The sequence below is a fragment of the Sturnira hondurensis genome, unplaced genomic scaffold, assembly GCF_014824575.4.
Source record: "Sturnira hondurensis isolate 20B ecotype Veracruz unplaced genomic scaffold, ASM1482457v3 Scaffold0007036, whole genome shotgun sequence".
NCBI lineage: Eukaryota > Metazoa > Chordata > Mammalia > Chiroptera > Phyllostomidae > Sturnira > Sturnira hondurensis.
In genome coordinates, this window is record NW_028079667.1 from 1,612,425 (window position 1) to 1,900,782 (window position 288,358).

A 288,358-nucleotide genomic window follows, 5' to 3' on the forward strand; every position below is an offset into this window, starting at 1 on the left:
GTGCCCTGGGGCTGCTATGGTGCATTGTCGCACCCTGGGTGGCTTTAGATAACAGAAATTTATTCTCTCACCATTCTGGAGGCTAGACATTGGAAATCAAGGTGTTGCCTTGATTGCTATAACTCAGATAAAGAGCTCTGGGTGGTTGCCTCTTGCACACTCCCTGACCAGGTCATGTGACCTGCCTGGGAATCGAACTGGTGACCTTTCCCTTTGCTGGACAATGCCCAACCGAGCTAGACTGGTTAGGGCTCCATTCTTTTTTAAAATTACATAGTTTTACCATGTTCATGATTAGCAGTACCTTTAGAATTACTTGTTTTCCCTAATAATTTCTATTTATGTTTGTGTTTACAATGTACATTAGTATAGTGGCACGTGCAAATAATTTTAAATAAACAAATGCCCTGGGCTGCTTGTCACTCCCTAAGCCTGTTCTACTTTTTTCTACAGTGTTGTGCTTTTGTTAGTCATTTTCTGAGCCTGCTTTCTCCTTTCTCTGTTTGGCAGAATCCTAGTGATTGTTCAAGCCTTACCCAACATCCAGAGGTACAAATCATCACTGTCTCTTCCTTTAGGATAACCTCGTCATAGTGCATCTCACCTTGGGTCCCACTTGTCTCTGTAGCATCTCCCCTGAGGGACTGACTGAGATTCCAGAGGGTAAGGATCCCTCTTAGTCACCATTCTGTCCCTGATGGCGTGCAGTTGCAAGTAGTGGGTCCTGCAAGTGTTGAATGAATTTAATCATCTCACCGCATCCACTGTTCTAAATTTCGAACCAATATGAGACATATGAAACAATATGAGATATAAAGGAACAAGAGACGGGGCTATGGATTTAAAGCACGAGGCTTAATTTCACATGCAGCATCTTCTAAGATATGGTATGGCCTGTAGCTCCTCCTGTATTTAACCAACACACATCTTCCTTCATTGTATGTGAAGGCTATATAATTCCACAAATTTTCATTTTTGCATGCAGCTAAGGACATGTAGTAATTTCCTAAATGCATTGTTAAGATTTAACATTTATAAGCTGCAACTGGTGCACATCTGATGAGTGCTAAGGGTTTTGACTCAGCACGCTGCTAAAAAGTCTGGCAGACACAAAAACGCTCTGCGTGTGCAGATGATTGGGTTTCTCCCACGTTTCGAGAGGCCAGTTTCTTATCATGCATCATCACTATTATAATGAGGTACAGGGGTTCTGATTACTATTCTTTTTACTTATTAATCATGTCTTAGTTTCTATCATTATCAGTTTGTTCTGGGTTCATTAATTTGTTGGTGTCTTAGCAGGAATGTTTCAGATGTGGGCTCTGGAGACCCAGCGCCTTCCGTGTTAAGTCGGTATGAACTTGAGTCGGTATTTAATTATTCTGAGCCTCAGTTTTTCCATCTCAAAATGGGAGTGGGTGGTAGAGGTGCTTCCCTCATTTGGGTTGATGTGGGCAACCATTGAGTTAATGCATGCTGAGTGTTTTCATAGATGGTACTTAGACAAGGTGCTGGCATATAGGACAAGGTTAGATGAGGATTTGGTTCAGCTAAGCATGACAGAAAACCAAAATAGCAGTCTTATTAAGATAGAAATTTATTTCTTCCCACAAACCCATGGGCAGCCCATGGGTGACAGTCTACACCCATCACACTGGTATGCAGTCTGCATCCATCACATTCCTGCAATCCCATCGTTTGATGCTTTCTCAGAGTGGGACCGCCGTTGATGGGCTGAAGGGCCGTCAACGCCTGCCCCCCAGCTAGCAGGAAGGAAGAGCGGCAAAGAGAGGGGCACACGCCCTCTCCAAGGACTCTCCTCGGAAGAATATATGACACGTCTGCTTGCAGGCCTTTGACCAGAACTGGATCACTCCGCCACATCTAGCTGTAAGGACAGGCTGGGTATAAAACCTTTACTTTGAATGACTGCAACTAAAAAAAGGGGACGTTCATTATTACAGAACTGGACTAATCAGCTGGAACAGTATTGGCCTTCAGGGCAGGACAAATCTTTACTGGATGAGGCTGCCTGCATGTTTCAGGACACTTACACCTCCAGGCCCCAGATACTCCCTAAATGCCAGGAGGACCCGATTGTATCAACCCAATGCTCCCACACATTTACAGCTACACTTAGGAGGTAGCATGTCCTCAAAGCTGAGGTTGCTGTGGAAGGCATCTTCTCCGCGCAGTGCAGCAGCACATGCCCTTCCAGGGAAGTCCTGCTTCCCACAGCCAGAGTTTAGATGGCCATCTGCTCATGAGGAGACGGGCCAGCCTCTGACTCAGGCCAGGTCACGTAAACTCTTTTCCCGGGCTTTAAACAATTGGAACTAGGGGGGAATTTTTAATTTCCTCGTGGGAGAGACATAAGATTTACTGCTGTTCCTCTGCTATTGATGAGAATGCAAATGCTGCTGCTGCTTTGAAAAACAGTCTGGCAACTCTGCAAAAGGCTAAATATAGAGATACCATATGGCAAAGCAACTCCGCTCCTACTCATATACATCCAGGAGAAATTTTAAAAAATGTTCACATAAGAAGTTGTCCATGAATACTTATAGCAGCATTATTCGTAACAGCCAAAGAGTGGAAACAGTCCAAGTGCCCACCAACTGATAAATAGATGACCACAATGTGCTATATCCCTAACAGAATATTATTTGGCAATAAACAGGAACAGAGTACAGGTAAACACTACAACATAGATGAACCTTGAAAATACTGTGCTAGGTGAAAGAAGCAAGTCTCGAATGGTCCTATATTACATGATTCCATTTATCAATATATGGAATGCGCAGAATAGGCAAATCCATAGAGACAGGAATTAGATTACTCTTGCCTAGGGAGAGAGGCGAATAGGGAGAGAATGCTAATGGTATGGGAAGACTGAGTTCAATTACATGGCCAATGGTATAATCAATCATACCTCTGTAATAAAACCTTGATTAAAACTCCATAAGGAGGCTCAGAGAGCATCCTGGTTGGTGAACACATCGGTGTGCTGAAAGGGTGGTACATGCTCCCAGGCGTTCTGCATTCCAGGCCTTGCCTTCTGTGTCTCCCCCATTTGGCTGTTCCTGACTTGTTCCCTTTATAATAAAATAGGAATTAAAAATACAGTGTTGTCTGAGTTCTGTGAGTCACCTATTTGGTCTTGGAGAATTGTTTGAGTGCCCTGGGGAAGGTAGCACTGGCTAAGTGGGCCATTATCTAAAAAGTTTGAGAACACTGCTGTGCAGGAAAGTACTTAGGACAAAAGTATCCAATCCTGAATACAGATAGAAGGTAGCAAGCAACAGTGCTACTTTGAAACACTTCTTAAAGTGAGAGATAAAGTATTGACATTTTTAGAGTTGAATTGTACTTTATAATATGAATGTTTACTAAGTGCACTTTTCAAAAGATACTTTCTCTTGACCTTTTCAAAGATAATGAGGCTCTTTAACCCAAAATTACTCTGGGGTAGGTCTGCCTGTTGATGAAAGGATGACGTGGAAGGCTCTCTTTCAGCCATATAATTATGTAAGTTTCTGTTAGAAGAATATCTCCCTGGATTTTGAAACGAAACAGCTGCTGCTATCCAAATATGTATAAATGGCGGTATAAATGTAACACATTATATTTCTTTCAACATATATTTTTATTACATTGATTCTTTGGGAAAAGTCGATTGTTTCCATACTTGCTCTGCACCCTCCTCTCTTCTTTGGTCTCTTCCTTTTGTACCTTCTGCTCATGGGGAGGAAGAATGACCTTTTTGGAAATGTGTGTATACAAGGGTAGAAATACTCCAGACTCTAAAGGGACAAGGAACAGTCCATTAGAAGAAAAATTGCATCACTCCAAGAAGATGGGAATAAAGGTCGTTACATTATGATCTGTATGGCAGTGAATAGGAAAAGAAGGACCAGACTTTCAGACTCAGACCAGGACAAAGCTTCAGAGCAATTCATGGGGCAGAATGTAAAATGCGTATTTGTAAAATGAACACAAATAATGAGAGCATTTTTAAGGAACTGCAGAAATAATAAAGAAAATAACTGGTCAATATGTGTGGATATAGAATCTTCTTTATGAAGAATCATATCATACGTGTGACTGCTCTAATCATTAAATCAGAATCTCCACATATAGCACAAATTCATAAGTTAAAATTTTATGTATTTATTTTTTTATTATTGTTCAAGTATATTTGTCTCCATTTTCACCCCAGCACAGCCCCCTGCCTCACCCATTCCCACCTTCCACCCTTAAACCCACCCCCTTTGTCTTTGTCCATGTGTCCTTCATACAAGTTCCTTGATGCCCCATCTCCATTATCCCCTATTATCCCTCTCCCTCCTCCTCTCTGGTTACTGTCAGACTGTTCTTTATTTCAATGTCTCTGGTTGTATTTTGCTTGCTTGTTTTGTTTTGTTGATTGGGTTCCAGTTAAAGGTGAGATCATATGGTATTTGTCTTTCATCACCTGGCTTATTTCACTTAGCATAATGCTCTCCAGTTCTATCCATGCTGTTGTGAAGGGTAGGAGCTCCTTCTTTCCTCCTACTATGTAGAATAAATTTTAAAGAAAAGGTTTGTTTCTCCCACTAAACTCAAGCAATGGTTTTACTGTTATTTAAAATGAGAATATTTCATTAAATTAGTTCATCAAATCATGCCAAAAGCTGGTGTCATGACTTTTTTCTCATTTTAAAAGACTGCAGTTACAGTATTATGATGGGTCTATATGGACTGTCTTTTGCGCTGGAAAAAAATGCCTTACATTAGATTCCTAATATTTTAAAACTATAGGAGTCTCTGTTAGAAGTACCTTGAAAAAATGGTGAACATGAATAAAATTATGCAGACAATTTTTAGTTTGCTAATTGAATAACACTTTAGTTCATCCAAAGTGGTTCCTAGAGACTATAACAAGTAGTTCATTTATTTTTAATTGCTAATCTAATTTCAGCTGTAACACTTTTATTTAGGAAATGGTTTCACAGAAGAAAGCATTAGGCAGCAAGACAAGAAATAATCAAATACGTAATAATCCTTAAGATTCCATCAGGCACAGGGCTCATGATACTATTTAGAAGAAATGAGGCCATTCCATAATTTTAACTTTCAAATCTAATATATACTATATTTGTAATAAAAATAAATATGCATGTTTTTACTTTAAAAAAAATAAGTTAAATGTATTTACTGAAAAGGCCGTGCATAGCTGTGGGGGATGCACTGTGCGCCGGGGCCTGTGGTGTTGTTTCTGGGTGGAGCCGTCCTGCACTGTAATCTCAGACTTAGAAGTCATCGTAACATTCCTTAGTCCAGGGAACAGACTTAAGGATCTCAGGTGCACTTCCTAGCTCCACATTTCTGTGATTAATTCCATAATCTTCAGGGTATGCCTACAACAATACCACGTTTCAGGAGCAGTAATGAGCATAGGATTGCAGTCACACCAAATGGATCCGCAATCTGCCACTTACTTGCATTGTTACCCTAGGCAGGTAACCTTTCTGAATTCCAGTTCATTCAACTTTCAACCAGGGTTAGTAGCACTGCAGCAGACTGTGTTGGTGGCCTGACCCGTAGCCCCTCTGACAACTGCCACTGCAGGGGACAGCTCCTGTACCATGCAGCTGCCTACCTCTGTGCCCACCTTTGTCTCTCTCACTGCCCTGGGCTGCTTCTGATTCACAGGGACTGTAGAGCCAGAAATACCAGGGATTAACGTCCCCTAGTGCGACCCTAACCCACCTCAGTGAGACAATTTGGATGGACATTAACACAGCTCCTCAGAGACCCTCCCAGCTGGGTTGAGCGCCCCCCCCCCCCTTGTTACCCAGAGTAGTAACCTGCTCTTTAATGAACCCTGTACTGGCTTTTCTCACCTGCCTGTCTCCCTTTGCCCACTACCTCATGACTGCGTCCTGTAATCACCTTCCAAATAATCAACTTGCACACAACGTCCTGTCTTGGGTGTTGCTTTGTAAACCCCATTTCACATTGTTGTGAGGATTGAGAATGGTGTAAAGCACCTACTAGAGCCTATAGTAAGACCCCAACAAGTAGTAACTATTATATCTGACCATTGAAACAGGATGGCATGGTTCTAGGCAATGTTTAGATTTTGTTTCTCCAGTTAAGTGATGTTCACATCCTGCTAAAGCATATTTACATAATTTTATGAGGCATCTAAAACACATGGAAAATGCTGTAAGTGGGGGAAATAAACAAAATAGAAAGAGACTCAGAGATACAGAGAATATACTGATGTTTTCCAGAGGAAGGGGGTTAGGGGATTGAGTGCAGGGATTAAGGTGAAAAAGGGGATTGAGTGCAGGGAAAAAGGTGCAGGGATTAAGAAGTACAACTTGGTAGTCACAGAATAGTCACAGGGATGTACAGTGCATCGTAAGGAACATAGTCAGAAATATTGTAATGACTCTGCATTGTGCCAGGTGGTACCAGAAATATCAGGGGAGCAGTTTGTAGACTATATATGATTGTCTAACCACTACACTGTACACCTGAAACTAATACAATATTAAATGTAAACTGTAATTGAAAAATAAAATTTTAATTAAAAAGTACTAGGCAGCACTATAAAAGAATGCGGACGATAACTATGCACTGATATAAAAGGATGTATAAGTACATTGTCAAAGCCAGGTGTAGAATGATAGACACAGGTATGTTTTTCTTTTTCGTAAACTATGGGGTAAGGCAGGAAATAAATGTATCTGCTCAAAGTTGCTTAAGAAAATTCTGGATATACAAGACACTAATCTCTTGAGGAGGTGGATGGGACCTATACAGACGGTGAATGGGGTGGGAGACTATATTATTTTATATTATTTTATTTTTTAACCACGTAACTATATTACTTCTGAGACTATCGATTTCCCACCAGTATCCATTTTTATTTATTCCTTACACATATAGACTCCACCCCCCACGTTTTTAGGGGGCATTTTAGTGCCATGTAGGAGATTACATATTCTAGCCTCCTGTGCAGCTAAGTTTGTTCATGTGACTGAGTTTTTGCAATGGATTGTGAGCAGGGGTACAGGTGCTATGCCTGTGTCACACCCTTAAAAGGAAATTGGTCTTCTACTTTGTCTTCTTTGCCCTTCCCATGGGCAAGAGGACTGGGGGTGCTCAACCTTTTGGTGTCTCTGAGCCACACTGGAAGAAGAAGAGTTGTCTTGGGCCACACAGTAAATACACAAACACTAACTAAAACTGATGAGCAAAAAAAGGTGTTTAAGTAAATTCAAGATTTTGTGTTGGGCTGCATTCATAGCCATCCTGGGCCATATGCGACCCACAGGCTGGGGATTGGACACCCCTGGGCAGTGTTGGTGAGCCAGCTCTGATCGCAGCAGGTGGAGTAACAAGCAGAAATTGATGGAGCAACGAGATAGCAATGAGGAATGTAGATTCCTGGATAACCACAAGAAGTTTAGCAGCCAGCCCTCTCTGGACTGCTCACCACCTCCTGCGCTATTTCATGAGAGAGAAATAAACATCTATCTTATTTTGGCCATTGAGTTTTGGGTTATCTCTATTCCAGCAATGTAGCCCATATCCAAATACAGGGCCAGCACAAGTAATTCCTGCTTCAGTGTGGTTGGTAGGGTAATAATATGGGTGTAATAATTTATAGTTTTAATTTGAACATTTCACCTAAAATGGCATATGGTGTGCTTGAGTGTGATACTGTTGTGTTACAGAATTACATGTTTATGACTTGGTGATAAAAGATTTGGTATAGATTGCCAGCTCATAGAAAAGGGGTGTTATTTGTGCCGGACCCTGTACCTCAAGGTTAAAAACTGCAGAACGTGTGACATTGGCAGTGCAGGGAAGCGCACCCAACTGTTCTGACTTCCAGCCCAGGTTTTTCACTGTAAACGATTAAGGAGGAAGCCTTACGATGACCAGTTCTGCTCTCTTCCAAAATCTATCATACCAACCCACCAATGTCCACTTCCGTTGACCCAGGTGGAATCAAATTAAAGAAAACAAACTGGAGATATAGTCACTTTTGAAATCTTAGGCTGGGAAAGGAGGATTAATGGCAAAGCAATTGAACTTGGAAAAATTAACAAAAGGAGATGAATGCAATTCAATAGCTATTAGTAGATAAGATAGAAAGGAACCTATGACTGAAATAAATAAAGGATGTTTTACCTCATTCAAATGGAAGAAGTCTTCAAGAAAGAAGATGAGGTGTAGAGTAACTCCATAAAGGTATTCAGTTGGTGGAAACTGATGATGGTAGAATGGGGGGTAGTGAATGGGTTGAGACAAAAGATGAGTATATACAACTCATATTGCTGTCAGGATATACAGGTATGGATGTACCATTCCCTTCTCTGTCAGTGGCAATATCTAGGGGGATTTCAGCCACATAAATTTCTGTGCTTACAAAAAGGAATAGAACTGACACCACAATGACTGGCCACAGGGAAAAATGAATCATCTGAGAATTACAGATGCCAGAATTAGGGGTCTGACCCAGCTCCAGGGCTGGCTGCCAAGGAGAGTGACCAGCAGGCCAAGTCATCATACTCCAGGGAGCATGTCATTTCACAGGATGCTAGTTAATGAGATTAGATTGTAAAAGAGCGTGTATTAAAGAGTAGCGAAAACCTACAAGGACTGATACTTACTTCTAGGCTTAGATAATTCTTGCTTTGAAAAAGAATACTCAGAAATTTTCAAAATTTGGTTTTTGTTTTTCAAATAATACTTGCCACAAGAGGTTGAAAAAAAAGGATGAAACCCACTGCTTGGTACTGATATCATGTTATAAAATAAGAGAGAGAGAGAGAGAGGGAGGGAGGAGAGAAAACTCAACTTTTATTTTGTCTCCTCTCTGAAAGAGAATGATTTTTAATGAAAAAATATAGAATAAACATGGCTAAAAGAAGTAATAGAAGTAATTATTTACATATAAACTACATTTAAAAATATGTACAACAAAAAAGGCCACTGAAATCCATTGTAGTAAATGAGCAACCAATTTTTTCAATTTTCTTTTAGAGAGAGGGTAAGGGAGGGAGAGAAACATTGATGTGAGAGAAAACATTGATGGCTGACTTCCTCCGTAGGCTTTCCAAACCCTGACCAGGGATGGAACCGGCAACCCGTGAACGTTCTCTGACCAGGAATCCCACCACCAACCTTTCACTTTGCTGGACGATGTCCAACCAACTGAAGCCAATTGCTTTAAGTCAGTTAAACTTACCAGGCCTAAATGAAAGTTTTTGCATAAGTGATTGTAGAATCAGTATTAGTTGATTTTGGAAAGCCAGAGAAAAATAACGCCCCTTCCCCCAAATTGAAGAGGGGCAAATATTGTCCTGATTTACAAAGAGAATAAAAAGTGGTGGAAACAGGGGAGCTAGAGAATTATTGGTAAATTTAACAATTTCTAGAATAAATTTTTAAATGTTTTAAGAGATTAAGCTCACATGATGACAATTTTGATTAATTTGTTGGTTTTCATGGATATCTACCCAGGTCTCAGAGGACGAGAACATTTACTGCACATGTTCAGGTGGAGAAACTTAAGTAAAAGGGGTACATCAGAGCTGGAAACCCTCGCTCATCTAGTGTGATCCCCAGACCAGCAGTATCAGTACCACCTGGGAGTCTGACGGAAGTGGATCCTCTCAGGCCCAAGACCTACTGATTTACAATCTGCATTTTAGCAGGATTCCCAGGTGAGTCACAGGTACTCAAACTTGAGAAGCACTGGAGCAGGCAAAGTGAGAAGAACATAGGAGACGGCAAGGCACCCAAGGACTAACGACATTAAGGGGTCACTCCCAGTCCTAGGGTTGTGGGAGCAAAGGGAGGGAATTATGAGACTGGAACCACTGGATCTATTAAAACTCATTGACTTGCATACTTTAAGTGGGTGAATTATATGGTATATTATATTACACCATGTAATTATATCTCAATAAAACTATGAGGAAAGAAGAAAAACACACACAAAATGCATGCAAAATCTGTATGCTGAAATCTCCAAAGTATTAAAGAAAGAAAGCAATGGAGAGAAATGGAGTAATATACCATGTTCATGGATTGCATTCAGAGATGTTAAGATGTTAATTCTCCCCAGTGATTCTGTAGGTTTAATGCAATCCCAATTAAATTCCACCATTTTTGGTAGACTTTTGCAACTTATAAAATGTACATGAAAGGCAAAGAAACTAGATTGGCCATAATAATTTTTAAAAGATTTTATTTATTTATTTATTTATTCATTCATTTTTAGGCAGAGGGTAAGGGAAGGAGATAGAGAGGGAGAGAAACATGAATGTGTAGTTGCCTCTTGCGCACCCCCTACCAGGAACCTGGCCTGCAACCCAGACATGTGCTGACTTGGAATGGAACGAGAGATCCTTTGGTTCACAGGCCAACGCTCAATCCACTGAGCCAGACCAGCCAGAGCATTAGCCACAATAATTTTGAAAGAGAGCAGAGTAGGAGAATTGAGTTCCTCTTATTTGAAGACTCGTTATAAAGCTACCGGAAGCAAGGCTGTGTGGTATTGTCAAAAGAATAGACACATTAGTCAGTAATTAAACAAAAGAAAGAATTCAGAAAATGGCAAGCACATATAGTTCAATTGACTTTTGACAAAGGTACAAAGGCAAATCAGTGGAGAAAGTTTAGTCTTTTCAACATGTGATGCTGGAAAAATTGTATATGTGAGAAATCTTTATCTCAGACCACATACAAAGTTAACTCAAAATAGACTGTACACCTAAGTGTAAAAACTAAAACTATGAAAACTTCCAAAAGAAAAACAAAAATTTGGCAGAAATTTTAAAAAATAGACACCAAAAGCACAATCCATAAAACAATCAATAAATTATACTCCATCAAATTTAAATTTCTACTCTTTTAAAAGATTTTATTAAGGAAATAAAATGGCAAGCCTTAGAGAGGAAATGTTTTTAATGTATCTGATAAATTACTATATCCAGCACCTACACATATAAGTAGTAAGAAAACAACCCAATAAAAAACAGGCAAAAGACACATAATCAAAGAAGGTATATGGTGGGCAGAAGGCAAATGAAAGATGCTCAACATCATTAGTTACTGGAGGAAGAAAGTTAAACTCACCCTGAGGTACTACTGCACAACTGTGAGAAGGACTAAAAATGTGAAAACCAAGTATGTCTACTTCCGGTGGAGAGCAGAGCAACTGGCCCCCTGTATATCGCAATATATTTTAGAACATTTTTGTCATCTGAACAATAAATCCTATACTCCCTAGCTGTCATCCCCCTGAGTACTGAGCAACTGCCAATGCAGTTCCTGTCTCTATAGATTTGCTTATTTTAGACATGTAAATGAAATGATGTAAGTGGTCTTTTTGTAATCAGCTTCTTTCACATAGCATAATGTTTATAATGTTTAAATAATGTATCTATGTTGAACCATTAGTCAGTACTTAACTACTCTTTATGATCAAATAATACTCTATTAAGTGGATATCCCATATTTTGTTTATCTATCAGTTGATGGACATTTGGATTGTTTTCACCTTTTGGCTACTGCGAATAATGAATATTCCTGTATAAGTGTTTGTATGGACATATGTTTTCATTTCCCTTGGGTATATAGGCAGAAGTAGTGACTTGTAGATTCACATGGTAACTCTACGTTTAACCTTTTGAGGAGCTGCCAAACTATGTTCCAGATTGGCCGTACTGTTTGACACTCACCAAGAGTATATGAGGGGTCTAATTTCTCCACATTATCAGTGACACTTTTTATCCTGTATTTTTTATGACAGCCATCTGAGTGGGTATAAAGGGGTATCTCCTAATGATGCCAGGAATCTTTTCATAGGCTTATTGTGATTGTATATCTTCTTTGGAGAAATGTATCTTCAAATTTTTTGATCATTTAAAAATTGGTGTGTCTTGTACTATGAGTTGTACAAGTTCTTTACAAATTCTAGATACAAGTTCTTTATCAGATTCTTATCAGTTCTTATCAGATTCTTTATATAGAATTTGCAAATATTTCCTACTGTATAGGTTGCCATTTCACTTTATTAACAGTGTTCTTTGAAGCATATGAGTTTTTAATTTTGATGAAGTCTAATTTATCTATTTTTTCTTTTGTTACTTGTACTTTTGGTGTCACATCTAAGAATTAATTGCCAAATCCAAGGTCAGAAATATTAATCTGTATTTTTTTCTATGAGTTTTATAGTTTTAGCCAATACATTTAGGTCTTTGATACATTTTAAAATAATTTTTGTACATGGTGTAAGGGTCTGGATTTGTTCTAGTGTGTCTGTCTGTACAGTTGCCCCAGCTCACCTGTTGAAAAGATTATTATTTCTCCATAATGGCCTTGTCAAAGTGAGTTGACCACAGAAAACCAATGGGTTTATTTCTGGTCTGCACGTTCTATTCCATTGATCCTTATGTCTATCCTTATGTGTTGATTACTGTTGCTTTGTAATAAACTTTAAAATCTGGATATGAGAATCCTTCAAATGTTAGCTATTCTGGGTCCCCAAATTTCCATATGAATTTTAGAGTAGAATTGTCAATTTTTACAAATAAGCCAGCTAAGATTCTAATAAGGATTGTAATGAATCTTTAAATAAATTTGAGGAGTATTGCCATCTTAACAATATTAAATTTTCTAATTTATGAACACAAGAAGTTTTTCCATTTACATAGACTTTTAAACATGTCTTTCAATATTTTGAGTGTAAGTTTCATGCTCATTACATTTATTCCTTAGAATTTTATTCTTTTTGATGCTATTGTAAATAAAGTTGTTTTCTTAATTTCATTTTGGACTGTTCATTGCGATTGTGTAGAAATACAACTGATTTTTGTATATTAATATTAGATTGATACTGCCTTGTTGAGCGCCTTTATTAGTGCTAATGATTCTTTCATGGATTTTGGGGGGATTTTCTAGGTACACATTCATGTCATCTGTGAACTGAGTTTTAGAATATGTGAATTTTAGAATCAAATTAGAATGAATGAATCTCCATCCTCTTTTAAAAATGGACTTTCCCCTGTCCACTTAGATGTTTTAAAACGTTGGAATCCTTTTACATGCGCAGTGTTGCTGGAGGGGTTCAGGATTTCCTGTTTCTTATGTTGTCTCAAACAAAGGTGGCAACAGCTTGTAATTTACTCCTTGTCTCTGAAAGTGTTCCTCTCCATTCATCATTTTTACAGGCATCAGGTGATCTTGTGTTAGATTTAGTTCCGTGCAAGCCACAGAAAGAAACCCTAGACAATTTAAGCTAAAAAATATACATTACAGAATGCATGAACTCCAACTATTTGTACTAGTTTCCTATCACTTAAGGTTCAAACTTAACAGTGTCTGATTGGGCAAGCTTAGATCACATGCTCTCTTGGATGTATTTTGGTGGCAAAACGATGGATCTGGTGAAAAGCAACTTTAGGAACTTCTTTTGTAGAGGCATTTACTTTCCTCCAAGGTGGACACATTCATTGGGGAATTTCCCCAAATAAATTGAGGTTTCATTTAAAAGGGAATAGATACTGTGTTACTAAAAATGCCAAATATTCACTAGAGATCTTTTCCAAAATGCAAACATGTCACTTCTTTGACTCTTCATTTCCCACGGATTAAAGTTATAAACTCTTGGCATGACAATAAAGGTTTTTCTAGCCTAGTCTCTAGCCTCATTTCTATTCCAATGCAGCTCAACATTCATTGAGTATATCAGACTTCGTGCTGTAAGCTGAAACACACAGGAACACTCTTGCCTTGAGATACTCAAAGCCTTGTAAAGGGTGTATATTAGTATGATCACCTGTCAATCACCTAACTTGTAATAATAGCTATGGTGACCATAGGTCCTCGTTTTTGCCTATTGTCTTAGTATGCCAGCCCTCTTTTTTCAATCTCAAAAGTCTTTAAATTTAGGCAGCAATAGCATACCTATGACTTTTCAATTAACTTTGAGCAAAACAATTCTGTGAAGGACTGAGTCTGTTAAGATCCTAGCAGGAATGAGATGGTAATTTCCCAATGGATAATTTGAGTAGAGTTTAATAAAAGGACTATTTGCAAGGGTGTGGGATAAATGTAGAGAGACCACAGGGAGTTTACCCTGGGTTGTCCTAAAGCAGAACTTCGACCTTTGGCTGAGGAATGCGGCCAGCCTGCAGTGTGCCACAGCAAGGGAGCCTGGGGGCATAAACACCAGCATGCCTTTCTTTGTTGCGCTGCGGTTGCTCACTGTTGCCTGCACTCACATGGAAGCTGAGGGAGAGGGACTAAGATGAAGAGTAGATTTGACAAACATGTCCTCCACCAGGACTCACTGTTACTACCCTATTTTACGATAAGAAAAGATGAGATGAAGAAAGGCTCATTTGCTCTAAGTCACATCGGTAGTAAGTAAGGATCTGGAGCTGAAGTGCCCTGCTCTCCCCATTCCACCAAGCTCCCTCCAAGGCTCCCACTCCAGCGATGCCAGAACACCTCTTCTTCCGACAGCATCACTGCCCTTGAAACCGCTGAATCTTCTTCGTTCATCCTACATTCCTGGTTCAGAATGTCCTCTTTGCTCTCTTCCCTGTCCCACCTCCCCGGTGAAGCATTGCCTGTTCTGACCAGAAAAGTGAATAGCTCTTTTGTATTGTGCTCCAAAGTCCCTTAATTCATGCATTTCGTCCAAGATTTGGATTATTTCTCAACATTGTTTAAAGATCTGTCTCTCGGCAGACTGTGCACTGATTAAGAGTTGAAGAAGCATCCTCCTTTAAAAATGTTCAGATCCTAGCACAGTGCTGGGCAGAATTAAAAAGGTAATCTAATCCCTTAGCAACTATTATTAAACCAACTTTAAAGATGAAAACTTGAAGCATTGAAAGGTTAAGTAATTTACCCAAGGCCACATAGCTGTGAAGTGGTTGGTAAAGCTGGCTGCAGAATGATAGTTAAATAACTTCAGAATGAAGCTGACCTTCTGATATTTCAGAAGGCCCTTTCTTGGCCCATAGTAATTAAATGGTAGTTTTATTAAATATGTTTATGCCTACCCTTACAAAAATGTCAGGGAGGTGGGAATTTAAGGCATTGCTCCTAGTCAGTGAAAATTTCAGGCAGAGCTGGGTAAACTGTAATGATTTTGTCTTAAGAGTTTCTTCAAACAGTTGAGATCTTGGAATAAGTGACATTAAGCTTTTGTGATGACAATAAACTAACCTACCCACAAAGGTAGGGAATTCATACTCTTAGAATCTAATCAGCTCCTTTTGGCATAAGCATTTACAAAGTAAATTGAAATAAAAGTTAATTGATTGCTCTGACTGGTGTGGCTCAGTGGATTTCATGCTGGCCTGCCAATGGTTGCTGGCCTGCCAAAGATTGCTGGTTCGATTCCGGGTCGGAGCACATGCCTGGGCTGCCCGACAGGTCCCAGTTTAGGGGTATGCCAGCGGCAACTGATTGATGTTTCTCTTCCTCCCTTTCCTTCTCTCTACAAATATTTAAATACATAAAATCTTTAAAGAAAAAGAACATGGGCTCTGGGGGTCAGACCAACATGTGCCAACCACATTATTAGCTGGGTGACCTTGAGCAAGTTGTTTTTTCAAAAAATTGATTAAATCCTGCCATCTGGCCTGGTCAACATAATAGAACAGAGAGTTGGTGTGCAACTGTCCTTCCATCCGGTTAGCAGCCCGTGGAGCTGTCTTTCCACAGGGTTTACCAGAGACCCCTCCCTACGGGAGAAGGAACAACGGAAAGCAGCAGATGAAAGTGTTTCTGATCCTCGGCCTTTTGCATGGCACCATCAACGTGGTAACCTTAATTCAACACTTAACTGACCCCTTACTGTATGCCTGACATAAAATGGTAAGCCACGTCTTCAAAAGATTTTAAGTCGAGGGGGCAAAAATTGGACAAAACGGAAAAGGGTACTTAAGTGTCTATAAGTCTGGGCCCACCCACAAACTGAAACGGTCCCTATTCAGAGCCTCTCATCTTTCTTTCGCTGAAAGTACTTTCATCATACTCCCATCCCCGAGGGTTTCACCGGCATCCTGCCGGTGGAATTCAGCCTGGGTAGCCTGGATGGAGCCCTTGGACCCCTCTGGGGCAATCCGGCATCTGCCTCACAAGCAGCTGGACCCCCGCCCGGAGACCACTCACCCCAACGTAGGGCAGCACTTTCGAACGGGGCTCCCCACCCCTCGACCGCCCTCCCTTCCCGGCCAAAGATGGCAGGAAGGGCACCCGCAAGGCTCCAGAGAAACCAGGTAGCTGGAAGTCTCAGATCAGACTCGGACGCGCCCCGGTCTAAAGAGGCATTTGTCTTTGACCTAATTCAATAGGTCCTGGTTTTCCCTCAGGGTGCAATCCCGTGGGCCGGTCACAGCCCTCCACCGCCTCCTCTTACCCCTGCCCTTCCATCACACAACTAGGTTTTCTTCGCGGACCGGACGCTGTCCTCAACCACCTGGTGGCGGCCGGGCCCCTCCCCGGCCCTGCGGGGAGCTGCGGGAATCCACAGCACCTCCTCGCTGTCAGGCCTTCGCCTAAGCGCCGCACCGCCCGCGCGCAACAGGACTCTGCCATTGCGTCCCGCACACGGTCACGAAGTACCACCCCGGGGGCTGTGGGAAAAATCCTTCCCTCCCGCGGAGGAGCTGCCAAGTCCCACAGTCGCCCGCCCGGCGCCGCCGCCGCCGCCGCCGTGGAGCCCCCTAAGCGCTACTCCCGCGCGCGCCTCCGGGTCGCTGGGTCCGTCTCCAGCGACAAAATAAAGTCGTCTGACCGGCGGGCTCTTGCTACACCCGGGGAGGCCTCGGCTCCTACGCTCTAGGCCAGTCCACAGCTGCGCTCGTTCTCCCGCGGGGAAATCCTCTTGTTCCGCTCAAGCCGGCGGAGGTTGGTCGTCCACATCAGCATCTGCTGCGTCCCCACTGTGGTCCCCTACCCGGCCGAACGCTTCAGTGACAGCTTCCAGCTGCCTCTTTTTAAGTATCTCCTTTACGAATAGACTTCTGAAAGAGCAACTCTTCCTTTGCGGGGTTCTGCCCAGCCCCACCGCGGTCCCCCACAGATCTCCCTGGTGGCCCACACACCCGTTCCAGACCGTTCCTCCGCATGGGGCGTGCCTGCCCGGGGCTAACTCTCCGCGAGACGCTACCTCCACGGACCTGCTTTGCCCAGCACCCCTCGCCCCTCTCCGCAGCGGCTCCAGCTGCCCGCTCCGCGTAGCGCGCGGCCGAGCCGGGGTCTGGGACCTCGGCGCCCCAGCTTTTACTAGGGCTCCGGCACGTGGTGGAGCAGGGGGTGGCGGCTGGCGCACCGGCTGGAGGCCTTTCGGTGTCACCGGAGAGGGTCGTTTCCGGGCCCACGATTACGTTCTGGGAGAGCAAACCTTGCTGTCTGCGCCTGCTGACCCAGGCTAGAGGCCCGCCCACCATCCTCCCTCCAACCGCCTCGGCCTCGGCGCGCAGGCTTACACCCCTTTCTGGGGAAGCAAATGGTCCCTTCCAGGCGGGTGGCCATGTTGCTCTAATAAAGCAGGAGGGGCGGTGGCGCGGGGGGAGCAGATGCCGCCGGCTGCGCGCGGGATCCGGGCGCCAGCAGAGCGCAGCCGCGAAGGAGGCGCGGGGGAGGCGAGCGGGAGCCGGAGCAGCAGTCGGTGTTGGCGGAGAGCACCCGGGCGCAGTCGGAGCCAGAGAAGCAGCTGCGATGGCCGTGGCCGTGGGGAGACCGTCTGTAAGTGCCCGGGCCTCCGTGCCCGAGCCAGCTGCTCCTCCGGCGCTGGGTGGTCCCCGCTTCGGGGAGGGTGCCGGCGGGAATACCGGGAGCCCGGGCGGGGTTCTGGACGGCGAAGGAGGTGGCTGTGGGTGTGTGCATGAATTTGGGCGCGCGTCTGGGGCTGAGAGGAGGGCGAGGAGCCCCAAGGCTCGGCTGCTGCGTGATGCAACAGTGCATCGCCTCGTGCGCCCCGATTCCCGGGATGTGGGAGAAAAAGGATCTCTTTCCTATTTTCCATTTAAAAAGATTCTTTTAGCCAAGGTGTTTCTCGGCTGCTTCACTCTCTGCGCGCACACCTTTTTCCTCGTGACAGTAGAGAAAGGCGCCGGGTGACGGGGTTTCCTCCCCGCTCCCCGGCGCGGAGGGGCGACCCGGCATGGGAATTGTTAGCCGAAGCGTGTCATTCGGTTGTAGAAGCGGGTCAAAAATAAAGGGGTGGGATTTCCGTGGTGTTTTCCCCAGTGCATTGTGAAGCCTGGACACCCCTAGGCGTCTACCCGGGTGACCCAGCCCTGCCCAGGATGTGGACAAAAGCCCTGCACACACACACACACAAAGTTTTCAAAAGGCTCCCTTGTCGGGGTGGGTGGAGGTATTAAAATACTGTGCGGAATAGAAGGATGGGGGCGGCGGGCGGAGGAGGCGGGGACGCTAGGAAGAGGAAGGGAGGGTGCCTGGAGAATGCGCTGCCCCTCGGCCTGGAGCGTGGGAGGAAGGGGATGGGATGCTCCAAGCCCCGCGTTTGCGGGCGGGGCACCGGCAGCGATTCCTGGGGTGCGCGACTCGGGCCCGGCGGGTCTCGGAGGGTGTGGTTTCAGTGGGCGCTCCGCATCCCAGGTTGAAAGGCAAAGGGAAGGGGCCTCGGCGGCCTTTCCTTTTTAGTGAAGGGAGTAGGACCGGGTGGGAAAGGCGGAGCCCTCTTTCTTTCTTTTTCCCCATTTCTTTGTCGATGTTCAAATTCTACTTTCGCCCCACCGGCTTTGGGGGCGCTTCGCTTGAGGATTTTCCTGCTCTACCCCCTCCCTTTCCGTTGCCTTTTCTTCTCCTGCCCCTAACTGTTTAGCCTCAGGTGGTGGCTTCAGAGATTTTGTAGATATAGACAGAAGTCCTTCGGAGATACAGGAAGCTCTGAGCCCCTAGAAATGCAAGCTTTGCGCTCAGACTCCGGGCGCGTCCTCCTAAATCCCGTGCAGACACACACGCTCCCCCGCCTCCACCCGCCGTCCTCCGGCTCTGGGAAGTTCGCGGGATTCCTCTGCGTGTTCTAACTCAGTCTGGTGATTCTTCTGCCAGGGTGTTTTCAAAGACGTCCTCCGTGGTCAGAAAATGTTCACCGGTGGTATTGAAGTGTAACTGTGGATCGGTCGTTCAGGCATTTTAAATTCTAATAGTTAATGACATGCTCTTAAGAATTCAGATCTCCTCTTGCACACAAACTGTGCTTCTGATAATTGGTGGTCAGAGATTGCTGTTATTAAGGGAATCGGTAGTGTCTGGGCTCATCTTTTTCTGTGTGTGTGAGAGAGAAAATCGAGGTCCAGAGAGGTTAAGTTTGTCTGGTTAAATTACTCCCTCCCCCACTATACTTACTCCCAAGGCACAGATTCAGATAACTAACACAACATCTAGTTCAGATGACTGGGGAGCATCTGGGAATGCAAATGTCATGTGGTGGGGTGGGGGTGTCCTTTTCAGTGATACCTATTGCTGGCGCATTCTTGAGGCGCGGGGAAGTGGAAGAAATAATTTGCTGCACATTTTCTCTAAATTAGTTGGTTCATATCTGTCAGTTAAATAGGAACAGTATGTGGATTTAAGATTTAGTTGTGTGGCCATAATCATATCCAACACCAGGTCTGCCAACCAGATGTGAGCTTAATCCCGCAGAATTCTTGTGGACGACCTCGCTCATTCAAATAATAGAGATATTTAGAAGTCTGTGCACAGAGGAGGTCACTGCTTTCTCTGCACATTCCCTGCTGTCACTGGAATTAAGATTAAATTACTTACGGTTTAGAAACAGAAGTCTTCTTTCTTTGAGTTGTGGTATGGGTGATCAGGAGTTAGCTACAAAGCTGAAGCCTTTTTGTACGTTTCCAAGGAATTGTCAAGCTGTTTAACTTTGGAGTTCCCTCCGTAAATGCCTCGGGTCCAGTGTCTGCCCTTTGTCTTCAAAACAAGCCCAGTATGTGCAGGTTTTCCAAACACAGCTCCAATGGGTCCACACTGCACCCTTCTGGTTGGAATTCTCTGCCCCTTCTGTGCCCTGGTCTATTCTGTGATTAAAGCAGAAGAGTGTGGGGAGAAAAGAACCACTCATGAAGTTGATCTATGTGTGAGAGTTTCTCTTGTTACATCTTTAGAATTACGTTTTTTACAGAAAGTTGTTTAAGAAAAAATGAGCATATCTCCTGGCCCTACAAAGTTCCTCCCCCATACAGATTGAAGAAAAAATCGATCAGAATAATTTGCCCATAGTTTTAGACATTCTGTTTTTTTAAAAAAATTAGGTATTGATTTTAGAGAAAGAGAGGAGGAGAGAGACAGAAAAGCATCGAGTTGTTGTTCCACCCGTTTATGCATTCCTTGGTTGCTTTTTGTATGATCCCTGACCGGGGTCACGCCACAACCTTAGGGAGCGGGGAGGATGCTCTCACCAACTGAGATACTTGGCTGTGGCTAATTTTAGACATTCTTGAATTTGAACATTTCAGTGTGATATCCCAGGTAAATATGACTTTTTACTAGGCAAACAATTCTTATATAATAAATGCAATAATTTCTATCTTATGACGTGGCTAGAGTAGTCTTCTCTTATCCACAGTTTTGGTTTCCGAGGTTTCAGTTACCCATGGTCCTCCTTGGTCCAGAAATATTAAGTGGAAAATTCCAGAAATAAGCAATTCCTAGGTTTCAAATTGCCCGCCATTCTGAACAGCATAATGATGAGCTGCTTGCTCAGTCCAGCCCAGGGATGTGAGTCATTGCTCTGCCCCACTTTGTCCAGCTTATCCTGGCTGTGTGTGCTGCTTCCCCTTAGTCACTTCGTAGCAATTTGGATTGTCAGGCTGACGGGCCACAGTGCTTGTGTTCAAGTCACCCTTATTTCACTTAATAGTGGCCCCAAGGCACAAGAGCAGTGATGCTAGCAACTCAGATACTCCAGAGAGAAGTGGTAAGGTGCTTCCGTTCAGGGAAAGGGTAGAAGTTTTTCATAGGAAAAAGGAAAAATTTCTTATGCTGACATTGCTAAGATCTACCGTAAGAACGAATCTTCTACTCATGAAATTGTGAAGATGGAAAAAGAAATCCATGCTGAGTGATTGCATTTATGTAACTTTTACTACAGTATATTGTTATAATTATTCTGTGTTATTATTCATTATTGTTGTCAATCTCTTACTGTGCCTAATTTGCAAATTTACCTTTATTGCAAGTGTGAATGTACTGGTTGCAGTTTCAGGCAGTCAATGGGGATCTTGGAGCACAACCCCCCAGATAAGGGGGGGGTGACTATGTATTCAGTTATAACCATTTAAACCTCAATGCTAAATTCAGATGTTTCTTAAGTGGATTGTTCTTCACTAGAATACAAAAAGTCCAGTTTTTAGTGCGATGCTGTTTATTTCTGTTTTAATCTTATCCCCTGGCTTCTCCACTTTCCCATGGACAGTTTTGGAGCTTGGCTCTGAGGGGACCCGGATGCACATCTGTGGTTTCTACTTTACAACTGAGGATTAGCAAGAGCGCTTCTCCCCAGGGGATATGTCCATGTTTGGGATGAGTTAGTATTTTTGCATCCAAGTCCCAGGACAGCTATTGTTTTTATTTTAAACAGAGCACAGTAATTTACTCTACCTGAGAATCAGGCTTTTTGTGGCTGATCTGCTCCCTGATTGGCTGGCTCTTACACTGTGGTGTTCATCCAGTTGTAGAGTCCAGGAGTTGATAATCTAGAGGTCCTTTGGTTCAGCCTCCTCCCTCGTGCAGAAATGTTTATCCCTGGCATCAGGTGTGTGTTTAAATGTTTCTACTGGTGGACATTCCCTATGATACCCTTCAAGAAACATGTCGAATTGTTTTTCTATCTGTTGAGCAAAAAGAAATGGAAAACTGTGTTCATTCATTTGCTCACTTAACACTATTTATTGAGCACCTCCCATGTGCTGGGTGCTGAGGACACAGCAGTGGAAGAGAGAGAAATTCCCTTCTTACCTGAGCTGTCATCTTCTGTGATACTTAGTGTCTGTGTGTGTTAGTGACAAACTTCAGTGGAGGAGGTAAGTCATGTGGGGAGAAGGACGCCTCGTGCCGGTTGCTGAGTCAGCAGTGGTGACGCAGACAAAGGGGCCTGTCTGTCTGAGCGTCCTCACCTACAGTCGGTCTGTCTCAGCAGGAGGAGGGCAGGGACTGCCAATGAAATGTTATTTTCTCATGTTGTAAAAGTGTCATTTCAAGACTTAAGGATGTAGCCCCACATGGAGGGCTGTGGCTGTTGTAACTGGGGAGAGATTAATGGAACTGAAAAAAGTCCAGGGAATGGCCATCCAATTATAAGGGGGCTATCACCCAGGGGGAGGTTTTAAAAAATTAAACCTCTTTAATCCGTGATGTAAATTATACACATTAAGGCTCTATAAGCAGTTATTAAGGGATCCAAGAAGTGTTTGAGGTGCAGTAATCCCTCCTTTTTAAATCTTTTGAAAGCTGTAGATTTTTTTTATCTTTTAAAATATGTTCTTTAAAAATGATGTGTCTATATCACAATGAAAAAATAGACTTTAGAGAACGGCACTACACATATTGCACCAGCTCTTAGATCGTTAGTGTATTCTAATTAACTTTCTGAGGTTTGCAGCAGCAAGCATAACCCATCCCAAATAAACTGCTACTTAGAAACCTACCTCTGTGCACCCTGTCTTGACTGTTTGGACACTCATGAAGGAAACGGATACTTAGTGCTTTCGAAGAGGCCACCCCTTGTCTGTGTGCAGACAAAGGGATGAATGCTTTGGATGGCCTACTTTGATCAGATGCCCAGTGTTTCTACCTGCTGGTGATGCCGCGGCCGATAATGACCTTAGGGTTTAGACTCCCCGTGGAGCAGGCTGCACCCAGAGCTTTCTGTGCCTGTGCTTCTCCCTTAAACCTGGTTGGGACTGGGGCAGGGGTAGGGGCTGCTCTTGGATTTTTATCATTTATTGAGAACTGTTTCTGGCAGCCTTAGCTAAACTGTCAGTTGGGGTAAGCGAAGCTGAACCTTTATTTAAACAAAGACCCAGCAGATCTACAGCTTTTATCCTTTTTCCCAAGGAGACCTACTTTACAATGTAATTAATACCCCACTCCCCCTTTTAAAATTCACATTGACAGAAATCTCCCTTCCAGCTAAACAATACCTCTCCCGACCCACTCAGGCCTTCTGGCAGTCCGTCAGTGCGGCCGCTGTTGCGCAGGAAAACAATACTTGGGCTGAGGTGGTACAGACGGACTTCTTCAAAGAATTTGCTGGGTGGTCTAAAGTCACATTTGCATAATCTCAGACTTCGCCTGTGGTGGAAATTAGGAGTTTTTCTTTGGTATGGCCAGAGCCAAGGCGCCTTTGAACCACCTTTTTTTTTGAGGATATGTGCCAATGAACATGAGTGCCTTGCTCAAGTCAAAGGATGCAGGAAGTAGGACTGTGTGGATGAATTCTGTCCACCTACTGAACTCTGAGCCATGGGGCAGAGTGTGATGTGTTGATGGAGGGGCAGGGGCAGGCTGAGGTGGAGAGATAGGAAAGGCTTGTGCTCCAAAAAGAACATCTTTGGTACCTATGTAACAAAGTGGGAGCTTTCTTCTTGCTGGTTTTGCATTTTAAAAACTGGTAAAGATATATGTAACATAAAATGTATCTGCTTGTTTTTGATTAAGTAACATTCCTTAGGGAAGAATTCATGATTTTCTTATTCTTTTCTTGTAGAAGTATAATCACAATAATATGGGTGGGTTAGAAATTGCAGAACAAAACAGCACATCAATTATCATTCTTGGCTTCCTAATCCATTTGCTTTATCAGGTATTTTTTTTGTGCGCTTTCCCTGCTCAGGTGCTGAGGTTATGATGTTGAGCACTTGAGATGCTCTCCTTGAATATCTCTGAAGGGTGAGTAAGCAATAGAACTTAGCAAGGAAAGCAGGGTGGAAAAGTGTTGCGGGCCAAGGGAACAGCATGTGCGCAGCTCTGGAAGTGAGGCGGAGCCTCTTAAGGAGATTCTCTGTGACTGTGACATCAGTGTTCAGGGTGGGCAGGAGTGAGGCTGGGCTGTGGGGAGAAGTCAGATCAAGACATACGCATATTTACTACATATCTCTTTAAATATTTATATTCTGTCCATGCCTGTCTTTCCATGTAGTGTGTCTCAGATTCTAGGAACTGGTTGATGGAAGACACTGAAAATCTGCAGCGTACTAATTCTCCGAGATTCAGTACAGTAGAGGGGGGACAACAAGGGATCGGGGGAGTCGAAGCCTTTTGTGGTTAAATGGAACCCTGAACAGTAAGGGAATTGGAGACTGAGGGACTGCACAAAGAGATGGAGGAGGGGACCAGTGACAACATCCCCGCCTAGGTCTTCCTCTGCTAGCCTTCTGCACTGAGCCCTTCCTCAAGATGTAGAACTAAAAACTCTCATTTTCTTAGACACCAAAGCAACCGAGTCCTGAGTGGTGGGGGTAGAGGGAGAATGGTAGGATTCCTTCCACGTTGGATTGCAAGTATCGATCAGTGTTGTCCACAAAGAAAATTAAAATCCATTGCATTCTGTAAAAGTGAGGAAAAGTCTCTTATAAGCCAGGGTTCTCTTAAGATTTAACACCTTCTCCATTTATCTCATCACTCTCCATACTGTTTTCAGGCCTGTATGAATGTTGTCGGTCTCGTTAGGTGCCCATTAAATTTAATCAGACCTGTTGAAAAGAAACACCTTGAGAGAAGCCTCTGTGCACAGGAAGCCTGCTCAGCATCTTGATTTTTAATTTTTTTCTATTTAAGTTACTATCAAGACAATTATCTCAGTGTATCCTCACAAAATTCCAGAGAATTAAGTAATATAGACAAGGACACTGAGGCACAAAGAAGTTATTACTCTGATAACAGCCAGTTAGCCAGAGAGGAAGGCTTGAGAAACTATGACTGTTGGACCCAAGTGCATGCAGATCTACCACCTGTGTGGGCCAGTTAGGTTCAATTATGCTCAGGTAGCACACTGGCCACAAGCTTTGTGGTTTCCACGGTGAACACTTCTCTCTCAGAGTCCTTGCCTGGTCCATTCTCTGGGACGGCTCCATGCTGTGTGGTCCCTGGGACCCAGGCTGAGGGAGTGTGCTCTCCTGGGACATGGCCAGACTGGTGGCAGAAAAAAGGAATGCTGAAACCTGAGCTGACTTTCCCAGCTCTTAGCTGGGTCTCTGCTGCACAAACGTTACTGGCTGAAATAAATGGACAATCCTAAATGTAACAGGATGGGGACAGATACCCTTCTGCAGAGAGTGACTTTGTCAGCCACTTGGCCAAGCTTGAGGGCTGTGGGACTAGGAACTAAGTCCTCCCCTTGGGAGGGGCAGGGACCGTGTTGAGCAGTAGCATTTGCCAAACCTTAGGAGTCAGGGAATTGACTACAGAGCCAAGGGTCTTTATTATTTTCTAAAAATTGTTTCTCTGTCTGTAATGAGTTTTCTTACTCTTTTTGCCTTACTCTGATTCCAACTGGACATGTGAGAATGATGAGGGGAGAGAAAGTGTGTGTGTGAAGGAGCCTGAATGAACTGGAGGCAGAGAGTATGATTACTCCTATTGTTCAACCACAATGAGCTTCCAGTAGCATCGTCACCATGTAAGTGACGGGTGGTGACCTTCAGAAAGACTCTCTGTGCTGCTTCTGGTGGCCCCAGCTCTGGGACTGTACCCTCTGGAAATGGTTTTGAGGCCATTAGGACATCCAGCTGCCTGGCAGAATTATTTCCCTTGGGATGCTTCCAAATCAGTCCTTTCTTAGCCTGTTTGTTCCTAAATGCAGGCGCGTCAGATGGTGCCCTTCTTTTCTTGCTTTGTTTTCTCTCTGCTGAACCGCTGCAGTGTATCTAGCGTTTTGGTGAGAGCATGGGCTCCGGAGCCATACTGCTGGGGTTCTAGGGACTCAGTGCTGCCACTGAACCACCTCTGGGACCTCAGACAAATGACTCACTTGTGTGCCTCACATTCCCCATCTGTAAAATAATAACAGTACCTTCCTCAAAGGTCCACCAGATTCAGTGAGTTAGTGTACAAAGTGCTCGCAATGATGCAAGAAATATTCATTGTCAATGGAAGGGAAACAAATACTGAATAAGGGCTTTTAACCAGAGACTGGGCTTATGTTTCCACTGGGTACAATGTTTCCACTGGGTACAGTGGAATTGCCCCTCCACTGTACCCAGTAGGAAGTGAGCATTTGCCCCTTCTCCTGTCCTGCATCACCCAGGTGATATTCTGGAGCTCCCTCCACTTTCTTTCAGTTACTTTTTTTTTAAGTTAAAAAAAAAAGGAATGATCAAATATTGTTGTGAATGTTAAAAAGAAGTCTCATTACCATAAGCAATATGTCCTGCTAACCTTGAGCACACTCATGTGTCCTTAGCCTCTGTTGCCAGATTAAGGATTGAAGAGGACTTAAGGGCAGGGACTGTGTTGCACCCCCCACCCCGGCCACTAGTTGACATTTGACTGGGTGGGTGAAAAGTGATCCTTTGGATCGATTGGATGAGACTCGGGCCAGCTCACATCCTCTCAGTCTCCTTTTTCGTTCCAGTTGTTGCTGTGTGGATTTCAGGCAGGTATCTATGTAGCAACAGCCTTGTGCCCCAGGCTTCTCTGCTGTAACCACTTGGATCTTGCTCAGCTCTTCTGACCTATGTACATATCTGGATGTCCAAGACAGTTACCATCCCATGGGCCAGCTGTAGATTGATGGGGATGGAAGCTGGCGGTTCATGTTTCTCTCTTTTGTCACTAAGCTGGATAATTCTGAGGCACAGTCTGAAGGTCCCACCTGGGCCCCAGTCCAGGGATGGTTAGCTCCATGTGTGTGTTATAACCCTAGGATGGCTGTCTGTCCCTCCCTGTGTCACTGTTCCCAGTCCCCACTCCCGTTTCTCTGGATCACTTTCCAAAATAGCTACATGCACATATGTTCTTGTCTCACGCCCCTGCATTTGGGGGAAACCTAGGTGAAAACACCTTGTTTCCTGGTTTGGGGCTCTTCTTTAACCTTATGCAAATGAGGGAACATGAATGTTACTTTTGTAACATATTACGTTACTCTGGACAGTTAAAAAATACGCTCAGAACAAACTGATTTTTTATCAGCTTTTTACTGATTATTCGAGAGGAGACTTCAAACTGTTGTAAAAACTAGACTGAAAAAAGGAAACATCACCTGAATTTTTGTATACTTTTCATTGCTAATGCCTTGGAGTGGAATTCTCACGTTCTTCTCAGGATGAAAGTGCTTGTTTTTGAGTGCCTAGTGCCTGGTTTGTTCTGTAACTTACTGACCTTACCTATTTGAAATCAATGACATAGTATATATTTTAGAAATTAGATACAGAGTATAGAGAGAAAATATGTTTCTGATATATGAGCTATGAAGTCATGCCAAAGCTTAAAACTGTTTTGAAAAAAATCAGAGAAAGTCTGGGATTATACCATCTGCATAGATTAGAAAAAATGAGGTCATGATTCTTGAAACAACATTAATTAAATACTATTGAACAACTTTTAAAGAGATTTTTAAAATTTATTTTTAGAGAGAGGGGAAGGGATGGAGAAAGAGGGAAAGAAACAGTGATCTGCTGCCTCTCATACGCTCCCCCACCAGGGACCGAACCTGCCACCCAGGCATGTGCCCTGACAACACCCAACCCACTGAGCCAGATCAGTATATATTTTAGAAATTATATCAGTCAGGGCACACTGAGCAGTTTTAAGGGCCCAGATTAATTCAAGTAACTGCCTGAGAGTTCTTGGAAAATCGTTCAAGTCATCCCTGTACTTTGTATGGTCCGAGTCCAGATGAGGTTTCTAATGGCAATTTAGAAAGTGTATGAACCAAACTGACTTATTCTTCAGTTCTTTCCAGATTTGCTCTATTCTTTGAGACTTGATTTGCTTGTGTGTGTGTGTGTGTGTGTGTGTGTGTGTGTGTGTAATCTGAGACTGTACCTGTACCTGATGGAATGATTTAATTGTGTATCTGTTACATATCTCTTTGTTCTCAAAGGCGTTTCAATCTTAGTCAACCTGTTAATCGCATCTTCCCTGGGAAGGTTGTTGGAAGGTCCACAGTTGAACAATTTTATCTCTGAACCCTCTAAATAATTCTTTTACTTGTTGGTAATCAGATTTGCCCCATTCAGAAACCAGAATTCCAAGGTAATTTATGATCTCAAAGCTGAAATGGAATTAAGATAAGGTTTCAGCCATTGAAATGACTAATTTGAAATAATTAAATTGCTGCCTCTAGCTGCTATTCCAAGGCTGGCTTTTAGCTGAGTGGAAGAAAATCCAAATCTGAATTTGATTTCATAACCCAGTCAGTTTGAGGTGATGAAGACTCTCAGGGACTTTATGTAATAGACATTCAGATAGCCACATTGTGGAGTTTGGGATACTGCCTAATATTACTAAATACTCTTTCTTGAAGAGCTTCTATTTTTATGCCTCAGTGGGTTTTCCTATTTCCCACTCACTAAGTCGGCCAACATTGAGCCCCAGCCAGCACCACGCATGAGTGAAGATGTCTAAAGAATATTCTTCTCATTCTCCCACCAAAATGAGAACCAACATCTTTTTGGGTATATGGATCTCTCTGTCTCTCTCTCACTAAGGTTCAGAATCTTGGAATAAGTCTTGACTCAGGAGTGAGTTACCTACTCGTGTTTTTAGCATTCCCACCTGGGAGGAGTTAGCAGCCTGGTTCATGATGGTGTATCATCAGCCAATTGGATCTTTTAGAACTTCCAATGTCTCTAGTGGGGTGCACCGTGTTGTTGGAAATACATAAGAATGAGACCTAGATTGTGCTGCCAAGAACCCTACAATTTAGTTGACTGGAAAAGCGGGAGACTAAGCGAATGCTCAACTTCCACGAATGGGAGGGTCTTGTCAGGCCCTTCTCACCACCATCCAGCCCTCCCCTGTCTCTTAGGATTGTGAACATGAGGAGTTTGGTTCCGAATTCATAAGTAGGGCCCGTTTTGTTCTCCTCCTCTTCCTTGTTTAGAATGTAACTTGAACAGTGCTGTAAAGGTAACACCAACTTTCTTTCTTCCGAGGCTACCACTAAAAATATATTTGTTCGGTTTAGGGCAGGGATAAAAAGGGCACACCAAAGGACATTGAAAAATTGTATCAGAATTGGGAGGGAATGTTTTCAAAATCTCTGCTAGATTCTTACGTACACTCCATTCCTCTTCAGAGCATCCCATCTCCCACAGCATTCCAGGGGCCTTGGACGGGCGCGCCGTTGTTTTAGTTTAGGGCACACTGCGTTTCTGTTCCCCATGCTAAGGGGAGCAGGAAGCAGGTACCCCTACTACTGGGTCAGCTGTTTGTTTGCAGACTTTCGTGTGCCAGTTGCAGTAATCAGCGTAATGGCAGAACTGAATAATCTATGAAATGTTAGTGCAAAAATGAAGTTGCTTCTAAGTTAGATGCTTTAAAAATACTCACTAAAGGTGAGAATTCTGCTACATAAAACTGCTCTGAATGTAATATGGTCAAAATAATTGTACAAAGTTGGAACATAAGGATTGAAAGAGTTTGCATTTAGTTTGCCTTAAGATGCTTTTAAACTCTGTGTTTACTTGAAAGAGACAAACTGGGAATCATGGGTGATGCCTATGAGTTTGTGCTAGAAAGACACCTCTAGTTGGAATTCCTCTAATTCATTATGAGGACAATAACCTTGGCCTTTGTCAAAAAGTTGGTGAATGAATGTATGCTTATATGTTTTAAGGTGAAATAAAATGTTTAGAATATAAGTATTGTTTTAAAAATCCCAGTCTTTAAATGTCTTTTTATTTTTTTTAAGATTTTATGTATTTATCTTTAGAGGGGAAGGGAAGGAGAGAGGGAGAGAAATACCAATGTATGGTTGCCTCTCAATGTGTCCCCTGCTGGGAACTGGCCTGCAACCCAGGCATGGGCCCTGACTGGGAATCGAACCGCCATCGTCTGGTTCGCAGGCTCACGTTCAATCCACTGAGCTACACCAGCCAGGGCTTTAAATACCTTTTTAGATAGAAAAATTGTTTAACTCCCCTGCTCCTAATAGCTTGGTTAGAGGGACCCGCAGATAACAGCAACTCCTCCTGTGGCTCGCCCATCCCTGTGTTCTAACACACCGGCCTCTGGTTGAGAAGCATGGTGTGTGCCTGTCCCTGCATGCGTAGGTGGGGGGAAGAAGTTGAGGGTCACTGGTTTATCCCGAATTGAGATACAGATATCTTTGGGCAAGTTAACTCACCTGACATACTTAACTTCTTTTATACTTAATGTAAATGGTTATTAGGATTATTTCCCCTGATTTTACAGAGATGAAAGGACACTAAAAACATTGCCTGTGTCATCAGTTTTCTTAGTCCAGAATATGATTTTAGACAGCAAAATAATCTAATTTTGAGAAGTCAAGGTTATTCTGATACACGTGACGACACATACAGACGTAAGATACAGATTACTCAAAGATGAACTCAGTTTCCCCGGGAAACAGATGAAAGCTCGGACCAATCTTCACAGTCAGCCTTCCTGGACTTTGGTGTTTATGGGCCTTGACTTTTTGGCCCAAATGGTTCATTCCAGCTATCCTTGGGTAATCCTCCAACAGCACTTTGGTTTAATTTTTTAATGTCAACCATGAGAAAATTAAGTGTTAAAAAACCAAGTAGATGTTTGCTTTTCTATTCCAAAACTTAAAAAAAAGTAGGAGAAGAAAATTTAACAAACTGGAAGCTGAAATGTGTGACTTCTCTATTTCTGAAACTAAAACTGGAAGCATTTTTCAGGTGGGGTTTTTCTTTTTTGGTCTTTAAATATACATTTGGGATATTGCTGCTAATTGGTTTTGCCACTAAATTCATTGCAAACGTGGCAGTAATGTCCTGATTGAGGTTGTGCAATTTCACACCTTTTTTCTGTGACTGGATTTCATTGGGTAAAAGTTTGTCTTCACAATAACCCTGAGGTAGTTTCATTAAATTCTTGACCCCACCCCTGCAGCGCCTATTTGATGAATCTGGATTCAAACTCACCCAGGATGGTGGTCTTGAGGGCAAGTCTTCTGACTCTGGGTTATATCCTCTGCTTGCCAGATGGAGACGCCGCCCCACCTGCAGAGCAGCCCTGTCAGAGAGAACTCTGTGGACATGGAAATGTTTTACTATTGCGCTGTCCAGTGTGGTAGCCACTAGCCATATGTGGCTATTGGATGCTTGCAATGTGGCTGATGCAATCATAGAATTAATTTCTTATCTTGTTTAATTTAAACTAATTTGCATTTAAATTTAAATAACCACATGTGGCTAATGGTTGCCATTATGGATACAGAAGCTTGAGGAGTATAGTCTTGAGAATCTGATGTTCATCTCTTTCTTTTCTCTTTTATTTTTTTCGAAAAAGTTTTTTTATTAAGGGAAATTTCAAACATACATGAGTAGAGAGAGTTATAATGAAGCCTTCTATCATATCATCTAGCCCAATATTTTTAATAAAAAAATTAATTTTTCAATTACCATTGACATATTACATTAGTTTCAGGTAATTGTAGTGTGGTTAGACATTTTCTCTTTTTAACAATTTTATTTATTTATTTTGGGGGGAGGGAAGTGAAGGTGAACGAAAGGGAGAGAAACATCGATGTGGAGACAAACATTGATCTCCAAAGACGTCCCACCTGGGGACTGGGCCTGCAACCCAGGCATGTGCCCTGACCAGGAATCAAACTGGTGATCTTTCGCTTTATGGAACAATGCCCAACCAACTGAGCCACACCGGTCAGGACATGATTAGACATTTGTATACCTTGCAAAGTGATTACTCCAATAAATCTAGTACCCATCTAATACCACAGAGTTATTACAATATTATTGACTATATTCCCTACACCAAATCCAGTGTTATGTCATCTATTTCCTTTTCTCTCTAACCTCCTGCTCCTCCCCACCTCTGTCCCCCAAAACTGGTGAGCTGGGGGAAGGAGGGGAATAGCACCAGGGAGAAGTCCTCCAGGGTCTTCACATGTATTTGTCATTAAAAAAAAGCCTTGAGTGCGGGCCTGCGAACCAGAGGATCGCAGTTCGATTCCCAGTCAGGGCACATGCCTGGGTTGCAGGCCAGTTCCTGGCAGGGGACACACGATACATTGTGTGTCCCTGGCAGAGGCAACCATACACTGATATTTCTCTCCCTCTCCTCTTCCCCTCTAAAAATAAATAAATAAAATTTAAAAAAATAAAAATAAAAAAAAGACTTGAGGTACAGTAGTACATGGACAGTACAAGCTATGGTTTCACAATAGATGGTGAGTATAGGGATGAGTGATAGTCTCTGGGCTTGATGGATCACTGCCATCATCCTCATGATAAAAAGCCAAGCTTCGGCCCAGAGGTGGAGCAGTCCCTGTACCAGGCCTTGCTCTCCTGTGCTTAGATTGGACTTTGGGTTCACAGATAATTTCAACATTTAAACACTACCCATGTGCAGTATTTATCATGGAGCTTTACTGAATGCCAGTGGTACTGTCGAGTCACAGGAATTGTAGACGGTGGAAGGAGGTCGAGGATTCGTTTTAGCCCAGTCTCTCTGGAACACTTACTTCCAGCGAGTATAGCTGATCTGAGCACACATCGCGTGGCCCAGGGCCGTCTATCACAGCATACACTTGCCTGATTGACTAACTGGCTGAGCTAAAACTTGCAGCACTAAGTCACTCCTACCTAGGTTTTAGCACGGCATATCCTTCTGGCCACTTTAAGAGGAGAGATGTTATTTCTAAGTCTACTTGAGGTATTATAGATTATTTGTGTTGGAGAGAACCATTTGGTAATTAACTGGTATGAATTTAGTCATTTTGTAAATGACTAAACAGTCATTTATGAAATGATATCTTTTGGGCTGAGAATTTATGCATAATACTGGTGGAGATTATTATAAAAATGCACATTTATTTTCTGTATTTCTGTTTATAAAAGAAACTCTTGTAGCAAGCACATTTTGGTCATGTGGATACATTGAAGGAAAGGATGCTTGCATCAGTGATGTTTAAAAGTGTATTTTTCCTTCACAACATGAAGTAAAATTGCTGCTGTGCTTTTGTATTTGAATTTAAGAGCTAATAATGATTTTCTTCTTTATGTTAGAGTGCAGAATATGTATATTCTAAATATGGAACACTATACTTAGAATCTCAGGTATTAAGGAGAATGAATTTGTGATGGTCAAACGATCTTGTATCATCAGAAATGCTCCCAGACCTTGGCTCAGCTGTCCTGTTGATGGAAAAGATAATACGCCTTAGAAGAAGAGCTATTAAAAATTTCAGCAACATTCTGAACAATGGCAGGCCTACAGTTGCAACAGGATGTTGTTTCTTTCCCATTGTCAAGTCTCCTAGTGTCTGCCCTTTGTGTTTCCTCTGCCTTATGTTAACCATGATCTTGGGAAAGAGGAAAGAGCTATGTCTCATTGGCCCATCTCATTGCAGCTTACTTCTGTTTGCTTTGATTCCATGGTTCATGGAGATAGTGAATAGTTGGTTAACACCCTACGTATTAATGTCACCACAACTCAAGATTTGTGCCATTTTTGCTAATAATAGAGATATTTGAATAGAGATATTCAAATAGAGATATTTGAAAACATGGTAGGGCCAAGAGTAAGATTTAGGAAGATGTTTTGTTAAATCAGTTGCTCTGTCCCTTTCATGCAAGGTAGAGACAAGAAACTATTAAGGCTTTTGAAATGACTATGACCTGATTAGGAAAATACAGCAACTATTTTCAGCAAAGAGGGCACAAGATTAGTATGAGTAGCGGTGGTTTTTAACTGTATTATGCATAGACTTTGAAAAGGTTTTATAATAGATCAAATTTAAATCTAGTAATACCACATCTTGGAAAAGAAAATAAAATTTTTATATCATCTAGACTTCAATTAATGCTTACTTTGTTACGATTAGAAAAATGTTTAACTTGATATAGCCATAACATTAATAAAAAATATAAGTTTATCTTATGTAGTTCATGATCATGCCCTGGCTGGTGTGGCTCAGTGGATTGAGTGCCAGCCTGTGAACCCAAAGGTCATCAGTTGGATTCCCAGTCAAGGCACATGCCTGGATAGTGAGCCAGGTCCCCAGTTGGGGGCATGTGAGAGGCAACCACACATCGATGTTTCTCTCCCTCTCATTCTCTCTCTCTTCCCCTCTAGAAATAAATAAATAAAATCTGAATAGAAAAAAGTTCATGATTAATGGTTTATCACACAGCTTTGGAAGGCCTCAATTTGGTTCTGGATTGAATTATTCATGGAATGGTAAGATAGTAAGGGAGAGAAATACAGAAACCATCTGTGACCAGGGTGAGCATCATCTGACTTGTCCATTTGAGGGAGAAAAGTACTGAAACAGGCGATGCTCAGATCTTCAAACCACTGTGAGTAGGCAAGCCCAGGCCCACTTGGCTCTGGCTGCTGAACTGAGGACCTTAGTGGTGCCATGGTTTTCCATTTTTCAAGAGAAGATGGACATTTAGAGTTCAAAGTGATACTTTCCCATCTGAAAATGTTGGCAACTAGATCAAATATTTTTAAAATACTGTGTGGGCCACATAAACATGTTTGTGGGCTGAGACTGCCAATTTGCAATCTGATTTCCACTGGAAATAATTCATCTATTTTTCTTGTATTTGAATAAAGAAACCATTAAAGGTTTTTTGGTGTTGGTGTTTTTTTTTGGTTTTTTTTGGTATGCCTTTTAGAATGTTTTAACATTTGAACATGTAAAGCACCTCTTATGGAGAATGTGCTGGTTTTTAAAACAAGCGAAGCAGTTGCATGAACTCTGAGAGGAGAATATATATCTTGTTTGAGGGTATCATCAAAACTATTTAATTGTTTCCTTAACAGGATATCTCCAAACAGGTTTGACCTGTAGGAGATCAGACTGGGAGAAGAACCAAAGTTGAGGGTTATCCAATTACGTAGGACCCAAAGCAGAGAGAGTGGAGGGATTCCTGAGAATGTGCTAGCCCACGCCAATGCCCCCTCTGCAAAAACATGTGCTATATATAGTGAAGGGGGTTGGGTTTTTTCTTTTTGGTTGAGGTCCAGTGACAGTTAATGGCTGTTCCTTACTGGCTGTGAAATTATTTATGAGCTGGCAGGAGAATGATGTAAAAATGCAAGTGGATATAGGTAGAATATGGTCTGTTACCCAAATTCCAATAAATTGTTAGTGCTAGAGCCGGGAGGGACTTTTTAGAGGTCATATGATCCAGGGCCTTTCTTTGAAATGAGGAAATTGAGGCCTGGGGAGTTCGGCTGAGGCTTGAATTTCTCATTAACCTCTCCCTGTCCAGCAGGGACCCAGCACCTCTCTTTGTCCCCCTCTCTTCATGCCAGTGGAAAAATGTATTTTCCAGGAAAAATTTTGGGACAATCAAAAAGTCTTTGAAAAACAAAAGAGCAGATATATAGTAAACAAAATATTTAGAAATACCTTCTTAGGAGGTGGATTTAGCTTTGTTCTAATTGTTAGAACACTTTTACTGAAAAAGCTTGTTTTTATATGAATTTTGATACCTAACTTCCAAAAGCCTACTCTTTTAAAAAATTATTGTTTTTTATTGAATTTAGTGGGGTGGCATTGATTCAAAAGCCTAATATTCATGATGTTTTTAAGAAGCAAGTAATCCAGTTAGAGCATCAGAAAAAAATGTGGTGAAATTACCTTTAATTCTTCAGTGTTTCCTGCCAGTAGGTTGACCCGCATAAAGTAGTTGACCATAGTTGTTTCTGAACTACAAAGATGGTAGTTTCGTATGATTCAAGATAGTAGCTCGAGCAAATGTGTAATGGGGAGCATTGGGGGATCGTTCTATTCTTTTAGAGCCATGCTTGGCATTTTGCACAGCCATTGGTCGTTCAGCCCTTCTCAGTTTCTCCTGCGCAAACACTTGTATATTGGAGCGTTTTTACTGAGAAATGTGGAGTCGAAAGCTCCATGTGTACACGTGGAACAATCCTCCTTCCACATGTTCTGTTTGGCTCGAAACGCCTCCCTTGCCTTGAAGAAAACACTACCCGGCTAGAGTCACACGCTGGATTTGTTTCTGACTTTTCAGGCCAACAGAAGCAAGTTCAAATGGAAGTCTCGGTCAGTGCGCAATACTTTAATATGCAGTTATATTAGTGTTACACCTCTTATTGAGCATCTGAGACTCATAAAAACATTGCCCTGTTATTGTAATTGAATCCTAACTCCAAGTTGGCAGTGGTGACCGTGGGGAGGGAGCAGGGAGTTGCGGGTGGACCCACAGAGAGCAGTGTTGCAAACTTTAGACCTCTTCTTCTGCTGACTTCCCAAATTGAATCCACTGAATATTGGCTTTGTCAAACTGGCTTCTGAAGATGTGCCATTTTCATATTTTGGGGATTAAAATATAAGTTTAAAATAAAAGATGTTTGAGCTTAATTCTGATAGGGAAAATTTATTTGAGAATTGTATGACTTCTGAATCATATTTCAGACCCTTAACCAAATAAAATAAATCTTTCTATTTTAAGCATCAAGGGAACTCATAATAAAAGTATGCATGCTCATTTTTCTTAAGAAATTAGAAAAAAATCCACCCAAAATCCAATCATAGGAGAAAGCCAGACTCTGCCAACTACAGGGTTCATAAAGACCAGAGTGCACCACAGCTGAACAAATACAACTAAAGAACCACCACAAACAGCACCTTGGCAATGAGATTATTCTGTGCTACTTGGAACCAGAAGGTTAGTTAGGAATTCTGACATTTCAGACCCCTTTTGACTATTAGTTTAAAATTGGAGTGCTTGCTCTAGTTCTTAATAACCACTTCATATTCGTTTACAACCTGTACAACTCAAGGGCCCTGTTATTAGGATAGAAGATTTTCTAGAGGAAAAGGGTATTGGAGAGGCTGAATGTGTTTCCCGCTTAATTTATTTCTACAAAAGGCCCTTCATACCTGGTTCTCTTAAGGATAAAAGCTCACCTCCCCCAGATGATGCCCTTCCGGGACTTGTCACCTTTCTTTTTTTGCTGCCCTAGGCTGTGTGCATATGTCCTTCTTCCTCACTCCTGCCTTTGCATCACGTAGATGCTTTTCTCCTGGCCTCTTCTCACTGCACCTGCTTACTCATCCCTCAAGACCCTCCAGGCCTCTAGCTTTCCCCTCCCCAAGGCAGTGAGGAGGACTAATTTTCTGAATTCCCATTTATCTTAGTCTCCTGTAATAAGCAGGTATCTTGTGCCCATGATAGTTTTCATGCCTTATTCATTTTTGTATCTTAACTTCAGCAAAGAATAGTTCCTGGCCCAAAGGAGCTCCTCCATAAATGCTTCAAAAACAGAAGTAACAGGCCCAGGTTTCTGCCTATGTAGAAAGACTTAACCAGTAAAAATTATGGTGGTGTAACATCCTTGAAGGAATTCTGTTATTATTATTTAACGGTGGAACACACAACAGAAGGAACTCTGGAGGGCTGAAAAGTGACCACAAATACGATGGGCTGAAGAGTTTAATTTTGTTTCTAAATTATTTTATTGATTTTAGAGAAAGTGAAGGAAGGAAGAGAGAGAGGGTGGGGAGGGAGAGGGAAAAACGCATCGATTTGTTGTTCTACTTCTTTTTGCATTCATTGCTCGATTCTTGCAATGAATCTGACTGGGGGTGGTCAAACCCACAACCTTCTTGCGTATTGAGGCGATGCTCTAACCAGCTGAGCTCCCCAGCCCGGACCTGAGGGCTTTCATTTTAATTTCGCCTGTTTCTCGTATCAGACCATACCCATTGGAGTTGACAGCGTATAATATAACTTACTCCCGTCTGTCAGAAATACTGCGGAGTGACTGGGGAAAGCAGCCTCAGTAAATGTTACAGCAAGGTGCTCTTTTTGATGTGGTATTCAGGACCTTACCCTTGCTTATTCTTCCTACTTATTGCAATTATGTGTTTAGCAATGACTCTTGAAACTATTCTGTGTGAAAATTAATGAGCTGCTTTCAGTATTATCGTGTTCATTACTTACTACTTACTTTCCAGAGAGCTGCCAACATGTTTGCTGAAAGTTCTAGAAATGGTAGTGTGCAAAGTGGTATTCAAAGATGTCGGCATTTTGTGGAAGGGAAGATCTAAGATTCAGGGGAAGATGAAGTATTGACATTTTAGAAGTTTATATATGATTTCCATATGTATATCTTACATGAATGTACTTAAATGACTAGCAGAACGACATGAAACTGATAAGAGAAAAACATTTTAAATATTATCTATTATGAATTCCTTAATGTTGGCACGACTGCACCAGGTGCTTTCTATGATCCGAGTTGCACTGTAACAAACCTATGATAATAGATGTTATCCTCACTTTACAGTAAAAAATAAGTAGACTGGGAAGAAACCTGCCCCAGAGTCATTCAGCTCAAAAGTGGCAGAGTTGAAAGTGTGACTCCTGACTGACCTGTAGTCAGTGCTTATAATACAATTCACGCTGCTTTATATTTTGTATTAATTACAGAGAGATTTTTTTCAAGCCTATCACTTAAAATATTGGTATTTAAATATGAATTTAAAAATGGAACTCTAGGTTTCACGAGGACCTGTCTGAAATGTATGTTGGTGAAAGACCAGCATGCTAATTATTATTAAAATTTATTTTTTAAACTAAAACTTATATTAAAACTAAACTTATATTAATAGATTTTAATATTAAAATCTATTAAACTTATATTAAGTTATTTTTAAACTAATTATTTTTAAAATTTAAATCATTGTACTCATTGTTGTGGAACTATGTTATAGTGGGTGTTGTAGCTAAACACTTCGTAATTCTGATCATCGAATCTTGTCTGGGTGCAGCACAACACTTACCAATATGCCAAGGCTTTTGTGAGCTCCTTAGAAGGGCAGTGTTTGCTTAGGAAATTGGGGGAAGGAAAACTACCTTACAATGGACACAGCGTGGGGGCTCTTCAGTGGTATGCTGGGCACCTTTTTTTAAATCCAAAATGTGTTTATTGGGGTGGGTCCCGCTCCTTTTGATTCGGGGGTTCTTGGTGCTGCTCCTTCTGCAGGGACGTCCCCTGGGAGCCTTGCCGCTCCTCCCGTGAGCTGACGAGACGGGACGCCTGTCTGCGTCCAGATGCTGGTGATCCTCTAGCATCCTGGGCATTTCCCGTCCATGAAGTGCGATCTGGGGCTCTGCCCTCTTCTGAAGAGGGATGGAGGAGGTCCTTGGCAAGAGGCGTGTTGTCATGGGGTCATCATAGATCAGAATGAGCCCGTGAGGGTCTGGGTATAAAATGTCGAGTGGTTGTCACAGTGAGTTTTTTTTTGTCCCTAGCTGGTGTGGCTCAGTAGGTTGAACACCAGCCTGTGAACCCAAGGGTGGCTGGTTGGATTCCCAGTCAGGGCACATGCCTGGGTTGCAGGCCAAGTGCCTGGTTGGGAGCGTGCGAGATATACGATCTCTCACACACTGATGTTTCTCTGCCTGTCTTTCTCTCTCTCTTCCCCACTCTCTAAAAGTAAATAAATAAAATCTTTTTTAGAAATAGGCCCTTTAAAATGTAGGAAGGAAAATTACTTTTCAAAGTAATTCTGATGTAAAAGTGACTCCCCAAGATTCAGCAACCTATATGTGGTTAAGCTATCCAAGTTACTATGATTATAATGAGATTGGACATCTTTTCATATGGTTATTGGCCATTTGTATTTATTTCTCTGTGAACAACCTATTCACATCCCCGCTTTCTCTCCCCCTACCCCCAGGGGGACTGTGTCTACCTTGCATGCAAATCATTTTCGCCCATTCTGCCATGTAGCTTTACTTTTGTTTTTGGTATCTCCTTACGAAGAAGTTTTAAATGTGCCATCTTCTTTTTGGTTTGTGTTTTGGTGCCTTTTTTTAAAACCAGTTCACTCGCCACTGAAGGTCACTGAGTCGTGGTCACTGAGTCGTTTTACAAGTGTTTCTGTGTTTTGCTCAGTGATTTAGTGGAAACAAGAATGTAGCAACTGTTAAGGAACAGAGTCCCTTTTTCCTGTAGGAGGAGGTGTCCTGGCTGATAAATTTTGAAACAACTCAAAGTGGAGACAGAAAGAGAAGAGCTTGGAATCAGGGTGTGAAAAGGAACAGAGCTCAAAAACCCAGTCCTTTAGGGAGGCACAGGCGTTTCATGCTTTGTGATCTGAAGAAACGTTTATGAGATAATTGACACCTAACTTGTAATTAGCATTAGAGTACACGCTGTGCTAGATGGGAGTTAAACAAGGGAGCCCTTGAATTAGCAATAGGGTCTTTGACAGAGTCAGAAGTTTATTGTTTTGGGTGAGAGATCCCATTTTACCTCATTTCAGTGGGGTTATCTCCAGGCTCATAGATCAAAGTAATGTTCTCTTATTGATAATAATAAGTAATATTGAACGCTCCACAGCAGGTACTGTGCCTAAGTGCTTTGTAGGCATTATTTCGTCAATAAATGTATGAGTCGGTGCTTATTATGCCGTTTTATGGATAAGAAAGCAGGCCCAAGGAGGTTAAATTACTTGCCCCAAGTCCCTGAGCTGGCAAGTAAATGGTGCCAGGGTTGGAATTCAGTTCTTTCTGAATATGATGGTTCCACATTTTGAAAATAAAACATATTCAGGGCATGTGATGATAGTGGGTGATGATGAGTCCTTGAACTTGACGTTGGTGATCTGCCTGTTAGGCTTTAAACCTGGCCCTGCAAAGCCTCTGCTCCTCATGGACCCGAGAAATTTTTACGAGAGTTTATATTTGAAACCCTTAAAAAAATCACACCCCTCCCCTCCTGGGGTCCTGGCTTTCCCACTTCGGCTCTGCTTCCTTCTCCGCCAGGGTGAAGGGTGGGTCATCCTGTCCTTCTGAGCTCTGGCTTTTCTGTGTGCACAGGAGACACGTGTGCGAGGCGGCCCCGCAGCACAGACACGAACAGAGTGGCCATCTCTCTAGGGCTTCTTCATCAGTAGTGCCCTCCCCAGCTCCGCAGTCATTTATCAGGGTGTCCCAACGCAACCTTCCGCTTTAGTGAACACATGGCATGTACCAGGCCCACACGACCGAAACTAAAGTTTGTTTACATGGGAGAGATGCTGAGGTGGATCACTGATGCGATTTCAGTGTTATAGTGGGTTTAAAAACCCAGGTTTTGTTACTTGTTGGTTCTGAGACCTTGGGCAAGTTTATATCTCTGTGACTTAATTTCCACATTTGTAAAATGAGGATAATAATAACTATCTTCCCGGGTTGTGAGGATGTAAACTTTAATGTATGTAAAACACTTAAAATAGTACCTGGCACATAAGAAGAACCTTATCAGTGTTAGCTAGTTTTATAGATTTAAAGCAATAAGCAGCTATTTGCAAACTGGTGGCCCTGGCACTCTTTCAGGGTACTTCCTGGACATCTTTATGTTCTTGTCCCTGACAGTTTGGGGGAGTTGATGTCACTGTACCTGCCCCTGTAAATAAAGGTACTTCCGTGGTCTGCAGAGAAGTGGGGTTTCTTTGAGCCCCAGGAGTGCTGCTTCTGGCCGTCAGTCTGTCCTTTTCCACCATGGCCGCCTTCTTCTGATCATTCAGGTATAGTTCCCTCCTTTAGATCTCAAGAATTGGGTTCTTGCTCTTTTAGTGTTGGTGGTGTTCCTACGTTCTGCTTGTAGGGTTTGAAATCTGGACGGAAACATCCTGGGTGTCATGTGCTGCCTCTTTCTACTTCTTCTGCCTGCTGCCCTCTTCCTCTTTCCAGTGACCCTCAGCTACTTGTTGACTGTTTACAGCTCCGTAACCCATGGGAACCCTTCTTATTCTCTGTACTAGATGCTGTGGAGGGAAGTAAACGCCACTTGAGGTTTCTGTTGCTTGGGGCTTTCGTAGATTGTCTAGAAGGACTTTGAAAGCGATCATCTCATCCAGCTTTTTCATTTTTCAGGGAAGGAAGCTGAGACCCGGGAGAGTAAGTGACCTGCTTACGTCCCCCAGACTCAGAACAGGAGGCAAATCCCCTGACTTTTTTATTTTTTAGATTTCATTTGTTTATCTTTAGAGAGAGGGAAAGGGAGGGAGAAAGAGAAGGAGAGAAAAGTCAATCTGCTATCTTTCACATGTGCCCCTACCTGGACCAAACCCACAACTGGGGCATGTGCCCTGACCAGGAATCAAACCAGCAACCTTTCACTTTGTGGGATGATGCCCAACCAACTGAGCCACACTGGTCAGGGCTCCCCTCACTTTTGCTGATACTACAAAACCCAAGGACAGTACAATGGAGGCGTTCCGGGTAGGCGGTTTGAAAACCCGAACTCCCCATCTCTGATCTCATGTGTTAGGACCGTGGTCACTGACTACCCGGTGGTGGTGAAAATCCTAACAGTTTTGGAGCTGGGCTGTCGATGGAGTGAATCAAAATTAACTTGGGTCCTCAGTGCAATTGGATCTTTATGGTGAGGCACCTTTTGTAAACAAGGTGAGCCCTTGTGAAGCCCACAGAATGCAGCACAGGTTGCTTGTGTGTGCACCTCCAGCCCGTAGACTAGAGAGTGACCAACACCCTGCAGACAGCACAGCCCCAGCACCACTGGGGCTCCCCTCTGCCTGGTGCTTCCCGAGACAGGGCCGTTTGGGGACGTTTTTAGTTAGTTAGGTATACTTTACACCCGAAGTACTTAGCTATTCTTGTGGGTTCTGTTGTCATTTCAGCCCGCTTTCATCCTCCTCCTCCTCCTCATCATTATCATTATTATTATTATTATTATTTTAACTTAAAAAATGTTTACCATTAATTCCTTAGAATAATCTCATTGCATGTTAGCATAAATAAGTTTATGAAATATAAAAAATAATGTTTTAAAGCAAAACAGCGAGATACGCATTATTTTACAGTTTTGCAAATCTTTCTCACGTCTGACTCAGTAGGAGAGAGCCGGGTCTTCGGACCCGCCTCTCACCCTCTCTGCTGCGGTGTGTGGTTTTGGAGGCAGTCTGCGGAACAGGTCCAGCCTCACAGGTATGCTGTTGGAGGAGCTTCCAGGGGAGGCCCAGGGAACCCCCGAGCACACTTCAACTACTCCCTTCAAGTAGCTCTCCTGCCCTCTGTGTCCTCATTTATTTCCCGCTAGAGAGTAGCATTGGGTTTCCAGAGAGACGGTGTGGAGAAGAAAGTGGGCACTTCTATTCTTGTGGGGTCAGGACTGTGTGTGCTGAAGGTGGTATATAGGTAACTAATGATTTAACGAGAATTCAGGATGGTCTTTGCTCTGGTGGTGGGCGTGAGGGAAAGGGATGCCACCAGGTAGAGTACTTAGGGGCCTCAGAGCTTTTGATAGAGTTCTGATTATTGGGCTGGGTATTGGGTATGTGGGTGTTTGTGTGTGTTTGTTAGTTTATTTTTCTAACAGAGTAAGGACGTGTTGTAGACACCGTTAGTTAAAGAGCTCTGGTTTCTTATACTGGGAGAAACAGTGAATCTGCTTCTTTCCCCCTCTCCCATCCAATCTTTTGTGCTTTTTTAATTTGGAGCTCTTGAATCTTTCTAGGTCTAAAAAATACCTGTTTAGACACATAAGTTTTGACCAAATCTATTACAGTCATTTTTCACTTCCTGTACTTGCATTAACATAGAAGCTAAGGCTTGTGATTCTCTCGTTGTAATAATGAACAAAATTGGAGACCCTCAAGTTCAAATGTGGGGCTAGAATCATGCGATCTCTTGGTGGGGGCATGGTCTGGTGACAGTGACCTCCCACCACTCTCAGCCTTCTGTGTCACAGTGATCCAGGCCCAGAGGGGCAGCTTGGCTGTTTTGCTTTCTGCTAGATAATAGGCTGGTTTCGTGGTCATAGGACTGTCCTAAGTGGTGCTTCTCAGACAGAGTAACCGTTATTTGACTTGCATTTGGATCCACTCCCCCGTTTTGTCTTCTCGTTTGGCTTGAGTATTTTATGCTTCTGTTTCCATGACTGAGTACTTCTGGTAAGGTTTCATTTGAAGCTCGACAGCCACCCTAATGTAGGCTCTGGCGCCTTTTCTGCTCTTACCCCGTTGTGAGGAATAGAATCCCATAATTTAAGAACAAGGGGTTGTTCAGTACCCTTTCTCCACAAGCCCTTTCCCCTCATCTGTGTGACTCATGAGAAAACGGAAGCCTAGGGAAATGGTAATGACTGTCATTGAAAGCAGAAACAGGGTTGGAAGCCCTGCAGGATTTTTAGCTGTGGACTGTAATGGCTGAAGGAGCCTGGTGTACGTGTGTGTGTGCTTATTTGCTTGAAGGTGGATTAGTCCAGCTACACAGTAAATATGGAATGGAGAGAAGAGCGCAGTATCTAAAAAAGAAAAACATTTAGTGGGAGAGAAATCTAGACCATAAGAAAAAGCTCAAGAGAAAGCAAGGACCAATTTTTATCATAGGGGGAGAAAGTGGCATTAAATAATATGTTACTTTAAATTTATGAAAGGTTTTAGAATGTCTTGCCATTTGTGCACTTACAGAAATATTATTGCTTAAAGAGGTGACAGCCAGGTATGTTGTCCACCTGGCTGAGGAAACTATTCATAATTTACTCATGGGTTGTTAGGAAACAAGGAAAAATGTGAACAGCAATAAAAAAAAAATAAGGAAAATCGGTATTTTGCGTTGGTGCCGCCATGGCTGATTGTTTGAACACTGGCCCCACATTTTAAGCTGTGGAGAAGTGCATGTAAAGGGATGTGAGTGCAGTGAAAATGCCTCTGGGGATGGGAGTCTCAGTAACTGTTACACTGAGTGAGACTGCCAGCGAACGCCCTGCTCGGGGGAGGCTTGAGCACCGTAAATGTTAGTTTCCCCGAGGATGGAAATATTACTAGCTTTAAAAGGTTTGTTTTTCCAATATCTGCTCAGAAAAAGATAGTAGCGTTCTACCAGCAAATCAACAGATACTTACTTTTTCTTTAGTCTGAACTTAAATGTCTGGGTGATAAACCTCTTTGGCCTTCTCCTCTAAATAAGATGAGGGAAGGACTCTGGAAATGTTCTCTCATCCCAGAAGACTTTTTAGAGGAATTAAGTTGGTCACAATGGCTTGCTAGTCCTTTGCACATAGTAGTAGGTAGGGGCACAGAAAATATTTCTTCTTCTCTAGCCCTTACTGTCAAGTTTTGGGGTTTGTTTGGGGGGAGAGGGCACAGCCGAGTGTGTGTCTGCTGCTCAGTGGTCTGTGAGGGGCAGGGGGGCAGCAACAGGAACTTCTGATGTGGTAGTCGTGTGGTTTTTAAGCAGTCAGGACTACTAGCTGCAGCCTGTCTTTGTCTCTGATGCCTTTTCTTTGCATCCTCTGTGTGACCTCTGGTTGATTTTTCTCTGCAACTGGTTTTTATAGCTTTGCCAGAGCAAATAAGAAAGGAGGCTTGCTAATCTTTGCTTTTGGCATGAATGAGAATGAGGGACTGCTGTAGGCTACTCAACTTTAATCTGTAGTCTTTAGGTTAGTCTTGTTCCTTCTGTGTGGGAAATACAAGAGAGCCACTGTCGCAGCCAGTGGTGGAAATGCATCGCTTCTCAGATTCTTCTTCCTCTGGCTCTGCACTCTCCACACCCCTTAGCGTCCTCTTTCCTTTCCTTGTGGTCCTGCATGGTGGCTGGGACCTGCGTGCATGGCAGAACTGCCTCTCCAGCTAAGTCTGACCTTGGGAGATGGTGACCCATGCGGTGAAATGCACTCGCCTGGTGACTAACAGACACGTATCATTCTGTGTTTCATAAAAGGTTGACTAGAAGTAGCTTTTCCAGGCTCTCAGGCCATACTGATATAGTGGCAAGTGCTTTGAAGGCACCTGCCTGGCTTTGAACCACCGCTTTCTTGCTGTATGACCTTCAGCAGCTCCATTTCTGAGCTTCAGGTGCCTTGAACTGTAAAATGGGGATAATAATAGCGCCTACCTCAGAGGTGATGGTGAGAGATAAGCAAGTTCAATGTAAATACCCAGGATGGTGCCTGGAATGAATCAGCGCAGGCACACAGTCATGTACAGCCTAATGACAGGTGTGTTCTGAGAAATGCATTGCTAGGGGGTTTTGTCGTTGTGTGAACATCATAGGGTTCGTTTACACAAATCTGGATGGTATAGCCTACTGCATGCCTAGACTATACGGTATAGCCTAGTGCTCCATAGGGGACAATAAATAATTTTCCCTCTATCCTTCTGGGTTCTTGTTGAGATATCCCTGTAATAAAAGATCAACAGGAGAGAAACAAAAGTTTAATAGCATGCACGCAGGGGACAGACCCAGGAGAACCGAGGAGTTCTTTAAAGTGGCTTAAGGCATCACCTTAAGTATCATCTTCAGCCGATGACAAAAGGTGGGGGAAGACTTCAGTCTGAGGACCGAGTTTCTGTATTCACGCACCCTAACGTGCAGCAGTGGCTACATGTTGCGTGGATGCATGTCCAACCTCCAGATAATCCTGGTTACCTCCGGAAGGACTCGCGTGCTCAGTTAGGATGATGGAGCAAGGACTCCCGGCTCCATCATCCTAACTGCCTGAGTTCTGGCTGATAACCATCCCGGACCAGCCCTAGGGCTTAGAATGCAGGACTGATTATTCTCAAGAATGAAATTTTTACTATAAGAACTCTCAACTTTTCTTCTTTCTTCAGAACACTCCTGGGCTTTTCCTTAGTTGTGTTCCCCATATGCAAACCCTAAGACCTTTGAATAAATCTGTGTCAATTATTTCTAGCCAAAGCCTCCAGACTCTTTTTGAGTTCATTGGATAGTTTCCTGTCCTCGGGAAATTTACATTCTTCTGGGGACCTAAGTTACAAGTAGCCTAAATACAGGGAACATTTGTAAAATACAGAGCAATGGTGTTTAATTGTAAGAAACAGGGAAGACTTAATGCAGAAGATGGCGTTTTGCCGGGAATTTTTAGAATGAGTAGGAGTTGACAGGTGAAGTGGAAGATGGAGGCGTTCTGTACAGAGGTGAGTGTGCCCTGAGGAGAATCGGTTTTCCAGGCGAGGGTGGTAATGGACTGGGAATCTGGCCGGACGGGTTTAAATGCTGACTCTGCTGTTTCCTTAAGCTCTAGTTTCTTCATCTGTAAAATGGAGCCAATAATGTCTGCCTCACAGGGTTGTGAGGATTCAATGGTAGGACTTCTCTAACGGTGCAGGTGTGGTGCTTGGCACAGAGGTGCCCAGTAAACTACTGTTTCTGTGATGGTTGTAGTGGAAGGAGGCAAGTACTGGAACATTTGAAGGGCAGACCAAGCATGGCGGGTCTTGAGGTATCCTGTTCATTTCTGCTAAACTGCATTTAGCATTGTGGTTTTGGTGTGAATGTTCAATGGTTGCTTTTTGGTTGATTGATCATGGTAAATGTTTGACCCCTCTTTTTTTACCTCTCTGACTAAAGAAGTGGTAGAGCCTGTTCCTTCTTTTTCTTGCTCTGAATATTTTAACCTTCATCGTTCAGGTACCCCAGGCACCTTTGAATTGACACTTCTAAAAGACACCACTTCACTGTGCACTGTGACCCCAGAATATGAGGTAGAATATGAGGGCCATGTTAGTGTTCTGCTGTCCATGCAGTGTGAAGCTTCGTGGCATAATGACTTCTGATTTATTAATGTCTGGGCCAAAGTGTGTGTAGGAGGTCAGACCCAGCAGGAATCCCAAGGGCTAGCTGCCAAGCCTCATTTCTTTACATTGGTGGTTGCAGTTGCCACATTGTACAAAACCCACTCCTGGTAATAACCAACCTAAGTATGTGCAGTTGGTGCAGTTGTGGCCAGAGGGGTTTGACTCTGTGTAGCCACGATTACAGTAAGATACACAGCCTGGCCCTCTCTGTATGGCAGGGATTTGAGGCTTGGGTTTTTCTCAAATCCCAATGGCCAGAGTTGCTCTTCTTGTTTTTGCCATTACAGTTGTCATTTATATCCTCCCGCCTGCCTTTCATTTTCACTCTGTGAATAATAATTATTCTAATGAACCGTTGGGCTTTGGAAGGGTTTAATGGCAGCTACTTGGATCAGTGCCTAAGACATTTGCTAATTCTGTTCTTTCATTCACCCTGGGTCTCATTTAGCTTTCTCAGTTTCTCCTCCCTACAGAATGCATGAATTACAGCAAGGTTCTCTTGCCAAGCTGTAATCTCTCAGGTTTTGATATCAGTTTACTGCTTTTCTGTAATCCTGCTAACAAAGACTGTCAGAAACATATTCCCATTCTCATATCCCATAACTCTTAATCTGTTAATCCAGGAGCATTGAGGGGGAATGGGACCCCATCTCAGTGAGAAGTCTGTGTTTTGTGGGGACAGCATGCTTGAAAATGTAACCTCTGCTGCTTGTTGCAAATGGTTCATCGTCTATTTTTGAGAGATGCTGGGATTTTGTAACAGAGTGTTGTATCTAGTGGGGCTCTTCTTGGGCTCTATCCTACTTGGGCCCCACTCGATGATTCAGAAATACCACGATGGTAATGATAATGAAACGCCTCTTTAAGGGACAGTGGAGGGAACTGTGGGAACATTCTTTTGGGGACAGCATGTGAAAAGAAGGTTTGTATTGCATTAGCTGATCTAAACAAGAAAACTAGCATCTAAAATCATCCATCCATGGGAAACATTTGAGGATAGAGGAAAATTGTAATATAGTCTCTTGGGTCTGCTTTCCTAAGCACAATGATATTTGTGAGAAAACCCTTGTCTTACAGCTAGATAGATGCTTCTGTGAGGTGCAGCTAATCTCCTGTAAGGCAGCAAGCCGTCTGTTCTGTTAATGGGAACATTTGTTTTCTTAGAGGCTAATTGGTTCTACTTTTTGAGAAGAATAAAGTAAGGAAGAAAGAAGAAAGCTTTAGCTTGATTAGAATGGCAGAAATTGTAGCCATAACTAATAGAGTCAGTCTATTCGGTTCTTTGCAAGATATGCATTTTGGTTTTTTGTATGCTGTGAAGGAAGTTTGTGTCAAATAACGTACCATTTGGATCCTTGCCTAGGCTGGTAATCTGGGTTAAAGCCTTGGCTGAAAGGTAATTCTATGTTCAAGATCCTCTGGGCTGCTGCTCCACTGGGGAGAAATGTCCATAAGTGCCCTGGGTGGTAGGAAACAGAAAACCCTTTTGTGGAGTGTCCGCTCAGTGACTGCTCCTAGCTCCCTTCCTTCACCCAGCCTGGGACACCCAGGACAGACCCAGGGCACACTGATGTTTGGTCAGGCATTGCTTATGGGTGCCACCATCCTGCTTCACCTTAAGGGATATTTCCAGTAAACTGAAATGTGAACCAGTTTTAAAGCCCTATGTCCTCTCGTTTTAATTGCTCTTCGGTTTTTCCAGTTCACCAATGTCCGTGCCGTTTACAGGTCTGAAGTTCAGACGGACCTTTTTCTGTTCTGTCGCCGCCCCTGACAGACTCCCCTCCTTGCTGTCCCCTCGGTCTCCATTCCTCCTCTGCAACTGCCCAAATCTCCTTTCACCTTAGCATGACCTGGGCTGGACCTGACTCCCTCCAAGGGAGCCTTCGTTTTTTTGCTCTGGCCCCTGTAGCTCTCCATTGTCTCTTCCCGATAACCTTTGTACTACATTTCGTCATCAAACACCGTGCATTTGTCTTCTGTTTTATCTCGGTGACATTTCCCCCTAAGAAGGCTTACGTTCCTTAAGAAGCTTTGCATTTCCTAGAATTCTTGTTCCACAGGATCCACCTAAATATTTGCGGTTGGCTTTCCTGGTTGGAAGATATGCTCCAGAGGCGGAGTGACTCTCTTAGCTGCCATTAACAAATTTGGTGTAGAACAGTGTGGAGGTGCCTTGGTAACTTGAGAGATCTCAGTTACTATGCCTTTACTAATGTCAGTCCTTTTTTTTCTACCTGGAGTCTTAGTTGTGCCTTGTTTTTAGTTAGGGGTATGCTAATTAACACTCGTTGTTGTATTCTATCCTTAAGCTACACAGGAGAATGTAGGAATATTATAGTGGAAACTGCGGTAGGCAGAACCCTAAGATGGCTCAAGATCCCAGCCACCGGGTGTACACACCCCATATAACTCCCAGAATTTTGAATATGAGGGGACAGTCCATCCTTGTTTGGGCTTTGTTCTGGCAGAGTTGACTTTGAGATGTGATTATCTTGGCTGGATCCAACCTAATCAGCCCCTCAAAGGGAATTAAGGCTTTTCCTGAAGAAGGAGATCTGACATGTGAGAGGGACACGAGGGATCCTCCATTGCTGCCATTGAAGACGGGGTGGCCAGGTGGCCTGTACTGGGGGTGACATTTGGAGCTGAGCGCAGCCTCTGGCTGACAGCCAGCACGGAGAGACAGACCTCAGTACTACAGCTGCAAGGAATTGAATTTAGCCAGTAACCTGACTGAGCTTGGAAGTGGAATTCTCCCCCAAGCTCTCAGGGAAGAACTCAGCCTGGCCAGCACCTTGCTTTCAGCCTTGGGCTTTCCTGAGCAGAGAGTCCCGACTTCCAGCCTGTGGAAGCAGGAGCTAATGAACAGGTGTTGTTCCAGCCACCGAATGGGTGGTAATTTGGTACATGGCAGTAGGAAACTAGGGCATGCTCCAGATTTACGTAGACAACCTCTATCCCATCCCAACAGTGTTTCGTCCAGGGCTGGGATCAGGATGCCGTGCAATTCTCATCTTAGCAAGGCTTGAGTATTTTTACCACAACTGTTCAGTAATATTTGCTAAAGGGTATCAAATGTTAATTTGTGTGTTTCTTCCCTAAGAACGACTTTCCCGTGGCTCTGGTCACTTTTGGTGTAGTCCCTCAATTTTCAGGTGCTAGAAGTGTGCTCCTGAGCTCAGAGGCGGTCTAGGTGGGCTGGCTGAGGAGCCGAGGAGGCCTTGGGAGGAGGCTGAGAGCAACGTCCCCGGCGTGTTTGTTTATGGCTGCCTGACAGCTGCTTTAGCTTTTTTCTTCTCTTTTCTCAGAGATGATCGTTACAAAGTCATTGCAGTAACTAAAATCCCTTCGATTTTCAGAAAGGGACAGAAAGAAACAATACCTTTGAAAAAGGAAGTGACCAATTTGTGTCTGTTGATTGCAATGGTGGCATAAGGAAGGAAACGTCCCATCTACATTTCATTCTTTGATGAATAATGCATTGGGCGCATAGAAATATATGAACTGAACCACAGTATTTCTCAGATGGGAAGCACTGAGGAATTGATGTGTGAATATGAGGAGTCAAACTGTACATAAAAAAGTTGAGAACAAAACGTCCCAGTGATGTAGGCCCCTTAATTATCTTTGACCTCCTATTCATCACTGTTTGAAAAGCCTGTCTGAAAGATACATTGCGAAGGCAAGGCAGGCGGGACAACAATGACTCCAATGAGCAACTGTGAGGATCTGGATGGTTTTCTCCTCTGTACGGTAGGTGATGTGTTTGAAATGGATTTGGGTTGTTTGGGATCCCACTGGGAAGCCAGGGGGGTTTGAACTGATTCGTGATGCTCCTCCGTGGCTCTCCCATAGAAGGCTCCTCCCCGCCTCCGTGGTGCAGAGGTGTGAGACGGGCAGCTGTGGCTTTCGTCTGATCGGGCCTTTCTAAATACTTCTTGCCGATCTGTCCCATTGCTTCCCTCCCACCCATCTCCTGAGCGCTGCAAAACTGAGTCCCTGGAATGCACATGTGGGCCTCGTCATTCCCAAACGTGAGACTTTCTGCTGGTCAGCACTTTGTAACCTGAGGCTGTTACAGGCATCAGTCACTTGGACTCAAACGGAAAGCCTGGTCTTTGGAAACATAAGAACGTGTCTTTTGTGTTGGTTGTTCTTTCTCAGCATCTGGTTAGATTTAACCTCTCAGTGTTTACGCTGACTCTTAGAAAAACATTGTGTCTGTAAGAAAAAAGGGCTCCCACTTTTTACAATTTTGAGGTTGTCCTTCTTGGTGCGGCTACTTACTACTGCAAGGCTATTTCACTACCAACCCCAGTCTCCCCTCCTTCCCCCGCTCCCCAGGGTGCAGAGCTGGAGCTGCTCTGGTCACTTCAGGTACCCATTTCTGAGTACTCATTTTAAACAGTATTTGCCAAACTGTTATGTGAGGAATCTGGTATCTGATGGGACAAAGGCAAATGCCAATCAGAGACAAATCTGCAAGTTTTTGGAAGGAGCGTCGACAGTTGGGGTTTGTGTGAAGGTGAGATATGGAGGAGACAGAAAAAAGACAGAAATGGAGGCAGGGGTGGAAGAAGAATGAGAAGTGAAGCAACACTATATTTTCAGGCCTTTGGCATCAGGCTTCCCTACACAGCCAATACGAATTCTTGTCTTTGAAGGCGGCCCAGGAGTAGTGGAGAGAAGGGTGGACCAGGCGCCAGGGCGCTGGCTGTTGGCCCTGGTTCTCTCTCCACCTGGCCCTGTGCAGAGGGAAGACCAAGCAGTCCCTTTGCCTGCCTCCTTATCTGAGAATGAGGAGGTTGGAAAATGGGATTTCTGGGAAACATCACAGTGGATACAAGTTTGGATGAAGTCTAATTGGGGGTAGTGCTAGAAAATGAGGAAGAGCCAAGTTATGGGGTTTCGGGCTCAGAAATAGAAATCAGTGGGTAGACAGGATGCACTTAGGTCACTTAAGAGGGTTGGGTGGGAAAGGTCAGTGAAAAAAAAGGTGTGATGGGCGGTTTTTACATCCGGGCGCAGAGGAGAAAAGCTGTTCTGGGACAGATGTCAAGAAGTCTTCACTGTCCAATTCAGAGCGTAGTGGAGGGCGTGAGGTGATGAATTAAATGGTGGACTTTTTCCCTCTGCAAGAGCGTAGCGGCCGGTAAATTTATTCAGGTTTTTAGCAGTATGCATACCAGCTGATATTATTCTGGGCCTCTCTAACTTGTTGAAGTAGATATTGCCCTTTGAGCAGAGAAAATGGGAGGGAGGACAGATGTGAATTGAGGATGGGGGATAGAATGAGTCCCATTAGGAGGTGCTGGCAGAGGTGCCTGGGCCTTGGATACACAGGAGGGAGGAGGGCTCAGGACTCGGGGCTTGTTAGCCGGCGCTTGGTCACTAAAGTCACACCCAAGGATGAGGTCATCTAAGAAAAGTGTGTCAAAGGAGGACAGAGATTTGTGTCCATTCTTGCAACAGCCCTGTGAGGTAGTTAATGTTAAAGCTGACAAAACTGAGTCCGAGAAGTTCAGTGACTTGCCCTAGGGGTCACACTGCTGAGCAGTGACAGAGTTGCCCTGAGTGCTGGGCTTCATGTGTCAAACACTCCCACTGTACTGCCCTGCTTCTCTGCTCAGGGTGATCACTTTCAATGTGGCTTGGTTCTGTTATTAGAAAAATTCGTATTTTTGCTCACAAATTTTATACCCACCTATTAGCTGCAATAAAAATTGCAGGCTTACCTCTTTTAAGAAGACTTTTTTACTATTTATTTATTGGTGTGGCTGTTATCATTACCTGATCTTTAAATTCTTATTTGCTACCAAGAAAAAGTTTGAAGTGTTTTTTGGGGGGGAAGAGAGGTAATAATTCAAATATTTCAAAAACATTACAATTTAGAAAGTAAAATTTTTCTATAATCTCACCAGCCTCAAAGAAAGTCGCAACAGTAGATAGTTTTTGCAAGGCTCTGGAAAAACAAACTGGTTTTCCTCCATTGTAAGTCTTTTGGAGGGCGTTACTTGGAGAGGGCATTTGAAATTGGGCAGCTACTCAACATTTATCAGGATCTTTTCTGGTTATTTGGTGGTGCTTTCCAGGGCACTCTCTCCATCTGGCAGGCAGAGCTGATGTCCCTGGCTTTGTGGCTTGGGGGCTGGCCCCCGGATTCCCCTTCTCCCCAGTCCTGGCTTCCAGCTGGGCTGCACTCAAGTTCTTCCCTCGTATGGTTTTCCTCCTCGCTGTTCCCCTCTTCTTCCTGGCTCTCTAGTCTGCTGCTTGTGTGAGACAATATCCTTGGGGGTTTTCTTGGCTTCAGCCTTGGGATTTCTTGGTCTAGAAGGCAAGCAAAGTAGCAAATGTTGTCCAAGTCATCCTTAAAGAACATGGTTCTCATTGGTAATGAGATGCTTCAGACATTTGTGTTATGACAGTTACCCCAGCAATGCCTAGCCTTGAAAACATCCTGATGCAGGCTTCATAGTTGTGGTTTGGGTCGATACCTTGCATTCCAGTGGGGTTTTTTCCCCCCTTTTGCATGGGAAGACGTTTCCCATCTTCCCACCAACTTTCCCTTCTTTGAAAGAGACTATGAAACTAGTTCAATACTTGCTAAGATATAGTTATATAAGAGTATGTATTTACGAAAATGGTTAGCCAGGCACTTGGGTTCAGCTTCCTTGCTGGAGAGTTCGTGAAGCTAGACTTTCTCCGAATACTGCCAAGTACCAGTCGAGGGTGCCATGGGAGAGGCAGCATCTTCTCTTTGCCTCTCTTCAGCATCTGCAAGTAGCAGAAACGGGACCTCAGAAAAAGACACAACCTAAGATCCAGGGGTATGTGCCTCTCCTTTTCTCCAAGTGAGTGTCTCCTTCAGGGAGAAAAGACCGAGGGTAAAGGAGGGTGCCCCGTGCTTCCAGCTCAGCTCCAGATCCAGCATTCATTTTCCGAAGACTTGGGTTTTAATCATTTCTGCTTCCTCCCGTCAGGCACTGCTGGTCAGAAGGACTCTGTATTTTGGTCTCTGTATATAAAATCTGCATAAACCTAGGAACTGTCTACTGAGTTAAAAATATTTAACAATGCAGACTAAAAGATGTTTTTACGTACTATATAGACTGCTGGAGTCACTGGAAGAGTGATCAGTTAATCACATAAGTTCTGAAGTTGCACCCTATACTTTGGGGGGCTTATGGTTGTATATTTGTGACCATTCAGTTAACGTCTGTGTGTCCCACTAGACTGTGAGCTCTGTGAATCGGGAACGCTCTGTGTTCTCACCATCAGCTCCTTAGCATTTAGCATGGTTATCCAGCACATGTTTGTACTCAATAAATATTTGTCAAATGAATGAGAAGCATGAGTAACAATTTACTTTTCTTCTTGAAGACAGATGATTAACATACACAGAAGAGTTATTTCCTGTTTTGTTTTGAAACTGAAGTCCACATTTCAAATATCTCATGGATGGCTACCGACATAGCTGAGTGTTTTAAGCAGGGCAGTTACAGAGGGTGGGTTTATAACTTCCTAAAGCAGTCAGTTACTGTATTTAAACAAGCAACAATGAAAGGGTCAGGTGGAAAACACAGAGGCATGCACACAGATTTATATTAGGTTCGGAGTTTCCCGGGCTAACCGACAGAAACTCCCTTTCTAGAGTCTTTGAAAAATTGAGCCGTCCCAATCTGGCAAGGGAAAATACACTACCAGGAGTTTTTCACCCCGTGTTGGCTTTCCTCAAGCAAAACAACAGACTTAGATGTGTGCCTCTCTCACTTCCAGGTTTAAGAAACCTTAGAATCAGCATTAGAACCAAAGAATTTGCTTACAGGGCATTTGGTTAAGTCTCCTCATTTAAAAGGTGAGAAAACATAAAAAAATATGGACTAAGGGACTTGGATCAGTATAATTATGATAAACAAGATGTTGAGAAAAGTGGAACCGGCACCTCTTGTTAAAAGAAAACCTCCAGCTCTCTAAATGAGTGCACAAAAAAGTTATCTCCTAAATTAGAAAATAATTTAAATTTTAAGGGGACAAAGATCTTTCTAAATTGTAATATGTATCTTTGAAGGTAAAAACTAAGTTTGTTGTTTTCAGCATACGTTAAAACATACATCCCCTTGGTAACAAGCTCTGGCTTCCGCTGGCTGATAAGGATCAGCTGCTGTAGATGACCAAGCCACACCTTGGTCACACCGAGACCTTCGTTGTTTTGTTTTGTTTTTTAATGTTTTACTTATTTTTAGAGAGAAGGGAAGGGAAGGAGAAAGAGGGAGAGAAACATCAATGTGTGGTTGCCTCTCATATGGTCCCCATTGGGGACCTGGCCCACAACCCAGGCATGTGCCCTGACTGGAATTCGAACCAGCGACCCTTTGGTTCACAGCCCACACTCAATCCACTAAGCTACACCAGCCAAGGCTGGCCTTCAGTTTTAACAGCAAAGGGAAAGGAGGCACTTCACTTTTGAGCATAATGAATAAAACCCATCTGGGCACATGTAGTGGGTTCATTTCAAGAGGCTCGGGGCTGACTTTAAATAGAAGCAAAAGGGAAGGTGGGGATCAAAGCTGGGGGTCCAGAGGGCTCGCTGCCATGAAGGGGGTTGCCACCTGCCAACGGGAATGGGTTCTACGACAGCTTCACCCCACCTTGGTACATGACTTTCCTGGGTGGGGTGGGTTTTCTTCCTGCTGCAGTCCTCATTCTCGCTTCCATTTCCTCTTTGTCCGCCCTTGTTTCCTTTGCGGTTTTTCTCTCTGGGTAAGTCTGAGGGCGGTGCTGATCCGCGGCTTCTCCTGGCATGCCCAGCAGCCATAGGGGAGCTCCTGCTTCGGTTCAGACTTTACAGTTACACTCATCTCTCCCTCCCACCTACCTTAGGGACAGACAGGAAGCCCAGGTTTCCTGAGGATCTTTGAAAGGCTAGACACTCTCATAGATGCCATTTCCTTGTCTCCTCCCAGCCACCCTGCCGAGTGCTCCATTTTTACTGGGGAAACAGGGACTAAAGTACATAGGAAGCAAAGCTAGGACTCACACCCATGACTGTCTAAGTCCAAGCCTTTTGCCATCCTGCTTCTGGTGAAGCTAGACTTGGAACTGTGGAACATTTTAAAGCAGCACTGAGAATGTAAGTGTGGGCAGACGTTCTTATATAATTTGTTTTATAATTAATTCAATAGTGAAGTCAACTTGGCATCATCTGAAGTATGTGTCAATTATAAATTTCAGAGTATACATTCATGATAAAGGGTGATAATATGAACCTTTGGGCACAGGTAGCATTTATCTGCCAACTGGACTTTGGTTAGCCTGGTAGGTATGGGGAGCTCTGGCCTTCCTAAATGCCTTCTGACTTTCCCCAGCCAAAAGCTGGCTCCTGCCAATATGATCCCCAGTTGTCATGTGGTTTGTCACTTTTATCCTTAGTAGCATGACATTTACTTAGGTCTTGTCTCCGTTGCTACACTGTACCCCTCTTACTGCGGGGAAGAGTGTTTATCAGTGAATAACAACAGTAACATATTTTCCTCCCTTAGTACTTTGAGCGGTGAGTATTTTTGAATCAATAAATAACTGTATCCATGTGGAGATGTTCTGAAGAGAGAAAAATGAGATTGCCAAGTTAAAGACTGGTTATTTTATTATTTTTTAAAGATTTTATTTATTTATTTTTGGAGAGGGGAAGGGAGAGAGAAAGAGAAACATCAATGTGTGGTTGCCTCTTGTGTGGCCCCCACTGGGGACCTGGCCTGCAACCCAGGCATGTGCCCTGACTGGGAATCGAACCTGGTTATTTTATTTTATACCGCAGAATTTAGTCATAGCCCATTTCAAGGTAGCATGGGCATACAAATTATCCAAATACAAACCTAGATAGATTAGCAAGTGGAGGACTAAATCAATTAAGGTCTTCTTACTTAGTGGCTTCATGTTGGTCAAAACTAAGCCTTATATTATTGGCTTCATGTGTCATAGTTTGCAAAAATCAACATCTAGTTCAGCCTTGCCAGGACCAGTGAAAAAATACTTGGAGCTTCTTGCCAATACTAATTCTTGACTTCCACCTCTTATGGTTGCCAAAGAATTGCAATTTTAAAGGAATTTTTCCCTTTCTATTTTAACATATTGGATTTTTTATAACACTAAAATTATTGTATTGTTTGGAGCTACTGGGAACTTAGATCAGCGATTTTCAACCAGTGTGCCCTCAAGAATTCTAAAACCATACAATATTCGACTGTGTAGTCAGAGGCACTGACTTCTTGTCCCTTAGATTGTCAAATTTAAAAAATATGACAACAGCCCTGGCTGGTGTAGCTCAGTGGATTGAGCGTGGGCCTGTGAAGCGGAGGGTCACTGGTTTGGTTCCCAGTCAGGGCACATGCCTGGGTTGCAGGCTAGGTCCCCACTGGGGGACACATGAGAGGCGGCCACACACTGATGTTTCTCTCCTACTCTTTCTCCTTCCCTTCCCCTCTCTCTAAAAGATAAATAAATAAAAAAAAATATGACAACAACCAACACAACAATAACCATCTGGTGTGAATGAGTCAAAATTATACCTATTTCTTTTTGTTAGATCTGTGAAAAGTATATTTTCGGTGAGCCACAGAGTTTTGGTAATTGGTTTATGTGTGCCATGGGATGAAAAATTTGAGTCGCTGCCTTAGATCATCACGAGACAACAATGACTAATGCCTTGTTTCCGCCTCAGCTTACTAACTGTATGCCCTCAGGCAAGGTACTGAACTTCTGTGCTCTCTTTTCTCATCTGTGAGTTGAGATTGGCTAATAATAGTAACTACCTCATAGAATGTTTAAGCTAAATTAACTAGTTTGTTCACGGGCAGGGCTTTTCTGGAGCATCGCAAATGGTCAATAGATGTTAGCTATGCTGATGGTGATCCTGGAACTTTGAGCTACCTTTATCCAGTCATTATGTTTCTTTAGTTGTCAACGGGTATATGTTCACTGAAATGTCACAGTAAAAACAAGGATGGAAGTACAAGTTCAGTGGGATCTAGAAGGTTTGGCTGTGTAAACACTGGCCCTTCCAGACAGAGGAAATGGTCTGAGTAACTCTTACGGGCCGGCGGGGCGGGCAGGTGGAGGGGGGGGGAACTGGGCTTGTTCCAGCGAAGGTGCTCACTTCAGTTGAACAGCCTTGTAAGGGGCACCATGGGGAGAAGTGGGAGATCCAGAGGAACAGGGGTTTGGGGTCAGCCCATGGAGGTCTTGAGATAGCAGGCGAGGGGGCTTGGACCTTTGAGTACGGGTGATCTGTTTGGCAGCAAGGTCCAGAGAGGATTAGAGGAAACAGGCTCTGGGTGAGGGGACCAGTCAGAAGGCTGTTGAATTGGTAGGAGTGGAGGAGAGGATGTGGCATTGATAGCACTTCGGAATCCACGCAGGGGCAGTTGGGTCTCTAGCACAGATAAGTGCCACCAGCACAGATAGGAAGCTCTGGAGGAGGGGTGGGCTTAGAACAGAGGAAAATGATTTCAGGTGGAGGAACAGATAGGACAACCTGAGACAACCCTTTGATAGAAGATCAGAATGGAAATGCAGGCAGGGAGATTGGTTTCAGAGATGAAGTTCCAGAGTCAGTTCTGAGAGTGGTAAAGACAGAATCTGTGAGATTCCCAGAGACCACGCCTCTGGACTCAGAAGAGACCCCATGTTCTTTGGATAGAAACAGCTGGGGCATGGCACAATACACACGGTACCATAAAAGGCTGGAGAGCAGGAATTTGATTCAGCTGCTCTCATGAGTTAGAGCGTCTCCTCACATTTCCTACCTGCCCTCCGGGGTGTCAGCCAGCTTCTGGGCCAGAGGAAGAACTCCTCCTTCCCTTTTCCCCGTCATGTACTGATGGATAAGCACTCCCAGGATTCCTTTAATACTGGGCAGAGAAGTGGGCTCAGGTTATGGAATTTTAAAACGACATTATAAAATTTCCATCTTTTATATTATAAAGTTAGAAGACAGAGACGCTGAAGCTATAACTTCAAATTAAAAAAAAAATTCAAGACCAAACTGTTTTATAACCCTTCATTTTGTGTGTGGTTTTTCGGTGGGTTTAAAAATACTCAGTGGATGTGTGGGTGGTTTCTCGTGTTTTGGAAATGGTGAGAATGGGAGATGCTGAGCACTGGGTTTGGGATGAGAGCTATAATTACCAACTCTGGGTTCTTTACCAGGATTGGCTCCCGGTGGGTATCCGACTCTAAAAACCCAACACTCCAAAGCCCAGACCAGTAAACCGCTCCCCTCTCCCGCTCCCTGGAAATTGAAAGAATTGCTACAGCAGAGAGGAGAGAGAGTGTTGGATGGGTCCCCCTAGCCCTGTCTCCTTTTGTGCCGTTTGCGACTGTTCGAGTCTGTGGTGTGACTGAGATGCAGGCCCGTGTGGCCTCTGCTGGCTTGATGCACAACAGCCACCGCGCAGCTGTGCTGGAAAGATTTCTAAATATAACCCAGAATCCTTTCAAACCTACCTCCCCCAAGTCTTGGCGGATGTGGTAAACGCCCCAGAACAACCCTGCTGTCTGAACCTCTGAGGTATCGGAAGAGGAAGGGCCAGGTAACATGGGAGCAGGAGGGCCGCGTGGAGTGCGGGAGGCCTGGCCAGCTACCAGGACTGCTGCCCGCGGGCGCCTGCTCCGGAAGCTGCTTGGTGAGCTGTCCACCGTGCCATCCTGTTCCAGGATAAGTGCCTCCTCTTGAGGCTCATATTCACTGTTGGCAGGTTTCAAGGAAACTATTCATAGACTGAGCATCTGTTCTCTGTCCCATTGACCTCAAACCTGCAGCTGCCACCACGGTATTCAGGCGGTGTGATGGTTTTTAGTGTTTTTTCACAGAATCAGAATTTTAGAGCTGGCAAGGACCTTACACATTGAATTGTTCACAGAACTTTTGCTTAAACTCACTACATTCAGGAAGTCATATATTTCTTTCTATATAGGGATCATAGCAATTTGGAAATGGAGTCTCAGTCCTTTATTATTAAAATAAATCACTTTCATCTTTATCTAACACAAATAACCATAATGAAAACCAGTATTTTATTTTTTAAAAAATACTAAGTACCCTGGGCAGAGCTTTTTCTTTTTTTATTAAAATATGTCTATCTGAGGCTACCCAGACTTCAGTCTTTTAAATATAAAGTTCATTGGCAACATAGCCAGATAACCAGGAGTCTTGTTTTCAAGAAGGCTTTCAGGATCTCGTTTCTTGAGTCCCAAACCGTAGCCGTGGTGGTGTCATTGGAGGCCCGGGGCTGACCTCTGCCTTCCTGAGGGGAGAGGATTCACAGATTAGCTGCAGTACCCACAGGGCGCGTCAGAGCCCTGAAGGCAGCCGCGCCCTTTTACAAAGCAGCATAAATCGCCCAACTTTTAAAAAAGTTACACTTTATTGATTATGCTATTACAGTTGTCCTGATTTTCCCCCCTTTGCTCCCTCCACTCAGCACCCCCCCTCCCTCAGGCAGTTCCCCCACCATTGTTCATGTCCACGGGTCATGCGTATAAATTCTTTGGTTACTCCGTGTCCTATACTGTACTTCACGGCCCCACGGCTGTTCTGTAACCACCTATTTGTACTTCTTAATCTCCTCACCTCTTTACCCACCCTCCCCCCGTCTCCCATCTGGCAACCATCTGGTAACTAACTTGTTTTCTCTTGCTGTTTTTAAGAGTCCCTCTTTATCTTCAGCCTTTGGCCGTGATGTGTCTTGCAGTGATGTGTCTTTGGCCGTGATGTGTCTCGCCCAACTTCTGTCCTCACCCGAGGACATTTTGTTTTTCATTGCTTTTTGAGGGAAAGGGAGGGAGAGAAAGAAACATCAATGTGAGAGAGAAACATCAAGTGGATGCCTCTCATTTGCTCCCAGACCAGGGATGGGACCACAACTTTTCGGTTACCGGTGGTGCTCCGGGCACCCAAGCCACAGTGGCCAGGGCTAAATCACCCAACTTTTAAAATGTGTAACTACCCAACCCAGTGTCCCTCAGTAAACTCCAAGAAGGCTGGGTGAAGACAGCCTGTGCTAGGAGCTGTGTAGTGGAGAACAAAACCGCCCCCAGAAGCCTGTGCTGCTAGTGGAGGAGATGGGACCAGTTCGTGTCCTGAGCATTTTTTAAATATGTTGCATTATGGTGGTTACAGAGTTTTCATACTGGACCAAGTTAGGTCTCCTCCACTGTGAGCTTCTCAAAGCTCCTTCAACGTATCTGGAAGAGTTATTTTTTACTCTGGGTTGAGAATAATTCAAAAGTTCTTCTCGAGTATTCAAAGCTATCAAAATGGCTGGAGTTTTTTATGTCTCTTAATACATATCTGAGATAGTCACCTCTAGAAGCTCAATATTCCCTGGACCAATATACGTGTAACAGAGCATGAGGCACCTTGGGAATCAGACGGTCTGTTTTGTGGAAAGACTATAGCTCTGGAGTTATTCGTACCTTCCTTCCATTGTGTTGAAGCCAAGGAGGGTGTGGGGAGAGAGGGAAGCTCTTTCCCATGTGCGTCATGAAGAAAGGAAGGGAGAGGGTGGTGTCCATAATGGGTGGTACCCAGGTGACAAAGTTCATGGATTCTCACACATGTCCCCTCTGAAATTCCAGAATGAAGAGCTGCGAAACTTGTCCCTTTCTGGCCATGTTGGGTTTGACAGTCTTCCCGACCAGCTGGTCAACAAGTCTACTTCTCAAGGGTTCTGTTTCAACATCCTGTGTGTCGGTAAGTGACTGATTGCATGCTGCCGAGCACGGAGTCTGACCTTTGGCTGGCAGGTGACTGTCAGAGGGACCCATTTCAGGCAAATAAGTGGAATGATATTTTCACTCTGTTTTCTCATCTGGAAAGCTGGGCAGTAATACCCACTCTACGTATGTCACTCAGTTGCAGAGACTGAAACTTGTATTTGGGTAAATGCTTTGTTAAGTTTTGTGGTGTTGCGCAACTTATTTTTATTTCTGCCACACAGTCAAGTCAGTGGTCAGTTTAATGTTGTTATTAAATCATTTTATTTTTGACGGGGGAAGGGACTTAGACCCTAACTAGACACTAGAAGTTAAAAGAAGGAACTAAGACGAACATGCGTAGTAAGGCTACTTGAGCCTTGTAGGGGTTTGTTTCCAGCGTCTCTAACTACAGTGCAGTGGTACCCTCCATCGAAGGCTTTTAGAAGATACCCTACCTACAGTGAGTAACATCTGAAACCATTCTAATTACTTCAGTCAAATTAACAATGTTCAAAATGTTTGCTTTTTGAGCAAAAGACAATTTAAAATTGAATAGAAAATTTAAAATTTCAGTTTAAAATAGAAATAAAAACCTCCTGTTAGTTTGAAGAAAAAATGTCCCCAGAGCAAATAATGGCCTTTTCTTCAACTTCCCTGTCGCTCCTGAGGAGTGACCAGCCTGGACCGCAGAGAAGTGGTTTGGGCTACATTGTTTGGTTGCCATCGTCCTCTGGGCATGTACTCCAGAGACATAACTCTAAGGGAGGCCAGAAGGAGTTCTGTGTTTCTGTATGTAGCCAAGTGGACCATGCTTCACCCAGGCTTGGCAGAAGGCAACAGACTTACTTCTCTTGTCCAAGTAAAATGAAGAAGCACCGTTTTTAATAAGTATTTATTGGGGGTGGGAGGAGCAGGTGCTTTCCTGTTTGAAAGTATTTGAACTTATTGAATGTAGCTGCTGTACTAGACATTCATTACTAAAAAGCCACAGCTGATTTGCGCACACACACCAGCTCGCTCTCTGGCCTTATGTCTTCAGTGCTGTATCAGAGAAGGACTGGAGAAAAACATGACCAGGGCAGCCGACTCTCCTGCTTTCCCCCTTTCCCTACGTGAAGCCCTCCAAAATTCAGCAGGGGACCTCCTGAATGCAGCTAGCACTACAGAGGAGCATAAATGAATTGCCTTTTCTCTTGCGATAAATGCTCATTTCAGAGCCTGCAATTCTTCATTAGCATAGCAATTTGTTGGCAATTTGTTGATTTTCTATTGAAAAGGGGGCTAAATTGTAGGCCAATTGCTATTCTGGCTTCTCTCTCCTGCTTCCCTCAGCCTTTCCCTTCAAAATCAGCTTCACAAATACATGTGAGAGTTATGTCTCAGCCCCTGCAAGTAGGGGAAAACCTTCCAGGGGTCAGGGCTTGCTGGATGGACCTGGTTTAACCGGGTGTGTGGTGTGAAGTGGGTGTGTTAGCTCATTGGCTGACCCCTTGTGTGACACAGCACATTTAAAGTGCTGGTTGGAATTCTTCACAAGTCACATCCATGCTGCCCGTTAGATTTGTGAAGCAGTTGCTGTTTTGACTTGCCTGGGTGGGTGATAATACCTATGATTCTTAGATCTTAATTCTGGTTCCATTCTTAGACATGTTTAAAATTAGTTTTTAAAACTAACAAAAATGATGCATATTTTTTGTTTAAAAAATTATAACCCTCCCTTTTCTTCTTCATCCTCATTTCCGTTCCACAGAAATGACACTATGATATTCTTCTAGAAACTTTCCCCATCTTTCTGTACTTGGAAATTATTTTTGGAGGCTTAAAACAACACCAATTTGGGGTTTTTTGTTTGTTTGTTTTAAAGATTTTATTTATTTATTTTTAGACAGGGGGAAGAGAGGGAGAAAGAGAGAAACATCAATGTGTGGTTGCTTCTTGTGCGCCCCCTAGTGGGGACCTGGCCCACAACCCAGGCATGTGCCCTGACTGGGAATCGAATTGGCAGGCAATCCTTTGGTTTATAGGTCAGCACTCAATCAACTGAACTGTACCAGCCATGGTGAAACAACACCAGTTTTAATAGTTAGGATTATTATCATTTTGCAGTTTTCTAGAAGTCCAACATATGTCTTACTGGGCTAGATTCAAGGCATCTGCAGGGCCATGGTCCTTTCCAGAACTTCTAGGGGAGGATATGTGTCCTTGCCTTTTCTGGTTTCAAGAGGTTACCTGCATTCTTTGGCTCCTGGACCCTCCATCTTCACAGCCACCGACATTGCATGTCTCTCTTACTGTTCTTGCATTAGGAAATTTTCCACAGAGAATTATTAAAATCCCATTTAAACTCCCAAACACTGAAAAGGTAATACATATACTGAATGGTATAATTAGGAACAGTTGTCTTTAAGGACTCATACAGTGTCTTCAAGGCTGTGTCTCTGGTTCTTGATACTGCTTGCTTCTGTTTTTAAAGATTTTATTTATTTATTTTTAGAGAGGGGAAGGGAGGGAAAAAGAGAGGGAGAAAAACATCAATGAGTGGTTGCCTCTTAAGCACCCCTAATTAGGGACCTGGCCTGAAACCCAGGCATGCTCCCCAGCCTGGAAATTGAACTGGTGACCCTTTGGTTTGCAGGCCAGTGCTCAATCCACTGAGCCACACCAGCCAGGACCCTGCTTGCTTCTGTTTGGCTTCATGTTCAGAGTTTTTCTTCATAGAGGTAATGGCCTATAACAGGGTTGCCAGCTTGGCACCCTGACAAGTCTCACTGAGTAGTCACAGGATGTCTCTGATGGACCCGGTCCAAGGCATGTGTCCACTCAGGGTGAGAGATGGGGTGAGTCCAGCCCCCAAACACAGGAGGTCCTCTATAGGAAAGAAGACTTGATTGGAAAGGAGATGGGCGTGGGAGAGGCACACACTGGACAGATGTGTTGCGGTGGCCAAAAAGTTTGTTTGTTTTTTCCCCGTAAGATGGGTCTAGCAGTGCTATGTCTTTAACTTCATTCAAAACAGTTTTGTTAGACTGTGTTGTGACAGCTGTCATATCAGTTTGCACTTTAACAAATCTTACCAAAATTGGTGAATTTTTGTGCAGCCATTTTAATATTAGAGGTGGAAGAAAATGTGCATTTTTGGCATGTTATGCTTTATTGTCTCAAGAAGGTAAAAATGCAACTGAAACACATACACAAAAATATTTGTGCAGAGTATGGAGAAGGAGCTGTGACTGATCAAACATGTCAAAAGTGGTTTGTGGAGTTTCTTGGTACTGTTGACATTTTGGCTAAAGAATTCTTTGCTGTGAGTCTGTCTCACGCATTGAAAGATGTTTAACAGCACCCCTGGCCTCTACCCACTAGAAGCCAATAGTAGGAGACAGCCAACCTACTCAAAACATCCAAATCAATAAAATTATTGATGAAAATGAAAAATGTGTATTTTATTTTACAAAAGAAAAATGAAACAGACTTTTTGCCCAACCCAGTAATAGCTCTCTCACAATTATATAAGCTCATTTTTAGTTAGGTTTCAGAGATCATGCTGCTCATTCTTCTGTGGTTTCTTTTTTTCACCCCACAGTAAGTCCTGGCTGTCCTTCCATGCCAGTGTATCAAGCTAACAGGTTCTTTTCCGTAACTCTTTGGAGCCCTGTGGGTGGAGCCAGCACTAGCTGTTTGGGACCAGGGGGTGTCAGCATTAATATTAAGCATACTTTTCCTCAGAGAGTGGAACACATCAAATCTTTTTACCATAAATATTTTATAGCAAAGTATCTGTATAAGAAAACAATTCTCACTGTCAATTAACGGTCCATCTGTTTTTAAAAATAAATGTGTATGAAAAAGCATTCTAGTTGATCAAAACACTTTGCCAGCCACTTAGAGGAATAGGTGTCATATTCAGCTGAAGAGTATTCATGGTATTTTCTTTTCTCCTTGTCATCCTACTATCCATTTGTAATTTTTTACCTAGTCCGTGCATATATGGTATTTACAACATCATTAAATTATTTTCTTTCTTTTTAAAAAAGATTTTATTTCTTTATTCTTAGAGAGGAAGGGAGAGAGAAAGAGAGGGAAACATCAATGTGTGGTTGCCTCTCGTGCGCCCCCTACTGGAGACCAGGCCCGCAACCCAGGCATGTGCCCTGACTAGGAATTGAACCAGCGTCCCTTTGGTTCACAGGCCAGCTTTCAGTCATCTGAGCCACACCAGCCAGGGCTCATTAAGTTATTTTCATGTGATAAATATGGAAGGGAATTAAGGATTTTTTAGGGGTTATGAGCCTAGTAAGGACATGTTTATCAAAAAGATCTTAGAATTGTAATTTTATTTTGTGGTAAGACTTTTGTTTGTTGCAAACAGGAAACAAACCGGAGCAGAAACTAGTGCTGGCATGAGTTTAGTCTAGTTTTAGGGGCACTGAATGGAATGTCTGTTGTTAGCGCCCGTCTCTGTGGAGGCCTGGAAAGAGCTGTCGTGTGGAGTGGGAGGGAGGTGCTCACCGAGCAGAGAAGAGCCGAGCTGGGCACCAGGCCCCCGGACCCCACAGTTCCTTCCCTCCCCGCCCACTGCCAGCCATGCGCTGAGTCACCCCAGAGCCGCACTTTGGTGTAAACAGAGCCTTTTCTATGTGACCCATGCTGTACGCCTCCAGAGCATCCACATTCGTACTCAGCCTTTCTTCACAATTTGAAACTTAAATGCCTTTCTCATTCATTTTCCAAAGTGACACCGGCTCTGTGAGAAGCTCCAGCACTGGTCCAGCTGTATGCTGGCTCTCTGCGCCCATCCAAAGATGGCTGAGATGCTGTCGCATCCCTGCTGCTGAGGGGGACCAGTTTGATAGCAGAGTCAAAGAAGTGAACAATGCAATTTTGAAAACAGAAAATTTTAAAATAACTTAACTCTAATTGTTTCGGGGAAATGACAGAAGAGGGAAAAAACAGACTAGTTTAATATTCTTTTAGACAAGGGTGTAGTGTCAACATAAACTGTGGGGTTTTACAATCAAATCATGAACTCTTTGATCCCATCTTGCTTTGCAGGAAACTATATAAAGTCGTTTACAGGATGAAATGAATAAGTAAATGAATTAAGGTACAATTAACCACCAAAAATAAACTGAAGTCAGGAATCAAGTCAGAGCTCAAAGCCCTCAGGTCTGCCTGTAGCAATTGAGGGTGTCAGGAATGTGCCAGTGGTCAGAACATAGAGGAAATCCATTGAGCAGATACTTATTGAACATATACTGTGTGCCAAATATCTGTTAAAAGTTTAACGATGACCCATTTATAGTGTCTCTACAGTTAAAACAAAGTAGTTGCTCGAGATGGAATACTGCTTCGCCAGGGAAAATTTCTCCCGTGGATTTTCAGAAAAGAGTTATGGTAAATGTCCCCACATACATGTAGGTCTCGGTTCCTGCGTGTCCCCAAGTCAGCGTGGTCGATCCATGCAAAGCCAAGTGTCTCATGCTGTTGTTTCAAGTTCCCCATGCAGGTTGCCAAAGCGTGTTTCATCAAAGGCGATTCTGTGAGGAGATAAAAGAACACAGCTTAGGGGCGCAGCTTTCTCATTATCTGGCTCAACCCAGAGTAACATTGAGAATATTCAGAGCAGGCAGGCAAGCCCGCCTGCACAGGGGCTTGGATGAGTCATTCAAGTAGCCAACGTTGGCAGTCAGTAAAAGATGCTGCATCGTAGTCAACTGTTTGATCAAGCTACACTTACCTTGTAATTAATAATACACTTTCTGGGTTTTTTTTAAATGTTCAGCTTAGAGGTTGTAGATTAAGTAAGCCTGAGAATGGATGGAAGTGGTGGGGCCGCTTTCCACCGTGATTGGGTGTCACATTCACCAGCGTTGGCAGGAGTGGGAAAAACAAGCGCAGATAACGCTTCGAGAGAAAATCCCTAATTGTTCTAACAAGTAAGCATTTTAGGCAGCTGCATTCACAACAGAAAAAAAGCAAACTCTGAAAAATCTGTCGGAGTAGCAAATTTCAGTATAAGTGTTCATCAGGATCATTTTTCTTTTCAATTAACTTTTCATAAATGCCTACTTTGTGCTGAGCACTCTGTTAGGGAGGTTGGAAAGGCTTCAAAGTTGGTGTTAGTCATTATTTTTTTTCAAAATATTGCTATAGTTGTTTAGCTTGAATTGGAACCTATGCCTAGGTTGATATGCCTAATCCAATTGATTACTCATTTAAAAAAACAAAAAAGTATTGCATATGTCCTTTCCGAGGCTAGAGAGTGGACTCAAAAAGTGATACATTGAAAAACTCTCCTCATTCTATGATTACTTTTATTCCAAAAAGCTCTCGTTTATTACTGAACTGCTTTGGTAAATCACCCTAGTGCTAGAGTAGCTATGTCTAATCACAGCTCTTACAAGCACAGAGCCTGGAAATGGAAAGGAAAGCACTCCAAAATTTAGGGGAATGGTGGTTTTTCCAACCCACTGATTAACCCTGGGCTGTAAGTAGGGCCTGGAATGCTAATTGTTCATAATTTCCACCCTAATGTGAATAATTAAAATTACCTTGCCTTAAAAAAAAAGGCATGGCATTCCTGATTGACATGTGCTTAACTAATTCTCACCCTAGTGAAATGAAATGTTAATTTCAGTTCTGTTGAGGTAACCTAGAATCCTCACCATGGAAATTGAAGGCTTTATTGCTGTCCTCAGGGAGAGAGAGGAAAGTTGAATGGGTCAGTTTCTAAGGACAGAATCTTTACTTTACACAGAGGCCTTTGTAATAGGTAGTTCTGCTCTGGTCCCTTTGTCCGTGGTCTGCAAGCAGGTAAATCATGAAAAGAAGTTTGCTGCCCTTGAGAAAGTTACACATGTAACCGATACATAAAAGACTAGAGTACCCACAGTATTGAATTGCCTACCAGATTCTAAGTATCTTAAGAGTGAAGACCCTGCTTTGTTTCTGTATCCATTACATAGTAAGTAACCTTGTTTTGCTCAGAGTTATTGTGTTAAGCCAATCGTGGATATGAGCTTGTTGAGCTCTATCATGTTAGGGAGCACAGACGAGGTTAGATCACTCTTATGGATGAGCCTTTTTGGTAAGAATGTTCGGGAAGGTAAGGAAGACAGGAGGGAGCAGCCTTAACTTCGGCACAGCCAGACTTCATGGAGATCTGGAACGACATTCAGGATATTGCAGAAGTTCAAGCACCGGCTGGCATCATCTGTTTTTATTCACTGTTTTATCCCAGCACCTTTGTCACATATAAATACTCCAGTACAATTAATGAATGAATTTCAGATGCTAAGCGCCACTGTATCTGCCCGCCATCTTTTCCCTGTTTTCCCAGCTACTGGTCTGTCAACATGTCTTTGGTTTACCTTAAACCTTTGCTGCCTCGTGGCTTCTGCTTACTTGCTTCTCTCTGTATATCTTCCCCTTTTTATGCCATTTCCATGTGTGCAGATTGTGTGTCTTTCATTCAAACTGCCGAAGAGATTGTGGGATGGGGGGAGGTAGGGGACTGAGCAGAAAACTAAAAAAAGAAAAAACTCATGGACAAGGACAACAGTGTGGTGATTGCTGGGGAGGGGAGGGGGAGGGATTAAAGGGGACACTTGGTGATGGACAGAGACTTGACTTGGGCGATGAACACACAATACAGAAAAAAATAACTAAGGGTGGGGGATGGAAAGGGGAGGGAGGCGGGGAGCATGGGGTGGGGGGCGGGCAGGGTTGGGAATATAAGACAGAAACCTGTACTTGAACAAGAATTAAATAAAAATTATATTTAAAAAAAAAAGAAAGAAAAAATACCTAATCTACGGACCTATTCAACTTCCTCAGTGTTCTCAGTATTACCTTTTTTTCTGGCCCAGGATTTAATGTCCCATTAAATTGTCATGCCCGCTGAATTTTCTTTCATCTGAGACAATTTCTCAGTCTTTCTCCGTCATTCATAATCTTGATAGCTTTGAACTTTTATAGAGTCTCCCTCACTCTGGCGTGGTCTGATGTTTCCTCTGGATTGAGCTCGGGCTGTGCGTGTGGGCAAGTATACGACCACTATGTGCTGTGCCCTGTCCACGTGTCATAGCAGGAGGCACACATGTCACTGTGCTTATTAATGGTCATGTTCACTTTGATCACTTAGTTAAGATAGTGTCTTTGTATTTTTTCACTGTGAAGTTAATTTTTCTTTGTCATTGAGAAATATCTTTGGGGAGAGATGTTGAGGCTATGTAAGTGTTCTGTTAAGATACAGCTTAATAAATATACAGCAACCTGCCAGAGAGGAAGGTTCTGATTGGACGGACAGGTCATGCCCAGTAGGGAGCACTGTCTCAGACCATAATGATGAGGCTTCCGAGGGGGCCTTTGTTCAGGGGGCCGGCCCTGGCCCGTTCCTTTCAGTCACTGGGTATAAAGAGTCATTTTACTTGTAAGAGGAGTGGGGTTATGGCAGACACTTAGAATGTTATTCCAATATAATAAATTAAGAGTCTAATTGGTATCCAGGTTGGACTCTAAGGTATGGAGAATACTATGGCAGGCCAGTTCATTGTCATCTTCCCAGAATTTTGCACAGAGCTTGGTGGTACACAGTAGGCAGGGAAAAAATACTGGCGGAATGAAGGCTGAGAGAAGAGGAAATACTTTATCTTACATGCATCTGGGGCCCAATGGGAAAGGCTAGGAAAAGTAAGGCAGACGCACTTGAACAACTCATCCTGTTGGTGAATCCTTGCAGTCGGTGGCAAACCGCGTGAGGCTGCTCATTCGAGAAGGCTGGAATCCAGCAGGACTCCTTCCTACCGCACTTTTGCATCCCGTTGGAAAGCAGCGAGTCACGTGGAACTTGTTTGATGAGCGGATTTTGCCGTTACAGGGGGAGACTTGCCCCAGGCTACAAATACCAGGGTCCTTTTTTCCCTGTGGAATTGTCACCACCCTAAAAGGCGTCATAGAAGTCCTTTAGAAGAGGAGCTGTTCCAGGGATTTGCGTGTTGACATCGAGCCGGAAGCCTAATTAGGAGGCTTTCCAGATGATTAACAACAACAAAAAAGCTTTTCTATAGATAATATTCTTTGATGTCTACTTTCCTTTTCCATCATCACATGTTCAATCACTAACACTGCCACTCATAACAAGGGTGGAGTGGGTTCTTTCTCATTGCCAACTATTTTTAAAATTTATTTTATTGTTGTTCAGTGATGATTGTCTGCATTTATACCCCACCACTCCCCCTGCCCGACCCCATATTGCCAACTATTTTTAAGTCATAAGAATTACAATCAAGGAGAATCATACTTGGTTTTATTACGAAGGGTCGGGCTAAAGTTCTTTGTGGCCCTACATTCAGATCTCACCATCTGATCAGTGTGGTGGTACCAGGCACCTGCCACTCTGCATTGCATGGGTTAGGGTCTCAATAAACACTTACTGACTTGAATTATCCATGTGAATTAATAAGGCCAGTGTTGTAGGTTATTTAACATGATTCCGTTTCATTGTCAGAGACATCACCCTGAAACTGGGAAGACTGTCTCGTTTCTCCCCTTGCCTCCCACTGAGTAGGAGGGAAATGGGGGTAATTTAGAGGACTCCCACAAATTCACAGCTATCACTGGGAAATATCAGGCAGTCGGTGTTTTCCGTAATAGTAAAGTCAGGACGCCTGGTTGGTTCAGGGTAGGTGTTAGAGTCACGCAGACTCGGGTTAGTGCCCTGGCTCTGCCACTTCACGAGGTGACTTTAGGCGCATTACCTAAACCTCCTCCAAGCCTTAGGCGCCTCATCTGTAAAATGGAAGACGCGGAGCACCTGCTTGTTTCGCGGAGGGTTGTAATAAGGTCTGCAGCAGTACCTCGGATACCTGTCATTAATTTGTTCCGGGACTTGGGACCAGTGCTAAAGCTGACAAGTAGTGAACAATGAAGCATTTTCTCTTGGGGGGTGGCATTGTGACTCATGCAAGTTTTAGCAAGTATGACCGTCCCGAGCAAGTGCCGAGTGCTAAAAGGCATCTTTCTTGTCAGAAGGCGATGAGTCCAGTTCTGAAGCTGATGAGTGCGGAGGTATGGTTGTAACTGAGGTCACGTGCTCGAAGCTTCCCCGCAGGGCCGGGCACACAGGGAGCATGGGGGGACGTCGGCTGGGGTTGTTGTCACTGCTCTTACTGTCAGGAGTGTCGTTTCGAAAAATGTAATTCTTTTTGACAGCATCATATGGTATCAGATAATTCAACACAAATGGAATAAGTCTTTATGTTCTAGTAATAGAAACTCAGCAATATACTTTTCTTAAGTAAACAGTTTTGCACACCACCAATTAGGAGAGAAAGAGACACGCATTATGTCTCTGTGATGTACACGCTGACCACAGGCAAGCTCACAGCTTCTGTTCCTCTACCTAGAGCCGGTGAAGTGTGTCTTGATCTGTAAGTGCAAGATCTTTTTCAGCTAAATATTTTCTAGAATGTATCGAGACATTTCTGGGAAGTTATTTGATACATCCCACGTAGAAAGAACTCACTATCTTCTTCATGAGGGATTTCTGGGGATGATGACTGTTTTAGAAGTTTCTCACACATGGTTATGAAAACTCCCGGTGAAGTGGACTGGTGTCAGAGGGGCCCTGACACATTCTCTGGTTCCTCTCCTGTAGGTGAGACAGGCATCGGCAAATCCACATTAATGGACACTTTATTCAACACCAAGTTTGAAAGTGACCCAGCCACTCACAATGAACCAGGAGTCCGGTTAAAAGCCAGAAGTTACGAGCTTCAGGAAAGCAATGTCCGGCTGAAATTAACCATCGTGGACACTGTGGGATTTGGAGACCAAATAAATAAAGATGACAGGTATGTGTTGGGATTTTGTGGGGATGTGAATGGATGAAGCAATAACAAAACCTTCCCTGGTAAAATCAAAGGCTAAATGTTCAGGGATTATGGGGGTTGGTCCAGCTCTATCGCCTAAAAGATGAGGCATGTGTGTCCTCTGAGAATCTTCTTAGAATGAGATTTCCTTGGGGTCAGAATCAGCTAGTGAAGCTGATTTCAGCTAGTGCGGGCAGCAGAGGGATTTGACAGAAGGAATAGGCTAACTTGGGACATTTTTCCAGGAGGGCCGTAATCAGGTTTGGGGTTTGCCCGTCAGGAAAATCAACCTAGAGACACAGAAACACACGACCACCCCACAGGACAGTCAGCGGACACCCCTGCCACCAACCACCTTGGGACCCTGGGGCCGGGTATCCAGAGCGTCCACCGGATCAGCCCACAGAGCGCAGCGCCTCTCCCGTGTCTTGCACGAAGAACCCTGTCCCCATGCGGCTGCTGCCTCGGGTTGCTCCTAAAACCCAAAGGGAAGAAACCATTTTTATGCAACATGTGTTGGGAAGATCTTAGTTTCTGGCTATTTTAAATATTACACTTTATCTCAAAAAATTTTTTTTGAGGAAGTTAAAATAAAACTGGCCGGATGATGCCAGAGGGGGCTTCCAGAGACATTTTTGAGCAGTGACAGCATTATGAGAATAAAGCACCAAGTCAGTGAATTATCATGTTTGCTTAGGGCTCAGAAACTGCATTCGTACCAGGGTTTTCTCTGTGTACGTGTTTTTTCCATTTTTGTTAAAAGGGTGTCTATTATACACATGTGTTTTGTTAAGAGGAACTTGAACTATTTTTATCTAGATAGGTGTATTGCCTAGATATACAGGGTGGGTGAAAGTAGGTTTACAGTTGTTCATACAGAAAAATAATACAATAATTAGTAAATAATATTAGTACAAGAGTAAACTGTTGGGCATCCCCACAACTAGAAACCGACTTTTGCCCTGCCCCATATTTTAACTGTCCCTGATATATATGAGCACCATGGTAGTGATGGAGAAACACTTAATTCATTATGTAGCTGAGCACTGAGCTCTATTTTATCTATAGAGCAATTTAAATGCTCTTTCAGAAACATTGTCCTGTAATAACAGGCGAAATTGTTAGATATAGTGAGAGAGATTTGAGTCTGCATCTGGTCAAAATAGGCTGTCTGTACATTGTGTGGGGTGGGACACAGCCGAGCTCAGGCCAGCAGCTGCACACGTGCTCGCTCGTAATTTATCACCTCAGTGTCACCAGTGATGGAGCGGGTACTGCCTGAAGGCTGTCTGCAGTGTCAAGGGGAATGCAGGAAGGGAAACCCCTGGGGCCAAGAAAAAGAGCACAGTCCATTCTGGGAGCCCGGGAGAGAGCTGGGGGCTCCTGGTCGTTGTGCAACCGCAGTGCGCACTCAGAGCGAGGCGGATCTGCCTCTTGGACCGGGTTAGAGAACATCGCATGTGTGCACTCCGTTCCGAAGGCAGCCCATGGACTTTTTCAGGATGCCTTTCCGTGGGAATGAGAACCCTCATCCAGCATCTTGCTGCCACGGTCCCACATGCTGTTCCAGCTCAGAGTCATCGCCTCCATGTTGCCACGAGATGTTTGCCTCTCCCCTAAACGGGGGCTTTCCACTAGGCTGGGGGGTGGGGGAGGTTGCACACTCAATCGGCACTGAGCAGCAAGTGGCTAGTGTAATACCCATCCTTCATAATTGCAGCTGGAGGCTTCTTTAAGAAATTATCTGACTCATTTGGGTCAAATAATAGTTTCCAAGGAGATTTAGAAGAGAGGAAGTGTGATATTAACTTAACCTAGTTACCAGGTACTTTTTTTCCTTCTGAAATTTCTTGACAGCTGTTGCATAACCTCTTTTTAAGTGGCATTTAGAACTCTCTGCCCCAGAAGGAGGGCACTGTTGACACTGTTGACTATAAACTGACATGACTGTTGTTTAAAATAGTTGTGCGGAGAGACCCTGCATCCGTCAAGAAATTGGAAGTGGGATATGCATTTTTGCAGTGATATGTAACCATATGGTGTAGGATGTGCTGTTTCTCTAAACCCCTGATTATTTTACTACTTGGGGGATTAGGCAAGCTTTTCTGCCATTGATGCAAGACTCCAAGAATGTCCCAGTTTGTTTGTGTAGGCTTCGGACGTGTCGGCATTCCTGCAGCATTATCTGCCTGGGACCAGGCTAGCTAGAAGGAGGCAGGAAGAGAGATCTGGTAAGGTTTCCTGTTATGTTTAAGAGTGTGATTAACTCTTGGTGGTTTAAGGGCTTCCTTGTTTTGCCGTCTGTACTCTTCAGTGAAGAAGGAACGAGGTCTGGAGAAGGAGGGAAAGCAAGTTTTGCTATAGGACTGGAATTTAAATAGTTAGCCCTGCACTGGGGAGAGGGAGGTGGACTCTCAGTGGCGTATCATGAACTCCAATGATAACCAGTCCATGGATGATTGAAATTCACGTAGTGAGAACCCTCAGACTCACTGAACTTTCATCAGAGTTATAAACATGGAATGGAAGTAGACTGGTTTTTGAACTCTAAGTTGTTGGTTTTTCCCCATACATTTTGGTGGAGGTAGTTGGGGGGTAAGGAATGTTGGCCTGGGCTGTGTGACGAGGCAGAGACAAACCCATGGGAGGCGTCTGGTCGCACATGAAATGGACAGTCAGCCCCTGGATGACGGACGGCATGGGCTGTTTTGCAAGAATGATCAGCATGTGGATCGGGTGGATAGAAAACATTGTATAAATATTGTTTCCGGTCAGTTTCAGCATCAGACCTGTCTCATCTTGCTGTGTTTTTAATGCTTGAAGGTGTATGAAAAAATGAGTGGCGGGTAGAAGGGAACATCTCCGTGCCATAAAAGGAAATTATGTGAAAACGTAAGGGCCAGATGAGACCCTCCCCCCATTTCCTCTGATTTATGCGGCTGCAATCCAGAGAAGTTTGAATTGGCCAAAAGGAATATAAATAGTTGTCCTTCGTATAAGAATGGAAACTAGCAAAAGGCAAAATCGGGATTTAGTGTCCTTATCTTTATGACTGTGTGCTGATAACAAGAAGTGGGGAGGCGTAGGAGAGAGGGCAGAGGATTTGCTTTCGGGATTGTGGAAGGGAGTATAGGCTGCTTTACTGGCTTGTTATGCATCAGAAGGAAACTATTTCATCAGCACAATTAAATCTTTGACAAGGAAAATGTGATTTTGGTAAAGAGTTCTCCTGGAATACATTTTTATTAGTGTCTAATAATACACAGTGGGTGGGATTTCATGTGCGGGAGCTGGGCGGGGGCATCTCTGGGTCGAATCCCAGGCGGCACGGATGGAGGTGCCATTCGCTGTGCTGAGGACAGTTTTGGGGTTGGCAACAAGGTGGGGTTTGATTTCGGACTCATTTAGTTAGAAGAGCAAATGGAAATATCTGGTAAACGGATGAGTCTGAAGCTCGAGTCTGAAGCTCGGGTGAAGGCTGTGGGCTGGGAGGGGCTATTTGTGAGTCACCCGCGTCTCCCTGACGAGAGGGGAGTGCGAGGGGAGCACGTAGAGGGGGCAGGAGACGGGCAGATTGGTCAGGACCCTGTCACAGGAGACCGGAGATGGAAGGGGACAGTTGGATGCAGGGCAGAAAGCATCCCTCGCTTGAAAAGAAAAGATGACCTGCCTTCCATAATCTTGGAGGATCAGAACCAAACCAGAGGCGAAGAGGGGAATAAATGGAAAGCCGAACGTACTTGTGCAGCTGCTGGGGAGGGGGTGCTGAGAGGCAAATCGGGAACTGGGGAGACTGGAGGATCGATGCTGTGAGCTGCTGTTCCTCTCCTTGGGGCCAAACCGGTGTCAGGGGAGCTCCCCGTCCCCGCACAACCGCCTCTGTGTCCCGAGGCTGAGGCCTGGGCTGTGGGGCCGTGCACGTCCCCACCTGCCTGAGCTCAGCAATAGAGCAGTTGCCCTGGAACCAGATGGGGGCAGAGTTCTCCTTTTTTTCTCCATTTTTAAAAAAAGTCAGGCTTGCTTTTCTTGTATTTGTTGTTTATTATATTACTGTGAAATAGTTATATCTTACTTTTATGTGCTATTTCTTGGCATATATTAGCTCACTCACTGTCACAATAGCTCTCTGGTGCAGATTTTACTCTTGTCATTGGTTTACCTGGGAGGAAACTGAGGCACAGAGAGGTTCAGTAACGAGCCCAAAGTCACCCAGCGAGCAAGTCATAGAGCTGGATTTTCCTCCTGGGTGCGCTGGCCTGAACCTCTGCTCCTCTCCTCCATCCTGTACAGCTACCCTAGGACGACAGTGATGGTTATTATTGTGTAACACCTGCCTCTGTTTTAAAATCAGAGAACATAGAAGACTCATCATTTGCTCATTCTTTTCATTGGCATTTTGCTTTTCACGATTTAGAACTTTTTACTACTATTGCTGAGGCATATTCTACTCCCTTGTTAAGCCTCTGGAGATGTTGTCTGCCTAAAGTAAAGTAACGGTCTGTGGTAAGTTACCAAGGGAAAATGTCATCAAAAGCTTTTGTCTGATAGCGTTGGTTTGAGTCATAAATTTGTTTGACTTAGTTTGGTTTTGGTTTTGATTTTTAGTTTGTTATTTCTCTTAAGGTGTCTGCTGTCACCTCATAATAAAAGATTGGTAGTTCCCCTTCAAGGGTTTCAGTTAATTCATAGCCCAGGGATGCAGTGTTGAAAGGATTCTATATTTCTTAAAGCTTACATGGTTCCTCAGCGGTGTGGGAAGTTTGAGGAGAATTAACCTGTTGTATTCCTAGTAGACCGACCTCATTGCTGCTGACTCTGACTTCCCTTGGAGACCTGAGAGAGTTCAGGGCTTATGCAGCGACCTAATGTACCACTTAATCTCCAGAGAACATGTGGCTTATTGAATAAGTATTCTCCATGTGCTATTAATGGTTGCATTTATGGTCAGTTAATAGCATCATACATAATAATCCAAAAAAGATTTGAATTATGATTTGGAGAGAAGAGAAGGTTATAAAATGTATCTTTAAATCATAAAATTTTAAATCCTAAAATTATCTTTAAATCATAAATTTAGAATGTTGAAGACCACAGTGGTCCAGGCAGTTCCGTGTATGGCTGAACTCGTGGAATGTGCACAGGGCTTTCCAGGAGAGCACGGAGAGCCCTGCACCTCCGCAGGCACGGGGCAGAGGGCCAGGGAAGAGCTCCCAGCAGGAGGCGGTGCATATCCTGAAGGCACAAGCCAGTTTGTTTCATGCACCGATGTCAGTCAGTTGGCACAGGCTGTCACAACCACTGTGTTGGGACAGATGTGGAGGTTCAGTTTTGCCCCAGGAGGAAAGACTGCCACTATCCCTTAGCACTATGTTCCTGGGCTCCCCAAGGAAAATGACAACATGCCCCATGTGTTTATAATAATCTCTGTGTTAAAGGGTGCATGATAGCCAGGAAAATAACAGGAAGAAGTCTGTTGCAGCAGGTACAGGGGCTAGGTGAGCGGGGCTTGGAGGCAGAGCTTGTGGTGCTTGGCTGGGACAGAAATGGTGAGCCCGGGGGAGTGGGAAAAGGGCGCCTGGAGAGGTGTAGCTGGGCCAGAGGACAGAGGGCCTGGGATGCCAAGGAACTGGGGCTTTGGCTCTCAGGGAAGAGGGAACATTGAAGTCTTCCCTGGGGCCCTGTGCCACGTGGAACTGCACAAGAGGTTTGTGAGTAGAAACATGCTGACCTGAAAATGTGTTTTAGAAAACGTCCTTCTGCTTTCCAGCTATAAGCCGATAGTGGAATACATTGATGCCCAGTTTGAGGCCTACTTGCAAGAAGAACTGAAGATCAAACGTTCCCTGTTCAACTACCACGACACCAGGATCCATGCTTGCCTCTACTTCATTGCCCCTACTGGACATTCACTGAAGTCCCTGGACCTGGTCACCATGAAGAAGCTGGACAGTAAGGTACTCACTGCCATTCCGGCTCCTTCCGCCATACTGGTAGATCACCTTTATTTGAAGACCCCAATTTATTCTCTCCTCTTACTGTAATTTGTCTTTATTTTTTAAAGGCAATTTTTTTTAAGAATAGATCTAGGTTCACGGCAAAAATTAAGAGGGGGAGGTACAGAGGTTTCCCATATACCCCTTGCCCCGGGGGCATGCGCAGCCTCCCCCATTACCAGTAGCCTCCACCAGGGTGGCCCCCTGATGAACAGTATCGATATATCATAACCCCCCAAAGTCTGCAGTTTACATTAAGGTTTACTCTTGGTGTATATTCTATGAGTTTGAACAAGTGTGTAACAACTTGTATCCATCATTATAGGATCATACACGGTAGTTTCTCTGCCCTAAAAGTCCTCTCTGCTCGTCCATTCATCCTTTTACCCCTCCCCTCCAATCCATAATTTGTGTTTTCTGGTTCATAGAACCATAGGTCTGAGCAATGTGAGAAAAATGCTTCAAAATCTCTCTGGATGTTAGGAGAAAATAAAACAAATGAAACAAACAAACAAAGCCATGTAGCTCTGCTACAAAGTATTTTTAGTTCTTATATTAGCATTAGTGTGGGCTCTGGCGAAGGCTAGGGAACTACCTCGTGGAGGCAGGAAAGGGTCAGAGGAGGGGTTAAATTTAGGGAGGTTAGAAAATAAACTTACAATTTGTTTATTTCCCCAAAAACCTTTGCTAAGTTTCTTAAAAGGGTTAGATTTAATTAGAAGTTTAGGATGAAAAAAAATAAGTTAAATTTTTAAACTATGAGACGACAGTCCACCTTCTTAGATTTTAAAACCGAGCCACACCTGTGCGTTGGAAAGAAGTCTGAGCTTTAGTTGGGGCCCTGAGCTGTCTACATTGATAACCTCTCTCTTTCACAGCATTTGAAGGAAGGGACTGATAAGTTTGATAACATTTGTTGATACATTTTTTGGTTAATTTAATTTTTCATTGTGACATAAACAGAACATAAATACATTCTGAAATAAATCAGCAGCAAATGAAAACAGCCACAAGATGAAGCCTGGGCCTGCAGCAGCTTGAAGCAGGGCCAGGCTCTTTGGCTTCCCTCGCTGGTTCACAGAATACTCTCTCGGCCTGAAAGGATTATTGCAGCTAGCAATACTGTTGGGAGGATAAACAGAAACCCTCTTCATCCCACTGGGTTCAGCCGCAGTAAGCCATCAATGGGGGGAGCACATTGGGCACTGGGGCCCGTCCCTGTGCTGCCCTGTCCCCGAGAGGCGGTGGGGAAGGGCGGAGAGACAGGTGTCTTCCTCATCGAGGCCGAGTGCATAGGCCACGCGAGGCTAATATCCAACAGAGGACTGTTTGGTAGAGCTGATTTAAAAAGGAAAAGAAAATAAGGCAAAAGAGTAGCTTAAAAAGTAGCTTAAAAAAGAAAAAGTCACCACAAGGCAAGTTAAACTGCGTTCAAACAACCGATATCATCGAGTTAGTGCTAGGGAGCACCCGAGAACGGTATCGTCAAAGGTGTGTTTATACAAGTAAAGTGAAGAGTTAAGGCAGATATATGACCATTTCAGGAAAGATTTGCAAGTACGCCTCCCTGAGGAAAGAGACCTTAAATCTAAATTGCCTGCTGTGTCTATCTACTCTGATCAAATTGCCAGAAAACAGTGACCCACTACCCTTTTGTCTGTGCGGATATCAACTGAGTATTCAACGTGAACAAAAGATAGCCCATATGAACAACTGGGACATTGTCGTTCCTCCGGTCCTGACCCAAATGTGCTCCCCACCGTCACGGGTGCGTTTGTAGTCTGCTGAGGACAGGAGGAAGCCCAGGTGGGACGAGATCGGGAGTTGATTGAGTAATGGGTTTTTCTATCAGCGTGTCATCTCATTCTGGTTTACCAGGGATTTTTGCTTAGGCTCTTGGGATAAAAAGAGAAGCAAAGGAATGCAGACATGACCTGGGAAAGCTCTTCAAGACTCTCTTCCCTGGCCAGGACTGCTTTCTCTCGGAGCAGGTCCCTTTTTGCCTGAGCCAGGGCAGGACGGGGCTGGGAACATGGGCCCAGCTCTTGGGTGACAGCAGCATCCTATCGAAACCTCTGTGCCTACCAGGGAGGGGAAGAAAGTTAACTTTAAAAACATATCCTGTGCACAGTGCTGGCAGAAGCTGGGAGAATATCCCACCTTGGGGTCTGGGGCTCCCCCTGCAGGACACCCTCGGCTCTGGTTGCATCCAGTGCTCCTGACCTCTGTGACCGATGCTCTGAAAGCAAGCCCAGCCTTTGGCACTGGGTCTCATTCTGGCATGAAGGACTTATGTGAGCTGACTTTCAAAGGAATTAGTTGGTGTGATGTTGAAAGTTTCTGAAGTAGGTAAAACCATTTTCGTTTTGGTTGATACCTAGGTGCTCTACTCCTAGTAGTTTCCAGGTTATCAGAAGAAAGAAAAGATGTTATCCTGTGTGGAGCTGAATAGTTCACTGATCTAACTAGTGAACACTTTATTATTAGACTGTGAAGAGCATGCCAAAATCAAGTTCCTAAAGGAGCTGGGAGGGTTCTCAAAGGAGTGGTTGCTTATTCAAAGAATAGCTTCTTTGTCATCGCTATTTGTCATGGAGTAGCACTTCCTTTTACTCTGTAAAGAATGAGGTAGCCCAAGAGAGGAAATTACAAGTGTGCTTTCGGTGCAGATGGGAGGAAGTAAAAGTGTTCGCAGATGAAACTAAAAGATTAGCCCATGTCTTCATAATTTTGCGTCTAAGTCAAAAGTCCCATTTTAAATATCTTTTTAAGTGTAATTTTATCATTTTTATTTATGTTTGCTATGTTTTATTCATTTGTCTAATTATTTTTCTCACATTGGAATTATGTAAAAATGGAAGTGTTTGTTTTATAGGTGAACATCATTCCGATCATTGCAAAAGCTGACACCATCGCCAAGAACGAATTGCACAAATTCAAGAGTAAGATCATGAGCGAGCTGGTCAGCAATGGAGTCCAGATATATCAGTTCCCCACGGACGAAGAAACCGTGGCTGAGATTAATGCAACCATGAGTGTAAGTCCTCGAGTAAGAAAGGGCCAACCTGTGATTTTCCCGAAGGCTGGTCTCGGTGTCCGCCTTGCAGAGCGGCCGGGACGCTGGCAGGGAACCTGATGCCTTCGGGGAAGTTTCAAGTGGTGAGACCACCCTTCAGCTCCTGTTCCCACCCATCAAATAAATGGGAGAGTTAAAACGAGATGGTCTCCAATCTCCTTCTCACTCTAACAATTACGATTTCCATAGCAAATCTGTGGAAAGGGAATGCCTGCCCATTTCCCTTTCACATAAAGCAACTTAAAGGAAATAGGTCTCCGCTTGCTTGTGCCAGGGTTGGCAGGAGCATGTCCGCCTGCCTCACTTTTGCTTCTGGGATTGGTTCCCACCTTTTGTCTTCTCCCCACCCTTTCCTGAAGTATTCGGTAAACCGGCAGCTGAGGGTACACTTCCCACATCACAGGGAGGAACGGGTCAGGAGATTGATGACTACACTTCAGTAGACGAAGTGTGATCTGCTGTGATGTGATGTCTCCTGGTGAGCCCCCCTGCCCGCCTCGCCAGCTGATAGCTGCACCCTCCCACTCACTGCTCTGTGCATCTCAGCCTGGGGAATCCACGCGTCTTTTTTCATTTGGGAGTGCACAACTTCTGTAAAAGCAGCATTCTTTGCAAGATATCGATGTCTAGTAATTCTTTGGAATCCTTACAATTGTAGGTTACCTTCAGTGAAAGGTAATTAGAAGCCACCAAATTATTTGACCTTAACTACATACATGCTAAAAACTGATTCAGATGTGTACTACTGGCAGCAGAATTCAGTCTGAAGTTTAAAATTTGTGGAACGTTGAGGTATACTCTGCTGTTGTTAAGAGATCTGAACATGAAAAATTGTGTCTAATCATGCCATTGCTTTAAATGACACTTAAAAAAATTAATAGCCTTATTGAGATATAATTGATATACTGTACAATTCAGTGGTTTCTAGTGTATTCACAGACTTGTACAACCAGTGCCACAAACAATTTTAGGACATTGAAGAAACCATGTACCTTTTAGCTGTTAATTCTCTAACCATCTCAATCATAGGCAATCACTAATCTATTTTCTCTTCTCTACATTTGCCAATTCTGGACGTTTTATATAAGGGGGTCACACTGAAGTTCATCTAGAGAATTAGATGACTTGATCAAGGTCATCTAGTTACCAGCAGCTTTGAGATTTCAGCCCAGCCCTCCTGGCCCCCGGTCCTGTGCATGGCCTGATGTTCGCCACCGTAACTTAGAAGATCAGAGTTACTCACAAAACTGCCTCTCGTTTCCGCAGTTTGCCTGTGCACTTTCCTACAGAGGGCCGTTTTCATACAGGGAGGATTTCCTCCTTAAATTAATCCCAATAGGGCTAGGACTGCAGGAGCAAATGTAACTTTCTTCCTCTCTGGGGCCGTTATTATATGAATTTAAAATGTAGGGATCTCACTTATGCAGAGGTGGTCCGGCTCCACTCTGCCCTATTCTGGTCACACTCTGAATTGTGTGACCCGCTCTGGCTGTTGTCCTCCTTCTATGGCTGGGGTAGTAAAGGCTCTGGAAGGAACTGGAGAGCTGAGTCCTTCTGGGAAATAGGCATGAAGGGGTGTGAAAGGCAGGTTGCCCTAAGGGAGAATGACTGGACTTCTTCTAAATACAGAACCAAAACAAATGGGCAAGAGAGCAGGGAGGGGTTTTGGCCCGCCCGCAGGAAGTCTGGCTGTGGGCACCACCGCAGTACAATAAGCACCCACAGAAGTAGCGAGTCCCATCACAAGTGGAAGGTAAACAACGAATGGTTTCAGCTCACTCGGGAGAGAACTTGGAGGGGACTCCTGTACTGGGTCAAAGTGATACATACGGTCTCTTCTGCCTCTAAAATTCTTTGGATCTGGGTGTTTAGAGCTCTGTGATTGATAATAGTAGCACCTGACATTTTTGGCATTTATGGAGCCTTTACTATGTACCAGGTACTGTTTGAGGCTTTACACTTTTTAAAATGATTTTACTCATTTGTTTATTTTTTAGAGAGGGGAAGGGAGGAAGAGAGAGAGGGAGAGAAACATCAATGTGTGAGGGATACATCACTCGCCCACAGCTGAGGACCTGGCTCACAACCCAGGCATATGCCCTTGACTGGGAATTGGACTGGTGACCTTTTGGTTTGCAGGCCAGCATGCAGTCTACTGAGCTACACCAGCCAGGGTTCAAGGTTTTACACTTCATCTTTGCAGTAATCCCTTGAGGAGGCACTATTACTATTTCTATCTGACATAAGGGAAACGGCAGCCAATCACCTAAGACTGCACAGATGTTGGTAGCGGAGGTAGGATTTGAACCCAGGCAGCTTTGCTTTAGAGCTTACACTCTCGCCCTTTATGCTGACTGCCACCGAGCCAAGCAGCTGTGCCTGTTTGTACCATTGTCCAAGACTTGGGCTCAGATGCCCCTTGTTTATTCCACCATAGAACTGCAATTTGGGTACCAATGTGGGGTTCAGGAGGGGACATGAATGAATCTCATGCAGCGTTCTCTTTGTATCTCCCCCTATTCTTTTAAATTATTTTAATATTATTTGAAATGAAATTAAATTGTGTTAACTTCTTGAAAAGAAAATACCCGTGAACCTTTGGCTTTCTTGCTCTCTTTATCAGATTGATAGAATTGAAGATCTTTGACATTCCCAAATGAATCTGAATCTTACTGAGAAATTTTCTTTAGGTCTTCATTGCAAACAACTTCAGGTGATGAAATCCACATGAAGCGTGGAGACGCCGTCTCTGGCAGCTGCTTGTCACTCACTTTGGGTGGAGGTGGCACTCTCCTTCCTTGTTACACCAAAGTGTTGGCCCAAAGCGTCCTGTGCTGTTACTCCTCAGCTTTGGGGACCACATTTCGGCTCCCAACGTGGAGTTTGAAAAAAGGGTGTGCTTTCTCTCCTTCCCATGGAGCGGGAGGTGAACTTGACAATATCAGCGTCTTGAGCAGCAGAAAAACAGGTGCCACTCAGGCAGCCTGGGCCAAGGATTATGCCAAGCTGTCTGTGGGAGAAGACTTTGCTTTCAAGCATTCTTGCCTTTCTCAGCTTCCCTGTAGTGAAAGACAACTGGACTGGGGAATCATTTCAGGTGTTCTTGTTCTTATATGCTAATAGAAAAAACAGTTGCTGTTTTCTCCCCAGAAAGTAGCCATAGCTCCTGGATAAGCCAGTGTGGAATGCTCAGCTGTCTCGAACATCATCACTGCTTGAGCTGAGCCTGGGTGCAAGGCTTGGGCCGACAGTGGGGGCTGTGGGCGTTTCTGACTTGAACTTTGTGTGAGAGTCAGCTCCCTGAAGCAGTGCTGTTGAACAGAAATATTGCACGAACCACACAAGTAATGTAAAATTTTCTAGTAGCCACATTTTGAAAAAGTGAAAAGAAACATGAAATTAATTTTAGGAACTTATTTAGCCCAATATAGCTAACACGTTAATCATAACATATAATAAATATAAACATTATTGATGAGGTGTTTTCGTAGTAAGTCTTTGAAATCCAGCCCATACTGTACAGTTACAGCGCATCCCCACTTGAATGCACACCCAGTTACTCCTAACATACTTAAACACTTTTAAATATAAAATAGGTTCCAAAAAGATAACTTTCCTTTAATCTTTGCATCTACATTGACAAAACTGGTTCTTTGCTTTTGACAAGATCTGAGTTTGAAGCAAAGTGAAATCCAGTTTCTTGATCCTACCAGCCCCATTTCGTGTTAGTGACATATTAGTGGCCACTAAAAGTGGCCATTAGTATTGCACAGCTTGTGTCTAAAGCTCCGTGTAGAGTTGCAAAGGCCTACACAGTCTCCCTTTGGGTATAGCTCTTATCAAATATCCGTTATTTGGGGGTGGGAGGGGCGGCTGCAGCGTCTCCTCCCTCTTTTACCCTTCCCGGGTTCTCTTGCCACCGAGCAGAGGTGACAGAAGCAGGGACAGTATAGAGGCAGGTGGAAAACCAGTCTGCCGGAGCTGGGAAAGGGGACGACAGCAGGCCCTTGAGTTATGTCATTTTGTTCAATGTCATTGCATTCGGACTTGGATGAGTGAACAGAGAATGGATTTCTGGCCAGGGCCACGGTCTGCGTGGCATTGTTGTGTTCTCTCTATGTTGGTGTGGGTTTTCTCCAAGGACTCGGGTTTCCCTCCCACATCCCAAATATGTGCACATTAGGTGAACCCACGTGTGTCTAAATTGTCCCAGTCAATTTGTCCACAGTGAAGTGTGGGTGTGAGTGTGTCCAGTGATGGATGGCTGGGTGTCCTGTCCAGAGGGGTGTCCCTCCTGGTGTTCAGAGCTGCCAGGAGAGGTTCTGGTCATTCTTGATCATGAACTAGAATCAGTGAGTTGGAATCTAATGATCTTACTTGTTTTTATTAACCTTTCTTAACTCTGTGTGTAGCTCACATGTATTTCCTTATTCAGAAGTATTTTGGGTCTTTAGAAGTTTAATGATGTCTCTGTGACCAGAAATATGCCATATGAACTTAACTCTTGTTGATATCAATGAGACAATAGTAAAATGATTTTGTTTTCTGGTCGTTTTGCTTCAAGTTGCCGTTTCTAAGAACCCACTGATGGTGTTAAGCGAGGACTCACTGTCTCTCTGTCCTTGTGTTGCTTGGCAGGTGCACCTGCCATTCGCAGTGGTCGGCAGCACTGAAGAGGTCAAGATCGGCAACAAGATGGCCAAGGCCCGGCAGTACCCGTGGGGTGTGGTGCAGGGTACGTGTGTGACACCGGCAAGGGATCCTCTGTACTTAACCCTGTGCCCACCCCTCACCTTCCTCCTTCCCCACTGTGCCTGGGGGAGTCCTTAATCCTGGGCAGGGGGAAGGGTGCAGCAGGGGTGTACACCTGGCAGTCATTGGGTGTGAAAGATGCAGTGACTGGGTAGGACAACGGTGACAATGGAAAGGAGTGGCTGCCAAACCCTAGTGCCAGTGAGGCGGCCCCTGGAGGAGGATGGGTTGCATGGGAAGTTCACTAGAAATCCTGACAGAAAGGAGTCCCTCCCTAGGAGTGTGAACCAGTTTCATCAGTAAGGTATAAGGCAGCTGCAAAGAGTTTCTTGCCAACCAGAGAATGGTTGTTTCTCCATGCTTGTTTCTCTCTGGAGATATTGTCCCCCAGGTGAGTGTTGCCGCAGTAAACGTCAGGGAATCAGGAGAACAGCGGACCTGTGTCTAGCACTGAGAGACAGGACCCCAGTCTCTGACCTGCAGGAGTTTCCCAGGTGCCACTGTGACGGGCAAGGTCTCTAAACCCGTTGTGTGTCCTGCAGCAGGATGTGCAAGGCTGTAGCTTAAGGATGGTCCCGGAAGGCTCCTTCATTGGTTTGAGATGTGTGGGTCCTGTGTTCCTCTGTTCTGAATAAGGGCCATGAGTCTGTGAGGAAAAGAAATGATACCTTGGAGATCCTAGGAAAATTACAATTTTTATAAATGTTACCAATTTCTCTACAAGAAAATACTCTTCATAGAATTGATCAAATTAAAGGAGGTGGTATGTGAAAAAAAAGAAGCCTGCCCAGCTCCAGACAGCATGGATTGGTAGAAACAGGCCTGTCTTTGCAGCCAGACGTCACCGTGGTTGAATACAGACTCTGCTGCCTCTAACTGAGCAGAACCGTGCCTCTGAATCTGCAATGCAAGAGTCACAGTGCCTAGTTGGTAGAATTATTGTGAAGATATACATAGATAGCTTCATAGGTAGACATTATTTATACATCTCTTCCCACAGTGCCCTGCGCTGAGCAGGCACTGGGCAGTCACTCCTGTCCTCAATATTACCATCCATGTCAGAAATTCTGCCTTCAGTGGGGGGTAAGGTCAATCTAGTAAGGGATCTTAAGGTGGCTTTGAGTCCTCAGATATTTCAGGAGCACTGGTAACAATATCTTGGAAACATCGCTTCAGATTTCAGTGACATTATTGCTGATATCAGCCTCACCCCCCATCTTCCCCTCCCCCATCTCTTGCAGTTGAGAATGAAAACCATTGTGATTTTGTGAAACTTCGGGAGATGCTGATCCGAGTGAACATGGAAGATTTGCGGGAACAGACCCACACTCGCCACTATGAGTTGTATCGGCGCTGTAAGCTCGAGGAGATGGGGTTCAAGGACACTGACCCTGACAGCAAGCCCTTCAGGTAGGAGGCCACGTGGCAATCGGGTGTTTCCAAGACAGTGGCAAAGGCGGTGTGTTGGTGCCTCACAGAAATGCTTGTTGGATTGAAATACCTGGAGGAAAGCACCTGCTGGGGGCAGATTAAACTCATATATTGCCGGGCATTGTGATAACAACTTTATTTTTCATTCTTTTATTGTATTTTTCTCATTACCATTTAGTCCCCTTATATCCGCCTCCCCTCCGCAGTCACCACACTGTTGGTCGTGTTCGTGAGTCCTTTTTCCTTTTTGCTCAGTGCCTCCACCCAGTAACCTCTCCCCACCCCCACCAGAGTTGTCCTCCTGCTCTCCCCACTCTCCTTGTTCAGTTTGCTCATTAGATTCCACGTATGAGCAAAATCATACGGTATTTGTCTTCCTGGACTGGCTTATTTCATGTAGCATAGTGTTCTCCAGGTCCCTCTAATAACCACTTTATTTGCATTATCTCAGCCATCAATGCAGTTGATGTCATTCTCGTCCTCGGTGTACAGATGAGGAAACTAAGGAACTGAATGTGTGAGCAACCTGCCTTCCTATGAGTAGGAAGTGGGTGGGGGGTGAGTTTTGAACTAGTGTCTTCGTCAGAGAGGCCGAGAGCCTGGCCCAGGCATCTACAAAGGCGTGGCCGCTCCCTACAGTTTGCCTCATTCATTTTTGCCAAAGAGGTTTGACTTCCCCAGACTCACTCTTTTGGAAGTGTTCTACTAGCTTTGAGTGGCTCAATACAATTCTAATAACAAATGACTAGGAAAGGGGGTAACTTAGAGAAAATTTCTTATGGACTTACCCACCTCACTGATGGTTGGCTATGAAGAGGCAAATTGTGAAGGGGGAAACTATTGAAATCACTGTAAAATTAGAGGCTTAGCAGAGGCCCAGGCCCTGTCAGAGCCCAGTGAGGGGCTGGAGGTCTGCCAGGGCAGGTACCTGGCTTGGTGAAACATCAGTGGAAGGTGGGTAGTCAGACCAGGCTCGCAGGAGGGCATTGCTTCGTTCACACCGAGCCTTTGCAGTTTTTCAGTATAGATGTGAGGTGCATGTGGGCTCTGAGTCTCCACCGACAGGGGCCACAGGTTCTGTCTTCCTCCTCCTTTGCGTCTAGCCCTATAACTCACACTCCGATACCTAGGGGCTGGCTGGCCCAGTGCCAGAGGCAGCCTGCCAGTGGTGTGGCAGACTCTACCCCCAGGATCTGAGCCACCCTAGGGGTGGTAGGGGGTCTATTTTCTTGCACAAACGTTGGCGGGAACAGATGGAGACCCTAGCAGAAAATGACCTCTGGCCCGATTTGCATCCTTCAATCCCACCCTGGGGGCTTGTAAAACTGGCATTCTTCAACCACCTGAAAGGTGACTTTCTGAGTCAAGGTAGAAAATGCCTTTTTATGCCAGCAAGTTTAGCTAACTGAACCTTGAAATGCATCAACCAAAAAAGATTCCCTATAAAATCAGGCCTTCTCTGTGGTTTCTGAACATGATGAAAAATGGATTTTGTGTGGGAGAGGCTGTCTTTATTTTTTCATGTAGGTTTTTCCCTCCCCATGCATAGAGACGGAACAAAAAACTGTGATGAAATCGAACTCATTTGGCCCTCTCCTTCATCTGGATCCAGGCACGCAGGCACGGCAGAAGAGCTTGGGCAGTCAGAAGTCTGGGTCACGTCTCGACCCTTACTGTACTCAGCTCCTCAATCTGTCTGGGCCTCAGGGTCCTCATCTGTAAATCAAGGAGTGGGCAGATCAGGGCACAGTCAGTTCTAGTAAACGGACTTGCTGTATGATGGGCCAAGTAGCAACCCAAGCAGAGCTCCCTGCCAGCCCCCGACCCACGGCCCCGCTGCCCCTTTCTGGNATGGCAGAAGAGCTTGGGCAAAGTCAGAAGTCTGGGTCACGTCTCGACCCTTACTGTACTCAGCTCCTCAATCTGTCTGGGCCTCAGGGTCCTCATCTGTAAATCAAGGAGTGGGCAGATCAGGGCACAGTCAGTTCTAGTAAACGGACTTGCTGTATGATGGGCCAAGTAGCAACCCAAGCAGAGCTCCCTGCCAGCCCCCGACCCACGGCCCCGCTGCCCCTTTCTGGCTGGTGTTGGGAGTAGAGGGAAGGGATATAGCACATGAGTGGGGACCGGTCTTGTCCCTGCTTTTCTCCTGCAATGCCACTGCCCTTTGCCCAGCAGTCCCTGTCTGCACCACTCCTTCCTCATCTCAGAATACCCCCTTCTCCTCGACTCCGCCTGTCGGGTTGCAGAAAGTGTGCAGTGACTGCCCTTCTCTCCAGAGATCACAAAGTTTTCAGGCCCTGAGACACGTTTGTTGTTGCTGTTGTTGTTGTTAAGAGTGTGCAGGCCTCCGGTTGGCGGCCGAGCAGTGCAGTGCAGTGGGCAGAGCTGCCCCCTGGGCCAGGTGGTGTGGGTGCAGCTCCCCACTCTGCCACCTCCTCGTTGTGTGCACTGAATAGGTTGCTGAACACTCCGTGTCCAGATCTCTCCATCTCTCACGTGGAAGGTGATAATCCTGAGCTCACTGGTCGGTTGTGAGGATTTGTGAATTCCCACGTGTAAATAGCTGCATAAACAAAGGTGACTGTGTCACACCCTGGCATGCCCCCCACTAGGGGGGTTCCAGGAGATTACGACATATTCAGAGAGGGAATTATGCTGTGTAAATTGTTAGAATGAAGGATGAATTGAAGTGTCTGTATTCATGCTCCCTTCCCTTGACTTCCATGAACAAAACCTGCCTCAATCAAGGGTTACTAGGAGAAAAACAAGAAGGAAAAATCCTAGTTTCAAACCAGCCTAACCCTTATGAAAAATTGTGCATTTCTCACTTAGAAAGAGTGTTTATAACTGCAATTAAAAATTAAGTTGGAAGAGCTAAAAATTGCACAGGATACCATTGCTGTAGGTATCTGTGCATGGATAGTGTAGAACCAGCCCCTTCTGGACGGCATTTCACTGACTGGAAGCATCGGGAGGGATTCTGCCGCCTCTTATGCATTTCAACTGGCAGAGGATCCTGGGGAATATTTGTTCTGGGCATGCTGTGGTTGTTCTGAGTCATTTCTAAATCACTTACTGTAGTTGTGACTCCTTGGAATGAGGTTTTATGATTTCTGTCTTATATGTTGCTGGTCGTTTCCAATGTCAGACTTCTTAGGATACAGCGATCTAATAGTCCCGTTAACTGAGCCCATTTTCCTGTTCCAGCCCAGGTTGTCAAACCACTACCGGACTCTTGACTGACACCACCTGGCCAGCAGCAGCATTGCAACTCCTTAGTCTTTCTCTAGGGCTTTTCAGTTTAAGGCTGCACCCTCTGCTATAAAGCCTGTTCTTTTTTAAAAAATATTTTATTTATTTATCTTTAGAGGGGGAGGGAAGGAGTGAAGTATCTATGTATGGTTGCCGCTCATGTGTCCCCTGCTGGGAACTTGGCCCACAACCCAGGCATGTGCCCTGACTGGGAATCGAACCGCGATCGTGTTGTTCGCAGGCCCGCGCTCAATCCACTGAGCTACACCAGCCAGGGCAAGCCTGTTCTGTATTAGGATCCAAGTTACACATTTCATGAAGGAATACTTGCTCTTATTGTTTGTACTGTACTCTGGTATTTTCTGTGCTATTCTCTCAAACGTTTTCCTTTTAACATATTGGTTAAGACTCTTGATTGGGTCATGACCCATTGTGTGAAAATGCATCTCTAGAAGCTGGAGCACAAGGTGGGTTGTGGCTGGGACTGGGTGAGGCAGAGTCTTCTGGAGCGTTCTCAGTATTCTGGCTAGCAGTGTCCAAAGCACATTTATCAGTATCCCAAAGCACATTCTCTCTGTGGGTTATCTGAGGGTATGTTTACTGATTTTAGGGAGAGGGGAAGAGAGAGAAAGAGTTGCCTCCCACATACACCCTGGCCAGAGATCAGACCCACAGCCCAGGTGTGTGTCCTGACAGGAATCAAACCCACAACTGTTCAGCGTACGGGCCGACACTGTGGCCAGCTGAGCCACCCAGCCAGGGCACCGTGGATTACTTTTTTAAAATTTCTCTGATGAAACATCTCTGTGGAGTTCTAAGTCAATCAACTTAAATAGGTTCTTTACTGAAAGACTTTTCGGAGCATTTGAAATAAGGGGTGGATGGCAAACCGGTTACATCAGGTTACTTGGGGAGCATTAGAAAATAACAGGTTAGTTTGCCTTCACCTGACATCCTGAGTCAGCATCTCTAGGAGTGGAGTGAAGAACTGTGTTCGGCAGCCCAGTAAAACACGCCCAGGCGGCCCTGGTGTGCTGAGGCTTTGGGAGCCCTGCACACCGTCCGTCCTGAAGGGAGATTGCACATAGCATCTCCCTTAATTCTTTTCACAGGCAAACCCCTCTGTTTAAGATCTCTTGAACTAGTGCTCTCTGAAACACATTTGGGGTGGTATTTCTTGGTAGCATTTCTATAAATGGTGTCCCACTGCTTATGAGAAAGCACATAAGATGTATTTATTATCCTAAAATCATCAAAAAACAAGTTTCCCCCCCCAAATTCCACAGCAGGGAAATACCATTTTTTACCTTTGGCAATTCTGACTCAAAATAATGGTGATCAAGGGTTTATTGGAAGCTAATAAAATCAAATTAACGAATTACGTTCTTCTATCATTGATACATTCCTATATTTTTGTGGCTATAGATCTCAAATTTTCAAGTTCAAATATCGCTATTAATATTAACCAACATTAATGTTGGCTAAACTTGTTTCAGCCTCATAAAATAACACCAAAGCTAAATAAATATACCTCTGGAAACTCAAAACACAGGATTCCTCATTAACTGATAGTATTGATGCTCTTGAGAGCAGGAGAAGTTACTTTTAATTAGCCAATAAAAGCATTGATTATAGAAGTAAAAATAATCTTAATTAAGATGTTTTCTAATTGTTCTTTATTTTTTAAGATTTCATCTATTCGTTTTCAGAGAGAAGGGAAGGGAGGAAGAAAGAGGGAGAGAAACATCAATACGTGGTTGCCTCTTGTTCACCACCCCCCACTGGGGACCTGGCCCGCAACCCAGGCCTGTGCCCTGACTGGGAATCAATCCAGCGACCCTTTGCTTCGCAGGCTGGCACTTATTTCACTGAGCCACACCAGCCAGAGCTAATTGTTTAGGTCTTTGTGTACATGCACAAGCACTCCCACCGCCTGAATGTCCATTTTCTTTTTCTAAAGGACACCTGTGAATGCTGGGGGTGGCTCTCCATGGCGCCCGGGGTCATCCAGAGGTGCTGTCCAGTGTGGGGTCAGCACTTGGGATGAATTTGGTCCACGGGTGAAGGTGGATAATTCAGCAGGCTCCTGTTACTGTGACAACTCTTGTTTTAGGGGCCTGCAAGGGAGTGATAGCAGTCGCACCTTATAAAAATGTCACCACATGTTTCTGTTTCTATGGGGGTGGGAGTGTGTTGTCTTAAGTTGTGTTACCAAAGGCGATATTTCTGTAAACATGTTCGTTCTGACTTAGAGATAAAGCTGATTCATGGCATTTGATTTAAAATATTGGGCTCCAAATTCTGTAGACAGTCAGGAGGAGGATGGGGTTTAAAATAAAAATAAAACTCCTCCCTGCTCTATTTACACATGGTAATACAATGTTGAAAGCAGCAATGCCCTGGCTGGTGTGGGTCAGTGGATTGAGCCCAGACCTGCGAACCAGAAGATTGTGGTTTGATTCCCAGTCGGGGCACATGCCTGGGTTGCAGGCCAGTTCCCAGCAGGCGATGCACGAGAAGCAACCATACACTGATGTTTCTCTCACTCTCTCCTTCCCTTCCCCTCTAAAGATAAATAAATTTAAAAAAAAAAAGAAAGCAGCGACTTTGTGGATCATCTTCAGATCTTCTGTTGTCTCTTTAGATAGTATTGAGTCCATTTTCTAAACTGGAGACTGGAGGCAGATGAGTGGGGAGAGGGTCACACTTGTTAAGCACTGAATGCTTTAGTCACGGTGCTCCATTGAATTCCCATGGTCAGATCCCTGGAAGGTAAGTGCTGTTGTCTCTACGTCTTACACAGGGAGCATTGAGGCTCAGGCTGTGCCCTTGCCCAGCTCAGTCAGTAAGTCGCTGTGGCCAGAATCCAAAACTTGATCTGTCCGGCTCTAGTATCTCTACATTTTTCTACCTATGTGACACCACCTCCACCTTCTAAAATTCTTTATCATGTCTTTGGTGTCTACCTGGTGTGCTGATCCAGAAAATATCAGCCAGCCCAGCCCACCTTTCCCTGTATGAATAGGTGTAGAATAAAACGTGGCCAGTAGGCACGGCCTGTTAGCGCTGCACTGTGCTTGTTGGTTCAGCTCTGGTTCTTGGTGCACTTTCTTTCTGACCCCCACACAACTGAAAGGAAGATGGTGCTGCTTTATGTGCCTTTAGATGGTGCATGGCAGCCCTGTCTACTTTTTGAAAGAGAGTGGGTAGAAAGTCTATGAACTGAAATTTCGTATACAATTTCAATGACACTGTCTTTGTGACTTTTGAATAGCCTTCAGGAGACATACGAAGCAAAAAGGAATGAATTTCTGGGAGAACTTCAGAAGAAAGAAGAAGAAATGAGACAAATGTTTGTTATGAGAGTGAAGGAAAAAGAAGCTGAACTTAAAGAGGCAGAGAAAGAGGTAAGGCATCTGTTTGTCCTTTATCAAGGGAGAGAAATCAGCAAGGTGTTTTATCCATACTTCACCTTTTATGAGACTTTATGCTGTTCCAAGTACCTTCAGCATACATTTGACCACACACATGGCATGCTAACTAGCAAGAAAAGTAGATCAGATATTCTTCTCCCCATTTTACAGATGATAAGACTGAGAGTCACAAAGGTTAAGCAATTCATGCAGTCATATTTCTAGTTAGCACAGCTGAAACTTAAACAAGATCTTAGGTCTCCGGACCTGGCCCTACTTTCTTTGTACCTCTCTGTGTCCTCAGTACACAAGTTTGAAATGGGAGATTTGAGATCCTGGGACTATGATTATTGTCTTAGTCTGTCAGCCAAGTAACTCGGTGAGCTAAACAGCGGTGGCCCATCGGCACTGACAGGGGATGGTCTCTGTACGCTGCACCTGTGCTCACGTCCCCTTTGTGGGCCTGCACTCTCTACTCCAGCTTCCCCTTGACTCCATCTCATTCCTGATGCCCAGGCCCAACTAACGGCTCCCTGGAAGTTCGCATGGATTTCTGCTGTAACACTCATCCCGTAGAGAGAGACTGTGTGTAACAGGCTTGCCCTGATGATAACGAGTATTTCGAGTGCTTGACCTATAGCTCAGTACATTTACAAATGAAATGGTCTAATTTTCTCACCATCCCTTTTTAATTTATCTTCATAAAGATGACTGAAACTTAGAGATTATTTAAATAGAAAGCAATCGACACAGTTTTGCTGCAGAGAAAGGAAAATTGAGGCTTATTTGCAGTTGGCTTTAAGTACCACGTGGATGCTGGGTAAAAGTCTAGAATTACCCAGTAAGAGTATTTTTCTTTCTCCCTTCCAGTCTTTGTTTCTGCATTGTGGTAATTTTCGAAATTCAATTTGTCAGGGGCCAGAAATTTCTCAACATACTCATCTGTAGTCACTGTGTATGTCTCTAAGTGAATGCATATTATACATTATATAAAGAACAACTCTTATCACATGGATGAATGTGTCACGAGCATGGATAATTTTTACATTCTTTTTTATGCTTTTTACAATGAAATGTATTTTATTATCCGAAAAGGTGTGTAGGGATTCCCTGTAGCTCCACAGGATCCAGGTGTCCAAAGAGAGTACAGCTCTAAGGGATGCCTTTCCCGTCCCAGCTTGGCTCTCCCCGAGCACCAGACGCCGCCCGCCCCTGCAGTTAAAGCACGTGCAGCCCCGTGATGCAGTCCCGTGATGCAGCTTGTGATTTGAACAGACCCAGATAACCTTCTACTGATACACTTCTCATTCCCTTCAGCATGCTTGTCCTCTCCTTTTTCTCCCCAGCTCCACGAGAAGTTTGACCTCCTAAAGCGGACACACCAAGAAGAGAAGAAGAAAGTGGAAGACAAGAAGAAGGAGCTGGAGGAGGAGGTGAACAATTTCCAGAAGAAGAAAGCAGCAGCTCAGTTGTTACAGACCCAGGCCCAGCAGTCTGGGGCCCAGCAAACCAAGAAAGACAAGGATAAGAAAAAGTAAGCAGGTGTCACCCCAAGTACTGGGGTCTCTAACAATTTATTCCTCTTGCATGTCTCCACTTCTCCCATTTGCAGACTGGAAACCGGTCTATTAACCAGAAAGATAAAAGCAAGTATTTTCTCTACAGCGCAGGGAAGACGATAAAGGTTTTTAAAGTATTTCTAAAGGGTACACAAACATTAACTTATAAAACTTGACCACATGGTCAGACAGTCAGGACTGGAGGGACCTTTCATCCCCAGTAGCGTCTTCTGCACCAACACGAGGACTTTTGAAAAGATGGGTTATTTCTCTGCACTGCTCTGTGGAGGCAGTCCTCATGACTCCTGGTAAAGAGCATTCTTAAATTATGGTTGTGAACATTATTTTTCTATTCTGTATTGTAAGTCTCGACAAATCAGTCGTTGTTCCCCAGAGGAAAGATTTGGAAGACCTGCTAGTGGCCCCCAGTTTTCCTCTAAATTCAGCAAGATGGTGAGCTATTTTATTGTGAAAATGGGCTCACAGTCCCATCCAGTTAGGAACCACCCCCACAGCCCTCAAGACACGCCCATACCCACACACGCAAAACACTTTTAAATATGGTTTTGACGTAAAGTGCCAAAGGGTCAGATTCTGCTCTCATGGGGGCCACTTCCTATGATACTCCAGCGAAGGCTGCCTGAACCCAGTGGGAGATTCGGGCCTTCCTTGACATTCTCTGGTGATTTGAAGCTGTCTGTCAAATCACCTTAAAGACCAGAGGGTGCAGTTTTGTGACATTTGCTATCAGTGTGACAGGAAGCACAGTGGTCAGGACAATGCCTTGAGGGAAGCTGTGTGTGGTCAGGATGGCGAGCCCAAGGGCGCTGTCCTCCGTGGCCTGGGTGTGCTCCGAGGGCGGTGCACGCAGCCCAGACCGTGCTCAGGATCTTTCTCGTCGTCCTGAGGTGCTAGCATTTGGGGGGAAGCTGACAAAAGTAAACAATAGGAACGTTGGTACTCGAGCAGGCAAAGGCACGCGTGCAAACATAGGAAGAGCAGACAGGGCTGGGTCTGCACGGTCACCACGACCTGCCACTGGGATCGTTCACTCGGGCTTGGTGAGCCGGCAGGCTCACCCCAGAGGAGTCCGGTTATGTTGCCCGTGGTAGAGATCAAGACACACTGCTACAGTGGCACACGGAGAGTGTTAAATCACACTTCACAAACTCCACGAGCTCCGAGACAGCAGAAAATACGTCAAGAGAGCCGAGGAGCAGGCACATTTTCTAAGCAATAGAAAGCAGTTGGTGTAGGTGAGGTGTCGTTTTAATGGGGTTGGTACCGACCCAAGTGCTGAAAGGACCCCCAGGGCCAAGCATTTAGCCATGCTAGATGGGGTTCTGAGAGCAGCAGGTGCTTAGCCCGCAGTCCGGTTCGAGGGAGCATTCTCCGCAGCTGCACGCCACGGCGGAGCCGGTCACCCCTGCTGACACTCCCCGTGCAGAGACTCGGAGGGACAGAGCCTCTTGCCGCGAAGACAAACTTAAAGCCATTTGGCATCATACCCTTGTTGATCCAAACTAACCCAAGATAAAAATAGGTATAGGTGTGTGTGTGTGTGTGTGTGTGTGTGTGTGTGTGTGTACATCTGCGGCATGAATGAAACAGAAAAAGCTGCTGACTCATACTTAGGAAACCCAAAGTAAGTTTTTCTCATCCTGAAGCACTAACATACATAAAGGTGTATTTTAGAACCAAAAATGTTTATAAAAGACCAGCAATGTCCTAAGATATTTCGTGTAAACTGGATGTGCCTTTAAGCAATAAAGACGCCAAGAGCTGATCAGTATTGTGCCTCCATTTAAAAAATGTGTCCAGTACCAGACTTGCCAGTGTAGTAGGGAGGTGTTGCCTTGCCCTGTGGAATATTTTAGGTGATTTTTCTTCCCACCCTTGGACCTTAGCAATGTGTAATGCTTCTCAAGTTATGTGAAGAATGTGTGAGTTCTATTTTAGCCTTATTTATAGGTTCTCATTTATTATTAATGGAATGAGACTTCATTTGGGGCACAATAGTCACCAGGCTTTGTGCCTGACAATGGCACGTATTTTTTGGTAACTGCTGCGTTCCTACCATTTTCTACGTGGTACCATTTGAACAGTGAAATCACCTAACTGCCAGTTGGAGTCCTGAAGTGTAAAAGTAAAAAACCAAACAAACGGAAAAAAGCACCGCGCCCCTTCTTGCCAGTGGAGAGTTTCGGTGAGAGAGGACCATGGGAAGACAGTAACCAGGGTAACCAGAGCCACGCTTTGAAAATAAACAGGAGACCCTCTCCTCCTCAGGCGGCCGGAGTCGATGCTGGAGTTGCCATACTTGCCACTTAGGAGCTGGCTTTGTCCGAGGGAGAGAACATGAAAAGAGATGCTTGTTTATCCACGGGCTGTGTGTCCACCTCAGAGCCTAACTTAGCTTTTCTAATAGTTGTAAATTCTGTGTTTTCTGTTTTAATAACATGCTCCCTTTTTAACATAGGTAAGGTTTTATACTGCTCCTTGACCTGTAGTGGCATGAGATCATATAACATTTCCTAAGATTACAGACAAACTAGCACTAACCGTGGCACTGCCATTAGCGGGACCCCACCTCCTGCCTTCTCTGGCCGGTACTTCCCTTGTTTGCAGCTGCACCACAGTGGGGGGACTGCCCGTGGGTAAGTCGTTCAGTGGACAGCGTTCCTCTTCTCTGAAAGCTTTGCACCATTGCCAGCAGGCATTTGCTGGTTAAGAGACATCCATCCCAAAAGAAAGTTTTAAAATGCATCCTGTTAAAATTGTACCAGGCATCTGATACCTAGAGTTTACACAAATCATCCATTCATCTTTTGTTGTTGTTGTTGTTAATTGATTCTCGCTAAGGAGCGAAGTTGCATGTTTTGGACTTGCCTAGTTAGACATGCGGACCTGGGATTGGGTGGCACTTTGAACCTACAAGAGGGGGTGGCTCCTGGCGTGGCTGTAGCTGTACCCACATAATGATTGTTCCTTTTTCCCCTTCCCAAGTAGATTAATAGCATGTCCTCCATCCACCATATTCCAAGCTCCAAGTTAATTGTTCAAAGTCATTATAACACGTTTATTCTCTTACTCCAGCTCAGAAATGGAAGATGCAACTCCTATTCAGTGCAGATGTGATGCCCAAATCAGACCTAATAGATAATGGTTTGGTGTTATTGGAGAAAATGAAAAAACAATAAATCTCCACTAGAACACGTAGCGGTTTCGAGAAGTCACTTGTGAATTCGAAATTACGTGCAAATGGAAACTAACCACATGGTCTTTAATTCGACATTAAAATGTTGCTTTTGCTTGTCAAGTAGAATAGCTTACTCAGATTTTTGGTTTTGATTTCTGTCAATTCCATAATCATTGCATGAGCATTCATCACTGAATGCTGGTGCTGGCGCTCCTAATTTTCCTTTCTTTTTATTTATTATTATTTCTAACTTTTTTGTTTTGTTTTTAACTTGCAGTGCAAGCTTCACATAAAGCCTGGCAAGCCAAGGACGGTCCCGCATTCACCTGCTTTTGCAGTAATATTGTAACTCTGCCATCTGTGTCTTTTTTTTTTTTTTTTTTTACCTTTCCCCAGACACCAATAACAAGGGAATAACAGCAAAAGCTCTATGCAGCTGAACTTTGTTTCTGGGAAGTAAATGATTTGCCTTTCATGCCTGTTCTGAGTGGCAGCAGGAAGCATGCCTGTTACTTGTATGTTGCTTTGGACTGAGGGGAGGAGGGTAAATGGCTACATGTATGTCTAGGAAAACTCACCACCTCAGCAGCTGAACTATAAACCTGAGTAGCCATGACAGCTTACTTTTCTTAATCATTCATCTCCATGGTGGCCAAAGTCCTGAACTCACTCTGTTTCTTCTCCTCACCCACCCCAAACCCAAGATAGCTTTGCACCTAGGCAGACACGTGGGTAAGCTTCATATGACTTTGAAACTTGCATGGATTGCTCATTATTATAACATTATTTGGTCTGGGTTGTGAGTCTGTTCAGTTTGTCTGTTTATGGCTTTACAAATGCGCCTGAACCTCTATCTCTCAAATTCTGGCCAAGTCAAGCTGTAATAAAACTATAGTATCTGAGAGAGGATCCAGGTTACCCCAAAAAAAGTGAACACAGTCATAGTTTCATAATCAGCCGTCTCAAAAGCTGGGTGACACAGCATTGCTCAGCAGAGGAGTCTGCGAGGGATGCTGGGCTCTGCACAGACTCCTTACTACTTACAGTTAGCACTTTCCCAAACACACCAGAACTTGCTGTCAGTGGGTGGAGAGGGAGGACCTAATGAACAATGCCAGGATGTCGGGACTTCCAATAACATTTTTCAGTAATCATGAGAATAAAATTTTCAGAGATCCTTCAAAAAATGTGTCGTAAATTGTGTCATCTGCATTGCAGATTTGAGGGGACCTTGTCAATTTCAGGCAGAAATGGGAAGGAGCATGACACAAACCTAAGTCGCAGAAAGGAGGAATTCAGCCTCACATCCAGCCTCCTTGCATGGTGTCCTTTCGGTATATGGCAAGAAAGGGAAGGGAAAAGTAGAACAGCTGGTCTTTCAAGTCCAGTTGTCGTGAAGGAACTTCCTCACCTTTCTCCTCACGGCCAGCTCACTCCCCTCCTCTTTACGTCCATAGCCCATCACCCCAAATCTGTATGAAAAAGGGTGTGTGTAATCTCTTTTCTGTACTGTTCCTTTATAAAGCATATTCTTTCATCTTGTTGAATTTTTTCCCCTCTAATAACAAGATCCTCCTAGCTGTCCCTGTACCTGTACCGTCTCCTGTTTCTTACTTGAAAGAATAACATTTTTTATGAACCGGATACTTTATTTACTAGTGCCGTTTCCTTCTGGACTCATTATTCATGTATAAAGTAAATAGGATACAATCCCCTTTACCTCCCTTGACACACAGACACACTTTTTAAAAAAAGTTAGTAAGTCTTTAGTTGATTCCCATAAAAATTATCTTTTCCTTCTCTTGGTCCTCAACCATATTCTTAGGGCAAAGAAGGAATGGTCTCCCATGAACTGACTGAGGCTTAAGTAGGTAAAGTAAGGAATCAGTTTCATTGAAGCCCAGACTAAGCTGGGTCAGAAACTGAACACTAGGAGCAGCAATAGTGGTACAGAGACAGGTTTGAGAGGAACCAGGCCAGAGTTTTTATTTTTGCTTTTGTGTTTTTAACGATTCTAGTGTGATGCCAGCTGTGGGGCAGCCAGATAATGGATGGCATGCTGAGTCTAACCATGGGCTGAGTTTGCTCGTACGCTCGCACCAGACAAAACTGAATGCTTTCGTTGTATGCTGTTTCCACCGCTGCTTGTGCGACCATTTTTGTGCTTGGTAAATTCTAAAAATGCATCACTTAAAATCATTTTAAATGTATCACTAAAACCTCTTTAAAGTGAGCCCAGCTGCGAAAGGCGTCCAGCTGACTTTGATTCCAAGATTATGGATTCATTTTTTCCCATGACATTTTTCACAGTAAAATAAATCATATGGAGAGTCAGGGAATAAAAAGTCAAAAGAAAGATCTAGACTAGAGAGAGCTTTTTATTTTAATGCGTTGCTTCTGAACTTTTTTCTCCCCCTGCTCCTGGCCCCCTTAGTTTGTTATTGCTGTCCTTCTTTCCTTTCTGTATCTGTGCCTTTTTTCACAGTAGTCCTTGGCTCTGCACGGAATAAATGATACCCTCAAATCTAATTGGATGTGCTTTCGCCTTTGCATGTAAGTACAGTAGTAAGAAACCTTTGAGAGTTTTCTGACTTTAAAATAAGGGAAACATATGGGCTAGAAAATTTTTTTCTTTTTTTGGAATGGGGTAGAAAGGTAATGGTTTGAGTAGCTTTGGCTTAAAAAGAAAAGCTAAATCTATTTAAAGTGGCCACGTTTATACATTTATATCCTTTTCACAAGAAACACATAAATTCAGCATTTCATTGATATCAGTGTGGGAGTCAGGAATCACTGGTCCCAATCTGTGCTATACACAGTGTCATGGTGTCACTGGGTCCTACAGAGGGCCTTTGGTTCTGACTGTGTGAGTGGAGCCGGAATGAGGAGTGGAGAAAATCCAGAAGAAGAGATGTGTATGTGAGGCTGCCGTTGCGACCACTTCATCTTTGAGATCTTGCTTTAGCGGCCTTGCCCTGTGCTAACTGCCAGCAGTACTGCCTCTTCTTTTAAAGCCAGGCAGCTCTAAAAATCTCTTATTCAACTCTAGCAGCCAACTTTTTGCTTCTCCTGGATTTAAAATACGTGTAATAGTTGTACGTGCAGAAGGGTATGATGGAGAAACGTTTATGAGAATTTATTGGAAGTTCATTATGAGAATTTATTGGAAGTTAACATTTTCCAGCTTGGGCTCTTTATTCATGAGTCCCGATTTTGTCCAGAAAGAGCATCTTAGCCAGGGGAACATTTAACATAAAGCTGGGCACAGGTTACTCATCTTCCTTCTCTGCTTTGTAATCTCACCAGCAATAAAAATAACTTACTCTTCCTATCTTGTGCACCTCCAACAAATCAACTTGGTTTCCTCACTTGTGACACGTCTGCAAGTGTTTCATGTACCGACCGTTGAATCAGGTTTCCAGCTGTCACCAACCGTGTCATTCTGTCTCTGTGTGGTCCTGCCAAAACTGTCCATTCAGACCCCTTCACTTTTCCATTCACAAGTGTTTGAAATTGTCAAGTCTTGGTTCCATTGACAGAATATGTGTGTGATGACTCATTAGTGGAAATGACCTACAAAGTCTAGATTGTATGTAGGTATGAAGGGAATTTTTTTAATAAACTGAAAATTAAGCTGTGAACAGCATTAGAACTTTGTCTATTTCTTAATTTTAAAGTAAGCTGATATGCCTTAAACTGTAGTTGTAGACCACTGTCATTTTGCTGTTTGAAAATAACCAATGTGTTTCTAAAACTGTTGTGTAATCTACTTTGTGTTAATGGGAAATTGTCATATATGTAAGCTGCATGTTAGACTTGTCTTTTCTTAAAAAAACTAAAATAATTGTACAATTGTGAAGCATATCATTTTTTTCAAGTATGAAAGTATCACTCAGCAAACATGCTCAGTAATTTGGCATCTGTTAAGGTAGGAGAGTGGTGGACAGGTAATCTATGCATAATTCACTAGTGCCAAGACATAAGTGGGGGGAAATATATTTTTTACCCAAACATTGTGTGCCCTTTTGTGAGTTCTTTTAGTCACTGTTTGATACGCATATGTGCCCATGCTAATTACACTGGATAAAAGAAATAGGGAAGAGGCTCGTGCTTTCCTGCCTTGGCCGGTGGACTTCCCATGCTACATCTGGGCCGCACCAGTTCTCCCAGATAACACGTGGTGTCCTGTGCTTCACATGCCCTCTCTGCCACCTTGCTCCCCCGTCCCCATACCCCCCCCCCCCCCGTCCCGCGTAGTGTCCCTGGAGCCCCACTGCCCCTAGACCCCAGGGAAGCATCCTCTTCTTCTTCCCTTGCCTTTGCTGCCTTTGCTGCCAACGCTGCTGCTGCTGCTGCTCAAACCCGCGCTCAGAAGTCATTCCTCTAACTGACACCCCGCTGTTCTTTCACAGTTCATTAGAGAGGAACTCTTTATTTTAAGCTGAAGGGTTAAATTTGAATCTGAACCTTTCTTTTTTCTCTTCTGTAGCTTCTTCTTTATGTAACCATCCTGTTGACAAGCCCCACTCTCTCCTAATGGACATAGAGCATTAGAAGAGCAGGAGCTGTCTGTTCACACGTGTTGGGGAAGAGTTACCTCATTTCCACCATCGCCTCCTTTTCTTTTAAAGTCTGGCTCAAATATTTCACTGCTGTTTGTATTTGTCACTGTCTGTTTACAAACCGCTGCCCATAGTGGTTCCTCAAGTGACTTGTCACTACCAAAAACAGTTCTAAAAAAGAAACTGAGTAAAAGAACTGGGGCCAAGACCCAAGGTAGCCATGTGTTGGGATCCTCTTGCTTAGCTGTCATGTTCTTGAAGCTGCTGTCCAAGAGCTCAGGGGCCGAAGACAGCGTGTGCCCTAATCCGAGGTGGCCCTCACCTTCAGGGTTCACAAACTTGATCTCACGGTAACTCCAGACCTCTCTGCCCCATGAATGACATTCTGAACAACCCCATCAGGACCCGCAACCATCAATCAGGTCATAAAACCTGGGCAACATTTTCCTTCCTTTTGTTAGTTTTATGGGTTGTTTTGGAGTTTGGGGTTTTTGTCTTAAACATTTGGTATTGCATGAACAGAGATGGCTGCATCTTTTTTGTTTTTTGGTGTGTTCTATTGATACAATGTTTTTATTTTTCAGCTGACCATCTGCCTCTTGAGAGAGAGAAATGGGCATCCTTCCTTAAATTCAGGAACCACTGTTGCTTTATTTGACTCCTTTTCTGTTACCTGCATCCCTCATATGTTGTTTTGACTTGGGGTTCTGCTTTTGGGGGGACATCTTCCAGTTAGCCAATTCTGTTTTATGTATTGGTTACTCAAACTTAAGTTTTGGAATCAAAATTAAGCCAGTTTTAAGCTCAAGGCGAAATTTGAGTGAACTCACAGAATTCTGTTTAAAATGTTTTCCTCATCTCAGACACATCAACAACAGCAAAAAAACCCTTTACTGTCACTGAGGTTTTGACTTACAAATCTTAATCATGTTTAAAATGTGCCAGTATGGGGTAGATGACTTTTCTGCCTCTGGGACTCCATTTTTATTTAAAGGTACCTTGAAATAACTTTCTGGTCCATCTTGCCTTTTTATTTATTGTGAAGCTCTGCTTTACCTTGTGTCCAGAGGTGTGTTTTGGACCATGGGAAATGAACCCTGAACAAGTACATAGCCTGTCCCAGACAACAGCGTCGTTAGCAGCAGATCAGAATCCTGTCTTCTCAGAATTACCCAGGTGGGTTTCTATGTCTGAAAAAGAAAAATCCGCAGGGACTTATACCCATATACAAACACACACAGCTCTGCCAGTTGAGTCTGTAATTTCTAATCCCCCTGGTGACAGGCTGGATTACTTTATTAGCAGTCACTTCTTAGGGGCAGTTTTTATAGTCAAGGGACAGTTTTCAAATTTATTTCTGTTTTGGAGCATCACTATACATTTGAAGTTATTTACCTTTTAATCTTATTACTTGGCTACAGTCTACTTATTTCCATCATTTTTTCAGACCCGTATTAGGTAGATCACAAAACACCACTGGCGGCATCAGCTGTGTGTGATGCAGCTCCTTTGGAGTGTCCCCTCTAATTCAGGATGGTAACGTAGGCTTCTGTTGAAAGGTGAAACAAAGGAACAGTCCCTGCCTCTTGGATCATCCGATCCTTGGAGAGAAGTTAGGGCAATTGGATGAGCATGCTGGCAAAGTCTGTCTTTGCTTAGATTAAGTGGTGGAATTATGAGTAGCATCGCCCCTCCAGGATAATCTGTAAGGAGAGAAATTGCTAGTGCCCAGTAGTTGGAGGGGTGGATGGGTGAGTGCCCACTCCCTAGCTGACACCAGAACATGACAAATTAACATACCAATTATATATTAAACATTGTGTTGTGAAGCCACTGCAGTCACTAAGTACAAAGGTTACTCCTTATTTTAAATATTTAATATCTTGACCCAAGAACTCATTTTAAAAACAAATTCTGCATTGGGTTGTAGACATTTTTTGAACAATATTTAAAAATCAAATTAGGCAAGATTATTTAACATAGAGAAAGGTGTAGTCTGTTGTTCCTATTCCTTTTTCTCCTCTTTAGTCCCCAGGTTAAAGGAAGTATAATGGTAATAATTTTAATGGGAGGGGGAGCAAGCTCTTAGAAGTAGGCTGGCCTCCGCTCAGTCACCTGGGGAAGCTGCTCACGAACACATACCACTGGTCAAGTGCATTGCCATCTCTTGATCTGGCATTTTACTTCAACAGGTTCCTTTTCCCAAGTGCCAATAACACTCATAGGTTTTCAAGGTCTGGCTGCACCTGAAACCACCCAGGGCTAACCATCTTCAATAATAAAACGTCACATATCCCACTGTAGACTGGAAAAGCAAGAACTGAGCCATCTGAACCCATTTCCACTGATATCAGGCAATAAGCTTTTTATTTTCCATTCAATCTCTTGAAGAACATTACTTGATTTGAGATACAGACTCTGCCGTATTGTTACACATGTAGTCTAGATAGTCCGCTTGAGATGGCCACAGTACTCGTATGAGAGAGGTCTGATTTTCTGGATCAGTATTTGCTGAGTGAGGTGGGCAGGTAAAATTAGCTAATCTTCCTAATAAGTTTGGCCAAAGCTTCCCATCAACTATACCTATCAAATGAACTTCCTTAGTTTATTTTTGGTTCCCCACCCCCACTTTTGGCCCAACTTATGGGTAAACAGTTCCAGTATCTGGAAAACTAACAGTGTTCCTGCACAAAACTTTTCAGTTTTGTAGAAGACTTGTCATCTCTCCACCTGGAGACTACAGGGTATGGCTCACTTTGAATATCCTTGTATTTGAATCCTTAAGATCACAGCATACAGTCCTTGTGATTGATGCCATCTGACTTTGAGAACAATCTAGCAGGCACTGGCACCTCCACTGCTGGTGAAGGGATTCTGTTAATTTGAAGGTTATGAGTCTAGGTGTCCACTCACCTCCCATTCCAACGAGTAGCTTTCTATAAATAAGTTTTAGTTGTCAGCGGAATACCCAGGTGCAGCACAAACGATTTCACATCTGACTCAAAAGCAGTTACATACTCACAGTGCTATAAGTTCAATACCATTTCAGTCCACTGTGAAAACTTCCCCTTTAAAATTATGGTACGTTGATAGATCAGAGGCTATTATATAAGAAGGTTGGTGCCTGCCCCACAAAATAAGTGTGTATGGGGGAAGGATGCAGAATAACATTCTATAAAGAGCTTGGCTCAACCACACCCTCTGCACGATGCTTTTAGACCTCAGGAGCTGTGGTTCTAACTCCTTGCCCTTTATTCACACCCTCCCTCTTACCAAACACTTTATATTCTACATACTGCACCAGGCCTATGTTGCTGAAGATATAGTCAGAAACTGAGTGGCACTTCTATTCTGTAAGCAAACCTCTAGACCACAAAGGTAAGCCCTTTCTATGCTGAACTGCAGGAGAGATTGTAGTCTGGAGCAAAAGTACCCCTCCCCTCATTGCTTTTCAGTGTTTGTCTGAGATCGCCCCTTCATTCTGCATTGTCCTCTTGCCCAATAAACTAAACTGTTTCTGATCAGGGAAACCAGTTCACTAGGCCTATGCTCTTATACTCCCCCATTGTGTAACACAACGTCAACAACCCTAGCATTTTGTCTGCTCTGTTATACTTGACAAGTCAAGAGAAAGAGAGTGGTTCTCATTTCCTCAACTCAGAAGTTCCTGGGAACTAAAAAACTAGAGTTGTGAGCTCTCCTCAAATTTCTCTATCTGGTAGTCATTCTTGGTTACCTCTTACCCCACCTTTTCAATAGATGTTAAAAGGAACAGTATGTTGCTGTCCTACACCTGGGTCTTACTAGTACACCATAAAAACTACCCTCAATATAGTGAGGGGAAGCTTTTGTTTCAGTTCCTTGATGTAAGCTGGGCTACAAAACCCTGCACTTCATCTTTTTTGATCTTATGATTGGTCAAATCCAACTCAAACTGAAAGCATCAAGGTTTAATTTGTATCCTTTTTTTCTTTTGGTATGAGACGTATCCAGACACCATCTACTCCATACCATAGCAGATCTTGCTCATTTTCCCTCATTACCACATGTATAGGCCTCCTGTGCCTCAAGTGACATAAACTTGTAACTGCAGATAATGTAGAGCATTGCCTCGCAACAAGAGTCTACTCGTTCCCAAACAGTAAGCCCAAACAACTGTTTATCCCAGTTTCTGGATTTCTCCCCCAAACTTAAGATGTTTCATTTTCCTAGAAGCACTATCTAGTGGCCAAAGCTCAAAATAGTAACAGGTATAGGAGACATTCTATTAACACAGTTTAAAGGCTAATTTCAAGATTTTTGAAAGCTTTAGAAGTAATTACATGTTAAAGAAAACTTCGTATCAAATGTGAAGGCTAAAGATTTGGGAAGAGTCAGACTTTGAACCTCGTTGGGAAGTCTTAGCTATATGGCATTGGTCAACTCTCTAACCCTCCAATTGTTAATGTACACCAGGTATGCTGTATCCAAGGACAGTTGTGAGGCTGGTATTCAATCTACTGAGCCACACCAGCAGGGCACTTAGTCACATTTTAAGTGAAAGACCACTGTGCTGCTCTGGGTAGTAATGCTCAAGCACAACTGTGTCAAATTCATAGTAAGTAGACAGCTTGAAAATAGAGGTATGAAGAGTGTACAGAACACACATACATGTTGGTTCTAATAACAAAGTATCTTTGGGTGTGGGGGCAGATAACAATGTCTTAATTCCTTCAAAAGTGGGAATGGAGGCTCAGATTCTCACATCAGCTTGGCTGGGTGAAGAGCTACAGTCTAGCTTCCTTCAGAGCCAAAGGCATAGTTTCAGGAACATTTCTGGTAAATCAATTATATTGGACATTTGGGGACACTTCCCCTTCTCCTCCACACTAAGTGACAACACCACCTGTAGAGTTCTCCACAGAACACCAACCTCATTCCATTCTTGCCAAAAGAGTGAAGTATACACTTAGCCTCTCCTAGTCTGATCTTCAAGAGATAGAGCACGCACATCCACTTTTTCTGCCAAACCGAGGATGAGAGAATAATTTACACCCATCAAGTCTATTCTGCTGCCTGTGTGCAGACTTCACGAAATGTTGGGTTTTCTAACCACCAGGAGGCACCAGACAATCATGATCCATAAAGGTCAAGTTTCCAAATCTTGGAAGAAAACAACTTATGATGTGATGCCCAGATTTAAGTCAAGTAACTTGGGATTGGCTAATGAGACTAATTCTGGGTAAAACAGGATCCAATTTAAAAGCAGGAATGTTCTTGGATGAAAATTCCACTTTTCAAGAATATTGTGCTTTTTGTCTCAATCCATTAATTCAGACCCCTCAGCCAAAATTCTCCAAGAGCCCAGGTTAATGGGACAGTACTCAGGAGGCTCTGGTCTCCAAAGTACTCATTTAACTGGTTAAATTAGCTTTGAGGCTTAACAGCTAACAGCCCAACTGTCCCACTTCAGTTACCCATGAATACAATACTATGTTCCAAACTGATTTACTAGCAATTTTTATAAGATTAGGAAACCTCAAGATCAAGTAATTAAATTCTTCCTGTCACTATAATTTCTGTTCAATGTAGCTACTGAACTACAAATGAAATATTCTGAATCTAGACTCAATTTTATCACCATCTTTTTACATAACAAAAATGTTACTCATCTGTTAAGTGGAGGTGTGGGAAATTTAAGTGCCATTTACTTTACAGAAAAGGTTAATGTATACTTGTAAATTTCTCAAAGCTCCCACAAGGAGAATTAAGAAAGAGAACCAGAGGAAAAGTAGGAAAAGTGGGGTATTTTGATGTATACCTGCAAAGCTGTTCTCTTGCTCTTCACCCATCTTCCCTCCTCACTTCAGATGCATGTAAGTACAAGTATTCCCTTTGATTGGATTGTAAAGTCTGAAGTAGGTAGGTAGTAACCCTACCACAAAAATTTCACAAAAGTCAGATATTAACCTGAGAGTACTCTTCCACTGCTAAACTGGAACAAAATTAATAAAGTGCCATGTGTCTACATGTGCATCTGTGCCTGCCCTCACAAAGAATTCCATTAAGATAAGAATTTACTGCTTGGAAGGTCCACGGTCCACCAGTGAGAAAATAACATAAAGGAAAAATTCTTTGTCAAAAACTCACATCCTTCATATTTAAATCCCATTTCCTTCATGTTTTATTTTCTGTAAAGCATATTCTTCGTATTTTAATTATTTTTCCAGTTGAGATAATAATGCCTAAGCAATCAGGAACTTGCATCTATTCATAAGCAGAAAAAAGAGATACAACAGGGTTAAGGACAACGTTTATTGCTACCAGAGGCTTTTATCATCAGTACATGGTTGGTTCTGACTGCAATACCTTCTTCAGACTGCACAGGGAGCTCAGACTCCAGAAGTCATTAAAAGAAACATAGGTGTGCTTGGGAGACAAGAGAATAACTTTTATCAAGAAAATACTAATAGCTTAACAACATAAAGCTAGGGTACTGAACTTAGTTATTACATGTTACAGACTCAAATCATAGAGCTGCCCCAACATCTAAATGGTCTCTCCTACTGATTATAAAGTGAAAAAAAGTTGATCAGTTACCAAAAAACCAAAAAAAATATATAAATTTTAGTTACTACATTTTTCTTTGGTGAGCACCTGGACATACTTATCACAAATTTCTTATGCAAATACCAAAAACGCTTTCAACAAATCTAACAGTGTCTTAATTACATGCCACCTTTAAGCTTCATTTTAAGATAATAAAAAAATTTTGTTTCCAGATCCTAGAAATAGAAATGAGACAAACACAAACATCAACATGGTAATTTGAGTCTTTTTTCTATTACCACTTCTGATTTACATGGGGCAATTCTGAAGTAAATTTGGATTTGAATCATGGATTAAACATGACTGTCAAGCTGAAATAATTTGTTCGCTAACTTGCTAAAAAATAATTTTGAGGATTTCCTACTCAGTGGAAGTCAGGCTACGGATCAACATGCATAAAATTCATTAAGTATCAACAAAAAAGCAAGCAAAAGCAAGGGGAAAATTAAGTCCTGACACTGGGGAATAGGGCTTGCTAGCTATGAATTTTGCAACTTTGAAATGAAAACACTGAATGTAAATTTTTGACATGGGGGCAACCTACATTACATTTAAGGAGAATAAGGGGTGAAACTGACACATACTATAAAGACTTTTTTTTACTTAAAATTGTTGGATCTTTTCAATTTTATACTTTTTTGGTCTTTAAGTGCTTAAATAACGTTGAATTTTAATTAACCACAATAAATTTTTTTTCTTCCTGGCTCGCTTCAAATCAGCCTGATTAGGTATACACCTTCATATATAGCCTGCCCTGGTTTTCCACGTTCCTGTTCCCAGAGTAGTATACCTCAGTTTGCACTTAAAGGTAACACCTGAAACTACATGACAGACACAGGCTGCAAAGGTGGACAAGGGGAAACATGTCCCTCTTGCCTTGACAAATCTGTGCCACACACAGAACCCACACTTTCTGAAGCATTATCTTCATTGTAGAGCCGTTTGATTCCATCATAGAAGTCATCCACTTCCATTTCCTCTACTTTGCGTTTAGCAGAGGCATGCTTGCACCCGCTGGCAGCTGGGAGATGATGATAGAAGGCTGCTGGACCTCTGACTGGCACTTCTGGTTTGCTGTTGTCCTTGGAGAAATCTGGGCCTGGGACAGAGGAGGAATGTAATCCGAACACTCCTTTGTCACAGGGCACCAGGGTGTGCTTGAGGGGACGGTAGACATAAACGGAGTTTAGAGGCAGGGAAGACTGCAGAGTAGAAAGGTGATGTGCCACAAGCTCCCGACAGTGGATCAACTGGGAGCTATCCATCTGGGACAAGCATTAAAAAAAAAAAAAAAGAAAAAAAGTTGGTCATTGAATTACTGTAGGCTGCTCTATCATCTTTGCTGGCTATTTTTCCATCCTGTGCTCACTGTACCCCCAGATTCCTTTCCTTGCCCCCATATCTTCTAAACTCAAACTCATCTATTTCTCCAGCCTATCCATCATCTTAGGAATTAGATACAAATCTGTATTTCTAATATAAATCTCTTTGGAATTTAAATTCTGCATTTGCTGAACATTTGCATGCTGGACAGCTTCATGAAAGCAGAAACACTTCTCTTTTGTTCAGTGTTATATACCCAACATTTGTTTTGTTCAGTCTATTCCCCAGTAGAAGGACCTTCACCCTGTCCTCTGTCTCTTCCAGTCTCTTCAGTGGAGACCAACATACACACAAAATTCATTAACAATTGAAGGAATTGTTAATGAATTAACAAGAAAAAATTTAAGAGGCAAGAAAAAATTTAAATTTTTTTCTAAAGGCTTTCTGGCCTTTAGAATAATTTAAATATTTTGTTTTGTTACACAGTGTGAACTTTTGACAAGTCATATTTTTGTAGAAAACAGCTTGACAATACTAGGAAGAAATGTTTTTAACTTCAGAGATTCACTAATTCTTTCTATCCTTTAGGACAATTCAAGTATCAGTATTTTCTCTCTCCAGCGTCCTCCTACACACCCAAATTCTAGAACCATTTGTTTCTGTAGCAACCTGTCATCAAACTTTACCACATGCTGTGTTAGCATAATCTATTTAAACATTCAGGCTTTTCATTATAGAGTACAAGATCCCAACAGGTAGGCACTATATATCATATTCATTTTTATTCCTTAAGTTTCTAGCATGGAAGGCCCTCAAAATCTTATCTTTCCTAAAGAGTCTAATAAGTTTCTTGGCCCTCCCTTCTTTGTAGTTATAGCTATAGTGAAAAGTCTTCCTCTGGCAACATATATTTCTCCCCTATTCAGATTTCTTTAGTGGCACCCCAATACCCACAAACAGCAAATTAATCTCTTTAGCTTGGTATTAGTAAAGCTCTCCACAATCTAACCCCAAACTTCTTTTCCAGCCTTATTTCCTAGAATATCCCAATTTGTGCTCTATACTCCTTCCAAATGGGCCTGCTCTCTCTATTCTAAACAAATCTTGCCCTTTTTTACTTTACCCTTGCTTACCCTGTTTCTAGTTGTTGAAATTATGTTACCTAACCTATTACCTTCCCCGACTGGCTAATTTACCACCACCTTCCTGGAAGCCTAACTTGATCATTTTCCAGCCTTGTGTATATCACAAGCATTTTTGGACATTTCTTAACCAAGTCTTACTCCTACCTACAACAACCTGCAGCACATAAGCACAACTGTTTGTAATTCCACAGGAAACAGTAAAGGAAAACAGCATACTGTGCAAGAACACAATTTTGTCAAAAATTGTATTTATCTCTAAATATAGGGTCCTGCACAAATAATGCCCCCCTTTTTTATTACAAAATCTTTTATTACAAAATCATAAGCATGCAATTCTGTAACATAACCATCACACTCAAGTACAACATATGACATTTTAGGTGAAATGTTTCAATTAAAATTATTACACCCATAGTATTACCCTACCAACCACTCAAGCAGGCCTCCTTCTGCCGGGGCCTACATATTCATTACTTGTTATCCAAAAAAACAGTGGAGCAAAAGCACACAGAACAGAGATGAGATTTCAAATTTTCTAAGACGATTGATACTCTTAGCCAGTACTTCAAGAAGCCTTCAAAAGAGAGGTAACAGAAATGAAAGAAATTGGGAAGTGAATAAAGGCTATAGTGTAAAAACTATTTCTAAAAAGTTAAGTACCTAGTTTAATAAACCGTGCTTTAGCTAATAAATGATTCCTAGTGGCCTACAAAGTAAAAGTACCAATATTCTACTGCCTTGGTCATTAGGCATACATCACAGCAGAATTCTGAAAGAAGGTGAATTTCAAGTAAAAGACAGTTTATGTCACTATAATCTTTCTCTGTGAAAAAAAAATAAGGTTAAGTTACATTTTTAGAGGTAAGGACTACTAAAAAATGGTAGTGCTAGAAAGACATTAGAGTAAATGGTGAAAAGTTTACAGGGCAGACATCCAAATAGGTTACTGCTAGAAAGAGGGGCAAAAATAGCAAGACCTAAGTGATAGGTTCAGACAGCCCCAGGTTCACTGGACAGCACGAAGCACTAAAAATACTACTGCAATTGGTCTGACCGTAGGCACCTTCAGGAAGACCTGGAAGACTGGTAAGAAAGGGTCTACTTCTTTAACGCACTACTCTAATTTTAAACTACACCACAGTAGGGAACCTCTACCTTGACTACTGTCTGGCTAGTGACAAGGAAGCCACCACAGTATTCTGGGTAGAGTTTAACTTCCTAAGATTATCAAGGAGGAGGGGCACATCAGTCAGAAAAAGGAGGACCTGAGTACAGCCCCAGAATTAGAGCAGGATCAGATAGGTTTAGCCATCCCCAAATGGTGGCCAACAGGTAGCATTAGAGCCAAAAGGGGTGGGGGAACTAGTAGGTACAAGAGGAAGCTCACCTTTCAAATGAAGGAACACTCACTGCATTTTGAAGTCCAGGGAAAACAGAGACGAACTAGAGAGAGTGGTCTCCACACAGCATAAGATGTCTGACACCACTGGCAGTCCCCCCAAACCAGAACAATGGGAAACATGCCAGAAGCAATTCTGGCATGGTCTCATCAATCTGATGCAAGAATTTCCCATATTAGAATCAGAAATCCAGGAGGAATACTTGATACACTATGGCCTTGTCACAGGTCTAATCAGATGTCACAGACCTAATGTTCCTACCTAAAAAGGAGTGAACTTAGCAAAAACAGAACTGAGTCTGGAAGAACCAGAAACCGCCAGGCTTGGGACACAAGGGTTGAACAAAATGATTTCTAAGACAGTTCCTTCAATTCCAAGTTTATAATGCTTTCCCCCCAGTAAAGGGGGAAACAAGTTCCCTTAAACACTTTCTTCTAGAACCAGAAGACTTAGGAAAGAGGATTAAGCAGATTCTCCAGTGTTCTTCAGTAGAGAACAAGCCCACAAAACTACAGAATACACATGCTCCCATTTTCCCCTCTTATTATTTATGCTTCAAAGTCTGCTCTTCCTCTGTGACAGTAACACTTCAAATAGCAAATTTTCTGTGTACTAGCGTGGGACTAGGGACAGAGACCAAGTCAGGTGGCATTTAGAGCTATGCCATTTGTTCCAATGAAAAAAATACATACATACATAACATATATAAAAAATACATGAGGTTATCTATTAATAGTCCCATTTCCTGTCTAACATAATGTAATGACTAATACTCAACTACATTTTCCCAACATTCTAAATAGGCAAAATAAACTTTATTTTTTTTTAAATTTTTATTTATCTTTAGAGGGGAAGGGAAGGAGAGAGGGAGAGAAATATCAATGTATGGTTGCCCTTCGTGCGTCCCCTGCTGGGAACTGGCCTGCAACCCAGGCATGTGCCCTGACTGGGAATTGAACCTCGATCCTTTGGTTCGCAGGCCCGTGCTCAATCCACTGAGCTACACCAGCCAGGGCTGGCAAAATAAATTTTCTGTGCCTATCATGTATATAGTGGTTTATGACAGTTTCTTAAAATTCCCATGAAATAGCACCTATCTCTTAGGATTTACTTCAATGGAAATACTTCTCAATTATTTCCATCTAACGTGTGGTTACACTAACTTCTCATGTCCCAGGAATGTAGAACAAAGTGAGACATGCTAATAACAGTGGAAAAAAAACACATAAAAGAGGGATGGTACTCCAGTTAATATGTTGCTCTGATTATTATCCTTTTTATAAAAAGATTCTTAGCCTTTCTCTGCTCACACATTAGGTCCTAGAGCCTAAAATTCTCAAAGCTAAGAGGTAACACTAAGGTACTAACTTTTATAGTTCACATCTGTAAGACGACCAGTTATAACCATCTTACACAGAACACCAAATTAAAGCATTATTTTCTTGTTTTTATTTTGTAGTATTCTTGTATAAATTTTATGAATTCAATAACAGCAGCTCTATTAAAAGTAGTTCTTTTTATATTAAAAAATCTTTCAAGTTCAAAATTTAAGCCTTTTCTCTAAATAAAATCTAATAAAACAAATCAGACTAACTACCGCCAAATGAGAATAGGGACAAATAAGGGGAAAGCAAGTTCGTAAGTCTTTTATGGATTCGGCTGGCAGAGAGTAAGGTTTGCAGACCTAAACTTGTAAATTCTATTTGGTGACATGAATAGAATGAATAGAAATTCTCTCAAAGTACTTGCTAACACCCAGCACTATTACTATCTTTCCACTGGAATGAGAATTTTCTCCACTAAACCCTTACATTTTATATAAACAGTTGATAAGTTATGGACTAATCTCAGGCAGTAACAGGAACTATCAGGACAAAACCCCTTTCAGAAAGCCAGCTTTCTACTTGCCAAACTCTGATACAAATACTTCACTTTCTAGCCAACACTAAATCATGTGCTTGTCTAAAAAGCAACTTGTTACGATTTATGTTTTTGACATAAAATCAGTGAAGTACTACAGAAGTACTATAATGAAAGGTACAAATGCAGCTGGGAAGATTCTTCATATAAAACTAAAGGAGAATATATTATTGAAAATCGTATTAAATCTTTCAAGATTCTTAATGATTTTAAGTAATCCAGAAGGGTTAAAAGGAATCAAGAAAATAGTATATAAACTTTACAGGAGAAAAAAGAAGACAACCTTTAAATTTAAAGTGTAAATTACTTCACCCTTGTCTACTCCTAAAAATGGTTTGCCATTACAAGATTAGAAATGTCTCTTACTTTTATAACCATTTGGCAGCCCTATTATCAGAGTAAGAAATAAACATAAAATGAACACTACTTAATTAGACTGATACCTACCTGTGCTTTCTGAAGCAGTTCAATTGTAAGGGGAAGCCAATCAGGAATGAGTTTCTCCATTTCCAAACTAACCATGGCCAGAGCAAGCATGGATCCTTTGAATTGCAGAAACTGGTTGCAGGCCATACAGTGAAGTAGCTGCTTGGTTAGGATTGCCAAATGTTGGGATGGGCTCAGTTTGTGCCAACTGAAAAGTAACTGAGGCCTAGTTGACACGGCAATGGCATGGAACTAGAAAACAAAATCACAAGATAATTCTAGTTTTACTTAAGTGTCTATGTAAATTATGTACAGAAATTGATGAAACCTCGAGTATTACCCAATGTTTAATTTTTTTAAGTTTGAAATTTTAACTTCAGTGATTTGACATGTGCCCTAATTTCCAATTTTTCCTTAGCTAATTGCAGTAAGTTCCCTTTTCACAGAAATCATAAAACAAATGAGCAGGGAATCTACTTTTCTTATTGAAATAGGACTACATGTTCAAATAAAAAACTAAGACTTCAGATATATTTACAATGTGAAGAAAATCCAATGGTGTGGCTGTGTGAAGGTCCCAATTCAACTTATCCAGAATAATTCTCTCCATCCTCAGAATTTCAGATGAAGAACATCCACAGAAACTGTCTCTTGCCAACACCTTCAGTACTGGAATTCTCTATCCAAAGCAAAGGGAACAATAGGACAGGGAGAAGAGGATAGAAAAAAATTCATTTCAATTTTTGTTTTGGTAAACAAAGAGCAAGTGAATAAATGAAGAGAAATATTTTAAAAAGAGACATAACTAATTTTTAAAGAAAAATATTTACCTCGTCTTCCTCAACAGTCTTGGCGGCTAGGAAAAAACAGCTGATTGCAATACAACTCAAGTATTTTGGATGGGCCTAAAATTTTGAAGAGGGAAAAAGTAACTTCAGTGATTCCTCAGAAGTTATTAGTTTATTTTTAAAAACTAGATATGCACATGAGACAAGTATGCATACTTTTGATGGAATGCAATTAATGATTCCTACCCATTGCTTTCTCAAATCAGAGTTAGCTTTTAATTTTAACTCCCCCACTCATGCGATATTCTATAGAAATACTAGAATCATTTCCATGGCTGGAAGTTCAACCAATGCTAGCCAAAGTTCATTTCTATCCAGCACAAAAGAGTTTTAATTTAGAAGACAATTTTTAATTTAATAAATAAAATTCTCCAAATTAAAAGTATGTATTTTTATTTTTATTTTTGAATATATTTATTATGCTATTACAGTTGTCCCATTTTCCCCCTTCATTCCCTTCTACCCTGCACACCCACTTTCACATTCCCTCCTTTAGTTCACATCCATATGTCCTAAGTTCTTTAGCTTCTATATTTCCCATACTATTCTTGCCTTCCCCCTATTTTCTACCTACCATCTATGCTACTTGTTCTCTGTACCTTTTCTCCCTCTTTCCTCTTCCCACTCCCCTGTTATGTGTGTATATTTTTAAGCTAGTTTTAGGTTCTTTACTTGTATCAATAAAATCAATGTTTTGAGTGTTAGGGGAATTAAGTAGGAGATAGCATCAAAATTAATATAGTTCAAATGTTTAAAATTACTGGACAGCAGAGGAGTAGAAATTTTCTAATTATTAATGTCTACACACATACAAAATTATATATTCAAGTTCCATGGTAAGAATGAAAGGCTCCCAAGTATATACAGAATTAATTAGTGGGTTAAATAAAAAGTTCTTGGGTTTGACACCCATAGTAGGGCTCGAACTTGCCTGTTTTTATTATAATAAAGTTGGTCCACTTTCTATCTTACTGGTAGAATAAGGGTTTGCCAATCCAATCAGAATCTAGTTTTAAATAACCAAAACAATTTAGTCCAACTATACTGAATGACACAGAGGTGTCATTCATTATCACTGTGAATGACACAGTGATATAACACAAAGAAAACTTGCATCAACATGTACTTTATACTTAAATATTACAGTCACTCCTGTGCGACTGGGGAAGCCTTCTGATGACCAGAATACAGCCCTGATTAATTATTTAATAAACATGCCAATGATCATTGCCTCAGTACAAGCGGCATACTAAGAATCTTAGAATCCTCTGCCTATATGACATAATAAAAGCTGGTTCAATACTATCGATATTTTAAAATAATCATTAACACTAATCAATTAATATGATTCAAAATACTTCCATAAATTACATCTATTATGTCCTCTTTCTACAGATGAGAAAACAATCTCACAGGTTATGGGACACCACACAAGTGATCTAGAAAGTGACTCAGACCTTACTGATAAGGTAGTTTTCCAGGCTCCCTTATTCCCCCATGTATACAACATATCAATCAAACCCACATCCCTGAGTTAATCGGAGTTCATTACAAAGAATAGAGTCCAACAGTTAACTCTGGATAGGCAATGCAACCCCTGAATCAAGGGCACCAATAATAAATTTAGTAATAAAAAGAATCCCAGCAGCAAATGTGATTTTATTTTTAAATAAACAGTAGTTCTCAGACCTGGCTATACATCAGGATGTATTCTTTAAATATAAACAAACTATTAGAGATTCAGAATCAGTAAGTCTGGGAGAGGGGTCAGGATCCAGGTCCATACTTTTAAAGAGCTTCACAGCACTTTACACAGCTAGGATTAAGGCTCCTCATTATTATAGCCTTTTACTTAAAGGTACTTTAAGAGCCTTTATTTAAACTATGAATACATTTTACATTTTTTCAATATAGATTGACCATCTCTAAACAATAGTATCTGATGCTATTAACATGACAGGACCCATTAAATAAGAAATATGAAAAAATGAGATTATCCTTGGCAAATTCTCTAATTGTTTTAGCAGCTTGCCCAAGTCTGTTTAAAATTGCACTTGATCTTAGGCAAAAGGCCAAGAAGCAATGTTTAAAATGTTTAGTAAGGTCACAATCTTTTCTATAACAGAAGCTACAGTAAGTTAACTAATAATTTTTGAAGAATATACAACCCAAGAAAGGACAGTAACCTTAAGCACCTCTTTGTCTGTGAAAGGGAGGTTAGCTGTTGTAGGAGGTTGGGTGGAGGGGTAGGAGACTTGATACTGAGATAGAAGTAGTTATTTCAGATAACCTCGACTTCAGGCAATTGGTATCAATATCATTTTTTAAGCTTTTGGGTTTTTCTTAAGTCTCTTAAGAGTAGTTTAAAACATAAAAAGGGCCCTGGCTGGCATAGCTCAGTGGATTGAGCGCAGGCCTGCGAACCAGACGATCGCGGTTCGATTCCCAGTCAGGGCACATGCCTGGGTTGCAAACCGGTTCCTTGCAGGCTAACTACCAGCAGGGGAAGCACAAAAGGCAACCATACATTGATGTTTCTCTCCCTCTCTCCTTCCCCTCTAAGAATAAATAAATAAATAAAAAATAAAAAATAAAAAAAAAAAAACATAAAAAGGTAACTGAACAGCCATCCAAATTCTATGGCTTCTATTTTTTAATATCTAATAAGAAAGTACCCTCTCTACTGAATTCATAATTCCCCCAGGTTACATATTCTTAGGCATATAAATAGCAACAACTGAAGTGCTTTTTTACTTTTTCATGCCTTGCCATTAAATAAATACTAACTTTCTGCTTTAAATCTGTTGAGGGCCCACTATGACTGATTTTGCATACACAGTATAACCAAAGATATACCAACAGAGACAATGTAAAACTTACATACACATTTTTTAATCCTCACACAAGAACGTTTATTGATTTTAGAAAGAGAACAGGGGGAGACAGAAATAAACATTGATTGGTTACGTCCTATATGTGCCCCATCCAGGGATCCAACCCATAACCCTAGTATTTACAATGACTGAGATTGAATTTGTAGTGTTTTGATGTACAGGATGACACTCCAACTGAGGCACCCAGCTAGGGCTCACTCATACATTTTGTTGAATGCTGTCATTCGATAAAAATACACCAAGTTATTTTACAACAGTTTGGTTCATCTTGTTGTGCTCCAAATGTATACCTCTAGAAAGCATATATTGTTCAGAAAAACAAATATTTGATAAACAAAAAATGGAGAAAAATTTGCAATAGGCACATTAGTACACCAATGTGTTAAATAAAAGATGACTAAACATTCTGTCAATGCCATATAATATTAAAAGCAGACCAAAAATTTGATAGGTTAAATATGTTAGAAAAACTTGTAGCAAAAAAAATTACAGAATATATATCCTGACTGATGTGGTTCGGTTGGCTGGGTTGTCATTGGTCGGTTCAATTCCCAGTCAGGACACATGTCTGGGTTCTGGGTTCAGTGTCTAGTTGGGGTAAGTACGAGAAGCAATGGGTCAAGGTTTCTCTCGTACATTGATGTCTGTCTCCCTCTCTTCCCTTTTTTAATAAATGAAATCTCTTTTAATAAATAAAATCTTTAAATATATATATATATAAGAATTTTATTTATTTTTAGAGCGAGGGGAAAGGAGGAACAGAGAGAGGGAGGGAAACTTCAATGTGCAAGAGAAACATCGATTGACTGCCTCTTGCATGCTCCCACCTGGGGACCTGGCCTGCAACCCAGGCATGTGCCCTCACTGGGAGTCAAACCAACAACTTTTCATGTGGGGGAACAATTTCCAACCCACTGAACTATACCAATCAGAGCTAGAAATAAATAAAATCTTTTAAATAGAATTTACAGAATACAAGTAGAAACATTTATGAAAATTTAAAGCCATAGAAAACATCACGTCTTCTTACAGGTACACAAATCATGTCCATGAAGGTTTTCCCATTCTTTTCCAGCTTATAGAATGTTTACTAATATCCCTCGTTTAGCATATAAACCTTCAAACAACAGTCTGGGTTTAAGTGTATCTAAAGCAATTAATTACCTTTACAGTGGCTAAAAACCTGTCCAAAAGGCTGCTGGCCAGAGCAAATGTTTCTGGGTAAAGGTTGAATTGGTACTTGAGTTTGGCCAGCCACTGAATCACTTCATCTCTCTGGGATGCAGAAACATTCTGTAAGGGAAAAATTAAAAGATAAAAATTAAAATAAAAGAAAACAAGTTTCAAGCTATCATCAAGAATATGTTTAGAATACTCTTTTAAAAGGTTAGCAAATGCTATGGAATAGTGTTTATGTTAAAAAATGCTATTTTTTAATGTTTTTGAGTTTATTTAAAATCTAGCAAATGACATAAAAGAAAATAAAATTTAGGAAAAGGCTTTAATAGCGTCTAGCCAAGATGGAGACATAGGTAAATGCCTTCTCGCACAAACATAAGGAGGATCACAACTAACCTCAAAATAAAAAATCAGAACTGCCAGAAAATCAAACTAATAAAGTCCAACAAACAAAGAGTTAAAGAAGAAATATTCATCCAGATGGGTACGAGGGACAGAGAGGACACGACACATGGCAGCAGTGAAGTGTGGCAGCTAAAAACCTAGAAGCCAGGAGGGATGTCTGGGGAGCCAGCGTTCTTAGTCCCAGGCCAGATCATGAAGACCTGGGTTCCACTGTAGGGAAAATAAAGCCTCATAATTTCTGGCTGTAAAAACCAGTGGGGATGAGGGTGGCAGAAGAAACTGCCAGTCTCTCAGGAGACTCAGTATAAAGGACCTGCATGATCCTAGAACACACACAAGCCTACCCACTCCTTTGGCATCAGGGCAGCCCTAGAAGGGTGTCAATCGCTTATGGGAAGTGGGGGAAATGACTGAAAACAGTCAACAGCTGAGCAAGCAGCGAGCAAGCAGCATTGTTCCCTCTCCAACCCCTCCCCCATATACAGCACCACAAAGCAACAAAGCAGTTTTCCCTGTCCAGGTGAATACCTAAGGCTCCGCCCCTTACAAAAAAAAAAGTAGCTCTACCTAAGACACAGAAACATACACAGGGAGGCTGCCAAATTGAGGAGAAAATGAAATATGGCCCAAATGAAAGAAGAGATTAAAACTCTGGAAAAAGAATGAGGCAAAACAGAGATAGCCAAACTATCAGTTCAGAGTTCAAAACACTAGTGACACAGACACTCAGAGAACTCACTGAGTACAACACACTAAAGGGAAGGAGTGAGCACTTCACTAAGTAAAATAAAGAAAAACCCATAGGGAACCAACAGTGAAGGAAAGGAAGCTGGGGTTCAAATCAACAACTTTGAACATAAGGAGGAAATAAACACTCAACAAGTACAGAATGAAGAAACAAGAATTCAGAAAAATGAGAAGAGAGTAAGATGACTCTGGACATTTCCAAAAGAGCCAATGTCCACATCACAGGGATTCCAGAAGGAAAAAAGGAAGAGCAAGAAACTGAAAACTTATTTGAAACAATGAAAGAAAACTTCCCTCATTTGGCAAAGTAAATAGATACACAAGTCCAGGAAGCACACATAGTCCCAAACAAGTTGGACCCAAAGGCACATGCCAAGGCACATCATAATGAAAATGCCAAAGGTTAAAGATAAACAGAGTCTTAAAGTCTAAAAGCAACAAGAGAGGAGACAGTTAGGTACCTAATAAAAGAGTTCCCAGAAGGCTATCAGCTGATTTCTCAGAAGAAACTTTGCAGGCAAGAAGGGACTGGCAAGAAGTATCCAAAGTGATGAAAAGCAAGGACCTACAACCAAGATTACTCTATCCATCAAAGCCATCCTTTAAAATGGAAGGGCACATAAAGGCTTCCCAGACCAGGTAAAGCTGCAAGAGTTCACCATCATTAAGCCCTTATTATATGACTTATTTAAGAAAATGAAGATTAAAACTATGAACAGTAAAATGACAACTCACAACTATCAACAACTGAATCTAAAAACAAAACAAACTAAGCAAACAACTAGAACATGAGAATCATAGAAATGGACATCACATGGAGGGTTATCAGCGGGTTGGGGGAGGCGGGAGAATGGGGGACTAGGTACAGGGGTTAAGGAGCCTCTCAGAGGAGAGTAGACAAAAGGACATAGTAACTACAACAGGACACAGTAACTACAAAAGGACACAGAGGGGCTTCTGAGCTGCTGGTAATGTAAAATTTTAGTTGTACACTTATGATCTGCATATGTTCCAATTTATTAGACATCAAAAAACTGTTTAAGGAAAACAAAAAAGACCATCAAGCCAGGGAGTAAACAGAGGTACCATATATTTCAGACTATAAGATGCACACCCCAAATTTGGGAGGAAATGGGGGTGCAACATATAGTCCAAATGTAGCTTACTTGGGTCGAGGGGGCGGGGGGGGCAAACACGTGCTTGCAGAGTGGCAGTGGAGCAGGGTAACAGGTTATTAAACATTTTACCACATTTTTTTTGCTTCAAAATTTTTTTCTATTTTCCTTCTCTAAAACCTAGGTGCATTTTATGATCCAGTACATCTTATAGTCCTAAAAATATGGTATTTATTTACCAAATCCACAGATAGTACAAAAATGAAACTCAATACATTAGATAACAATATTAATTTTAAAGCCGGAAAAATAAACCAGAATACACAATTTTATTTTTAAAAATATTTATTTTTAAAAAGAGGAGAAGGGAAGGAGAAAGAATGGGAAAGAAACATCAAAGTGTGGTTGCCTCTCATGTGTCCCCCGCCAGGGACCCGGCCTGCAACCAAGGCATGTGCCATGACTGGAAATCGAACTGGCGCCCAATCCACTGAGCTACACCAGCCAGGGCAGAATAAACAATTTTAAATTTAATAAGAATAAATAAGAAATGCTGCACCTAAGTTAAGAACTAAAAAAGTACATCTGGTGTAAAGGAATCTTTGCTTAGAAGTTGAGACAGAAACAATAAGGTTTTAAAAAACAAGTTTAATATAGGCCAACAATCATGACATTGCTGCCAAAAAAAAATTCGGTTTAGATTAATGAAACAATCAATCCTAGATTAAGATGAGGTAATAGTTTCACTTTATTGCTCATTAACGACAACAACTGAAATGTCTCAATTTAAGAAACACACTAAAACGAATGTATCTAGAAAATGAAAACATGGGAATAAACAAAAATCTCAAACAAAAAATGGTTAGAGATGACTTCATGGGTTTAACACCTGTCTTTAACTAACGGGCTATTGTTTAAAATAAGAAACAGCTCTATTCTGCATTGCTCCTGTAGCCAGAACTAGAACCCACCCAAGCGTCCTCTAGAAAAAAAAGAAATGTTAAGATTCAGTTTAAGAAAAACTTTCCAATAATTCATACATTTTTTCCACTAGAATGAGCAAGTACCCAAAGCAGAAGATCTCATCAGAGATATTAGTTCTTTCTTTTTTTTACTGTTGTTCAAGTAAAATAAAAAACAACCCACCACTGTCCCCCGCCCCACCAACCCCCTTAAATTTTCAAATTTTGTAGTTAGATTGAACCAGTGTTTCCCAAAGTAAACATATACTAATAAAATCATGAAGCTTTTAAAAATACAAATGTCCACAGTTGCCACAAGAGCTCAGTGGGCATGGATGACCCCTAGAAGCTCTGAAAATCCTCCTAAAGGGTGCCAGAAGAATAAGAGGAAGAGGAACAAGTGGAAAACGTATTTGAACAAATAATAAAGGAGAACTTCCCCAGTCTGGCAAAGGAAACAGACTACCAGAAAGTCCAGGAAGCTCAGAGAGTCCCAAAGAAGTTGGACCCGAGAAGGAACATACCAAGACACGTCATAATTACATTACCCAAAATGGAATACAAAGAGAGAATCTTAAAAGCAGCAAGGGAAAAGGCGACAATTACCTAAAAGGAGTTCCCAGAAGATTGTCAGCTGATTTCTCAAAAGAGACCTTACAGGCAAGAAGGGGCTGGAAAGAAGTATTCCAAGTCATGAAAGGCAAGGACCTACATCCAAGATTGCTTTATCCAGCAAAGCTATCATTTAGAATGGAAGGGCAGATAAAATGCTTCCCAGATAAGGTCAAGTTAAAGGAGTTCATCATCACCAAGCCCTTATTACATGAAATGTTAAAGAGATTTATCTAAGAAAAAGAAGATTAAAAAGGTGAACAGCAAAATGACAGCAAACTCACAGTTATTAACAACCACACCTAAGACAAAAACGAAAGCAAACTAAGCAAACAACTAAAAGAGAAATGGAAATCACATGGAGGGTTATCAACAGGGGAGTGGGAATGGGGAGAGAGGGGGGAAAGGTACAGGGAATAAGTAGTACAAATGGTGGGTAGAAAATAGACAGGGGGAGGTTAAGAGTATAGGAAATGTAGAAGCCAAAGAACTTATATGTATGACCCGTGGACATGAACTAAAGCAGGGGAATGTGGGTGGGAAGGGGTATGTAGGGTGCAGGAGAATAAAGCAGGGAGGAATGGGACAACAATAATAGCATAATCAATGAAATATATTTAAAAATAAAATAAATAAAAATCCTACTAAAGATTCTGATTTGTCTAGTGGCCCAGGGGCTTGAGATCCTATATTTGAAAAAAACACATAATTAGGTGGCTTTTAAGATTTTTTAGTTTCAAAATTCTAATAAAACTACCTTTATATAAACAGAGCTGTTTTATCTTTGTATATAAAAAGCACTTTTGAATAAATAAAAAATATCAAAAATGTCACTTTGAGAGCTTACAGCCAAGATGGAGGCATAGACAGATACGTTTCACTTCCTCACACAACCAAAAAAAAAATAACAACCAATTTAAAAACAAAAAATAACTAGAACTGTCAGAAAAAAGACAGTTGGACTCCTATGGAAGTTCAACTTCCATAAGAATTAAAGAAACATTCATCTCCAGACTGATAGGAAGAACAGAAATGGGAAGCTGGGGTGCAAGGATGTGATCACAGGACAAGGAGGTGGCTGGTGGACCAGGGTGGGTGAGGCAGCAGGTAGCGGAGGCGGATATCCCACCTTCACATGAGCACAAGCCAGGAGGAACACTGGGGAGCAAGACAGACTGCACAACCCAGGGCTGTTCCAGCCTGGGAAACTGAAGCCTCAAAACCTATGGCTATAAAAACCTGTGAGGAATGCAGCAGTGGGAGAAACTCCCAGCCTCGTAAGAAAGTCCACAGCAGAGAGGTACTGGGTCCTACCATGTGCCCAAGCCCACCCACCCACAAATCTGCATCAGTACGGCCCAATTTGTTTCTGGGTGGGTAATGGGAGAAGTGACTGAAAGCAGGGCAAGAGCTGAGCAAGCTGCATTGTTCCCTCTCTGATCCCTTCCTCCACATACAGCACTACAATGCAATAATGTGGGTTGCCCAGCCCTGGCAAATACCAGGGCTCCCCCCCTTACAACATAACAGGGGCACTGAGACAAAGAAATATGGACCAAATGAAAGAACAGATCAAAACTCCAGAAAAGGAACTAAGTAACAAGCAGAGTTCAAAACACTGGCAACCAGGTGTGCACAGAAATGACTGAGTATGGTCACAAAACAGAGGAAGAAGTGAAGGCTACTCAAAGTGAAATAAAGAAAAATATACAGGGAACCAACAGTGAAGGGAAGGAAACTGGGACTCAAATCAAAGGTTTGGACCAGAAGGAAGAAATAAACATTCAACCAGAACAAAATGAAGAAAACAAGAAATCAAAAAAAAGAGGAGAGGCTTAGGAACCTCTGGGACAACTTTAAACATTCCAACATCCAAATCATAGGGGTGCCAGAAGGAGAAGAGGAAGAGCAAGAAATTGAAAACCTATTTAAAAAATAATGAAGGAGAACTTCCCCAATCTGGCAAAGGAACTAGAACTTCCAGGAAGTCCAGGAAGCTCAGAGAGACCCAAAGAAATTGGATCCAGGGAGGAAGACACATCATAGTTACATTACCCAAGATTAAAGATAAGGAAAGAATCTTAAGAGCAGCAAGAGAAAAGGAGGCAGTTACCTACCTAAAGGAGTTCCCATTAGACTGTCAGCTGATTTCTCAAAAGAAACCTTATAGGCAAGAAAAGGCTGGAAAGAAGTATTCAACCAAGTCATGAAAATCAAGAACCTGCAACCTAGATTACTCTATCCAGCAAAACTATCATGTAGAATGGACGGGCAGATAAAGTGCTTCCCAGACAAGGTCAAGTGAAAGGAATTTCACCAAGCCCTTATTATATGAAATGTTAAAGGGACTTATCTAATCAAAACTACGAACAGTAAAATGACAACAAACTTCAACTATTAATAACTGAACCTAAAAATAAAAATAAACAAAGCAAACAACTAGAATAGGAACAAAGTCGCAGAAACAGAGATCACATGGAGGGTTGTCAGTGGAGTGGGGGTGGTAAGAATGGGGCAAAAATGTATAAGGAATAAGAAGCACAATTGGTAAGCACAAAATAGATAATGGGAGGTTAATAATAGTATAGGAAGTGGAGAAGCCAAAGAACTTGTATGTATGACCCATGACATAAACTAAGGGCAGTGGGGGGTGGGGTGCTGGAGGAAGGGGGTGCAGGGTAGAGGGGGATAAAGGGGGAAAAATGAACCAAAACCAACACAGAAGGAACTCAGATATTTGCTATTCATTAATGTACACATATCAAAATATTCTTGGCCATTATTCTTTATCCCAAGCACAATACTAATTACTAGAGGTAAAATGATGTATAAGACATCTTATACAGTAAGCTTTTCGAGTGAATAAACTTCATAGATGTTTGTAGAAAAAAAAATTGCTAATGTAATTACATGATGGAATTACAGAATTTTTTAAAAGGGCACAAAACAAACAGTAATTTAGAGGTCAGCTGCTCTCCCTAGAAGCTTCCAATATTACCTTAGTAGTTTACTTGAATTCCTCATAATATTCAAGAAATACAGAGCAATTTTTTGTTACCTAAAGACAATGATATATGCTCAGCTTCCATGGCTAACTATAATCTAGAAATAATGGCAGCTTACTACTATTAGTATGACTATGAGGAAAGAAAACACACATATCTATCTTCCTAAAGCTATAACTCAGATAAAAACAAAACAAGCAAGCAAACAAAAACAGTTCATTCTTATTTTGTTTCACAATAAAATAAGATGTTTCTCAAATAAAAAACAGAGCATGCCCCTCACTGGTACATATTTCTCCAATTCATGTCAAGATACTAATATAGGGCAATAGTAGACTTATTTCTAATAAAAGTCATCTATCTATATTGAGGAGAAAAATCATTACCTGGTTTGTAGGCATTTTCAGCACATTTACTTTCCACATCTGGGCTTCTCTAGAGATTGCCTTTTCCAAAAGGAAAGACAATCTCTGGTTTTCCAAAGGCCCTGGAAACTTCATGATATCCTTTGGATCTGCCTGCCTCCCAGCTTGATGTAGCTACCTATAAAATCAAATATAAAACAAGGCTGTTTATGTAATTACAGAATAAGTACAGCAATGTATAAGTATGTTGGCTCTTATTAAGCAATTCATATAACAAAATAAGATTGTTATGAGGCAGTATAAGCTTTTATAGCTTTTGAAAATATCATATATTAAAATGTTACCCTGGCTGGCATGGCTCAGCGGATTAAGCATGGGCCTGCAAACCAAAGGATCACCAGTTCAATTCTCAGCTAGAGCAAATGCCTTGCAACCAGGTCCCCAGTCTGGGGCGTGCAACAGGTAACCAATCTATGTTTCTCTCACATGGATGTTTCTCTCACTCTCTCTCCCTCTTCCTTCCCCTCTAAAAATAAATAAATGAATAAAAACAACCTTTAAAATATTACAGTGATAGTTATCAAACACATTCTCACTTTAAATTGGAAATGCAGTTATAAAGAGAATAAAAACATGGTCTTATAACTGACAAAAACCACTGGACCTTAATCAAAATATATTATAACTGTCAAACTATGTCAAACGATTTAAAGTTATGAGCTTTTTATACTAGGAATTCTTAGTAGATGTCCCAAATAGTCATCTTAAAAATCTAATCAGGTAAGGGTTGCTAAGCTTTTTCATTAAAAAAGTCACAACAATTACGTTAAATCCCATCATTTCCACTAAATCAGCATGAAACCATCACTTTAAATATGAAACTTTTTTCATTTTAAAACAATTAGTTTTGACTTTTTTCATGGTTCAAAAATACGTACATATGGTATAAAAAGGCAGTATGAAACCATATTGCATTGAGCTTCCAATACAGTGTCTACTAACCTCACACGGGGATATTTAAATTAGATGTAACTCCTCAGTCTAGCCCCATTTCAAGTGCTCAATAACTGCAAGTGACTAACAAATACTGCATTGGATAATACAGAAAGGGAACATGTCTATCAATGCAGCAAATTCTACTGGACAGCGTTGATTAGAAAACTCAACAGTAAAGTGACTGGCAGTCCAAATGATCAGCAAGTTTGAAGAGCCACACTCTAGATCAGTGCAGGGCAAATCAAAGTCCAAGAGAGATGCCTAAAAAAAAGTTTTAAAAAAGGGAAACTATAGATTTGAGAAATGAGTAGGTGTAAAAAACGTAATCGAGAATATCTGAAGCCCTGGTTGGTATGGCTCCATGGATTGAGTGCCAGTCTGTAAACCGAAAGACCACCGGTTTGATTCCCCATTGAGATACATGCCTGCGTTGTCAGGCCAGGTCCTGGGATTGGGGCATACCAAGGGCAGTGCAAGAAACAACTGGCTGATGTATTATCTCTTGCACATTGATGTTTCTTTCTCTCCCTCTTTCTCCCTCTCTAAAAATAAATAAAATCCTAAAAAAGGAGAAAGATTGTTGGAGAAATGTGAAAAAATATCATGAAAGCTAAGCAACTGAGAAAGTAAACCAGAAAAGGTTATGCAAGAAACGCAAATATAATAGAATACCACAGTACTTACATAGCAATAAGATCAGGTTCAAGATTTCTGTTTTCCAATTACCTACAATTAGGTCCTCAGTAACACTTTCAAATATTTAGATGCTTTTAACAACTTTTTAAATAGAAATCACAAGTAAAATTTAAAAATACGTTTAGATGAATGAAAAAGACTACCTAACATAACAAAACATGGGATGCAATGAACGTGGTGCTTAAAGACAAATTAATTCTTGTAAATGCTATATTTAAAAAAATCTCAAATCAATACCATAACCTTCCACCCTAAGGCACTGGAAAAAGTTTGGTAAACTATAACTAAAGAAAGCCAGAAGGAAAGAATGTTAGAGTGGAAATGAAAAAGTACAGAATGAAAAAATAAAATAGAATCAATGAAAGCAAAAGGTAGTTCTTTGAAAAGATCATTAAAATTAGCAAACCTTTAGCTACACTGACCAAAAAAAAACAAAGGATAAAGCACTAAAAGCAGAAATAAAGAACATTACTACCTACGTTATAGAATTTTTTAAAAAATAAAAAAATTATAAACTGTATACCAATTAAGTGAACAATTTGGATGAAACAAATACCTAGAACCACAAACTATCAAAAATAGCTTAAGAAGAAACAGAAAGACTGACTAGCTATATAACAAGAAACAAAATGAATAAACAAATAAACTACTGCTAAGGAAAAGCCTATGCCAAAATGGCTTCACTGGTCAATTCTACGAAACGTTTACAGAAAAATTAATACAAATTATTTATCTACTCTTGCAAAAAGTAGAGTACTTTTCAACTCATTTTATGAGGCCAGTTATTACCCTACTACCAAAACCAAAAATAACATATAGCACTAAAAAACTATAGATCAGTATCTTTCCTAAATACATACAGAACTCCTCAACAATATACATGCAAACTGAATCTCCCACTGTAAAAAAAAGATTATACACCATTACCAAATATGACTTAGCCCAGGAATGCAAAGTTGGTTTAATATTCAGAAACAATTAACATAATATACCACATCAGGAGAAGAAAAATAAATCATTCTTTGCTCACACTAGGATGTCAACAAAGGAAAAGGAAAAAGTTCAAATTTCTTAAACTTAAAAAAAAAAAAAACCCTGGCTGGTGTAGCTCAGTGGATTGAGTGCAAACCTGGAACCGAAAGATCACAGTTCAATTCCCAGTCAGGGCACATTCCTGGGTTGCAGGCCAGTCTCCAGCAGGGGACTTATGCCTCCCCACGAGAGGCAACCATACACTGATATTTCTCTCCTTCTCTTCCCCTCTAAAGACAAATAAATATATTTTTTAAAAAGATATAAATATGCAAGTTAAAGAATGGAGGACACCTGTGGGGATGGTTCCTGATTAAATGAGTCTTTAGAAAAATCAGATTGCAGTATCTGACTGTAGAATGGATCTTGTACTGGAAGAGAGATAAATGCTAACAATGTCATTATTGGATCAACTGACATAATGGGAACAAGGGCAGTAGATTAAAGTAAATGTTACGATGTTAAATGTATTAAAGTTTATAACTTTACTGTGATTCTCTAAGAGAATATCCTTAGCCTTAGGAAATGCACACTACAAAATTTAGGAGTAAAGGGCCATCATGCAATTTATACATACATATGGTGGGGGTCAAGGATGACAAATGATAAACCAAATAAGGTAAAATGTTAATAGGTGAATCCTGCTGAAGGGTTTCATTTTTATGAAAAACAGCCCTGGCTGACATAGCTCAGTGGATTGAGCGAGGGCCTGTGAACCAGAGGATCGTGGTTCGATTCCCAGTCAGGGTACATGCCTGGGTTGCGGGCCAGTTCCCAGCAGGGGACTCGTGAGAGGCAACCACACATTGATGTTTCTCTCCCACTCTTTCCCCTTCCCTTCCCCTCTAAAGATAAATAAAATCTTTAAAAAAAATGTAAAAAACAAAAAAAAGGCAATTTATGGAAGTACTTACATTATCAGGCTATTACTTACATTCCATTTTTAAATCTCTAGTAAGACATAATATGACACATTAGAAAAAGCATTGGCTTTAGTTTTTCTTCTTTTACTGGCAGAATACAACCTATTTTCTTTTCTTAATTTTATTTATTTATTTTTAGAGGAAGGGGGAGGGAGAGAGGGAGGGAAACATCAATGTGTGAGAGAAACATTCATTGGCTGCCTTTCCCATAGGCCTGGGCTGCAACCCAGGGATGTGCCCTGACCAGTGATGCTCCCATGCGAACAGTTACCAAAGCAGGGACCCTTCACTTTGCAGGATAATGCTCAACAAACCAAGTCAATCAGCACCTAATTTTGTAAAACAGAGTATTTGAATCAGATTAATAATGAATCCTGCTAAGAAATATAAACACTTAAAATATAATTTTACTATTTTAAATAATAAAACATTATAGTTGTATCTTATTTTATGCCCACTTTTGGATACAGCCACAATTTTGAATGCTCAGGTAGAAAAGTCTCTAGGAACTGAAAAACAAAAAGACCATATTTTGGTTGGTGTATTCCACACCCTTCTAACTGTACGAATACCTTCTTTCACATTTCTCCTCCCTTTCTTTAAATCTCTACTTCTGCTTCTTCCAGGTTTGTCAAATAGCTTAATGTCAGCTTTTATAAAGCTTAACTTTATAAAATCCTTATTATACAGCATAAGCTATATTACCAATCTATATAAAGGGCCTCCCTCTCATCTAAGGGAAACTACCGCATGGTGATGGCTAAACAAAACTTCATTAATATGGAATTATTATACTTACTATTATAATAAGACCAACCCTACTAATAACTCTGTACTGGTGCTGGTTTCTGGATCTTATGTTCCTCTTCTAAATATGATGAATTTACTAATACGAGAACCTCATGTTCTAATATTACTTCCTTAGCTTTATGCCCCTAACTTAATGAACTATATGTAATATTTGTAATTCTAAAAGAGGATGCTCTTCCCCAATCTCCATGTCTTTCCATACTCTCTTCTTTTAACTTGAAATGTCCTTCTGTAGCTCACACTCCCCCCTTCCTACTGAGTTTACACTTGCATCAATCTGTGCCTGGAACACTGCCTTCCTATATCTCTACTTGGACAAATTCTACTTTGCATTTAATTGCTCTGTGATAATTATTTGCAGACTTGTCTCTCCTACTAACTGTAAGTTCCATAATAGCATTCAGAGTTGAGCACTAAACCTAATAAACAATAATAGCTTACACTTGCTAAATGATTAACAGGTAAAAGCAGTGAGTGCTACCTGGTCAGGTATTCTTCTAAGTATTATGCCATATTAACTGATTTAATCCTAACACAACCTTATGAAGTAGGTATTAAGCCCACTTTAAAGAAACATGCAAAGATCGAATACTTTTCATCTTTAAAGTATTACACAATCAGAATAAAACCTGTATACACACTCTCAGGTTCCAAAGTGACCAAAAAACATTTGAGAGTTCCATTCTAACCTACTAGGATGCCACTCTACTATACCTCCCAACACATGTTAATTCTACTGGTCTGCTCTTCACCAATATTAAGATTTTCCTGGTCCAGAAACTCATTATCTCTCATCCTGCTGGTCCCAGATTAGTGGATCTAGATCTTGTCCATTCTCTCTTAACTTACTGATATTTACCCATTCCTTTCTCCTGCGTCTACCACAAATGACCTGGAAAACTAGAAGCAGATAACATTACTGTTAACCTTTTCAACAGAGAGACTATTCAAGGTATTCACAGGGTGCTCGGGTTTGAACTCTGGCCACCGGGTTCTAGCTGTGCCATTTAAGGAGAAAATTACTTCATTTCGTCGAGCCCCAGTTTTCCTCATCTGTGAAATGACATCCCTCAATGAAACCTGCCTCAATAATTACTTAAGAATTCAGTAAGTTACAAACCACTTAGAATAACTGTCTCATAATATGCCTCAACAAGTGTTATTATTAACATCCTGAAGTCACACACTGCTGCTCAAATGTTGAGTGACTCCCCAATAACAGAAGAAAGGCTAAATAAGTACTTCAGCTTAGCGTTCAGTGTCAGTCTGATTCCATCCTGCCTCCGGAGGGATACCTTCCACTATTTTGCTACCCAATTCTCAAGCCCTGCCAATATGATCTGCAATGGAACCTTGAGCTCAGCAGAGGCCCTTCTTTACTTTTTTCAAAACTTCGCTGTTTTCATCCGCTCTTCAGGGTGCAACTCAAATCTCACCTCCTCTTCAATCTCCCCCACCCACACCCTGGGTGACGTTCCCCTTCACCGAGTTCCCGCAGCATCGGCGGTCCGCCCCATTCATTTGGCATTCACATCGCTTTGCAATGTAAATCATCTTTCTTTGGCTCCCACTGGAGTGCTGAAGTCTCACGGTGGGAGTGTGTCCCCTTCTTTGTGTATTACAGGCTCGTGGAGCCTAGAAAATGCACTACAGAGTAGGCAATCTGCAATTCCTATAAAAAAGTTACTCGGCGACAGGCAAAAATGGCCCGAAAGGGAACAGAGAAGAGCTGTTAGCAAACTGGGCAGGTGCCGAGCTGTTCTCGCGCGGAGGTCCGGAGCGAGGGAACGTCCGGAGGGCCCCGGTGGAAGCGGAGGCGAAGGGGGGCGGACTGGGGCCGGGGGGTGGGGGGATGTAGTAGGGGTGGGGGGATGTGGCTGGGGGAGGACTGGCCCAGGCCGGCTGTTGGAGNCGTGGAAGCGGAGGCGAAGGGGGGCGGCCTGGGGCCGGGGGGTGGGGGGATGTAGTAGGGGTGGGTGGATGTGGCTGGGGGAGGACTGGCCCAGGCCGGCTGTTGGAGGCGCGGGGAGGTGCCCTGGGCGGGGGTGGCGCCCGGGAGCGCGCGGCTCCGGGGGCTTCCCTGTGGGCTGCGCGCGCCAGCGCGGGTCGCGGAGACTCGTCGAGCCCCCGGCCCCGCCCGCTCACCTTCTCCTCCTCTTCCTCCTCCCTGGCAGAGCTGTAGGCCTCACGGTGGTGACGCGCGGTCATCCGGGGGCCCGCTACCACCTCATTTTCCTCAGCGCGCGGCGACGGGGCGCGCGGGACGAGGACCGGGCCGACTGAGGAGGGAGAAGAGGGGGAACCGTGCCGGGGGGCGCGGGCACGGGCACTGGAGCAGGACACACGGCTGCGGCCGTGGGTCGGTCAGCGAATTAGTTCCATGAGGATCCTGGACCTGAGGCCGCCACCGCCGGTCTGGCTTCTCCAACGGCCGCCGCTTGTGCCCAGGTGGGGAGGGGGCTCCCTCTCTCCATAGGGCGGCGGGGGCCGGGGAGAGGCGGGGAGTGAGACCGGCTCTGCCCCTGCCCGGGGGAAGCGCCTCCAAGGGGAAATGGTGAAAGGGAGGAAGGGGGAAAAAGAAAAAGAAAAAAAAAAGAAGGGGAAGGGGGAAAAATAAGAAAAGGCGAGACAGAAGCGCTGCCGCGTCCGCTCGCGGGGAAGGCAAGGGAGGGAGGGGGTGGAAAGAGGTGCCGGCTTCCTCGGCTCCGCCCTCGCGGACCGATTCCTAGTGTACCTCAGCCCTTGTAAACAACGATGAAATAGTCTCACGTTAACCCCCCCTTTTTCTCCCCGCGGATTCTGCGGCCCCACAAACACACGGAGAGAAATCCAAGAGGAAACTGTACCGTTGGAAAGGCACTGGGATTAAATAGAAAGGAGTTTTTTTTTTTTTTGTGGGCTAAGAAAAACGAAGTTGCGCGGACTCGTTTCCCCTAGAAGAGCGGAAGGGTCCCTAAACCACCGCACGGTGACGTCAGCGCCCCCTTTCAGCTCGCCTAGACCTGGTGAGCAGTGTTCGGAGAGTGCGTTGCGCATGCGTCTCGCGTAAGAAAGAAGCGGCAGATGCTCTGCTTGGGGATGGGGTTCTGTTTGGGCTCCTCTCTGAACCAAGCTGGAGCTCCCTTGATTTATCTAAGCTAGCTTGTTTCTGGGACTAGTAGAATGTGTATTGGGGAGGGGCTAGTGATGTGTTGTGGAAAAGTATTGTATTCTTTGTTGACCTTGCAAAAAATTGTGTTCCTTTATCATTGACGTGTAGATGGAATTGCAGTGTTTTCACTGCCACATCCTGGGTGGGGGGACATTCTAAAGCGCTTTAGAAATCAGGAAATTTGAGGGCTTCTGTCCTTAAGCACCTTTTTGCTTGAGGCCAATTTAAAACGGTGAATTATACTGCTGAAGGCCGAGAATCTGTTTGGTAAAGCGCCAAGGAAATTCTATTCACTTAACCAACACATCTGAGTATTTCAGACTAGATTTTATTCCCAGGTGTTTAACGAGTGTGGTGACATATAAATGTGTTTTATTTGGGGGTTCTTTTACTTACCTAGAGTAATTTTTGCTCATCTTTTAATTGTTTTGATGATAAAAATATGTAGAATTACAGAAAGATTTGAAACAGAAAAGGGAAAAAATTCAGAAAGTCAATTATTTGCAGAAGTAGTCTCCTTGTGTTTTTCACATCTTTTATATGTCAATTTTAAGTCATGGGAAAAAATGTGTTTTACTTAATCAGCCGGCCAGGCTCAGTGCTAAGCTCTACCAAACTGGAAGTAACGGAGACAGATACAGCTCCTGCCTTCATGGTGTTTACAATCCAGAGGATAAACACTGAGCTAATTATCATTATCTAAAATTCCCCGGAATATTGATTTGTGTACATTGTATTCCCTCTGTAGAATGTAAGATCTTGGATGGTCAGGATCCTCCATGTTTTTGTTTTACTCTGTATCTTTGCATGTAAAAGGCTCGCAGTATTTGATTACTGACTGGATAAACGATTGCAAGTATCGAAAGTATTAATATGGAAAATTGCAAGCTGCTGTGGAAATACATAACCCTAGCCTATTTAGGGATATCAGAGAAGGTTTCTTTGAGGAAGTGACATTTAAGATAAGACGTGAAACCACTGGGCAAAGAAGTGGCAACAGAGTGATAGAGGAAACATGCAAAGGCTCAGAAGCTGAGACAGCCTAAAAGTCTCTGAAAGGTGGTGTATAACTGGCCCTCAGAGAATTGAGGGGGAGAGAGGTGAGGTGCATAGGGCCATAGGACACAGCAGGGAATGGGAAACCCAGGAAGGATTTTAAGTGGGTCGTGTCCTGCTTTTTTTACTTTGTGTAGCCCTTTTCCTATCAGTGTGGGTTTCCTTCTTCAGAGCCAAGCTTTTTCTGCATAATTTTCTTGAAAATGTAGCATTTATGCATAATACCTCTGAGTGTAACATAATTACATTGTTCGACCATGATTTTAACTGTGATAAGAATAGTGTAAATTACACTCCTAGATATGTAGCCAAGAGAAATGAAAATATGTCCACATAAAAACTTGAACATAAATGTTCATAACAGCATTATTCATAATAGTAAAAAGGTGAAACAACACAAATGTCAGCCAGCTGGTGACTGTATAAGTTAAATATAGTATATGTATATACAATGGAATATTACTTGACCATAAAAAGGAGGTACTTACACATGATGTAATATGGATGACCCTTGAAAACATATAATATGCATTCTTTTGTGACTGGCTTCTTTTACTTAGCATAATGATTCCATTTCTATGAAATGTTCAGAATAGGCAAATCTGTAGTGACAGAAAGTAGGTAAGTACTTAGGACTGAGGACGGAAATGGGATGGGGGATAATAGCTAAAGGGTGATACATTTCTTTTTGAAGAAAATGGCCTTTGATCAATTGTGGTGATGGTTGCATGATTCTGAATGTATTATACCATTGAGTTGTACACTTTAAATGGGTGAATTATATGAGATGTCAATTATATATCAATAATGATTTTACCCCCCAAAATGAAGGGAAAAAATAAAAGGAATACAATTTACATCTTCACATAAAACCTTTTTGGATTATTCCTGGGCCCAGTGGTATTTACAGTTTTAAGGTTTTTTTTTTCTTTTGGAGACCAGGTATTTGCATTTAATTTTTAAGTATATTTTGTTGATTATGCTATTGCAGTTGTCCCATTGTTTTTCTCCCCTTTATCCCCCTCCACCCTTCACCCCCCTCCTTCTAGCATCCCCCAGCTAAAGTTCATGTCCATGGGAACTCCTTTAACTTGACCTTATCTGGGAATCACTTTATCTGCCCTTCCATTCTACATGATAGCTTTGCTGGATAGAGTAATCTAGGTTGCAGGTTCTTGATTTTCATGACTTGGTTGAATACTTCTTTCCAGCCTCTTCTTGCCTATAAGGTTTCTTTTGAGAAATCAGCTGACAGACTAATGGGAACTCCTTTAGGTAGGTAACTGCCTCCTTTTCTCTTGCTGCTCTTAAGATTCTTTCCTTATCTTTAATCTTGGGTAATGTAACTATGATGTGTCTTGGTGTGTTCCTCCTTGGATCCAATTTCTTTGGGACTCTCTGAGCTTTCTGGACTTCCTAGAAGTTCTAGTTCCTTTGCCAGACTGGGGAAGTTCTCCTTCATTATTTTTTCAAATAAGTTTTCAATTTCTTGCTCTTCCTCTTCTCCTTCTGGCACCCCTATGATTTGGATGTTGGAATGTTTAAAGTTGTCCCAGAGGTTCCTAAGCCTCTCCTCATTTTTTTGAATTCTTGTTTCTTCATTCTGCTCTGGTTAAATGTTTATTTCTTTCTTTTGTTCCAAATCTTTTATCTGAGTCCTAGTTTCCTTCCCATCACTGTTGGTTCCCTGTATATTTTTCTTTATTTCACTTTGAGTAGCCTTCACTTCTTCCTCTGTTTTGTGACCATACTCAATCATTTCTATGAGCAACCTGATTGCCAATGTTTTGAACTCTGCATCAGATGGGTTAGCCATCTACTTGTCGCTTAGTTCCTTTTCTGGAGTTTTGATCTGTTCTTTCATTTGGTCCATATTTCTTTGTCTCAGTGCCCCTGTTATGTTGTAAGGGGGGGAGCCCTGGTATTTGCCAGGGTTGGGCAACCCACATTATTGCATTGTAGTGCTGTGTGTGGAGGAAGGGGTCAGAGAGGGAACAATGCAGCTTGCTGGGCTCTTGTCCTGCTGTGAGTCACTTCCCTCTCTACTCACAAGCTAATTGGGCCTTTCTGGTGCTAATTCCTAGGTGGGTGGGTTTTTATATATTCTAGGAATTCATGGGTCTCTCCAAAAAACTCTCCCATGAGGCTGGGAGTTTCTCCTGCTGCTGCAACCCTCACAGGTTTTTACACCAGAGGCTTTGAAGTTTTATTGCCCCAAGCTGGAACCCTGGGTTGTACAGTATGTCTTGCTCCCCAGTTGCTCCTCTTGGTTTATCCACATGCAAATGTGGGACTGCCTGGTCTGCCAGCCACCACCTTGCCAAGCATCCTTTCCACCCTGGCTGCCAGTTTCCACCCTTCATATCAGTCTGGATTAATGTTTCTTCTTTAACTCCTTGGTTGTTGGACTTCCATACAATTCAATTTTCTGGCAGTTCTGGTTGTTTTTTAAAATATTTTGTTGGGGTTTTTTTGGTTCAAGGAAGCAAAGTGTATCTATCTACCTATGCCTCCATCTTGGCCAGGAGTCCAATTTTAAGGCTTTTGATGACTACCAATTTGCCAAATTGCTTAGCAGAGGGATTAAACCAATTACAATGTATCCAGGAACATTTAAGGACTCCCACTTCATTATATGCCTATCCTTTATTGAAATTTAGGTTTATTGAAACTGTCTTACTGTCTGTAAGATTACCAGTCACTATATAATCTTTAATACTGTAAGTATAATTATAAGTCATTAATAGGTGGTAAGGAACAAGTTCCTATTGTTGTCCTAACAAAAAATATGGACATTCTCCTAACCACAGCAATCATACAAGAAGAGGAAATAAAATGCATCCAAATTGGAAAGGAAGAAACAAAAGTGTCATTGTTTGCCGATGACATGATAGTGTACATAGAAAATCCTATAGACTCCTCCAAAAAACTGCTCGACCTAATAAATGAATTTGGCAAAACAGCGGAATACAAAGTCAATATCCAGAAATCAAAGGCGTTTTTGTATACCAACAATGAAACAGCAGAAGCAGAAATTTTAAAAAAAATCCCATTTGATATAGCAAAAAGAAAAATAAAATACCTAAGGAATACCTAGGAATAAACCTGACCAAAGAGGTAAGAGACCTATATGCAGAAAACTACACAACACTGAAAAAAGAAATCAAGGAAGACACAAAAAAATGGAAACATATACCATGTTCATGGATCAGAAGAAATAACATCATCAAAATGTCCTTACTACCCAAAGCAATTTACAAATTCAATGCAATCAATACCTATTAAAGTACCAATGGCATATTTCACAGACATAGAAGACACTTAAAAAATTTGTATGGAACCATAAACAATCCCAAATAGCTGCTGCAATTTTGAGAAAGAACAAAGGAGGGATCACAATACCTGATACCAAACTGTATTACAAGGCCACTGTAATCAAAACAGCCTGGTACTGGCATAAAAACAGGCACATAGACCAATGGAACAGAACAGAGAGCCCAGAAATAAACCCAAATTTCTATAGTGAATTAATATTTGACAAAGGGGGCAGTAACATAAAATGGAGTAAAGATAGCCTCTTCAATAAATGGTTGGAAAAACTTCGTTGGAAAAATGGTTAAAATGGTTGGGAGAACTGGACAGCCACGTGCAGAAAAATGAAATGAGCATCAACTTACACCATACACCAAAATATGTCCAAGGTGGATAAAAGATTTAAATATAAGTCGTGACACTATTAAAGTCCTAGAGGAGAACATAGGCAGGAAAATCTCAGATATTTCATGCAGCAACATTATTACTGATATGTCCCCTAGAGCAAGGGACATAAAGGAAAGAATAAATAAATGGGATCTCATCAAAATAAAAAGCTTCTGCACAGCTAAAGAAAACAGTATTAAAAATAAAAAGAGAACTGACCATATGGAAAAACGTATTTGCCAATGATACCTCAGATAAGGGTTTAATCTCAAACATATATAGGGAATTTACACAACTCCACTCTAAGAAGACAAGCGACCCAATTAAAAAATGGGCAAAGGACTTGAACAAACACTTTTCCAAGGAGGACATACAGAGGATCCAGAGACACATGAAAAGATGCTCAATATCGCTAGCTATCTGAGAGATGCAAATTAAAACCACAATGAGATACCACTTCACACGGGTCAGAATGGCCATCATAAACAAAGCAACAAACAATAAGTGTTGGAGAGGTTGTGGAGAAAAGAAAACCCTAGTGCACTGTTGGTGGGATTGCAGGCTTGTACAATGACTGTGGAAAACAGTACAGAATTTTCTCAGAAAACTAAAAATGGAACTGCCTTTTGACCCAGCAATTCCACTGCTAGGATTATACCCTAAGAACCCTGAAACACCAATCCAAAAGAACCTATGCAGCCCAATATTCAGAGCAGTACCATTTACAATAGTCAAGTGCTGGAAGCAACCTGAGTGCCCATCAGTAAATGAATGAATCAAAAACTATGGTACATTTACACAATGAAATTCTATGCAGCAGAAAGAAAGAAGGAGCTCCTGCCCTTTGCGACAGCATGTATGGAACTGGAAAGCATTATGCTAAGTAAAATAAACGAGGTGGTGATAGACAAATACCACATGATCTCACCTTTAACAGGAACCTAAACAATAAAACAAACAAGCAAGCAAAATATGACCAGACACTGAAATACAGAACAGGCTGACAGGGACCAGAGGGGAGAGAGGAGGGAATTTCAGGGGGAAAGGGGAAGGGTTTACAGGAACAATTATAAAAGACACATGAGCAAAAATTGGGGGGGTGGAAATGGGAGGGAGGTGGGGAGGACTGGGTGTGTGGGCTGGAATGGGAGTAAAAGACAGAAAACTGTACTTGAACAATTTAAATAAAAATAAAAAATAAATATGGGCATTCTCTTCATTATTTTAAATTTTAATCAACATCTTTTTTAATAGCAGTAATATTGTTTTTATAATGAATTTTAGTTGTAAAAAAAATTGAAATTCCCCAAGAAAGTAAATGAGGTCTATAAAGAAAATGTTAATATCCTATATTGGTAAGGAATTCATATTTTTCACTTAAAAATATTTTAGGAATGTTTCCCTTATGGCCTACATAGTAAAAATAAACTATATTTTTACATGGTATTTGAGAATAATAATAACTAAAATATACTGATAACTCCTTGTGTACCAGGCATCGCACTATGCACTTTTATTTCATTCTCTCATTTGTATCCCCACAGCATTCCTCTAGAGGAGGCATTTTTGTTGTCCCCACTTTACAGGAGATAAAGATGTCAAATAAATCTCCAGGATTGGTCTCACAGCTTCGAGAAGCACAGCCAGGATTCAAATCCAGCTTGTCTGACTTCAGAGCCTAGTGTGCTTTCATTTACTACCCTGTACTGCCTCACACTGTGGGTATTTCTGGCTTGCATTTAATCTTTGAACAGGCCCTAGCTGCTGTGGCTCAGTGGATTGAATGCTGGCCTGCAAATTGAAAGGTTGCCAGTTTGATTCCCAGTTAGGATCGATGCATGGTATGCAGGCCATGCCCCTGGTTGGGAGTTTGCAAGGGGCAATAAATTGATGTATCTCTGGCACCTCAACATTTCTCTCCCTCCCTCCCTCCCTTCTCCTCTCTCTAAAAAATAAATAAAATCTTTTTTTAAAACTTTTGATCAAAATACTCACCCTATGGTTATTTCATCTTAGAACAAATATTCCAAAGGAACACACAATTTTTTATCAAGCAGTTTATATTTGTGTTGCTAGAGAGTTGACTTTTGCTTGAACAGGAGTTACTAAAATTTTCTTAGATATGTTTTATTTCATGACTGAAATATTGGATCTTGAAGCATAAGCAGGCCTTGCTTCAGCTGCAGAGTAGTAGAGTAAGGAAGCGCCGGAGAAACAGTGTGCTGTCACAGTAAAGGCTCTGTCCTGAAATGCAGAACAGTGGAAAGTGACACCCCTTCAGAAGTCTAGGACAATATCAGGAAATCAAGTTGTCAAACTTGATTGTCAGAGCACAAACTTTGTGTCAGAACACAAAGTGTTTTGCTAGCCTTAATCTTTCAAGAAAAATTATTAGTAGTGCACTGCTTACATTTTTGTGAGTATAGAAGATCAGGCTATTTAATCTTTAATAACAGAAATTTTTAGTCTCATTGTTCCTAAATGAAATTTTTAGGGTAATGTTTCTAGCAGACAATTTATGAAGGCACTATCTTGTAGGAGAAATAATAAGGCCTACAGGAACAACAGAAGGGATTTATTGTCTTTATAATCACTTATCTTTAGCATCTGCCAACACTTAACAATCCTTCTTACAGCTTTCAAAATATTTGTTTTCATTAATCTCTACAGAGACAGAATGTAAGAGGAATAAATCTCACAAATAGATATCAAGAGAAAAGGAGTCCCCATCCACCAAATGATATAAAGACCTCCTACTTACTATTAAGTGGGGAGGAAGTTGTCAGAGAAAACAAGTCAAATATTATGAAATAGGAAGTCTCAAACTGCTTCCCAGACTCTGGCCAACTCTGACTATAATCTGGCTTTAGGCTTCTCATATTCAGGTGCTTGTTTAGAAAGACCTCAGCAGGAGGGACCGTGGGCCACGAGTTTAGTAAGGGGAGGCCTGAAGTCAAACAGCCGCCGCCTATTTGAACTTTGTAAATCTAAAGGCTCCAGTGTAAATCTAAAGGCTCCAGTAGAAATGTTTCTTTTTTGGCATTGTTGAAAGAAAAGTACACCATTAAAAGGAACACCATTCACTCTTTTATAAACTGTTTTACATCTTGAACCACCACATTTAGTTAAATTCAGAACAAAAAATCTTCTTTTATACATCTCATGTAATCAAACTACCAACACTTGTGAAGCATTTATAGAGAAGGTGTGGGGAGAAATGTAAACATCTTCCAAAGTGTATTTTTAGTCTCTTCACAACATATGTTTACTATTACCTTTTTTGGGGTAGTAGAGGAAAAGAATTATGTTTTGGGAATCAATTTAAATGACCTACAATCAAGGTTTCCAAGACTTCTTTCTCACATAACTGAGCTGTTTTTATCAGTTATTCAATGCATACTAAGGCCTGATTGCATACCGGGCTAGGCAGAGTAAGAGATTCTAAGGTGAGTCGTGTATGGTCCTGTTTATAGGAAACATTCTTTTATTCTTTAATTCAGCAACATTTACTAGTTGTGAGACCATCATCCAATTAAAGAGCTTCTCTATAACTTGACCTCAGTTTAATGATCTGTAAAATGGTAATAATATATCTGCTAGCTTTTCATGAGGATTAAATAGGATATTTACCAAAAAAGCTTAGGATAACATATAACACATAGGAAACACTAATTGTTACTTGAACTATTGTAAAAGTTCTTTATGTGCCAGGCTTGAGGTTTGGGGGGGGGGTTTGTTTGTTTTTGCGTTTTCACTTAATACAGAATGATGAGCCACCTTCAAGCAACTCGCAGCCTTGCAAGGAAGACAAGCACATTATAAAAACATCGTTAATGTAGCGTGAAAAGTTTCATCATAGTTATATGCAGAATGCTATGGGGAAGCCAAGAAAGGAGACATTCTGTGTATTGGTCAGGGAAGTGTTTTATAGCCTTGAAATAAATGTGGCACCAATTCTTTGCTGTGCAACAGACTGCCTCAAAACTTAAGCTGTGAAAGAGAACAAATATTTAGTATTTCACAATTTGTGAGGCTCAGGAACTGTACCTCAGCTGCATTGTTCTTGTTCAGCTCTCTCATGAGGTCACAGTGAAGTTGTTGGCTGGAACTGGAGTCATGAAGATTGAAGAATCTGCTTCCAGGTTCAGTCATGTGGCTGCAGGCAGGAGGCTTCAATTCCTTGCTGCTGGGACTCTCCATGGAGCTGCTTGTGACCAGGCAGCTGGCTTCCTCATAACAAGTGATGAAAGAGAGAGAGAATGAGAGATGATGTACTCTCACATTTGCCATATTCTATTCATTACAAGCAATCCACTAAGTCTAGCCTATATTGAAGGGAGGGCAATTTGACTTGAAAGGGTGACTATTAACAAAATCGGGAACATATTTTTAAAACCACCACAGGTCTGAAAGGAAAAGCAAAGTTTAGGTAGAAAGGAACAAATTTATGACCAGTAAGGAAATAACAGGAACAAAGAAACAGAAATACTAGATTAGATGGTATGCAGTCTGGCATGGCTGGAGAATTGTTATAGCCCTTTTAAACATAAGGAATCCAAGGTTTAGAGAAAGTAACTTTTCCAACATACACAGTAAAGGGTAGATCCACATCCTGAGCCCAGATTGCTGATTATAGAACCTATGGCATTATCCCTACCTGTATTAGGCAGGACTCTCTAGAGAAATACAACTAACAGGATGCCTCTGTATCATCCATACCTACATCTACGTGGAGAGCAGACGTTTACTAGGAGGAATTGGCTCACATGATTATGGAGGCTTGGTAAATCCCAAATCCTCAGAGCAGGATGACAGGCTGGAGGACAAAGGGAAGAGTGGGAATTCCAGTGCAGATGCAGTGTGCGGACGGAATTCTTTCCTGCTCAGAGGATGTCAGTCTTTGTTGTATTAAGGTAGTCACCTGACTGGATGAGGCCCACCCTCATTATTAAGTATAATGGACTTTACTAAACAACCACCAATTTAAATGTTAAATCTCACTAAAAAAAAGCCTTCACAGAAATTTCCAAAGTAATTATTGACCAAATATCTGAGCACCATGGCCTAGCCAAGATAACACATAAAATCAACCATCATACTACCTTATACAATAGTGACAATCTGAGGGTCAGGTTGCAAAGGCCCTGAATACCATACTAAGCAATTTCTTGGACTTATGAAAATTAACCAGTGGTTCTTAGACACATGACCTTGAATATCTGATATTGGTGGGGTTGTCTCCATAGAATATTTTAATTCCCTTACAGAAAGTATCTTGGAATAGATCAAGCGTCTATTATGCTTGATTTTCAATCCTGTTTTGACAAATGACAAATCTGGTTTTTATTAACATTATATTTTCTACTTTCAGTATTTTCTTTTTAAGTCCACACATTTTTAGTAAATATCCTTTGACATGTTTCAAATTGAGGAGTTTCAATTAAAAATGTTTTTCTCTATTATGATCCTCATATTTGGACCTTTTCACTCTTTTTCTCACTTTGATGTCTTATTTCAAGGTGTCTTTTTAAATTTTTTTTATTTATTTATTTTTAGAGAGAGGAGAATGAAGGGAGAAAGAGAGGGAGGAAACATCAATGTGTGAGAGATAATCAATCAGTTGCCTCTGATAATCAATCAGAGATAATCAATCAGTTGCCTCTTGCATGTTTCCTACTTGGGGACCTGGCTGGCACCCTAGGTATGTGCCCTGACTAGGATTCAAACTGGCAATCTTTTGGTTCGCAGGCTGGCACTCAATCCACTGAATCACACCGTGGCTCAAGGCTTCTTTTTAGCCATGCCTCCTACCAGAGTGAAATGTGAAATTAGGAAGACAAAAATTTAGATGCGAAAAAGAACCCAGCTGGTAGGCCAGCTGGACTTGGTGATTTCAAAGGTAGAAATACTGTGTAAGCACCATTTCTTTGTAGACAGTACATAAAAGAAAAGCTGTTTCAACCTAGCTGGTGGAAATATTTCTCTTTGTAGCTAACATAAAGCAGGAAATCCTTAACACTTTTCTTGGACCCCCAAAATTTAAAGTCACAATGGTTCCAGCCTCTTCTTTTGGCGCTCTCTTGTCTAGTTCCCTATGAAAGACAAGACACAGATTAGGGGTAGGCTGGAGTGTGTTGTGAGACCCTCAAAACTGATCTGGATAGTAAGTCTATGGATATACCCTACTATGGGAAAACAGGAAACAAAACTTAGAAAACCATGAGAGCAAAAGGTGCAACAAGCTGGAAAGGAAAGGAGACCTGGACTTGCAGCAAAAAAAAAAAAAAAAGAAAACAAAAATGGCTAAGAACTGCTGGTAAATCATAAAACAAAGTAAGAGTTGGGGAGCTAGTTCGATGGCTGTAGTTCATCTTCAGCTTTCCCTCTTAAGATATAATTTGTGAGTTTCAAAGCACCTATGCAGTATATAATACCACTAGGTGGTTTGGTGAGTTCTGTTAGATGAGCAGATTTTGTGGGTGAGCAAAGAAGACACCCAACACCATTCAAAGGAAATGCACTTTTTAAAAAAAGGAGCATTTAATGTATCAGTGCTGCTATGTGCTACTTTCTCCCTCTATTCCCCTTCCTTCATCACTGTACTGATCATCCTGGGAACACAATTATGTGTGTTTTTCATCTTCAGTGCCATAAAGGGCCCCATTAATAACATAAAGGCATAAATAAAGGTTTTGCCAAAATTAGTTTCTTTTAAAATAATTTTTAAAATATTTTATTTTTTTACCTTAGAGAGAGGGAAATGGAGGGAGAAGGAGAGGAAGAGAGACATCAATAGAGGAGAAATACATCTATGGAGTGCCTCTCACATGCCCTCTACTGGAGACCTGGCCCTCAACCCAGGCATGTGCCCTGATTGGGAATCAAACTGGCAACCTTTCCGTTCACAGGCCCGCACTCAATTCATTGAGTCATACCAGCCAGGGCAGTTTCTTTTATTTTCTAACAACAGATATATTATGTCAATGATAAAGAGGATATTTTGATAGTTTATCTTTGTCTTTAATAAAATTAAATCTAAACCATCTTAGAGAAGTAGCTTTCCTAATTTACCATGAAAGATTGTCAGTGGGGGTATTCTTAGAAATTCTCTATGTAATCCATTCCAAAGGTATTGTGTTTCTTTGCATATTTCAGGAAGCTATTCTTAATATGTTACTCATTTGAACTGTATGATAGCAGAAACTAAGACCCAAAGATCTAACCATAAAAAAATACTCTGGATCAATTTGTGTAGAAAATAGTCAGCTAATTTTGACTTAAGTCTTATTTTGTCTTTAAATTTTGTTTATTAATTTTGGAAAGAATACAAGGGAGACAGAAAGAAACATCAATTTGTTGTTACACTTATTTATGCATTCACTGGTTGATTTTTGTATGTGCCCTGACTGGGGATTGAACCCGCAACTGTGGCATAGTGAGACAATGCTCTAACCAAGTGAGCTTCCTGGCCAGAGCCTAATCACTTGCATTTTAAAGGAAAAAAAAACCTTGAAATCCACAATTCTAAAGTATTATGGATTTCATATACGACTTTCCTTTGTGACTTAAATCTCCTTTATTCTAAGATCCTAAAGTTAATTTCTAAAGTATAAGATAATTTCCATTCCTGAATCCACAATGTCTTACGAATGCTTTGAGGATAAGGTTGGAGAAAGAAGAAAAATAATGCTGGAGAAATATGGTGAAAGGAATCAACCTTTATGCTAAAGAAACTAGTTTTTATGGAACCTTTCCTTCCTCCCACAATATCCAACATCCTCTATTATGCCTCTCAGAGAGGGTCGCTGATCAATTTTTATAGGTCCCCTGAACCTTGCCCTCCTGGCCACTATCAGAAACCTACAATATATATGTAAATAGGTAACAAGTATTAAAAGACTGATTTGACCACCAAATCAGTTATTTTCAATTGTTAAATAGAACAGACTTCCTTTGACAGCAATTCCCAAATATATTATAATATACAGGGTGGGTCAAAAGTAGGTTTACAGTTGTGAGTACGTGAAAGAGTTTATTCTTGTATTATTATTTATTATAATTACTGTGTTATTTTTTATATGAACAACTTCTTCTGCCCCACTCTCTATGGACCATATTCTTTACTGTAGTGGGTTACTATTAAGGTCATAGACACTGTATCTTATCCATATGAAAAAAACAAGGCTGTCTGTGTTACTAATAATATTACCTTATATTTATACACAATATCTTGCTATTTACCTTTGCCTGTAAAATATATATCATAGCTTTAGTTTCTAAAACCATTTAAAAGCTAAGTAGTTCACTAAGTTCTTGTTTGTCACTGAATTCAAATTGAATTTATAAAAATGATGATATCAAGTAGTATATATTGACTTTTATAAATTTGATATACATTAAACAGAGCCAAGACAAAGTGTAGGTTTTATGTGACCAAAGTCAGGGTTTTTTATCATAATACTAAAGTTATTCCTAATGTTAGGAGTTAAATTAGAATAAAAGCCAATATTAGGAGTTTTTTAAAAGAATTTTTTGTGTAGAGGACCTTCTTTGTATTCAGCCAACCATTTTGCATTGAAAAATTTAGTAAGTTTGCTTTACTGCATATGGTCCCTTTCTATAGCAGCTTGGATGGGGGCAGGGGTGCAAGCCACATTTGCTAGTAAAAGCTGGAGTTATGTGAGATTCTTTCTGACTCAGTAAATATCCAAATATTTATTGAGCATCAACCGTGTACAAGGTCTTGGGCTGAATTAAAATATCAAGCTGATAACAAAACCATGAAATAATATTACAAAGACAAATATGTCTATTGGGAAATATGCAGTGATCATAATTTTAAGAAAAATTTGGAATAACTATACAACTATTTTACGTAACAAAATTAGAAATTTCTGTATACACCTGGGATAAAATTACTCATGAAGTCATAGAGCTCTTAATTCAGAGGATATTTTTTTAAATCTATTACAATGTTGGATTGGGTTTGTGCTTAGAATTCTCCAGGATTAGACTAAACCAAATGGAAAGGAAGCAAATGCCCCAAAATTCATAGGCTAGTCTACCATTTTCCAGTGGTCCGATATGAAATTTTTCTGACATAAGTAGAACAAATGCTTCCTACTGCTTTTTTTAATAACTAGGATCTTGGCCTTTAGGCTTAACTAGGGTTTACATTTTTGGAGAGCCACCCCCCACCCCTCAGACTACTTCTTCCCCAAGGGAAAAAACAAAATGCCATCATCATTGGAAAACTGTCTCTTGTCATCTATTTTGTGCTTTTATTCTTCTTATTTCCCCCAACATTGAACTTAAAATTATACCTCTTTTCACACTTTCCTAGGTATTCTATGGAGTATTTGGAGTTCCTGCTTTCCTATGCACACTTAAATGCTCTCCTGTATGCAAAGATCCTATTAAGATCTTAGTGGACCTAGCTCACCTCGCAGACCTGTTTATTGCCCCCGGTGTAGGTTTGTTGTGCAGAGGCATACTTTTCATCTCTCCAAACATGTTGCGTGCTCTCCTCCTAAATTTGTATCGGGTTTCAATATTTGTGGAGAGAATTATCAGGACAGTCTGCTTAATTATGGTCTTATTTAGGGTATTGGCCAGGTTATTGAAACAACAGACAAAAATACAGAGATATCAAAGCGATGGCTCTGTAGAGACCCCGCTCCTCTGTCTTGCTTTCCCTTCCTTAGGGAGTCGGCTTCATTTTTTGTGCCTGAAAATGGCTCATATCCTGATTCCAGCCCACTTAAATGGGAAAGAGTGAAGGAAGCACCTGACCCATAAGTTGCATACATCACTTTGGCTTACATTCCACTTGCTATGCTAAATTTGGATCCAGCTTACACTGTTGTTAGTACAGAAGATAAAGGTTATTGAGAGGACAGTCAGCACACTCTGCCATGCACTAATATGGTCTAGACCTCTTTTACACTGATAAGAACAGATACTACACTTGATCTTAGCCAAAAGGCCAAGAAGGGATAGACCTCTTTTAAAAATGTTTTTAAAAACAACAACTAGTAGTTGGTGCTTCGGCGGATGTATTACTGCCATCCTAGGTCTCTTAGTTCTTACTAATATTTGGAGCAATAGGTAGAAAAACCGAAAGAAAAGCTTTTAGATCTGATCTCAGGCCAATGTATGGTCGTATACGTGTACTGATTGTCATAGCAAAAAGCGCAAGCTCTGCACAGAGTCTCACAAAGAGCCAGGTGATTACTCTTTCACCATTATACCTTGAATATACATGACCATATAACATGTTAAAGATACAACTTACACAAGTAGGACTGTGAGGCTGTATGTACTCCTTTCCTATGTGACTGAAATCACATTCATTTGAATGTCCTTCACTTTATACTTTGTAGGTGAGGAATCTTCTTGTTTGGGGTCCTCATCACCCTAGCTTCATGCCCTGCTGACCCTCAACCTCCTGCTCCTTTGATGCCCACCAGGCTGAGCTTCAACACAGGAAGCCCTGTAGTCTTCAGAACATTCCACAGGATGTACTTCCTTCCTTAACTATTCTCAACACCGTGGCTAATAAGTACGCTATTGTCTTGATTAGGGTCCCTGCTGATGGAGACAGGAACTGCCCTAACTCAGCTCTAGGGGTGTAGGTGGAAGGGTTTTTATTAAAGGGATTCCAGGGATACCAGAGAATCTAATTTCAGGATAGAGCCCTGTTGCATTGGAAATGGAAAGTCATTCGACAGCTACTTTTTCTGGGGTCAATCAGATAATCTCTCATCTGTTTCTCTGGTGTGTCCATTTGTTTCTTCTCTAGACCATCCATTTCTGATCTTTCCATGGCTTTTGAGGTTCGCTCAGCTCTCACCTTCATTTGCCATTGTGTCATGTTGCCTTAATGCTCCCGTAGCCAAGAGCTCCTCTGCATGATATGAACAGCCTCAGTCTCTGTATTTGTTTCATCTTCTGAAACAAAAGCATCGAAGTGGCTCAGCCTGAATTAGGTGTCTACCCCTGGTTCAACCAATTGTAGCCAGGAAAGTGGAGTCACCTGAGGTACATATAACCAAAGGGTAGAAGGCAGATTGTCTTAGAATGGGTTTCAAGTTGTGTTGGGAAAACTGGATTTCATATGCACAAAAATAAAATTAGATCCCTGTCTTACACCGGACAGAAAAATCAACTCAAAATGGATTTAAAAAACAAAGAAACAAACTTGAACTTAAGACCTGAAACCCTAAAGCTCCAAATGTATAGTAAACTTAGTTGGCATAGCAGAGGAGCAGGAGCCCCTGTCCTCAGAATAAAAACTTAGTCATACTAGCCTATGGCATACTTCTCCTTGGAAAATGGGGCTCCCTTTTGTTGACCACCAGCCAGGACAATTCCAACTGGTTTGAAAGAGAGAGAATGCCTTTGCTTAAATCAACACTTGGAACATTAAGTGTACCTGGGTTACTGTACGTACATCTCATCCTTATCTTTTTGTAGCTGTCCCTGGTATACCTCAACTTATGTATAATGAGACTTCTACTGTTTACACTTTTACTATACTGGGGGTACACTTTTACCCCCAGTACTATATATACCAGTTGCTTAACCCATGTGAATGTCACTAGATTAAATCTTACCACCATATTTGTCATTCACTGACAGGCTAAGGCCAGGTTCCTGTTAACATTACTATGGAATGGGCCAATCTGGGAGGATAAAGTGCTCTCAATAAGGCCTTTTCCCATGTCAGGGACTGTTGGTTTATAGTCATGCTTATTGCCTGCATTGTTTCTGCTATTGTAGTAGTTGGAGCTGCGACAACTGCAGCTGTAGCCCTTACTGAATCCATTCAAACGGCTCATGCAGTAGATATACTTCTTACCAATGCTATTCAATAAATCATACAACAAACCCAAATTGATCAAGAAATTCTCACCCACTTTTCTGCTATAGAATCTGCTGTTGTCTGGCTCAGAGAGCGACAAGATTCTCTTGCCTTAACGCAACAACTTACCTGTGATCCTTGTTTCTCTAAACTCTGTGTTACACCATTAAGGTGAAATTCCAGTCAGCATTCCTGGGCAGATATTCACCATTGCCTATAGGGTGCGTTTTCTGCCAGTCTGAGAGGACAGATTGATCAGCTCCAGCTTGAGCTCCACCAGCAGCTCAATGAGATCAAATGCCTTACTGAACAGAAGGTATTCCAGATCTTCCACGATAATCTATAATGGCTGAACCCTGAGAACTGGTTTGATGGACTGAATTTATGGGTTTGGGTCATGGGAACCTTTGAGTGCCTCCTTGTCTTTCTCCTAATTTGTGTTTTACGCTGTATATGGAGGTCGTTTTCTCGAGACCGTGTTTGGGAACAGCAAATAGTAGGTTTCACAGGCTTAACAACTACAATTGCATTCATAAACAATAAAGGGGGAGATGTTGGGAACCACCCTGCCTGGTTTCAGAAGCTGTAACTCCCCATGACTAAGGCTGAGTAAAAAGACCTTGGGACCATAAGCCACTAAGACAAAGCTTATCCTCCAAGCAGGGGTGCAGCCTCTGCCCCTTTTACTTCACCCTGCTTGGTCCTGGAAGATGGCTGGGTAGTCAATGATGGGTAAGATTCCTCAAGGGAGGGACCACCTAAGACAGGCACATCTCAAATGGGCCATCAGGGAAAGACTTATGGAATTTTAGAGGAGGGACAAAAGATCCTCACCCCTTGGCTTTGTCATAACCTGAGTCCTCATTCTATTTGTAAAAAGTCTCCTAATCTCTTGGCTGCCTGAATCCCTGCCCCAATTCATGCCTGAAACAATGCCAAAGGGGGTTGCAACCCTGTGCTGGAACAGGCAGTTCCTGGCAGAGGTGGGGGAGCCGGGTGGGCAGTGCTATCAGGTCTAAGACAGAATGCATAAAATCCTGTGAAACCTGCTTTGCTAAGAATGCCCTCATTTTAAATGTTAAGGGTCCAAGCATAAAATGAGTTTGTTTCCCAAAGTTTTATGGCCCTTTGGTGTCACTCTATCTATCTGACCCTGACGCAGAATAAGCCCTTATAGTTCTTTGAATGTTATCTATGCCTTGATCATTACTGCCTGACAATGATTGTTGAGCTTTATGCATACACCCTGTATTCCTGTGCAAATGAAATTCAATAAAAGCCCATTGAGAAAGAGGCACAAGGCCTTTCTCCTCTGAGAGACTAGTCAGCCCTTTCTCCCCAAGCAGGTCATGTCTTGGTAAACTTATTCTCATCCATGGCAGCTGAGACAGCTTTGTTGGATGAAGCTCCCCCACAATGGCTGAACCATTATGCTAAGTGAAATAACCAGACAGAGAAAGACAAATATAGCCTGGTATCAATTATATGTGCAAGCTAAAAGAAAAAAAGCCAAATTCATAGAAACAGAATAAAATGGTAGTTGACAGGGGCTGAGGAGTGGGGGAAGTGGAGAGAGGTATAAAAGAGTATAAACTTTCAATTATAAGATGATTAAGGTCTGAGAATATAGTGCATCATATAGGCACTGTGGTTAATAATACAGTTTTGTGTAATTGAAATTTGATGAGAGAATAAAACTTTTCTCACCAAAAAATAAAAAGGTAGATATCTGAAGTGAAGGATGTGTTAATTAACTCATGCATGTGTAATTATATCAAATTACATTATACACTTTATTTTTTTTATTTTTCATTTTTTGGCATTTTTTCTTTGTTTGTTTTTAATTTTATTTATTTATATTTAGAGGGGAAGGGAAAGAGAGAAGGAGAGAAACATCAATGTATGGTTGCCTCTCATGAGTCCCCTGCTGGGAACTGGCCTGCAACCCAGGCATGTGCCTTGACTGGGAATCGAACCGCAATCAGGTGGTTCACAGGCCCATGCTCAATCCACTAAACTATACCAGCCAGGGCTATACACTTTAAATATATTATATTTTTACTTGTCAATTGTACCTCAGTAAAGCTGGGAAAAAATACATGTAAAAAAATGTTTGTAAGAGTTTTGCTTACTTGTTACATTAAAAAACAAAAAGCAAAACATTCCTGGGTCCACTCCCGGCCTACTCAATCACAGTACCTTAGGAGAGGTCCTGAATCTGCATTTTAGAACCTGCATCCTTAGATAGTCGGAAGACCACAGTTTGGGATAAACTAAGTGACCATTGTAGTGGATTGATAAGATTTTAATAATACATTCTTTGTAAATTTACCAAGAATTCCAGTTATCACTGTGTGGAAGAAAGAATATAAATTTGGTATATAATCTTTAAAGGGAATTTATCATCCACTTATATTTTTAATATATTTTATTGATTATGGTATTATAGTTGTCCCATTTTTTCACCCCTTTATTCCCCCCTATCCTGCAGCCCCTCTTCCCTCCAGCAATCCCCCTCCCTATTCATGTCCATGGGTTGTGCATATAGGTTCTTTGGATTCTCTATTTTCTGTACTATTCTTCACCACCCCCTGTCTATTTTGTACCTACTATTTATGCTTTTTTATTTTTATTTTTAAAATTTATTTAATTGTTGTTCAAGTACAGTTTTCTGTCTTTTACTCCCATCCCAGCCCACCCCCCCATTTATGCTTCTTATTCCCTGTACCTTTTCCTCCCTCCCTCTCCCCACTGATAACCCTCCTTGTGATCTCCATTTCTATGATTCTGCTCCTGCTCCAGTTGTTTGCTTAGTTTGTTTTTGTTTTAGGTTCAGTCATTGATATTTGTGAGTTTGTTGTCATTTTACTGCTCATAGTTTTTTATCTTCTTCTTTTTCTAAGTCCCATTAACATTTCATGTAATAAGGGCTTGATGATGATGCATTTATCTTCCCTCCTATTCTAAATGATAGCTTTGATGGATAGAGTAATCTTGGATGTAGGTCCTTGCCTTTCATAACTTCGAATACTTCTTGCCAGCCCCTTCTTGCCTGCAAGGTTTCTTTTGAGAAATCAGCTGGTAGTCTAATGGGAGCTCCTTTGTAGGTGACTGTCTCCTTTTCTCTTGCTGCTTTTAAGATTTTCTCCTTATCTTTAATCTTGGGTAATGTAATTATGATGTGCCTTGGTGTGTGCTTCCTTGGGATCAACTTTTTGGGGACTCTCTGAGCTTCCTGGACTTCCTGGAAGTCTATTTCCTTTGCCAGATTAGGAAAGTTCTCCTTCATTATTTTTTCAAATAAGTTTTCAATTCCTGGCTCTTCCTCTTCTTCTTCTGGGACTCCTCTGATTTGGATGTTGGAATGTTTAAAGTTGTCCCAGAGGTTCCTAAGCCTCTCTTCATTTTTTTGAATTCTTGTTTCTTCATTCTGTTCTGGTTGGATGTTTATTTCTGCCTTCTGGTCCAAACTATTGATTTGAGTCCCAATTTCCTTCCCATCACTGTTGGTTCCCTGTATAAAGAAATGGTTGAGTACAGACACAGAATAGAGGAAGAAGTGAAGGCTATGCAAAGTAAAATAAAGGATATTTTATTTTGCATAGCCTTCACTTCTTCCTCTATTCTGTGTCTGTACTCAACCATTTCTTTGAGCATCCTGATTATCAGTGTTTTGAACTCTTCATCTGATAGGTTGGCTATGTCTTCATTGCTTAATTCTATTTTTGAAGCTATGATCTGTTCTTTCATTTGGGCCATTTTTTTTTTTTTGGTCTGGCTCACCTGTTACATGGTAAGGGATGGAGCCTTAGGTATTCACCAGGGCAGGGCAACCCAGGTTGCTTCATTGTGGTGCTGCCTGTGGGGGAAGGGTCCAACAGGGAACAATGCCACTTGCTCAGCTCTCTACTGGACTTTATTCACTTCCCCCAACACCCACAAGCAAATTGAGCCCTTTGGTGCTGATTCCCAGGTGGGTGATTTTGTGTAAGTTCTAGGACTCTGTGGGTTTCTCCAATGAACTCTCCTATGAGGCTGGGAGTATCTCTCGCCACTGCAACCCTCACGGGTTTTTTTAGTCAGAGATTTTGAGGCTTTATTTCCCTGGGGCTGGTCCACTAGCCACTGCCTCCCCCACTCAGGTCCTCCAGCCACTGCCTTGCTGCCCCAGCTGCCATCTCTGCTCCTCCTACCAGTCTGGATGAACGTTTCTTTTTTAACTCCTTTGTTGTCAGGCTTCCATACAGTTTTATTTTCTGGTTTTCTGGTTATTTTTTGTTTTCAAATTTGTTTTTGTCTTTTTTTTTTGGTTGTGCAAAGAGGTAAAGTATATCTATCTATGCCTCCATCTTGGCCAGAAGTCATCAACTTATATTTTTATTTAGCTGTTTTATGACCAGAAATAATAAGCTAATGAAGAGTAGAAAAATCAGAAGCTTTAGAAGATAATGATGAATATCATAATATTTCACAGGATAGTTATCTTATTTGGGGGAGAAAATGCACCATGGATATCATTTTCCATACCATAAAATAAGAAATAAGTACATGAATACTAAATGTCATGTTTTAAAAAATATTTGTTTTTAAAAATTACTCCAAATACTACAATGATCATATTTTATAATGTATTTCATACTAGTTTCATCAAATATGCTTATGGTACATATATAATGGATTTACACAGAGATTTTTTTAAATTCTTTTTTTCTTTTAGATTTTATTTATTTATCCTCAGAGGGGAAAAGAAGGAGAGAAGGAGAGAAATATCAATGTATGGTTGCCTCTGGTGAGTCCCCTGCTGGGAACTGGCCTGCAACCCAGACATGTGCCCTGACTGGGAATCGAACAGTGATCGTGTGGTTCGCAGGCCTGCGCTCAATCCACTGAGCTACACCAGCCAGGGCCAGAGATTTAATAATAGTGTAAATAAACTCTGGTCAATCTTTTGACTTAAGAATATTTTTTGAGTGAAATAATGGTCACATTGATTTATTGCTAATATGCCTAAAGTTGAAAACATACATATCTGAAGAGATTACCTACATATTTATCTGACAGGAAAAAAAATCAGTTAATGGAGTTTACTGAATTAAATTACAAAACTAATCTGACGGCCTAAATTGTAGTACTCAAGCAAAAACTTTGTGGAGTTCATATTTACAATCAAAGCATTCCTGAGTTAAGAAAAAAATAGCCTGACTCTATAGCTTTAGGGAAATACTGTTAAGGAATTTTAGGGGACTTCCAGCAGTAACAAAATGAGGTGGGGGAAAACCATAGAATAACCACACTTTTCTGATAACTGGAGCTCAAACTCTTGGGCTATAGGCACATCATAGACTGGTTCCTCCAGACAGACCAGGTCATCCTGGACCTTAGAAATAAAGGGCAAACGTATCACCTCAGAACTGGGAATCAGCAATCAGATTCCAAAGGGGATGGGAGGTGTTAAGTCAGCCAAGGATACAGAGTTCTCTAGAATGAAGCTTTCTTGGAACATGAATCATGTTTATTTCAGACACAAAACTTTCTAGCCCCAAATGGAAAGAAAAAAAGTTGTTCTTACTTTATTAAAAAAAAACATCTCTGCCAGAATGTTAGGAAACAACTGCGTTGACTTTTAGGTTCAGTGACTCACTTGCAAAGTTCCCCTGCTTCATCTGCTATCAGTGCCTCCCTGGCCCTGGGCCAGGCCAGTTCTCAGTTCTACCTTTGTGCTAAGGACGAAAGTACTTCTGGAGTGTAGGCTGCATTCTCCAGTGAGTTTGATTACCTTCTCCAGATAAGTTAGTATGTCCCAAGAGAATCTTGGTACACAGAAAGCATACTGTGCTCAACAAATGCGGCCTTGTTGTAGGCCTGCTTTAGAACCTGGCATTAAAGCCCTGGCTGGTATGGCTCACTGGGTTGAGCGCCCACCTGCAAACCAAAAGGTCACCACTTTGGTTCACAATAGAGGCACATATCTGGGCTGCAGGACAGGTCCCCAGGTGGGGGTGTGCGAGAGGCAACAGAACCTGTCATTAGTACCATAACTTTCTGCTTCCTGAAAGGTTCCTGCATGAGTGTTAAAGCTACAACATGATTTACAACCTTATTAATTTTAGTGGCAAACTAGAGTACCTACAGAATACTCTATTGAAATCATTGATAAACCTATGTATGCTCACTGAATGGGGTTGCTGTCATTTGTGCAGTTGAACTTTTCCCTAGTGATAAAGTGAAATTCTATGCCCTCAAGTTTCTGCTTCAGGTGCCTCTTTTCCAGTGTGGTGCCTATTTCTGTGGGGCTTCTTATACACAGTACCCATATATTTTCCGCTACCATTTTTAGGTTTCCAGCTTTGAAACTCTGAATCTACAGTAATCTGACTTATCTTCTAAACATAGAAACACATGGTAGCCTTCATGTAGAACAAGGTTTCTCAACTTAGGACTGAGTAATTCTTTGTTGAAATAGTTATCTTGTGTATTGAAAGGTGTTTAGCAGCATCTCCGATTTACTCTAGGCCTAAAGCTGCCTAAGTGCTGTCGTCCAGACAGGCAGTCAACAACAGTTTTGTTTTATATCATCTCTCAAGCAATAAGAGCTGGCCTCTGGCCCTCTCCCTTAAATGGAATGCTTTGAGCCCATTTTCCCTCTAGGAGCTCTGATCTAATCATTGGCAACTTCTGAATCTGAGCTCTTAAGCAGGCCAGGAACTTCAACTCATTCCTTTACATTTCTGCCTTTTATTCTGTTTTGTGAGCTATCCCATAATTTTCTTTCTTTTTTTTTTTAAAGATTTTATTTTTAGACAGAAGGAAGGGAGGAAGAAGGGGAGGGAATCATCAATATGTGGTTGCCTCTTACACACCCCGCACTGGGGACCTGGCCCAGCACCCAGGCATGTGCCCTGACTGGGAACTGAACCAGTGACCCCTGGTTCACAGGCCAGTGCTCAATCCACTGAGCCACACCAGCCAGGGCCCATAGTCTTCTAATGAATTCATTTTACACTATTAATTTCCCCTCAGTTCAGTAAGTAGCAACTCAATTCTAACAGTTGCTTAGAATAGAAACTTTGGAGTCATCTTTGATTCCTCGTTTTTTTCACACAGTGTGTCACTTAGGGTATTGTCAGGATACAGAGAGCACACCGAAAGGGTATCTGAGGGAAATTCAATGTATTATCTACAAAAGTGTAGTCAGATTCAGGGAAACTAATAAGGAACAGTGAAGCATCCAAGAGAGGTAGTCTCAGTGGGAAGCCATACTACTTGCAAGATGGAAGGAGGAAGAGTGGGGAGGGTTTACCAGAACCAGCAAGAGCTGTAGCTATAGAAGAAAAGGGCAGTCATTTCCAATGCTAGCCTGGCAGAGAAGGAGCCAGGGGAATATGTATGCCAGTCTTATTCTCCCCCCCTTACCCTTTACTCTCCTGCTAGTTTATTTCATTGTCTGAACCCAACCAGAGGGCAGGTGAATCCAGATATGTGGTCTGTGGCGGTCAGACTTCCAGCCATGGGAAGAAGTAGGAGTGGCTATGATGGGGAAATTAGAGAATCCCTGTGCACCTCCATCTGCAAATCTCAGCTCGGCCTTGATATTTATCCAGAGCTCAACTCTTACTCACTACTTCCCTCATTACCTTGCTAGTCTAAGCCACGATTTTTCACCTGCACAATTGCATTAGCCTCCCATCTCTACCCCTTTACCCAGCTTCATTATTTATAGCACTTACAATCTTCTAAAATGCTATATGATTTATGCATTTGCTTATTGTCTGTTTCTTCACTGGAATGTAAATTTCATAAAATCAGAAAGTGTTTTCTTAATGCTATAAAATTCCTTATACATTGTAGGCAGGTAATAAATATTGAATTACTTAATTAAGATTTAAGTCAGTCTGATTCAGGTGTCTTCTAGAGAAGCTCAGCAATTCTTTTTCATCTCTTGGCTCCCCATCTATGGCATTGCTGAACCTTTTCCACTCTCCTTAAGCACTTGTGCTGAATCCATTCCCCACCTTCTCTATCCTGCTCTGTGCCCTAGGCCGCTGATCATGAGATTGCAACAGCCTGTCTCCCTTCCCCTCAGGCTTTCAGTTGGGTTCAGCTAATGGCTTTTGATGAGAGTGAGGTCAGACTACTTATTCTCCTAGCTCCCTCCTTACCACTTCCCTTCAGGTTGGCTATGTCCCTTTACCTAAAGGCCACAGTTCCTGCCCGTTGGTCCTCTCCAAACAGCTTTCTGTGAGTCCCAGAAAGTGCTCCTTCTTGCTTTTTCAAGGGATAGTAATAGTCCTCCTTGTTACCAGCCCTGGGGGAATGTACTATCTCTTGTTCTTCCTAATCCTTGCTTACAACTCTGTAAACTCTCTCAGATTGTCCCAATTTAAGTGTCCCATATCTTTTCTCCCAAGGTCCCAACTAAGTATTCAACCCCATCCTCTTCCATCCACTAACACTGTGCTTAGTTGTCATGGCTCTTTAGTCTCCTTCAATTTGGAAGAGTTTCTCATCCTTCCCTTGACTTTCATTTCTCTTATCCGTTTGAAGATTACAAATTAGTTATTCTGTAAAATGTCCCACGCTGTAGGTTTGTTGGCTGTTTCCTCATGATTGGATTCAAGTCATGCATCTTTGGTCGGTGTATTACAGAAGCAATGCTATGTTCTTTTCATTGTGTCTTATCGGGTGATGCATGATTTCATTTTGTCCCATCACTGATGTTAACTTTGATCACTTTTTTAAAGTGGTGTCTGCCAGGCTTTTCCACTGTACAGTTACTCTTTTCCCCCTTATAATTAATAAATATTTTGTGGGGAGATAGTTCGGGACTATGTAAATATTTGTTGCTTTTCAAATGGTCAGTTAATCCATTTGTTTATATCATGTGGGTGAGTGCAGGCTAATGTTAGTCTATCTTATAGTCCTTTTGAGATGCTCCCATTGGTTTCCGAACCATCCTTATCTCTTTCTTTTTTCCCCCAAACCATTTTTACTTCTGACACAAGATGCTCCAGCCTCGTTGTGCATTCCCAGCCCCAGCACTGGAATTAGCTCTTTCTCTGAAGATCCCTGTTTCTTTTAATGGGGAAGAATGTTTAGAAGCCAACATCTGGACACTAGCGGCTCATTGCTACTGGGGTGACACTGCTCCCAGGCCCTCAGAATGGACAGATATTTGTAAACACACATGCATTTATATCTGTGCTTATTTTTGTTTTCTTTATCTGTTTCTTTGTACTGAAAGCCACAAGTTCACACCCGTATCCCAAATTCTAAGGCAACACCTCCTTCTTATTTTCTCCCATTCTATAGTGGCAACTTGTTTCTTCGGCAGTAAGAAACCTGGCCCCCTTATCTTCAATATACTGTATTTACTTACTTGATCAGTCCCCTGTGTGTCACCAGTTCTAACTGCCACCACGCTCTCACCCCTGCAGATGCCCTCCTCACCCTGATTGGGCTATGACACTCTGCCCTGGCCTGCCCTGATCCCCTCCCACAGAGGCTCTGCTCTCACCGCTGGTGCTCCTGCATCCTGAGCTGAGTCATCCCCTGGCCCTCCCTGCCCTGAAGAGATGCCTTCCTAGTCCAGCGGTTCCCTGCCATCCCCGTGGGCTGCCGTGGCTCTTCCCTGGCTCACCCACGGGGACACCTATTGTGCTGAGCCCCAACCTACTTGCTCAGGAAGTAAACAATTGAACGGAAGGGAACAAGAGAAGGCAACGGGAGAGGAAGGAGAATAAGATCATTTGTAATTTTTGAAAAAGATATATTATCAGTAATATTCCCTTTTTGTACTTGAATATTTATTATTAATTCAGGTTATTTTCAAGGATAGATTTCCAGAAATGGGATTGCTTGATCAAATGTTGTAATCCAGCTAATATGTCTGAAATTTTTACTCTCACCAGTAGTACATGGCAATGTCTATTTTACCCTAGACAGCTTTCGATATATTTATTTATTTAGCTAAATTTTATTTTTATTCCCTCCACAGAAAACACTAGAGAAACTTCAAGTGAAAAATACATGCTGAATTTCTACACAGAATGTAAAGGTTTTTAAAAAAATTATGTGTGTGTAACATAGGCACCATTATTTAAAGTTAATAACTTTTTATTTAAGGATAAATGTTCTACTTCCCTCCGTTGCCTTATTTCCTCCTGAGTGTGAGTCTTAACCCCTTTTTCGCTCAATCCAGTTGTCAGTCCGTCCACAATTCATTTAGTTGAGCCTCTTTGATCTCCACTTAACCATGCACATACTTCAAAACTTCCCCACTTGTAACTGTTGGGACCCAACTTCTTCCAGCAGTTTACTTTAGAACCACAGTCAGGTTAGATTTAATAGAGTTATCTAATTTTATCAGGTGTTTTCACTTTACATAATTTGAGGCTATGGTAGTAATGATGTATTACTAGTGAAGTGAACATTTCATCATGCATCTCTTTTATCTTTAATACTGTTTTTTAATCTTAAGGTCTACCTTAGTATAGTGATATCAGTTTGGAGGGGTAGTATTTACGTGGTGTAACATTTCCAACCTTTTGTTTTTAGCATTTCAGAATTCCTGTATTTTAGGTGTGTCTCCTGTTGTGAGTCAGGATCCTGGCAGGAAATGAACAGGCAGTGCCCTCAAAATGCTAACAGAAGAAATTCTTCAGAGAGGTATGGACAGCATTAAAGGAACCAATAAAAGAGATGAAGTAGTCAAGTACTAGAAATAGGAAAAAGCACCTATACTTTAGCCCAGAAGGGTCAAAAAAGGAAGTGGTGTTGTTGGAACCCTGTATAAGCTGTTGCTGGGAAAGGGGGCACCTGCAAGACCTGTGGTCCTCAGTAAGGATAACACAAACAGTGAAAAAGCCCATATGCCACATGAAAAGGCCATATGATGGTATTTCGCCAAGAGCCTTAGCTGAAATCCAAGCCAACAGCCTGCATGAACCACCAGACTTGTGGGTAAGCTATTTTGCCAGTCATTTCTGCTTCTAGCCTCAGAGTTGCCTCCTAGTCTTTAAATTTTCTCAGGTGAGCACTAGACACCATACAGCACCAGACAAGTTCTCCTTGTAGTTCTTTTCTAACTTCTTGACCCACACAATCCATGAATATAATATATTCTTGTTTTATAATCCTGAATTTGGAGGAGCACGGGTTCTTATTCAGCAATTAATAACCAGAATACCTCTTCCAGATACCTAGGGACAAGACCAACCTAAGACTATTGAAATCACATTCAGGCTTTAGGGTCTTTTGGGCCACAAAAGTAGCATAGATTTAGGCTACAAACCTACTTGAGTCTGGTTTGCAGCTATGAATTATTAGAAGTCCTAGGATTTTCCCCCCTCTACCCAATGCCAAGGTTCACGAGCCACACTGCTCCTGGTGGTCCCATGGTTTTCGGATATGAGCAGGGGATAGATTTATTTTGAGCTCACGCTTATACTGAGTGTTTATCCCTTTGGCTTGTGGATGCTTTTTTAGATTCCTCACTTTGGGTGGGTCTGGGGTTTCATCTCCTGTTCTCTGCTCCCTGTAAATTAAAAACAAAAACCAAAAAACTAATGCTTTAGTGCCTCAGGTTTTGAAAGTGCCCTCAAAGTGAAACTAGTTTCACTGCTCCCTTTATTTACCTAAAATCTCACTTTAATTTATTTTTTGGCCTGTGTGTATATCTTTCTTGTTTATCCCTCTCCACTCTTTGATGCATTTTCAAAGATGCTTTACATGTTATAAATGAAATTTTGGTCATTTTCAGCAGGTGGCTTGGGCAGGACTCTGTTATGTGCTGAATGGTGTTCCCCCTAAAGTTTACGTGTTGAAGTTCCAGCTCAATACCTCGAAATGTGACTGTATTTGAAGATTAGATCTTTAAATATTTGATTAAGTTAAAGGAGTCATTAGCATGGGCTCTAATCCAATATGACTAGTGTTTTTTTAAGAAGAATAAATTAGGGTGCAGACATGTTCAGAGGGAAGATGATGTGAAGACACAGAGCAAAGACAGCTACCTACAAGACAAGCAGAGAGCCCTCAGGAGAAACCAACCCTACCAACTCCTTGATTTTAAACTTCCAGCCTCCAGAACTGTGAGAAAATAAATTTTTGTTGTTTAAGCCACCCAGTCTATGGTACTTTGTTATGACAGCCTTAGCAAATCAGTACAGGAATTTTCTCCCCAGTCATTTGGTTAATCAATAGTTGAGAGCACCATTCATACCAATTTATTAAGGGAGTGGCTATTCAATTTGTATTTTTTGCAAGTTCTTTGTTTCTCTTGACCTCTCTTGCTCTCTCCCTTTTGACCATTTCATCATATTTCAGTACTCACAAACAACATGAAGAAGGAAAATAGAGGCCAAAAAAAAAGTCTTTTGTTATACCTCCTAGTTAACACTTCAGGTTATTAAGGTGATGTTAAAGGAAAGAAAACTTTAGGCTGAGTCAAATTTTTGCGTAACTCCATGTATCATTCCATGTGACTCTAAACATTCTAACAATGTAGCATCTTGTTGTGTTGACTGTAAATAATACTACACAAATGAATGTATAATCTGTGTTAAAAAAACATTTGACTGGGTACATTTTAAAGATCGTGTTGGCTTTATTTAATAATTCATGAATCAGGCAGCATCCAATCTAGCAGAAAGAAAGGAGCTCTGAGGAGCTGTCCAAAATGAAAGAATTTATAGACAGAAGGGAGGGAAACAGAAAGTTATACTAGACCAAAAAGTGCATCGGTTATGTCAAAGCCACTGTTCTTTAGGGGATGGCAGGAGGCTATCAGGAAAGTTACCTAACTAGTGCTGACTGCGCAATTCCTGGTTGACTGGTGTAAGATTCTGTTGCTGGGGGAACTGAAACTATAATTAAAGCTTGGTCTGGTGACTTGGAGCTTAGCATAAGTGACTCCATTTTGAGCCTGTTGTCTTGTTTTAACATCTACAATATATTGCATGTTGCCCAAGATTCATGAAGGTTTGAAGCTTCTCAAATAACTTAAAGTCACAACAGGGAAACCATCAGGGTGGTTATATTCAGTAGTTATATACTAAGATATCTAAAATGAAAAGACCCCTGTTTATCTAATTTTTAGAATTTTAGTTCCAACGATAAATACTTAGAAAACTTGAAAGAATCATCTGTTGCTCAAATTAGTTCAAAAATTTTTTTTAAGATTTTTATTTATTTATCTTTAGAGGGGAAGGGAAGGAGAGAGGGATAGAAACATCAATGTATGGTTGCCTCTCGTGAGTCCCCTGCTGGGAACTGGCCTGCAACCCAGGCATGTGCCCTGACTGGGAATCGAACCATGATCATGTGGTTCGCAGGCCCGCGCTCAACCACTGAGCTACACCAGCCAGGGCTTCAAAATTTATAACATAGACAATGAAATTACTTTCCTCAATGGAAATCTTATGAAGGATTTTCTAATTATTTTGAATTATTTTTGGAGATAATTAAGATGTACTACAGGAACAGATGGAGGATCAAAAACAAATACTCATTTTACCAAAGTAAGCTGGAATTGAGCTAAGTCACAGTTTCTGTACTTTTAGACAAATTTAACTTCATTTGTAATTGCTCAGGCTGAATAAAGAAGTCCTCACAATATGTGTGTGACATTGTGATTTATAAGAAATGTACATTTGGTCATTCAGATGACCAAAATGTGTTCCTCACATGTATTTGGTCTTCACCCACAGTTGCAGGCTAACGGCTCCCCAAATTCTTGGAATTTTGTGTGTGGAGGGTGACAAAGGTATCTTTTGTTACGTTAATGAGGTAACTCTGGAAAGCTAAGAATGGGTGCTGGTTGACACTGGAGTCAATCTTGTGATTCGAGGGTTGGGGATTTCAGTTGTCTCCCTACTCCCACTTTGGGTGGGGAGAAGGGCAGGCCTTTGAGCCCATCACCAATGGCCAATGTTTTAATCGAGCCCATGTAAATGAAGCCTCCACAAGAACCCAAAGTGGTGGGATTTAGGTTGCTTCTGGGGTGGTGAACACATGGAGACTTGGGGAGAGTGGGGCACTCAGTACAAGAGTAGATGAAAGCTCCACCCCCTTTCTCCACACTTTGCCCTATGTATCACTTCCATTTGGCTATTTCTGAATTATGTCCTCTTATTATAAACCAGTGTTCCAGTAAGTAAAATGTTTTTCTGGGTCTATGAACTACTCTAGCAAATTAACTGAACCCTCTCTAGGACAGATTAGAGACTAGGAAAGGAGAGGGTTTGACTAGTGAGTGAGATATGTGGAAAGGAACTAAATCTCTCAAGTGGTAAGATTCCCATGCTTGAGAAGGGACAAACCAGCAGAAACCAACTTTCCTCTCTCCAGCCTTACCATGGTGTGATAAATGGTGTAGAATTCTCCATCTGGCTCTGTCACTGAATAATGATAGGGGCTGTGTCATTTTCTCCCATGAACATCAATTTCTAGAGAGGAGAATCTGAGTTCCATCTAGTTCTTGAGAGAATAGGCAACAGTGTTGGAAAATTTTTTGAAATACTTAAGATTTATCATTAGAAATCTATGAACTTTGTTTCCTTGTTTCCAAAATAGCCTATGCCTTTTCCTCCTGTCCCCTAAGCCAGCTTTCCCTTCCACTTTGCACATTAGGTCCCCACACTCTCAGTGAAAACATGCACATGTGCAGAGTCAGCTTTGGAAACTCCTTCCCTACAACAGTTTCCAGAGCCCTTCTTTTCTTTCTTCGAGTCCAACCTTCCTCAGTTCCGGGGGAGCCAGATGATTATTCATGAGGTAAATACTTGGTATAATTTGTGGTTATAAAAAGCCTTTATTAATACATAAGTTAATTTAGATATAGTTTATGAGCAAACATTTTAATAGGCTATTAATGTCATTAGAGTGTTTGGGTTTATATATTCTTCACAATAAGATCTTTGTGCTTTCTTCATTAGTCCTTATTTCATCGTTTTATATGATTTAATGCCTTGACTTACATAGTTTCAATACTAGACATTTTGGGCAATTTACATCTATCCTTTCAAAAACTTAAGGCTTTCTTGGACATGATACACTCTGTGGGCACGCATTGTTAGATGACTGTAGACAGGAATAAAGGTCAGATGAAACCTAAAGGAGAATTAAAGAGGCATTTTGAGCATCTCAGAGCACTCTCTATTTAGGAAACAATGTTCCTTTGCTAGTAATCTCAGCAGATTCCACCCCTCAGATCCTTCTTGCCTATCCTCTGTATGTACAAATATGGAAAGAATGAGGTCATTTTGCCCATATGCATGAAGATGGATGAGCAAAGAAGAGCTTATCTTAGCACTTCTCTATCCACAGGCGGAGAGTGCAAGCCCAGCATCTCAGAACCCTAAGATTACAGGAATGTGTTCTGTTCTCTGAACATCAGCACTTTCAGACTCCTGTCTTCAGCAGGAAGGTGCTCTAGATAGTTCTCGTCCACAATGTATAATGTAAACAGGCTTAATATAAAAAGAGACATGTGAAAGATGCATTAAGGTGAAGTAAAACAGACCATTTTAAGGATTTACTGCTCTCCTTCCCCAGAACTGGAGGCTTTGGGAGGTTCGGTGATTTACTTCACCTGGGCATTCATGTAGAGAACAGTAAGGCTAGGGTCTCTGGGTTCTCAAGTCTTCTTCCACCGTGACCATACTTCCTTCCTCCCCTATTAATTTGCAGAGAAAAATGTAAAACGTAAGCAAGTGGGGTGGTGACAAGGGCAGGAAGAAAACACTACAGTGTCACTGAGCAAAAGTACAAAATAAAATCTAAATTAGATGACTCTTTAAGAAATTGCTTTGTAAATCAAGTAGGAGGCTCTCGTGTATGAGTAAATGAATGAAACAATTTATCAAAAATGTACCATCTGCTAGGCACTGTGACAAGTGCAAGGAACACAAAGGATGCGCAGAATGAAGTTCCCACTGTCACAGGTCAAAAAGCATCAGTGAAGAACAATGAAGACATTGTGTGGCAGACAGTGTTGCCCAGCCCAGATCCCCTTTACAGGCTGGGGCAGCCATCCTTCAGCTGCTGACAGTGCCTCAGCTGAGATCTCATACCTGCGACTTTCTCCAGAGATTGGCCTTGGCCAAGTGGAGCTCTTTACCAGAGATCCCTGAGAGGTTACACTTCTCCCCCACCCAAGGGTAACCAAGGACTGATTCATTTTCATTTGTCCATATGTTTCCCTAAACTTTTACTTGGGACCATACCCTCACTCAGCTCTTCCCGATCCTGCTTCTTCTCCTCCTTATAGGTTTTTCCTAAAGAGCGTTCATTCAGTAAGGAGAATACACTGGAACCCATTTCTTAGTTTCTACTTCAAAACCCAACCTTTGGCAGCTACTGTTGCTTTAGGTTACTGAGCAGTTTCCTAAATGCATTGTCTAGGGTAGGATTAGTGCCATAATGCAGGTCTATAAAAGTTTTAATAGACCCCAACTTTTTCTACCATCTATTGGACATTTGGCATGCTACCCCACAACATTAAAATACTAGAGCCATCTCCAAAATATGCTTCTCCCCCTACTATGCACAAGAAATGACTATTTAAAGACAAAGACAGGGCAGTGTTAGAGGGAAAAGTCATGACTTATAGAGATGGTAGGACAGACTTTATTCAAGGGGGACTCTCTCAATGGGGTTTTGTAGTAAGGGAGAAATATCTGGCTCAACTCCAACTCCAACAAGGACAAGTGGGGATTTATAGCCAAGGAGGACAGTAAGGGGGTCAGTGGGTAAAAAATTACTAAGAGAAAACATCAGGGATGACAAGCATTCTTGCTAGAAAACTCACAGAATTCTTGCTGAAGGCAGGCCAGGGAGATAAGATATCAAGGGTTAGGACTTTTTGGTAAACTGCTTTAACAGGATTCTTGCTCAGATGGATTCTACAAGGACAAAGAGGAAAGGCCAAGGTCTGGCCTAGTCCAGCAAAGAAGTCACAAGAGCTCTGGTTAAAATTAGGTCAAGAAGAGAGTCTTTGTCAGTAGTAAAGAGAAGTCTATGAAGATTATAAAATTAGTGCAATAATAATGAACACTTAGTGTGACCAATTGCTGTTCTAAGAGCTTTGCAATGTTGTTAGTTTGTTTAATCTTCACAATAATCATGAGTAGATAATATTACTATCCTTATTTTACAGGTGAGGAAACTGAGGCACAGGTAGCTTAAACAACTTTCCCAGAGTCTCCCAACTATTGACCAAAGGATTGAAACTTAGAAGTCTATTTACTGCATCCGTTGTCTAACCAGTAAGACAGTATGCCTTTCTGTGCAGGAAATAAGGAGAATTAAAGCCTAAGATCTGGGTATAGATTTTATACCTGAGAGAGTGAGCTGGAAGGTCTGACAGAATAATTTATAATCTCCTATCACTGGTTACGGTACCATAGTTACAGATAGAATTTTAAATTAAGTAGGTCACTTTCTAAAATGATTTGCAGCCCCTTGAATGAAAATGGACCTGAAAGTATAAGTAGTACTTATTAAAACGATGTGGCTCAGTGGATTAAGCACCAGCCTCTGAACCAAAAGGCTGGCAGTTGGATTCCTGGTCAGGGCACATGCCTGGGTTGCAGACTAGGTCCCTGGTTGGGGACCTTTGATGTTTCTCTTCCACATTGATGTCTCTCTCCCTCTATTCCTCCCTTCCTCTCTCTAAAACAGTTAAATAAAATATTTTAAAAACATAGTTCTTACTGGACATTTGTAAATTTGCATTTTAAGAGAACAAACTACAACTTTTAGAAAACTCTCATCTTTGAAAACTCAGGACTCATTGAAAAAACAGATTTGTTTACTCTTTAGGGTATTAGAAGGCATTGCACAAATGGAGACTCCTTAAGATTTTGCACTGAATGCCTCTGTTTTATAATGTTATTTATTATGCAAAGAATATGATGGCTACAGTGTGAAAATTCAGAGACAGCAGTTACTTACTAAGTAGATCTGGAAAACAAGATTGCCAGTTCGGTATGGAAACAGAAGGAAACGTCAAGTTCCTCATTTTCGAAGAAATAGGTTGCATGGTAAGAAGTACAGTACAGAACTCCTTTTTAAATGTACCTTTTTCTCCCCCAAATCAGCTCAGTTGTTGGTACCATCAGAAACCCTCCTTGAAAAGATGAAATTACACTAATAGTTCTCTTATTTGGGATGGTTAACAGTATCAGACCATTGTAGTTTTTTTTTCTTTTTCTTTTTTTTTTCTTGATGTCTGTGACCAAATTTATCTCTGAGGCCCAGCAGGGGATCAGGGCCCATGAGTCACAGTGCTTCTGTGGCAGCCTTCGGAGCTGGGACCTGCCACGGGTGTGGCGGGCCCCGAATTTGACTCGGAGACCATTGTAGTTTTAACACAGGTGGCTTTTCCAGCTGTTACCATGGAGCAGACAGATTTTGCTGGAGTGAAAGGAAAGGAAAAGAGTGGGTCTGGAATGTGGGACGTTGCATGGAGGGTGACCAGCCCAGGTCTGCGGGCAGCATGGACTCTGAGAAGCACGGGCGCATGGTAGAGGGAGATCAGCAAAGGGAGAGATTTCTCAAAACACATTTTGACATCTTTGCTGGGGTGAGCTTTTTTTTTTTTTGAGAGCGGTGCATCTGGAATGTCCTTTTCCAAGGTCACGAGATGGAGCCTCATGGGACATCTGGGATCACTTGAGTTGTTTTTGCTTAATGTGGTGGAGGTATATGGTTCATCTTTTGTAGTGGGCATCTTCTGGGATCAGCCAACTATTAATAGTGAGCCAGCCCTCCTCCACCTAGCTGCCCCACTCTGGCCATCCCAGATGGTAAGACTAGCCCCCACGTTATTACTCCCGCATCATTTCCATTTCGCGTGGGGTAGTTCCTTGACTCTGCCTCTCAGCTGCAGTTCACTGTACCAGTGGTCAGTATTTAACCCAAGCTGGGCAATCAGAACACTTTCCCTATGAATTTGGAATGGAGGTGGGAGAGGAAGAGAGAGAAGCAAAAAAGAAAGGAAGAGGAGACTGATTCAATTTCCCTGTGAGGGAGGGAGCCCAGTGACCTGCAGATTCAGGAACTGCAGGGAGCCTTAAAGGCCAAACAAGAAGACAGAGGAAGCCAGGGTGCCTGCCGGAAGAATGCAGAGGAACACAGAGACCCAGAAGAAACCCAGGTGTGGCTCTTTCTGAGGCTGAGCATTTCTTAATGCTTCCATGAGATAGCCCTGTAGTGTTCGAATAAATTCTGTTTGTTTAATGTAATCCAACTAGACTTGTTCTCATAACTAAAAGAATTCCTACTGGATACACCATTTTCTCTTATCACTCTAATGCCTTCTAGTTCAATTGTTTTTCTCTTTTTGAACCAGGAGAAGAAAAAGTAATAAATTCTTCAACTACACAGTTCCCTCTGGCTTGTGGCCTCTATATAATTTGTGTATCATATGACTTATGAACATGAAAATCATGTCAACTCTGTTAGTTCTCATTTTACCTGATGTGTGGGAGCACAGTTGGTACATATACTTAAGGTGAGAAAGACCATTTAACTTGAGATAATGACGCAAAAGCCCCAAACATGATGCCTTCCCAGTAGTTAGGAGTTAATTAGGCTCCCTTGGATACAAGGACAGAGACTCATTAGTTTTTTTGGAAAACAAGTAGGTTTTGGAAAGGCGTACAAAGGCAAAAGGAATGTCAGCTGAGAGCTGAGGCCTGGCAGGGCAACTCTAAGAACGGGATTTCCTCGCTAGCCTTTCAGTAGCCAAATTTTGTTGACCCTCTCCCATCACGGTGGCTTGGTTGCTCTCTGGCTCTGCTTTTACTGCTTCTGCCTCTACTGACCAACTTGCTCACCCTCTTCAGCCACCTTTCTCTCCCTCATTGTTTTTCCTAACCCCTTGTGTCTCCTCTCTTGTAGCTTCAACTTACCATACCTTTTGTGTGCTTGTGACCTATTACAACCCCACTACCCCATTTCCTATCTGGATGTCATCTTCTCTCCAAGCTTCTATGCCACCTACATTTGACAGATTCTTTTCTTTTGTTTGTTTAATTTCCCCTTTCAAAATGTGGAGGGAAGGAGTCTGATTCTCTAGCTCTTACATTCATGTCCTCATAATATCCCGGTTTCTCTGAACTTCTATATTGGATGTCCTTAGTCAAAAGTCGTAAGCAAATGATAATGTGGCTGATAGGTGTTATGAAAGAGCCATATGGTCTCATGATAAATCATTACAGCCCAGAGCTGCCTCTCCAAGAGGGAATATGGACATGATTCACTTGCTTAATACAGATCTTAGTAAGTCTTTCTTGTCTTTCTTTCTTTCCTCCTTTTTTTCCAACATAGTGACCTGAAGAAATATCTCTCCAGAATGTACAACCTATCACATTCGTATGGTCCTCATATATATTGCAAACTTTCCAAAAGAGGACTTGTTGCTAGATATTTTTTTTCTTAGTTATTTTTTACAGCACTTCTCAATGTGTGGACAATAGACTCCTGGGGAGATCCTCTCTGGAATCTGTGAGGTCAAAATTATTTTATTATAATACTAATACTTATAATACTGTTTCTCTGTGTTGACATTTGCACTAATGGTACAAAGCCTTGGTGGTTAAAATTGCTGGCATCTCAGTATGACTCAAGGCAGTGGCACCAGTTTGCATTAGGAATCACTGTATTTTCTTTTCTTATAAAAAAAGTTATAGTTTATTGATTATGCTATTACAGTAGTCCTGATTTTTAATCCTGCCTGAGCTATACTGCAGTCTGAGATGGCTGCTGCTTGTGATGGGCTTGGGGATACCCAGGCCAAGCCAAGTTTTAAATCAAGACTGGCTGCGGCTAGTGCTGGGCTAGTGCTAGGCCTAGATATCAACAACTGAGACCAGCTGTTGTTTGTTTGAGGGGCTTTAGAAAGTTGTGCAGTATGAACCAAAACCAGCCATCTATATGGAAAAGCAGCTTGGGTGGGCCTGTAAGTTGGGTGGGGTGGAATCTCTGGGAATCTCCAAGGTGGGTCCCACAGTGTTAGCCAGGTTGGTGGAGTATCAGCTATGGTACTGTGGGGGAAGGGCTTTGAAAAGGGACGATGGCCTATGCTCACCCTGATGCCAGACATTTCAAATTCTTCATGTGTACCACTGGTGCCTTTCAAGCTGCTACCTCAGAACTGGAGCTCAAAGGGAGTAAGTCCAATTAGGTGAGTCCATGTGTGGGTTCTTTAAGAGGAACTCCCTGGGGCTCCAGCGGTTTCTTTCACCAACTCAATCCCTGCTTGGNAGTGTTAGCCAGGTTGGTGGAGTATCAGCTATGGTACTGTGGGGGAAGGGCTTGCTTGCTGGCTCTGTGGGGGAAGGGCTTTGAAAAGGGACGATGGCCTATGCTCACCCTGATGCCAGACACTTCAAATTCTTCATGTGTACCACTGGTGCCTTTCAAGCTGCTACCTCAGAACTGGAGCTCAAAGGGAGTAAGTCCAATTAGGTGAGTCCATGTGTGGGTTCTTTAAGAGGAACTCCCTGGGGCTCCAGCGGTTTCTTTCACCAACTCAATCCCTGCTTGGTTTTGCAGCCAGAAGTTGTAGGGACTTATCTTCCTGGCACTGGAACCCTGGGCTGGGGGCCTGGTGTGGGGCTGGGACCCTTCAATCCTGAGATATTCCTCCTGAATTTTTATCCACTACACATGGGAGAGGGACCAACACACTCCATGTCTATACCCCTCCTACTAGTCTGAATGGATGTGGTTTATTTAATTCCATAGTTGTCAGACTTCTATTCAACCTGATTTCTTACAGTTCTGAGTGATGGTTGTTCTATATTTTAGTTGTAATTTTGATATGGCTGTGCAAAGAGGTGAGCCATGTCTGCTTATGCTGCCATCTTGTCCAAAAGTCTCATTGTATTTTCTCACTGTCATGCACTCACAGTAAAAACCAAACCACATGGGAGAAAACAAAGCCAGTTTGCACTGAGAATGTCCTTTATGGAGCAGAAAAATTATTAATTTTATTAAATCTCGATACTTGACTATATATTTTAATATCATGTAAAAAATGATAAATATACTTAAGCATTTTTGCTGCATACTGAAAAGTGCAATATTTTGTTGGATAAAAGTACTTGCATGACTGAGATACAACGTGAATTAGCTGCTTTTCTCATGGAACATCATTTTTACTTGAAAAACTAGCTGATGAAAAAACTATGGTTGTTAAGATTTGAGCATTTGAAAGACAGTTTATTTAAAAATGCATGAAAATGCATGAACTTGGAAAATTATAAGACACCAAAAGAAATGGAAGAAGATACAAATTAGTGGAAGTATACACCATATGCATCGGTAGGGAGAATTAACATCATTAAAATGTCCATACTACCCAAAGCAATCTATAGATTCAATGCAACTCCTATCAAGATACCAATAGCATATTTCACACAACTAAAACATATATTCCAAAAATTTCAATGGAACCACAAAAGACCCTGAAGAGTCACAGCAAAAGAACAAAGTTGGAGAAGTCACACTACCTCTCAAGGCCATAGGAATAAAAATAGTATGGTACTGGCAGAAAAACATATAGATCAGTGAAACAGAATAGAGAGCCCAGAAGTAAACCCATGCTTTTATATTCAATTTATATTTCACAAAGGAGGCAAAAACATACAATGGGGTAAAGATAGCCTGTTTAATAAATGGTGTAGGGAAAATTGGACAGATATATGAAAAAATGAAACTAGACCATCTCTTTATACCACACACAAGAATAAACTCAAAATGGATTAAATACTTAAATGTTAGACTCAAATCCATAAAAATCCTAGAAGAAAACATAGACAGTAAAATCTTGGACATTAAAAGATTTGCTAAAATGTAAAACAATACTTCTAATTGTTTTTTTTGTTTGGGAAAATATAGATATATTTTATAAAAATGTTATTAACATTAACAAGTAGTAGAATTATTATTATTATTTTAATAGGACTAATAGATTAAAATTTTAAGAATCTGTCAGTTCTAATTTCTTAATGCTGTCAGGTCCTCAATAATGTTTAATAAGACAGTGGTGTGTTGGACCTGGCTACATTAACAAATAAACAGGTGTTTGATTCCCAGTACTTGTACAACTGGTTAGGATAACATCAGAAGTTCCCACGATTCACTGGCTTCTGGGAGCACATATGTACTTAATGGACAAATGAAACCATATAGCTTGCTTTACATTACTCTTGTTCTATGTGCCACAAGCTACAATACACCAAAAATGTGTACCTTTCAACTGAGTAACACTTTAGTTTTGGGTTTTTTTAAATGAAATCACATAAAGTGTTAGCATCATTTGGAGCCAGAATTGTCCCATAGCTGTCTGGTTTTCCTAACATTGTTGAAGTGAATTTGGGTCATACACATTTTGGAGGTATCTGACCTGAAGGGCTGTAAGGAAAAGTGAAGTTGCACGGGCTTTTCTCCCTGGTGACCCACTTTATCCACTTCTCAGAAAAACATGGGTAAGAGACACTGGGTGGAAACAGGCAAAGGCACTTGGTGGTAGAAATGAGTGATAAGGAAGTACAGAGTACAGATCTTCAAGGACAGGGGGATTCAAAAACCAAAGCAAAGAGAAAGAGGTCATATGACTGACATGTCCTTGTTAGAAGTAAATAAGCAATTTTTATCCTTATCGAAACATTTCACAGAGTGTGATATTCATCAGTTATGATGATGCTGATCCCTGGACTTTGCAACAATGTTTTTTGCTTGTGAAATCTGTTTGTATAGTTTGTGACCAGGTTGGTTCACTTAGTCACCTGGTAAGGACAAGGGTCAGTTTTCACATTAGTCAGCTAGCTCTTAGAAAGAAAAGATTTATTCCTTTGCCATAGCTGTGTGATCTAATTCAGATCTCTCCCAAGTTTGGTATAATCTATCATCATATTGAAAGAATGATTTAAAGCAATTTTTCTCCTCATATGGTAATAAGTGAAAAATAATGGTTACCTTTACCAAACCCTTACCATATTCTCTGAGCTTAAGTTCTCTCTCTGTATTATCTCATTTAATTTTCATAAACCACCATTTTCAGGTAAAGAAATAGGCTTTAAAAGTTAACTAGCTTGCCATATAAGCCATATAGATATTAAATAATAAAGCTGGAATTTGAACCAATAACAATAATAGTAATAATAATACACATTTAGCATTTTATAAAATGCATTTACATATATTCTTTCTCTTAATCTTCCCAAACAGTCTTGTGAGATAGTCAGGAGTTATTATTCTAGTTTTACAAATGTGGGAGTGGAGATTTTGAGAGGCACTTAGCTGGTAGATATCATGGACAGTATTCAAAGGTAACTGTGCTAATTCCAGGCTTCAGGATCCTTCAACTATTAGCTTAGGTCAGGAACATGTGTATTTATGGTGAAGCTGACATCTGTATGGTACAACATCAAATGTAGATTGCATAATTATCCAGATTAGTTAGTCCTTTCAGGGCACAGCCACTTCATTTATGCTTAATGAAATTAAACTTACGAATAAGTATTATCAATAAAAAATATGTAATATTTTAAATATGAGACACAATACAGTGCCTCAGGTGTGATACTAGAAAGCTTACATTCTCTACTACTTATGTCACCATGGTAGGATATGGTGGGAAGAAGTCACTGGTGGGATATGACTTCTTTTCAATTGAAGTATCTGAGAATATTTTTCCTAATAATTCTCAAAATTATTAGGTAACCAACACATTTGTCTTATCTTTTTAATGTATTATTATTTATTATTAGATGTATTATTATTATTTAGTAACCATTTATATTTTTGATAAAAATTATGTATTTGATCAGTAAGAATTGATTTCATTCCTTTTTTGAACTGTAATTGACTGGTAAAATTTTATATTTTGCTGATTTGGAACTATGTTTAAATTACAGAAATACTATTTTTAGCTTTTAAAGTCTCAAAGTTTGTCTGGAGATTTCCTTGAGAGACGAATAAAAGTTTTATATTTTAAAACAAAGCTGGTTTTAAATTGTAGGTGCGGTAGAAGGATGGAAATCTGTTACAGGTAGAGAAAAAGTAATTTTAGAATTCTAAGCCCTATTTCTGCTTAGAAAGGTGCATATTTAAGCTCATCTTAAACTATATTTTTAAATTTCTACACAAATTGACAATGGAGAACCTGTAATTGAGGGTTCCAAATATTGGGTTTCTGAAGTGAATAATTATGTTCATATGACAGTGTTTTAAAACCCATATTATTCTCAGATGCAAACACCTAAGGAGATACACACACTTATACACACATTTACGCACATATGCCCCCACACACCGTGTGCATATGTGTGTAAAAAATTCAATTACTTTTTTCTTAATCCCACTTTTTGTGCTAATAAACAAGCATTGTGTATTTATGTGTTTTTGTGGGTATGCATGTGTCTGAATATATGTTTATGTGTGAATTTTATTAAAGCAAAGCTTTCTTCTATTTATGGAAATAAAAATTGTATGTTTACAGCACAACCTTTAACTATATAGAATATATACTCCGAAATCAAGCAGCCAGAGGATTTTACTGAGCAGCTTCTCTGTGTTTATATATAACAAGGAGGATATAGAAGTATGTCATCCTGGCCCTTGTTTAAACTGTTATGAAAATAGGTAACACGTGTTGGTGGAGATGTGCGACACGTGGCAGGAGCTCTTGCTGAGAGTTGGTGGCAGCGGAAAATCGTTCAGGTGCTCTGGAAACCGGTAAATGCCACTTAGACCCGTTGAAGGGCTCATGCTCTGAGACCCAGAAGTTCCATTTCTAGGCATCTACTAGAGAGAAACTCCTGGATACATGCACAAAGAGACGGAGGAAAAACGTGAACTGCTGCGTTTTTTCGTACTAATGATAAACTGGAAAGGTTCCCAGTGTCCATTCACAGTAGAAGGAACAGAGCATGGTATTTTTATACAATGGAACATTACATAGGAATAAAAATTGCAATGGCTACAAGCAAACATGGACTAAGCTCCAAAATACAATGCTGAGCAGGGAGGGCAGCAAAGGCTGACAGCGCTGCTGTTCTCAGGAGGCTGCCTTCTGGTCCTCTTTCAAAAAGGAAAAAAACAAACTAATGTTGAAAAAAAGGCACAGAAAAATACATCCAGTGTGATTCTACTTTTATAAAATTCAAACATTAAACAATACATTATTTAAGGATACATATAAAGTACTCTACTTTTTAAAGGAAGGGAATAATTAACTGAAAATTTGGTTCTAAGTCTACTTGTAGGGAAAGACTGGGGGATGTGATCTGAGGAAGGCATCCAGAGGTTTCAAAGGTACATAGTACATACTACTTATTAGCTTGGGTGGTAGATATCAAGGTCTGTCTGGGAAAAGTCCAGCCATTGTTAATATAACAAGAATGGACTGCATGACAGTGATATAACCTGGCAGCCAAGGAGAGTGGACTGGAATACACATGCGTGAACAATGACAACTTCACTGTACTAGTCAGTGCAGGCGGTTGATACACTGAGTGAGCATGTACACTGTGTGGCTGTCACATTCAAAATGACTGCGTGAGTAGAGAAACGAATCTGCATTGAATTTTCCATTAAGCTTGAACATTCCTCCACGGAACCTGTTTGGCTGACTCAGAAGGCCACAACTGTGGGCAACTGGTGACTGACAGCTTCATCACAACAATGCACCTGCTATTGCGTCACATTGCCTGCAGAGTTTTTTGGCAAAACATCAAATCACCCAGGTGACTCACCCCTCTACAGCCAAGATTTGGTACCCTGTGACTTCTGGCTTTCCCTGAAACTAAAATCACATTTGAAAGGGAAGAGATTTCAGACCATTGGTGAGATTAAGGAAAATACAGAGGGGCAGCTGATGGCCATTGGGAGAACTGTGTGAGGTCCCAGGATGCCTACTTTGAAGGGGACTGAGGCATCATTGTGTCATGTACATTGTCCCTTGTATCTTGTATCTTCCTCACTAAATGTCTGTATTTTTTGTATTACATGGCTGGACAGACCTCATACAATTATTTGTTTTATCAAAGTCTTTAAATTGTACATATACTGAATATATATTCACTTTTATGCATATTTCATGATACAATTAAATATAGGTATATTGGAAAAGAAACCTGAAGTATTTCATCACCACAATAACAGTTGTGTTAGATTGTTTGGTTATAGGAGATTTCTTTTTCCACATTTTCTGTAATGTGTTTTTATTAATGTCATAATTAAAATATATTAAAGTTATCCATCTATAAGAATGTGGCAATATTCTGACTTAGCCTAAATAAGTCACAAAATATAACTCAATGTAGTTTTGGTTAGGAAATGAATTTCACACATATCTGAGGAACACAGGTATTAAAAGAACATCCTGTAGATGGCAGTTCCACTGACATGTACTCTTAAATAGCTCAGATGCTGCTCCGTTCTTAGGGCAGAAGCTGCTCACTTTGAAGAGTGAATATAACATTCTGCCCTCTGTGATGTGGCTCAGTGGGATGAACACCAGCCTGTGAACCAAAGAATTGCCAGTTCGATTCCCAGTCAGGGTTGTGGGCCAGGTCCCCAGTAGGAGGCATGTGAGAGGCAACCACACATTGATGTTTCTCTTCCTCCCTTTCTCCCTCCTTTCCCCTCTGTCTAAAAATAAATAAATAAAATATTTTTTAAAAAATGAATATAACGTTCTGAATTGAAGGGAAAAGACATAGTCACATAGCAGAAGCAACGTCTTTAGAAGCGGTCAAGAATTGCCTCCCCTATAGAGACTTCCCTGATCTCTTTTAATTCTTCTCTCCCTATCTTGCTGCTAGACTTTGTACACACTCTCACGATTGCATAGATCACATAGTATTATCATTTATTGATTCAGCTCTCCCCCATTAATCTCTGAGCAGATCTAACCATAGTTCTGTTGTATCTCCTATTTCCACCACTTTGCCTCAAGTAGCTGCCAAGTCAGTGTTTATCAAACTGAATGAAAGAAGCAGCAAAGATTTCAATATGCAACATGGACTGTGTTTATAAAATATGGCTATAGAAACCTGAGTATACCAGGAAGCTAATCTTTATGCAGGGTGATTCAATACCCTTCTATAATGTTTAAATATAAAATCTAGAGATATTATTATTCCATCATCAAAACTTAAAAACACTGCACAACACAATAAGCACAATAAACTGGTAACTTCCTGGTACATGCCAAAAGAATATCTTCCAATATCCTGTGTGTATCTCGGCTCCCCCCCCCCCCTTCTTTGCAGCACAGGCTATAAAGCCCAACCTGCTATTTTTAGCAGTGAGTGTGGGCCCTGACTTCCACTTAGCATGGTGGTATGTGGGTTCTACAACTAGGAGAGCAGAACAAGCCGTGGAGGGCTAATTAGAGTATTTGCTGATTACAATTTTCTGTAATATAGACAAAATGCTTCTGCATAACAGTATGGAAAATAGCTCAAATGTCTGCTAAATAGCCCTACCAGCATCAATACAAACACAGCAGCAGTTTCCCCCAGGCACCTAAGTATCTGAAAACTACTGGTATGACTTACTCACACGAGGTTTCAAAAGTCTTTAAGAACTCTCTCTCTGATATCTAAAGAAAGGCAGAAAAGAAAACCTTTTTTCTTCTCCCACTGCTTTCCTGGTATCTGAGTGGTGGGACTGTGTTGAAATAATTGGCCCACTTTGTTAGAAACATGTTAATCCAAAACTTCAGAGCAAAGGCAATTAATCCTGGTAGATTTGGTCTCTAGCTGGACAATTTCTTTCCAGATTAGTTTGATAGAGACAAATCAGATTTCTTAAAAAGTAGAGTCACTTGCCATTGAAGAAAAACAAAAGAACACACACAGAACACTATGCAGGTGAATAATTTACTGATGAAACTTCCTAATAAAGCATCCAAATCCAAATTGCCTTGGCTTAAGCTAACCTAAACTACTGACACAACCATTCTGCATGAATTTAATAGAAAAGATAACCAAATGAATCAAGCTCATGTCCAATTTGGAGTTTTATTTTTCTTATTCTTCCTGAATCATTATAGTGGTTAATAGTGTAGGTCCTAGAGTCAGATTTTCTGCAGTTTAATGCTGATTCCACCACTATACGCCTGTAGATCAACTCACTTAAATTCTCTGCATCTGTGCAATAGTACTTACTATTTCTGTTATGGGCATTAAAATTATTATCAGTATATATAAATCACTCAGCACAGCACTTGACAGTTAATTATTGACCGATTTCTAAGTGTGAATTTATTGTGAAGCTAATAAAATTTAGTTTCAGGGCCCCTTGCTTACATAGGCTCTTTCCAAAGTCTCAGGATGTGTTCACATGTATGTTTTTCTGAGTTTTGCAAAAGTAAGACATTTTAACTGCAATCAGTTAAGGCTGCTATCTTTCATCATGTACCATGACGAATGGTAAATTCCACCATACCATTTTCCTTTGTGTTTGGAGGTGTTTGAGTGTCCACCAGTATTTTGGGGATCTGGCTGAGAGGAAGTTGAGTTAGGGACATACAATTTTAACTAAAATGTGGAAACACATTTTGGGATGCTTCAATAAAACAATTGAGAAATTATAGACTCCTAACTTTGATATAACAAAAAAAGTGCATTTTTGTAGTCATTTGGAAGTACTTTTATTAAAGAACTAAGAGAAAATTCTGATAAAAATACATGATGAAATCAGTGGAATGTGGTTGGACATTGAGAAACAAATTTAACACATTTTCCCCCAGATCATTCCAAAAGCAAAATTTTCTTTTAAAAAAGAGATTTCTAGTAGTACTAGTAGATAAGCTCATCGCCCTGGCTGGTGTGGCTCAGTAGAGTGAGTGCTGGCCTGTGAACCAGAGGGTGGCTGGTTTGGTTCCTGGTCTAGGGTTCATGCCTGGGTTGTAGGTGCATGTGAGAGACAATCACACACTGATGTTTCTTTCCCTCTATTTCTCCCTCCCTAAAAATAAATTAAAGATAGATAAGCTCATAGGTTTTTTGATACTGTAGTTAGTGAAGAGGAAGGAATCATATCATTTAGGAAAAATAGATATTTATTTAAAAATACTGACATTGACAAAAAGAACATAGAACTCAAAATATGCTTCTGCAATAAAGAAACAGACAACTAGCTACCTACTGAGTACAGCCAGTTTTCACCGATGCCCTGAATTTTTACAACTCATACTTGATAAAAGTTTTCTCAAATCAGACATCAATCCTAAAATATAACATATTAATAATGAATTATAACACTAAAGGGAATTTTTTTTTCAAGATTGTATTTATTTTTTTAGAGAGAGGGGAAGGGAGGGAGCTATGGAGGGAGAGAAACACCAATCAGTTGCCTCTCACGTTCCCAGGTGCAGACCTGTCCGTTAACCCAGGCACATGCCCTAACAAAATTGAACTGGTGACCTCTCACTTTGTGGGCCAATGCTCAACCAACTGAGCCACACCTGTCAGGGCAAAAATATTTTTAAATATTAACAATTTAAAAAATTTTTGAATAGCCATGCTAGAGGAAAGACTAAATTTTAAAACTTTTTTCTGTATAGAAAATTATATTACAGTATTGTTATCTCATGAAGAGGTGATCAGAGATTCTCCAGACAAAAATAGTGGCAAAAGTTTACAGTCATATGTCAGGCAGTTTATCAATGAAAAAAATACCATGGAATTTCTTAGATTTTTAATATCTGTGACTGTGAAGGTTTTATTTTCCAGAGATGATCCCTGCCATATCTTCCATCTCACATGTTGTTCTTACATGGTGATCAAACTCCTCTCATGTTTCTTCCCCTTGAGCCTTGAACCTGAGTAGACATGTGACTGTGGCTGAAGAAATGCTGAATAAGGAAGAATAATGCTGTCCCCAAAGATGTCCATGCCCCAGTCCCCAGAACCTACTAATATGTCCTGTTACATGACAAGGAGGAATTAAAACTGCAGATGGAATTAAGGTTGCTAAGCAAGTGACCTTGACATGGAGAGATGATCCTGTATTATCTGTGTGAGCCCAATGTAATCACCAGGATCTTTATTAGTGTAAAAGGAAGGCAGAAGAGTCATAGTTAAGAAAGGTTTACAGATGCTGTGCTGCTAGACTTGGAGATGAAGGAAGGAGTCATGAACCAGGCAATGCGGTGGACTCTAGAAACTGGAAAGGCGAGGAAGTGTACCTTCCATAGACCTTCCAAGTGGAATGCAACCCTGCCAACACCTTGCTTTTAGCCCAGTGAGACAATGTCAAACTTCTGTCCCCTAGAACTATAAGACAGTAAGTTTGTTTTGTTTCAAGCCCCTAAACTTGTCATTTGTTGTAATAGCAATATGAAATTAGTATAGAAGCTATGTGACTGCCAAAGCTGGTTCACAAAAGGAAATACAGTGGTCACCTGGTTTTCTTTGAGCCTTGTCACCACGTCATGAGGAAGTGGAAAGACTACATGAAGCCACCCATGTAGGCATTTTGGCCACCAGCCTCAGCTGAGGTTCTAGTCCATGGTCACCATCAACTCTAGACATGCAAGTGAGTGAGCCACAAGGTGACTGCAGCCCCAGCCACCATCTGCCTGCTACTTCATGGAAGACCCTGAGCAAGGATTGCCTGACTGAGCTCAGCCAACACCAGAACCCCCAGTGATGATAACAAATTGTTGTTGTTTTAAGCCACTAAGTTTTGGGTGATTCATTATACAACAATAGGTAATTGGAACAATGAATATATATCAACTCTTAACAATTCACAATTTTTCTGGATTTGTCTCATTTAAAATAATCACTACTCTATCTAATTTTGTTTTTGTTTAAGTTCTTCTTTTTTTCAAGAGAGAACCAGAATTGCTCAAAAATTAAAGTTTCAACTACACTCACCCCCTCCCCCAAATTTGGTTTTGCTCCTTCATGTAGCCAAAATTTCTTATTCAGAATGTGGTTGAAAAACATAATAATATATAGTTAAGCAGACCTGAGGATCTTTGAAATAAAACGATCTTTTCAGAAGTTAATAAAAAACATCATTTTAACTTAAAAACGTTAAAGCAGAATTCAAGTTTATACTACTTACATCATTTTAAATGTTAGTTGCCTTTTCATTAGATATCAGAAAAAGAGATAATTACTTTCACAGAAAATAAACACGTCCTTTAGGAAGAAGATGATAGATTTGACAGATGTGTCCTAAATGACTCTTTCCTGACAGTGTCAACTTCCCACACCCTTGTGATGTCAAGACAGGAAACATCATACTTAGATTGTGGTTCTTGGAACACATCATACAAGAAGAATGTAGTATATAAACAATAATGTATAATGTCCCAGAATGCAGTCTGGGCCACTTAAAACATACTCGCTTTGGTACAGACCCACCGTTGGGGATAATCAGCTGATTTCGGAAATCACCATAGTCTCAGCTGCCTTCTCCAGTCTTCCACGCAATTTTAGAGCTACTCCATTATTTCAGCTGACTTTTAGCATAACAGTTAAAGCTCCAGATACTAAAATAATGAATTGGACCACAGAGACCAATAAGCATTGAGTTCTCGGGTTTCAGAGATAGTTTGACTAAGTCTAACTTACTTTCTGCTTAGCAGAACTGGAAAGGGCTAACCCGGCTGGCTGGAAAAACTCCACGGATGGTCATTTGGCTTTACAGTGTTGGATAACTCCCACAACTCCGAAGCCCAGCACATCCATATGTGGAAATTGGCTGTGTTGTGAAGATCACTAATCCTTGCATAAATAAATAAGCACTCCTTAGAAAGATACAGGATGTTGTATTATTAACAACAGTTCTCTCTCTATATATAAAAAATAGATTCTGAAATGTTGGATTTGCAAAGTTCAGATTTGAGGCTTTGTCCAAGAGAAAGAAGAATATATGAGTAGTTCACTAATTGCTTGAAGAAAGGAATTAAAGTTTCATGTAAATTGTGTCATTCTTTCAAGTTCAGATTTAAAAAATGAGTTCTTGAGTGAAAAATCTGAATCACTTGAAGATGGCACTCTGAGTGAGGTTATGCCTTCCCTGCTCCTCTTCCTCCGACAAGCATTGCTGCCTCCCACGCAGGTTCCATTAGCAATGCTATCCTAAGCAGAGAGTTTGCAGGGGTTGCTGGCCGTGGCAGCAAAACACCCTTACTGACAGAAAACAGCCTAGACAGGGAGCCAGAAGTAGTGGAGGGGGCGTAGGGGATGGTGCTCATGTCTGATTTACGGGTCCTGATCCAGAGGTTCTTTTCTGGGCTGCCTTCTGGCAGATTGCTGTGAGAGGTCAGGGATGATCCCTTCTTTCCCTTCTTCTTCTTTTTTAGTATATTTTATTGATGATGCTATTACAGTTGTCCCATTTCCTCCCCTTTATTCCCCTCAGCCCTGCACACCCCTCCCATCCACATTCTTTTCCCTTAGTTCAAGTCCATGAGTCGTACATATAAGTTCTTTGGCTTCTCCATTTCCTATACTATTCTTGCCCTCCTCCTGTCTATTTTGTACCTACTGTTTATGCTACTTACTCTCTGTACTTTTTTCCCAATTCCCTCTCACCTTCCACCCTAATAACCCTCCTTGTGATCTTCATTTCTGTGATTCTGTTCCTGTTCTGGTTGTTTGCTTAGTTCATTTTTGTTTTTGTTTAGATTAGGTTGTTGATAGTTGTGAGTTTGTTGTCATTTTACTGTTCATATTTTTGTCTTCTTTTTCTTAGGTAAGTTCCTTTAACATTTCATATAACAAGGGCTTGGTGATGATGAACTTCTTTAACTTTACCTTATATTGGAAGCACTTTATCTGCCCTTCTACTCTAAATGAAAGCTTTGCTGGATAGAATAATCTTGGAGGTAGGTCCTTGCCTTTCATGACTCTGAATGCTTCTCTTCAGCCGCTCCTTGCCTGCAAGTTTTCGTTTGAGAACTCAGCTGATAGTGTGATGGGAACTCCTTTGTAGGTAACTGTCTCCTTTTTTCTTGCTGTTTTTAAGATTCTCTCCTTATATTTATTTTGGGTAATTTAATGTTCCTTGGTACAATGTGTCTTGGTATGTTCCTCCTTGGGTCCAACTTCTTTGGGACTCTCTGAGCTTCCTGGATTTCCTGAAGTCTATTTCCTTTGCCAGACTGGGGAAATTCTCCTTTATTATTTGTTCAAATAAGTTTTCAATTTGTTGCTCTTCCTCTTCTTCTTCTGGCACCCCTGTGATTCAGATGTTGGAACATTTAAGGTTGTCCCAGAGATTCCTAAGTTTCTACTCATTTTTTTAAATTCTTGTTTCTTCATTCTGTTCTGGTTGAATGTTTATTTCTTCCTTCTATTCCAAATCTTTGGTTTGAGTCCTGGTTTCCTTCTCATCATTGTTGGCTCTCCATACATTTTTCTTCATTTTACTTTTCATGGCCCTCACTCATCCCTCTATTTTGCAACCACACTCAATCATTTCTGTGAGCATCCTGATTACCAGTGTTTAAGCTGTGCATACGATAGGTTGGCTATCTCTTTATTGCTTAGTTGTGTTTTTTTCTGGAGCTTTGATCTGTTCTTTTATTTGGGGCATTTTTTCTTGTCTTGGTGTGCCTGTTACATATAAAGGGTGGAGCCTTAGGTATTTGCTAGGCAGGGCAACCCTTGCCACAGTGTTGTGGCTTGTATGTGGGTAAGGGTCTGAGAGAGAACAATGCCACTTGCTCAGCTCTCAGCTGGCTTTCAGTTGCTTCTTCTGCTATCCACAAACAAATTGGGCCCTTCTGGTGCTGATTCCCATGTGGGTGATTTGTGTACATTCTAGGACCCTGTGGGTCTGTCCCATGAACTCTTCTGTGAGGCTGATAGTTTCTCCCAGCGCCTCAACCTCCACAGGTTTTTTTTAGTCAGAGGTTTAAAGGCTTTATTTCCCTGCACTGGAACCCTGGGTGGCACTGTCTATCTCATTCCCCAGGTGTTCCTCCTGGTTTATCTGCACAGGACAGTGGGACTGCCCAATCTGCCAGCTGCCATCTTGCCGTGAGTCCTCTCCACCTGGCTGCATATCTCCGCTCCTCCTACTCGTCTGGATGAATGTTTCTCCTTTAACTCCTTAATTGTCAGACTTCCATACAGTTAGATTTTCTGGCAGTTCCAGTTGGTTTTTGTTTTTATATTTGTTGTCTTTCTTTTGGTTGTACAAGAAGGGACAGTATACCTACCTATACCTCCATCTAGACCAGAAGCCCCATTTTTTTCCTTCTTGAAGTCATAGCACTGTGACAGGCCTAACAGCCTAATGTATGTACGTAAAAGTGTTTTTTGCAAATGTTTGTATTTAATATTTACATGTAAAGTAGAAAAAAGTACTCCCCTGGGGTCCCCCTACTTGTTTGTTGGTTTGCTTGCTTGTTTTGTCAGATGAGAAAGCCAAGGCTCAAAGCAATTCAAATTATTCAAGATATTCAAGGTACTATCTCTAGTGAGCTGGAAAGTTGGGACTCAACTTCAGGCATTCTGATCCCTAGGCTAGAGCTTTTGCCCCACACCTCAGATGTATCAGGGTATAATCTGGGACTGTGTTTTATTTTATTTACTTTTGCATCCCTGAGGCTTAGTACCATGCCTGGCATTTGATTTGTATTCATTAAATGTCTGTTGAATTAAAAGCTAGGATTTATTGTCAACAGCTATCCCTTGTGAGGAGAAAGATGCTCTCTGGCAGGTTTGGAGGGAGTTTTGATGCCTTATATAGTTCAGGAAGCCCAAGCAGAAAGCATCTAGAGAAGCACTGCAGTAGGCTCCTGGGAATGCCCTGTTTTCTTTCCAAGGTAGGAGCAGGAACTTAAGTAGATTTGAAGGGCACTCCTCCCAGACAAAAATTCACTGAAAGAAGGCATTGTTTTCTCTATGAGTGTGCTGCTGCTTGTTTCCTGCTCTGTGCCCACGTTCTAGTTGCACAGTGTCACATGTCACTGAGGACAACAGGTTCTCTGTTAGGCCTTCATGGCATGATTGGGGGCAGAGTATCACTCAGTCCTGGTGCACCCCTATCACTGTGTGGTGGAAAACTAAGTATCTTATAATGAAGTGAATCCCCTCAAAGTCCTTTCAGGGAACTGCCAAGTTTCTGATCCCCTACTTTGTACGCATGCATGAGGCAGGAAAGGTGCCCTCAAGAAAGCTTAGGAAAGACAGGAAGGTAGCTGTCAGTTAAGCTAAAGGCTGATTAGCTTAAGGGGGAATATTTAGTTAATAAATAACACCTAAAGCTGTAGCAAAGTTAAAAACAGAGAAATAGAACCTGGAGAAAGACTGTCATTAAAAAGAAAAGTCCTGGCTGGTGTGGCTCAGTGGATTGAGTGCCAGCCTGCCAGCCAAAAGGTCGCCAGTTCGATTCCCAGTCAGGGTGCATGCCTGGGTCGTGGGCCAGATCCCCAGCTGTGGACATGCAAGAGACTACCAATGGATGTATCTCTCATATGCAGTTTCTCTCCTTCTCTTTCTCCCTCCCTTTCCCTCTCTCTAAAAATAAAATAAATAAAATAAAAATATTAATAGTAAAATAAAGGATATATTAGCAAACAACCAAAAAATCAGTGGAGTAAAATGAAAAAACTGGCATCATTTTCTATCCTAGAAAAAGAGCTGTTCAAAAAAAAAAGATTATGTAACTACTGGACAATATTTCTTATATTTATTTATTGATTTTAGAATGTGAGGCAGGGAGAGATTGATTTGTCTTTCCACTTATTTATGTATTCATTGGTAGCTTCTTGTGTTCACTCTGACTGGAGATTTAACAAACCCACAACCTTGGTTTATCAGATGACCTGATGACTCTCTAACATCCTGTAAATCACTTAAAAGTAGTCTGTTAGTGTAATTACGTTTATTTTCCAAAACCCTGAAGAAGAAGACCACACCTCTCTAAAATAGAGTGTTAGTTCCTTGAGCTCCCCTTCCCCCAGTTGCTTTGAGCTCCATACGTCTGTGTCTAGTCCCACCTAATACGCAAAGGGACCTACTTCTAAAATTTCGTTGTGGCTCTGTTAATAAGAAAAGTCTGCTGCTAAAACTATGTTATGTGACTTCTCATGTTTCACAAGCAATTACACAATTCACAGAAAACATGCACAAGAGTAGAAAAGAGAAAGCTGTTCCTAAGGCTTAACTAATTACTTAGATTAAAACTCAGAATGTGCCACTACTGATTTGTGTGTTTGGCTGAAGGTGGTGGGGCACTGAAGAGGGTGAAAGTAAACTAAAAATGTTGAGGGGGAGTCCCTTACATTCCCCAACTATACTCCGTGAGAAAATTTCTCTGGCCTGAGGCATCCTTTGCTTTCTGCCCTGCCTCAAGAGGTGTCACCTTCTAATAACGCTAATTAAAATGGGCAATAAGTGATAATTTATGGGTGGCCGAGGACCAAGAAGCTCTCAGAGCGGTCATTAAAACAAGAGCACAATTACAACCTCTGGGGGTACACTATTAAATCATTACATGTTTATGTGCAGTCGTCAATATGCACCGGTAAATTTGAACATTTATTTTTTTATTACGGAAAAACTTCAAAGTACAAAGTGGAAACCCTCTTGTACCTACCACCCACATTTAACAACTCTTCCACAACACTGTTTCATCTATCATCTCCATTTTTGATTCTTTGTCGTTAAAACTTCAAAGCAAATACCAAAGTGATAGCATTTTACTAATTTAATATTTCAGTAAGCATTCTGAACATTTTATACCAACTCCCTGGTGATCGCAAAATGCACCCTCCCAACAATATAAAGAAAAACGTTGAGAATGCTCCCTTGGTTATCTAGCCGTTCAGGCTCAGAACCGAACGTGGCATTCCCCGGGGAAGGGTGGAAGTGGCGGGTGGGAAGGATCAGACCCCAGGCACCGGTCCACAAATTCCATCACCGGCAATCCCCACCCCCGCCAGGCATGCGCACTTCAGACTCCGGAGTTGCTAAGGCTGCAAGGAAAATAGAGGCACAGATTATGGCGAAAGCCAATCAGAGAGCTCAAAGACTAATCAGTTAGCCAATCCAGATTCGACAGTGAATCAGGTCCTCAACCTTCTGCCAGTATCCAATCAGAGAGCGGGCTACTTTGGGCGGATAATTCAAAACAACAACAAAAAAACTCCAACAAAACAAATCAGAGACCTTTAAATGGTGCAAAGCAAACAGAAACTGTCTCCTTCCGCCCCCAATCCTGTTACTCTCTTTTCTCCCCCTCCAGCTCAATAGCAGAATGAAGTCGACGCTCAGATTCCAACTTCTGCCCTGGAACCAAGAGGGAGGAGTGGCTCATTAAAGCAAAGGCGGGCTGAAAAGGCTCCCGAACCAGCTGGGGACAGTGACTGAGAGGAGGGACTATTTTTCAATGGCTTTCGAGCAGTGATAAATCCCTCCGCGGGGAGTCACGTGTCCCGCCCCCTGGTGGCGTCGAGAACGCAAAACAAAAACAAGGGGTTTGGTTGGGTCTCGGTGGTGGTGTCCGTGGAGGGGCAGGGCTTGAGGGGCTGACGCTACTCCCCGTGAGGGTGGGTGCGCAGGGAGCGGAATGAAGCCGGGGTTGTGAGGCCGTGGCGGCGGTGACGGGGGGGAGGGGTCGGCTGCGGGTCCGGGGACACCGCTGAGGCGGCGGGTCCTCGGAGACAGGTCCGGAAGCCCTCGCCGCACCCAGTCCCCTCCGAACCGCAACGCCTAGCGCCAGTGGAGGCGCGTCTCCGGCACGGTGAGTGGTCTTACCGGCTTCCTTTGTTCGTGGTCGGGACTCGGGGGAGGGGGTGCATCAGAGTACCCACATCTCAGCCCCGGAAGCGACTCCGGTCCGGTCCTCAGCTCCAGGGGAATGGGCGTCGGATTTGGGGAGATGATGGTGGAATGGATGGAGAGTCGAGGAGGCTCTCACCAATTCTTTGGTGCCCTTCCCCCCGTTTTGCCAGCGGAGTTCGTTGGGGTGGTGCTTGAATTGACAGTCCGAGGCTCCGCACTGTTGCGGAACCGAGGCATCAGTGGTTGGACGGGTGTGTCGGGGTACGGGGTGGGATGGCTAATGTCTCCCACTGGGTGGGCATCGGCACCCCGTCGCTCCCTGGGACCCGTGTCTTGCCACTCGGGTACGTCCAGATTAGGCGCTGCGGAAGATGATGGGGAAGGCTCGGGGGTCGGACTCCAGCTAAAGGGGCTTCTGCAGCTGGGCTCCGGGGAGGGGCGGGACTCCGGAGTCTCCTCCTTCTGGTTCTTTGTTCAGTCGCGAGACTTTCTCTCCCTTCCCCTCTATTGTGCAAAGCCCGCACCCGGCAGAACCCGCTGCAGGGGCTGCCCCCTGTGCTTTCCGCGGGGTAGAAGCCCTCTCCTCGCGGCTTCGGGTGGGGTTACCTCCAGATACCTCCACCCGCGGACATTTTCCGGTGTGTGAGTCGTCCGGGAAACCGGCACAGGCCAGTCCGACCCAGAGCTGGCCTGCGGGCGGAACCGCGACTCCTCCCCCTTGCCACACCTCCCCGGGGGTTCGTAGGATCCTGCTGGGACCTGACTAAACCCCTCGTCCGCTCCTCGCCGGGTGTGTCAGGGCGCCCCTCGCTGGAGGTATTTTCTGCCTTTCCTCCCTACCGTCTGTTCCCACCTCCCCCAAGGATACACTGTAACTGTCTGATGTCTTTGCTGCAGATGAAGGATTTAGGGGCAGAATACTTGGCAGGTCGAGAAGGGGTCCAGCTCTTCGGATTGTTGAACCTCTACCTGGAACAGGAACAGAGATTCCAACCTCGGGAAAAAGGGCTGAGCTTGATCGAGGCTACCTCGGAGGTAAGTCCCCAGAGGAGATAACTTGCCCAAACAGCTGATAGGGTGTAGAGAGGATAACCCTTTTTTTTTGAGTTGAATCAAGACTAAAGGTTGCCAAGTTTCTGAAGACCACAATTGTGCTTCCTGGAGTACTAAAGTAAATCTTAATCCTGGGTCAAGCTTTTGTTTCTTAGCAGGAATGATACTAACTCTAGAGAATTGTTTCTTTAAATGTGGAATCCCAGCCTGCAGCTTCTGGGTGGGAGACTAGGAGTTCATTTGTGGAAATACCCTTTGAAACACTCGTTACAGATTCTTAAGTCAAAAACAAACAAGCAGAAAACCCATAAAACAAGCAAGTAACCCTTTATGTGCATTACAGGGGAGAATTGAATTATATTTGCTATAACCCTCTGGAAGTGTGGCAACAGTTCACTTTTATATGTTGCCAAAGCTCTTTTATGTTGTACATTTTTTAAAAGCCATGATATTTATACCTTTTGTATATGAAAAAGTGTAGTGCTTTAGTTAAATGATACTACTCTTTCCCATGTTCTTGAAGGTTATGGGAAAAAATTGCCTTATTTGATTCTGTATTATCTGTTTACTATAAGAAACCATAAATTTTGGCTCTTGATTTTTATTGCAGAATGATAACACTTTGTGTCCAAGATTGAGAAATGCCAAAGTAGAAGACTTAAGGAGTTTAGCCAATTTTTTTGGATCTTGCACTGAAACTTTTGTCCTGGCTGTCAATATTTTGGACAGATTCTTGGCTCTTATGAAGGTATTTAATCATTTTCTTATGAATCTTCATTTTTGGCTATCATAGAATCGTTCAGTTCAATAAATATTTGACAAGTAATGTAATTGTGTCACTCTACATAAACACTTTTAATAATTGGAACTCTGAACTTTTGCACATTAAGAGACTACAAAATTTCATATTGTATTTTAAATTAGGTTAACATACCTTTTCTTTGAAAATATAACAAAATGAAGACTACTGTTTTTTAGGTATTCTCTATATAGCTGTGCAGTCCTTAATAAGGTTTTCATCTCCCATCATGTTTTTGTTGGAGCCTAGATGTTTTTTATACTGAAATATAAGTGGAAGTATAGCAGTCTGTTAAAGGTGACCAGCTGCTTTCACTATGAGAATTCTTTTTAAAGCAGAAAGCCACATCTTGTTAATAGTTACCAGCAACTGTTAGAAAAATATGGTGATTCTTTGCCAGTAGGATGGCTGTCAGCTGCTGGGTCAGTTTTCAGGGCACTGAAAAGAAAAGGGCAGCCATCTGTTCATGGCAGTTTTTACATAAGCTCCACTCTGTACATCTGATGCAATATTTCTCATGGGCAAATTTGCATTGAAATATGGAATGATCTTTGCATTGAAATATGGAATGATCCTAATGTATTATTTTTATATCCAAAATATAAAAAATATATAATGTATTTTCTAGGTGTTGAAAGCGTTATGTTATTATTAGGAATTTCATGAGATTGAAGTACAAAGTATACTGTGTTAGAAATCTAGCTTTTGAATGTGTGTTTACATTTTTATTTGCATTTAAATGCTCAAAATGGTCTTTTTTTTAAAGGGAAGAAAGACAGTTTAAATTGTAAAAATGATTATATATAATTGTGGGTAAGAGTAAGTACAGGGAAGCAGCTTGTTTGTGTTCTGCCTTAAAAATAGGGGCATTATTACAATATTCTTTTTAAGTGTTTGCTCTGCTAAATCAAGTAGCAATTGTTAGAAGAAGCCTTTTGTTTTTTTGTTTTCCAGGTGAAACCTAAACATTTGTCTTGCATTGGAGTCTGTTGTTTTTTGCTAGCTGCTAGAATAGTTGAAGAAGAATGCAATATTCCATCCACTCATGATGTAATCCGGATTAGTCAATGCAAATGCACTGCCTCTGATATAAAACGGATGGAAAAAATAATTTCAGAAAAATTGCACTATGAATTGGAAGCTACTACTGCCTTAAACTTTTTGCACTTATACCATACTATTGTACTTTGTCATACTTCAGAAAGGTCAGTGGAATTAAAAATAAAAATTTTGTACGTTAACATTGCTATAGCTAATAGTAAAGAATTAGAATGTCAATGAAACCTTCTCCAAACTTTCTGCTTATACTTTGGAAGTTTAGCAAATGAATACTTTGTTCTTTTCATTGTATAGGAAAGAAATACTGAGCCTTGATAAACTAGAAGCTCAGTTGAAAGCTTGCAACTGCCGACTTACCTTTTCAAAAGCAAAAGTAAGTCAATTTCTTGCTTACATGTGATTCACAGTTTCTGTTCAGAACTTTAAAATAATATTTCTTAATTTTTCTTCTTTTTTGGTAGCCATCTGTATTAGCTTTGTGCCTTCTCAATTTGGAAGTAGAGACTTTGAAATCCATTGAATTATTGGAAATTTTCCTGCTTGTTAAAAAACATTCCAAGGTAAACATCCTCAGTTCTTTAAAGCAAGTTTCCTTCCTAATACTTTATTTTTAACCCCTGTGGTGACTAAAACATTAAGTAATACTTTATGATTTTTTCTTATATCTGTGTTGAAGTTCTAAAAATGCAGCTTTGACCCAAACAGGTGAAGCTGGAAGGGAACCCAGTCCTTATCCTAGCTTTTTTCTGTATTCAGACGTCCCTTCTGTAGTATATTTGCAAATTGCTAATACACTAGTCTGTTCTGAAATACATAGTAGGAAGTAGACCTACTAAATATACTAATGGCATCCCATTTCATCTTTAGGGCTAAATCATCCCATTAGTAGCATTACCAAAATAATAGCAGCTATGTTTTTCTTTTTAAACCCCTTAGGCCAGCCCAATAAGTTTTTGCAGTCATAAAGAAGTATTAAGCAAAAACATAGTCCTTTTTCTTAAACAAATAGTGTAATTGGAGATATATTGAATTTAACATGTGTTCTGTCATTATTCTATTCCTGAGTGCCAGAAAATGTTGAACGTAGGGAATACTTTGGAGTTTTGTTAGTAGAGAAGCAAAGCAGATTGTGAGACGCACTATGACTGGGAGGCTATGGACCAAAAGAATCTTAGTGAACTTTTGGGCAGCAAAGCTTATGGCCAGGAAGCTGGGGGACTAGAAAGGTTTGGGAATTATTTTAGGGTAGGGTTGTAGATAGAACGTCCAGGTAATAGTCCAAGCAGGAATGGGAATATCTAACTCAAGTAATGGTTTTGGAGGCCAAGAATGGAAATGAGTCAAGGATCCACAAGTGATCGAGATTTAGACCTAAGGATGGAGAGGACATTGGTATCACTGAAGGAAATTTGAGACCTGGCTGGTGTCGCTCAGTGGTTTAAGCACTTGCCTGCAAACAAACCAAAAGGTCGTTTCAGGTTCAATTCTCAGTCAGGGCATGTGCCTGGGTCTCCGGCCAGGTTACCATTAGGAGTGAGTGAGAGGCAACCAATCGATGTACACACACTGATGTTTATTTTTATCTCCCTCTCTCCCTCCCTTGCCTCTCCAAAAGTAAATAAATAAAATGTTTTTTAAAAGTCGAGAAAAGTTAATTTGTGATCCAAGAAGTATGATTTGACCTTCCAGGTAGTAGATGTCTAGCTGATACTTAGCACTCTGGAGTAAAAACTCAGAAGATAAATCATAATTAGAGGTGGTCAGTATCTGAAATTTCTGCTCTGGCTAGTGTGGCTCATCTGTTTGGAGCCTCACCACATAACCAAAAGGTTGTAGGTTCCATTCCTGGTCCAGGTGCGTAAGGGAGGCAACTGATCAGTGTTTCTCTTTCATATTGATGTTTCTCTCCCTCTCTCTAAAAGCAATGAAAAAATGTCCTAAGGTGAGGGTTAAAAAAATTTTTTTAAAGATTTGAAATTTCTCATGAGGAAATAAGTGAAACCTTAAGAAACTTGTGGGAATCTTTTGCTTAGAGGTTGGTTGACATTCTGGGTTTCCAGTGTTCACAGTTTCACCATTAGGAGCCAAGTGAAGGAAGATACACTATACAAGTAAGAGCACTATCAAGTTGGGAAGAGGTTTTCAAGAAGAATGTAGTCAGAGTATTGAATTTTGGTGAGAAGCCCAGTATAATGAGAATTGAAGGAGGTCATTGGATACCTAGGAGGTGATGTCAGTAGAGTGAGAAGGGAGTGGTAGAAGCCAGAATGCAAGGTGGGTAAGATGTAGCTGGATTAGGTGGAAATGGAGGTCAAAATTATATAAAATTATCCTCTGTTTGTGGAAAAAAGGTAGTTAGGAAGTATTTTGTTTTTAACAGATAACTTCTAGCTTGTGATTTAGTTGTGAATTTATTTGTTTTAATGTAAACCTTTTTTAACTCTCTGGAAACATCTTTAGTGAAAATTGATTCCTTGAAATAAACATAGTTTCCCCAGTGGTGGAGGAACTATGCCCTTTGGGGGAAATAGTTCCCCAAAAGGGAACTGTCATACTGTTTGCTTTCTTTTTAAACCCCTTTAAAAGGATTGTTTAAATAACATTAAAATAAATGTTAAACCCCTTTAAAAGGGGTTTTAAAAGAAGCCCTTTCCTCTGTCGTACTGCTTGCTTCTCCATTAGCATATATCTGGCATCTTAATGTAAATACTCATTTTTAGCAATCAAACAATGCTTTGTTATAGAAACCTAAATCATGTTAAATTTCTTCACATTGAGACTATTAAGGAATATACTTAATGATTGATTATCAGACCAGTGTTTTTTAGGTCAGTGTGTCTTCTTAATAGGCAAAACATTCTTTGTATTGAATCTTATGTAAATTATCTATATCTGTGATGCTCCTCTCCTAAACCAATGGTTACAAATTTTGACTGCACGCTAGAATCACCTGGGGAGCTTGAAAAAATCTTGATTCCCAGGTCATACCCTGAATTGATTAAATACAAATACTTGGGGTGGGAGACAGGCATCAGTACTTTTTAAGTTGTAAAGGGTAATTCCAAGGGGCAGCAGGGTTTTGGAACCACTGTTGTAACCACTTCATTAAATTTTTTTTCAGGTTAATGACACCGAATTCATTTACTGGCGGGAGTTAGTTTCTAAATGCCTTGCTGAATATTCTTCTCCTGAATGTTGCAAACCAGACCTTAAGAAATTGGTTTGGATTGTTTCAAGGCGCACAGCTCAAAACCTCCACAACAGCTACTATAGTGTCCCTGAGCTGCCAACAATACCAGAAGGAGGTTGTTTTAATGAAAGTGAAAGGTAAGCAGGTTCCTTAACTAATTATTTAGACTTCCTCCCCATACTAAATATACTCAAAATGGGGATATTATAAGGCATCAGAGAAAGTCCCTATTCTAATAACATCATTTCTTCAGGGGAGAAAATTAGCCAGAAGTAGTTAATTATTAAGAGGTAATAATTTAGAAGTGTGCCTCTTTCCTTTTTCTTATTAAAAAAAAAAGGAAAACACCATGCTGTACATTATATCCCAAGATTTGTAAACTGGAAATTTGTACCTTTTGACCATTTTCTCTAACCACTGCCCCCCTTTTCTGGCAACCACCAATCTGCTCTCTGCGTTTATGAGTTCTTCCCCCCCCCATTTTTAGATTCCACATATAAGTGAGATGATAAAGTGTTTTGTCTTTCCTCTGTCTGCTGTTTCACTCCTCTTTGTTAAAAAACTGGTTGGTTCCCATCTCCTTTGCACTTTGAAATATAGTATAGTTTAAAAAAACATCATTCTGGACTTCTCAATGTTAGTATGAATTCCTAATATGGTATATGGGAGGAGGCTGCAGGTTAACTAAATACTTGGCGGGGGGAAAAGGGAACCACCGCCACAAATGCGACAGAATTCTGTAAATATTTTTATACTTTGGTCAAGTGCATTTGTTTTGTTCAAGTGCATTAATTTTGTTTGTAAAATGAATTATTTAATTTTTATACTGTAGGGATAAAGGACCAGAAGTTCCATTTCATATTGGGTGTTTTGGTTTGATATTTGAAAGTATAGTGATACAATTATTGATGCAAGAAAGACATCAAAACCATGATAGCAGTTATGTTGTCCTTAGACTGCATTTATTGGACTTGAAATACTTAAAATTGAATTATTAGTTGATGATAGAGTTATTAGTTGGTACCAAAATAATAGTCTGGCAAATAGTAATTTTTTTTAATCTCTTAGGAAAATGTATTTCCTAAGGAGATTACAGAGACTTCACTTTAAGAAGTCCTTAAGTTAAATTTTCTCTCTGTAAAGCCTAAATTTTAAATATAAAGATCCAGAGACTAGAGATGCTTACTTAGCAGTTTTATTTTGTCTGTAAAAGATTGTAAGTATATTAAAAATAATGAAATACTCTTTGTCTTTTTTTCCCCTCTAGTGAGGACTCTTGTGAAGATATGAGTTGTGGAGAAGAGAGTCTTAGCAGCTCTCCTTCCAGTGATCAAGAGTGCACTTTCTTTTTCAACTTCAAAGTGGCACAGACACTGTGCTTTCCATCTTAGAAGTCTAATCGTTCTGTGTCAGAATTTAAAGTATGTGGACAGGTTTTTAAAGCAATAAATGGGGGAGTAGGTAGTTTCCTGGTCCAGCCCCCATCTAGGCAGGAACTGCATAGACTGGAATATACCTACCTTCTATTTATTATTCAGATCAGATCTGGCCTATTTTCATATTTAATCCTAAGCCATCAAATGGGTTAGTGCCTCTCAAACAATTAACAGTACTTTAGACATTGGCACTTTATTTTTCTCGTTGATCTTTAGCTACTTGGGGGAGGAGGGAAGGTATTGATACCTTCAATTTATTACTTTTCAAGAATTTTTAAAGAGGAACCGTATAATTAGTCTTAAATTTTTTATACAGCCTTCAGGTGTCTCTATTTAAACAGATTGGGAGTGGGCCAGTGCTTCCTCAGCAGGGAAAATGGATAATCCTTTAATGGTTTATCTTAGTCTCTCCCCTCCCCCCATTCTCAGTACAGAGAATATACTCTTAAATGTCAAAACACCTTTGTTGTTTTTTAGATGATCACTTACTGTCTAGTGCAGACTCTATAAACCTAGGAATTATAATATTGCCATTTCTGTGAATTTTAGTATGTAATGTGTTAGTTGAGGTTTCTGCCAGAGCAGAAACAGTCAACAAGCTATGGTTGTTAGATAATTGCATTTTTGATGCCTAAGTATTGTCAGACTGTAGTATTATTTTAATGTTACTAAAACAATCCATAATCTGCTAGTTTTGCATGCACCTGTATGAAAGCAGTGCAGGAAGTTGAACAGAACTAGGTAACTATGGAATTGATAAATGTTGATCTAGTAACACATTTTATCTAATTTTTTATATATTAAAAGTCTGCATGATTACATTTTACTTCCTTTGTAATTCACCTTTTGAAAGTAATGCTGTTAGTATATGGGTGCCAAGACTGAATAAGAAATTAAAAAAATAAAACTGTAGTGTTATAGCTTTAGGTATACCTGTGTGGTGGTACAGCCATGAGAATAGGGATATATAAACTCTGTACACATGAAATTTTGTACAGAGAATTTTTTAAACTTTATAAACTATGAAAATGTAAATCTTAAAAAATGTACATAAAAATACTGTATTTTTTTACCTTGTGTGTGATAGTCTAGTAATTGCATGTAAATATAATTTATTGTGTATTCTGTGTTATAGGTCAGACATGATGACTTACTTTTTTAGTGGTAGGAAAGTCAGCATTCATTGGATGTTTTCTGTAGTGGATCTTTTTGGAGTAATAACGAATTACAACTCAAAATAAAAACATTAATGGATTGTACTCCTTGTTTTCAATCACATCTTAATTTTTTGGTAAAAGAAAAAGTGCTTGCTTTGTTTCGGTGGGAAGGCTTGAAGTGAGGCTGGAGTGCCTCCAGGGATAAGCCATCTTTGGTTACCTGAAGTCCTCTGGGTAGTGTTTCCTTATCATGGTTTGGCTCATAGTCTTGGAGACACGGAAAGTGAATCTGTCATTTGAGAATTGACCTCTCTTTGGATGAATTGGCATTAAACAAAATACATACTAATTTATAGTGAAAGGGAACCGGTATCAAGTAGACCAGAATACTCCGGTTGGCAGGTTAGTACGGTTTCTGCAGACAGGCTGAATTCTCAGGTTGCTAGGTGAATAAGTGGTTAGGGTAGTGTTAGCCTGTGATTGGACTCAGCAAGCCTCTGGCTCTTTGGAACTTTTTTCCAAGCCTTAGTCTTATTTTGCAAGTGGTTGGTTGTTTTGTTTTGACATAGGTTCTGCCTGTAGTTTGATTTTATAGACCTCCTAGTTAGAGAATCAGATATACTGAATGTGCTGTTCATGTAATAATACCTCTTCCCACCTAGAGATAGGGGCATGTTTTTCTATTCTAGTGGAAATTCTCTGGTTACATAATCTTGGTAAATAGTAGACTATATATTCTCTCAGATTTTGATGTATTGATATGTGTTATTTGTGGTTTTCCAAATTTTGAAACCTTTAGTTCCTCCAGGGTTTTATTGCTTTTCCTAGATGTCCTGCATGAACCTCTCCACACATGACTTCATCTGTTCCCCTTTCTGGTTTTCAGTACTTTTAGTCTAGAGCTCTTTACCCTACTCTCAACCTGTTTATTCACGACTGATCATCCTAGTTGGAGGTTTCTGATTACTCCCAAATCTGCTCTTCTGTGTATGTCTTGGTGAAAATGTGTTCTATGTACTCAAGTAGGAAATTTGGGCAATACCCTAGTTTCCCACCTGTTTACAGGTGGTTACTATTTATCATTGGTAAGATTTCATTTATACTGTGTAGCTCCACTATGACTCCTCTCTCCTGCTACTGGTTTGGTTCAGCCTTCACTCTAAGCAGGGTTACTAAAATCTTAGTCATCTCAGCCTCTGGGCTTGTTCCTGATCCCCTTACTGCTTGGATATTCTTTTAAAATATGCAAATGCTGTATGTCTCTCCTGAAAGATTGTTGAATAGGTACCTCAGTCAGGATAAAGTCTATGTCATAACATACTGGTCTTTTCCTAATCAAAACACTACACCTGTCTCTGGCCTTTTTTTCCCCTTCCCATTACTAATTAGTAAGGGTGTCCATCCTATGGGCATCTATGGGCCATACATTAAACACTTTGTGACACACAATCAGAAAAATCTCATAATGTTTTAAGAAAATTTGCAGTTTTGTGTTGGGCCACATTCACAGCCACCATGGGCTGCAAGTTGGACATTGCTTTATGTGTATTAAGCAAGGTAACTTGGGGAGCTGTGTGGAAGATGGACTGGAGCAGATAGAGATGAGTAGGTGGGAGACCAGTCAGGAGTCCTGGAGAAGTCCACCAGAGGTGCTGAAGGGCTGAACTAAGGCAGGTCGTGGGGATGAGGAGGAGGGGAATTGAGAGACACTATCCATTCTCTTGAGGCATCATTAGGATACCCAGACAATTCCAGGAGCCTAGTTATACCCGTCTTGGACCATTCAACCAGGTGGCTTCCCCACGACTGTTGAATAAAATTGAGATTTCAGCCTCCTGCCCCATTCACAGCAGAGGGTGAAAGAAGGCAACCATTTTGATCTATTTGCTGCTTGATTTGGCAAAAGATTTGGCTTTTCAGGTTTTGATTTTGTCATTTCATAGGATGTGGTATGCAAACTCTGCTGCTTCTGCTGTTGTGTATGCTGAAGTATCACTCTGACTGGTCCCTGGTCTCCACCCATTTGTCCTTCAGAAAGTGAGATTGGACAAATAGCATGTTTTAGTCACCTGTCATACTCAAAGCTAGTACTCTGGTGAAGTATAGAGGCATTGGTTGAATACTCACATTTTAAAACATTTTCTTTGTTTAGAATCTGACTTTTTCCTTCAATTCCTTTCATTTCAGTATTGGGTTTCAAATAGGATGTTCCCCTCTGCCTTCCACCTTCCCCTGTATACATGCAAATTGTCAGCTTATTTAGCTAACCTACTTATAGATTCTTTTATGGACAAAGACCATGTATTTGCATTTGTCAGTTTTTCTCATTTTTTTGTAAAGGCAACACTTACTGTCTTTGTATTTAGCAAATGAGATTGTGTGGTAGGTAGTTTTCCCTATAGTTAAAAAGCCTTCCCATCCCCTCGAATTTCAGTTGGCCTTGTGCCCAGCTTTGCCTACTGAAGTGTAGTGGAAGGAGTTCAGTGCATGTCCAAGCCTAGGCTTTAAGAGGACTGGCAGCTCCCTTTTATCCCCCTTGGAGGCCAGCCACTGTGCTGCAGAGAAGCTCCGGTTGGGTCACGGAAAAGAGGAGAGGTGGTTGTGGAGAGGGGCTCCTGAGGATGGGGTATGCCCCCCTTGGCTAAGCTCCCAGCTGAATGCAGCCTGCAGAGTATCCTTAGTGGCATAACAGAGCACAGGAACAGCCCAGCTAGCTGATCCCAATCAACCCAAAAGACTCATGAAAACTAAGTTGTTTTAGGCCACTTGGTTTGGGGGCGGTTAACACAGCAACAGATAACTGAGGTTGCTTGTAATTTACTGTCAAATGGCGGTCATATCTAAGTGGTAAGTTCACAGGTGATTTTTTTTCTAATCATGGTTATCTGTAGCTTTCTTTTTTTCCCCCCCTGAAATGGATTTGAATTATTAGTGTAGTAACAGAACAAAGAAAAAACGTTAAAAAACACTGTGTCTTTCCTTTGATTAAAATCCTTAATGGCTTCCCGGCATTCCTGAGCGTCCAGTTCAAACTCCTTACCAGAGCTTACAAGACCCTGTCCGATTCGATCCCTTCTCCCTTCTCAGCCTCACGAACGTGGCATCCACATACACACTTTCCAGCCTAATTGCGTTTCAGTTCCTTCCACTCCATGCTTTTGCTCACTTCCTGCCTTCATGCACACGATTGCACCTGCCTGGCACATTTTTGCTGTCATCTGCATTAGGCAGACTACTACTTACCACCTTAGGGGTCACTTTATTCACTTACTCTTCATTCACCCACCAGATACTTGAGTGCTTCTGTGCCAGCCACCACACTAAGTGCTTGGTACATAGAACCAAACACAATGTCTGTGCGACTTACATTCTAATGACAGAACCAAATAATTAAATTCAAAGGAAATTTTCAAGGGTGTGATGGTGTTTTTTCTCAAATCTTTCTGGAACTCCCCAACTTTCCTTTTCTTGTCAGTGTTGCATGTTTCCCTATAACTTTACATTTTTCTTATTCTAGCAGTTAATACCTTGTCTGTCTCCCACGTCTGCTTGCCTTACCTGTCCTCTGGGAAGGCAGGGGCTTTTTGTTTTTCTTGTTCATTGATGAATCCCTAGCACCCAACCTAGTATCTGACCCAAACTCCTCCTGCTGTTATTGGTAGCAAGTAACTTCATGCATTATTGAGTACTTAATGCGTTCCAGGCACCTTATGTGAATTGTTTAATTCTCGCCACGAGACAAGCACTGCTATTATTAGTTCCTTTACTTATGAAGAAACCAAGGATTAGACAAGTACTTTGACACAAATTTGGTAGGTGGTAGGGCTATAATTCAAGTCTATCTGCCAAACCCTACACTTAACCACAATGCTAAACTACTTACCCAAACCTTGATAGTACTCATTAAACGGTTGTAGAATGCATGAAACGATAAAAGTTCTTATAATGAATATTCCTCTCCTAATACGAGTAAGATAAACCATCGTATTTTCCTGTTGTTCAGTTTTTAAATGCTCTCACCCATAGGAAAAAATGGCTAAGATTTAGAGTTAAGGTATCTTTAATCACCCAGGAACCGAATGTAGTAATGTGCGGATTCCAGGCAGTAGAGTGGTAGAGAAAATGAAGCCTCATCAGAAGCTGGGGATTTTAATTTGCCCTGGGAACTTTTCCATACCCAGGCTTATGGGTCTTTCCCAACCCCCATAGGCTGAGTTCCTTTTACGCTTAGGTTATAGTTTATACTTTATTATCTGGGGTCCCAAGGTCCATTGTCATTGAGTGTTAGGGGGAAGGAACTTTGTAACAATTGACTGTTTTGTTAAAGGCTCACTTGCCCTTTGCCTGTTTTACTGTTATCCAACATAGCAATCATCTGACACTCATTAACTGTTCTGGGGCTGTTTCAATAATTATTTCATGTGTTTGTGGTTTATCCCCTTGCCTAAACTCAGAGTTCTGCATGAGAAGAGACCTTGTCTTCCGCTTTCTTTATATCCTTTAGCGTGTCTAACATCATACTGGGACCTAAGTCAACTTTTTTTTTTACACATGTCATGCCTGATCGTGTCTTTTCCACTGCTGATTGTAGCAATTCATGGCTGGTAAAGGTGAACTTCCATGCATGCAAGGATGAAGTCGGCCTCTCCAGTGTTAGGATTTCAAATCACTCGGGTGTGGAGGGGGACATAGCCCACTGCTACTATTATGTGCTCCTTATTCAACAGTAAGATGGAGTGATCAGGAACGCAGGCTCTTTAATGAGACTGTCAGGGTTTGATACTGGTTTGACCACTCACTATCTGACCTCGCTGACTGTTAACTAATGTGTTTCTGCCTCAGTTTCTTCACCTATATAATGGGGTCAATAACATTAGCTACCTGTGATGGATACTGAAATGTGCTACCTAGATGTCTGGCTACTGTGAGTGCTGTTGGCACACAGCCTTCAGCGGATGGCCCTTTTGGTCCTGTCCACTCAGAGAGCAGCCTGATCCAAGGTCATGCCCTGTACCGGAGGGTTCACATCTAATGACAGGTGGAAGGAGATATAAAGGCTTGATCACTTCAATCCAAAACAGGATAACAGATCATTTGGGTCCCAATGCTTTCCTTTGGGTTTGGCTGAGGCTGCTTTTGGCTCAATGCCCTCCACCCTATCTTGCTTCCTTCTCCTCCCTGCCATGGGTGTTGATCCCAAAGACGCTTCCTAATGAACATCCTGCACCCCAGCCTATGTCTCAGAATCTGCTACCTGCAAAACACCAACTGCAATCCCAACTGAGGATACTGTGTATTGAGTGATAGGACAATACGTGATAAAGAATTTGGAACAGTGCCTGGTATGCAACCAATAAATATTGGCTATAATAATTATTACCTCAATTTTGTCCATACCCTCTTACTTTCCTGCTGAAATAAGACTCAATTATTTATTTCACTATTATTGAGTTACTGTGATATACTTACCGAGTTTTATTCTAGGCAAAAGGGAATCAAAGCACAGGTCTTACACTGAAGACCTCATACTCTAAGGAGAGAGGCGCACATATCAATTGCCACGCAATGGAAGCCACAATAGTAGAGATACGTCCAAGACCCTGTGCTGGTGTCCTGGCCTTGCCTCTGCATGGACTCTCTAATCTTCCAGAAGGAACTAGAAAACTATTTGGTATGATTTCAGTCATTCCAGAGAGAGTCCTGATGGTCCGTCCTCTCTCCAGTGCCTCTCACGTCACTATTTCCCTCTAGTTCATTCTGCCATTCCCATTTCTAGACAGACTTTTTCTTTTTTTTTGAGCTGAAGGTTTTGAGTGTGGATAAAGTGCAAATATCTCCAACAGGGTTTACACCTTTAATGCAATTCAGAAACTGCGGTTTGGGCCCTGGGGCTGAGCACCTATTCATTGTGAATAGAGTTTTAGACAAGATGCATGTGTTGTTTTGGGTACTCCAGGAAAAAGATTAAGTCAGAGTGCAATAGATTTATTGGGGATGACACCTGTGAATGAGAAAGGGGGAAGAAGGAGGGTTGGGCAGGGACAGCCTGGGACTGTGATGCAGATCTGGGAAGATCCAACCAATCTGGGATGAAGGAGCAGAAGTTGCCACTTAGAAGAACCCCTGTTGAGCAGAAATGGCCAGGCCTAGCCCCCGCAGTGCACAGTCGGTGCATGAGGATGGTTCAGGAAGAGCATGGCTTCAGCTGGAACACTGAGGTGGCTCCTTAAAGGGGCTGCAGCTGGAGGCTGACGGCTTCTACCCTTCCTGTGGTGGAATGGCAGGGTGGCTCTGGAGTGTGGCGCATCTCCAAGGCGCTAAGCAACATATGTATTCTGAGAACTAGTTTTTTAATCTGAAAAGGGGGACATTGAGAACTGCAAAAAACTTTTGGCAAGAACACTTCATTCACCCTTTGCACTAAGACTTGATCAAACTTTTGCATGGCTTCTAGCGCCTAAAGTGATTTCACTGGGACAACCCAGCCTCCTTATGCGTTCCTGTCTGGGAAAGCTCAGGGCTGTCAACAGAATTTGCTGTTTATTGTAGCCAACAGCTGCCAACCCTTTCCTAGAGCATTGACTAAAAAGGGCTTGCAATTGTGAAAATGTTTTCTGTCCCTTAGAGATGTATATGTATTTCCTGTAACTCAGGGGTATTTTTCTTGAGGATCTGAAAGCCATTCCTGTGAAATAGGATCATAACAAAGGATAGGGCCTCTGTCTCCCAGTCTCCGAAGGAAGATAGAATCCCAACTTCCATAATTGCCAGCTTGTAAACGTAGCTGGCCTATCGCATTGACAGTCACCAACTCTCTGTAATTTTTCATGCAGCTGTCACTTTCTTCCTCTCCCTTAACCCTCATCCTCCTTTTGAAACACCCATCATCTCTGCCCAAAATTTGAAGGGAGCCCAGCTCTTTCCTCTGGTCTCAGAGAAAGGTGTCACTAAAGGGGACAGGGGAAGCATAGACCCCCCCAAATGTGGGCTCATTAAGTAACCTGCTGTCTGCTTTCTGTCTGGTCCCAAGTCACAGCTCAAGCACCTCCTAAGCCACCAGAATGCCGAAATTCCTTTAAATAAGGTGTGGCAGGCAAGCAACCACAGGACCATCCCCTGGCCTGTGCACAGCGTTGGAGAAAGCCCTGCCTGCAGTTATAGCTGCCTGGCCTAAGCTCTTGTCCCATCTTGCACATTAAAGAGGAGAAAGGTTGACGTGTCCCATGAAGGAAAGGCGTTCAAAGGCTAGACAAGCTGCCAACTCTCAGAAGTGGTGCTGTGCCTGAACTTGGGGCCTGGCCGCCGGAGCAGACATCTATCTTGGTTGCTCCAGGGAAGACTTTCATGCTATTTTTTGGGTGGGGCATTGGGGAGGGGGAAGGAGGTGAAGATGACAGGGAGCCATATGTAATCTGCCTCTCTGTTCCTAAATTGTACTGGTGGTCAGTGCTCTTTCCTTTCCCTCTTTTTTATTATTAATTTTTCTAAAATTAAAAAGGTGAGTACATAACTTTTATCCTAAACTTAAAAATCCTAATTGAAAGCTCATCCACTATGTATTCATTTTAATGCCACAAATGTCTTCATGATATACATTACCTGCCAGCTGTTGTCATCGAGGTTTCTATTTTTCACATAGCTTCATCTTACACTAAGCAGCTTTAAGGCACAATAGTGCAGCTGCTGAACAGCTGTCGCCGGGCCTTAGGGCAGGAGCCCTGTGTGAGGGTCGGTGACATAGTTCCTTTATGCAGTTGGCAGGACTCTAAGTTCCCAAATAGGCAGGCCTGCTCAAGCAAGAAGTGAAATGGTCCGACGAGAGGCCCTTCTCCTTTGCCTGCGGAGTGGCGAGAATGGTGTGTCCGCTTTCCCAGGGCCGGCCCCGGCAGGTTCTCAGGTCCGCTTTCCCTTCCTTTCTCCATGCTGTTAGAAGGGTATGCAAAAAATGGCACAGAGAGGAGCAGTCTTAACTATACATTTCCTCAGCTTGGTAGTTCCCACTGCTCTTGGTTTAAGTCAATGAGATTGACCACTCTGGGAGGGAAAATAACCTACCCTAGTCAAAGCAATCAATTATGCACAGTAGATGTTTGTTAGTTTATCAATGGGCAAGAAGCTAGAGAGGGCCCTGAAATGCTAAAGAGGGAAGCTGGCTGGACTATAGGGAAGGGCTCGCCATGACAATACTTTCATGCAGTCACCAGGTTTAAGCCCCTCGGCTCTGCAGGCCCAGAGCTAGAGTCTAACACAGGGAGTAAAGGAGTCCTTCAGTGGAAGGAAGAGGGCGCACCAGCAATTCATTTATATGAGATGACTTCCCCTCCCTGGATCTAGAATGTTGATGTTTTCAGTCAGAAATGTTAGAGTCCTGTTCCTTCTGCTAGCAGAATAGATGAGAAACTAACTGTAACCAGAGAGTCCATGCTTAGAATGGACTGAGAATAAACAGTGGGTTTGCTTCTGTGCATGGCCTGATCCAGACTGGATAAAATACAGTGCATCATCTTTCTCCAGTTACCATGGTGGGAGTTAGTTTGTATTATTTGTTGTTTGTTTGTTTTCACTCTCCCCAGGCATTCATTCCCATTGCTCCTACAGAGAGTTAATGTCATCCATTACGTTTTGAACTGATTGTATTACAGAAGACTGTAATTCCTTTGTAGGAACCTTATATCTTTTCTCAAGTACTGAGGGCCCCTAAGCAATCATTTCAAAACCTGCTTCACCATTCCGTATTCCAGAAGTGCTTTTGTACTAAGTTTTGGGAATTTGGTAGTATTATCTTTCCAGTAGACTTCATAGTATATTTATAGAATTGTAACTTTAAAGATAGTTCAGAATTTTCATATACATCAGGTTGTTTTTTTTTAAGTACTAAATGTAGAAGATGCAAAGAGAGACATGCAAAATGGTTCGCCTTCAGTGATAGTGAAGACAGAAAATACGAAGGGTTAGGAAGTGGGAACACACAGCCCTGGCAGGAATGTAAAAACCCACCACAGAGGAAGCAAGGGGGAAGGAAAGGAAGCTGCAGAGGACAAAAGATGATACAGAGCAGGTGCCATGGGGATTAAAATATGGGAGGGTGAAAAATGGGCTGTGGAAGCCAGTGAGGCCAGGCCAATTCAGGATGGGCCAGCTGTCGGAAAAAGCTTGGATGAAAAGTAAGGGATCTTGGGATTCAATCCCATACTGTTCTGGCAGTAGCTTTCCTCTTTATGAAAGGATAGGGTTGAGCCCAGTGACTTTCCGAGGTCCATTGTAGCTTTGCCATTCACATTCCAGAATTTAGAAGAAACTGCTAAGCAACTCAAGACTCATATCTTCCGGGGAAATGCTTGTCACACCCTAGACTAGAGGACTGCCATTATTTCTAGTTGTAATCGTTTCTTAAGATTACATCTAGTCCACGATCCAGGCAACTAACTCTGCTTTAAGCTTTGGATTACATGCAGTCAAATCTGTCCTGAGCTTGGTTATTTTAACTTAAAAGGATAGAACTAGTAAATACATGATTGTATCAATAGTTATGGTGGGGAAATAGAATAATAAGTATCACTGAACACACTCAGCATAAACGCAGTTGGAAAACGAGACAAGGAGGACGACCTCTATGCAGACACATGGCGGGGATGTGCGGAAAGTACGCCTTGCGCAGAAACAGTCACGCTGGGGCAACTCCGTTATTTTTCAAGCCCTGGGGAGAAAGAAGCCACCTTAGGCGGGCAGTGCTATTGGCAGACCGGATCTCAGAGTGGCACCAGACAGTGCCAAGCGGCACCAGTCAGTAGAAAAGGAGCCACATCCGCATTTAATATCGAGTGTGTGTAGAAAGGCTATGCTGGTGTGAAAAATCTCTGAAGTTGCATCTCGTGGAGGATGGAAAGCTTACAATACTTAGGTAGTAAAAAGCTCTGGTGAGTGACTCCCTCTTTCTCAGTTTACATCTCACCTCTTCTGCTTCCATTTCCCTTCAGCTTTGTTCCCCTAAAAAACAGCTTCCATGAGCTTCTTGGGTGAGTGCCTGTGTCCTAGAGCCCTGTCACATAGTAGGTGCTTAGTAAATGAAAGTTGAAGAAACGATATTATTTTATTTGTTTATTTATATCTTCATCCGAGGACATTTTTCTCACTGCTTTCGGAGAGGCAGGAGAGAGAGGGAGGGAGCGGGAGAGAGAGACAGAACATCAATTGGCTGCCTTCTGGTATGTGCCCAAACCAAGTACAGAGCTTGCTACCTGGGTATGTGCCCTGACCCAGACTGGAACCCTGGCGCTCCCATTAACTGAGCCACACCAGCAAAAGCTATGTTATTTATTTTTAACTTATGTTTACTTCTTCTGCTTCCAAGTTTTGTTAACGTGAATGTTTAAAAACGAGTACCCCTGTGAGTGTGGGGGTTGAGAGTGGAGGAAGAGGGCAGGGCGGGCACGCATCGGGATAGAACTCTGCTCTGTGGGTAATAAAGCTCCAAGTTCATCCCGTCGTGGCTTTCACAATCCGCCAGAGAAAGGAGGTCCTTAAAAATCGTGCACCCTTTCTTTAGGACGATCTCGTTCCAGGGGGTACCAGTTTGGGCTGTGATCAGCTTCTTAAGGTCCCCATGGTGTCGTCCCCGTTGCACTTTACGCGGACCTTCTTCCCTAGGCGGTCGTGGCAAACCACCTTAATTGTCCTTTCTGGAGCTCCGATCCCCTAGAAGGTGCTGGCGCCACAACCTCTTAGACGGAGAGCTGAGCCAGGGCCAGAGCCGATGCTGAGAATGCGAAGCTGAAGTGCGCAGCCGCCAAAAGCGCGGTCCCTGCCCTCCCCACATGCCAATGGGCACCCGGTGGCGTTAGCTGCGTCTCAGCGCCTCTCACTCCCAGCTCTCCCCTCCTCCCACCTCTCTCCCTGCTCTGGTGGGCTTTGGGTCCTCGGTTGCAGCTCTCGGGTCTCTAGACTTGTAGCCCTGTACCGTAGGTCTGATTCCCCAGGGCTGGTAGGATAGGAGTAAAAATGTGTTTCTAAGGAACTAACCTCGCAGAGTGATCTGATCATAAACTCCTAGCGGGGAGGTCGTGGTGCACAATCTTCCAGCTGATGCTATTTTAAAAACATACATCAGGGCCCTGTAAGTAGTAAAAGGGAGTGGCAGTGAGGCTTGTTTGGAACTCTGAGAATTGGAATCATCAAGGCAATGCATTTAAAAAAACTATTTATTTATTCATCTTTATTTTTATTGGGGATACTTTTAGACATGTCCCCACTTTCCCTTCCTTTGTCCACCTCCACCCAGCCCCCACCCCTCCCCCTTCCCTCTGGCCTTCACTGTTGTCCGTGTCTGTGAGTTATGCGTATATGTTCTTTGGCTAATCCCCCCCTTTCATCCCCCTCCCCCTTGCCCCCCTCACACCCGACAGCTGTCAGTGTGTTCCCTGTGTCCATGCCTCTGTTGTTATTTTAGTCATCAGTTTATTTTGTTCATTAGATTCCACATGTAAGTTAGGCCATGTGGTAGAGGGCAGGTATTTGGAGAGTTTCCTTGAAGAAAAAACAAAACAAGCACACAAATGAAGAGAAAAGAAAACAGAACATCTTCTGGACCCCTAGGTGGGGAAGACAAGGGGGCTTGGCTGCCGCACACTGTTGGAATGGGCGTGCTAAGGAAGCGGAAACTGACGGACCAGGAATGGTTGGAATGGAAGGAGGAAAACAGGAGTCAGAGAATCAGCGATCAGCCCTGCCGATGTTTACCAGTGCAGTCTCGGGGCATAGACGTCTCTTGGGAAAAGGAGAGAGAAATCGCCCATGTTAGGAATAGCCTCACGGTGAAAATGGATTAGTCAGAGAAGCCTAGCTTGTCTGACCCTATATTCTTTCAGCATGAATATTTGATTTCCATGGAGACTTCCTTGTAGGGAAGTTATTCAGACATAACCAGTTGTTGTAAAGGAAGCAGATGCTGAGACGGGGTTTGGAATACAGAGGTTTATTGCAGGGTGGTGGTGGGTAATGGCCATGTAGGAAAAAGGGGGAGAAGGAGAACAATATTGGGCAGTCAAAGTCTTGAGACCACATGGAGACTCGACACCTGTGAAAGGAAACAGGAAGGAAGGACAACTGGGCAGGGAGAGCTTCAGGCTGTGCTGTGGATCTGAACAAGTCTCTGACAAGCTCTGGAACAAAGATTAGAGGAGCCCCACCCTGAGAAGACAGGGCCAGACCCTAGTACTGCCAGCTTCAGCGGGATTGCCTGAGGGCCACCTGGTAACAAGGTGACCTCAGCCTGAACACGCAGTATATCCTCAAGGCACTGTGGTTAGAAGCTGTCAGCCAACTGCCTCCCCTCCATGTGGAACAAGCTGCCACACTATTCACAGCCATTTCCAAAGCTCTTATTTCATGCTGATCCTCACTACAGAATGTGGCTGGAGAGCTAGAGGCTTGCTTTCCCTGCCTGACAATTGCAATAACTATGTAACCCAATTCTTGCCATTAGGGCTTCTGGAGAGCTAACCAGGTAAAAAGAAAAAAGCTTTATAAAAGAGAGTATTCTCCCCTCCCCAGCCAGCTATTTGTTCCCTGATTTTGAATGCAGCAGGGATGTCTGGTGTGGCAGGGCGTTGTTTCCAGGAGGCCAAGGGCAAACCTGCTGAGGGAGAGTTCCTTGAGGACAATGATAAGACTGCTTTCTCTTTTTGTTGAATAAGCCATGAAAAACATTGTTATGATTTTTTAAAATATTTTTAGAAGATTTTACTTATTTATCTTTAGAGGGGAAGGGAAGGAGAAAGGGAGAGAAACATCAATGTGTGGTTGCCTCTCGTGGGTCCCCTGTTGGGAACTGACCTGCAACCCAGGCATGTGCCCTGACTGGGAACCGAACCGCCATCTTCTGATTCGCAGGTCCTTGCTCAATCCACTGAGCTACACCAGCCAGGGCAACATTGTTATGATTTAATCCACTGATTCGATTTCCTTTTACGTGAAGCTAACTCGTATGCCTGTTGTCTGGTTCTCATAACTTTGTATATATGTCATATATATATATAAATGACCATATGATAGATCTTAATATAAATTGGTTAAGTTGGCATTCTGCTTTGTGTGTAGTCATTTCTTATTACTTGGGTTAGAATGAGCTTGTCTTTGTGGAATCAATATCCACCGAGTGCCCTGAGAAGATCTGAAAAGCTAAAGACTAAACCTGGAAAAGGATGTCATTGTGTGTTTGCAAGTCTTATGGGGAACCTTGGGGTTTAGGAGAAAGAACGTTCACTCAGAAAGAAGGTTCCAGTGGGCCTGCCCCAGTGTGGGCAAGTGTTGGCATCTTTCAGAGGGTTTGTCTGCTTTCCAAAGTCGGGTATTTTAGGGGAGATCTCAGGGGAGGATCTCAACAGACTATTCATCAGTGTTTCCAAGTGTGTCCTTTCGGGGCGGTGGCATCCACTGATTGGTTGGCACCATGAGTTAAGTCATTAGCCATTTCCGGCGGACTTGGGGTTGCCTGCCTGTTTTTGCTGCTCTTTTTTCCGGCCTGGAGCTGAAACACTATGGAGGCCTAGGTGTTCTCTCGGGGAGAAAAGCTCAGCAGAGGGTCAGAACTGAATGAGCAGCCAGGTGCCGCAGAAGGAATGCCCACCCTGGGGGCGAGGTCCCCTACCAGTTTCGCCCATTGCTAGACACTCGGGCTTTCTGCCCTGGTTACCTTCTGTATCTGGCTATAAATTGCTCAGCCAGTTTGTTCATCTACCTGTCTGAGTTTCCTCATTCCACTTGCCATGGATTTTCCCAGCTTCTCACTATCCTGCCTTGTATTATACTCTAATCGGCATTCCTGAATATCTTAACATTTAGAAAGCCGTTAGTCATTCTTGTCCTGGAGAGAAACTGTTGAATATTTTACACTTGCTCTTCCCGATCCCCCCCACCCCCCACTTCTTCCCATCCTGCCCTGCACAATTGACCCATGGTGATTGCATCATTGGCTCCCTTGCCCTGGGGATTCTGGTTGGTTCAGATCCTGAGAGGCAGTTTCAGGAGACTGGAGAATGTGAGGAGTGTGATTTTTTTTATGTCCTCAGTTCCAGTCAGGCCTGGTTACTGCAGGTTGGATTCATATCCACTGAAGGCAACAACTATGTCTGTGGGTCCTCCTGGGCAGTGAATCTCTGAGAGCTACACTCTCTCCTTGTACCTGCTGCTCCTGCTATAGCTTATCTCTGGGATGCTTCATGTTTTTCTTTTTTCCTTTATGATTCTAAATGTGTTTATATAAAATAATTTACAATAACAATCTTTTATTGAAGATTTAAAAAGTAAAGGAAATATAAAGAAGATGAACATATGATAAATAAATTTACATAGTTTTGCTATTTCACATATAATTAGATTTTTCTTATTTTATTATTTAAAATATTTTTTATTGTATTTTTTTCTATTTGTTCCCCTTCCCCTTCTTCCCCCACCTGCAATCACTCTCCACTTTTGTCTGTGTCCGTGAGTTCTGTTTCTTCCCTTTTTTAAAAATTTTTTTAGCTAAACAACTATGCAGTAATATTTAAATAAATCCATTTGTTTTATACAAAAGAAACACCTTCCCAGAGTAGTCTCATAATGCTTTGGCAAATGCCAATTTGATGCTTTAGGATTTTAGTATGTTAACAAATGTTAAAACTCAAGCAAATTTAGAAATATCTTCATATCAAAGTCCTTCAACTTTGTGCCCTTTTAAAGGGCCAGTTTCCATGACCATAGTAGCTGAAAATATCTCCTCATTAATGGATTGAAGTAAGGTAGCTTCACTTCATCTGTTTAGCCTCCATTTAGAACAAGAATTATTTTTCCTGGGGCTGGAATTCCTGTTTCTATCTTTTTAAAAATAATTTTTAGAAAGAGGGGAAGGGAGGGAGAAAGAGAGGGAGAAAAACATCAATGTGTGGTTGCCTCTTGCACACCCCACACTGGGGACCTGGCCTGCAACACAGGCATGTGCCCTGACTGGGAATCCAACTGGTGACCCTTCGGTTCACAGGCCGGGGCTTAATCCACTGAGTCACACCAGCCAGGGCAAGAATTACTGTTGCTAAATGAGTCTGGTCAAGGTTCAGCTCCCCTTCAGAACCAAGTATCTTTACAACAGCTGTATATTTGTCAATACTTCCTTAACAATGCCCTTTTTCTTGTGATATTTCTTTCCAAGTTTTGTGGTTATAATTCTCACAATGATTTCAGGCTGCAGCTCTTTTCTTTCCCTTTTTAATCCCCATGATTTCATCAAGTGTGGATTTCTTTTTCTTTTTTCTTTTGGTTGAGCTGAGCTCTGGAAACAGTGTTTCTGTTTCACTGATGCTATGGTCCCAATCGCCTTCACTTTGTCCCAAGGAACTTGACTTGGAAGATGTTGCTGTTGAGCTACATGCTCCTTTATTCAAATTAAATGTCACTTTTTCTTCATCGTGTTTTTCTGATTAATTCTGTAAAAACAGAGGCCTCCTGTTTTCCTTTTCAGACTTCTTCTCACTTGCTCTTCTATAAATTTGGCAGTTTTTTCCTCATCAAGGTCCTGCTTCTTCTTTTTCTCTAGTTCCAGTTGCCGGCGGATAGTTCGGGGTCCCTATATCTATACTGAGTGTACTGGCTTTTCAGTGTCTCATCCACTCTGCACAAGCCTCCCCTGCCCAGCCATGTGGTGAAATCAGAGTCCCACTGAGTGGCATCCATATGATGTGCTCTCTGTGCTAGATGCACTTGTTATAAACCATGTTGTTATGAACTCTCTTGGTGCCAAAGTGGCTCCCGAGAAGTTCTAAAAAGTCATTTTGGAATTGCTCTGAAAAAAATTTATAAACTGCTGAGGATTCTCTGGAGCCAGTAGAAGTCGTCTCTGATGTGATTGGGACATGCAAGGACATTTAAAGCCATTCTTGTTCCCGCACTGTTTCTGCCACATCTGGCAATACCAGCACAGCGTCTGAAGCCTCTTGGATTTTATCCTGTCGGCGATGGCTGCAGGGGTAAGAAAATCTGCCTTCCCCACTGCAACCACAGCAGCAATAACTCCCTGGAGCTCGGCGGTCTGCCAGCGGAAAGCGGTGGAAAGGGGCTGGCAGGGATGGGCAGGACAGCTTCATCCCACCCCTACCACACCCCCAACTGCCTACTCCCACTTAATTTTTTTCTTTCGGGTTTCCCTTACCTTGTCTACATCATTACAAATAGTTGCTTTATCATACTCACCTGAATCGCATCATTTGAGCATACCTGCTGTTTCTAGATATAGCAACTTAGCCATTTATTCATCCCCTCATTTTTAAAAAAAAATTATTTTTAGGGAGAGAGAAAGTGAGGGAGAAAGGGAAAGAAACATCGATGTGCGAGAGAGCAACACAGATGGGCCCAGGCTGGGGACCCAACCTGCAACCTAAGCATATGACTGGGAATCGGCCCAGTGTCGATGCTCCAACCGAGACACCCAGCCGGGGCTGGTGTGCATTTTAAACTGACAGCACATCTCAGTCCAGAACAGCCCCATTTCATGTGCTCAATGGCCAGTGCTTATTGTGCTGGACAAAAGAAAAGGTAACTTTTGGGCCTACTAGTTCCCTTAAACTTTATTTGCCATCTGTTTCAGAGAGATGTTGGTTTAAAACAACTTGCACAGAATGTAATTTCAGTATTTCTGTCAGGGGAGCAGCAACTTTTCAAGAGGTAAATTCCCACCCTGGCTGGTGTGGCTCAGTGAATTGAGCACCAGCCTGTGAACCATAAGGTCACTGGTTCGATTCCCAGTCAGGGCATATGCATGGGTTGTGGGCCAGGTCCCTGGTTTGGGGCATGTGAAAGGCGACTGATGTCTACATCACGTTAATGTTTCTCTCTCTCTCCCCCATCCATACCCCTGTCTCTAAAAATAAATAAACGAAATCTTTAAAAAAAGGTAAATTCCCAGGGGTCAGAATATGGAAACAATTTAAACTAATTACTTGAGCTTTGTCAGAATGACTGCCCTTGTGTTTTTTTCTTATTGTGTGATTCTATTTATATGAGAGGTCCAGGACAGGTAAATCCATAGAATGGAAAGCACATTGCTGGTTGGCAGGAACTAAGTTAAGGAGGGAATGGGGAATAACCTGTCCTTAATGGGCGCATGGTTTCACTGCGCGGTGATGAAAATGTTTTGGAACTAGATGGAGTAGTGGCTTTATGAACACTGTGAATGTACCACATACCGCAGAACTGTTCCCTGTGAGATGGTTACTTTTATGTTATGTGAATATCACCTTGCTAAAGATAAATATACAGACTGAAAGAAAAAAACTGTGAAGGTGTGTATCAACAATAAAAAAAAGCAAAAGATATTTGCATTTACAAAAACAGGAAGGGGTGGGGAGCGATATGATGTCATGCACCATTACCACACTCACACCAAGCTGTCCAAACCTGGTTAAGCCAAACTTCTGTACCCGATGGTCCTACCTGCCAACTGGAAAAGTCACTGTGAGTGTTCTCAACATCTAACACAAAGCCTAGAATTCCAGAATTACCTGGTAGTTTCCCTCTGCTGGACATTTCTTCACTAGTTGGGGTCCTAAGTTCAAGGGCCATATTTATGAACACAATTCTTAGATACTCACTCTGATAAATACCGAGCATATTACCAGGGGCAATGGACTGCGCTCAAAAGCCCAGGACATTTGGCTGTTGAAACTACACTTCTCTTAGTGACTCTAATACTCAAGGGATTAAAGGATGCAGACTCAGAGATTTCACAGAAACATTAAAAGCATAACTGAATTTGGCTACATTTTTATTATTATTTTTAATCCTCACCCAAGGACACATTTCCATTAATTTTTAGAGAGAGGGGAAGGGAGAGAGGGAGAGAGAGCCAGGGGTAGGGGTGGGGAAAGGGAGAAACAAAGATGTGAGAGAGAAACACATATCTATTGCCTCCAACGTTCCCCAACGGGGGATGAATCGCAACCAAGGCATGTGCCCTGACTAGGAATCAAACTGGCAATACTTTTGTGCAGACTGCATTTTTTAAATGTAGTTCATTTCCAATTCTGTGGAGCAGCTGCATGGGTCACAGCTCCAGTCAGATGCCTGAGGTCACTGGGATTCAAGGGGTCCAGGTCTGGGGAGTTCCTGAACTTTTTAAGCCTTTGGGATTAATCTTGACTTCTACTTCAATGACTATATCCCCCAAAATGTCCCTCGGCCAGCCAGTTTGAGCTTTGACCTCAGTCACTATCCCTGTGTTTTCTTTTCTTCCTTCCTCCAGCTTCAGGACTTGCGCTCCTGCTTGGGCATCCCCTCTTTCAGCTCCCTCTACTGGATCCCTGCTGCCCCCATAGGTTGCCCTGACCTCAGGGGAGCTGGGCTGGTGATCCAGCACCTTCTGGACTCTGCCTTCTGACCCCTTTCAGAGTTCTTTCTCCAGTGCTTTTTAGAGCCAGGGTCGTGTTTTCCTTTATGGTCTTCTAGGAGTTGAAGAGGAGGCTGGCTACTCCGCCAGTACCCGCCTCCCCCCCCCATTAGTCTTTCGTCTTTCTTTACTTTTTTTTTACTTCTTGTCTTTGTGCGTGTGTTTGATGGTTTCGCCACCTGCAGAGTCCTCAGATGAATTCAGTGAGGGGTTTGAGCCCCACCGTGGTCTTATCTCGGAGCTCTGTGTTTCTGAGTCCTTAGGAGCCTGATAGTCAGACACGTGATCCACTCGGATAGTTCTTCCTTTGATCTTGATCCCATTAAAATTGTCAACCGCCAGAATTGTGCTTCTCTGGTCTTCATAGCAGAGGAAACAGAATCCTTTGGATTTTCCTGTCTTCTTGTCCCGCACCAGATTGATGTTAACAATCTCCCCATATTGTGAGAACACACAGATGATGTCCCCTTCAGTCAGCTCAAAAGGAAGTCCTCCCAGGAAGATCCAGGCGCTGTCCTTGTACTGGGAGTGCCAGGACACCGCATCCGCCACCCCGAGCTGGACCTCACGGTCATTCAGCTCATTGATCAGCTTGACTTTAGTTAAAGAGTTCATGTCCACGGCCCGGGATTTCTTCAAGAAATCCGTCTCTTTCAGGGCAGGAGGACCCACGCACTGGTTGCTCCCACGCCGGCCAGCCTTCGGTACGTGGGCACGTGACTGCAGCCGAATAAACGTGAGAGAGCCTGCATGCCGCAAAACTCCCTCCTCCGGGTTGGCTACAGCTACCTTATACCCCGGTCCCAAGGCCGCTGCGCTGCTTGCTGGGAAGTTGAGTTCGGGCTCAGTTTGCCATGGGCCAGACAACCAGCAGTGGAACTACCTTTCCCATGAGACACTGCGGCATGGACGGGGAAGGTGGGTAAGGGGCCGTGGGATGTAATTGCTGTTCCTGTACTTCATAGAAGCGGTCGGTCGCCCCCAAGCTGCAGGGGAATGTAATTTTTTAAGGGAGGTGGGCCGGGTGGGAGGTGGACTTATTCTTGTCAGGTATTCATTCTTTCATGTAGTCATTTGACAGTGTTTCTTGATCACCTACTGTGTGCCCGTTACTGTGCACTACGATGCCAGTACTCTATAAGTACTCTATAAGCCCTGGGTTCAAATTAATAGACCTTTTCCTCTTTAGAGGCTCCTAATCCAGTGTGGAACAAGGACCCCCACCGTCCTCCGTCCTCGGAGCGCAGGCGTAATGTGGTGCCCGCCCGGCGTACCAGCCTCATCGTGGCGCCAGGGCCACTAGGCTGGGGACTGCTGTGGACTGGCGGCTGGCAAGGAGGCCTGGAACTAGAGATCCAAAAACACAACCTGCATTCTTTCTGTTTGGGTTCTCTTTAGTATTCGCCTAGTTCTTCTTGTGTTCATGCTAACTACTTTTCTTGCCTAACTTTATACCACTTTCCCCCACCTCTTAACCATTTATGTTTGTGTTCTCTTCCCTATTCTTAATTCATTTTTGACCTCTTTGCTTTAATGTTTAGTGGATATTGAATACTCTGATTCCCCCTTCCCTTATGTCATAAACACTTTTGTCTTATATGCACATGTTCATTGCTTAAATAGGTAGGACCATGGTGATAGTTATGTGAACAGTAGATTAGGGTCATGACTAACTATAAATGTGTGGATATGGAAAAGGAGTAGTAGCAGCAGTAGCCAAACCTTTATAGCATTATTCTCAATGCTTAACATGTATTTGTTGATTTATTCCTTAGTTATATTTATTTGTATTTATTTATTTATTTGTATATTTATTCCTTAGTTTATTCCTTAGTTATATTCCCCATAACTACCTTATGGGGTGGTTTCATCACTTCATAGAGAAAAAAATTCTCTATGGTACAGAGGTTAAGTCACTTTCTCAACTGAAAACAAATAATTTCCTAAGCGTCTTTGTGTACAATTAAACTGCCCTTACAATGACTTCTATAACACGACTATAGAACAAAAGTTTCACCTAATGTTAATGTTGTAGTTAAGGGGTGGGTGTCAAAACTGAATCTCTAAAATAAACCAAAACTGCACAAAATGACGTAGATGTCATTTCTACCTTGCTTAGCAGGAAACTAAGTGTCTTAGGAGAACAAGAGACTTCCTGTGTCACAAAGTCCTATCTGCTTACCTGGCTCTTGTACACTGACTCAAGTGTCAACTGTGGGCAACATGGAGCTCCTACTACTATGTGAACGGAAACTTTTGGCAAGATGACTGGTTAATGAGCTTAGTCCTATACATGTTTGCATCAGACCAAGTGACCAAATAGACATTAAAGGTGGAATAAATGTCATAACTTGGAAGATACCTCCTTCTTGTTTCCTTTTTGTGTGTGGCTTAACTCCATCTAATTGATCTCTGGGCTGTTTCAATAAAAAAAACAGTCAAGGCCTATCTCTTGTCATACATGATTAATGCATGCATGCACTTAATTTTTCTATTTAATAGTAAAATCTGAGTTCATATTTAACAGAATATCTATCTGATTCAGTGAAACTATCAGTACAGGTCTACTGAAAAACTAGATTTGTTGTGGAAATCTTACTGTGATGGATTACAATAGCCAGTTTCTTCTGCTGACTTAACCAAGAAAGCATTCCAGCTGGCCCAATGCCAGATAACTAAATCTCAACTACTCAGTTGTAGTTAGTTACCAACTTTTATAGGTGATGCATAGAAACTAACTGCCCGGAGTCTCCATTTTAGGAGGTACTAGGATTTTGAACCCCAAGTCTCCTTCCAAAGCCAGTTACTAGTTCTGCACACAGATGTGATGAGGTGGTTGTGGAAATGACTCCCTCATCCCCTGACTCATCTTACTGTTTATTGCTTTTATTCTACTTCCGTATAAAAGTCTGGGTAACACCTTGCACTTTGTTTTTTCCAATTAACTAACCCAGTTGTTTCACTCCATGACCTTGTCTTCCTTTCTGGCTTGCTTTTTCCACTCTTCCCACTTCTGTCCTCTTAAGATTGTTCTGTGTCTTTTTATGGACTTACAGCCTGTTGACACTTTTACTGTATCTCAGTATCCAGTGGTTGTCTTTATTTTCTTGTTAGTTTGTCTTTTTTCTCAAGTAAGAATCTTGTAGCTCTTTGTTATGCCTTTCTTTTTTAATTCTCATAGGATTTTACTTATAATTTGGGGGGATTCACAAATCCCCCATCCCCCTAGGATTGCAAATGCCTGCCCCAGACACTGTGCTCTTGAGGTAGAGAGATTACCCAGGTAAATAACCCATATTTCCTCCCAGCTTGCTGAGAAAATCTTTCCATTTTCCATGTGGTCTCATATCATGTAGATCCTGAAATCTGGCTACTTAAATTATGCCAACAAGAAACTAAAGAACGAAATGAGGCTTGTTTTTACTTGGTTCCCAATTCACTTCTATGCCAATCCCAACCTTGGGGTACATGCTCCCTGGGACACTGTGGTCTGGAGGTAAAGAACATTATCAGCAGCAACTGGGGTGAGCCCTGGTGGAGCTCTCAGACTCTGCCAGCAGGTTAAGACATGGGGGTAAGCCCCGGAGTCCTGAAAGTTTCCTGCCTTGAAGAGCAGCGAGGAGTAGAACCTCGTATTGAAAGTAGGCAGGGTCTTAGGAGAAGGATATTACAGTGAAAGATGGAAAGAAGGGCCTGACAACCTTCCTGAAAATCTTTTCAGTAGTGTGTGTATAGGATGATGAACTCAGCTGTGTGTGTATAGGATGATGAGCTCAGCTGTCTGGGTCCAAATGCCGACTGTTACTCATTAGCTGTGTGACCTTTGACAAGCCACTGAATCTCTTCAAGACTCCATTTCCTAGTGGATTAACAGTATCTTCCTTATATGGTGTTATGAGGATTCAATGTCAGGTGCTTATTAACTTGAGATACATTTACAGCTCAATAAATATTATTGTTCTATTTATAATCATTATTATTTTATTATTGCTTGGCTTGTCCTGTCTCCCATGATTCGACATGACGACAGAAATACCAGTCCCAGCTAGAGAGGATCTGAGGGTGAGGAGGCACTTGATCATCATACGTAAATAAACCAGGAAAGCTCTCTGTGCGTTCTGCTCCTGACCCCTTCCTCCTCCTCACAGCTGCCAGTTAACGTTTGAGCTCTACTCTCTTTCCTGTCTCTCCGAGTCTAAAGAGTTGACTTTTTAAATGTCTAAGAATCTGCCCATCTCATACAGCCTTCACATTGTTTTCTTGCTAAACCCTGTTCATCCCATTGGTCAATTATGTTGTCCCAGAGAAATCCTGTGGCCATTCCCTGTCATCCTATCTTTTCTGGTTCTTCTAGTCACTATGTTACTTGAAGTGGAATAAAGGATGGGAAGGTAAAATCCCTTTTTCTCTCACTCCAGTGGGAATCTAGCTTGGCTCTACTGTTGAAAGCTCTTTGTAATTTTAATCCTGTAATGTTGTTTAACCTGTTGCCTATGCCTTGGAAAATAATAATGACAACAACAATAACAACAACAACAACAACAAAACCCAAAACAAACAAACAAAAAAAGCCCACATCAATTGGGCAAAGAAAAGCATGAGCCATCTGCTCTGCCTTGTGCCCACCATGGAGAGAGTTGTTCTCAGGATTAAAGTTCCCACATGGAGGCTTAGCACAGGCCACAGTACAGAAGCATAGGAAGAGCCCGAAGGACTGGACTGAGGGCCTAGATTTATCCAGAGACAATAGTGGGGTGGGATCCAGTGAAGTGCAGTGGATGACATGTTCCACAGAATAAGTAAGCAGGGGTATGTGAGTAGTTTTTATTCCACACTAAAGAGAGAAGTGGGTCTCTGAGGACCACCAGAAATAGGACAGGGACTCTTGAGAAAGACAGACAAGGCTTCCTAAGCATGTTGTGCCTTTTTGCTGACCTGTCCTATACCTAAAGTCCATGGTAGGTCCTGGGTTAGAGGACCTCCACCCGGGAGGGTGTGGGATTCCCAGAGACTGGTTTCCACTCGGATAGGGAAGGCCAATGCCCAATGGGTTGGAACCAAGATTTTCTCATTTAATAGTACCCATTCAAGTGGCCATCAGTGATCTTGATGAACATCAGTGATCCTGCCTGTGACTATGACATTGGGTCAGCGATAGTGCCACCACGGGGGCTCATTTTAAAGTGTCACCAGGAAGCTATTCTCCAAGCCCATCCTCAGCAGTCGAGATGGTAAGACAGTTTACCTGAAGAGCCCGCTTAGCTTCTTCCTCTTGACCTTTGACAGCTGAGAGCCCTGCCCAGGGCCTAAAGTACCTGTGGAAGGGATGGTGCTAAGGAAACCGGCTCTTCTGGCTGGTGCAGAAGTTGGCCATCGGTTCCTTGTGGGGAAGGACTACTTGAGATCTGAGGATCTCCAGCATCTTGATGCTTCTGCTTCATTTGAATCTCTAGTCTGGTGCCTGCCACACACAGAATCTGGAGATTCATGACAAAGGGCTTCCTGTCCCAAACACTGCATGACTCTGGTAGTTTTTGCGGGATTTGGAATGACTTAATTTCTCTGAGTGAATCTATCGTATCTCCTCAACCTGAAGTGGCCTTTCCACAGAAGTGTCTGTCTGGTGTCTTTTCCTGATTGCAGTTCCCTGAGGTTACTGAGGTGATAAAAAGGAAAAAAAAGGAGCAGAAGTAAAACTTGGTCTGTTTCTTTTCCTGCCATTCTTTATCAAGGGTGGAACCCAGAACATTCCCTTCCTCATGGAACTCTCTAGTCCTCTAAATTCTTGGCTTTGTTATGCCTTTTAATAAACCTGAACCCTGCACAAATCAAGTATCTACTGTGTTTTAATATTGGAAAGGTAGAGCTTGGATAAATTAATAAAGATCTAATAAAGAATTGGGTAATATTAATTAGGTAACTATTAAAGAATTAATAAAGTGGATTCATACCTTAAACTCATTACTGACTTTGGATTCATCCAACTGCCAAACATTAGCAGAAAGGAGGGAGGGGAGAAGCCAGAAAAACAGTGTTTTGGGTCAGTCTTAAGCTTAGATTTCTCTAAAACAAAGACAAGAAAAAAACAGGTAACTTTTTCTTTATTCATAACGGAAACTTCCCCTTGCCTTCAAAGATTATAAATAAGTCGGCAGAGTGTGCATTAATAACCACAAATTGATGTAGCATGAGTTGAAATTTGGGTTTTGACCTTATACTCACCAATTCTGCCATATTAAACTCACCAATATGGAGTGGCTCGGTGGGTTGAATGCTGGCCTGCCAACCAAAAGGTCACAGGTTCGATTCCCAGACAGAGCCTGGGTTGCAGCCCAGGTTCCTCAGTTGGGGGGCATGCGAGAGGCAACCAAGTGATGTAGCTCTTGCACATTGATGTTTCTCTCCTCTTTCTCCCTCCCTTCCCCTCTCTCTAAAAAGTAAATAAATAAAATCTTTAAAAAATCACCTCACTAATTTAAGTAGCTGCCATATTCTAAGATGGGTTCCTCCCATTGACTTCCTTCTTTCTGAATCAGCCTCTGGTATGTGAGTGTCAGAGGCTAAGTCCTGGGACTGCATCTCCATCAGCTGGGACACAGAGAGAGCCCTTGGGGTGATGAGACTCAAATGCTGGGAAGCGCCACAAGGCAGTTGGAGACGTTAAGCCTCTGAAGCATGCCGGAGTTCCCCACTGTGTCCCCAGGAGGACGGCTTGGGTGACTGTTTCTAACCAGTTCAGAAGGTAGCTGTGCCTCGCCTTTCCTCTGGAAGATTGTATGAAACTGAGAGCAAGTATCTTCAAGTGGACTTTAACCAAAAATGTTTCTCTTGACTCATAGATGGAGAGTAGATGACAGCTAGTGATAGTGGTTGGGGAGGTTAAGGGGTGGAGGGATTAAGCAAAAACGAAAGAGGACTCATGGACATGGACAGCAGTGTGTTAATTGCTGGGGGCTGGGGGTATAGGGGACTAAATGATAATGGAAAAAATACAATAAAGATTAAATTTAAAAAGGAAACAAATTATGCTATCTTTATGTAGTAGGATACTATAATTAGAAAATGTATCAACGTATAATGGGTTTTATTCTGAAATGAATTAAAAATATTTTAAAATAAAATAAAAATGTTTTCCTTTATCTACCTCAGTGTGGTAAAGCAAATCCCTGTAAAAGCGGCAATATCTATATGTTCAGGCCCAAAATTTCAGGCAAATTACCAAAACTGGTCATGGTTTTTCAACTTAAAGCTTTCCTCTTTTTGTACAGTTGCTAAGCGCCCCCTGCTGGAAGCTGTGTTTAAAGCTCCAATTGGTGGCTGTGCCCTAAAATGCTCAAACAGGAGACCCTGTGTGTGTCATCCCTGAACGGGGACCAAGGCTTCATGATCGTGAGCCCATGGCGTTAGGCCCGTGTTAGGTCATGTCCCCATGGCCTTTGCTCTGACAGGTATTTACCGCAGCTTCACTGTTGGGGCTGCTTCTTGTCTGGGCTCTTATCCCAGGCTGATGCTCCTGAAGGTGATGTGTATCAACACTTTCTCTACTCCTCCCACCAAAGGCTAGTTGCTTTGTTTTCATTTGCTCAGGATATTTGAAAATGAATAGAACTGGAAATTCTGAGTTGGTTGAGGCCCTGAACTGGCTTCTGATTGGTCTAGAAAAAACACTTTTTACCCCCAAGCATACTTCCCCATTTTTTGGTGCAAGTTGTAGGGTTTGGGGGGAATGAAGTGACAGAAGTGAAACAGTTAACTCTCCGGACAGTAACCATGTTTATCAAATGCATTTACAAGGCTGGGGCGGCCCAGACTGGCGCTCCTCACATTGTCTGGTGCAGGGCCAGCTCGCTTCCAATCTGTCATGGGCTGACATCTTATAAAATGCAGGTAAATGAATTATCAAAAAAATAAGAGCCAAATTCTATTAGACTTAATAGACATCAAGCATAGACAATATGTTTTGATCAACATACTCAGAAGAAAAGGGAAGAACTATCAATTGTATATTCATTAAAATAATAGGTGACTAAAAGTATTATAATTGCAGAATGATAGGTTAGTGTTATCAAGAATTATGGTGATTTCACTAAATGTTCTTATGCAGAATGAAAACTGTGCATTAGTACTTCAAGCACTCAGTTCTTAATGTGACAAATTGGCTTCTTAATTTATCGAATCTTGGTTGTACTGTCAGCAATGCTATTCACAAGGAACAATATAACTGAAGTACCCTGTTTCATTTCAGTATTTCTTCTAGTAGGGAGACTGGTTTCATAGAGGCATGTTGGTCAGAATGGAAGAAGACTTTAAAGCCATCACAGCAGGCTCTGGAGATACTTAACTTAGAATAAATCAAGGGATGCTATATTTTAAAAACTCAACCTTCAACCCTTTATTGCTAACCAGTGATGGTTAAAGCTAAGGTTATCTTTCTGCAAAATAAGTGGATTCTAGGTCTGAATATTCTATGAATGGATCTCTTGATGGAAAGCAAAATTCAACATGTTCTACTTTATAAGGTCTTTGACTATCTTGTAGATGTGTGATAATCAAGAATCCCTACCTCACTTACAATTTTTGAATTATGCAATGCAATCACCTCATGGGCTCAAGAGTGTAACTTTTGCTTTTTCTCCTCTACCTTACCTGTAACCGCATACCCATATTGATGTTTGGGAGCTTTTCAAGGCTGTCGGTGTTGTTTGGAGTGCATGGAGCATGTAAGAGTCCTTTATCTGCTCATCCACTTAGATCAGTCTATCAATACATTATTGCCCAACACTGGAGAAAGGTAGGTGATACATAAATGATGTCAACTATTTGGAGCTATAGCTTTTGGAGTCTTACGTGGCTGAGGAAGGACTAGAATTTATGATGGGAACCTTAAAATTGTTGGAGAACTAAAGTTGCCAAGATTTCACTATGGCAAAAGTGAAAGTGCTAAAGTTCAAAAGCGCTAAATCCTAGAGATTGCTACACTTGGGACGCCACGCCTCCAGGTTCCTGTAAGAGCCTGTGCCATCGCATGCTTGAAGAGTTCCAGCCACCTCCTCTTTCTCTCGTGATATCTCCCTGGTCTGCCCCCTGTCCTTTGACAATGCAGTTGGTTCTTGCTTAATTAATACAGCTTGATGCGTAAACACGGTTTCAAGCTGTAAGTGATTTCTAGGCAGGCCAGGCTGTCATTCCTTAAGGCCATCCTATATAGGGCTTCCGGAGGAGCTGCTTTTCCATGGACTAGTCTGTGCTTTGCGGGGAGGTGACATAATTTAGACATCAGAACGAACGCAGACTTGGCAGCCTGGTCTGAGTTGGAGTTCTGGACCTTCTATCTTCTGACTATATAACCTGTTGGTGAACCAGTTCCTCCCTCCAAGTTCCGGTGTCTGGTTAGAAATAGATACCAGGATTGTTGCACCGAACAAAATACACAGAAGAAATTCTGTATAGGACAAGGAAATTGTTGATGGCTCCAGTTATTTTATTGGCCTGATACAGGACTTAGTCTGCTACTATAGTTGTCTAAGATAAGGTTCTTCAGTAAAGGGAATGGCAGTAGAAAGAGTGGGTGAATCCAGAGCCTGTACACAGGGGGTGTTTAAAACACGTTGCTCACCAAACTGAAACACCGAGTCTCCCATAGCAAAGTAGTCTAGTACAACACTTTTTAATTGTGCTGCACATGGGAAATGTTTGTTTAACATGCACTGGAGAGGATGTGAAAACTAGATAAAGCTGCTCATGGCTGCAAGCCCCAGTGCACCTGAGGAATGAGAGATCTGTGTCATATCCATCAATGTAACCCACCACGTAAGGCTTCACAGGTGGAAAGCTCTGCTCAAGGGTCTGGTCTATGTGGAGAAAATGTCCCTGGAAGTGCAAAAAAAAACTTGCTAGGATAAGCAGCATATTTTAGATTATACTCTATGCACCAGGGAAATTTGGAGGTCAAAGTCATTTTTTTTGGTAAAGATTTTATTTATTTACTATTTTAGAGCGAGGGGAAGGGAAGGGGAAAGAGAGGAAGAGAAACATCAGTGTGCAAGGCTGCCTCTCACATGTTCCCCACTGGCAACCTGGCCCCCAACCCAGGCATGTGCCCTGACTGGGAATCGAACCTGAGACCTTTCAGTTTGTAGGCCGGCACTCAATCCACTGAGTCACACCAGTCAGGGCAAAGTCATTCTTCTTCAACGTGAATAATCATTACTAATGGGAAGGCAGGGTGGGGCAGAAAAGCTTTACTTTGTCAAGTCCCTTAGCGCTAACTCAGGATCGAGAGCCACTTCTATTTCTTACGACCTCCTGGGCCTGCAGTGACCCCTTAGCATTGTCAGATCTGCTACTGCTCCTAGGCTGAACTTTATACATTTTTAGTGACTAATTTTTTGGTTGCTTATATTCTGAGCTCCCAAGTTGAACACCAGTCCCAAGAACTTGACCCCTTCTGAAGTGCGTTTCCAGGGCTGTGGCAATGTGCCGTGTATGCCATTTACCCAGGAACATGGCTGTCTCTGAGGCAGAGCTTCCCTGTGCAGTGTCCATGCCGTGGCCAACCCTGGTACAGCCCGGTCAGTCTCTGAACTCTACCATGAATCAGTTCTGACCTGGGGAGGTAGCTTCCTCCGAGGTTCACTTTGGTCATTCTATAAAATAAGGATAAAGGGTGGTATTAGCTTTAAATTCTCAACTACTCAGAATTGGACTGATATTGGAGTTTCTTTTGGAGTGACTGAAGGTCAGGGAAAGAAGGGAAGTGGAAACACGACACAGTAACTGTCTTTGCCTTGTCATGTACCACCTTGATATAGTAGAGTCACGTCTCAGTAATTCTGTATGGCTCAGAGGTCTTGATCCAACAGTGGGGATGAACTGTGAGACTCATGCCCAGACATGAACTCGGGGACTTCTTTCTTGTGTCTTCCTGTACAAGACAGCTATGACCGGATCTCTTTTGTATATTGGGCTTTGTCTAAATTGTCATTTGAAGACAGGGTTCAATATTGGAGTTTGGAAAAACCCTGCACACCATTGATTGTGGCCAGTATCAGAACTGACACCAGAGACTGAGCTGGTTGAAGTTCCCTAGGTCCTTCTGGTGAAGGGTTGCCTTGTGTGTCTCTCTAGCTGGCTCCTGAAAGGCGAGGAAATGAGAGTTACTTGAGTAAATCTTGTTTCCTTGCTTTTAGGGGAAAGAAAGGATACAACTTCTGAACTAAATGGGAAGTGGACAGTGAAACACTGGACACATGGAGGACTGAGGCAGTGGCCACTGCTTTGAGTGGTACCAGAAGACCATGTGGAATTGGGGAGTGGGCAGTGAAATGGCAGGGAGAAGCCTAACTTGTAGCTTCTTGGCCACGTGTCCCTTGTAGCACTGCCTGCCTGTAGTCTTACTAACATCTTTAGCTGTATGGGATGACCACATGTACTGTAGGCATGAAACGCCCAGTAGGTTGTCTAGTAGGTTAATATCAAGGGGAAGGAAATAAAGTAGGGTTTTAGTATCGGAACACCCTAGCAGCAATTTTTGGTCACATGAAAAGAAAACTCAAGTATAAGTTTTGTCGCAATGCTTTGTAAAAGCCAGCTGTTGGTTCCTTGAATGAAGGACAAATTCAGTGAAAAAGCCAGTAGGGTTACCCTTTGTGGGCGGGTAGACAGTGGCAAGTCAGTTTCCCCTGACTTCTTTGTGGAATTCACTGGAAGATCCTTTTCTTTCCTTTATTCTTGATCTCTTCCAAAGGAATGTTTTCCAGGGGAATGCTACACCTCCAGCCAGTGGTTTATTGTTCCTCCCCTCTCAATCGTATCCCAGGGAAGAAGAAGGATTCAGTTAAATGAGCCTGGGAAACAATTCACGAGGCATATGTAGCCGAAGCCTTCTCTCTAGCTTTTAGAGCCGTCTGCCCTCTTCAGTTTGTGGAAGAAACTTTGAAAACAAACAGGATCTCCCCACTTACATCAGGAGGTCCATTCAGTCTGGTTCAGGAGGACCATCGCCTCCAAGCTTTGTTCTCTGATCCACGCGGTAACAAAGGTGGTTTGAGACAATGGCTTTGGCCTAGTTTTCCGTTGGTTCAGAACCGTGTGGGGAAAGTGAGGTGAGTGGCACCTCGAACACCAGCCTGGGATGCGAATTGCTGTGGGGCTCTGACAGGACAGCGCGAGAGGCACACGGGCAGCCGCTGCCGCAGCCAGTACCCGTGGCTCCACGCCGGTGTGTGGAGGAGTGGAGGCCCAGCCAGGTGTTTTCCGCGGCCCAGGTGCTCCTGACAGTGTTTGCTCCCAGCTGAGCAGCAGGGCCAGGCTCTTCTCCACAGTGGGGGTTGCCACTATTCCAGAAATTTACTGTGAAAGTGGGTCAGAGAGACCTGGAACTCATCCAGGTCCGAGTGCATGTGAGGGTGAGCCTGGTGTTCCTGGGCAGTGGCCTGTGAGCTTCTTATAATTCGCCCTGTTATAAAAATTCTGGATAAGCATTTCTTCTTAGATATGCTGGTTTGGAAACACAGTGGTCCTGGCTTTCCAGGACAGACGGGGATCAAACTCTAACCTCCTGGGAGAACAGGCTACTCTGTCTGTTGGGTGAGGGTTTTTTATGGTAGGAAAGGCCAAGTAGAACCAACTAGTATTGCCTCTCCCTACAAAAACAGTAAGCCAAGGGCAGAATCATATTCTGAAGGTAAGTATTGTTATCAGGGGCTTAGAAGAGGAAGGGGTGGGAGGCCTACCACATCCCTGTTCAACTTGCCTGCTTGGCTCGTGCAGACAACAGATGAATCTTGAAAAATGACCGTCAGGATTATCATAAACTTAGTCAGGTGGTGGCAAAATGTGGCTCCTGTCACAGATGCAGTTTCATTGTCTGAGCAAATTAGCACATCCTCTGGCACCTAATACCCAGCTATTGGTCTGGCTAATGCCTGTTACCAAGTCCTAGTTTTTTTTTTTTTAAGATTTTATTTATTTATCTTTAGAGAGGAAGGGAAGGAGAGAAGGAGAGAAATATCAATGTATGGTTGCCTCTCCCGAGTCCCCTGCTGGGACCTGGCCCGCAACCCAGGCATGTGCCCTGACTGGGAATTGAACCTCAATCGCGTGGTTCGCAGGCCCTTGCTCAATCCACTGAGCTACGCCAGCCAGGGCACCAAATGCTAGTTTTTCTGGTTTGTGAGTGAGTGGAACCGAGGAGGGACTCATGCCTTGCCCCAAAGGCTGGAGAGGCAGGCTGCTCCCCTGCTCCCCTCCCCTGGCACGGAGCGCTCTTTCCAGCTGGGGAGTTTCCTGTTAGCACCGAGGAGGGCCTGCCCGGGCCAGGGATGATAGAGCCATCCTCTTTTTGTGCGGTTATTCTTGGGATTTTTGTTCCACTGTATTTATAGTTTCTTACGTGGACCCAAGAACTCTCCCAGAGCTGTTTCTGTTCATGGGTAACTGTATAACAACTGATCTTTGTTAGGGGACAGAGACTGGGGTATTCTATCTCGTAATTTGGGGATGTCACTTGAGATTATGGTTTAGTGCTGGGTAAGGTGCCAAGTTGACAGGGGGTAGACTGGTCTTTTGATGTATCAGCTTGGCCAGGCTACAGTCCCCAGTTATTCAATCAAACACTGACCAGGTGTTTCTGTGAAGGTGTTTTGTAGATGAAATTCAAGTCCATGACAATTGTTTTTAAGCGAGGGGAATTACTTTGGATAACTGGGGCCTGGTCCAGTTTAAAGGATTTAAGAGCAGAGCTGAGGCTTTTCTGAAGAGGAAATCTGCATGAGGGCAAGTCTTAGCCCTGCTTCATAGTCCCAGCTTACCCTTCCTGCTGCCTGCCTCACCTGCCTCACCTGCCTCACCTGCCGCACCTGCCGCACCTGCCCCAGGATGGCACCCGATACCTTTGCAATCGGTATCTTCACATGTATCGCCTACTGATTCTGTTTCTCTGGTTGAACTCTGGTAGACACTTATTGTTAAGTACCTGATATAACTTCCGAGACTGAAAAAAAAAAAAAACAACCGTTTCCCCAACTATAGTAGTTTCAACCATCTAAGGGGAGAGAAAGATTTACACAATCCAAAGTCTGAGCCTTCAGGGTCCGCTGACCTATGATTTGTCCTCTTCTGCCATCTTGTGGTAGTACTTGGAAGTTTACCGTGATGAGGGCTGAATGAATGCACCTCAAAATTTTTAAGCAATTCTGCTGAGTCACCTTCTCATAAGAAAATATGGAATTATGCCAAAATTACAATTAGGTGAATCACATTTCTCTGTTTCTCCAGTAATTTGAGTTGAGTAGTTAGACATGCAAGGTGTTACCTTCCTAGCTGAAACATACTTTAGACTGTGAATATTAGTGATAAATTAGAATAAGTGTTTATTTATTTATGTTAAAAGTTCAGAATTAGAAGAGCAATATCTTCTCTGTAAGAAGGCTTTGTATATTTTTCTCTTGAGGTTCAAAGTCAAAGTCCCTCCTTTCTCACTACCCACCTCCCCATCCCACTTAACAGGTGTTCACTGTCAAAGTCCCCTAAGGTCACACTTCAGAAGGCTGAGCAAATACAAATGAGCAACAAGGATTATAGAAACACAAGAATTACTTTGCAAGAAATTTGATTATAATGTACATGTTTTATGCGATTTCCCTTTGTATTCGATATGGTCATTCTTCAAAAAAGGTTTGCTCGTTTCTTAATGTATCCCCAGTACCGTATAGTATAAACAGACCATAATTTATTTAACATTTTCCTTATTGATAGACATACAGTTTTGTCTGGCCTCTTGGCAATGAAAAATAATGCAGTGAACAAACTTACAACTATAGCCTTGCTCTCCATGCCAGTATTTCTATAGGGTAGATGGTTAGAATAGCAACAGCCCCTTCTTGATGCTGGTGCTGAGTACCTTGTCCAATGCTAGAAGCAACAAATCTAGCCTACGATGGTCCTTCTGACTGTTTTCTCTTGGGTGTCTGCCTGCCTTTCAGCTGTACAGCCATCAAAGACAAGCATGGCCTTGAAAGTATTCCACTGAGACCTCCCTCCCTTCCCACGAAAGAACTTCCCATTCAGCTGCTGGGAGCACAGATGGTAGGCAGCCTCCAGATGCTGGTCCTTCAGGATCCACCTCAGCTTTTGAGCAAAGGCATGGCTTTCTGTGGCCTCCAGCCAACGACCAAGCATGGCGGTTATGACTAAGACCTACTTCCGCCCGAATGTGTGAGCCTGCTGACAACAGTCTCCGATCTGTAGCTTCCTGCTGAGTTGGCTACAACTTAGATCTGCACAGCAGAGAGGCTCTCCCCACCCACTGCTCTCCCTGCTTTCCTTTCACATATGCCCGGTCTGCCTAGCCGCCTGTCGGCTTTTCCTGCTGCGGCTGAAAGAGTAATGCCCCCTGAAGATGTCCACATCCTAATCCTGGGAGCCTATGAATATTACTGTAGGAGAAAGGAGATCCGAAGATGTGATTAAGTGGAGGGTCTTGCGATGGGGAGGTTGTCTTGGATTATGTGGGTGATCACATGGGCCTTTACAGGGGAAAAAGGGAGGTGGGTAGGAAGGAGAAGGAGAGATCAGAATGATGTGAGGCCAGGAATGTGGGCTGCCTCTTGGAAGCTGGATAACGTAAGGAGAAAGATATTTCCCTAGAACTTCTGGAAGGAACGTAGCCTGCCGAGACTTTGATTTTTAGTCCAATGAAACCCATTTTAGACTTAAATTCACTGTCTATAGTTCTGAAGGTTATATCTTAAGCGATTATGTTTGTGATCATTTATAATAGCAGCAAGAAGAAATTAATACTCTTGCTCAACCTGGTGTTCACTTTTCGTCTTTCACAGGCATTACGCTCAGGAGGTCTATCACACACTGAACTCCAGAGATCTCAACTCACTCAAAAGGGCTTCATGTTATCAACACATTTGTGCAGCAAAATTCGTGAAGCCTGGGCAATAAGCATCATGGCTCAGAATTCTAAGGAATACCTTAAGAAGGTGAAAGGGAAAGTCTTGGGAGGGAAAGGCAGACAAAAATGACAGGTGGCCACCAGCTCCTCAAAACTGACCTGATTGTCAGGACTGACGAGGCTAGCAGCTTCTAAGGCAGAAAATTCAACTGGGAGGGCACAGCTCACTCACTGGAGGGCCCCCCATGGCTGGTGTTTGGGCCACATTTCTTCAACAGTGCAGGTGACTTTGATATCCTTAATTTCAGCCTTAATTACTACCTTAAATTAAAGTGTTTTCAGCTCAAGGAGTGCTGTCTAGTTAAAGAACAAAATTAACGTACAGCAATGTGTGGCATTCCTGTATACTAACAACAAACTACCAGAAAGAGATGTGAAGGAGATAATCCTGTTTGTAATTGCAACAAAAGAGTAAAGTACATAGGAATAAACTTAGCAAAGGAGGTGAAAGGCCTGTACACTGAGAACTACAAAACATGGTTGAAAGACGTTTCAGAAGACATAAAGAAGTGGAAAGGTATTTTGTGTTCATGGATTGAAAGAATTCGCATTGTTAAAATGTCCACATTACCTAAAGCAATCTACAGATTCAATGTGATCACTGTCAAAACCCCAATACCATTTCTCACAGAAAAGGGCAACTAGTTTTCAACAAAGAAGCCAAGAATATACGATGGAGAAAGAAAAGTCTCCTTAATAAATTGGGTTGAAAAAACTGGACGGCCACATGCAAAATAAGGGAGCTAGAACACTGTCTTACAACACACACACAAATTAGTTCAAAATGGGTTAAAAACGGAATGTAAGTCCTGAAACAATAAAATACAGAAAAGAACACGTAGGCACTAAGCTTCTGGGCATCAGTTTCAGAGCTGTTTTTGAGAATTTGACCTCAGAGGCAAGGGAAACAAAACCAAAAGTAGTTTTTTCTTCTCACCTGAGGATATGCTTATTGATTTTAGAGAGAGAGGAAATAGGGAGGAGGGAGAGAGAGAGTGAAAGAGAGAGAGACATCAAAACATCAGCAGGTTACCTCCCATACGTGCCCCAACCAAGAACCAAACCCACGATGTTTTGGTGTACAGGATAACACTCCAACCTTCTTTTGGAGTGTTCTCTTTCTTTTTCATTCTTTTCTCTGTTTCTTTATTCTGCTTTTGTTCTCTTTGTTCTCCCTGTTTGGTAGTGAGCATGCACCGTAGGATATAGATATCGAATTATAATGTCTTATATCTGAAATTTCTGTTATTAACCTATGTTACTCAATAAAAATAATTTAAAACGGAAGATTACTACAAGTGCAATGAAATCCTTTTAATTCCAGGAACTGAGATCCAGAGGGCGCGGAATTGATCTAAGGCCAGATTTAAACCATCGCTGACGCCAGTGGCCATACAATTCTGATGATGCCCTGCCAGCCTTTCAGTTTATATCCTTGACAAGGAAGAAAGGACCCTTCCTTGATTAATGTGATTGATAGGTTTCTTGAGAATCATGTTTGAAAGCCTAAGCAATTTCATCTTGTCACTCTTTTTCTAAGTATGGTACTTAAATGTCAGGAACATTTTTGTTGACAGGATGAACATTTATAAATTTTTTCCAGAAGGGAGAATTGAGCCTCTGGAACTTTAGAATTCTCCTCCCTAACCCCACCCCCACCCCATTCCTCCAAGGCTGCAGTCACAGGCGAATTTTGAGTACTTTAATATGGCATGGGGACACGAGAGGCTCTGGACAGTGGGAGAGACAACAGGAAATCAATGCTCTGCAGTGCACATAGGGTTAAATGGATAGCAGGCTTGCACGAGAAGGTGAACAGTCAACTTGGAGATTTACATAGTGGGTGATACTGGAGAGTTGAAAAATGAGTAGACATGTATAGAGTGGGGAGGGCATTCTAGGGGACAGCAGGTGCAAGTGCTCAGTGTTTTGAAAATAATTGGTATGATCAGGCAAATGTCTATTTTCTACCCTGAGACTGGCAGGAGGTGAGTGGGAAGCAAGCAGGAACCACGTCACAGAAGGCCCATTCCCTGTGATAGAATTGGTCTCTCTGCCTCCAGCCTCATCTCAAGTTGCTGTGCTGTCTAGATGAGTGATGAGGGCCTAAACTATGGAATGAGATATGATAGATTTGAGAGATTTGCAGACTGACCAGGTGCCAGCTGACATTTCTCCAGCATCCCAGTTCTGTGGAGCCTCAAACTAATTGGGAGACAACTGGCAGCCAAGAGATGGGAACGTTAGTGGTTATCCAATTTCTTGTCCGATTCAAGATTCCCTGATTTATTTAAGATCCATATCCAAGGCAGCACTTTTTCAGGGACAATAAGAGACATTTAGGCACACTGCCAATACTTGTGATTCTGAATTCCTTTTCAGCACAGTGTGTGAGCCGTCAAAACTTAGAAACCAGAACCTAAGTGAGTAATGGGTTAAGAAGAGAGTTCAAAGCTTGAATCCTGGTCGTTACTAATGTAAAAGGTTGCTAGCACTTGAGTCTCGGTACAGTTCATTTCCAGTTCAAAGACACCTAACACATGCTCTCTATTTTGATTGTACTATATCATCATAATTGAAATATATTGATCTAGTACTTTTACTCACGTTTCAAAGGCAAATAGTGTAGAGGCACATTCACACCACCCTCACTGCTAAAATTCTCCCCTGTCTTCCTTCACCGTAACTTCACCAGCGTGACGGTTTAAACTGTCCATCCCAGTAGCTTCATGGCTAATCAATGCCAAAGGCTGTCTAAATAAATGACATTCAACTTCAAAACAAAACGGCCCCACGGCCCATGTAAACATAAAATAAATTTATTGGAGGGCAACTCGTGGAATTATCAGGAGCAGGACACCTGGGCTCAGAAAAATGTGAACCTAGAGGCGCAGCTTAAAACACTCCCCACGTGTGATGCTGTGTGAAATAAGTCAAACAGAGAAAGAAAACTACCATATAAGTCACTTACCTGTGGACTCTAGACAACAAAATTAATGAATGAACAAAGTAGAAACAGACTCATAGATACAGGAATGAACTGACGGTTGACAGAGGGGAGGGGACTTGGGGGACTAGGTGAGAAGGTGAAGGGGTTAAGAAGTATACATTGGTGGCCACAAGACAGTCACAGGCACATAAAGTGCAGCATAGAGAATATGTTCAGTAGTCCCGCTATAGCCGTGCATGGTGCCAGTGGTACTGGAAGGAGGAGGGTGAACACCTTGTAAGGTATATGATTGTGTCATCACTATACTATACACTTAAAACTAAAACAAAACAGTATTGAATGTGAAGTATAATTAAAAAATAAAATCTAAATAAAAAAACTCAGCACAGGAATCAACTGAAGATGCAGGCATCAGTACTAGGACCTTCTGCAGCTAACAATGCTACTGTCAGTGAATCTGCAGCAATCGGCCCCAAGAAACAAAGAGACTTGGAAATTTTGACATTGTCCTTAGTGGATACTGCTACACTCAAAGTCCCATAGGCAAACATTTGATTAATTGAGCCCAGTTGCCAAGAAGACAAGGGGGAGTTGAATATACTTTTGGATTTCCGGGTTTGTAGCAGGAGCTAAGTGCTATTGCACAACAAGACTCACATAGGGCCCAATAAGAAGGGGTTCATGCTGGGTATATATTATGTATCATCACACTAATGCTGCATTAAAAACCAGCCCAGACTTGGTGGCTTGAAACAAGCATTTTTTGTACTCACAAGGCTATTCATCTGCAAAATAGTTCTGCTGAGTTTAGTTGGACAGTTTGTTTGGTCTTGGCTGGATTCACTCTGCTGGTTGGCTAGTCTATAATAATGGTCTCAGCTGGGATTCCGAGGTCTCAGATGTAAATCCAAGCCAATTGTCTGGGCACATTCTCATGGCAATTGCAGAGGTCTAATACCCAGGCTTGGAACTCACACACTGTCAGTTCTAACACGTTCAATCGGCCAAACTCCAGACTCAAGGGGTAGGGAAATTGGGTTTCTTCTCATGTGTTCCTTCTGTGGAATCTAAGACTGATTCCAAAAATAACCCCAATTCTTCACCTCTTCTGTGTCTACACTCTTTTCACTTTTAGAATGATGGGCAAAATCTTGTCTACATTTCACATAGCCTTCCAGCTTCTTCTATTCTCTTAGATATTGTCAGTAATTATAGGTAAATATGTGTGCGTGGTTCCTTTTGTGTACAAATTGTTGCATATTTCACACAATCCTGCAGTTCATGTGACTTGAAGATTATCCTACACCCATTAGTGTATGTATCTGTAGTATCAATTCCTTACAGTGGAGTTACTGTGTCCAAGGATACATGCATTTAAAAATTTGATAGTGATAGGCCGCCCTCCATAACAAATAGTACTAATATACCTTCCCGTCTAGAAATCTGTTATTATGTACTTGTTTTAAAAAGGCAATCATCAAACCATTTTATATTATAAACATGTGGCTTTTCAAAAGGTATCTTAGTGAATTATTAAAATTTATTTTAAAATTTCAAACTTACAGGAAAGTCACAAGTACAGTAAAGTACTACTGATTCCCCCCACCGAGACTCCCTAATTATTAACTATTAATTTAATTTTACTCTGTAACCTTCTCTGTATATGATATCCCATCGTCATTATTTTTCTAAACCACTTGAAAGCAAGTTGCTAACATAATTCTCCTTTCACCCCTGCATGCTCCAGTATGTAGTATTTCTGGAACACAAAGACCCTCTCTTACTTACAAAGCCACGGTGCAACCATCCAAACAGCATATGAACACTGAAAGAACACCACTGTCCAAAAGGGATGCTGTGCAGTGTGTCACCTCAGGAGGCACGAGACACTGACCCGCTTCACCATCCTTGATGTTAACCTTGATCACCTGTTTAGGTGATACATTTACAGGTGAAGAGCCTACCAGTTCCCCCTACATAATTGAGAAGCATATTGTGGAAAGATCGCTGATGAAAAATGGGATATTGGCCTAGTCATAAACTTCCACCCACCAGCCCTAGCATGCAGTGACGACCCCCACTTGACCCACTCATTGCAATGGTTGTCAAATGGGGAGGCACTTTCCCCATCATTCCTTCTGCATTTACTAGTTGACATTCAATTGTAAAGGAAAGCACTTCCTTCTCTCTTGTATGTTTGTATCAGTGTGTACCTTTACACTTTTGTTCAGTGGGGTGCAATCCACTGTAGTCCTTTATTTTGATTCTCAGACTGTCCTGGATTGGGCTGTCCCTTAAAGCTGGATCCTATGTCATTTGAGCATCTTCTTACTTCCTGGCACTATACTCCAGGCTCGTTTTGTCCTTTGCGGACCTAGCCCTGGAGTCATCTATTACCTCAAGGAGCCCCGGTTTCTTTCAGTCAGAGGTTAGAAAACATCTGGAAAGGACTGAGCAGTAAATACTTTAGGCTTTGCAGACCATAGGGCTCTTTCACGACTACTTAACTGCTGTTAGAGCGCAAAGGCAGCCACAGATGACAGGTACATGGATGGGCGCTAGTGCAAATGAGTGTGCGGCCGTCAGGCCGTGAGCCCACTGGCCTGCCAGCCATTGTTTGCTGACCACTTTATAGGGTGGTATTTAACTTAAAAAAATTAAGATATAATTGACATATAACATTATATTGGTTTTAGGTGTACCATGATTTGAGAAATGGGGTTGGAAAAGTAGGTTTATAGGTGTGAGTATGCAAAACAGAGTTTAGTCTTATATTATTATTAATTATTGTAGTTGCCACATGAACAACTGTAAACCTACTTTGCCCACCACTATGTATACATTGCAAAATGATTATCACAATAAGTTTAGTTAACATCCATCACTTCACAATTACAAATAATTTTTTTGTGATGAGAATTGTATGTCTAATCACTTGGCAACTTTCAAATATATCCTTGAATTTTGTTAACTATTGCCACCATGCTGTACTTTACATCCCCAGGACTTATTTATAATTGGAAATTTATATGTTTTGAGAATGGTCCTTAGAAACCAAGATCTGGGAACTTAGTATACAAATTGCTTCTAGGTTCTTGCAAGAAATAGAACTAAAAATATATGTATACACACACACACATACACAGAACTGTATCTCTTTATACTACAAAAACACATAAAGAAAAGGAGAAATAAACTAATACATCTAGTCATTAACTAAAAATGGCACTTTTTATAATAATTATCAAGTTTCAAAACGCATTGAAATTTTTCACCTTGTAATGAGATTTCATCTGATAATAACAAAATTTGAATGTAGTAGTGGGTAACAGAAAGGACTTTGGAGGTTAAAAGAAAGTAAAGTTAATGTTGCAGCAGCTTCCTATATAGGAAAATTAGCCCCTCTGTAATGTGTTTTAATATAATCAAATTTATAAGCTCTTGGCCCCAGCTGGTGTGGCTCAGTGGATTGAGCACCAGCCTGTGAACCAAAAGGTCGTGTGTTCGATTCCCAGTCAGGGCACATGCCTAGGTTGTGGGCCAGGTCCCTAGTTGGGGGCGTGCAAGAGACAACTATGTATCTCTCACACATTATTGTTTCTCTCCCTCTCTTTCTCCCTCCTTTTCCCTCTCTTTCTAAAAAAGTAAATAAATAAAATTATTAATAAATTATTTAAAAAAATTTTATAAGCTCTTGATGAAGTTGCTTCCTAGCTTAGCTATGGAAGTTTTAGATGCCAATATACTCTCAATACCCATAAAAATAATTTTACAGAAACAACTTGGTTGTGTAGCTAGCAATTGTGGTAACCACTTCACAAATCAGCAGTCAATGCCCTAAAACTATAAAAATCCTTGAAAAAAACATAGGCTGTAAGCTGCATGACATAAGCCTTGGTGATGATTTTTGTCTGACAAGCAAAGGTAACAAAAGCAAAAATAAACAAATGAAAGTACATCAAACTTTCTATACAGCAAAGGAAATCACCAACAAAGTTAAATGGAAACTTATTAAATGGAAGGCCAGATTTGCAAATCATATAGCTGATAAGGAGTTAATACCCAACCTATATAAGGGACTCATACAACTCAATAGAAAAAAAAACCAACCTGATTAAAAAATGGGCAGAGGATTTGAACAAACATTTTTCTAAGGAAAACATGCAGATGGCCAGCAGGTCCACAAAAAGATGTTCGACATCATTAACTGTCAGGGAAGTGCAAATCAGAACCACAAGGAGGTGTCAGCCACGCCTGTTGGAATGGCTATAAAAAAACACAAGAAATAACCGCTGGGAAGGAAATGGAGAAAAGGGAACTCTCATGCACTGTTGGTGGGATTATAAATTGGTACAGACATGGTGGAAAACAGGGAGGCTGACCAAAAAGTGTGTTATGTATTTACCGTAATACAAAATACACATTTTTATTTTTTAAAAAATATATTTTATTGATTATGATATTACAGTTATCCCATTTCTCCCCCCCTTTATTCCCCTCTGCCTTGCATCCCCTCCCACCAGCATTCAACACATTTTTCATTCTCACCAATAACTTTATTCATTTGCATGTTTTGAGTATGTTGGCTATCTCCCACTATTGGCTTCTAGATGCTGCTAAGCCTCTTCCAATGACCCACAGCAAAGAATTATTTGGCCAAAATGTCAATAGAACCAAGAAACTTTACAAACTACTTTTGACATGTTTAATCAGTTACAGCACCTTCATACACTTCACAAATCTTTTTTTTTTTTTGCTTTTCGGTTGTCGTTTTACTTTTCTTGAAATAATAAAGCATATAATACACCAAAATCTTGCGTATTTTATCCCAGCTTCAATATTAAAATGGCTGCACAAAAACTCACTAATTTTCATAAGTTTTTAAAATGCATGCTGATACGACAGCTGTCACAATATTGTCTAACAAAATTATTTTGAATGAAGTTAAAGACAGCTAAGCACCACTAGAGCCATCTTACAGGAAAAACTAAGTGAACTTTTAGGCCAACCCAATGAAAATAGAACTACCATGTGATCCAGCAATTGAACTTCTGGGGACTTACCCACAGAAAACAAAAACACTAATAGAAAAGATGTATGCACCCTAATGTTCACTTCAGCATTATTTAGAAAAGATAAGATATGGAAACAACCTAAATGTCCATCAATGGATGAACTGATTCAGAAAATATACAATGGAATTTTTTAAAAATATTTTTTTCTTTAATTATTGTTCAAGCACAGTTTTCGGTCCCCCACTCCCATCCCAGCCCCCTGCAATGGAATATTATTCAGCCATAAAAGAACAATGACATCTTCCCATCTGTAACAACATGGATGGACCTTGAAGGCATTGTGTTAAGTGAAATAAGTCAGACAGAAAAAGATGAATACCGTATAATCTCACTTGTGTGTGGCCTTTAAACCCCCTCCCCCCAAACAACCTCCCACCAAACAGACGAAACCCCCTGAGCTCATGGATATAGCACCATGACTATAGTGAATAATGTGGCATTGCATATTTGAAAGTAGGTAGGAAAGTGGACCTTTAAGTTTCTCATTACAAGAAAAAAAATTTAAAATACGTGTGGTGATGGTGACATGGCTGAGTAGACTATTGTGGTGATCATATTACAACATACACAGATAACAAATGATTGTTATACACCAGAAACTATATAATGTTATGTTACATGTCAATGAAATCTCAATTTAAAAATCCATATTGTAGCTTTAGGAGTCACACCTGGAAGTTTAGAGTCCCCCCCCCGCCAATTCTATAAACAATTTGACATCCTTTAAAAGAGTCCCTTTCTACTGTAACGAGAAGAAATAGGATCAATTGTCTGTGCTTGAATGGACATGTGTTGTTACTGTGGGACTGAGATGCCACTCTCTTAATTTTCACATCCCTAACTCCAAAATGTTGCTGTCTGGGAAGATTTACCCTCGCTAATGCTGATGACTATGTTGGGGTTTGAGGGAGGGCCCTGTGAATACTCACCACTCTTCTTCACCTGGGTTCAGAACAGGTTGCTCCGGGAGGTAAGAGTTGGTGACATGGAGATCAAAAGACCCCTTTGTTAGCGGATAAAGCTGTTGGGAGAAATGTAATTTAGATTTTTAATAAAAAAAACACTTGTGAATACTGTACCCAAAATTAAATCCACCCACTGCATACACTGGCAGTTCTTTGCAACCAGGTGCAACCCCTGAATCTGGAGCATCTGGGCACAGTATGCCAAATGACTATGTGGCCAACACTACCCTTCAGAAATTGGCTTAAACCAGGACCCCAAAACTGTTAGATTGGGTGGGCTCTGCGGTGATCCGTTGTCAGATGGAATGGTACCTCTAGGATCAAGCACGAACAGGGCTGTAGGACAAAGCAGCAAAGCGGATAGCCCAGACCTCCGGGTGGATTATCACTGTTGCTTTTGTGTCTTTTGCTCAGGTCACACCTAAGACAACACCAGGGCCCTTCTGACTATGTGAGAGAGTGGGAGAAAAAGGATGTCAAATCCTTTGAAGAGTTCCAGCTGGCCTACACTGCTCCACATGACGGCATGACGGAGACACGGTCTACCAAAGCCACGAGTAATGTGCTGATGAAAGGAGAAGCATCTCCCTGTCTGCTGTGGCTCAGTGGGTTGGGCATCATCTGGAAAACTGAAGGGTCACGACTGTGATTCCTGGTCAGGGTACTTGCCTGGGTTGCGGGTCAGGTCCCTGGTTGGGGCATGCAAGAGGCAACCAGTCAACGTTTCTCTCCCTGTCTTTCTCCCTCTTATCTCCTCTCTCTAACAATAAACAAACAAATAAACAAACAAATAAATAAAGTCTTGAAGATGAAAAAGAAAAAAGAAATCGGAGCATCAACATCACTAAGAAGTTCTGTGGTGGCTGCTCTCTGTAGGCCAGAGCAGCTCAGAGTACAAGATGCTGGTACAGGCCTGGGACCACTGAGAGCAAAGGGGATGACCACAGTCTGAAACAGTAGGAGCAGGTGATCGTGTATAACTGCCAGAAGCCCAGTAAGCCCAGTCAGCAGCATGGTCAGAGTGGCAGCCCGAGGTTTGCAGTCTGGCCCAAGGAGACCTGAACCAGAAGGACATCCTGTGCAATGCAGCTGGACAGATAACGTCATGGCAGTCTGGCTAGATGAACAAAACATGGCTCATACTGTGGAAGCCTTGGGAAGGCACGTGCATACGGGTGAAGGTAAGAAATAGAGTGTGGAGATTTGGCATTCTACTGCATCAATAGCACTTTCAGGGCTTCGGTGCTATTGGGTGTTCCAGTTCCCCCACTCCCCTTGGCTTCTCTAGTCCTTCTCCTCTCTGGCTGGGTGACTCAGGCTGTTTTCATCTCACTGCATGTTGCCCATCATCCTTAGTTTTTTTATTTTTAAATTACAGCTTACATTTAATATTATTTTGTATTTGTTTCAGTTATGCAGCATAGGGTTGGACAATCATATATGTTTATAAAGTGGTCCCCTCAATGTTTCCAGAACCAACCTGGCACCATCCATAGCTACTGTAATGTTATTGCCTCTGTTTCCTGGGCTGTCCTTGACATCCCATGACTATTTAGAAATTACCAAGTTGTAGTTCTTAATTCCTTTGCCTTTTTCGCCCAGCTCCCCTGACAAACCACCCCCCTCTGGCATCACCTCTTATAGGGTTTTAATTGCTGTCTCAGCAGCAGGTTTGCTCCATCCCCTGAGGTCTTTACTCGTATATTAAACTCGGTGTCTCAAGAAAGTGCCTTGAAATCAATGAATTCTTGGTGTTCTGGGCTTATATTTTAGCCCCCCTTTATTCAGCATTCTCAGAATCCAAATGCAAGGGCACTCCCCTAACTTCTGGTGATACATGTTAGCTAATTCTTGCAACAAGTATATTGTTCCTCTTTCCCTTACCAGGCCTAGAACATCCACCAGATAATGCTGAGATTTAGCTCCACTTACCAGCCTAGAAACCAGGAGAGGAAGTGGGAGGTGGGGCTGGGAGCAGCTGCTGTCTTATGGAGGAGAGGCCCTGGCAGCATCTTCCAGCACAGGGAGAATGCCTGCTCTTTCCAGGGAAGGTGGACGACCTCTGCAAACCCAGAGGGTTTTGCAAAGTTAACATCTTCACAGGCATCCATCAAGATGTTCAGATCCCATGTTTTAAGGTCCCAGGTTTTATTCACTAGGCCTTGACTTTTGCATGTGAAAATACCTTGGCTGGGCGTTCCGGCATCTCTGGAGCTCTGTGACTTTAACAACTGAGGAATGCAGACTGTTGCTCAGCTGTGTCTGCCCTTCCACTGCGGGAGATCTAGGCTTCTCTGTAAGCTGTCACAGAGGCCGTGTGACTCACATTTACCCACAGACTGCTTATTACTGGTCCCCAGTCTCTCTGTCCCCTGCTGCGTGGCATGGTACAGCTCTGCAGTGAGTAATCCACTCTGCTGTCTTTGTAGGCTTTCTTCTTCTGTGTTTTTCAAAAGCCCACATCATTGCACTTGCGGCATTCCCCTCCACCAGGGCATTTTCAGGCTTCTGTTGGTGAAGTCTTTACAGAGTAAGCCAACGTCTTGTGACAGATTCCATGTGCACCCCATTTTCCAGGATAGGGTTTTCTTTGCCCACTAGATTTAGAATGGGCAGCAGATGGGCCCATTCTAAATTCCCTCTATTGTTTTTCTTTTTCCTCGGAACATTCCTGGAATCACACGAGAAGCAGATGCTGAGATAGACAGGATTAAACCTGTGAGAAATGTAGTTGAGAAAATGCCATGGAGAGGGAGCCGAGTGAGGCTGAGACACCATCAGGCTGAAATGCTTGTCTAACCTTCTGTGGAAAGAAGTAAGGTTGCCTGGAATCTTCTCAGACTGAGTGCAATGCTGAGGAAAGCTTAGCAAGGCCAACAAAGAACCTTCAGCCACTTTACTTCCCTTCTTGTCCGGCCCGAGGGACCAGTGTGAGGAAGACCAAGGGTTATTTGTCCCAGATAGTGGGGACAAGATGACAGCTCCACTATTGACCTGGCTTTGGGGGAATTACAATTCCACACCCATATATTTCTAGAGCAATTAACTTGGCTGTGGAATTCATCAGACAATGGGGGTTGCTTTTCATTATCACCTGGCATTTCTTGAAATCTAGTGCCTTGTTTGGGTTTAATCAAGCCATAACAAAATGTTGATAAAAATCACATCCCAGGTTTTTGTTTTATATTACACAACTTGAGACATTAAAGTGATTCCAGATAAATTAAATTTGTGCAGCTTTCTCTTTTGGATGACCTCTATTAATCAAATGTATTTTATAATTATTGTTTATCTAATCATCAAGCCCTGAGAGTCAGTTAAAGATGATTTTAATTTTCTGGGAACTGCATGCCGAAACACGAAATCAGAAAGATTTCTATAAAAGGCAAGGGATATCTGAAATGATGTTGCTACCACAACTAACTCATAAATAATACAGTATTTGTATAATTTAACACACTGGTTGCCAATAATTATGTCATTTATTCTTGCTAAGGAATTATCTCATTGCAAGATATTACAGCTAGACCTTAATTCAGAAAATCCATAAATTTCATTATAGATACACAGGATTTTAATATCAGTAATCAACTTTTATAGTCATGGGACAGCTTTGGAAGAATACCCTTGGGCTTGTGGTTAGGTGGCGGGGGAGGGGGTCTTGGCAGTCATGACCATGAAGATGAAGAAGTTTGATGTTGTTCATTCTTGCATTACAACTCTGCACTCTGTCAACACACTAATTTAGAGATTATGACCAAAACCAAAGCTGTAAGTCAGAGTTGGTACAATCATCACTTTAAAATCACACACTATTTTGAAACTATGATAGACTTCCTGTAGGAAGTATTAACTTGGACTTCCATTTGAACATCTCTATCTACTACAGGTTCTGTTTTGTTAAAATCCTGATCCAGCTCTAGAAGACCCTTTCTAGGACAACAACCTGACCACGGCCAGTGTGGAATGACCTAGGTCTAAGGAAACGTACCACCGTACCACTAACACCACAGAAGCACACTGAGGGCCCTGAGGATCAGGGAAAGACACTTCCACACTACCGCTGGGGTAAGAAATGAGATGTGTTTTGGGGCCAAGGAGAGTGAGGCGGTTGGAGTGCTTTTGCTGGTGGGGTGAGTTGTATGTGGACAAAGACAGGAGTGACAGGCGACAACTAACCTCCCCCTGGTGGCGACAGTGGCATTGTAGAGCCACCCCTTCCTGAGCAGCTAGGCTCCTCGGGGATGGGCCTGTGGATCCCAGGGGGTGGGTGGGTCTGGGATCTGTCCCTGCTACTGAGTGGGCTCTGTTAGGCAAAGTGACAGCGATGAGCTTATCAGGAACAGTAACAGAATGAAGCAATTTGCAATGGCCAGGTGAAGAGGTCGGAGTGAAAAAGTCTGAGGTAGTCATTCCAGGATACATGTGAGATGGAACCTTCACAAATAGCTAGAAGTCAGTGTCCCCTTCTCTACCCATTTTGACAAAAATGCCTGTCAAATAACTTGTCAATAACATGGCCTTTAAAGGAAGTGTAACAATGGCTATAAACTGGGGACCTCAGTGGAGTACCTTGTATCAGCTTCAAGGTCAGTAATTTCATGGGCTGGCAGAGAAAGCTTCATCCAAAAATAAAAACAAGAACAAAACAAAACCAAACAAACAAGCAAACAAAACACTTTGGTCTGGCCACTCAGTTCAGAAGCCCCACGGACTGAGATCTCCTCCTGGGCAGCCCAGAGCACAGTGTTTTTTTTTTTTTAATTTTCATTTAACTCTTGTTCAAGTACAGTTTTCTTTCTTGTATTCCCAGCCCTGCCCCACCCCAGTGCTCCCCACCTCCCTCCCATCTCCACCCCCCACCTTAGTTATTGTCCATGTGTCCTTTATACTTGTTCATGTGAGTCCTTCCCCTGTGATTCTCTCCCCTCTCCCCTCTGGACCCTGTCAGCACCTTCTGTATTACAGTGTCTTTGGCTACATTTTGCTTGGTTGTTTGTTTTGTTGTTTAGAATCCTGTTAAAGGTGATATCATATGGTATTTGTCTTTCACCGCCTGGCTTATTTCACTCAGCATAATGCTTTCCAGTTCCATCCATGATGTTGCAAAGGGTAGGAGCTCCTTCTTCCTTTCTGTAGCATAGAATTCCATTGTGTAAATGTACCATAGTTTTTTGATCCAGTCATTGACCGATGGGCATCTAGGTTGCTTCCAACTCTTGGCTATCGGAAATTGTGCTGCTATGAACATTGGGTTGCACAGGTTCTTTTGAATTGGTGCTTCAGGGTTCTTAGGATATACTCCTAATAGTGGAATTGCTGGGTCAAAAGGCACGTCCATTTTTAGTTTTCTTAGAAAGTTCCATACTGTTTTCCTTAGTGGTTGTACCAGTCTGCAATCCCACCAATAGTGAACTAGGGTCCCCTTTTCCCCACAACCTCTCCAACACTTGTTGTTTGTTGCTTTGTTTATGATAGCCATTCTGACTGGTGGTAAGTGGTATCTCATTGTGGTTTTGATTTGCATCTCTCTGATAGCTAGTGATATTGAGCATCTTTTCATGTGTCTCTAGATCCTCTGTATGTCCTCCTTGGCAAAGTGTCTGTTCAAGTCCTTTGCCCATTTTTTAATTGGGTTGCTTGTCTTCTTAGAGTGGAGTCGAGTAAGTTCTTTGTATATTTTGGAGATCAAACCTTTGTCTGAGGTATTATTGGCAAATGTGTTTTGCTAAGCTGTATATTGCTTCTCTTTTTATCTTGATAATGTTTTCTTTAGCCATGCAGAAACTTTTAATTTTGATGAGACCCCATTTGTTTATTGTTTCCTTTATGTCCCTTGCTCTAGGGGACATATCAGTAAAAATATTGCTGCGTGGAATATCTGAGATTTTCCTGCCAATGCTCTCCTCTAGGGCTTTAATGTTTTCCCGGCTTATATTTAAGTCTTTTATCCACCTTGAATTTATTTTTGTGTATGGTGTAAGTTGGTGCTCGAGTTTCATTTTTTTTGCATGTAGCTGTCCAGTTCTCCCAACACCATTTGTTGAAGAGGCTATCTTTACTCCATTTTATGTTACTTTGTCGAATATTAATTGACTGTAGAGATTTGGATTTACTTCTGGGCTCTCTGTTCTATTCCATTGGTCTATGCCAGAGCACAGTGTTTTATCATCCGGGGTCTCGGGTCAACCCCCCATACAGGAAACAGCTCCACCAGTGCTAGATGAGTCGTACCCTCTCTGATCTTATTTAAATAAGGCTCTCGGTTCCTGGTAGGCAAAGTACCAGAAGAGACAGTTACTATACTCTTATCAAATGAAGAAGAATTACGCCTTTTACTCAAGGGTTGCCCAGCCTTTTCTAGCAGGCAACTTCGTCAGAACATTTTCACGAGGGATTTTCTAGAGCAAGAGCTGATGGACGCGGTGGGCAATATCACCCATGTCCCTGGAGCAGAGGGAATGGTGGGTTCACAAGCCAGTGTTTTCCCAGCCTCCCCTCATGAAAGTGGGAGGCGCGAAACCAAAATGCAACACAGAGAACGTGATTATGTGTGATGCCAAGAAAATACTGTCCCAGGACACAAAGGTCCTGTTCAAGCTGAGGATGGAATGTGGAATAACAAGAATTGGATATGCTACATGACCTTCGATCAATTTTTCATAAACATCACTTCTTTCAATTAGTCTTTTGGAAAGAGGCAGCAGACATTTGAAATTAACCTCTGGTAAGGGTGTAGAGAAGAATTGTTTTGCTTGTTTGAAGTTTATCCAATACTTAAAAACCCAAATGAGTATGAGGTAAAGGTAATGCTCAACATTGTGATAATTAAGCAGATGACCCAAGGTGTATGATCCAGATAAACTTCCATCTCTCTTGTATGTCTTGGAGGTTCAATAGGCAAAGCTAGAATTTTTATAAGTATTTTTTTAAAGATTTTATTTATTTATTTATCTTTAGAGGGGAAGGAGAGAAACATCAATGTATGGTTGCCTTTCGTGCGTCCCCTGCTGGGAGTTGGCCTGCAGGGAACCAGCCTGCAACCCAGGCATGTGCCCTGACTGGGAATCGAACCTCGATTCTCTGGTTCGCAGGCCCGCGCTCAATCCACTGAGCTACACCAGCCAGGGCTTGGCAAAGCTAGAATTTTTAATGTCTCGAGTTTACTGAATACTCAGTTATAGGCTGAAGAGGTTCCTGTGCATTTAGACTTTTAGGCTATGGGTTATTTTCCCCCACTTCTAGAAACCTACCTCTGGCAGTTACTTTAAGTTCTGGAAGGCCTGTTTGGTTTCAGGGACTATCCTTGCCCTCTGGTATCCAGATATTTTTGTCCAGAGATCTTTCCTTTTTGTGATCCCGAGGAAATTCCTAAAGCAGAGCTGGCGATTACTTCAATCCTGGCAAAAGTTGCAGGCGAGATCTAGCTCCACCCAGGCGGACCCTACATGCCAGTAGAGTCTGGGAATGAGGAAGGGGTGGGGGTGGTATCTGCAGAGTCCGCAGGGTTAGAACTAGAATGGAAAATTGGCACCTTTGGTCTCAGCTCCTTAGCTTTGATACAACTGTTGAATACATCACTTAGCCAGTTTCTTTTTTGGAAAGTAAGCTCCTTATTCCTGCAGGAGTTCATATACCAAACAGATTAGCAACTCAACAAGATTCTGTTTTATTTTTATGTGAAATCATCCTTCAGAAATATAACTCCAATAGCTGCTAGGAGAAACTGCTTAGACGTCCATGTGAAGACAAGTATGTATTCAAAATAAAGACAGTAACTTTTTAAGATCCCCTTCAAAGGACTCATGTGACCCGCCAAGTTTGAAGACAAAATAATGAGGTCCAGGTTCCAGAGCTGACGTCCCTCCATAGAGAAGAGGCATCTGAGGGAGGTGTGGACTTTAGAGGGTCCACAGGACAGGACTCGCAGTTAACACCCTAACTTGTAAGCCTTATAAAAAGGGGAGGGGAGGGGGACAGGACCATCTCTCTCATTCCAGCTGGCAGTGTAGATGAGTAGTGCACACCATTAAGTCCAAGGTGAACGGCTGGGGCAGATCAGCTGGGACCAAGTTCAATGCTTTGACCAGGAGATGGCAGTGTTGTCTAAAGACATAGCAGAGTTTATTGAGCCCTGAGGCAACTGGGCTAGGTAAGGCCACAACTGGGCTTTCTGGGAAGAAACCATCAGCAGTGACAGCCTCAATTAGTCTGAGAAGGACAACCGACTGACATCTACAACTGTGGGTAAACATACTTTGTGGGAAGAGAGTGGCCAGGCTAAGCTAAGTGACCCTGTTAGAGGCTAACTAGCAGAAAGAGGACCCCAGGAAAAGGATGAGACCCTGGAAGGCTAACACAGAGTGAAGACAAACCAGAGAAGAGGACCAACAGGTATGGTCTCAGGTAAGAACCAAAACCAGGGAGGCCAGAGCAAAGACTGGTTCTGTGAGTACGTAAATTATGAGGACCGAATTTCGAAGCACTGGTGCTTATGGTTTTGTTGATCTTCCCTCCCTCACTAAACAAACAGATTATGCTCCAAACATATGCTGGCAACAGGTGAGCAAAACACAAATGGTCCCTGTTGTCTTGGATCTGTGTTTCCTGGGCAAGACACCTGCTCTCTTTTAGCTGCCTTGGGAAGGATGTTTTCGACAGTGGTACAGCAATCCCACCTGCATATCTTGCCAAAAGCACAGTGGCCCCTGGCTATATGTATTGATCTGGGTTCTACTCTAATGGAAATGATATTTGTGTGTTGGGGGGGGTGGTTAGTGGCAGAGGGGCTTTTGTGAGATAAGAGATACTACATGCCACAGAAAGAAAATAACCTAAGTCAGTATTACCATAGCAACTTTGGTTCTAAGATATAAACCCAGTGACCTTTAATAATTTGCTTATAAGATAAAATATTCAAGGAAAAAGCTTACTCAGTAGTGGTTTATACTTAAAAAACAGTGGTTTTAAGTATGTATCAAATATACTCTTACTTATTAGACACACATACTTAATGGCCTTAGGTTCCAATTACTTTGTTCCATGGTTATCAAATATTATGCTAAAACTTATTAAAATAGTGGCTTATACTCATTTAAAAGTTTTTGTGTAATTCTACTTGGTAATCAGTGACTTACAGGGCTACATTCTATCATTGGCAACCTCATCTGGAGCACATGAATGAATAACTTGCCGAGGGCACCTCAGTTCTGAGAGCTGGACCAGTTCTGGATCCTAGGACTCCTGATTTAGTCCATACACCATGATACAACCTAGTTTACCTGAGCAGAAATTGTGTCTATGTACTCTTCCAGGCCCCATTGGTTTACGCATTAAGCTATAGAAACTTTGAGCATCAGCAAAACCTTGGAAGCACTCTGCTGTGGGAAAGCACCTGGTGGTAATCAGGGAACCATACAGAACCTTGCTCAGGGGACTGGGACTCAAGAAACTGGTGCTCTGTCTCCTCCTACAAGCTTGTGATTCCGCATCAGGAATCCCTCCAGCCACTTAACTATAGAACATGAATTGTTCTTGAAATCTATCCAAAATACTGCAATGCCCATTGTGGGCTTTGTTTTATACAAGCTTCGTGGTGCAAGACCCATGTTGACTTCCTTAGATATTTGTGTTTCAGAGCCAGAAGGATGATGGACACATAGAAACTGCCCCCCGCCCCCACCCTGGGGAAAGGAGCCATCACTGGGCAGGGAGCCAGAACAGGGAACAAAATAATCAGCCCCCAAGGCCACAATGAACTTTTCAGTGGTTATGGACTTAGTGACTTGAGGGGTTTTTGAGGGGAGCACCCTGGTGGTTTTCTTGCAAAGCCCTGTAGTGGGACCAGATCTGGGCAAAACATGCCATTAGGGGTCTCTAATTTAGTGTTTTCCCTTCATAATACCCTGTTCTCAGGTCTCCCCTAACTTGCCAACCTGTTGAACTCCCTCTGATTCCTTAACTCATTGGAGCAGCTCACATCCAGATCACTGTTGCTCCTCTGGTGTGCACCAGGTTTTGTTGAAAGAGAATGGCTTTAATCAAAGGAACGACTTGTTTGAAATACAGCTTATAGTTTAGGTGAAATGGACCAAAGCAGTTTCCAGAAGCTCATGGTACCTCCCCTCAGCCCCTTACGACTTCATTTACCCCTGCAGGGGATTATTAGTCTCCTTGCTGCTGGCAGTGTGCTCACTCTGCACCTTTTCTGGTGGACTTGGTTTTTGCCAATCCAGTCCCTTTTCTATGTGCAGCCTGGAAGAGTGAGGAGATGTTCCTGAGGGCAAGTCTGAGAAGCATACAGACCCGGAACAAAGGTGAAAAACTGGAGTTCAGTACTGCACCTTGCACTGGCTCTTCCTCCTCTCCTGTCTCACTCTTCTTTTTCATCCCTGTTTCCTGGGTGTAGAGAGTTTGTTAGGAGGCCATCTTAAGTCCTTATCTCAGGCTCTGCCCTTAGAGAAAAACAAACTAAGATGTAGGCCCTAGAATTAAGATACTAATTGCTAAAAAAAACCTCCTATAATTTAAAAAAGTGAATAAGGGAACAATAATATATCATACACTTTAAAACCGCAGGAAGTTACCATTTGGGGATGAAAGAAGAGACCTGAGGTGACTGCTGGGAACTTCTATTTGGTGGTTTAAGTTTCCTCCATTAGTGAAGAAATAGGAAAACTGGTCTCTAAGCTGCATACTTTCTGTTGTTCCAGCCTTGCCATTCCTTGGCTGGTGTTTTTTTTCCCTGAACTTTCTTTTCAGTCTTGTCGGAGCCAGCAAATCCTGTGCTGCCTGCCTTTGCTGCCCTCTACAATGCTGTTGTCTTATTGTTTGAAGGGGTAGCTTATGCCTCAATGGTAGGAGAGATCCGAGCTTCTCTGCTGATTCTGAGTGAGAGGCCAAGGGCGACTGCCTTGAAAAACTAGCACCCTGTGCAGAGGGTTCCAGTACGAGATGGTGACATATGAGGGACATATGTCATACATGTGACATATCCTGAATTCACCTCTTCCCATGGGCACACTGAATCTACAGTTACACACGGAACAGTTCCCTCCAAAGGGAACCCAGTAACCAGCTGAGGGACTCTTCTTATACACTGAGTGAATGAGAAAACACCCACATCAAATTAGGTGGGTCAGTGTGACACGCTCTTGTCATAAACCCTACACCTGGCACAGTGCCGTACAATTGAAAGGGAACTCCCAACTTCTAACTTCTCCCTGGGGTGTGAAGGGTTTGGAGCCCATATTTAATACCCCAACTTTTAAAACTTCCATCTGAGGGATGGGCCCCCAAAACACCCAGCTCTAAATGCCAATAGAGCTCGCATCCATCCATGAGACTCACCGGACCATAACAAATAGTTCTTAACAGGCTTCTAACAACTCCCTATGGCTGTCCCCCCAGGGCTCTGCAGAGAGGGAACAGTCAAAAATGCCCAACTCACAGCCTTTCACTGAAAGAAGTTTATTTGCATATCTTAAAAACTGAAGCCCGTGGGTCAGGCTTCTAATTTAGCACATATCTAGGGGCAACTGCTTTCCCCACTGAGAGCAGAGGGGCCATCTGGAGCCATATTTACATTCTCCCTCTGCCCTGATACAGGGCATTAGTGTCTCCCCGAAAGGAGCTTGTGCACACATCTGGAGCCTTGGTTTTGTGGCTGCTGGCCTGAGGGTGCACCCCTTGATTGCTTGCCTCTGGTGGCTTCTGTTCTGCATTCTCATAGGACTATAGCAAACAAAGAACCAGTTGTTAACCAGCTATTCCCCTGGAGCTCAGTGAAGAGGGAACAGAAACAGCAACTTGCAGTCTTTCTCTGAAAAAGGTCTACTTGATACACGAAGTGCGTCTGGCATCTAGCCTTTGACTGCGATTCTTCCCTTTAGGACATCGATACATTTGGAACATTCTCAACTAGTGTGAGTTGATAAGACAAAGAAGCAAGCTTGGACAATTACAAAAGTTTGAGAGGCAACCAAGAACTAGGGCCAGTAAGATTCATCCCCATGGGAAGCCACTTGTTCAAGACTGGGTTGAGTGGTTGTTTTATCTACTGTGCATAAACAAACACAGACTCAAGGAAAATGAAGGAATAAAGGAACATGTTCCAAACAACAACCACCACCACCAAGATAAAACTCCAGAAGCAGACCATAATATGTTATTTACCTGATAAAGTGATAAGTGATTTACCTAGTAAAAAGTTCAAAGTAGTGGTTATAAAGATGCCCACCAAGGTTGGGAGAACAATTGGGGAACAAAGTGAAAATTTCAACAGAGAGAGAGAGAGAAAATATTTACAAAGTACCAGACAGAAACCACAGAACTGAAGAATATAATAATGAAACTGAAAAAAAACCAATAGAAGAATTCAAGAGCAGATTATACGAAGCAGAAGAAAGGATGAGCAAACTCAAAGACAGGGCAGAGAAATCTATTCAATCAGCAACAGCAAAATAAAAATAAATAAATAAATTTAAAAAGTGAGAAAGAGTATAGATAGCATTAGGGATTTATGAGATAATGTTCAGCTGACCAAAATTCACATTATAGGATTGTTTCACAAAGAGAAAAGAGAGAGAAAGGGGCAGAAAACTTATTTGGAGAAATAATGGCTGAATTATTTTGTACCACAGGAAGGAAACAAACATCCAAATCCAGGAATCCCAGAGAGTTCCAAATAACACAAACAGAAAGAGACCCACACCAAGAAACATTACAATTAAAATGACAAAAGTTAAGATAAGGAGAGAATCTTAAAAGCAACAAGAGAAAAACAACTTTTTACATACAAGGGAACCCCACAAAACTAAGCAAAATTTTCAGCAGAAACTTGGAGGTTGGAAGGGAGTGTGGTATGATATATTCAAAATTCTGAAAGAAATAAACTGCCAACCAAAAAAACACGTTCCAGGTTAGCAAAAGCTGAAAGAATTCATCACCACTAAAACAGCCTTAAAAGCTGTATGCAAGGGACTTGTTTGAGTTAAACTGAAAGGGCACTAATTAGTAACAGGAAAACATAGCAAAGTATGAACCTCACTGGTAAAGGTTGAATTCAGAATACTCTAATGTAGTAATAATGGTAGGGGGTAAATCATTTATAAACCTAGTATAAAAATTAAAAAAAAATTAGTAAAAATAATTATAATGATAATGATTTGTTAATGGAAGCATAAGAACAATGTGTAAATTGTGTTACTGAAAACATAAAACACAGAGGAGGAGGAGAGTAAAAATACAGAGTTAGTATGCATTTGAGATTAACTGCATAAGCTTAAAATAGAGTGTTATATACATATGTGATGTTTTATATAATCCTAATGTTAATCATAAGTAAAAACCTTATAGCAGACACACAAAATACAAAGAAAACAAATCTAAGCATACCACTACAGAAAAATCATCAAATTATTAATTAAAGGAAGAGACAAAGAGCAGAAAGGAACACAAGCCTTACAAGTAGCCAGAAAACAATGAACAAAGTGCCCATAGTTTACTCCATGGCTATTAATAATTGCTTTAAATGTAAATGGAGTAAATTCTCCAATCAAAAGCCTCAGGACAGCTGAATGGGTATAAAAACAAGACCCAACCATGAGACTATAAGAGACTTGCTTCAGATGGAAGAACTGAAAGTGAAGGAATGAACAAAGATATGCTCAGGAAATAGAACCAAAGAAATGGGGGTTGCTATACTTATATCACAGAAAATAGACTTTATGACAAATAGACTATAATAGAAGAGAAATTATTATTATTTTTATTGCTTTAACTTTTTAATTTGTACCAAGCTTAATGTTTTCAAAGAATACATAATGTTATAGGAAAAGAGCTCAATATGTATACCATTATGTGAAAAAAAAGGAAAATATAAAAATGACTTTACAGAATGCTCTTAAAATTGCTAATATATATATATTATAGTAAATTTTCATTTTATTGTCACATCTGTCATTTTTTAATATTTTATTTTATTTTCATTGTTGTTCAAGTACAGTTAAAAGGCAAATTATTTTAATTAAAAGCCTAAATTCCTTATGTCCTGAGGACCTCTAGAGACATCTTGATTAGGCCTTGAAAAGGTAATTACCATGTTTAGCCATTTCTGTAAGCCTAGTAAACTGGGGTCTGAACTTTCTTTTCCTTAAGATCCTGCCTCATATAGCTCCTCATATTGAAGAGAAGCCTTGTAGCTTCTCTTCTACAGGGCCTCTTTCAGTCACTTTTAACTGGAGTAGTACTAATTGCTCACTTAAAAAAAACAGGCTTTTTTTCTGACAGCAGTGCCAAACTTTCAGCATATTATTCTTGACTTAAGTTGCCCACATTCCCATTGGAAGGAAGGATGACACTGTGTGGTTGAGTCTACAAGGAACCCACAGGAAGAGAGGAGGGACTGCCTTCCAGCCGTCTCACCCAGAACCGGGTGACGATGAGGGGACCACTGTTCAGAGCCTTAATATCCTCATCTGAAAAATGAAAATACTGCCCAGAGCTTTCTGTGAGCCAGAGAAAAATGTGAACATATGGTATACATTGGAGAAGAGAGATTGGACACGATGGTTAGTGGGACAGATGTGGTCTACAGATGGGCTGGGTTTGGCCCGCAACAGATTTTTTAAATCAGAAATTTTAACAGAAACTCTGGCTTTCTGCCTTCTTTTGAAAAACCCCACATGGCAACATTCTGATGTCAGGGAATAGCAGCTGTCCTTTACACAGGGAATGGTTTTCTCTAGTCCCAAACCAGGCAAGGACACTACTGAGAAAGAAAAAGTACAGGCCAATATCCCTGATGACCACAGATGCAAAAATCATCAAGAAATGTTAGCAAACTGAATTCAATAGTACATTTAAAGGCTCATACACCATGATCCAGAGGGATTTATTCCAGGGATGGAAGGATGGTTCAACACTCACAAATCAGTCAATGTAATACACTGTGACTTTAACACAATGAAAAATCACTTGCCAAAATTTAATATTCATTCATTACAAAAACTCTCAACTTGTTATAGAGAAAATATATCTGAACATGATATAGATTATATATGACAAGCCCTCAGCTAACATCATACTTAAATGGAAAATCTTGTATTTAAGACATGAGAGTCTTGCTTCTGGTACCATTTTACAGAGAGGCCATGCAAAACAGGATTCTAATACAAAGAAGGAGGCACCACCCTGATGGTCCACCATGTCTCTGCCGTGGGCAGACACTCCCTGTGTCAGTTCAGGTTCCCCAAGTGTCAGAACCAGGATGAATTAGACATGGAAGATACGGAGCGGTGCCCATGAAGTGTAAAGGAGAAAGGAATAGGCAGAGAGAGAGAGAGAGAGAGAGAGAGGCTTCAGCCATTATGAAGGTCTGACACCTGTGAAAGGAGGGACGTGGAAGCAGGATGGGCAGTCACACTGTCACGAAGGCTTGACAGAGCCTGGCTGGTCGGGCGGGGAGATCTGGAACAAGGATTGCCTTTTAGCATCATCCTGCATGGCACAAAAATGGCCACATATTTGTACCTTCATCTCAGTCACCACATGTGAGATGCTCAAGAAGGGCATGACCTCAGGTGAGACAACTCTGGAAGAAGGTAGATCCTGAAGGAGGTGACATTTGGAGCTGCTGGTCACACTCTGGATCAGGGTGGTACATTGCATTGCCTACCAGGGGAAGAAAGCCAATGCAGTTGAGCAGGACAGCACTATGGGCAACTAAGGTTGAGTTCCTCTGGGGACTCTCTGAGCACACACTGACAGTATGTCTCAGGATTGTTCTACCAAGGATGCAGCTTTTCTCTATGGATGTTCACCTGTCATCGATTCAGGGATGACTCCTAGGGGCATTCAATCCCTGGGACTTTGAGGCAAGCACCTTTAATACCAGAGGAAACCCTCAGGCAGAAAAGCTCAGATAGATGCTTGAGGTGGAAGACTGTCCACTGCAGCTGCAGACCAGCTTGGGGGTGACCAGGGGCACACAGAGTGAGATCAACAGTAACTGCCACGCTCCTGAGTATGCCATCTGTGCTAAGGTAAAGTTAAGTAGCAATTCTAAGTTTCTGTTGCATTTTTGGGTTGTCATCAATGGGTATATTAGTCTGTGATTGGTCTAAATCTAGCAAATGTGAGCTCCAATATTCATTCTAGTAGCAAAGAACAGGGTGTGAATGATAAATGATAGGGCTGTGAGTGATGTGAGACATTAATTCCTCTGGGGGCAGGAGTGTGTGCAGTTGACGGTGCATTTAGAACAACCTTTGACTTTCCATAGGGATATATAGTTGCCCTGGCAGGTTGCCTCAGTTGGTTGGAGTGTCATCCCACTCACCACAATGTTGCAGGTTCAATCCCTGGTTATGGTACATACCTAGGTTGCAGGTTTGATCCCTGGTCAGGGTGCATACAGAAGAAACTGATTGATGATTCTTTCTTACATTAGTGTTTCTCTTTCTCTTTGTCTCTCTTTCAAAATCAATAAACATATCCTTGGTTAAGGATTAAAAAATAGGGACACAGAGTCTACTTTGTAAGAACAAATATTTGGCTTGGGGAGGTGTTTGAGCCTCTTCCTAGTCATCCAGCAGTTCAGTGTTAACCTTCTGCACCAAACAGTGGACAGATCTTGAAAGGCCCTGTACATGAAGTGCCCCAGCTCCCTAGGGGATGTCCTGTTCGAGCCCATCCCTCTCCCAACATCCTCACACCTGTGTGACTTACAGAAAGTTAGACATATGAATGCCTAGATACAAATTCCTAGGGGCTGAGTGTCTTGTATGGTCCACCACTTGTAAGTATAAACACCTAGAGTTTCTACTCTAGTTGAATGTGTCTTTAGTGATGCAAAGGCATCACTAAAGGCATCTACAACTGATGCAGAGGCCAGTCCCCCCACCAATACAGTTAAACAAAAACTTCCTCTCTTGGACGAAATCAGGACATTGTGGAAAGCGAGTGTTAAGGAGCTCGCTGGGGAGGCAGCTGCTTGAAGTACTTCTGTGTTTTGTCTAGAAAGCAATGGTGTCTGGATCGTTCTCCCACGTCCCTCTGCCCTGCGGGATTGATGACGCACAAGCCACCTGTTCTCCCCTCTGAGAGCCTGTGCTGTCCAGGAAGCTGGCTGGTCCTCTGCCTGCATAGGAGAGTGTGGCTCAATTTGGAATTACTCTTCTCTTTTTAGAATACGCACTGCCAGTTGTCTGTGTCCTGGAACTGGGCTAAGAGTCAAGATTCTTACAACTTGCAACAGACTATTTTTGTCCTTAAGAAACTAATTATATAATAAAGTGAACCTGGAGAAGGCAACAGTGCCTTATCATTATACCTAGAAAATGAGCATGACAGAACCAAAAATGTTAATACATGTATTCCTAGCCTATTTAACCCCTCAACTTATGAGGAAAATTCTTCCAGAGTCTCCTGACCTCTTACACCCTACCCCACCTCAACCTGTTCAGAAGTATTTGGATCCTGGACCTCATTAGGCAAAGAGGTTCAAGAAAAAAAGAAGGGATATTTATTCTGAAATTCGAAGCACGCCCCATCCCATCCTTTCCATTTCAGTAAACAGCACAGTCACCTTCCCTTGGCCCTCATAACCAACCCTTCAGCCAGTCCTGTAGAGTTCAAGTCTAAAATATCTGCTATCAGCTCAGCCCTCCTCTTCACTGCCGCCTGTCTCACCTGAACACCCTCATCTCTCCACAACGGGCCTGCCTGCAGCCGTTATTGTTCCTTTCAGACAGCTCTCTTCAAAGCAGCCAGAAGAATCATTTTTTAGAGACTTAAATTTACTAAACTATTATTTATGCTATCCCTCTACTCAAAACATGTCTTGACTTCTCCTAGCCCTTAGAACTAAACATAAGTTTTTTAGGTATTGCAGGCCGGAACACAGCCCAGCTCCTGCCTGCCTCTCCACTTCCCCTCATTCCATCTCCCCTCCCTCACCAAATCCCAGACTAAGACACTTTGTCTTAGGTCGGGTTCTCCTGAAAGCAGACCCTGAGATTAGGATTGATATCCTCTAGTTCATTTTGAAGGAGATCCCAGAAAGCGAAGAAAGGGGAGATGGCATAGGAAAGGGAGTGAGGCCAAAAGAGGGCGCTTTAACAAGTGGGCTGCTCTTGTGGGCAAGTGGAACTCATGCTACTGGAGACCCTCAAAAAACTGTGTGGAATAACTTTGCAGTGTCTATTAAGGGGCAAGGAAACCGGGGTATTTATCCATCCACTCCCATTCTTCACTGGCGGACAACTACTGGGTAGGTTGACTCCCTGGTACTTTTAGCCTTCACCTTATTACAGCTAACTTTGCTCCCATGGCAACAGAATGAAGGGCCATAACCTGGATTTACTGCAGAGTCTTTTCTTGCTCTGATTGCTTTTATGCAACAGCTTTCTTTGCCACTAGGGGTCAGAGTACTGTTCCCTGGTGTGGCTTCTTGGGAATCCGAAGAGGCCTACTAAGGGCTAAGCATCTTCTGTGGTGGTTGGAGAAGGTATTTCAGTGCGTCTCAGACCACTGGACCCTAAAAATGTCACCAATGTGGTAGGCACTTGATCCCTTATAGAGCTTCTCGCTCACCATCTGGTGTGCTTGTGTCTCAGGCTATTCCGAGTATTTACCAATTCCTGTTCTTCAAGACTAATTAACATGATGTTATTAGTTTAGTGGGGCAGTATGATGTTTTATGTCAGGGGTGTCAAACTCATTTTCACCGGGGATGACATCAGCCTTGTGGTTGCCTTCAAAGGGCCGAATATAATTTTAGGACTGCATAAACGTAACTACGCCTTAACAGGGAAGCGAGAGCTCAGCGTTGCCACCGGGTAAAAACAAAATTCTAGGCTGGATAAAACAAAGTGGAGGGCTGGATTCGGCCCATGGGCCTTGTGTTTGCCACCTGTGTTTTATGGAATGTCCAGACAATCAAGACCCTTCAAATTGTATTGTGATAAGAAGCATGGGGAAAGACCACAAATGTGTAATTCTGTCCATTCCAAGTGAATTCAAACTTCCCTGATAGTTTTTCCTGCAAGAAATGAAAACGCATGCAACATCCCATGACCAATAGCCACACGCCAAGCGCCATACACCGACTAGAAGAGTGGATCTCTTCTAGCAAAGATACTACACGTGGCACAGTAGTTGGGTTAGGTGCACATAACCATCATTTATTAGCCCATACTAACATGCCCCCCTCTCTGAAACGTTCGCCCCCCTCGTCAATGCTCTGCCAAGATGGTCTGGCATCCCTACCTCTATTTGGCCATCACTATTTCCAGGCTTCTACGAGCCATCCGAGCAGCGAATCAGGACTTATGGAGCTGGCCCTGAGTCCTCAGAGAGTGTTCCCCACACATTCCCATCAACGAAATTTCCCTTATTCAGTTTTACCCTTCATTCCTTCTCCCTCTTCCCTGGAAGGTCCTTTTTCAGGCATTTTCCCCTCCATTCTTGCCAGTACATACTAACCAGGTTCTGAGACTGTTTTGGTGAATAACTTTTCCCCCTCCTAAAGCATGGGTGGTACTATCTTATGTAGGCTATACTGGCTCTTAATCCTCTTTGTGGGTCTAGAGGAGGTGGGACAAAGAGGGGAAGGGAGAGAGAAAGAGGAAGAGAAACATCTGTGTGAGAGAGAAACATTGATCTCACGCCCCCAGCCGGGGACCTGGCCTGCAACCCAGGTGTGTGCCCTGATGGGGAATAGAACCGACGACCTTTCAGTTTGTGGAATGATACCCAGCCCACTGAGCTGTACCAGTTAGGGCTGAATCTGTCATTTTCTTCCTTCACAGTATCAGTGATACTTAACCAACCCGTATCATGGTCCCTAAATCTATCATTGTCCTGATAGCTCTATAAATTGTATAAACCATGATGAGCTACAGCCCATCTATCCTACTCCCATAGCGGTGAGATTGGAAATCATAGGCAAATCCATCGGAGTCTGCTGTACTTTTTTCTTAATTTTGCAGATTTAGAAACTGAGATACAAAATGGCTAAAGTGATCCTCCATCTAGTTAATGGAAAAGCTTAGTCTAAAGTAAGCTCCCTGGTTCACCAGCTGGCTGTCTAGGTGTAAGAAAAACCTTCCATTTTGGTCAAATGTCATGTCTTTAATGTATATAGTGGTATTCTTTATTCTTTGGTCAGATCATGTCTTTAATGTATATAGTGGTATTCTTTATGCTTTTGTTGCTCTACTCACATCTCCCAGGTTCTCTGTATGTTTGCCAGTAACAGCTCACATCTGCTCCTTTCCCAGAAAACAAGCTCTGGGCAAATAGAAATCTGTAGAGTCTACAGTACACCCCCTCACTCCACCCATCTCCTCACCTGAGCCAGATTTTAGCCAATAACTAGCTCAGGGCATGAGAGGCAAGCCCCTTGCTTTGAGATACAATTAGTTTTATGGTGCAATTTATGCTTCAGAATTCCAGTGGGATCAGCATAACAGGGGACTTCAGGGAGATCACATTCTTGCTTAGCTTTTTCATGTGCTCTCCACATTTTGGGTCTGCTTCTAGGGAGCCCAATTTAAGACATGTGGTAAAGGAAGAGGACTCTGAGGGTGGACTTCTGAAGTTGGATTGCTCACTGGTTGTGTGGCAATGAGTATGCCAAGTAGTGGTAGTCCCTGGCATGCTGGGAACTATGTGATTGCTGAAACTAATTGAAATGAGGTACAGGTGGAAGAGGAAACTCGAGTTGGTTCAGCGCCTGGGTGTTTGAAAGGTATAGTGGAGAGAGCCACAAACATCCATTCTATAATCCTCATTGTTTCTAAGTGCCACTGACATGCTAAAGAGAGAAAATGACAGACTTAGATGCATTAGTCAATGGTTTAAAGCAAGGTACTGGTTGGACGGCCTCCCTCACAGCATTTTAAAAGGTTCATATATTCTGCAGCCGAAGGGAGGACAGATGAACAGGGTCAGAGCGAGGGTACCCAGGACACAAAATTTTAGGTGGTACTTACACACAGGGTTGTAGTAGTGCAAGGTCAGTACTTTCATGACCTTGAGGATGATTGCCTTCTTAAATTTCGTATTCTAGGTGCCTCAATTGCCTCACTGTATTCTTAGACCTACAGCTGAAGCACAGAGGTTAATTTTAATGGAGCCGACCTTCAGAGAAGGCTGGATTCCCAGCCTGGTCAAGAATCCTACACCAAAGTGCTGGCTCTAATAGGGAAGGAAGAAGACCTTGAGATTGAGAATGGGGCTATCTGGGGAGAGGTCCCTGAGAGACTCGAATCTTATAATCTGTCTGAACTCTCTGGGCTTGCAGAGGTAGTTCACATCCTTGTTGGAAGATAGAACTCACTCCCTTCCTTGAAGACTACACAGAAGGCTCGAATGAGATGCACGCCTGATTACATATTTGCCCTCCTCAGAAACTGCCTGCACCTAATCTCCTGCCCACCAGACCTATAACAAGGGTCAAACTTCAGCAGAAACCTCCTGAAAAAGTGTTAGGCCTGATGAGGTGGGCGAGAGATGTCAAAGGAGCGTAAGGGCCTGGCTGAGGTGCAGGCAGAGACCAGGGCAGCACATACGGGGGCGGATTCCAAGGTTGCAGAGTCCGCTGGAGGAGGAATACACACCGGGATGAGGGGTAGTTGGCCAAAATGAAGGCACTCACCCTTCACACAAGACTTAATGCCCTGGAAAGGACCTTGAGTGATAGAGCTGGGAATGCTTTGGGGAGCTCCGAAAAAGCGATGGACCACATTGGATGAGGTCAAGGTGCCAGAACTGCCTAGACAGACAGACTGTTGAGGAAGGGATCATGCTAAAATGGATCTACTGCATAAGACAACCATGCTCTACTCTGTAAGAGCTAATAATGTTCCTCAGCCGAGTGTCGAGGACACTGTTTAATGAGATAATAAATGCATCAGTAAGACGACACCAGCATTGATGACAAGCTACCCTCTATGACCTGGAACTGACAGGAAGCCCTGCTTTTATGGAACTAGGCTCCCTGGAGCAAGGGGCGTGATAGGATCTCAGAAGAGCAGAGGCCGCGTGGCCACACTTAATCTTCTGAACGAGGTGAGTGTAATGGTCATGATGCGCAAACTGGTTGGATGGTCACCAGGGAGGCCTGCCTGCAGTCGTCCACAGCGATGGCTGGTGCAGAACGGCAGTCCTAGAGCAGACCACAAGGAAACTCCTTACTGTGCATAACAAAAAACAGTCAGGAATACAGGAGCACAAGTGTGGCATCCGTTGTCCCGGTGGGACATCATGATCTCTTGCTACCCTTTTCATAATTTAATATTCTGGGGTCATTTATCCCCTAGGTAATTTGGGAGTTGAGTTTGTTACCTCAAATGATACTATCTTTTTATTTTAGGTAGGACAGTGGTTTGGGCCCCTGTATTAGGGAAATACATTTGCTCCCAGAGGAGCCCTGTCTTATTTGGATGTTTATATAAACCATCATGTTTATAGGGGTGCACTAGGGTCCTTTCCGGGTTGGCTTGGCGCAACCAATCAATTTCTCTTCACAGATTTTCATGCTCCGAAGTGAATTCTAACTTCTCAACAGATGGGAAGCACATCAATTCTTTGCTGTTCTTCATAAGCCTTTGGGAATATGAGCAATATCTTGAGTGTTGCTACAGGGTAGGAACATAGGTTATGTTATGTTAATGCAATTTTGAATGTTTAGTTGGTGATTCAGACAAGGTTTACTTTGTGAGTATTTGGTCTGACTCATTGAATCCTTCTTTTTGTGTTTATAACTTTCTTTTAAAAAATGAGGATGTGTGTCCATGATTGTCAAAGGGGTGGCAATAATTGAGGCAGAAGTTCAACTGTACGATCAGCAATGGACAGAACATCATCTGAGCATACCTGTACAATCCAAAATTTAGGGTCATTCCTCTGTTTTTCTTACCAGAAAGTGAGTTAGGCTTCCTGCTCATGGGGACCTCCAAGAGTCCCATTGCTGCTGGCAGACAGAAGGCATCCAGGCGCTGATTCAGCACATTTATGGTCAGGACTTTGAACCAAATTAAGAGCCTCTTTTTGAAATGGGGGCCAGAGGGGACTTCCAAAAGCCTTGAGGTTGCTCAGTGCCCTCGGCTAATTATACTGTTGTCCCAAATATGCAAAAGAGGAACTAGGTTTATGCAAAAAGAGTGGGATTCCCCTTTTGGCATATGGTGGATTTTTAAGCATTTATTCTAAACATAATGTTCTTTCTTCCCCAGTTATCCTCTGGTTTTAATCCTTTCTGCCTCTTTCCTCTTTTAAAATAAACGAGGCAAGATTGTACTTATGGGCCCATCCCTGCCTGGTGATTAGATCACCCACCAACCATCTTGATGTATATAGTGTCTAGCACTCTGCTCCACTGTGCGGGGTGATAGCAGGCTGCTCTAAGCTGTGGGGGAAGGGGTAAGAGAATCCTGAGAAGCTTTCAGTAGAGTTCCATGGGCCCTAGTGCATGCTTGAGATGAAGGCTCTGAGAGGACCATATTTCTGGCAAGTAGACTGGTCAGAGAATCACAGCCTGCTCTGTTGTAATGGACGGTTCAAGGTCTATCTGCCCCAATTCTTAAGTGACAATCCTGAGACTCTTGACTATAAATATAAAATGAAAACTTAAGAAACATGGATGACTTGGTCTTGCAAGGGCTCAAGAGGCTGGCCAGAAGAAACGCACCTAGCTCCTGGCAGAGCTGAGGCTAGCAAACAGATTTTCCTATGCAAGGCTCTTTCTTGCAGACCGCAAGCTGTTTGTGTTTAGATGTTCCTGTTGTGGCTCTGCTGACCTCTAGATCAAACAGATGTATGCCCAAACAAAAAATCCCCAAGCACTTATTTCTAGGACATTTCCCCCACCCACAGGCTTCCGAGCACAATGGTCCGGGATGTTGAGTAAGGACTTTTCTACCTCTCCCCCCCAGCCCTCTCCATCCCCACAGGTTCTAGTCCTTGGGACAGAATTCTCTCTACCCAAACCCACAGACTGTTCTGTGAAGCCCTTATACTTTTGAACCAGTGCATCCCATCTATATCATTCAAGTGGGCAAGTTTTTCTACTTGGCCTTCAAAAATTCTGCGGAGGTTTGCTTGATGAGCAAGAAATATACTTCTTGTAAAGGAGAGTTTTAAAGCTGCTACCTGCCCTGAACCAGACTGGCTATGCACTTTCAGTATGCACCATGCGTTCCTCCAGCTCCCAAGGCATTCAGTTGCTATAGGAGTGACAAGTAACTAAAGGGAGAGTCTTCACCTTCCATCTGCTATGTGGGTCTCCTCCAATTTTGGGGTCATCATTAACATTTGCATTGAGTTCAGCTGTTTCCTACCTGCTATTACGCCAATTCAATTGATCCTCACAACCATGTGCAGTCATAAGTCATAAAGATCTTAATCTCTTTACCATTACCTTCTTTATTTAAAAAAATAAATGTTTACTCAGAGTGTGCAGTAAGTTCCAAATATGGCTTTTTCACTTCAAGCCCAAGGTTCTCTCCACAGTTTGATGCTATCTTTCCAGGCCTAGATAACTTCTTCCTATGTATTTAGTTATTTTTAAAAAAGATTTAAGTTTATTTATTTTCAGAGAGAGGGGAAGAGAGAGAGAAAGAGAGGGAGAGAAACATTAATGTGCAAGAGAAACATCAATTGGTTGCCTCTTGCATGCCCCCAACAGGGGACCTGGCACAAAACCCAGGCATGTGCCCTGACTGAGACTCGAACCAGCAAACTTTCAGTTCACAGGCTGGCGCTCAGTCCACTGAGCCACACCAGCTAGCACTATTTAATTACTGTTAAATTTAAAGACATGATTTCCTATGGTATTTTCTGAAAGATACCTTTAAAATTATGGTGTCAGGTATTGGCCACTTTCCAAACATCATTTTCTGCCATTAGCATGTTTTGCAATTCTTCAGGTGACATCTCGTCCACATGCTCTTTTTCTGCAGTAGCAGGACTGTCCAGCCAGAGGTCTTCATTGGTGAAGGAGTCAGTATCACCAGTGCCATTGATGTGCGTGTGGTTGTTCCTTCTCTCCAACCTCTTCCCCACCTCTCTTACCCAAACACCTCTTTTACATAACACAGGGGACAAACTCCTGGGAGTTGGACTTATCTCTCCACGTTCCACTTCTCCTGCCAGGTCACTTGCCTGTACAACTGAATGGAATAAGCTATCCAAAGTGAGGACACCATAGCCTCAGTCCCACTGCTGACTCCGTGATCATCAGAGACTCCTCGAGACCAGGGCTGTCCCAAGTCACGCCACACCAGGGGTCTCCGGTTTCATCTCTGTTAGAAATACCTGGGAAGTCAACAGAGCACATAATAATCCCCTTTTCTCTTAAAGCTGCCCCTTCTTTCAATTTTAGGAGTGAGCTTCCAGAAGTCATACTTACATTACCCCGTATTTTGCTGTGTATAATGAGCACTGTTTTGCCCAAATTTTTGAGAGAAAAATAGAGATGTACATTATACATGGTAGTATTAATTCCATATCTCCATAAACATTTTTAATTCTTTTATTTGTGCTTTTGTGTTAAAAGTATAACTCTAGAAAGCAATAACAATATCTGTATGCAAAATAGCGCCCTGGAATATAACAATCAGTGTTGTTTCTAAATAAAAATAAATAAAAAATTGAACTAAAAAATCGAAACAAAAGATTTTTTTCCTGAAAGTTTGGGCGCAAAGCGTGGGTATGTATTGTACATGGCAAAATATGGTACATTTTGTGTTGGCATCAGTTGAGGCTGGTAGACTCTGTTGGATGCAAAGAGGATCAACGAGATCCTCCAAGGACATGGCATCAAGTCAGCATGTTAGTGGGTGGCTGGACACGTAACATGTGAACCTGAGAAGTGGGGGATGGCTGCATCCAGCAACAGCCTAGCGGAACAGAGCAAATGATCTGAACACGCGGAGAAGGAGATGGGAAAGTTCTGGCGGTTTGCCAGGCTTAGATTCTTGTCACTGTCAGTGGCCCGGCTGACTTTGTAATCTTAGAGGCTATTCAACATCCCCCTGTTAGAAAAATGGTGAAAGTTGGTTTACTTGACACCAGAGCCATAACTTATAGCACTGCTTAAATTTAATCACAAGCGTCCCCTTTATCTTGATTTCTCACTCTCTTGAATTCTTGCCAGGACCTGGAGTAGAAACCTTGCAGGAAATGGATTTTTTGCTCATGTGCTCATCCGATTTTCTTTCCTTCCTGCTTGTCTCTCCACCCTTTTAGCCACATCTTCTTTTCAATATGGTTCTTTTAACCATTTCCACTGTAACTTTCATTTTTTTATAAATAAACTTTCCTATATAGTTCACAGCAGAACAAATTATCTCTATTTCTTCCTCTAATTGAAACCTGGAGATGTCAATTTCTTGGACTTACTTGAGAACCTACCTATTCTCCCAGAAGACCTTAAAATTTAGCGTGGAAACAGGTCCTGGATCTTCAACCATTCTGAAAACCCTCGGTAGGAACTTGTTATATATGTCATTATTGTTATCATCTTCTGAAACCTCTCCCCAATTCTCAAATGCACGCAAATTTATTAAAGATTTAAAAACCTGGAGAAGGTCATACTTTCTGACATGATGGCTCTCATCCTTAGAACTCTCATTACCCATGTCCCTGTCATAGTCTGTTTTTGACCATCTATTCTCATGGCCTTCATTTAACAAATGTAAACACTCCTTTGTGGCAAATACTGTTGGTTTTCTGCCTAGTGTGCATTCTCCAGCCTATTGTTTCTTTTCTCAATTGAGACTGAATATATGGAATATTTTTACCCAGCCTCCCAGCACCTACCTATATTTGTGGATAATTGACCCTGTATGACCAAGAAGACACAGGAAAGTTTTGGAAAATGTTTCCTTAACTGATAAAAGGAGACAGGCCAGTGGAGAGAACCTGGAATTCCCTTTCTGCTTTTGAACCCTGTTGTGTGAAGCTATGATGCCTGGAGCTCCTGCAGTCGGCTGGTAACTCTGACTGTTGACTCTGATGGACACGGGAGGATGGTAGAAAAAAGAGATGGAAAACACTATTTCTCAATGATATTGTTGAGCTTCCAAACAAACCAGCTACTTCTGCATTTATTACTTGAGAAAAGCACCCTCCAGATGTTTGCCACTTTTAGATCAGTAGCTGAAAACAGTCTGACATATATGTGCACTGTTATTGTTAGTACATCAAGAAGCTTACTGGGAAAGAGAGAAAAGCATGAGTGATCGATTATGTCAGCTAGACTAGTGGCAAACTAGACTGTTAATTTCTAACATAATGAGGTTGGTGTCCGTTTTGTTCATTATATGCATAAAGCCTACTGTGGTATGAAGAAAGTAGTATGTGCCCAATAAAATGGAAGAAAGGGTGGAAGGAAAGGAAAACTCCTGTGTGCCTGCATGTGTGTGAACATACAAGAACTTTAGAAGGATCGTAACCTATTATTTGAAGGGAGGGTTATACATTTGTGTTTAAGCAGGGGAAGAATCAGTGTTCCAGATTAGACCTGTGGTTTTTAGGTTGCTTTAAGGAAGAGGTGTGTATGATTGAGAGGGAGTGAGTGAATGAGAGCAAGAGAGAGACCAGTGACCAATTCCAGTGAATCAAACTCGGTTTTTCTAGATGTGATATAATTTTCTAAGCAGGTAATCAGGCTATGTTATAAGCTCATCTTGCAAGTTTATGTGTTAGAGACACTTGTATTTCCAGTGTAAGATTTTGAATCAAATGAAAGTACAATATTTTAGTGACAATTTTATAATGTATCAAACTAAATCAAATTAATAATATATAATTATCAATTGGAGCCCCCCATGTTAGCCATATTCATGTGCCAATGATTTTAGCATTTGGTACACTTTATGCTTTAGGCTTTTAGTGCTATTTGACTTTGTTTATACTGGTTGTTAGATAAAACTTTTTAAAAGGAGAAAAGAGTTAGGTATTACTTATATCAAATACTGAAACACTGCTCTTTTTACCTAATCTTAGGAAGAAAAAAATTCTTACAGGGCAGATATCCTTTAAAATTATGCCATCTCCCTAAATGAAAGCGGAGTCTCAAATTCCACTTGAGGTAGTAGTTCTCTTCACTTCCCCTAGGCACCAACTTTTTCACTATAGAGGTAAGACACATGCTCTTTCAACTCAGTGTGCTTTGGAGCCCAAGTGTGGCACGTTTATGTTAGCTGCCCTTTAGGAAGAAAAAAATGGCATGAAGTACACTGAAGTCCTACAGTGGAGGAGATTAGAAATACAAATGCTGATATGATAAGCTCTCAAAGTAAAATTTTCCTAATTTTATTAGCAAGGAGGTATATGAACATAGCAATTCATGGTAACTCAACATATCTGCCTCTTTACCAGCTATTTGCAAATAGCAAAGCACCTTGGAATAGTGGATACCAAGAGTCAGCTGAGGGGCTGTGACATGGGCACCAAAAGTCTTTGCTACAGGATTTTTCTTTGTTCCAGGTATTACACTGGGCCCGGAGACATCTATTAACTTGTTGGTCTCAGGATCTCTTTACACTCTTCAAAATTATTGAGGATTCCCAAGAAATTTGGCTTAGGTAGGCTGTATCTATTAATATTTCCTATACTGAAATTGAGATTGTACTTCTTCTTTTTAAGGTTACTTATTTGTTTACTTTTAGAGAGAGGGTAAAGGAGGGAAAAAGAAAGGGAGAGAAACATCCATGTGTGGTTGCCTCTTGAGTGCCCCACACCGTAGACCTGGCCTGCAGCCCAGGCATGTGCCCTGACTGGGAATCTAACAGCAAATTTTTGATTTGTGAGATGATGCCCAACCCACGGAGCCACATCGATCAGAAGTGAAATTATACTTCTTGATGAAGCTCATACATTTAAGGAAGAGAGGAAGAAAACATTATGTTTTCTTTTATTCAAAGTCGTCAGCCTCCTACAGGACATCCTAATTGGGGGCTTCTGCTCTTGGGATGTAGGAAGACAAAACCCATGCTCACGGGTTCTCAAAGGGAAGGACCCTATGCATGCGGGAGGGAACACCAAGCTTGTTTTCCTTTGAGCTACCACATTAGTTTCAGGGTTTGAAAAGCAGTGGTGTGCTTTTGGTGGTGTGATGGCTTCAGCAGAGATCTAAGTAGCCAATGGACTTAAATTATTCCTTCCAAGATACTTTGGACTGGGTGTCCTCTTGATTCCCATCTTGGAGAAATTCAGGGACAATAAGTCGATAATCAACATAAATGCATAAATAAATTGTACCCAGGTCAAACTTAAGGTGAATACAGAAAGTATGACTGTCTTAGCCCTAGAAAACAGAGTTGGGGGCAAAGTTTACATGCAAACATGTTGTTGCAATCCCAGGGCAGCCAGAGTGAGAGAAAGGGAAGTGGAGCAGGGAAGCAGGGAAACACACATAAGATAATACATTACTAAGCAAGCTATACCCTCATAAAAGCACAGTGTCATCTGTGGTTTGGACACGGGAGATGTCCCTGAAAAGGTCATAGGAAAGGTGCCACTGGGTCTTAGAAACCTCTGGTGGAGGATCGAGAGGAAGGGTAGAGAATTTGTCAGCTCCCTTCTGTCTCTCAGTGGTCAAAATTTTCTTAGGGAGCCCTCGGCGAGTGGTTCGCTTGGTTGGAGCATCATCCCATACACTCAAAAGTTGTGGGTTTGATTCTCAGTCAGGGCACACACCTAGGTTGCAGGTTTGGTCCCTGGTCAGGGTGCATATGAGAGGCAACTGATTGACGTTTCTCTCTTACATCGATGTTTCCTTCTCTCTCTAAAATCAATAAACATATCTTTGGGTGAGGATTAAAATATTTTTTAGAGAACATTAATCCACTCACACTTCTGAATTACATTACTTGGCCACACTGGGCACCTGTTGGGTAAGCCCCAGCCTACATGGGTTTGGTTAGGTCAGACCTTGGAGGGGGAGCTGCTGCAGGTGTTGCGATGACAACACTGCAGAAACCGTGCCCTGGGAGAGGACGAGCTCACTGGTGGTATTTGGAGTCCAGGCCACAGCAACAGTGGCCATTGAGCAACATTGGGAGTGGAGGTGAGAAAATGTGGGAAGATGCATAAACTGAGTCTGCTATGAATGTCACTTGACAAAAAGGGATTTCATTCATACATCTGAATTTTGAAGGATGCAAAGACCACAATTGGTACAATGTTTTATATCTAGGCATTTTCTAGTTATTAGAAACACACAGGGACAGAAAGCCCAGGACGAACAAATCGTCTAACTGATATAGTCATCTTTGCATTCTCCTTCCAAAGCTACCCTGCTTTACTTAATGCATTAAAAAACAACCTTGCTTTTAAATTGTTTGAAGGTTATTTGTGGCAAGAGGAAAACTAGTTATCATTTCCTTTTAGTTTCTCTCTCTCTCTTCTTTAGTTCTGTGATAACTGGTATTTTTTGGAACATTATTGGGTTAAAAAAAGTTAAAAAATAAAACAAATACTAGCAATCACAATTAATGGTCAAGAGACAGCCCACTGCTTAGTTGGTGGTCTCTGGGGCATCTTTACTTTGATGGATGATCCTTAATAGCACTATATTTTGTAACTTAGATACAGAGTTCAAAAATCCCCCAGTGTCACAATACATAAGAGTTTCAAGGTTTTTCCATCTGGAGAGTCTGGAATATGGCACCTAAATAAAGCATTGAGCTTTTCATGGACCTGGGATCCCAAGTAGCCATGTGTTGTCCTCACCTTAAACAGACAAAACTTAAAAAAAAAGTTGATTCTTTAAAACACAATGACATGCAAGTTGGGACTCCAAGAATGCAAACCCTCCGCTGTTCCATTTTGCTTTAGTGCGCACCACCTCTGAAGGGCTGGACTCCAGATACACTGTAGCCCTACCATCTGCTACCCGACGTTCTTCGATAGCAAAGAAGAGAAGTAGATGATCAAATGCCCATTCCCATGAGGATATTTTTATCAGTGCTTTTAGAGTGTGTCATTTATCTCACTCTACACATACGCTGCCTCCACATTTCCTGTCCACCCACTGCTGGATCCAGCCCTGGCCCCTTCTGGGTGCTTCAGGAGGACACTTTCTCAGACTGATTGTTCATCATGTTAAAAGCACATCATCTGGCACATGGGAGTGCCTGAATTGCACTCTTTAGCCCTTCCCTGGCTCAAAGCCTACTACTCATGCACACAGGATGGCCAGCAGGCCCAGAGGCTGCGGAAGGAAGAGAAACTATCGGAAACCACGGACACTCAACAGCTCCCCAGCTGGAGCTCGTGCTAGTGGTGATTACTTCTGGTTACTTGTTAGGGCCCATGGAAAGAGTGCCCCCGACCCAGGTATGCCAGTCTCACTCCTACAACGTGATATTCCCTGACTCGGCAGCTTTGGCGACTGATTGCTTAATGTCAGAGATGTTTCCTCTGACTTGCCACACAGGCGATGCATGGTGGATCCTTTTCAAAGTGAATGTCTTCTTCTGCAGGGCAGAGGCTACTACTATTATCTAGTGGGTTTATGGAATTTGAAATTATTCATTCTCTTGTTAAAGTGCAAGTGGATAAAACAAACAAACCAACAAACAACAAACACACAAACGCCAAACTAAGTGCTCCTGGATGAGACAAGGAAGGAAAAAACTGAGGGCAGAAAGAGTCAGTGCTGGCAGGCTGGAGAGGGGAGTGAGGTTCTTCCTCAGAGTCACCCGTTTCATCTCAGGTGATGAAATACGAGACCAGTTTCCCCTTTGCCACCTTGCTCAGGGTCACCCTGGGAAACACAGTTTATGAGACTGAGGATGGCAGGTAACACAGAACCACTCAAATCTTATCACTTCACTCCCCCATTAAACCGCTTTTATGCTTTTCCATTAACTTCAACAGTCTCACCTCAAATACACACCCACAGCCTATGTTGTGAGCAACTATATGGCATTCTAAGTAATTTATTATGAATGTGAGTAAATAAAATCTTTATCTAATTACTGTTTTCAGCCATTTACTCTTTCTTTGTTAAAGGCTTTAACAAGGACTTGGGACGGGATCACGCCCTCCTGTTGGAGATACATCCTTGGATAGAGGAGACAGGTGAATAACAGCCAGCTTACATTGAGATGTACATAAACCACAGCCCGTATCGTCCATGTCTGTGGGATTCTGTCCAAACTCTGTCGCTTGCCCTGCAAGGCCTTTTGAGTTGCAGGGGCCTCTTCAGCATCACTTCTTGTCACACCTCTATTTGTACCATTTGCTCCTGCTTACCAAAGGGCTGCAATTTCCATAAATACACATTTCCTCTGCCTAAAACACCACCCTTTTCCAATTTCTAAATTTTGGAACATTTAGCTTAATTAAGCTCTGATCAAGTGTTACTGCCTTTAGAAAGTAAGACTTTCCGGACAAACACTCCCCCATAACTCCATCCTCACTTGTACAGGCTCCTTCTTCTGGGTTTTGCTCACATATTTGCTTCTCCTATTAGTTCCCTGAGGTCAGAAATTGTTTTATTTCCTCTGTATCCCCAGTGTCTACCACATAGTAGGTGCTTTTCTATTTGCTGATTAAAGAAAACTAGATCTGTTATACTGCCTAAACAGTGTTTTATATGTTGTTCATATTCCATCATCAAATACTTTATTTTCTCTATTGTCTTTTCTTGGAATGAGAAAGTCAGTGATTGGTTCCAGCCCAGTGAGTTGTTTGGATTTTCCCCTGCTTCAAATCAGAGGTTCCACTTGGCTTTCTCTGTGCTTTGTAATTTAACACCATCCTCACTGGTAGCAAGCAATGGGCTGTGACTTGATGTGATTCTAGTGAGCTACATCTACTTTGTGTGCATACGTAATACTGTTCAGCTCGCTTGGACTCTGTTGCACATCTAACAAATTTTACATTATTTTCACTTGGTGCCAGGTGAAGAATTATTTCTGTCTGAATGGAAAGGGAAAATACTTCAGTAAAAATAACTTCTAGGAGAAAGGGTTCTGGGAAGATGGCTGAGTAAGAAGGACCAGGAATCTGTTTCCTAACCTAGTCAACTATTGCACTGGCAGAATCTGTGTGATGTAATACTTTGGGAACTCTGCAGTCTGTTGAGGGCTTACAGTGTGTAGGAGAACACTTGGAAGATAAATTGTGATTAATTTTGGTCAATTTCAGCTCTTCCCACAGTAGCAGCTGCTCACCCCCCACCCCCAGCCACATGCTGGCAGCTGTGCATGTGTAGCTAGAGCAGCCTGCACACAGCTGGCAGGAACAGGGGTGAGCAGACAGGACCTTGTCCCCCAAGTACTGGGGACCTGTGTGTGCTCTGATTGCTGATTGCTGCTCCTGATCACAAAGGTGTGAAGTCTCTCCTTGCAAGCAGTTACTTGAAATGTAGATTAAACTCTCCAGTCAAAAGGCAGAGATTGGCAGACAGATAACATTACATGACTCAACTCTATGCTGTCTACAAGAGACTCACCTGTGATAAAAAGCACTAACAGCTTAAAAGTGAAAAGGACAGAAAAAATATTCCAGGCATATAGTAACCAAAAGAGAACAGGGGTAACTATACTATTACTAGATAAAACAGACTCTAAAATAAAAAAGTTACAAGCAACAAAGAAGGACATTATATACTAGGAGAAGGTTTAATACCACAAGAAGACAAAAATAATTATCAATGTTTACATGAGACTGAGGATGGCAGGTAACACAGAACCACTCAAATCTTATCACTTCACTCCCCCATTAAACCGCTTTTAATGTTTACATGACAGACCATCAAAATATATGAAGCCAAAGCTGGCAGAACTGAAGGGAGAAACAGAGTTCTACAAAGACAGGGACTTCATACCCCTCCCACACAGAGAAACAGAACAATCAGATGGAAGATAAGACATGAAATAGAGGACTTAACACAATGAACTGACGAGATCTAACAGATTTATGCAGAGCACTCCATCAAATGACAACGGCATATGTCTTTACTTCACATGAGAGGATTTTCTAGGTTAGACCATATGTTAGGCTGAAATTGTCTCAATATGTTTAAAGAGATAGATATTATACAAATACGGTATCCTTACCAACTACAGTGGGATGAAGTTAGACATCAATAACATAAGGGAAATGAAGAAATTTATAAAATTCTGCAAATTAACCACATAATACACTTTTAAACAACCTATGGATCAAAGAAGAAATAACAAGAGAAACTAGAAAATACTTAGAGACAAAAAGGGAAAACACAATATACCAAAACTTATGAAACACAGTAAAAGTGGTGCTCAGGGGGACATTTATAGCTATAAAGACTTACATTAGGCCCTGACTGCGTGGCTCAGTTGGCTGGATCCTTGTCCCGACAAACCAGGGTTGTCAGTTTGATCCCCAGTCAAAGCATGTAAACCAATGGAGAAATAAATAAGTGGAACAACAAACTGGTGCCCCCTCTCTCTCTGATCCCCTTCTTATCTCTAAAATCAATAAATTAAAAAAAATAATAAAAAACAAGAAAAATCTCAAATCAACAACCTAAATTTAAAACTTAAGGAACTAGAAAAAATCAAATCTAGCAGCAGGAAGAAAATAAAAGCCTAGAGATAAAGAAAATGGGGAGAAAAAATAGACATAAACAATATAGAAAATAGAAAACTGGTAGAGGAAAGTAATAAAAGCAAAAGTTTTTTCTTCAAAAAGATCAACACAATTTACAAATCTTTGGCTATGTGGACTAAGAAAGAAGGAGAGAAGACTCAAATACTAAAATCAGAAATAAAAATGGGGCTATTTCTACCAATCAGAAATAAAAAGGATTATAAAAGTATTATGAACAATTGTACATCAAAAAATTGGATAACCTAGATGAAATGTACAAATTCCTAGAAACACAAAGCCTACCAACACTAGAAAATAGGAATAGACCTGCAACTAGTAAGAATATCAAATCAGTAATCAAAAATATTTGAACATAGAAAAGCTCTGGACCTAATGGCCTTACCGATAAATTTCACCAAACATTTGAAGACTGAATGCCAATCCTTTTCAAACTTTTCCCAAAAAACTGAAGAGTAGGAAACACACCTTAACTCATTCTGTGAGGCCAGAGTAACCCTGATATCATAGCCAAATAAAGACACTGTAGGAAAAGAAAATTACAGACCAATATCCCTTATGAAAACATTGATGTAAAAATACTCAGTGAAATGCTAGTAAACAAAATTCAGCAGCATATCCAAAGGATCATACACCATGGTCAAATGGGATTTATTTCTAAAATACAAGAATGCTTCAACATATGAAAATTGATCAATGCACCACATGGACAAAATGAAGGGGGAAAACCACATGATCATTTCAATGGATGCAAAAAAATGCATTTAACAAAACTCAGCACCCTTTCATGTTAAATACGCTCAACAAAATAGGACTAGAAGGAAACCACCTTCACATAATAAAAGCCACATGTGAAAGACTGACAGCAAACATAACACACAGTGGAGGAAGACTGAAAGCTTTACCCCTAACATCAGGAACAAGGGAAGGATGCCCACTTTCACCACTTCCGTTCAACATAGTACTAAAGTTTTAGCCAGGGAAATTAGGGAAGGAAAAGAAGTGAAAGGCACCCAAATTGAAAAGGAAGAAGTAAAATGATCTGTGTTTGCAGATGATATCATCTTATATGTAGAAAATCCTAAAGACTTCACACAACGAAGTTCTTACATCTAAACTGAGTTCAGCAAAGTGGCAGAATATAAAATCAGCACATAAAAGCCAATTGCATTTCTTTACATGAACAATGTGAAAAGGAAATCACAAAACAATTCCATTTATAATAGAATCAACAAGAACAAAATACTTAGAAATTAATTTAATCAAGGAGGCAAAAGATGTACAATGGAAACTATAAAACATTTCTAAAAGAAATTAAAGACATATATATAAATGAAAACACATTCTATGATCATGGATTTGAAGTCTTAATATTTTAAAATTTCAATATTATCGAAAGCAATCTACAGATTGAATGCAATACCTGCCTAAATCCCAATGACATTTTTTTTTGCAGAAATACAAATACCCATCCTGAAATTCATATGCAATTTTAAGGGGCCCAGGATATCCAAACAATCTTGAGATAAAAAGCAAATGGAAGAAATTATACTTCCTGATTTCAAAACTTACCACAAAGCTACAGTAGTCAAAACATTGCTGTCTTGGCATAAAGACAGACATGTAGACAGATCAATGGAACAGATAAAGAGCCCAGGAATAATAAGCATGTATATGACCAAATAATTTTTGACCAGAGTGCCAAACCCATTTGGTGGGGAAATGACAGTCTTTTAAATACTGCCTGGAGCAGTGGATATCTACATGCAAAAGAATGACATTGGACCCTTACCTAAGAACACATATGAAATTTGACTCAAAATCAAAGACCTAAATGTGAGGCCCAAAACTATAAAACTTTTATACCTAGGTATGTGCCCTGACCAGGAATCAAATCTGCAGCCTTATGGTGTATAGAATGGTGATTCAACCAATTGAGCCCCCTGGCCAGGGCTAGAACTATAAAACTTTTAGAAGAAAACATAGAGCAAAATCTTCAGGACATTAAATCTGGTAATGCTTTCTAGGATATGACACTGAAGGCATAGGCAACAAAAGAAAAAAATAGATAAACTAAACTTTAGCAGAATAAAAAACTTTTGTGTAGCACAGAAACTATCTGTAGAATAAAAAGTAATCCATGGATGGGAGAAAATATTTGCAAATCACATATCTTAGAGTCATATCCAGGAAATATAATGAATTCTTGAAACTCATGAACAAATAAACCAAACAACCCAGTCAAAAATGGGCGAAGTACTTGAATAGACATTTCTCCAAAGAAGATATGCAAATGGTCAATAAACTCATGAGGTGTTTGACATCACCAATAAATATGGAAATGCAAATCAAAACTAAAGTAAGACACCACTTTCAATACATTTTTTACTTAATAAAAATAAAAATTACAAGTTTAATAGTTTTTAAGAAACAAAACAGTCATCTACATGCTACAAATACTTCTTTATTGCTGTATTAAATTACTTTGACAACTGTATAACTAAACTGACCTAAACCATATGACTAAATTTTAGATTTTATTTATTAATTTTTAGATAGAGGGGAAGGGAAGGAGAAGGAGAGAAACATTAACGTGTGGTTGCCTCTCTAGTGCCCCCTGCTGGGGACCTGGCCTACAACCCAGGCAGGTGTCTTGACTGGGAATCAACCCAGTGACCTTTTGGTTCACAGGCTGGTGCTCAGTCCACTGTGCCACATGAGTCAGGGCTAAACTGTATGACTAAATTTTAATTGCATCATTTTTATAATTACATTTTCTCATATGTACTGTTACTAATTTTTTATTGTCTTTTTGTTCTGTATGTTTTTTAAAATGAATCCCCATGTTTGAGAATTATATCTACCCATTAAGATGACTACTATAAAAAAAAACCCCAAATACCAAGTGAAAATGGAACCCTTATGCATCATTGGGAGGAATGTAAAATGGTACTGCCACTGTGGAAAATAATGTGGTAATTCCTCAAAAAATTAAAAATAGAATTATTATATAATTTAGCAATTTGGGGGGGGCATATACCTAAAGGAATTGGAAGCAATGTCTCAAAGAAATATTTATTCATAGCAGCATGATTCATTGTAGCTAAAACATGGAAGAAACCCGTGTCCATTGACAGATAAATGGATAAGCAGTGTGTGGCATATACAGTTGATGGAATATTGTTCATTCTTTTAAAAGGAAGGAAATTCTGCAATATGCTATAACATGTATGAGCCTTGAGGACTTTATTCTAAGTGAAATAAACCAGCCACAAAATCCCCATAGATACTGTATGATTTCACTTGTATGAGGTACTTATCATAGTCAAAATCACACAGTCAGAAAGTATAATGGTGGTTGCCAAGAGCAGAGAGGCTGGGGGGAGAATGAGGAGTAATTGTCTCATAGATAAACTTCAGTTCTATAAGACCTAAAGAGTTATGAGACGGATGGTGGTGATGGCTGAGCACAACAGTGTGAATGTTTTTAATACCACTGAACCACACACTTAAAACTGGTTAAGACAGTAGATTTTATGTAGTAGAACCCCTTATCTGTGGGGGATATGTTACTTGAAACAACAGGTAGTAACTGGACCCTGTATATACTGTTTCGTCCTGCACATGCACACATTTTCACTGAAAGGAAGCACTTTAAATCTTCTCTTTGGCATATCTGAATTGCCAGCATCACTATGCCTGCGCTTTGGGTCCACTATTAAGTAAAATACAGCTGAGCCTTGAACAACACCACAGCGGGAGTGTATTAGAGGCACTGACCCCCTCACCCCATGCAGTCGGAAATCCGCATATAACTTTTGACTCTGCAAAAACTTAGTTGGCCTTCCACATCCATAGATTCTCAACTGTGAATCAAGAAAATTGACCCTTGAACATCATGGGCTTAAAAAATCCACATAGGAGTGGACCTGCACAGTTCAAACTAGTGTTGTAAAAGGTCCACTCTAAGGGTTACTTGGACACGGCCACTGCAAAACTGAGGCAGTCAGTCTCATAACCTAGATGGCTACTGAGTGACTAAAGGACACATAGTGCAAATAGTGTGGACATGCTGGACAAAGGTATGTTTCACATCCTGGGTGGGGCAGAACAGGACAGAGGGAGATTTCATCATGCTACTCAGAACAGTGTGCAATTAAAACTTACGAATTGTTATTTCTGAATTTTCCATTTCATATTTTTGAGCTGCAGTTGACTACAGGTTTCTGAAACTTCAGAAAGCATTTGCCACGTTAATAAAAGGAAAAAACCCACTTTCTCTAGTATATAATTATTTGATACCAATCAGTAACATTAACTTTTTAGAAAACTCAATTTTTACCAGCTTTTAAAAGTCAATGAATAAAAATGTTAACATCAGACAATACTGTTCTTTGCTTTCCTTATTAGAAAATAGGTCTTCAATATTCTGTTAGGTTTTCTCATAATCTGACCAAATTAAAATTTATATTTTTAATTCTGTGGTTTTTTGTGTATAATTATAATATCAGAGTTTAATATATTTTCTTTTTACAAGCAATGATTGCTCTCCAAGTTTATTAAATTATGACTAATTTTTCTCTCTAAAAATATCTAACTTATGGAAAGGCTCATTTTTCACTGAAGAGATTATAATAAATTATTTATATAGTTAGACTGAACAGCAGGGTAATATTTGTTAAAAAGGATTTATGTCTTAGCATTAAAGTTGATATTTAAGCTGCAGATTTGAAAGAAAAGGCTGTGGTCAGAACCCCAAAACAACAAACACACATCGACCTCATAAAAGTTGTAGATTCATCCTTGCAGGTGTATGTATGGTTTTGAGTGGCACTCACACTACATCAAAAGAAAATTGCTTGGATGTTTATCATCTTAAGATTGAGAGGCAAGTGGGGCAAAGATGTTCACTCTTTGCAGATAACAAGACTGATAACATGGAGGTTAAGTGTCTATTTCCCAAAAGCATATTTATAGCAATGTTGAAAATGTGTTCTTCTCAAAGCTACACAAATGTTTCATTTATTGGTGGCCAGGTAAGCTTGAATCTCAGGTGCCACCAACAAAGTGTTTGCTTTGAGCACGTGCATTTGCTAGTTTACCTGAAGGCATACTTCTTAAATTCTGCCAAGAATGCCACTTAGTTATTTACTACTAAATGAGTATTGCCTTCATGAGTTTTTAATATCTGGCTCTTACAGACAGCCATGGAGGTACACTGAACAAAACGGAGGTCTTCTTGGGCTGAGGCACGAGTAGCAGGGAGACAGCAGAGGAAGGGGTCAGGCCAGGATGCGTGGGTGGGAAGGGGGCGGAAGCTCTGTTCTGCATCCTCACCTCCACGGCCAAAGCTGTTATATCCCACTTCAACCAATCATTTTGTTTAATGTTCTTTTGTCAAGCGGTATATCTGTTCACTACTAAAACTGCGGCATAAATATGCAAACTTAAATTTGGTGAGGAACATCACTAGTTAATGAAATAAAAGTCCTGTGGTATATGGCAAATTTTAACTGTTTCTTCTAGATTTTGAAATAGAATAATTGTTTCCAGGCACATCTGCTATTCATCAGGCTGCCTGGTCTGACAGGAATGTCCTCTGTCCAGCAGAGAACAGCAGATACACCATAGAGAAGACTTTATGGGAAAGGGCATGTGTAGTTTACCTGATAGAATTCCAGACTTAGGTATTGTTATTTCCTTGGTTCAGTGAGTCATTTCCAAAATGATCTAAGTTTGTGTGACCACCATTCTTTGGAAGATAGGAGAGAAGATATATGGTCATTCCTTGGTTCTAAGCAAGTCTTGTTGGTATGACCCTCCAAACACAGTGATCACCTTTAACATCAGGAGCATTTAACATCTGTCCAGCTCTGGCAGTACTGGAGGGACTCCAGCATGAGGTTTCTGGAATCCTAGGGAATTAGCAAAGGTGTTGTGATGGACACACTCCTGTTCAGTGAAGAATTTGTAGCCTCAGCTGCTGAAGTGTTGTTGGCGGACAGTAGGATGACCAACCATTCCTGTTTACCTGGTATTTTTTCAGTGCTAAAATCAGCACAGTCCTAGGAAATATGGGGTAGTTGAGCACCCTGCAAGAGAGTCTTTAGTTATCAGTGATTATCCCAGCTGCAGAGAGTTACCTAGTGTAAAGTCATCTCCCTTTTCAGCACGGCTCACATCTAATGACTGATCCGTGAGGGAGCATAACAGGCCTTAGCCATCTGAGTCCGTCTAGCTCTAGAGCTTCGTGGTGGGGCCGGCTGAGGCTGTCACTGAGTCTGTATCCCAGCTGGACCTCCTTCTCCCTTTCGTAGTTTGGATCCCAACAGTGGTTCTTAATAAACATCCTGGATGCCAAACTCAATCTTGAAGTCACTCCCAAGGGAACCTGAAAAGTACAGTGGTCCATGATCCTGGCTTCTGTCACAAGAGTATATAAGTTTATTAGCATTTGAACTTTTTTCATAAGTACCACCAAATGCTGCTTTTTTGCTTTTGTCTGGAATCATGGGAATGCTTTGAAAATGGTGGACCTCTTGAGTTGACCAGAAGCCATGATTAACAATTATATATTTTACCATTAATGTTTCATTTAAATGTTTAAAGGTGGTTTTATACACATATTTAAAAATCTGTACTTCAAAGATAGGACGAATATATAATAAAGGAGTCCTTGAATTACAGGGCATTTTTTTGGTGGCTATTGGTCAGACAAGGTCACGTAATGCTACTGATTCAAGCTAATCTCACTTTGTGATTTTTTGTAGGGAGTAGGGGGTGGCTGGAGTAGTTTGCAGAGCTATCTGCTGAAGCCTTTTGCTTTTAAGAATGATGTTTTTCTTTGGCTCCTTTGATTGCTATAGTTATCTCAGGTGATAGATTTGTGATATTGATAATAGTAAACCCAACCTTAAGGTCTTGTAGCTCCTACACCCTTCAAATTCCTGAGAACCTGACCTGCAACATAGCCTGGCATGAAAAGATGAGTTGTAGCAACCTCCATGCATGGAATTGGTGGCCCTTTCCTTGGGTGTCCATCTTTGTCCTGTCAGCTGGTCATGTGATATCAAGCACAATCACCTAGAGCTGCTCACGCAAAGTGGACTGTAAGGAGGGCGGGCGTTGACTGGCACGTCCAGTAGCAGTGGGTGAAACTGGCGCATGATTTAAATTCTTACTCTAACTCTTATTAAGTCCCAACTTGGGACATTTCTGAATTTTAAAAGTAGATTTCAGTTGGCAACATACATTCCATGGCCAAATTGCAGATTAGGAAGATACCTTCAAATGAAAAGTGTAGCATGTGTTGAAATATACCCAGGATTATTCCAGTGAAAGATGATGTCGCTACCATGACCCCTCTGCATAAGTTAGTGCCAAAATAACTTAGAAGAGGGAAGGAGACAAGAGCTTTAGTGTTTGGATTAATAGAAAATTAGAATATTTTATGATACGCACAACACAAAGGGAAATAGGCAAACAGGCTTTTGCTTCCCCAATCACAAGACAACCAATACCACACTCATGAAGCCAGAATATCTTATTTCTCTTTTTCTAAAAGATTTTATTTATTTAATTTTAGAAAGAGGGGGAGGGAAGGAAAAAGAGAGGGAGAGAAACATCAATGTGCAGTTGCCTCTTGAGCACCTCCTACTGGGGACCTGTCCCACAACCCAGGCATGTACCCTAACTGGGAATTGAACTGGTAGCCCTTTGGTTCACAGGCCAGCCCTCAATCCACTGAACCACACCAGCCAGGGCCCAGAATATTTTCTAGTGCCCTATGATCAGGGCCAAAATTGATGATAAAATGTTAGCAAAAATTCACATATCAACTCCATAAATTCTATTTTTAAAAATCATGATACTCTAGGTAAAAAGTAGGAAAGAGTAAAGACATACCTTTAAGTATCTAGTTGAAAATAACCATGCAAATATATGACAATACAAGGTTCATTTACCTTGAGGTAATAATGTCAATTCCTAGGCAGACAGTGAGACAAAGGAAGACAGGAAATATGTCTTCAATTCTTCCCAATTCTGCACACATATTAGGTGTCTTTAAGAATATTTTATGAGAGGTCTCTATAGCACAGGTCCTCTGCAACATTAAATCATTAATACTGTTTAGCAAAAAACCCTTTCCTATTACAGTTTTTAGCCTTTCCAGTTTTAGGTATGTCTTATTTCACATAAAAATGTAGACTAGCAAAGCTGACTGTACAAAAATTTCCATTTCCTTTGCTATAACAAATGATCCTGTGATAGGCAATCTTCTTTCCAGGAGGGAGGAAAAGAACTCTAAAGTTTGAGCAAAACTTCTGATGACAAGTGAATTAATGTAGAGATTAGCTACATGACATTAGGGACATTACAGTCCTGACAGCGCTTTTCTTCTTGTAGCTTCCCTAAAATCAGGATCTCCTTTTAGCTACCTCTTTTTTTTCCCTCTTTAGAGACGTTTTTTTTACTACGCTTGTGGACTTACTGGTCACTAGTGTAGCTGTACTAACGCTGTGGGTGCGTTCCAGCAATAGGACCACGATTGTCTATTTCTCTGGTCTCACTGTTGACTGACTTTTAGTTGAAACTCTCGTTTCTCACCTTGGTTACTGCAAAACCTCCTGATGAATGTTACTGCTTTGGTCAGAATTACCTAGCATGAGAGAAAGGCCCTCCATGGTGTGGGTCTTACTCACTTCCTCATCTCACCTCTCACTCGTCACATTTCCTCCAGCTGCATTAGATGTCTTGTAGTTCAAAGGTGTCATTCACATTCTGTAGGGCCTGTGGCGTATCCTGTCTTGATCTGGTGTTTTTCAACATTGTCCATGTACCCCTGCTGTATCAGCCAAGGTTCCAGCAAACAGGAACCTGAGGAGAGATGAGTAAAAGCACTATTTATTAGGGTGTGGGAAGACAAAAAGAAGCCATGTGGATAAAAGAATATTGTGGTGGGGCATTGGTCCTGGCCCTAGGCTGGAAAGGGTGATGGGGGAGCCCTTATCAGAACCTGGAGACAGAAAGAGGAATGAAGAGAGCCAGCTGGATGAGCTTCGACTCTTTTAAGTAAAACCCCAGGATGGCA

General features: G+C 41.9%; 5 protein-coding genes, 2 long non-coding RNA genes, 1 other non-coding gene and 2 pseudogenes across 11 annotated transcripts; 4 read left to right on the forward strand and 6 right to left on the reverse strand.

Annotated features, from left to right (window-relative positions):
• Window positions 1–670: 670 nt before the first annotated feature.
• LOC118990388 (uncharacterized) lies at window positions 671–3,659 on the forward strand. Its single transcript, XR_005067214.1, has 3 exons — window positions 671–1,365; window positions 1,504–1,508; window positions 1,714–3,659. It is a non-coding gene; the product is annotated as an uncharacterized LOC118990388 (long non-coding RNA).
• A 13,885-nt stretch (window positions 3,660–17,544) lies between these two features.
• SEPTIN11 (septin 11) lies at window positions 17,545–105,470 on the forward strand. Of its 3 annotated transcripts, none has more exons than XM_037051002.1 (10): window positions 17,545–17,778; window positions 62,429–62,543; window positions 73,206–73,401; window positions 79,187–79,373; window positions 82,288–82,449; window positions 87,127–87,223; window positions 88,482–88,650; window positions 95,201–95,333; window positions 96,686–96,873; window positions 105,244–105,470. In XM_037051002.1, the coding sequence occupies exons 1-10, from the start codon at window positions 17,752–17,754 to the stop codon at window positions 105,245–105,247; spliced, it is 1,278 nt and encodes a 425-aa protein (XP_036906897.1). In that variant the 5' UTR covers window positions 17,545–17,751; the 3' UTR covers window positions 105,248–105,470. The 3 variants fall into 3 exon arrangements, with proteins under 3 accessions (XP_036906897.1, XP_036906896.1, XP_036906895.1); XM_037051001.1 differs by lacking the exon at window positions 105,244–105,470 and adding an exon at window positions 104,587–105,234; XM_037051000.1 differs by lacking the exon at window positions 105,244–105,470 and adding an exon at window positions 100,375–103,317 and having other exon boundaries at window positions 17,546–17,778.
• Window positions 105,471–110,937: 5,467 nt separating this feature from the next.
• CCNI (cyclin I) lies at window positions 110,938–136,728 on the reverse strand. The gene is made up of 7 exons (XM_037051003.1): window positions 136,196–136,728; window positions 129,615–129,771; window positions 122,368–122,496; window positions 118,292–118,366; window positions 118,000–118,140; window positions 117,483–117,713; window positions 110,938–112,512 (listed from the first exon to the last, which is right to left on the reverse strand). Exons 2-7 carry the CDS (start codon window positions 129,726–129,728, stop codon window positions 112,069–112,071), a joined length of 1,134 nt encoding a protein of 377 aa, XP_036906898.1. The 5' UTR covers window positions 129,729–129,771; window positions 136,196–136,728; the 3' UTR covers window positions 110,938–112,068.
• A 15,107-nt stretch (window positions 136,729–151,835) lies between these two features.
• LOC118990474 (uncharacterized) lies at window positions 151,836–151,953 on the reverse strand (annotated as a pseudogene).
• Window positions 151,954–172,042: 20,089 nt separating this feature from the next.
• Window positions 172,043–172,175, reverse strand: LOC118990470 (small nucleolar RNA SNORA5). The gene has a single exon (XR_005067232.1). It is a non-coding gene; the product is annotated as a small nucleolar RNA SNORA5 (small nucleolar RNA).
• Window positions 172,176–192,253: 20,078 nt separating this feature from the next.
• On the forward strand, window positions 192,254–201,086 carry CCNG2 (cyclin G2). 2 transcript variants are annotated; one of them, XM_037051004.1, is made up of 8 exons: window positions 192,254–192,555; window positions 193,494–193,631; window positions 194,260–194,397; window positions 195,403–195,653; window positions 195,802–195,880; window positions 195,969–196,067; window positions 198,629–198,834; window positions 199,965–201,086. In XM_037051004.1, exons 2-8 carry the CDS (start codon window positions 193,494–193,496, stop codon window positions 200,086–200,088), a joined length of 1,035 nt encoding a protein of 344 aa, XP_036906899.1. In that variant the 5' UTR covers window positions 192,254–192,555; the 3' UTR covers window positions 200,089–201,086. The 2 variants fall into 2 exon arrangements, with proteins under 2 accessions (XP_036906899.1, XP_036906900.1); XM_037051005.1 differs by lacking the exon at window positions 192,254–192,555 and adding an exon at window positions 193,168–193,412.
• A 10,573-nt stretch (window positions 201,087–211,659) lies between these two features.
• Window positions 211,660–214,164, reverse strand: UBL5 (ubiquitin like 5). Its single transcript, XM_037051071.1, is given in 3 exon segments — window positions 211,660–211,895; window positions 211,898–211,985; window positions 214,159–214,164. Coding segments are annotated over 3 exon segments (330 nt in total).
• Window positions 214,165–214,512: 348 nt separating this feature from the next.
• Window positions 214,513–217,522, reverse strand: LOC118990430 (DNA/RNA-binding protein KIN17-like; annotated as a pseudogene).
• A 2,031-nt stretch (window positions 217,523–219,553) lies between these two features.
• Window positions 219,554–220,486, reverse strand: LOC118990392 (RNA-binding motif protein, X-linked 2-like). The gene has a single exon (XM_037051007.1). It carries the CDS (start codon window positions 220,315–220,317, stop codon window positions 219,841–219,843), a length of 477 nt encoding a protein of 158 aa, XP_036906902.1. The 5' UTR covers window positions 220,318–220,486; the 3' UTR covers window positions 219,554–219,840.
• A 32,319-nt stretch (window positions 220,487–252,805) lies between these two features.
• LOC118990393 (uncharacterized) lies at window positions 252,806–266,767 on the forward strand. The gene is made up of 4 exons (XR_005067215.1): window positions 252,806–253,062; window positions 254,910–254,972; window positions 263,077–263,214; window positions 265,730–266,767. It is a non-coding gene; the product is annotated as an uncharacterized LOC118990393 (long non-coding RNA).
• Window positions 266,768–288,358: the final 21,591 nt, after the last annotated feature.

What these genes read in the sequence shown, in the direction of transcription:
- CCNI (XM_037051003.1), bottom strand. Translation starts at nt 129,728, where the DNA reads ATGAAGTTTCCAGGGCCTTTGGAAAACCAGAGATTGTCTTTCCTTTTG. An exon ending in TGAAAATGCCTACAAACCAG is followed by an intron (nt 122,497 to 129,614) that starts GTAATGATTTTT and finishes TTTCCCTTACAG; the next exon opens with AATGTTTCTGCATCCCAGAG. An exon ending in AACTGCTTCAGAAAGCACAG is followed by an intron (nt 112,513 to 117,482) that starts GTAGGTATCAGT and finishes TGCTTGTCCCAG; the next exon opens with ATGGATAGCTCCCAGTTGAT.
- SEPTIN11 (XM_037051001.1), top strand. Translation starts at nt 17,752, where the DNA reads ATGGCCGTGGCCGTGGGGAGACCGTCT. An exon ending in AGATTAATGCAACCATGAGT is followed by an intron (nt 82,450 to 87,126) that starts GTAAGTCCTCGA and finishes GTTGCTTGGCAG; the next exon opens with GTGCACCTGCCATTCGCAGT. An exon ending in CCTGACAGCAAGCCCTTCAG is followed by an intron (nt 88,651 to 95,200) that starts GTAGGAGGCCAC and finishes ACTTTTGAATAG; the next exon opens with CCTTCAGGAGACATACGAAG.
- LOC118990392 (XM_037051007.1), bottom strand. Translation starts at nt 220,317, where the DNA reads ATGAACTCTTTAACTAAAGTCAAGCTGATCAATGAGCTGAATGACCGT.
- CCNG2 (XM_037051004.1), top strand. Translation starts at nt 193,494, where the DNA reads ATGAAGGATTTAGGGGCAGAATACTTGGCAGGTCGAGAAGGGGTCCAG. An exon ending in TTACCTTTTCAAAAGCAAAA is followed by an intron (nt 195,881 to 195,968) that starts GTAAGTCAATTT and finishes CTTTTTTGGTAG; the next exon opens with CCATCTGTATTAGCTTTGTG. An exon ending in TGTTTTAATGAAAGTGAAAG is followed by an intron (nt 198,835 to 199,964) that starts GTAAGCAGGTTC and finishes TTTCCCCTCTAG; the next exon opens with TGAGGACTCTTGTGAAGATA.